At 43.3% G+C, this 288,358-nt stretch overlaps 11 protein-coding genes across 30 annotated transcripts in view; 6 read left to right on the plus strand and 5 right to left on the minus strand.

The window, feature by feature from the left end:
- Positions 1–13,372, minus strand: part of slit2 (slit homolog 2 (Drosophila)) — an 86,457-nt gene extending 73,085 nt beyond the window's left edge. For all 3 annotated transcript variants that reach the window (XM_041965199.1, XM_041965191.1, XM_041965208.1), the window contains exons 1-4: positions 12,551–13,372; positions 11,574–11,645; positions 9,853–9,924; positions 3,041–3,112 (exon numbers count right to left, since the gene is read on the minus strand). In XM_041965199.1, the coding sequence (XP_041821133.1) occupies positions 3,041–3,112; positions 9,853–9,924; positions 11,574–11,645; positions 12,551–12,759 (425 nt within the window). In that variant the 5' untranslated portion in view covers positions 12,760–13,372. The remainder of the gene's footprint in view (positions 1–3,040; positions 3,113–9,852; positions 9,925–11,573; positions 11,646–12,550) is intronic.
- Positions 13,373–81,695: 68,323 nt separating this feature from the next.
- On the plus strand, positions 81,696–99,835 carry lcorl (ligand dependent nuclear receptor corepressor-like). Of its 2 annotated transcripts, XM_041933070.1 has the most exons (8): positions 81,696–81,799; positions 82,781–82,846; positions 84,643–84,731; positions 84,904–85,030; positions 86,003–86,227; positions 86,346–86,427; positions 92,406–97,765; positions 97,875–99,835. In XM_041933070.1, the coding sequence occupies exons 1-8, from the start codon at positions 81,706–81,708 to the stop codon at positions 97,880–97,882; spliced, it is 6,051 nt and encodes a 2,016-aa protein (XP_041789004.1). In that variant the 5' UTR covers positions 81,696–81,705; the 3' UTR covers positions 97,883–99,835. The 2 variants fall into 2 exon arrangements, with proteins under 2 accessions (XP_041789004.1, XP_041789005.1); XM_041933071.1 differs by lacking the exons at positions 92,406–97,765; positions 97,875–99,835 and adding an exon at positions 87,389–92,092.
- A 1,819-nt stretch (positions 99,836–101,654) lies between these two features.
- On the minus strand, positions 101,655–112,776 carry ncapg (non-SMC condensin I complex, subunit G). Of its 3 annotated transcripts, none has more exons than XM_041933506.1 (22): positions 112,726–112,776; positions 112,306–112,418; positions 111,264–111,518; positions 110,562–110,790; positions 110,178–110,323; positions 109,932–110,016; positions 109,458–109,650; positions 109,224–109,373; positions 107,919–108,059; positions 106,999–107,122; positions 106,568–106,657; positions 105,510–105,698; positions 105,312–105,422; positions 104,678–104,797; positions 104,185–104,409; positions 103,894–104,075; positions 103,570–103,735; positions 103,142–103,306; positions 102,663–102,786; positions 102,343–102,390; positions 102,137–102,206; positions 101,655–102,043 (listed from the first exon to the last, which is right to left on the minus strand). In XM_041933506.1, exons 2-22 carry the CDS (start codon positions 112,411–112,413, stop codon positions 101,917–101,919), a joined length of 3,048 nt encoding a protein of 1,015 aa, XP_041789440.1. In that variant the 5' UTR covers positions 112,414–112,418; positions 112,726–112,776; the 3' UTR covers positions 101,655–101,916. The 3 variants fall into 3 exon arrangements, with proteins under 3 accessions (XP_041789440.1, XP_041789438.1, XP_041789439.1); XM_041933504.1 differs by having other exon boundaries at positions 101,656–102,043; positions 103,142–103,309; XM_041933505.1 differs by having other exon boundaries at positions 101,656–102,043; positions 103,142–103,309; positions 112,306–112,413; positions 112,726–112,760.
- Positions 112,777–116,620: 3,844 nt separating this feature from the next.
- Positions 116,621–138,718, plus strand: fam184b (family with sequence similarity 184 member B). Its single transcript, XM_041934189.1, is given in 18 exon segments — positions 116,621–116,770; positions 122,512–122,700; positions 124,491–125,165; positions 125,790–125,925; positions 126,337–126,488; positions 126,677–127,222; positions 128,215–128,322; positions 128,415–128,713; positions 129,495–129,645; positions 130,552–130,671; positions 130,855–130,987; positions 131,308–131,438; positions 131,797–131,912; positions 132,803–133,163; positions 133,231–133,377; positions 135,141–135,248; positions 137,595–137,992; positions 138,646–138,718. Coding segments are annotated over 18 exon segments (3,993 nt in total).
- A 1,047-nt stretch (positions 138,719–139,765) lies between these two features.
- haspin (histone H3 associated protein kinase) lies at positions 139,766–152,110 on the minus strand. The gene is made up of 16 exons (XM_041933783.1): positions 151,912–152,110; positions 151,000–151,146; positions 150,314–150,463; positions 149,849–149,989; positions 147,399–149,478; positions 145,778–145,922; positions 145,476–145,657; positions 145,063–145,251; positions 144,435–144,520; positions 144,145–144,207; positions 143,964–144,055; positions 143,681–143,760; positions 143,013–143,101; positions 142,043–142,185; positions 141,824–141,926; positions 139,766–140,451 (listed from the first exon to the last, which is right to left on the minus strand). The coding sequence occupies exons 1-16, from the start codon at positions 152,070–152,072 to the stop codon at positions 140,250–140,252; spliced, it is 4,053 nt and encodes a 1,350-aa protein (XP_041789717.1). The 5' UTR covers positions 152,073–152,110; the 3' UTR covers positions 139,766–140,249.
- A 3,573-nt stretch (positions 152,111–155,683) lies between these two features.
- On the plus strand, positions 155,684–204,847 carry apbb2b (amyloid beta (A4) precursor protein-binding, family B, member 2b). 5 transcript variants are annotated; one of them, XM_041933224.1, is made up of 18 exons: positions 155,684–155,753; positions 173,216–173,322; positions 174,352–174,413; positions 175,681–176,757; positions 183,169–183,413; positions 184,377–184,508; positions 185,083–185,154; positions 186,163–186,213; positions 187,297–187,382; positions 187,715–187,775; positions 190,209–190,355; positions 190,920–191,047; positions 194,816–194,930; positions 196,412–196,499; positions 198,931–199,014; positions 199,137–199,252; positions 200,155–200,334; positions 201,392–204,847. In XM_041933224.1, exons 3-18 carry the CDS (start codon positions 174,395–174,397, stop codon positions 201,560–201,562), a joined length of 2,772 nt encoding a protein of 923 aa, XP_041789158.1. In that variant the 5' UTR covers positions 155,684–155,753; positions 173,216–173,322; positions 174,352–174,394; the 3' UTR covers positions 201,563–204,847. The 5 variants fall into 5 exon arrangements, with proteins under 5 accessions (XP_041789158.1, XP_041789160.1, XP_041789161.1 ...); XM_041933226.1 differs by having other exon boundaries at positions 198,934–199,014; XM_041933227.1 differs by having other exon boundaries at positions 186,169–186,213.
- A 572-nt stretch (positions 204,848–205,419) lies between these two features.
- LOC121604841 (putative methyltransferase NSUN7) lies at positions 205,420–219,945 on the minus strand. Its single transcript, XM_041934467.1, has 12 exons — positions 219,822–219,945; positions 219,091–219,273; positions 217,609–217,667; positions 216,237–216,364; positions 215,943–216,095; positions 215,065–215,242; positions 214,089–214,302; positions 213,856–213,999; positions 212,994–213,095; positions 212,760–212,877; positions 209,551–209,671; positions 205,420–206,319 (listed from the first exon to the last, which is right to left on the minus strand). Exons 1-12 carry the CDS (start codon positions 219,910–219,912, stop codon positions 205,420–205,422), a joined length of 2,391 nt encoding a protein of 796 aa, XP_041790401.1. The 5' UTR covers positions 219,913–219,945.
- A 7,190-nt stretch (positions 219,946–227,135) lies between these two features.
- Positions 227,136–260,950, plus strand: rbm47 (RNA binding motif protein 47). Of its 11 annotated transcripts, none has more exons than XM_041965853.1 (8): positions 227,136–227,278; positions 228,676–228,847; positions 252,794–253,652; positions 253,778–254,105; positions 254,570–254,593; positions 255,032–255,241; positions 257,154–257,353; positions 257,663–260,950. In XM_041965853.1, exons 3-8 carry the CDS (start codon positions 252,825–252,827, stop codon positions 257,912–257,914), a joined length of 1,842 nt encoding a protein of 613 aa, XP_041821787.1. In that variant the 5' UTR covers positions 227,136–227,278; positions 228,676–228,847; positions 252,794–252,824; the 3' UTR covers positions 257,915–260,950. The 11 variants fall into 11 exon arrangements, with proteins under 11 accessions (XP_041821787.1, XP_041821803.1, XP_041821777.1 ...); XM_041965843.1 differs by lacking the exon at positions 227,136–227,278 and adding an exon at positions 228,001–228,150; XM_041965861.1 differs by lacking the exon at positions 227,136–227,278 and adding an exon at positions 228,004–228,150 and having other exon boundaries at positions 228,680–228,847.
- Positions 260,951–262,936: 1,986 nt separating this feature from the next.
- Positions 262,937–269,490, plus strand: si:ch211-113e8.10 (E3 ubiquitin-protein ligase ZFP91). The gene is made up of 12 exons (XM_041934491.1): positions 262,937–263,688; positions 264,003–264,040; positions 264,232–264,348; positions 264,753–264,792; positions 265,293–265,403; positions 265,488–265,580; positions 265,675–265,866; positions 266,107–266,157; positions 266,364–266,442; positions 267,036–267,150; positions 267,275–267,374; positions 267,478–269,490. Exons 1-12 carry the CDS (start codon positions 263,276–263,278, stop codon positions 268,466–268,468), a joined length of 2,340 nt encoding a protein of 779 aa, XP_041790425.1. The 5' UTR covers positions 262,937–263,275; the 3' UTR covers positions 268,469–269,490.
- On the minus strand, positions 268,960–271,058 carry si:ch211-113e8.11. The gene is made up of 2 exons (XM_041934492.1): positions 270,762–271,058; positions 268,960–270,607 (listed from the first exon to the last, which is right to left on the minus strand). The coding sequence occupies exons 1-2, from the start codon at positions 270,842–270,844 to the stop codon at positions 269,905–269,907; spliced, it is 786 nt and encodes a 261-aa protein (XP_041790426.1). The 5' UTR covers positions 270,845–271,058; the 3' UTR covers positions 268,960–269,904.
- A 1,472-nt stretch (positions 271,059–272,530) lies between these two features.
- On the plus strand, positions 272,531–277,950 carry cntf (ciliary neurotrophic factor). The gene is made up of 3 exons (XM_041933492.1): positions 272,531–272,948; positions 275,316–275,630; positions 275,729–277,950. Exons 1-3 carry the CDS (start codon positions 272,829–272,831, stop codon positions 275,900–275,902), a joined length of 609 nt encoding a protein of 202 aa, XP_041789426.1. The 5' UTR covers positions 272,531–272,828; the 3' UTR covers positions 275,903–277,950.
- Positions 277,951–288,358: the final 10,408 nt, after the last annotated feature.

The following is a 288,358-nucleotide window of genomic DNA, read 5'->3' on the forward strand; positions in this document are numbered from 1 at the left end:
TAAATCTAACCTCATAGTGAAGCATAACCAGACTTTTCAGCTGTGGAAGCAGTGACCCATTCTCTTATCCTCCCATCACCCCATCCCTTCATCAACCCCTCTTTCATCTCTCCCGCTTTCATCTGATTTCTGTCCAGCGAAGAGGGAAGAGAGAAAGGGCTGGCAGGGAAAAGCGAGAAGAGGGGAGAGGAAATGCTGCACAGACGTACGGTATTTGTTCACCTTTTGCAAAATGCAAAGGCAGCTAACTGCTCACAAAAGGCATGAAAACCATGTAGACGCCAGGCAAAAAAAAAAAGAAGAATAGAGCAAAAGAAAGGAAAGCCTATAGAAAACAAGTTCTAACGCAGTGAAGTGACAATACAGGAACAAAACACATAAACGGAGCCAAATTTCACAATGGAAAGTACAGCAGAGGAAACAAGATACTCATTCAAAGCTGACTGTGTGTGTGTGTGTGTGTATGTATAGTTGGATCAACTCCTCCCTATGACAGTTTCAACAAATCTGAGCATTATAACCTTCATAAAGGCAGGACTGTCCTATCAGACTGCATTAGTTTTAGCTCGGTGCACCTAATAAACTGGCAACTGAGTGTAGATATTTATCGTGTTGGTTTATTATGGTGATGTATGATGTCACCTGATCACCTGTGTCTTGAGCTGTGTCTGAAATCCCTCCCTTGTTCAGTCATTCACTGCTGAATAATTTACTCTATAGTGAGCAATAAACTGAGGTTTCAGACAGTTATGAGTCATCGACGCGTTGCGTCATCACGACCAGGTGTACAGTCGCACAACATTAATTTTCACATCTATGAAATGCATCATGTTGCATTGTGAGAGGTAGGAAGGAAGTAGTGCACGTGCCACTGACACGAGTCAAATGAAACAGTGGAGGGTAATATAGTGCACTGTAGTAAATGAGGAGCCATTCTGGGAACAGATCTGGCCTCTGCTGTGTTATCCTTCACATTTCTGTGGTTATGTGTCACGTCATGCTCACATTTTCATAATATCAAATGAACTGAACTGAGCTAAACTAAACTAAAAGATAGTGATTTGGGTTAATTTTGAAGGAAATCAGCACTGACCAGAGTGCGACCTTTTTAAACCCTGTAACTATTTCCTAATATAAAAGTCCTTTGGTTGTCTTGACACATGAAATGCAGGATGCGATCCCAGCTCCGCAGTGTCAAAGTCTGGAACCAGCATGTCACACTTACTGGTCTGAAAACAAATGCCGCAGGTAAAAACACCTCAGGCAGAAATCCGTGTCTTCTAACGTTTTCTGACCTCAGCCTGGTTTCACTTTGCTGTCTCAACCACGGTGCCGAGCAAAGGTTAAACACATCCAGTAAATACTCTCATACACGCACGCACATACATACATACACAGATTTTCCAAGCCCCAAAAAAGTGAAAACATAATTTTCATAATAGCAGGTTGAGCAAGTGTTCATTTATAGCAGTGCTGTCGCAAGAACGTCGGCCCAGTTCGCACATGCCTTCTGACCTCTATATAAAACTTAACAAGATTTCACTTCAGAGGTTCTCAAGGGTTTCTTGTTGTGTTTTCTAAAAATAAAAGTGCACTGTAGGGGGTGCAGAAGTAGACATAAGATTTAATATTGACCAAACAGCCCTTAAATACTGCTGGCTTAGCCTCCGTGGTTGTCGTTCGTCTTGAATGACTTCCATACGTCTGACAAATCTGCTTGAAGCTTTGTGGCAGTGCCAGCATCACTTAGCAAGTTTCTGTTGACTCTCAGAGTTTTCTTTCTTTCTTTGTGGGTTTTATTTCATACGATATTTCACTGGGAAAGAAAAAAAAAACAATTAAAACATGATGCTGTTATGGTGAATGAAGTGTGCTTGTTCAGTGAGGACGTGCAGCCGACAAGGGACCCTCTGCTAAACAGATACACCTGGAGAGCTCATGCACACACACACACACACACACAGAAAGAGAGAGAGAGCGAGAGAGAGCGAGAGGCCGCTTGTCTGCGACAGCAGAGCAGAGAGCAGTATATCCGAGTTGTATTTTTACCTCGGCCCACACGCTGTGCAATATGCCAACTCTTGGCCTTGAGAAACTCACACACACACAAACACACACACAGTTGCAGAAAGACAGATGCACATGCAGACACACACCCTTAGACAAGACAGGTCAAGCCCAGCCAACCACCGTAGCGACCGCAGAACATAAACAACTTTCACACACTCTCTGAATCATCTGAGCATTTCAATATTGTTTTAGATAAATATATTCAGCCGCACATATAAATATAAGCAACCATAATTATTCCCCGAAACCACGAATGACCGTGACGGGAAGTTAGTTCCCACAGTTTCAGCAGCGTTGCAGCCCAGCCCTACGGTGCTGGAAATCCACAGCTCGCTCTGCAGGACAGAGGATCGGGCTGTGAGTGAAGGGAGGAAGGTGCCGGGCGACAGCAAGCAGCGGCTCACTGGTTTGAATGCAAACAGGAACATTTATGTCCTGTAACTGAAACTAGCTGTGAAACACAAAATGTAACTTTAGAAGAGAAACCTGTTTCTGTGTTTCGCTGCTTATACCTCCCTCGGTCTGTCTTGCTCAATTTCTCCTCTTCATCCTCACACACACACACACACACACACACACACACACACACAAACACAAGCACGCACACGCACTTCTCCCAGTGGGCAGCAGCTGTTCCAGTGCTAATCTCCATTAGCTACTGAACTGGCTTCTATGGAGAGGCCCACGTAAAAGCTGCTCTAACTCCTTCATCCAAGTGAAACACCACGGCTGCATCATTTTTTTCTCTTCGTTACAATGTCTGCAACATATTTCACATCATTTTAAGTCGTAGTCGATGAACTGTACAACCTCGGGGTGACACACACACACACACACAGCATTGCAACAATTTGTCTGATTGATCTCAGGCCTTCTTTGCAAAACACGTGAGAAAATGAACAATATTTCAGCCCACAATGCAGAGAAACTGAGTGACGGATAGAAAAAGAGAAGTAAAAACGGGACTTACAGTCTGTAGAGCTTTGTTGTTCCCAGGAAAAGCAGCTCGGGGAAGACGGCCAGATTATTCCGATTCAGGCGCCTGGAAAAACACAGCATAAATTAGGGAATAAGCTTCACCTAGCTCCTTCCAGACAGTGTGGGTGAAGCGGTTACATGTGTGTATAATTAGCTTTTTAAAGTGAGATTTGTGTTTCCTGATCATCATATCAAATTATGTTATGTTATTTTGATTGTAATGCAATTCAGTACAGTTAGAGGAAGTATGAAAGAAAAAGGAGACTGATGGCGATACTTTGATATAACCCCCCACCCCCCAAAAAAACATCCATACACATGTTTATGGATGGATACATAAAAAAAAAAAAACAGACTCCGGGTTACCCCTGATTTAAGGGGTGCAACATGGCTGCCAGACAAACAGTGAACTCGAGAAGGAGAAGAAGGCAGGGGGAGGAAGACGAGAGAAGGGGTTCAGAGGGGGGGGGCTTTTTTTTTTTTTTTTACCACAAAGGCAGGGGAGAGGAGATGATGTGGGAAAAACAAACAGGCAGTCTGGCCGGACTACCGAATGTGTGAAAAGGACCCCACTGAGTAAACAAGGCCCTCACAGGGGAAGAACTCACAACAACCCGTCATCACACACACAAACACACACACACACTCTCTCTCTCTCTCTCTCTCTCACACACACACACAAAAAGAGGAGTTGAGAGAACTCGGGTGAGTTTAATAATCTGGGTGCGATCATTTAACCCTGGTTGAGTGGAGTGAAGAGGTTTGTGTGCCGCTGTGTGTCGGTGTGTATGTGTGTGTGTGTGTGTGTGTGTGGTTGTCTTGATGTGAGTCAGACGAGAGGGAGGCAACTGAGTGACACAATGAGAGACAGGCTGCTGAAACAGTTTAACCCTGACACACACACACACACACACACACACACACACACACTGACAGGCCCAGCGATGGATGCTGTGCTGGCTGCTACTGGAGGAGAATGAAGAGAGGGAAGAAGAAAATGAGCGGTGGAGGCAGAATGGAGAAAGGGTGACTTCAAACTAATAGGAAAAGTGCAAAAGCCCTGACAATTATCCACAGTTTGCATGATTTACACACACAAGCACATTAATCCCAGAATACTTTACTCAAACAAACCCTCCAAAAATGTCACCAACTCCATTCAAAACTCTGTCTTTAAGTCTCTCAATGACTTCTTCCTCTTAACCCTCGTCTTTCACCTCTTTTAGTTCCACTATAAGCCGCTGTGGACTCTCCTTAAATAACGTCACCCCCTCTGTGTCCATCTTCCACCCACAAGCTGGCAAATATATGAACGCGCACATGCACTCACATTCACACCCCACGGTTACATCAGAAGCCGCTTAAATATTTAACATCCCGCAGAAATGATGTTTCTAAATTATTCACTCCTCTTCCGTTAACGCCGGGCTCTGGCGGCTAAGAGCCCCACGTGGTCCCGCGGAGAGGCCCACTCCTCCTGCAGGTCCTGCCCAGCCATGAGCACCCGTTAGTGGGCTAGACCTCCCCTGGGTGAGTGCACTGGCTGGTGCTGGAGGTGGGGAGGAGGAAGGAGGACAGAGAGGGGGTATGAGCTCATCCTCTTAAAATAGACGCAATGCTGTCAGACTAGGAGACTGAGAGAATGAAGTAAAGACGGAGGAGGATCAAAACCAGTCTAGTTCCTCTAAGGTGTCACGTGTTTAAATACTTAAAAATTTTGCTCATAGCTTGAATAACGGTCTGATTGTTTCAACCTGATTCTACACCATGATTCTATCATGTTTACCCCTGAACCATCATATCTTGCTCTTGTGTGTTTGTTGATCTTGTTTAGGTCATAAATGTAACATGAGAAAACTGGATTATTCATGCATTTCATTAATGGGCCTTGCCATGTACACTGCATTGTTTTCATGCTTGCATTTTGCCAATTCGTCACAAAGGACATGCAGGTAACTGGATGCAAATATGTTTTTTTATTCTCTCTGCGGGACGGCGAAACAGCAGTCATGTTGCAACTACCTCTGCAAATGCTACAGCTCAAGAAGCTGCAAGTCTGATGAAGTCACTCCGACTTCGGCTAATATATTGATTATTTTTTCGATTAATCGTTTCATGCTTAAAATGTCAGAAAATGAAGAAAAGCTTGAAGATTCAGCTGAGTCGTAGATTTGCTCATACATATAGTGAACACCTCTGGTGTCCATTTTAAAGCACTGACCGCTTCTGACTCAAATAATTTAGTCATCTGTAACAGGTTTTTTTATTGGACCGGAAGGAATGGATCTTTATATGTGTGTGTGTGTGTGTGTGTGTGTGTCTGTGTGCGTGTGTGTGTACTTGTACAGCTATCTTTGTCAGCAAATTTGAATTTTAGACCTTGGCAGTGAGGATTTTGGCCAGTCCTCACTTTCAGACAGGGCTCAGGCCTCACTTTCAAAGGGCTGTCTGAGGGCTCAGACTCAGATTTAAGGGTTAGGTTAGAATTAGGTTTACGTCAGGGTGAGGATCAGGGTTGGGTTTGGGTTTAGCATTTAGTTGAGATGGTTAAGGTTAGGGTAAGGGGCTAGGGAAGGCATTATGTCAATGCGTGTCCTCACAAGAATAGAAATACAAACATGTGTGAGAGCGCATGCACATAAACACCCTCGGAGTGCTTCCACAGTCGTGTTTCATTAGTCAAAGTCTGGCTGGAAGTGAATGAGGGCTCAGTAGTGAGTAGTCTGAGGTGCGAGAGTCACTCCAACAAGCTAATGTCACACTGCCGCATGGTGATAATCCCTGCAGTCATAAACAGATGCTAGAGGGCCACAAACCACACACACACACACACAGAGTCCCACAAACACACACAGTGTGCCAAATCTTTATACATACATGCATGCGTACACACACACACACACACACACACACACACACACATGCACACACAGTCCTAACACCTCAGAGGCTTGTAGATGTGTAGTACTACAGGCTTGCACACTCTGGCTGGAAAGGAAATAACAAACCACCTCAGAAACCAATTATTACTCCAGCGATGCCACTGCTGCCATAATACACTTTTCACACTAACAAACACACACTCACACACACACACAGCCGTGTTTCCATCATTTCTGGGGACATTACATGGACTTGCATTAATTTCCTGGAGCCTAAAACCTAACCTTAACCCAAGTCTGCATCCTAGAATTGAATGATTTACATTGTGGAGACTGGAGTTTTGTTCCCACAAGGAGGACGAGTCACCACAGTGTAACAGAGTGAACTGATTTATGTTCCCACAGTGTGAGAAATACACGGCCACACACACACACACACACACACACACACACACACACACACACACACACACACACACACACACTCCCTCTCTGTTGTTACCATCGGTATAACTGAAACCTTGCGGACATTCCCATGACCCAGAGAAACTGCCTTCACTCCGACACCACTTCAAACTGACCAGTGAGTGAGTGTGTGTGTGTGTTTACGCGAGTGTATCCACTCCAACATGTCCTCGTGTTAGAGTCACAGTTAGTGAATCTGAAGTGAACCGTCATCCACCAAAGGTTTACACACCTTAATCTGTTATTTAAACACTAATGACGGCTACCATATCTGCCCTGAGAACACAGCAAAGCAGAAATCCAGCCTCTTCCCCCCGACCTGCGAATTCCTTCACTCTCACTGGGAAAATCATTCACATCCAGCCGTTTCGAGGAGCTTCGCCCTCAACTCTGAGCATTCTCGCTTCCAACTGGTGTTTACCAACAAACATAACAAATGTTGGCTGCCGCAGAGCGCAGCACAGACAGGCAGGGACCCAGGAAAATCTATCGCAAATTACTTTTCAGACACAACCGCTGTAGTGAAAATGGCTTTTTTTTGTGTGTCTTCACAGAGCAGATCATTTCAAGCTCTGCTGCTCAATAAAAATGGAAGAAAAAAAAGTGAAAACATTTGAAACTTTGCCCTGAAATGATCATGGAGAACGTTATCGCTCAGCGGCTTTAGAGCTAATCATTCAGCACTAATCCTGTGCTTTTCTTTGACATCCATATTCTGCTATGTGGGATCACTGCCACAATTATCCTCTGCCTATCCACCGCTGAGTTTGAGGTTTAATTACCTAGTTTGTAATGATTGTTGATACATACATATCACTACCTGTAATCAGTTTTACAATTATTCATCGCTGTTAAAATTATCTTTGACAATGTGATCACTCAATTACGGGCTAATTATCTGAGGCTTTATCTCATTGCTGCTCTCTGAAATCATTGTCTCAATGCCTGTAATTACTGCTTTGTTCCTCTCTGCATATCTGCAGCTGTTATCGCCTTCAGTCTCACAGACTTTGAATTGGACAGGGGCTGTAAAGCAGTCAAATGAGAGGATCAGGAACTCCTCTCTCTCCTATTCTTCATGCACAGAGAGAGAGCGTGAAGGATGTATAACATTCCTGTATGCACAGAACAATAGCGGGAGAGAGAGAACGAGATGGGTGGGTATGGATGAAAAACATGAGGAGAGGTTAAAGAATGAATGAAAGAAGGTGTGAGTGGGTGTAAGAGGTGGGGGCAATATGGAGATAAAACCAGTACTGACGGAGCAGCCTTGCGGAAGTTAATGCGCATGCATGAGTGTAACCATACCCATGCGTGTGTTTGCGTACGTGCACGTGTGTGTTGTGACATGCCTATCTCCTCCACACCTCCTTCGACCACCTACCCCTCCTCCATACCCCCCAGCAACTGCCCCACACCTGACCCCACCCTGCCCATCCCTGCAGGGCCTGTCGCAAAAAAAAAAAGGGGGGATGAGAAGGGGAACCGTTTTCCACCCCTGCGGGGGGCAGTCACTGTGGATCCGTCAGCCCAGCTTAGGGCCCTCTCCTCTGGGCAGTGGTGCCCAGCAGGCCCCCTCCAGCCCCCCAGAGGACGGAGGCCTTTGAAATGAGCCACCAGACTCCAGACTCCGGAGACGCGCCTTTGTCCGGCGGCCGCGGGGGGGCATTGATGACTGACTCCATCTTTGTGTTTGTGAACATGCCACGCCAGAGACGCTGAATTACAGTTGAGAAAACCCTCGCGAGGACAACAGAAAACAGGCGTGTTGTGTCAGAAAGTAAGCCGCTGTCAAAGGTGTTTGTTGCGATCAGAGACAAGACAGCGAAACAGACTCTGCTGTTGCTGTGGACTAGTCTATATTGCATGTGCAAGTGTCCGCTGAAACCATTTCGCCCACACGCATGTGTTAGAAAGTGCATTTACCAGCATATACCATCTCTTTGTATAGAGGGTAGTTTGCAGTCAAAGCCGGACCATATGCAGTTAAATATTGCCCTCTTTGTCTGCAGCTCTGGGAAGGAATTCCCAGATCTGCTTACCCACACGTTGGTTGCATGAGAAACACTAACAGCTTCCCAATAGTGGTCCACAGAGCTCCTCTCTCTGTCAACAAAGAGCTGCCATAGTGCAGCAGAGAGCGGAGGAAAACCAGGCGCGACACGCCCGAGACAAGAGCAGCCGGGGAATCACGACATTTCATCCTTTTCATCCCGACGACTCCAGAGGAATTTATCCAAAACAGCTATCAAAAAGATTAACCGCCTGCATCTGATTGTGTGCCGTATGTGCGTCGGTGCATGTGTACAGGTGGATGTCTCTGTGTGTGTGCAGGTATGTATGTGTTTTTGAAAATGTGTGTGCAAGCGGCGAGGATTTTTATGTGTCTTTAATTAAAAGCTTGTGTCTAAACCTGCTCAGACTCTGTCACAGTCTGCTGCATTCCAGTTTGTCATTGGCTGGCAGTCAGGCCACATAACACACACACACGCACACACACACACAAAATATATATGGACAGCGCCCACGTCAAGCAAAGTTGACAGTCGACACAATGGACATATCAGCAGTCAGGGGTCCACATCCCCCTTCTGCCTTGCTCTCTCACACACTACCAGGACTTAATTATGCCATAACTGCCTAAGGGTTAGATGCTGAATACCAGTGATTCCAGGCCAGCGCCATAACAACCTTTGGCTGCTCATCAGTCGCTGCCCTGTGGCTCATTTTCAAAATTTTCCTCTTGGTTTGAAACGATGGCAGCCGCATGTCACGACGATCAGGTTAAACGTTGATGAAGACATACAAGTGGATGGGAGAGGAAGGGCAGGGGGAGTGTCTGAATAGTTTCATGAGCATAAACATGATTTGAGTCTTATGTTATGGCCTTTAAAATCAACCTAATTGAAATCCCTTTAAGAGACCAAAGCTTTAAGGTTCAATTTTCTGTGCATTTTCTAGCTGTACAAAAAAGCAAAAATATGAGAGAAGCACGATTGAAATCTTTGGTCTTCAACCCAAATCGTTTGTACTAAATTGCAATGTGAGAGAGGTCCACTGAGGACTGATTCACAGCTGGTGTCAGAAGTTCGGGACCAAATTCACACAGAGCAATCAAAAAAAGTCATGAAACACCCGCCGATGTGACGCTGTACTCAAACAATCAGTGTGGACGGATGACACAAGTTGCCCCAATGAACATGTTAAGGCACAGTGTGTCAGGGCCTTTAGACAGATCACGATGTCCTCCCCAGCAGGAGAGGCTATGCACAAGTACACGGACCACTGAAGTTATTCTGGTGGACCAACAAATTACTATCAGTGCATTTCCCTATGCGTGACAGGAGTGTGTCTGCTTGTTGTGCTTAAGTCTTCAATGACTCCGAAATACACATCTGTACAGAAAATGTGTCAGGACATAAAATGGATGCTGCTTTGCCCACAAAATGTTACTCACAGTCTCTCCAGCTCCTTCAGGTCCTGGAAGGCCCCTCTCTCGATGGTGGTGATTTTATTCTCCATTAGCTGCCTAAAGGAGAGACACCAGGAGAGAGTGAGACAATAAGAAACCGGACAGAGAGGAAGAGGAGAGGGAGAAAAACAGACACGGAGAGCGTGAGAGCTGACAGAGCGATTTGTACGATGACACCGCAAGAGGCCAAAGAAAAGGCGAAAGATGGCCACAGATAAGAGAGAAGAGGAAGGGAAGGAGAGACAGGGCACGAGAGAGGCGCAGAGATTGACATTGGAGAGGGGAGGGAGGGGGAGATGGGGGAAGATAGGTGGCAGTGGGTGTAAAAAAAGAAGAAGAAAAACAGATTGGTGGAGACGGAAAGTGATAGACTGATGAAACAGCAAGAGAGGGAGAGAGGACAATCAGCGGCAGGTCGATAGAGACCCAGAATTGACTTTAAAACTGGCCCATCAGTCGGACAGCGACTCATCTATCATCCAATTTACTCTCTATCTAACCACATAGCTGTGACTACTCATTCACTTACACTAGCACAACTCCCGCAGGAGCACTGTGCTGACCAAGCCAAGCAGTCACACATACACACAAACACACACACACACACATACACAGTTTTACAGGCTGGATGGACACTCGGGATAAGCAGATATAACCGGTTTGTGCATTGAAATCAGGGCTGCAGCTAATATTTACACGACAGAAAACTCTGCCGGTTTTGTGCTCAATTAATCGTCTGCAAATGTCAGAAATAATGACAGAGTGCCCGAAGAGACGGCTTCAAAATGCTCGTTTTGACCAACCAACAGGCCAAAACCCAAAGATGCATAATTGGCAATCAGACATGCCGAAAGTAGAAGCACACGATGCACATTTGAGAAGCTGGAGCTGAGATTTTTTTTTTTTTTTTGCCATTTTTGCTCCAAAAATGACAAAAATGATGAATTGATTACCAAGAAGAGCTTTCCAAAAAAAAAAATAAAAAAATAAAAAAGTTGTAGATCAGCTAATGACATGAACACACAGGAAACAACTAGGATGAAGAGTGGAACACACACACACACACACACACACTCAATTAAGGACATAATCTCTGGAGGAATCCCAACAATGTGTATTCCCTGCCATTCACTTTTAGCAGCTGAATAGCGCGCGCACACACGCACGCACACACACAAAATAAGAGCAGGCTATCCCTGTCCCACTGCTAACCTGGATCCATCTCAGGTAGGAAACCTGTTCTTACATGACTCCTTTCCTTCCTCCCTCCCTTCCAGCTGCATTCCTCCCTCCGCGGTTACACCTAATGACCGCTATCTCTTTCCCCCGTTGCCCGGTGGTTAAAATAAGCCCCTCCTGACACTTCCACTGGCAGATTAACGCGACAGCATTAACAGGTGCCACTGGTAGCCTGTTTAGACACACATGCGGACTCGGGACTGAATGAAACCGCCGCTTCTCGCGGTTGCAGACGCAGTGCTGCATGCGGCAGCTCCAGGGCTGGATGAGTCTGATGCTGAAGCAGGACTGGGAACAGTTCAATCTGTGTATGTTGTCGGCATCTTTTTGGGGTGGAGAAAGTTGTTGGAATTGCAAGGTGCTGCTTGTCAGAGCAGAGTATTTATTTATTCGTGTGTGTATTTTTTCTGGCGTTTTGCAAAAGAGGAGAGAGAAGAGAGGAGAAAATAAAATAGATAAAAACTTACAACACTCGCAGATGTCTCAGTCCTGCGAAATCCGCCTTGGTGATTTTAGTGAGGTTGTTTGCATTCAGATCCCTGGACAGAGAAAGAGGGGGAAGAAGGGACACTTAGTGCATGAGATATGATCTGTTCATGAAAACGAGGGCAGAGCAGGTGAGCAGGTCTGCTGAAGGGCTTTTTCTTTGTTGAAACTTGGTGTGCCGTGGCCACTGCAGAATTGTCACTGGAGCGTCAGAGAAACTGGGAATGGATTTCATCAAGGGGTCTCTGACTAATAAAATACGGCCTGTTTAACTCAAAGCCCACTCGTCCAAATCCGTTTTTGATTAACTTGCTGGTCTCCAGACAAACCGATGTGGTCTACGGAGGCTGCGCTAATGCAACAGTGCGAAACCACCGACACAACCACAGCAGTGCCCCAACTTCAGCTCCGCGATCGGCAATAGCGCTTCCCCACATGCAACACGAGCAGCGAGCGTTTCTGCAGTTTGCATGGCCAACCAGAACTGAAACGGACTGGACTTTGCAGCGTGTATAGATCCCGAGGTGCAGTTTTTGACAATAGTTCAAATGAAAAGCCCTGCGCTATTAAGATCTGGTCCCTCAGGTTTAAGCCCTAATAACGCCACCAGCACGCACTTTAAAAGGACGGAATATACAAATGGAACAGGGGTGTTAATTAAAATAATAGAAACATTATCCTCTATCATCATAAAAACACTGGTGGGGGTGTCATTTAGGCCGTCAGATACCTGAAAGTGTGCTAAGATTGGCGTAAAGTCTTCATGAGGAGCACGGCTTTATTAAATCTACCAATAAAAAAACCTGAAGCATTAAGGTCACTTGTTATTCAGCATCACTGAGACTCAGAGAAACGGATCACTCTGTGCTGATCTCCCTGTCAAGTGCTGTTGGGAAATGTTGTGCGCAGATTAAAGCACAAACTGCGCTGTTAAAGCTTCTCCCCACTCGGTACTTACAGTCTCTCCGCGTTGCGGGGTATGTTCCTGGGCACGCTGCGGAGCCCTTGGCCGTGACAGTCCACTGTAGTCCCGGTGCAGGAGCACTGGGCCGGGCAGGGCTGGCCGTCCGCTCCGCTGGACAGGACCAGTACCAAGGCAGCCAGCAGCAGCCCCGGCGCAGCCGCCGGGGAGCGGCCAGGGCCAATGGGGCTCGGAGCTCCCACCATCACTGCGGCAAGTGGGGGCCAATATGAGACCCACAAAATACTGAGGAAATACAAGGGCGTTCAAAAATAAAAGCCCTGGAATCCCCGAAAGAGCTCACCAAACTCTGCACGCAACGGGATGCCGTCCTGCTTGTCGTTGTCCTCCCGTGTCAGACGTGTGCTTCTGAGATTTCTCGTTCTGAATTTACATCTGGGTCCCCTCAGAGGGGTTTCGATGTTTGAAGGCTGTGAACCGGGAATTTGGTCCCCCTGGGCAGGAAGAGGGGAGGTCGACGAGGCGGCGGACCGGCTCTCTGGCTGCGCTACAGCGGCGCAAACTTCCACATGTCCCCGGCATGCGGTGCCCAAATCCCCCCGGTGTGTGTTGTGTCAGTGTATGTATACGTGCGCGTGCGGAACCAAGCCAGTGAAACACCTCGATCCTTGATCTGATCCAGAGAAACACACTCTCACACACACTTTAGTGCACACATGCACACACACACAAGCACACACACACTCCAGGTGAGGCTGTCTTGGTTATTAATTCACAACACGCGTCCGGAGAGGGAGCAGCGGCGGCGCTCGGTTTTCCCAAAAGCTCAGCAGAGGTCACCGTGGTGGAGAGATATTGATTCCGATCATATATCAATTGCCGGTCAGTGGCAAGGGTGTAGGCAATGTAAGGGAGGAAAAAAAAACCCGTGAAAGACCAGCGCGCAATACTATAATCCAACTCTGCGTGGTGCGTCAAAGCGCTGCTCCCGAGAGTGTGTGATAGGGAGAGAGGGAGAGAGAGAGAGAGAGAGAGAGAGAGAGAGAGACGGGAGCGGGCACGTCTGCTACTGCGTCTGTCCAGGCAACTCTGTCTCTTTCACACACACACGCACACACGCACGCACTGCGTTTTCCCTCAAGGTAGCAGCAGGTTTCCAACTGGCCGTCAGTCAAACAGCAACAGTTTGACCTCGGAAGAGGACTTTCATTCTCACTGCAGTGTCCCGGTCACCTGATGCCTTATTTATCTGGCCTCAGGAAGGCGACAGAGCTTCCCGGTGAAACTCAAACGCGGCCAAAGAGGAGGAAAACCCGTCTCATTCTCAGAGTTGCGCGGCTATTTTTGCAGACTAAAGATTCAGCGCCCAGTTCCCAACACACATTTAAACGTTCGTCCCGCCCCATGGATGGACACACACTTGTTGGTGAGCCCTCTACAACTTTCATACCCAGCTGCACTGGATGTGAGACTTTAGTCAGTATAAACAGAATGTGCGTCGCTGCTTCGTAGATGAAGAATTGTGACTTTCTTTAATGCAGTAAATTAATTTCTCGTCCAGAAAAAGAAGAAGACGCTGAAAGCCTGTGGAAGATTTTCCAGCTTTCATATCAAACTGTCAGAAAGTCTGTTTGGATGAAGATCAATTCATGTTAAATGCAGCAAAACAAAGCAGCAACCCACTGATTGTCACTGATGTTTGATCATGACGCGATGTGCTCAGTACTCATCAGTTACTGGTAGGAGTGAATCCATGGAGTGAATGAAATGAATCAGCTACTTTAGTTCTGGTTGGCCACTTTATACTTCCACTCCACTGCTATTCAGAGGCAAATGTTGTACTTTTTACTTCACATTTCTTCAATATTGTTAGTTGATTTGCAGATTCAGATGAATAATACAAAATATACAATACAAATGAACTACAATGCAGCTTTAGAGCTTTAAATATCTTAATAGCAAAATTAAAGTAAAGTACACATGCATGATGCATCAATAACCATAATTTAGTCCAATTTTTCTGTATTGAGCCATTTGACATTTTACTTTTTGTACTCATATGTATATGCCAACACTTTTTCTCTTAAAAAAAATCTTGAATGCAAAACTTTCTACTCTGTGGTACTCCTACTTTTACTTCTAAAGTAAAAGATCTGAGTACATCTTCCACCACAGGAAGTATGATGTGGCGTTTACTATATTACTATTGTTTACAATATAATTGCATCACAATTTCAGTCATTGTTTTGAGCCAACAGGAGGTCAGTTGTGTGGTCTCTTTGGATTTTTGGCATGACTATATAACTATTAAACTATTGTTATGTATAACTAATATACACAATATTTGGTTTCTCAGCAGCACTCAACACGTGCCCTTCATGCAGTCGCGTCACTCAGGACAAACAGCCATAATCAGAAATATACTTTCAACTTTGAATATCATTTCCAAGATTATGGGAACTTTTGGGAATATACTACATATCAGCTGTGACTCCAGCACCCGAACATTTATGTCCCTCCACAAAGGCCATTTTTACGTTTCGGCTTTTTACCTTCTTGGCTACCTGTTGCTTGTCTTGAAAATTGTGCAGAACTTGTTCTGTGTAACAGTCATGTTGTTTTGTAACCTCACAAGTATTCCAGTCCTTACTGGATTTATATTGGCGGATTACAATGCACAGCTGTGTGTGATTGTGATGCTGATGTGATCTTGGTGTGTGTGTGTGTGTGTGTGTGTGTGCGAGTGTATGTGCTTTATAGTGCCCCCCCCCTCCCCTGCATCCCCCATTGCCCCCCTCACACACAAACACAAATACAGTCTACTCAGAGGAAAAGAATACCCCACAGCAAATCTGAAATCTTTTTTTCTTCTTCATCTTTTGTGGGTGGTGGGTAAGAGAACTTTGCTGATCAAAGGGGAGGAGACAGAGGAGCATGACTGCAGACATGTGGAAGAGGAGGAGGAGGAGGAGGGCAGAGGCCAGTCATTGATGGCGGTGTATCACAGCTGAAGTGAGGAAAGAGAGAAAAGAAGGAAGGAAGCAAAGGGGAGGAGGATGGAGGGTAACCCCTATCTCCTGCAATACAACGAGGCTTCAGGGCACAAAGCCTGTTTAGACACAGCTATCCTGACCTGCCCTCCTCTTACACTCACACACACACCTGAAGCCCAGGTCAAGATACAGGATTGTTTAAATCTTGCTGAGGGCAGTGCAGACTGAGGGGCTGGTTTGCAAATAATATTTTCTCCCATTTGTCCACATTTGAATATTTTACTGTTAATTCAATGACAAAGCCATCCATTTTTTTTTTTTTACATGGCCTAAAATCACAAATTTGCTCCAAGGAGAATTACAACCTGTACAACTAAGACTCTCTTAGCCCTTAAATCATTGATTCAGATGAGAAAAAAAACAAAACAACAACAAATACAAAAACAAAAAAAGAGAGGAACCTCAGGATGAGCGATGAGGAGGGATGCCCTCTCGGGGCTGGTAAACCTATGATAGATGCCATTTATATAGAGTAGACAAAAACAACAATTCTGAATGACAATATGGAAAAACGAAACAAGAGACAAAGTCACAAAAATGCCAGCCTTGTTAAATTTAAAGCGCTTCATACAGAAGAGTGTGCATGTTACATGTGAGCATGTTAGAGTCTGTGTCTGCATGACGTTCGTCTTTCTGTTTGGATTGTGGAAAAAAAAAAAAAAGTGACTATTTACTGGAAAGCTGCAACACACAGTCACAGTAGAAATGACAGCATCTATTGTAGTGTCATGTTTTTGTTGCTGCTGTTCTTAGGAAATGAAAATGTCATTAACCCTGCAGGCAACATGGACAAAGATCTACAATTTTCAGAGCTCAGTAAGTCAGATAGCATTGCCAGTGAGGACGGGTGCAACTTGAATAACTTGACTGACATTTCAGTATGGGGGACATCTTCAGCCACATCATGTTTTACCCCCCTGCACCACCAACAGATAGAAATATGTGATTTTTCTTTCAATATGTTGCACATTTGTAGTGTTAAAAGACAGCACATAATGTATCATCATTTAAGCAAAGCCCTTTCACTGGTTAGATCCTGCCAAGCTCACAATTTGTGTAATGCAACTATGTTTTTTCTGCGAAAGGCATAAAACAAATGAGCCTAAATGAAGGCCACCTGCAGGGCTCAAACAATAACAACAACAGGTATCTGGACCAGTGAGCAGGTGAGCTGTGGTAAATCCAGTCCCTTTTCATTTTCGACTGAGTAGTCTTTGTTCAATGTGCAAATAACGAATGAATGGAGTTTGTTTTTTTTTCATTTGTGTCATACAATTTAAATGGCTCATCCCACAGAGGATTTAATGTCACATACAAATAGAGACATCTGAAACTGTGCAGTCATTATGAAGTCAAATTATAAAGCCTGACTCATATGTCTTTCTAAGCCCGACAACGCAGAATCCCCACTGATGCTGGATTTGGCAGGTTAGGAGGGTTGCAGAGCTGCTAATGAGAAGTGAATCTGTCTGACGGCTGTGATGTTGGTACTGCTCAATCTGGCCTGTTGATTTAGGAGCTGTTTGTGTTATCTTTGGTTTATGGCCGTGCAGTAAAGCTGAAGGTGTGGGGGTCAGTGTGTGTGTGTGTGTGTGTGAGTGTGTGTGACTTAGGTCAGTTCAGCCACCTGGCCTCTGGACAGCTGCTACTGAGACACATGCTGCTCAGAGCTTGTCCTACTGTACACACACACACACACACACACACATACCCAGACATACACACACATCCATCTTGAAAATATTCATTTATGCAGAGACACAAGCTCACAGTGTGCACACACACACACACACACACACACACAGAGAGAGAGAGAGAGAGAGAGAGAGAGAGAGAGAGAGAGAGAGAGAGAGAGAGAGAGCATTTCAAACAGTTTACTACATCTATGTATTAATTAACCACGTTAATCAAATCTACTGTGGGTTTGTCTTCATCAGATCCAGGTTGTGTGTGTGTGTGTGTTTGGGTTGGTGTGTGTGTGTGTGTGTGTTTTGACTGATAATCACATTATTAAAAACCAATGATGTTTGTGTTTGGACTGGCACTGTCAACACAGGGGCTGGTTACACAGCTGCAGTGACACACACACACACACACACACACACACACACACACACACACACACACAGGGATAAGCACACAGTGCCACACCAAAACACACAAACAGCAACATTAAAAAAACAAAAACTCCTCCTCCTGTCTCGGATTCCATTCACTCCCAGCTGTCAGTTTCATGCCGATGTGATCCGTCCATGGAGTGCATGGAAACTGGATTGAGGCCCCGAGGTGTGTCGGTGGCTGGTTGCCTTTGTTGTGATGGGACTGAGAGGCTGTTGTCTGTCTCACACACCCAGTCGCCGAGGCCCGGGGAGATGCTGAGAAGGTAAATAGGATCTCATGAAGGGACTGGTATGTTGGAAACGCTCCACTCCTCTGCTGCTGGAGAAAGGTGTGTCTGGTTTCACTGTCAGGTGTGTGTATACTGCTCTCTGTGTGTGTGTGTGTCTGTGTGTGTGTGTGTGTGTAGTGGAAAAAACACCACATGTCATCTGAAAGAAAGACAGAAGTGATCCAAAAGCGAGACAGCATCATTATTTCATTTTTGCTCGAAAAGCAGGAGATTTATAAGTAATCATTTGAAAATTAGCAAATGGCAGAAAATTTGATTAAAAAATCTACAGTTTGACAATTTCCTACACAATTTACTAAATCATTTTGAGGCATTCTGGTGCATAATTGCAGTCATTTGGCAGATGTTCTTTCCAAAAGCATTTTTCCTACTCGCACAAACACAGACACATTTTGGGCTCTGGCATCTTGCTCAAGGACTTCACCAGGTGGCAGTTTGGGGATCAAACCACCAGCCTTTAAAGGTGCCCTGTGGAGTTTTTGTTTTGCTTCTGTTAATTTTCAGTGAAGATGTGTTCAAACAAATGTGTTCAGTGCATTTCTTCCTCACAAAACATTTGCAAAGCTGACGATTTTTGAATATTTTAAATCCTGCGTTGCTCTCCTTGCTACCATTCTTCTTCTTCTTCTCTGCATTTATTAAGGCATTTTTGCATTTCTTGGCACATTACCACCAACTATAGATCAAGAGAACAGTGTGAAATCATTAGTAGGATTGTGTATCGTGTCACCAGTCAAAAAAAATGGGAACCCACTCATGACAGCATTTCTCTTTAGCGCTATTAGTGGCTTAAACTTCAGTACCTTTAAAGCCCAACCTGCTCTACCTGAGCTCCAGCTACCTCAGAAACAAGCAAAATGTGCATTTACCCCCTTTTTCTCTTCCCTTTATACAACCTAAAGTTTATTATGTTGTGCTTGTTGCAGAGCACCTTGTTTTCTGGAAACTATCGGCATCACCTTGAAGCAGAAAACACTTGGGGTCATGAAATGTGATTTGCTTCTTAAAAACATGTTTGCGTTTTCACGTTAAAATGCTTTTAAAAACACAAACAACGAGGTTACATTAAGTGGAAGCCTCTGCACCTGCGAGCTGCATTCAAGCAGGTCAGTTACTCATTTGAATGTGTGTTTAGCAATGATGGAAGAAGGTATCCGACCAGACATGATAGTCTTGCGTTTTTTTCCCCCTCATGGCGCAACAATAGAGTCTCCGCCACTCTAATCCTTTTACACAATTATCCCTCAGTGTTTGTGTGTTTAAGCACAGCTACTCTGACTGTGGCTTTTCCATGGACGTGAACCAAAACAACTCAACCGCCATTATCCGAAAATAGCCCGTAAGTACAAGATAAACATGTGTGTGAAACTAATTGTGCGTTGTGCGGAGCTGGCTTGTTGAGGAGCATTGTTGTGACAACAGATTAAACATCTGTCTGAACCCATTGCTGAACCCAAATTGCGATTAGGGGGGAAATAGAATATATCCCATAGATCCCTCGTCTCGCCAAATTGGGGAAGATGCAGTCTAGGTGACAGCGTGCGAGCAGAAGCAGACAGACTAGATTACAGGTAAAAACAAAGGAAATTCTTCTCTTTTTCTCTCTTTTCTCTTCTTCTCGGCTGAGTTGAATCAGAGAAAAGAATGAAGAACAACGGACGCTCGTTCTCTTCACTTCTTTTCTCTCCTTTCCTTCCATGTTTTTCCTGCATGCCGAATCAGAGAAAAGCCACGTGGAGCTAATAACTTACGCCATAAAACACTGCATCCTAACACACTCTCAAATTCACACACACACACACATACACACACATACTTTAGCAATATGCTGCAGATATTTCGTCTGTTTATCACGCTGCGCATAATCCAGGAATTTGTCTGAGGATTTGTTCGCGCCTTTTTTTTTTCGCCTAAACTGCCGCAGAACGAAAACACCAACAGAAGCTGGAGGCAGAAGGAGCGCCGTGCGTCACAAACACAGTGAAGTAAGGCCCCGGTTTGGTATGAGAGTTGCGAGCGGTGCCGCAGCAGGAGACATGAGTGAATGAGTTATAGTGGGTTGTTAGCTGCGCTGAAGAAATGGGCCTTAAATACTGACACAGTATATGATTAGCCGACAAGGACAGGGATCTTGTTGCAGATGGGGCTTTATAGGAGAGGCCTGCTTTGTGTCAGATGCGAGGAATGATGCGTGGATCCCTGCATCCTGTGAGAGTGGAGTTTATATAAGGAGAATAAGGCATGCAAGTAAATCATTTGAGGCTTGAAAGACCTTTGAAGTCCTTTGCAGTAGTGTATGTATCCACAGCGCCTTGGAGATGTGTCTCATTGTTACACTGTGCTACAGAAATCAAAGTCAGTTTCTGTGCTGTCCCACGAGTGAGGGGTCAGGCCCATCCAATACTGAGGGGAGGCTGAAAAACACCAGAAAACAGAGAGGGGGAGTGAGGAGAGTGGGACGGATGGAGTGAGAGAAAGCGGGAGGAGTGATGGAGGGGAGTTTGGGAAGAAAAAGCGAGGTTTGAGGAAAGGACAACAGGGCAGAGAAAGGAGGGAAAGAAAAATATGAAGGGTCCTTTGGAGAGGAAGAGGGAGAAACGGAGGAGGCGAGAGACGGAGAGGGAGGTGTGTAGAAAGAGGAGTGTGGGAAAAATCAATATGCTCTCTGGAGCGACTGGAAGGGACAATCAGTCCTGTCTGACCCTCGTCTCCCCTTGGTGTCAGCGTGTGTGTGTCTGTGTGTGATTGTGTGTGCTACTGCATGCGAGTGTATGTTTGTGTGTACATGCATTTAATTCACGAACGCCTGCACGTGTTTGTAAGCAACATGCCTGCACATTGATTTTGAGTTGGAGTAGATTCATGTGCCGATATGCGCAGCCAGACATGTGTGGTTGTAATCGTGTGTGTGTGTGTGTGTGTGTGTGTGAGTGTGTCTCCTCTTGTGTTTGCCGCCCTCAGCTCAAATGTGCTTTATTGGCATGACTGCTGAGGGGCAGGAGAACGATGCCAGGGAAGCTAATAGGATAAAAGTTCATTACTCTCTCTCTATCAACTTTATGAGAGAGGACAGATCGAACAAACACTCCGAGCAAAGTTGAAATAGGATGAGGCTGTCACATCCGCAGATGGACGCACTCGCGGCCTTAACTGGCGCTGAATGCGTTGATTGTTGCTCACGGTCGCTCGCAGTCACTTTTCTCACTAACTCCATCTATGTCATGTCATCTAGGGGGTCACATTCACTCACAAGCCACGGGCTGTGGGCCAGATTTTCCCAGATTGTCCCCGAGCTACTTTTTGTGAAACGTCCCCGCTTTGATAGCTATTATTATTATCAATATAAAGAACAAAGATCTCCTTTGCTCTCTCCCCTCCGCTGTCTGTGTATGTATGTGTGTGTGTGTGTGTGTGTGTGTGTGTGTGTGTGTGTGTGTGTGTGTGAATGCTTGGTATTTTAGCAAGCCTCGAGGCTAGCGGCTTTCACAGGCCGTCCACTTGACGTTCGGGGTTTGTAAAGCTGGCTCAACCCGCCATTGTCCAAGTCCCACTCCTGAATTCAGTTTCTCCATCTGCCCCCAGGCGCCTCTCAGACTGACAGGGGGGCGAAGGGGGTAGATGGATAGATGAAAGCGCACACGGGAAAAATACGACTCCTCAGAGGGAGTGAAATTTACCAGTCACGAAATCCACTTTTCTCCATCTCTCTATCACTCCTCTGCCACCATCATCCAATCACTTCTTTTATCCTTCCCTCCCTCTGCCCTCCTCCCAGCTCTGTCTCTCTGCTGCGCAGTTGCAGGGGGTTAATTGAGGTCTGAACAGCAGGGGGCTATTATGACACCTTTGCTAAGAGGTCACAAAAACACACACACAAACACACACGCACACACACGATCCTCTGTGCACATCATAAAGCAGTGATCAAAATTTGAAGACACAGGAAATGCAGAAGACTCCTCATTTTCAGTGTTATGCTATGCAACAGCTGCATTGTTAGAGTGTGTATGCATTTGAGAGAGAGAGTAAGTGTGTGTGTGTGTGTCTGTGTGTGTGTGTGTGTGTGTGTGTGTGTGTGTGTGTGTGTGTTTGTGTGTGTGTGTGTATGTCTGGGGGGTGATGTCAGATTTAATGATGGTTTCCACCCTTCGGAAAAGGCTGCCTCACCCAAAATCAGGAACCAACTGAATAAATCACACAATTAATCCAACAAGTCAGCGTGGCGTATCGAAGCACTGCTCACACAAAACAGATTGACAGGTGTGTGTGTGTGTGTCTGTGTGTGTGTGTGTGTGCGTGCGCGCATGTGCACTCACTCTGCATGCTCTGTTAGTAGCAGATGGTAGGCTGGTGGTCTGTTGCCAAATTCACTGTGTGATCATGTAAATGATCACATGCACACCCACACTCAAGAAACACAAACACTCCTGCAGCTACAGTTGTACACTAAGACATAAACAAACATATAAGAGCACACACACACACACGCACACACACACACAAATGCAGACACCTGTAGTGAGGGAAACAGGTGAGCAGGATGATCATCGCTGTACCACCATCAATCTAAATTAGATCTTTTTCTCTCTTTGTCTCACCTGTCTCTATCTTTTTAAATTCTCATTGCGAAGTCTTTAATGTGAAACAGTGGCTGCGCTGGTGAGAGTGTGTGTGTGTGTGTGAGTGTGTTTTGCAGTTAAGATGTTGATTGAAGCTGAAGTTTAACAGTGGGAAGCTTTACATCAAAGACTGACATTCACCTTTTATATCCTCTTCTTTTGATGCATGGAAACACACACACACACGCACACACACACACGCACTTCATGGGAATAGAGAACCGACAGTTTCCCTAAATCAAAAAGTGACATTTGCTTCGAACCTCTGCAATGCAGTCTCATATGCACGCACAAACACGCACACACACACACACACACACACACACACACACACACACACACACATACATAGAGCACAGATAAGGGTCTCCTACAGGGATTTGGGCCCCTTTTGGCACACATCTACTTACACAGAACACTCCCCATGCTTTGGCACAATGAACACAATATATAGAAGAACACACAAACACACACATACACAAACACATGCACACACACTCATTTGGCAGCAACAGCATCAGGCAACAGATGCTTCTGAATGAGCTCCTTTGCTGGGCATGATTCATAATGTGGCCATTGAAAATCACTTTCAGCACATTCATAACCACTTATAGCTCCCTATGAATATTCACAGCTCTGCACCACATGCATGCTCTTAATGGGATTCATGCATGGATTAAGACAAACACACTCACAGGGACACAGCAACCAAAGTTTTTTCAACTTGAGATACTCTGGACCTCTTTAAAATTTCAATGAGGTATTGTTTAACAAGACGGATTACAAGCAATTTAAGGTATGCAGATCAAATTTTTACAAAATTTCCCCTCCTAATGTTCCCGGTCTCTGGAGGAAATTGCTTTCCAGGGTGAGACTAAGCCCTAATATGACACAATTAACTTTGATAACAGGTTAGAATAAAATACAGTGTCCTAAAAGGACCCTTGAGAAAACCCCATCTCTCATCGTCTCTGTTCATCCGCAATCTTATAACACGCAGAAAAAGCCTTTCCAAGTTTTCATCTCCTCTCCTTTACTTATTGCTCCTCAAGGGAGTCAGAGCCGTGCTCTTACAGTGAGTCATCCTCAGGCTTACGCTTGATGCGATTTCCAAATATCACCCGCAGCATTACAGGAGGTTCTTTGAGCTTTACCTCTAGTCTCGTGGCAGCTCCAGAGCTGAGACTGTCTTGAATGAATAAAATGCAGGAATCCACAGAGGTTTCACTGATAACTTAAACAGCATTTTCTCAGCGCTGCTTGCACAATAGACACACTTTGTACTCTTTGAAAGACTGAGATGATCCAGCGTCTAATACAGAGAACAAGAGGTGCCAGCAGACTTTTCACAGGTCATGATTTAAGCTCAACACCAATGCAGGAAATGGTGTTCCCTTTATAAAGTGAGAATATGGAGGTCGTAGGTGCGTAGGCGTGAGTCAGACCTAACCAAACTCATATGAACTAGCTTTGGAAAAATAACCATGATTGTTCCCTAACTTTAACCTAAATGTTTTAGCTAACTTTAACCAACTTAACCACAGTTTGTAGCACACTCTTCCCCTAAACTTAAAGGTACCCTGTAGGGTTTGCACCCTCTACTGACGCTATGGAGCAGTTTTCTGTTTTTGAGTGAATTTTTTTTTTGTTTGTTTCATGCACGAAGAAGCACATTCGCAGTATTCCAGTGGTCAACCTGTGCTTCAAGATCTGCTGTAGTGCACTGACACAGGCAGGGAAGAAGAGTCTGCAAACAATGCAGGTTTCAGAAGATTTTATTGAACTTTCCAAAAAGTGAACACTGAGGTTTTCTAGATTAGTCCACTACCTGTTATTGTATGTTCACTCCGGCTATAATAGTGTTGGACGCCTGACATGACATTTAATCATATGGTTTTTTTTATCTTTTTCATTCATCCTATTGTAAAATTGCATTGTACACTGTTCTGCTTTCTGTCTGAAGTTAAGTCATCATTTACACTCACAGGACAAAGTGCAGGATGAGCATGGTCACCATGGTAACCAGAAGCCAATATAAACCGAGATTTATTGACATGCGATGAGACAAATGGCAGCAGACGATGAAATGCTGCATGTTAAAGAGGGCAAAATGCTGAATTTTGCTGAGGGGAAAACTGCTGATGCTTCCGCTTCACAGAAGAACATACAAATCATTTGCATATGAGGCAGATGAAGGAAGCTGGTGAAGAAAGTTGTTTCTGTTGCATCAGGTTATCTGCAAACCATTTATCTGCTCCATCACGTGCATCCATACACCACGACACTCTGACCTGTCTGATGACCACTGCAGGGTGGTTCTCCTTCACCTTCCATCACAGCTAAAGATTCCACTTCCGGTCAAAGCTGGCTGAGAACACAACAGCATCTGCATCAATCCCCAATTAACACATACAACCTAAGAATGAATCAAGTTTTTCAGTTTCATATTGGACGTGTTGCTGTCGTGTAACATAGGGGATGGCAGCCAATGCTGCGTCTGGTATGCCCCAACAAAAAGAGGAGCATATCCTGCATCGATCAATAGGAGGACAGAGCTGTAAGCATGATTAAGCTCTTTCAAGATGACGTTGCTGTTGCTGTGAAACGGGCTTTCCTTTCTTTTTTCAGACGCCATTGTTTGCTTGCATCCTTGTTACCGGAAGTCGGCCCCTAGCACCTCCTTCCCGGCGACATCGCGGAGGTTGTGAAAGACGGCAAGCTGTGATCGGTCAGGGACCAGCCTGTGGTCTTTCATGTCTCTCGGCTAAGTCACAGCAAAACTTTCTGACTTCATAATCGCATAATCCGACACAGTGTCCATTATGACCGAAACATTGTGTTGTCTGAATTAGTCTGTAAGCGGGAGTCGAAGCGAGAGACTAGTTCACAGCGAAAACATTAAAGATAAGTAGCCTGCGGACTGTTCACTAATAAACAAAAGAAACCAGCTACCTTCCTGCAGCCTTCCTACAGCAGGACAATACAGTGCATCTGTAAAACACTGATTATCAGAGCTGATGATGGGTTTGACAGTTGCACTGACAAACACCACAAGTATGTTATACACAAGCAAACGATTAAGGATATTAATGGCTCCTCCCAAGTAATAAATGATCAAATTGGGCACAATAGCACATTTATGTGACAGAGAAAGGGAGTGTGTGTGTTTGTGCTTTTTAATGAAACCTCAGTGGATACACAATCTTCTCATCAAGAATGCCACAACTTCTGGGTTTTCCCTTTTCCTTCGATGACGAATCAAGCAAAAAAAATAAAATAGAGAGATAGAAGAGTGAAACAAAGGAAGAAAGAGAGAAAGAAAGCAACAGAGGAGAAGAGGCGAGAAGTTGAGGCAGCGGTTCGCTTCTCGATTGAAACCAGATGAGGAACGGGGGTGATGAAAGATCTGGGAAAAGCACCATTAACCAATTAGCTTCCCCAAACAACCACGTCTCCACCTATCAGAGGGCTTCATACCTGACAACCTCATTAAAGGAAAGCTCTGATTGGTTGATTAATTGGAAACGCTTCAGCTTCACTTTCTTGTCACAGATTTTTATAGTGTTGAGCTTTGTTGAAACATGATGTGTGTGCGTGTGTGTTTATGCTGTTAGCTGTTTTTCATGCTACAATTGCAAACACACACACACACACACGAACACACACACAGAGTATATAAAAAACTGCTCGTTTTAGTCACATCACTGGTTTGGATTTTCTGCTGCATTTTGTCTGTTCCCACTAGAAGCGGGACGTGACTTCACAGACTGCTATAAGTGGAGTGTGTATGTGTGTGTGTGTGTGTTTGTGTGTGTGTGTGCGTGAAGCACTACTGTGTGATCTTGTCCTTCTTTCTCCTCAAAACAAATTCAGACCACATGTTTTTCAAACAATGAATTCAAGACTAGAATTGGGAAAGCACCTTACAGTCCCACCCTCCCTCCACCTCTTTCTCCTCCTCCTCCCTCCCTCCCTGCATCCCGCTTCATATCCCTCAGCACATCCATATGTCTCACCCAGTATCTTTTCATGTCTCTTTTCTCATCTGTCAGATTTCATCTCCCACTCCAGACCTTTTATCCCACCACAGCGTGTGGACAGGTTCAGCTCAGCATGAAGTGGATGATGGGAAATTGAGTTCCTGCTGAGAGTGTGTGATGTGACCTATTGACCCTTTGCCTCAGTGAAACACGATGAGAGATGGGAAGGAAGTGCACAGTTGGTAAGGAATGTAAATGAAAGAAATCCTAATATTTTTCTCTGAGTGGCTACGGGAGGATGAAAGGGAGGACGTTGAAGGCGTCCCCTGACGTGATCCTGAGAGTCGCAGAAAAGGGGGAACTCACGTAAGAAACACAGGGGAGAATGAAAATGGAGGAGATAAAGTGGGAGAAATGGACAAGACGGAGAAATGCATGACCAAAGCGCAGCAGTGTGAGGGGAGGAAAGGGAAGGGAGGCGCTCTCACCTTCCTCACTGCTGTTGCCGAGACACGAAGAGTAAGTGGCATCGCCATGGCAACACAAACACAAACATCAGCGACTGGAGTGTGTGTGTGTGTTGTGAGAGAAAATCCTGACTAATTATATACATTCTGAATTAGGATTCTTAACATCCCCCCTCATATACCTGTCTAATAGAAACTTTTACGTGCAGCAACATGCACACACACACACACACACACGCACACGCACACGCACACGCACACGCACACGCACACACACACACACACACTCACACACAGCACAGTGACACAGTGGAGAGGGACGTGCTGTTTTCTGTGAGTGTGTGTGTGTGAGTGTGTGGTACAGAGGGGAATGCCTTGGCACAGATTCTGGTTGCGTGTGATGGAGAACTCAACAAATTTCCAAACAAACACTCTGGAAACAATTAAGAGAGAAACATGGAGAGATAGAAAGGACAGAGAGAGAGAGACAGACAGACAGAGAGAGAGAGAGAGAGAGAGAGAGAGAGGAGACAAAAGAAAAACAAACACCTCGCACAAATCAAGAGCACACGACTTCAATGTCTCTCAGTCAGAAAAGCAAAGACACAGATACACACTCAAAACACTACAGAGTACACGATTAATTAACAAAGCCAGAGCGTGTGATGTGTGTGGCGCACCATTCTCAAATCACAGAAAATGATTGTTTCCAGATCAGGGAGAGCAGAGCCGTCAGTGTGAAGTTCTGGAGAGTCTTCAGCTCCAACAGACACACAGACCTCCACCTGCTGCTGCTGCTGCTGATTCCTCACAGCTCATTGCTGTAAACACAGACACACACCGAAAGTCTCCTGAAATAATCATCTGTAACATCTTCGAGTACAATAAATGTCACATCTGAAAACTTTTTATTTTTAACAAACTGTTGTCAAGCGCTGTTTCCCAAATATAATAACAGAGTGTTTGGAATAAAAAGTAAAGCAGAGCAAACTGGACACAAGGCTTGGAACTAATCCGCAGAGATACACTAAACAATGGCGCCATTGTTTTTCCATTGTGCTCCTTATGAACCAACATGCATGCAAGCCATACTATCCAAGCAATGTAGACCGAGGATTTCTCAACCAAACCGTGAGAGAGGGGAAATAAATGTAGGGAATGATGTGATGAGCCCGAAGAGCCATGTGAGAGAAAAAAAAACTGGGTATTGAGAGCCGCCCTGACTGATGACACGAAGTAAACGGTAACACCTACAGAAACTCACACTTCATCAACAGAAACTCAGAGGGGAAATACATCACAGTGCTGGCAGCACAACGACTCTACAACGATTTTGTACTATTTCCAAAAATAAACACTCACTGATTACAACTTTGTGTAATAGTATTCATGCAATGGTAACGTGTAGTAATAGTGTGAATGTATGTGTGTGTGTTGTGCGTGCCTCCGCCCTCTCAGCACCTGCGCAGAGGAGTGACCTCATGTCTGTCAGCAGAGCTGCTGGTCCCGTCTAAACACTCAGTGATAGATGCAGCAGCTAATCAGGACGGTGATCACACAGCGATGCTGTTACGGCCCACAGTGAGCCAGATCCCGACGGGTGCTTTCCCGTCACATGAAGCTCTTTCTGATGATTCAGTTTTCTGCATTTCGCCATGAAAATGCCTCCAGTTTCTACATTGTTTTCTTGTACTTTTTTGAAGACCCCCTCTAATGAAAATCATGCTTGCTAGGAGCAAAATAAGCAGTCAACGCCATGGCTGAGCATTTCCGCTTTGGAACCACAGTGGACTCAGGCAGCCAGGGTTTCGTACGATGCATGGAACCCATCATTATATTTCAGGGGGCTTTCCACATCATGATAATCAGTCAAGCCATTGAATTTCTAATATTGTCGATTGTTTCATACGTCGACTCATAGGAAGCCCTGCAGAACTCGCTCTTCTTCCGGTTCGGGCACGTACGGATGAATTGCGCCTTAGCATTGTGCGGTGTGCGGTAGCTAGCGACACAGAAAACAAGCAGATGTTTGTGTGTTTGGTGAGCAGGTGCGCTCAAGCCGCAGGCGAGCTGTGGAGGGGTGGGTGGGGCTAGAGGTGGAGCCATCAGCATATTCATCGAGCCGCCCATGTTGAATAAAGGCAGAGGTCTAGAGTTACATCTGAGCCATTTGAAAGCATTAAAGGACAATTCTTTTCAGAATATGTAATTGTGATGAACAGAGATGAGTTTTTCGGGGTTTAATCAATGCCAGGAGAGGAACTTTACACAACAGGGACGGAATTTTTTATGAAGTCTGGACTGAGTCATCATGCAAAACAAACTTTTTGGATAAATATGATGATAAATCTGAGGCAGTCCTGACAAGGCCCAAGTAAACTCATATCACCTCACAGCGCTTTCCACTGGCTCAAAAGATCACAAAAAGCACATAAAACACCCAAATTCTCTCACGTTTGAACCTGTTTCAAAATTAACTTTTGTTGGAGTTAATGGCGGGATTACAAATGGAGAACACTGTCCTCTAAATTTAACAACAAAATATGTTGCTTGTCCTCTAGAGGTGTTTTCTGATAAAGATGCCCCTGTTTGCAGGCTGGTGATCATTTTGTCATCTATGATGTGATTGCTATGGTCTATACGTTATGGTTCGGCTTGGTTCAGACGCTAAAACAAGGATGAAAATAAGAACTTGGTTACGGGACCTTCATCATCATCGGGCCTTCATCGGGCTATCCATCCAGCCCGGCCTCCTGTCTACATGGAATTTGATTTTTCTAGTTTTGACACCATGTGGTGTCTTGCTTGTAGAAAAAGAGAAGGAAGTGAACAGTGAGGAGAAATTACACTAAAGGGCTGAAACACTGATTTATCGACAGAGACCTCTGCCTCACTGCCTTTGGCCCCAGTTCAACATGCTGAGAAGGTCAATGGTTCGCTAATAATGGGTTAGCAGAGCCGGACACACCCACACAAGCTACAGGTGGCAGTCGGTGATAGATGGTCGGCGGTGGGCCATGGTTGACTGTTGGCGTGTCAGGCTCCCGAGATCAGAAGCAAAGCTGCTATTATGACGATTTCCTCGACTTTAGAATAACTGAAGATAAAAGAGCTGGAGAATCCACGCAGAGTGTTTAACTGGTTCAGTTTCGTGGATCTGGGAAGAGCTGTGAAGTTAGACTTGTTGTTTATCTTGTGTTCCTCTTTTATTCACCATGTTCTTTGCTGAGGATGGATACAGAAACTGTGAAGCTTCATTTTGTCAGGAGCTCACTCTGGGTTGCTAAGGCGATACTTGCAGCGAGGAAGAGCTGCTGGAGTTTAGTTTAGCTTTAGCTCTACTGTCAGAGATTTTAATCAGGGATAAATTTAGTTTTGCTTTAATTGGGTTTAATGCATTGAAAGGAAAATGTCGAAATGTACTTTTCTACTGTCTTGATCTGTCAGTCAATTAAAATAGTGATATTTCATCAAAATCACTTTCTCTCATCTAAAATTTGGTCAAAAATAAGCTGTTTGCGCTGACCAGATCCTGTAAAACATTAAATTTTGCGCTTCTCAGGAAGCCTTGAATGACCAACAATCATGTGACAAACATTCAGTGAAAAGGACAAGAGAGATCATTTGTACAGGTTGTAAAAATAGAAATAGTTCAGTATGTGGAGCCGCCCCTTCTTTTCCAATACTGGTCACACTTGTGGGTATAAAATGTTGTTTACATTGATTCCATCGTCTCTCAATATTTGGAAAATACATTATCAAAAAACCTAAACTGCACTAAAGACATTTACTGCTTCTACTTCTAGCCATGATTGTGTTGTTTCCATAGGGGTTCAGGACTTGCAGTATATATATATATGAGCCTGCAGTGAGTGAAAATGTGGCATAAGCAAAAACCACCCAGGAACTGCCTGGTGTTCTGGGGGTAACTGTGTGTTAAATGTGCATGTTTTGTGCATTCTCACTTGTGACGGCCTCTCTTGAGATCCACTAAGTGATCAATGAGAAGTATGTTCTGCACAATACTGTCGGCAACGTACTAAAAGCCTGCTGGCATTTAATCTCAAGTTACTTAGCAACAGACGTGAAGTGAGACTGTGAGTCTGAAACATCTGCAGCTGAAGACTGCAGAGAGTAAACTTTATATATCATCAGCACTTATCAACACTAACTATATGCATTAGCGCAGTAAACGGTTATCGCCACCCTCAAGAAGAGCAGAGAACAGACCGTTCATTCATTCATCCATCCTGTCATCCATTCATTCCTCCACTTGCAGAGACAATGGGCTGTTGTTGTGGTGTTTATGGTCTCTGTTTGTGGGTTTTTCTCCCAGGCCCAGTTTGCTGTGGACTCAGGAAGCCTGTTCACTCTAATAAAGTTTAACAGGCCTGTTTCAGTCCCACAGGGCCCTGAACACACGGGACGACAGCGGAGCAATGCTGACTTTCATTATCTCCAATGACCTAATTATATCCAATCTAATCAGCACTCGGTCCTCCACTGTGTGGTTTTCATTACAGAAACGTGGTACGATGATTGACAGCCATGATTTAAATATCTAAGAGCGTAAAGTTTGACTCAGAAGAATTACTTAATTACGCACTGATTGCTTAATTTATACCGATATGGTCACAGATGGAAAGAATTTCACCTTAAGGTCTGCAAATGAGCGTTTTCATCACACAAGAGTCCAACAGTTTGAATAGTCGGAAAAGTTGGTTAAATTAAAACGTGAACGCTCGCACACGCGCATCGTCGTGGCAACAGATTCATCTTTCCCCCAAACCTGAGGCCGTGATAGAAACCGTCCACCCTCATAAATAACAATTAGTCCTCACGGTTGCCATGGTGACGACACATGCAATGAGGAGCAAGAGTTGGTAATGGTGCACATGTTCATGTATGAGCCCCTGACCATGCCTGCATGATGATAACTATGTAAACGCCTCACACAGTTTTCTCAGTCAAGCGCTCTGTTGGCTTTTTCTCTGCAGGTCGTCTTTATCCTCTCACCCACTTTATACCCTCTGTTACACCTTTAATTCCAACTCTTTGTGAAATCTTTCTGTCTGTATCTGTCTGACGATGTGAGACGTGGAGCATCCAGCGGAGTTGGGTGGAATAAGAAAGGCGTCGCTGGAAGATAAATGATTAGGAGTATTACATTACTCTGCGTCAAGAAGAGGAATTTCACTATGTGTCTACAGCCTTCAGTATTAATGGGTCTTAGACATGTAACTCTGACATGAAACTCTCTAAAAAGGAAGGGAAGATGGGGAAATGCGCACAGAGGTTTAAGGAAAGGAGATGTGCTACAGAAAAAGGATGAATATGGGAAGATTGACCCATATCCATCCACACAGGCCTTTGTGGGGGATCTGCAGATGTGCAGAAGCCTGCTGGCAGATGTAATCCCTGTCAGTGTCTTAAGTCCACTTTGGGATCACTTACAGTTTGGCTACATGACCATTTATAACAGCATTTTAGACCGAGATCAGTTCACTCAAACGAAATAGATGCAATCTGTGGGTTTTCTTGCAGAGAAGTAAATTTACATGGTGCCGTCACAAAGAGAGCAACTCTGATGAACTTTCGCACAACATAAAACTGTCTTGACAGTGCCAACCTCTGAGGGAGAATACGAAGTGGAGAGCACTATTATTAGCATTGTCACAATATCCAATATTATACAACACTGCTAAGCAGAATGTGAAATGGTACCAATAGAGCTTTATACTTTATATTGTTTTGCCTCAAAAGAACATAGGCAAAAGCATTGGTAGCCATGCTGCAAATGGTTATGATGCCATCAAGCTTCCAGAGACGCGTTTTGTAATCGAAGTTATGCTTGTATTCTCATTTCTCGCCAAAATGAGTGAGTCCTCGAGGTGTGACAAACATTGCAACAACAAGACAGCTTCCTTTCTCACAAAGATTCTTTTTTTGAATATCTTATACATCCATATTCACTAGATTGCAGTCTTCTTCTCTGCATTTGCTACCAATTGCAACTTGCATGTTACCACCACCCAACTGTCAATAAGTGGAACAGTGGGACTGGCATCCGGAATAAGTATCGTGTCGTGCTCAAGTGCATTCATGTGCATCCTTGTGTGCATGCACAAAACGAAACAGAGACCCACTTGTAAAACCATTGGTCTACAGATCCACTAGTGAACAACTCCACAGGGCACCTTTAATTTGTCCCTGTCGACAGATTAAAGGTACGCCTCCTCATGCAGACCACAGGTGACTCAGGATTCAGAATTTTGTTCAAACTGTGGTAGCGACAGTAAGACGAAGAAGAGAGAAGAGAAAATACATGTATAAACACTTGAACTCAAAGCTGGGTGAGGACAAATATTAGCACAGATCTTGGTCTTTGTTCGTCCTCTAACTGAATTACAGCCGGTGGGAGTGAGATTCATGTGGACTGATACTTGACCCCCTAACATTTGATTAGGCAAGGGATTAAAGCATGTATCCACACTTGGACTCAGACTCAAGCAAGTGTTTGTCTTCAAATCATAATCATAACCTCTAATCAAGACCTCACGAAAATGTCCAGAGCAGAAGTTATGTTTTCGCTCAGATGTAATAAAAAAAAGGAAATTCCTGAAAGGCGGAATTAAACCCAGAGCACAGGACAGCTGTACAGATGTAAAACACCCTTGACTTTTCTACATTTTGCTCTGACACACATCGGCTCGGAGAACAAAAGACGTTCAAACCTGCACACACACACACACACACACACACACAGAGCGAGAGTGACAGGGAGAGTGGGTGAGCGGGGGTTAGAGAAACAAGGCAAAATGAAAAGTGTCTTTGAAAGTAAACAAAGGCAGAGTGATCAGGACCAGATTGGTGCAGATCAAACAGTAGTGTCGAAGTAGGAGGAGAGAGGCCTCTGATGGAGACATCAAACAGAGCTAATGTAAACCACATATCGCCCTGACATCACGTACACACACACACACACACAGCTCCGGTCAGATGCTTCTGCACTCTCAGACAAATTTAACACATGCATGTGCACATGCACATCAAGAGCCAAGCACTCTTACTTTTAAAAGAGTCAATATTAGAGCCTTTTCTTTCCAGGAAATTAGAATTTTGGAGCAAGAAACTAAATGTATCAGTGGGGGATGAAGCCAAAGCACAAAGTAAAACCAAATGAACTTTGAGAAGATATTTGATCGGGAGCTTGTACTCATCAGGGATGAATTACACATGGATTAGGTGATACATGCTGCTGGAAAGGGACGTAATATCCCCGAACGTTAATGGAGTCATAATCTTTGCATGATTCTTCTCTGCATGCAAGAGACAGACGCTGACCCGTGATGTCAGATGGATGACAGAAAGGCGATGAAGGAGAATACACAGCGGTGATTGGGCTGTATCTATTGTTCAGTCGGTCTCTAAATGCATGTGAGTGGGAGTGTTTGTGATAGCGCAGCCGCCGACGTCACTGTGGTGCCCGGCGTCCACAGTGAATCAGCAGCAGAGTAATCAATGTTCGCCAAAGTGAATAAGAGGCAGGGAGGTTAGCAACAGGTCAGCGACAGACATGGCAGGAAGGAAAGGAATATTTAAGCAGAAAGATGCAGTCAGCCAGCACACTTTATCCACGGGAGCAAATCCATCCAATTTTCCACAGATTGTACCCAGATTACCCCTGATGTGCTGTGTCCAAAGACAGGGATTCCCAACGTGGCGTCAAAATCATGCAACATACTGCCTGTAATGTCAGAGCTACAGAGCCAACAACTCAAAAGATCAAATGTATTATCACAACCTTTTCAGACGCTGCTAAGGCAAAATACGATGACGTTATACGGGTAACCTGCTGGCTCGTGTGACGTCAAAGTGTTTATAGCTGTTCCAGACGGCCACACAAGATGAAACGCTCGCCCTCATAGTCGAGACGTGATCGTGCAAATGGGGATAACGCTGCAGACTTTGGGACGTTTCAGACATTTCGTGGGGTTACACTCAGTTGTGCGCGCGAAAAGCGATGAAAAATAAGCGCTCGCACTCAAAACTGGCCAATCGCTGCGTGAACTGGCCGTGCTTGCCATAATGTCAGTTTTGGAAAGTTAGGAAATATGTCAAATGCAGCTCCTCCACTTCTGAAATCGCAGCACTTAGCTTGAAGTAGAGTGATGACTTTAGGGCCTCTGTTGTGATGTACTATCATCACAATCATCATAGTAGGGACTATGATTATATCATCACTTTTCTCTCTGTAGAATTATGACTCAAAGTAATACTTCACTTTTGAATATTTAAACTTTATTATCAAATGAACAACTTAACAACAACAACAACACGTCATTTTTTTCTCCCACAAAGGCCCTGAAAGCTGTGCTGCACCATATGGTCTTGTTAAGAAGGGTGCTATATAAATAGTGATTGTTAATACTCATTGTCAGTCATGTCATTAAATGTTCCCTTCAACAAGATTCATACATTTTATATGCACACTGTTACAGATTGAAAACTTTTAAACATACAGGGCAAAAAATGCCAAACAATTTCAGACTGCATAAAACTTTTGTTTAATAAAAAAAATGTGTACAACAAATATAGTACACATGACAGCTGATGACATTTCTGAGTAGCCTAACCTGTGCTGAAAATGACAATATATGGAAGTGACAATGCCATAAGCAGCAGTGGAACAAATGTCAGAATTGTTATGTGTATAGGTTAATAAGAACAGATGTATATTTCTGTTTGTCGCAGTAGAGCTTGCGAGCTGCACTGTTTATTCAAATGAGACTTTTCCCAGGCGAAAACGTAATATTCGCTGAACGCTCAGAGAAATATTCAAGCCACAGTGTGCGCTGGTCTGCCAAGAAGGGTCGTTAACCTCTAAGGTCCGGCCAGAGCGCGCGATAACCAGTCTGCTGATTTTTCTCAGGCCGCCCGTCCCTCCTTCTTTTCTATTGCTCTATTCATCAAAGCTAAGAGCCTATTGAACATTGGCCTAATTAATTTGCTAAACAACCGAGGGGTGTGGTGTATGTGGTGGTGGTGGTGGCGTTGTGTGTGTGTGTGTGTATGTGTGTGTATGTGGGCGTTCATGCATGATTAATGCCCCAATCAGCATGTTTATTTGTGTTCACATCCGAGAGTGAGAGATCTGTGTGAGTGTGGTCTGCATGATGCATGAGTGTGTGTGTGCGTGTGTGTTTAGGACTCTATGAATGTATTGTGATGCTGGCGTTGTCGCCGGCCCCGCTCTGTGTAAAGGTCAATGAGACTGAGAGGAAGCAAGAGGAACAACGATCAAGGTTAAAAATTTGATGTTTATGCAACGCTGTAAATCTCATGTAAGGCCTGTTCCTCGAGCAAGACTAGAGTACTAATCCACTGAAGTTTATGGAGATTAACCTCATCCTATTAATGTTGCACTGTGAGATTTTACCCTTGACTGTCCTCCTGCTGCAGCACACAGGCACCGTATCGCCATGTAAATGATCAGTTTTGGCATGCTTTGTTCGAGTACGGAGGCATGACTGGAATTAAATCCAACAGTTGACGAAAGAGACGCGGGCGAGTCGAGGGGTTTATGAGGGGGATTGCAAAATCCCCCAGCAAACAGAACGGCCTGCTAATCAACTTGAAGCTCAAATAACAAGCAGAGAAGAACTTCAAATGAAATATTAGGGAAACTGGCCTGATAATTAAGCGGAAGACGATACGCAGTCTTTCATTTTTGTCAACTTTAATTAGGCACACGCACAGAAAACGCATACGTGCACACACCACCTTCGCTGGGTTATTTTACAAGGATTACGCTGCCGATTACATGGGGCGTTTTTACTGGCTGCTCCCACATTCCAGCCTCTCTGTCTCACTTTTTTTTAAACTCTTGTTCTCTATTTGCTGCTCTTTCTCATTCTTTCTTTCTTTTACAATCCCCCGTCTCTCTCTTTCTCTCTCCACAGACGGAGAAATTTATCTGAGCGGAGAATATGGGACTGCGGGCTCTCCTATATTAACATTTCAATCACGCTTTTAGCTCGGTGAAAGAAAATAAACTCAAGTGGGTTCGTGCCTTTTGCTCCCGCTAAACTGTATGCAACTGCATCGCTCCCTCTCTCTCTATTCCAAACCCATAAGAGCCGGTTCAATAAGTGAATGATAATCCCTGTAGGAGCAGGGAGCAGCCTGCTGGAGTGGCTTTGTAGTTTGGAGGGCAGATTAGCATGGTGGCCATAGAGAGAACAGAGTCCTTTGTCTCACTAAAGGCCTAGGATTAGATATGGGGACTGGCCTATGAACTTATGGGAGATCTGTGTGTGTGTGTGTGTGTGTGTGTGTGTGTGTGTGTGTGTGTGTGTGTATCGAGGGTCTGAGAGAATGCATACATTCAATAACAAGAACACAAACACATGCACATGCAGATGAGATTATTTCATTTTCAGATGATTTCATTATTGGGTTATGGTGCTGGAAGAATATCCTCCCAGTGATGAAGGAGGAATGCAGATTCTTTGTTTGTGTGGATTAATAAAGAATGAATCCTCCAAATTAAACTAAACAAACATTACTTGTAATTTCCCCCCAGAATGCCACATGGAAGTGTTTCCTGATGTGAAGCGGCTGTCAGCGGGGCGGCGTGGTTTGCGAGTGCCTTTTCCGTAAATTGTTACAAATCACCGTTGCACAAAATAAGACCGTTTTATGATCTAATGCAGCCATGGTTAAGGTTCGGTAAGGTTTAGGCACCAAAGTGACGTTGTTAGGGTGTGGGAATGTTCACGGTCATCGTTAAATGAAACGACTTTGACTGTTGGCTGGAAACAGAAACAAAACAACGGTCTCTCGTGTTAAAGTCAGACGTTTTTCTTATTCCGTCCATCCACCCCGACCTCTGAGGACACTATCACATCACGCTATCTTCCTTTTCTCCCACCTGACAAGAGACATAATTCCCAGACCGTTGTCAGTCCCAGATCGTCAAACACCGACGTTTTATGATGATAAAATTACTCTTTCTGTGAATGGAGTCTATAACTGCTGTTTGTGGTTACTCTGTCTCTGTGGGGATCCTTTCTATAATGTTGTGAAACACTTAGAATAACCGTCGATGGCAAAAACAAGCACTTTTCGTGGAGGTATATTGACGGTGCGCAATTGCCCCAAAGGATAAGATTGCAGCCCATTTCACGGCTGCTGGCTGCAGTGCTCTCGCTCAATACTGGACCAATTTTAAAAACTGTTGTCCCCATTAGTCACTTAGACACAAGAACATGGGGTAATAGGGTACAGGTTGTATCACGTATGCATTGTCACTTATGTGAACTTACTCATTCTAACTCAACTTAAACTTACCCTGAACCTAACCAAGTTGTTTTGGTGCCTAAACTTCAACAAACTGCAACTGTTTCATAAGGCAATTGTTAAAAAGGCTTTCTGGCAGGGGCCTCATAAAGATACCAAAGGTATGAGACGGTATTTGTCAACCTGGAAATGAGAACGGTTTCCAGTTCCTACCAGGCTGATAGAGGGGTTTGCTACTCAAACTTAAACATGAAATTTTGAGCATTTACTGCAAAAAGTGATGGTGCTGTTTTTATTAGAGGGACACTTTTAAATTAATTGCTCAGCAGTTTGTTGTTCATGCCTTTTGGCTCCAGCAGGGGGGATCACATTATAATTTAATGATTATTATATTATTACCAACTGCTAATCATTAGGTAAAATTGGGCAAAACATTTTTGAAAATGATTGTCACTCTTTCATGTTTGCTGTATGATGAGAGAAAGAAGAGGAAAAGGTGCGCTTTGTACTTTTATTCTGTTTAAAGGTCCAAGCTGGTAAACGCTACAGGTCTCCACTGTGTATTCAGGCAGACAGATTAAGAGAGAGACAGGAACATGGAGAGACAGTGAGCAGGGAAAGACACATACAGGGAATAACATCCACAAATGTTCCTGTAAATCAAAGCATTAGTTTGTTCAAATAAATACAGACGGTATGACTAGGGATGACTAGAGCTGGCCTATATTGAGTCCCATTCATCACGCGCATGCACAGACGTACACACACGCACACACAAGCACACACACACACTTCCATTCCACCCTCTGCATCAACAAACATGGACCCAGATTTAGAACCGCAGAAAAATGCCAGCAATGAAACGATGTTATGAGAACAACCACCACAGCCAAGTAACTTACGGCTCGTCTCAAACGTTGTCCCTGTGTGTGAGTGTGTGTGAGTGTGTGTGCGAGGGAATGTGCACTCATGTGCACTTTCTCAGATGAGAACGGGGAACAGACGCTGCAAACGCAAAGTCACTGTTCAGGCTCAAAACTGAGGGCAATAAGCCGTCCACAAACAGCCTGCTCTGTGTACATTTCCTCACCACTCACATTTACTGACCGCTGAATAATTTGAAGACACTCCTGGGAGTAAACCATTAAAAATGAAATGACCATGTAAGGTTCAAGTGCAACTTTATTTTAACTGCCTATTTGTCTGGTAAGCTGAGATGCAATTTGAGGCGCAGTTACACTGTGGAAAAAGTCATTATCTTTACATTTAGTTTGGTTTTTGCCGTCGTTGGGAAAACAGCCCGCTCCCTGCCTCCAATCTGCTGTTATTCATATTACGATTGAATTTATGAATCTGAAATGCAATTTTCCTGTGGTTTTAAGGCTATTGGCACCTTCTACCACTTGGACAGTCACACAGGGTGGAAAAAATATGCATGGGAGTGTGTGTGAGAGAGAGTAGTGTATGTGTGTGCACATGTATCGAGGTACACAGGGGTATCGTTATACAAAGCTATCATCTGCTGCCACTGTAACACACACACACACACACACACACACACACACAAGAACAGCTGCCTTTACAATAAAGTCAGGAAACAACTAGCGATTATTCTGAGAAGCAAAAAGTATTATTTTCAGGGAGGTAAAGCAGCACACTGTGATACGGTTTGATTTTAGGGGAAAACAACTTAATCGTTACTTTAGATTAACAACCTCGGCAAAGCCTTGAAAGCCTCTCAACATGAACATTGTTTATTTTCACTCTGTTGTCCACATAGGAATACATTTCTAAAATTACACATTTGCGTTATTTCTGCCTGAACCACAAATTCAAAAGCTGCATTCTTGTGGCGTTGGATAGTTCAGTGTTTGATTTGTAAGAGCTAAATGCTGCCGATGAATGATGTTGTCTCATTACATAGGATGTGAAATCATACTGATGTAGAGCCGACTGTCAGGAATAACAGAAAATAACAGAAACTGACTGTGAATGTAAAACGAATTATTTTCTACGGGCAGAGCCGCCCAGAAAATCAAGTAGTTCAACCTCAAACAAACATGGGATGACGCAAGGTAACCAACAGGTTATTTTCTGTGCATTTGCACATTCAGTAAACATCCATTCATTGACCTCAAGTCATGCAGCGGTGTGGGAAGTATTCTGATCAACATTTAGGGAGATACACATTTATAATTTTTGGCAGAGCATTTGATGAGAAGACTGCTACCACTCTTATAGTTGAAATGCAGCCAGCAGCCGGTTATCTTAGCTTAGCCACACATTGTAACTTCCTGGAAAATTATATTTTGTTTTAGTTCTTACACATAAAACAAAATAAATATATTGTATTAATTAATGAGCTTTAGAGGCGCAGGCAGGTTGAACAGAGCTAGGCTAGCTGTTTCCACCTGCTTCAAGTCTTTGTGGTAAGCTATTAGCAGCTATTAGCACAAAGACAAAGATTTCTGCCAATAGAGTGGCAATTTCACACAATGAAACCTAAGTAAGCAAAGATATTAGTAGCTGTATTTATTCAGTGTTCTAACCTAATAACAGTGTTATAACCTTCATGAAAGTAGGATTCAGCAGGGTTGTTCTTTTAGACTGTATGTAGAGCTTTTGAAAATTTCATTGACATGCTCAATGACAATAAAGACTCTTGAATCGTGAATCTTGAATCTTGTATAGACTAACCGCTAACTACAACAGTCAAATAAATTTAACTGAGCAAAAAACTACAATATTTCTGTCTGTAGTTTAGCTAAAATGTAAAGGAGCATCACAATTTAAAGCTTAAGCGAAGTCCAGGTAACTCAAATTTTTACCAAAGAACAGTACTGCAGTAAATGTACTTAGTTACATTTCACCACTGAAGTGACACTAGATTCACTACGATTTCCTCTTTATGCTCAGAGTCGTCCTCTTTATCTGCAGAGTCATCCTCTGCAGCCTCTCCCGGCTCTTCTACCTGTTGGTCCAGGTCTATGTTCATGCTGAGTCGAAGCATGCTCTATGCGTCCTGCCTCTTTAAGCCTTCCTGTCACTCAGCTGGTAGCCTGTCTCAAACAGAACCGCAGCCGGATCTGATGCAGTCTGGTCCTCGGCATCATCTTTGACTCTTTTAAGCATGTGCTTGATGAGAGGATGTTTGGGGTTTGATTTCTCATGTTTGGATTACTCTATCTTTAATCTCCATCTTTGGGTATTTCATGTCAAGAGATGCTTAAACTGTCTTGGGATATCATGGTTAGAGTAAAGCACATAATAATATGAATTCCTCCCTTGAGTGGTGTTCTCCTTAAAATGATTCATAAAGCAGGTCAGTTTATCATCTTGATCATCATTATTCACTTGCTCAGACGCTCTTTGGATCAAAACGTACATGGCAAAGTCGTAAAGTGAAAAAAATGAAAAATAAATAAATACGCAGACTTTGACCCGCTATCTTTCATGTTGGAGGAATGAACCTCTGCTGCCTCAAAGGTTTCTTTGTCCCATAAAATCCATCTTTATTGTTTTAAGTTCTACATTTACACGTCTGCACCCGTTCATCGCAGAGTGAAGAGTTGTCCTTAGAAGGGCAGAAAGGATATGACGCTTGGTTTTTTTGGGCAAACTTGTGGGAACGGTGTCATTTAGGAATGTCGGGGCTTCATAGCAAAGTACCTCGACTGCAGACGCGCGCACACAGACACACACACACACAAACACACACACACAGTGATCCCATTCCTAAATCCCCAAAAATATCATCAGTCACATCTTTGAGAGCTGAGCTCGGAGGACATAATGTTGCCAGCTGCAGGAAGAGAAACCTGGCAAAACAGTGAATATTGAATAGAAAAATGGAAAATAAACCACGATAATTTTAAACAATTTTATCAGGTCTGTTGACTTTCTGTAAGCCAGACGAGTAAATAGACAAACTTTGATCCAGACTGTGAAGGCATGTCTCACTGGAAGAGCATCACACGGAGCGCTCCCCTGTCTGTCCACAGCTTATACACAGAAGACCTCTGCTGTTGTCACAGATGGCCCTCAGACCCACAAAAGGTGACTGTGTGTGTATTGGAGGGCATGAGTGGTTCATATTTGCCATTACTTCACTTTGCTATGCCAGCGTCCTCAGGTGCGTGTGTTCGCCTGCGTGTGTGCATGCATGCAGACATGCATTTTTCAGAAATCCACTCCTCAGAGCCTTTGCGCTAATCATTCACCCGTGCATTTCTTTGCGATGAATAAAACACTGCTGGGTCTTCGGTTTCCACCACACGGTACGAGCCAGAGATGTTAATCAGGGAACAAGACAGGGATCTGCATAGTGTCTGATCTGGACCACTCTGCTGTGTTTACACTGAGTTTTTTATTACAGACCAGAGGAGGAGGAAGCGAAAAGTCTTTATCGCATTAATAATATCCTTGTCAGATTCCTGCAGGACATGGGGTGATGGAGAAAACAGATCGAGAGAGGAGAGAGAGGAGGGAGCTGCTGCAGAGCAGCTGCATCTGTGAAAAGTTATGAATTGAAGAAACAAAAAAAGAGGCTTGCTGTTATCTCGTATTCGCTGATGTAAAGGCACAAACAAGACACAAACAAGAGCATAGGTGCAGTAGGTAGTTGTGTGTGTAACTAGGTCATGTTTATTGCACATATTTTTGCCTCCACATATATCACAATGTCTGTCATCACCTGTCAATGTATAGATATTGGAGAAATTACCATCTGCTAGAGTTTGCTCACTCGCTGTATGTTAGGAAGCGGTGTCACTCCCCATAACGACATATAATATGATGATAGCTTCCTCTTTATGTGAACGTAGACTGAGAGCCTATAGGTGGATGCTGGGGTGGAGATGGGGGTAGCTATTGATGGCGACAATATGGCCCCATGACGACGTAAGCTGGTGACGCTTGATTTCTGAAATCAATTTCTAAAATAATTAAAAGCTACGCAAACTAAGATAACGCTTCCATTTCGCCTTGGAGGAGGTTGACGTTCAGACAGTTGTTTTGAACCCTACATTTCACCATGTCTGAATATGATTAATAACCCAGCTCGGTTTATTCTCAACTTGTTTGTGTGTGTTGCTCGAGCCACAGGTGTTCCCGCTGGGATCAAATAAACACGCCATCCATCTGAAACAAATCCTCAAACTCTCATGCACAACCCCTGCTTCGCTCACCACCTCCTCCGCCAAACTCCTCCATACCTGTGTCGGTGCCTTCCAGCTCGCCTGCGTCCCCCCTCTTCCATTCCTGCCTTCCTCCCCTCAAAGACCGACATCAAGTCTTTGCCTCTCCAAGCTTGATCCTCCCATTTCCTCACAGCCGCCAAAACAGGGAAGCACCGCCGCTGACCTCAAGATGCCTCGAGGAGGTGCTGTGTGGGCGTGTGACCTCACAGGAGGCCCCTTCAACTCTCACTGTAATGTCCCGCCTACAGCAAGGTGAGGGAGCGCACACGCACGCGCACACACACAAACACACCAGCACGCCAGTGACCAGTCAAAGAGGGCTGCCAACACCAGTCAGCTTCAGTGCACGTCCTGAGGCGGCTCCAGATGTGAAAGACAGACGTGCATGTCGGTCAGAACATTACAGCGGCTAATAGTGGAGCTCCTGTTACTGAAGGGGTGGGGAGGTGGCGCTTGTGGATACTTCAATAACTCACCTCCGTCTAAAGACCCTGACACAGCTGACGCAGTCCTGCTGGGCGTCTGTGGCCAACCATCACCTGTGAAATTCCAAATACTGAGTAATTCATTTCTGTCAGCTGTGCCTATTTTATGTGCGACTTTTAGCTTAAAGCCCTTTTCACACTGGTAATACGTGTCATTACAGGCTCCATCGGTTTGTTAGAGTGAGAAAGCGAACCAGAGAGAGAACAGCGGTGAGTTCAATATGCTGTGAAAGCGAGGAAGAATAAGCCTCTCACAGGCTGCATCAATGATGCATTCAATGACCACAGTGAGAGCGATGGACGCTCAATCCTCTTTTTCATAACAAACTCACCAACTCAAATTTTGTAATTACTTTCATTATTTAAGGTACAATCAAGGGTGAGTTCTTCTGGCCTTTCTAACTTCGAACTTTATACTAAGTGACGGTGAACAGGAGCGGGGGCTCCTTGTTAGCTCACAAGCTGTATGTGAAGCATTTTGCTGGATTTTCATTTATTCATCCATGAAGCTGACACGAATGAACGCTGGAAATAAAGAATGTCGGACAGATTGTTGCTGTAGTTGTACGAGTTTCTAACCTGAAGAACGATGTTTCACGGTTTATTTGACTTCTTTGTGCATAAGAGACGTATATGACAGATTAACTGCAGTGATCTGCAGGACACACGCCTCTCTCTCTCTCTCTGTGCATGTTTAACGTATCGCTCCTGCAGCCTTCTGTTGAATCTGATGGCATTCAAATCAGGCTTGTGCCAGGATGAAAGTGATACAGAAATGTTCAACCTTGATCATTGTGACTTTTATGTAAATCTCATCAGTGTTTTATTCAGGCATGTTAAATTTCCCTTGGATCTAATAACGTAAAGAAGTGTAAGATGTGAAGCCGTTTAATAAATATGAGCAAGGACAAAACAGCATTTTTGAAACTAAACTGACATTTCTCATATCGTGGAGCGATTTTGCTGCTGTAAATGTTGCAGAACACCTGTGAAATCATTGGTGATTACATAGTGAACATATTGTTGGTTTTAGTTAATCATGACCAAATCGCAGTAACACAAACTAAGGACTTGTAGTTCAGACAGTTAAAACCGGCTGCAACTCGATATCAGGACACCTTCGACTGCGTGCTGTAAGGTGAAACTTGTGCTGCTGGAATGACAGGGAACTCAAAACTCTCCAGTGACGGCCGGTCAGCTTGTTCAGCAGCGCTCTGCGAGATGCTTTATGGAGTTTGTTGGTCGTTGCTTTGTAGAATATGGACGGGCATGAATCTCCTGTCCACTGTTGCAGCGTAGATCAGCGCTCTGTCAGGATCTCTGTGAAGGTTGGTTGAGATGCTGAGTTATGGCTGTGGAGAACTGTTCTCCTGCAGGCAGGACTTTATGGGGTCACCAACTGTGCAGTGGTGCTCAGCATACCTGGACACACACACACACACACACACAGATGTGTCTAACCTGAGGGCTTTTGGGACTCCGTCAGTGATTCAGACCAGATGATTAACAGGCTAATTATCATGATCTTTCTCCCCACTAAGACACCCACAAACGCATCCCCCTCTGTTTGACCCTCTTCCCTTTCTCTGTTCGGTTCACATCCTCTTACTTTTTCCTGCTTTTCACCAACTCAGCTCTTGTACCCCCCTCCACACACACACACACATACACCCCTCCTGCCCTTTTCTCCTAATCCTTACTTAGATTCCTCCGCTTAGAACATAGAGCTAATTAGCTCCTTTCAAATCAGAGCAAGAGCAGCATAGCAGGCTTTAAAATCTGTGACACCGGCAGATCATTGGATTCACATTGCTGGAGTATTTTGCAGAATCCCTGCTAACCAAAAGTATGTTACAGGAATCACAACTGGTGGCTATTGGCAAGAGCGGCCGAGGTTGGATGACAGTGCTTCACAGTGACATGGAAAAACAGCACCGGAGGGTTTTCCTTCCACACAACTGCTGTCAACTAAGCTCAGAGACAGAATGATGTGAAAAAGAGAGAAAAAGGGGAGAAAGTTTGAGACTGGGTCAACTCTGCGTACCCTTGTCACATGTCGTTAGTGTTCCAGTTTCCCCACTGTAGCCTTGTCGCCGCTAACAGCTCGTCTGACACAAAAACAATGGACACACATGCACGGCGTACACGCCACTTTTTCGACCTTGGGCGCTCGAGAACACATGTCAAACAGAAAGAGAAAGTCAACGCACTACGAGCAAACGTGTGTTGCAGGTTGTTAGTTCGCTGTGGCAGGCGGTCTCTCCACAGTCCAGCTGCTCCACAGAACAAAAATTAAATGCACCTTTTCTCTGCTCTGCTCGGCTCCGGTGCTCTGACTGCCCCAGATGTGTTCTATCAGCACACATTCAGACAACTTCTGTTGAGATATCATGCTGTAACATATACTCCCATTAGGAAGAAACACAAATACCAACACACGTTATAACAGTACCAGCTGATCCCAGTCTTTTGCCAAAGTCACTTCCCCTCTTGAATAGTCTCTTGAATACTTTCCCTTAGCGTAGTCCCCCTCTTCAGGGTCGGGTTAAGGGAAGAGAAAATGCACATAGACAGAAAAACAGACTTCAATGCAACACTGCTGCTACATGTCAGGCTGGGAGAAAACATTTTCTTCCAACTGTTGTCGACCTATAAGCTGTTTGCTTGTTGTAAAACTAACTGGACATGTACTGAACTGAACGTGCAAGGTGATTACAAGCAGCTGATGCCCACCATCACAAGGGGATACATCCCCTTGCGGTCTAGACAGGGAGTTAACAGATAAAAACAATGGAGTAGGAGTACCTCCCTGTCGCTGAAACACATACAGTCAATTAGCACCACCAAAAATAAAAGAGAAGAGTCAGAATTTTAGGATATGTCCAGTTATATATATATATATATATATATATATATATATATATATATATACAGTACTATATATATAGTACTGAATATAGTGTTCAGGTCAGTTTAATCATATAATCATACACCTGCTGTGACTGAAAAAAGAAAAAAAGAAACTAGTGTAACTTGACAAGTGTGGGTGGAGTGATGGTGACCTGCATGTTTCTGTATAAAATAACCTCAGAATAAATAGAGTAATATAATGTGCAGTGCTGCATTTTATCTCACATGTCACAGTTCTGTGACGAAGTCTGCTTTGATTATTACATCTTTTTAGCATCCCTGCTGTGGAGAGTCTATTTCCCCGATAGTGATAATAATTCCTCCCCTGCACACGTGTGTCGCCTCTGGCTGTTTGTTAACAAAAGCAATGCTGACAGTCCCCATCCCTCCATATTTACACACACACACACACACAATACTGTGTCATCTGTCAGAGCATACAAGACTTGGTTCAGCAGCATGTGTTGTAGCCCTGTGGCTAGTTTTGGTAGCGCTAAATGGTATTTTGTTAGTGTTAATTGAGTCACTGTGATACCAACCTGAGGACATATAGACACTAATAAGAAAACATCAGGAAATACCATTTATACGTGTCTACACTGGTGTTTTCAGGACATTTTTAAAGCTCTCTTTTTATACTGAAATGTTGGAAAACAGGCCAAACACACACTGTATGGCCAAACACACACTCTATTTTCATCTGTTCCTGTTGTCTTAATGACTATAGAATAGAGATCTGATCATGGCTAATAAATGCTACCTGTTAATCAAGGCCAACAATAATAACTGGGTGGCTGCTGTCTGATCATATACCTAAATACAGATTCATGACAAGAGCTGCATTCTGTGACCAGCTAGGATTGCACTGAAAGTTAGCGACAGGGGGTTGGCCTCCCAACATTAATGCCTCAAACATTTTGGGACCGAAGCATAGAAAGAAACCCAAAAATAGAGAAGACAAATATTGAAAGAAAGAAAAAATGTTTTTTTGTTCCTTTTCTTTCTTGATCTCATTTTGTGTTTATTGAAAGAAGAATTAGTCCATCATCAGTTGTTTTCAGAAACTGCCCCATGCTGCAACTGACGCCATCTGTGCACATGGAAGTGACCAAGCCAGGAGCAAAGCAGGAAGTAAGGTGACATTATCATACAGCCATAAAGTCTGCGCAGGGAGGATGCTGAAGAGGATGGATGGGTCAGCGATGCACTGGACTTGCTGTTTGTTTCATGTTTCAAACTGCAAGCTGCTGGGTTTTTGTTGAGTCTGGTTGTTCCAAAAAGAAAGAAAAAAAGGTAGTGCAGTGTGTGTGTGTGAGCCGCTGCAGTGATTTGTAACAGTTGTCCTGCTAATGGGAGCATCAGATCAGAAAATGTCTTTATTTGTCATTCAAGAGGACATGGGCAAATGGCCTACTTTGTCATTTAATTTGAGGACTTGTGTGACAGGAGTGATACAGACAGGAAACATGGGGAGCGAGAGAAGGGTATGACACACCGCAAGGATGCCAACAACACGCCAGAACACTGCGTGTTCCTTCAGCACCAGGCAACCCGGATGCCCGTACATTTTAAAACTTAGCTGCGTTAGCCTGGACGTGATCTGAGAAGCAGCTGATAGCATGCTGAGTGTGTGGGACATGCAAATTAAACCACACGACAACTGTATCACAAGGCCAGGTTACAATCAGATACAGCGCAGTCACATTAAGCCTGATAAATCACATGAAATAACATGACTACTCACAGGCCCTCAACTGAGGAGCGAGGCTTGCTAAAACCTATTATAAAATGAAACCTGATTAAAAGTAGTGCATTTAAAAAGCAGAGTAGGGTTTCCTTCCATGTGGGTTCAGGCCAAGCCAAATGTTGGCCCGGCGACATAACGCGCTACACTTCTCTTAGTAAAATTGCCGCTGACATTTAGGGTTAATACCGCTTGTCACTGTGATTTCTGCGAATATGGCTTCACTGCTAAGTGTTCCAGCAGCTGTTTGTCTGTGTGTGTGTGTGCGTGTGCGTTTGCACGTGTGTGCGTGCATGTGCCTGCACACGGTGTGGACTAAAACTGTCATTACAGCTCAATCCAGTCATAATGTCCACACCTAGAAAAAGCCTTCCAGAGGTCGCTAAACACACACACTTATCCGTGTGTAGCCATCCAGAATATAAGAGGAAACGCCTGCTAAACCACCCACTGACCCCCACACCACACCCCATCACCCCCGCCCACCACTGCCCATCCAGTCCCACCCTCAAGCCCAGGTCTTCGGGTGTGAACGCTAACAGACCACAGTGAGTCACTGCAGGCAGGAGGGAGGAGAGGTGAGGGTATTGTGAGAGCCGTAAGGGTGAGGAGGGGCTGGAGACACTGGAAACCACCCTTGGAAAAGTGAATATGATTCAACCCCCATGCACAAACTCATAAACACACACACGCTGACCTGCAGCTATAGTGTGGTCCATGACACCAGGCCACCTGGCATCCACACACACGCCGTCGCCCAGGTCAGTGGTCAACTTGGTGACGGCAGACACCAGGGATTAGGGCTGGCCCGATGACGACACCCAGTGAGATACTTCATACAGCCTCTGCCAGGAGAGAGTGTATTTGAGATGATTGCATGGCTTCATTCATTATTAGACCATCCAGAAGGGTCCAAAACACTGCATCCATAATTAACACTATAAAGAATCTAGGATTTGAATCCCTCCTTCGCCTCTTGGTGATGTTTGTGACTGCTCGCTGGCTGGGGGTGACGGGAGTCTTCCCTTGCTCATGACTCACTGATGAGCCTGTTTTGGACAAACCATTTGCCAGCAAAGAGCCTGGAAAATGAGAGCAGGGGTATTCCAGAGTTACGGTTGCACCATGTAGAGATAATTGCAACTTGGCGTGCGCTAACGTTTAATAAACGAATTAAACTTTATTTCGACAAGGAAGTGATATCAGAATACTTGTCTGATGGCTCATAAGATTTTCTTTCTGGGAGTGTGAGATTGTGTGTGTGTTTCCTACATCCTGAAAACAGTCAGCCACAGGGCTGACTCAACAGACACATATGCTAACTCTCTCTCCTTTAAATCAGCTTTATATACTACTGTTATTTAGTTCTCCACCAATGTTTAGATGAGAAATGTATTTGCAGCTTGGAGTGTGTTTACTGGCACATTTGTACGATGAATGAGGTGCTATGTTCTTGTCACGTAAAGGTAGTCAGGGTGGATGATGGATTCACGTCCTGAGTCCAGCGGTTAGGTTTAGGAGACAAAAGCACTTTGGTTAAGGTTCAGGAAAGGTCAGCTAGCCCTCCAAATGAAACAACATACATTTGTAACCACCCTACAGAACGACACATGTGTTTTCTGATCTGACGTCAGATTTTACTTTTCGAAACAGTTACAAATCACTGTTGAAAACTATTTTTTGTGCAGAAAACGCTATGGCTCTGTTTACACCTGGCACTAACATGCATCGTAAATAATGTCTACGGTCAAGGTTTTGACAGGTTGAAGCGCAAACACAGCCTGCTTAGTGTCAGGACAAGATTGCTGTCTTTGTTAAGTTTTGAAGCAGAAGCAGTGATTTGAAAATGTTTATGTTCAAGCCCTCTAGTGGCCGTGTTAATTCTGACTCTTGTCTCTTGCGAGCAAGGAGGAAGTTCATGTAGGGAAGTCAGGCTGGATGGGTGGACCAGCAAAACATCCAAGTTTAATGCAGGAGATAATGATAATTTTTATCATTTCATGTCTAAATCTTAATAAATGCTCTGTCACATTACAGAACAGATGTATCTTTCACAGGGATTCATAACAGTTTTGGAAGGAACAGATGAATGATGTTGTCCTGCTGATAGAGGAGTCCGATCAGATTCAGATCAGAAAACGCTTCTACGTGTCCTTATAGAGGGAATGGACAGGTGACATGTTGTTGTTAAATTGGGGACTGCACATTGTTCCAATGGGTCCTTCATTCCAAAACTCCATTAGTCTGAAAATTGTCTGAAAAGACCCGCCCAATGTCTCTCTGATTGGCTTGGTTAGGGTTACATGGTTAGGGTTGGAAAAAATGTCAGGGTCAGAGCCAATCAGAGGCAGAATCAGGTCTTCTTGGAATGGAATAACGGGAATTGGAATAACAGGCCGTCGGAAGAAATGCATGGCGCCGTTTAATTTGGGGGATTTGTTGCTTGTATGAGCTACAAAAGAAATACACTGTCGGTGAACATTTAGTAGATATGTTCAGCATCAATATTGTGCAACTTTCGAGATATTTTTCATTAACATTTCTGGCATTACGTTTCTTTCAAATTGTAATTACTGTTGCAAATTAGTGGCATATAAAACTTCATTTGTAGCAGACAGGGTTGCATATGCACTTTACCAGTGCCCTTAATTACCCTTAAAAACTCTGACTCCTTCTTTAATGTCTGTCTTTGATCAAGCTGACATTTTAAAAGGGTTTGTAAAGTGTGTGTGGCTGGAGACAGATGACTTGTGGTGTCGTGGTGGCTGCTGTTGTTGTTATTTGGTTTGAGGTTGATGTTCACTTCGACGCTCTGCACTCGGCTAACCAGATGCAGATCTGCAGGCAGAGAAATAACCCCATATTTCCAGTGTCGAGCAGCTGTGGGCACGGAGCCACAGACTGAGAATGTACATGTACTGTATACACGCACACGCACGCACACACACACCTACACACACACGCATCAGCCTGCTGAAATATAAGCAAGGGTGTGCACGCAGTGAAACAGATGAAAATATGTGCACACACACATTGAGAACACCCAATAAGTTCAGAGGCATCAGGCTGGAATGAGTTTCAACTGAGAATGGTGGCCAAACACACACACGCACACACAAAGACACACACACACACGTTTCTGATATTGTTTTAGTGCTTTAAAGAGTCTCTGACGTTATCAGAAAACAAACACAGCACCAAAGTTCATACGCCCGACAACCGCTCATACATCACACACAAATACACAGACACACACGTCAGTCTGACACATGACACGGTGGGACTGAAATACAACAGACAAGGTATTCTTTTAATGTTCTTTTAAAGCCACATTCTTTATTTAATGGTGCCTTATTGCACATATTGTCTCTGTTATAGCTTAACTTTTGGCAGACACTGCGTCCGTGTGTGTGTGTGTTTGCATGTGTGTAGGAATCTGGTCATTGTAACAGTTTAACAGCTGGCTCATTATCTGCGTTTATACACACACATATGAAAACCCCATCAGGCCCGACCACATCAATTCATCTTAAGAATTACCTCGATTCACTCAGTCAATTTCAAGGTTTGCTTTGTGCATGTTTGCGTGCGTGACTGCGTCGCAGCTGGTTTCTTCTCTTTTTACGCAGTCAGTTAGTGAATATGTGACTTTTCTCCCCCCAGATCACGTCTGAAAATAAAGACGGGTTCTTGTAACTAATTGTAAGACTTGTCATTTTCAGGCTTAAACCAAAAAAATGCCACTATTTCATGAAAGGCACTGATCAGTTTAGACTCATTTTCAGTTGAACGTTGCTTGCACACACCCCAAGAAAAGAAAAGTGACTGTAATTTCCAGTCAATAAGAAACTTCTGCAAAGAGAAAAGTGTAAAGAAAGTGTACAGAAGTCCTCCAAATTAAGCACAAGTGACAAATTGTTGTTCCAAAATTTGATTTTCAAACAAATGTATTGATTTTATTAGTTGAAACATAATGAAAAAACAGTGACCTTTATCCAATGCCGTTACAGTGTCACGAGGTGTTTTCTCTGAGCGGTACAACATCTGGAAGATGAACACAGACTGAGGTTCTAAACCTGGCAGCGAGTTGCAGGGAAGAGGATGTTAAGAAGCCCACTTTCCATCACTTCCATCGCAGCCTGTCGTCACTGAGCGCTGCAGTGAAGTGTATAATGTAAAACAAATCTTGTCACTGGAACATCTCCCTGTTTCTGTTGTCAGATATTTGCCTGGCTTTAAAGAAAACCCGATTCATCAGAAAATGCTTACAGGGAAAGATCTAATGTATGTTGCATGGTTGTGATGTGAAAAACATAGGAGCGGCCAACAAGCTGACGCTAGCACCCTGTGAACTTGTCTCTCCATTATGTAAATAATTCATTCAACCAGGGTGGCGTGCAAATCACAAGCTGGGAGAAGACACATTGCTTTCATTATCCACATGCATCCAGTTTGACAGGTTGTGCAGTTTGAACTTGAAGGTTTAAAACTAGTCCACTTTAATGATGTCTATGTCTTCCTCGAAAATGCAAAGAAAACAATATGACAGAGGATGTGACAGCGTGAGTGTCACATCTGTTCTGAAAACGTAACAAAGGCTACGACCGCTTCATTAACAAGAACGTCTGAATGTTAACACTGGCGCTAATGGTGAGTCTCATTATTCGTCGCCTGTGCTGTCCTTTCTGGTCACATTCATTCGCTCTCTTTCTTCATATCGCTCCAGCTGCTAGAAATAGCACAGTAAGCTTGTGGAAATGCCACAGGCGACAGCTTATGACAAAGCTGCCACTACAAGAAGCTATTAGCAAGCTTGCCAAACAGTCATTAGCAAACAGCAGAGTTTTCACTAAGTATGAACAGACAGAAGCAATCCAGTGTCGCTGTAAAACCGCGTTTGGTTTTCCTTTGAGCCTGTCAGAGCTGTTCCTGGAAAGCAAGAAAAAGGAAAACTCGAATGATTTCTGCGGTGTCCGGTCAAATAAAAATGAACCTGAGGGAGAAATAATGTGTCTACAGGTAGTAGATTAGTAGATGGAAAGTGCATATGGTTGTGTGTGTGCGTGTATGTGCTTGTTTGTGTTACATAGTGAGGACTGATAGTTTTAACCAACAGAGTGAGGACATTTTTGGAAAGTGAGGACATTTTTGCCGATCCTCACAACTTCACAGAGCTGTCTGAAGGTTAAGACATGGTTTAAGGACTAGGCTAGAATTAGGTTTAGGTTAGAGTTAGTTGAGTTGTGGTTATGGTTAGAGTCTCCAGGAAAATGAAGGAGAGTGAATGTAATGTCCTCTAAAGTGATGAAAACCGAGTATGTGTGTGTGCGCGCGTGCACGCTTGTGTGTTTGTGTGAAAAAGACTTATTGATGCCACATGTGTGAATAACGACTGGCGGTTTTGTCACCAAGCGTGTGAAGCATCACATCATGGTGACACATCTCTGTGACAGCTCCCAGCGTAAACACCGCAGCTGGACTTTGACAGTGATAACTAGTGACAAGGAGAGGGAGAGGAGAAAGGAAGGAAAGGGTAGGACACTTGTAGATAGCAGCTGTAGGCCTGACTTCATGGCTTCGCAAAGCGCTTTGAGCAAGACGCTCTGACAATGCAATTGCACAGAAAGGGGAACTCCATGAATCTTAAATCGGCTCCCCGCGTGGTTCAGAATTAAACGTCGCTCCGCTTTTGAGCAAAGGCTGCGATTCAAAGGCAAAAAAATATGGATTCTTTTAACCTTTGCCCCAGTTTTATGTGCATGCGCTTGATTTTAGGCCGTGTTTATGTGCATATGAGCACCTGCGACCCTTTCTCTGATGTTGCGCCTCCTCAGTGAAGTCCCTGTAAAACACCATCCATTTACTGTCCTAATAAAAAGCTTTCGGTTGTATTCACCTCTAAGGGCAAACACCTCCTAAAACACAGACACACACACACACACACACATTTTGGTGGTAAGAACGAATGTGGTGGCAAGTGCAGCAGTGCGCTCCAGAAAAGGTCTCTCTTTCGAGGTTATGAAGCAGGATAGTCTCATTGTTCATCTTTACACCTGTCAGTTAGCAGGCGAAGCCCAACGCGTGCGTCAGCCTTTTCTTTAATAGAGAACACAGCCTCCCTGCACAGCCATCGATTTACCTCCCCCACGCTCGCTATCTCTGCTATCACCCAGAGGTTTGATCAGCACAAGTTAGATAAAATTAGCCCGGGTTGTGTGTGCGTGTGTGCAATGAAAAACAAAGGAACGTGTGAAACAAAAAAAAAACAACAACAACAGAGAAACATTGTCTTGATCCGTGTCTGTTTTTGTGTGTGTGTGCGTGCACGCGCTCACTCACTTCCACCTCGGTGAAGTTGTGCTTCTGCATCGTTCACAGTGCAGCAGTAAATTGAGCAGCTGTATTGTATCCTGTGAACAAAAGAGGCCCATTTGTATAAATTTGGCTTGTAGAGGGTTTGGCTCTGAAATGTGCCCCTAGCGTAGCAGATTTGATTACACGGGTATCTGTTGCTCTGCCTCAGCGGATAAAACAGGCCTCCATCAATAGAAGAAGTCAACGTGCCCCCCAACACTTCAAACAAAACTTCATGTGTTCACAGCCAAGCTAAAAGTTGGTGAAAGAGCATTCATCTGAGCAAACCTGTTTATGTGTCCGACATATTTCTGTTGCACGGGTTTGTTTTAGATTTATTGCAAAGACTCTTCTTTCTGGTCCATTTCTTCTTTTCCTGCTTTCTTGTTCTCTTAAGTATTCAAAGGTCAGAAATGTTTTATCCACGCTAGCAGCAGGGCGCGATTTGTTGGTCAGTCCACCACTGTGGTCCAGACTGAAATATCTCAACACTTACTGGATATAGTGCCATGAAATTCCATACAGTCTTTCGTGGTCCACAGAGGATGAAACTTCATGACTTTGGTGATTCTGTGACTTTTCCTCTTGCATCACCAGCAGGGAGACATTTGTAGCTTTGAGAAAAATGTTTTAAATTGCCAGGAAATTTGGTACACATCTTCATGTGCCCCTCAGGATGAATTGCATTCATTCATTGCTTTAGCACCATCATTGGGCCCAAATTTGAATTTCAATACTTTGGTTTGTGACTAAACGCAAAACTAATGGCAATCCCATCAGCCTCAGTTGCAACTTGTGATTAGTGTTAGAGAGCAGCTGTTAGCATGATAACATGCTCAGCTAAGATAATGAACATGGTAAACATTATAACTGCTGAACATCTGCAGTTAGCATTGACATTATGAGCGTGTTAGCATGCTGACATTAGCATTTAGCTCAAGGCACCACTGTGCGTAAGTGCAACCTCACAGACCTGCTACCATGACTGTAGAACCTTACTCTTATTCTTCCATTTACTTCTTCTTATTTTTTTTGTACTATTTCAATGTTATTGTTTTGACTCTTTTTAGATTTGGTTTCTTGATGAGAATCAGGTTTAAGTAGGTTTTTACATACAAGGAATTTGTATGATAATGATATTTTGGTGCATAACAGTCAAAATATACAAAGACAAAAAGCAAATTAGTGCAAAACTCAAGCAATATACTGTTTACATACATGTATATATTCTTAAGTGAAAAGAGCTATACTTTATTTTGACAAGCCCACAGGCGCAAGGGTTCAGGATTCAGAATGCAGACTCTATAGACAAAAGAAGTTTGTTTCACCAAAGTATGGTTTATAAGGAACAAGCGCTCAGGATATCTCAATACAAAACTAGAAATGCAAGGCAACCAAAGTACAAACCAAAGGTTCTTGGCAAAAAGGAAACAAACTCTCAAATTACTAACAAACAAAAAAGGGTCTCTAGGACTACTCATGTATCTTAACAATGCAAAACGAGGAATCAAGGATCTTTTCAGAGCTAGGAAGGTCAAGGCTGGTTCATGACGTGGCACAAGACAATCTGGCGCAGGACAAAGGGAGACGCGGACTATATATACATAAGGTAAAAAGGAACAGGTGGAAACAATTAGGGCGGGATAGACAATCAGACAGGCGGGAAGGACACCAGGAAGTCAAGGGTCTGAAACGAGAGGAGAATTAGGCTTCACAATAAAACAGGAAGTGCAAGACGAGACTTGATGCTCAAGAACAAAACACATCAACAGACACGACGAGACATGACATATTTAATGGCAAAGTAAAGTTTGAAGAAGTGTAGCATGCTTGAAACATCAATAAGTCAATTGTGGTGGAAGCAGAAAATTTAATCTCACATGGGAACATAAAAATATGCTTTAACAAAACTTAGTTATGATAAGTTAGATTAATGAACAGAACAGAGCAGCTATGGAGCCACAAAAAGAAACTGGAATGAAAAGAGAAAAGAAGATAAAGTACAGTCAAGTCTAAAACAAACGAGAAATATTCAAAATATTTTTTAAAAAGTTGCAGTTTAAAGATTTACAGATGTACAATGTTGTGCTCAATAAAGTCTTAAAAGTTCTCCAATCAAGTAAAGTCAGACTTTAACATATGCTAATTAAATATAAACACACACAAAAATATATATAACAGTGTTTAATGTGTGCAGTAGTCAAGCGTTTACTTCCCTGGCCAGCCGTCAAAACTCTCCAGAAGTTTCTCTCCCGTGTCCCCCTCTCTGCTTTCTTACTAAATAAAAAACATTACAACTCAGTCGACCGCTCGCTCTATTTATGGAAAACATATGATTATTCACCTTCCCCTTCTCCTTCCATTTTGTTTCCCCATTTCTCGTTTGAAATAACGAATATGGTTTTGTTAGACTAATTTTTCCCCTCAACTGCTTGTCCCCAGCTATTCCTTTGTCTATCGCTCCCTCCTTCAGGTCCAGTTGTTCCAGATTCAGTTTTCTATCTGTGGTTGAAATGTAATGCCTGTCAGGAGAGTGCACTCGCTGGCTGAACACTGGGCCCCTCCACACACATACACGTACACACAGACAGAGGCTACACACCCACCTGCAACCTCTTCAGTCTAAACCTCACATCATTCTCCTGCACCATAAGCCCTCCAAAACCCCAAAACCTCTTGTTCTTTAAGCTCCAACCACCATCCTCCACTTCACTTCCTCATTTTCTGCACTCATACCAGTCAGAGCTGAAGTGCATTTTATTTAATGCTGATAAAAACAGACATTAATCCTCAAGCGACAGACATACAGTGTTTGAAACAGAAAAACGGATTTATAACGGTAATCTATACAACTGATGTCGTTTATGATGCATTTGTTCAGGTCAGATGAGGAAGTATGGAGGCTTCTGTGTGTGTGTGTGTGTGTGTGTGTGTGTGTGTGTGTGTGTGTGTGTGTGATTACCTTGGCTCAATGAGACTGCGCTCCATTATCCCCACCTGTTGATCGTCACCCTTATTACACTATAACAACAAGAAATCCTCTCGTTTATACTGGCCCTGCATACTGCTCACGAGTTCACATCTACCAGACACACACACACACACACACTCGGCTTCATCTGCCAGTGTGTGTGTGTGTGTGTCTGTGTGGCTGTTACAGAAAGTCAGAAACAGAGTGGTAACAATGGCCGCCTGCTAAAAGTCGATGATTTGAGTCCTCCCTAGTCGACCTTCTTTTTAGCTGTGTCATTGGCACAGGAGCAACAGCTAGAGGAGGGTGATGGACACAAAGGGCAGTGTGACACCGGACGGCGAGGCGGCGAGGTGGTGAGGCGGCGCTGCTTGACCGTGTCTGTTTGATGTTCTCAGCTCCGGTGCTGAATGTTAGTGTTAGTGAAGTCGCTGTCAGCAGGAGAGAGGCTCTGTGGTGGTGAACTGTGACTACGGAGCCATGCTTTTGCTTTCTCTGACTGTGTGGAAATCTGAGGTTTTAACATCACAGATGATGAACAAAGGCATTAAAGTGCTGACCAGTGTAGGCTGATATAGGAGTTGAGTTCAGGTGTTGCAGCTCTGCAGGTGCACTGAACTGACGCTAACTTCATGTTTGTAGGTTTGGATTTATTGAAGAAAATACATCAATGACAATGTTGAGTGTAAAGCAAAAAATATCTATGGATAAAAAAGGAGCCAATCAATGAAAAGAACAAACATCAAACAAAAGTCAATATATCAAGATGACAACACACATGTTCAACATTTATGTTTTTGCCAAATTAAGTGAGTACCACTCAGGTGACGACTGTCACTAAAGCACTTTTACTGCACTTGTTTTCATAATTACTGTGATGTAGGCAAGGGACAAGATTTTGGTATCGGAAGCTTTCTGGTTAGTGGAAAATGTTGTCAGACAGCGTCTCAAGGTGCTAATCGGACTATAAACAATGGCCGGCGCGCCGAAGAGGAAGGCTTGACCCGGATCCAGATATCCACTGGCTACACCACAAGCCCCAAAACAGTAGCCATTGACCCGTCAGTTCGAGTTGAAAATCCTGCGTTCAGGAACAGCCCTCGTGGTAACTGAGGCATGTTCATGTTGGCTGTGGCTATTGTTCTTGGAAGGTGCCACGCAAATATATGAGAAACCTAACTTTAGTGAAGGGATCCAAACCATCAGACACACATAACAGTAGATCTGCTATATTTCTTCGCTGTCGAGGAAGAGTGTGTGTGTGTGTGTACATGTATGTGTGTGTGTGTGCATGCGGATTTGCTGTCCAAATCTGGGAAAGAGCTCTTGCTGATGAGGAGATGAGATTTGGAGATGGTTTTAAATTCCCGGTTTAAAATGACACCTTATTTATGGCCATTTAGCTAGGCTGACATGATTGGAAAGCATTAGGGTGAATGGGTGTATGTGTGTGTGTGTGTGTGTGTGTGTGTGTGTGCGTGCATGCCCGTGCATGTACTGTGTCTGTGCATGTGCTGCGTATGTGCGGTTAGCCCTGATTGCTTTTGGTAGCATTATTAACCTCACCGGTCAGGAGCGGTAAATGAAATGTCAAACATCATATCAGTTAGGAGGAAGATATTCTCTCTTACTGTCTCCCACACACACACACACTCAGTCTCCACTTGACAGTAGAAATTAACATTCTTCATGTCGAGGACATATAACCAGCAATACACTCACACAACACTCTGAATAGCAATGAAATGACAATTCCTGCATAATTCCACTCTCGAGTTTGGTAGATTGATATGGAAATGAAGGTAAATGAATCTCATACCAGAAACATGACCTAAATAGACTGGACCGTCAATCAGCAGCCTCAGCAGCAGCAGCACAGGAGCGATAGCAGCAAAGCATACCTTAATGGTTCTATCAGTCCCATCATACCCCACATATGCATCCCTGTGGATTAGCCCTGAAACCTGCATGTATCATTATTGTGCTCTGATACTGCCATTAGAGGATCTTTCCCCCTCTGCGGCTTCCCTTTCCATCCTCTCGCCTGAGGAAAGAATGTAAAAATCGCTTTCCATTCAGAAGAGACGGGCGAACAGCATTTTTCTCACAGGGTGTGGAGCTGGAAGACAGTACCTTCACTAAACAGCACTGAGGGCTGAGTTCTGACCGCGGTCATGGCTGTCACGAAAAGCAATCTTTTTCAGATTGTGGGGAATCAGCGGGAAATTAGACTTCTTGTTGTCTCTGATTTTGAGGAAACCTTTGATTAGGGATTGCTCTTCTCAGTTTGATTGCTCTTATCGTAAATTTGACACAAGATCTGGGAAAATTGTCTCTGCTGTCTGGCAAAATGTCAGTCTGCCATCAGCATTATTGACAGGTAATCACAGGAGGAGGACCGGACTGAGGCCATGTTCAGACTGATCAAAAAGTGAGGCCTCTTCATTTACTTCAGTGAGTGTGCTGCACTGGCACAGCAGGCTCACGACGCAGAGGTACCCAGTAAAACGATGCAGGGGCAGCCGCCAAAAGTGTTGAAAATGCCCCAACTTTGAAGTCTTAAAGTCTTCTTACTGTATTGACAGAGTTCTGAGTTTAAGTCCTGTATCTGATTCCAGTTCACATATTTACAAATGTACAATCCTTTGCTGATTGAAGTAATTTTGAAGTAAAGAAAGCAGACTTAAACATAAAATGACTGAAGCTCAGCGGTTTATACACTCACTGGCCATCAGAATCCTCAACCATTTCTCTCTTGTGTCTCCCTCTCTTTTCTTGGTAAATATCAAATTCACTGTCAGCTATACAGGAAATTACACGTGTGAGACCAGACCATGTTCAGATAGACATTAAGACTGCCTCAGAAACGTGAGAGAACTTTGCTGGCACAGCAACGTCCAGACGCTGAGAGGTCCAGCAACAAAATTGAGGGCAATTAAGCAAAAAATGTTAAAAACGGATCAACTTATGCCGCAATGAAATGCAAAATCATGCAGGAATCATGTGCCAGGACACGCGTCTGGTCGACCTTGTGAAGTCTGTGCCATAGTTCCACTGATACCTGGCGGATGATGAAATAATCGTCACCCCGGCAACTTTACAGACATGTAACATCCACTGTTCATTGTCCAGAATCAGAGTCAGAATCGGCTTTATTGGCCAAGCATGTGTGCACATGCAAGGAATCTGACTCCGGTTTAAACACTGCACTCAGTGTGCTTGCACAGAAAAAAAACTAAAGACTGAACAATCAGTTAAGTCATGCAAAAATATGAAATTAACAAAAAAATATATATACAAAGAATGATAAGGCGATTAACAATATATACAATGATTTTGCATCTAATAAGACTCCAAACCCAATGATTTACTACTTAAACTCAACTTTCATGGTTACTTGTGGCAACGCATCAGCATGAATGATTTGTTTTGACAAGGTGTGGACACTAATCTAAAAGCCTTAACAAATAGCTTTTTTGATTGCTTTTGAGAGATGTTTTGCTCTTTCAAGAGGACGTCAAAGTAGATGAAAATACAAGAAGAAAAAGGCCTTAAAAAAGGATGACTCCAGTGAAGTGAACTCTTAGAAACACGCACCTTCGTCTGTTGACCCACAGGCTGGCCTCTGCATCTATGATCCCTGAGATACTTCTGGTGAACCGGCGGCTTGGAAACACGCCATGGAGAGCATGAAATAGGCTTTTATCATAATCACGGCCTCCGGTCTTTTGTGGTAGCCACTGCAGAAAATCCCCACCCTGCATCCTGTGCGGCACTGCCGCTGGATCCTCCACACAAGTTCTTTTGAGGGTCGGGTAACAGTGCAGAAGAAGTGCAGCAATCATGCAACAATCATGTGGAATGATGAAGGCTCGCATTCATATGCGGAATCAGCTGCCAGAATCCTATCAGCACGCTGCGGAGTCGAGTGTGGCCTCGCAGAGTTCACACTGAGACGTGAAGCAGACTGACACAGACTGTAAGAGGAACTGTAAGAACAGGTTCTGTTTCATCTAGATTCACCTCAGCTGGTAGATTACTGGCAGGTGTTTACACAAGGCTTCAACGCAGAAACTCTACACGCCCTCCCCCCTCCTCTCTGTGAGTGTGTGCTTGGAGTATATGCAGCGTGCGTGTGTGGCATGTGTGTGTTCCTGTATTTCTGAATGTGAAATCAGATTAAAGTCGGGGGGAGAGGGGTGGGGGGTGAGCTGCAAGTGCTCAGCTATGCTCGCTTTACTCCGAGGTATGTGAGAGTGAATGTGTGTGTGTGTGAAAGAGAGAGAGAGGGTCTATGTGTGTGTGTGTGTGTGTGTCTCTGGTTGGGGTGGAGTGGGGGCTAGGATCGCGGTTCTTGGCTCTCAGGTATTTAACCTGGAGGCATTTGTGCACAAGTTTCAGTTCGTATATGTGTACATTTACACGCATGTGTGGTATGTGTGTGTGTGTCTGTAAAGTAGAAGCCCACCTGTTGATGGCCCTGATAAGAAGCCTTCAGGGCTCCGTCTCCTGTTACATCCATAACATCCACAGGTTGGACAGAAAATTACCAGAACACGACCACAACATGATCAGAACACTGAACAACTATAATTACATGTTCATATCAAGTTGTCGGGTGATTTATGTGTACAAATTCTACTCTAGGGATCTATCAGGGATGTTGGCTGATATGAAAATCTTTTATGAGGCCGAGGTGTAGTGAAACATTTCTACGCTCCCATGTGGACTGAACAGAGTGAATACTGGCTCTGAGCACCAGTTTGAGATACAGCACTAGTGACAGCAAAGATAACAATATCAAAGTGGAGAGTTTGGTCTTCTGCCCAGTTCTCCACAATGAGGATCAGCTCACCAGCTGAGGCAGTCCTGTTTTTTTTTTTTTTTTTTTTAAATGCATGGAAAAGTTGAGCAACAATTTGCATCCTAATTAAATGGAAAAACATGCTCATTTTCACGCTTTATTAGCCGTTACAAAATGGAAACGCAAAATTCAACTGTAAACACAAACAGGAGAAAAGGGCAACGAGGACAATACGATGTGATGTCCTATTGTTTTAACGGATCTCTTCTTTGCGTGAAGTTGTTATGCAGAACAGCTTAAAGGGCCAGTTCATCCAAATACCAACATATTTTCCAGCTGTGCAGTTAGTTTTGGTTTTATTGTCAGAGGTTGGGAGAAATCCACGCTGCCAGTGTGCCTCTTCATAACTGCTTGTCTGATGGTCATACAGCTTCAGGAACCCCCTCCCCTCTGTAAGTTTACAAAACCGACAATCTGACATTGACACCCGCTTCAGGCTATGATTGACCAGATGTTCGGCGGTAAGAAAGGAGCCTGGGTTTGAGCCTCTATCTTTAGCTCTTTGTCTTCTATTTCTGTCACTTTTCATGTGAACAACCGAGCACAGCACTTTGAGTGTCTTCCAGAAGAGACTGTCTGAAAATCTGTGCCTTACTGCTTGGTTAGGTTTGGAAAAAGATCATGGCCTGTCTTAAAATTACATTTGGTACGTATGTTACTTAGGTACATTAAGTTACGTAATTTACAAGAGAAATGTAACTTCACTTTTCCTTTCCCACGGGACACAAACCCCAGTCTGCTGGGTGAAAGTCCTGTACTCAACCCATTCAAACACCCCACCCTCCTCCGTGTGTGGACTTTTCTTGCTCTTCATACTACGTCATTTGACGTGCTGGGATTGGGCTGGTCATACAAGTCTATCGGATTACCCTGCATGTTGAAAAATTATGCTAAAGGGTAACCCAGTGTAGACTTTTGACGTAGTCGGACAACGCGTCACATGGACCAGCTCTGTTTATTCCAGTTAAGCAAATGGATGTGATGGAAAACGGTTAACTGCTTGCAACTTCCACATATATGTGCATGTTAACAGTATTATTATATATATATCAGATTAGCAAAATCCCACTGAAACAAGGGGTTAATGTCACTGCTTCATAGCAAAGTGATAGGTGTCTGTCTCCAGTTTATGTGCATCACTTTCACAACTTCCTTAAATATTTATCATGTGAAACTGAACCAACGTGAGCATCAAGAATGAAGTCAAATCTCTCATATCCTCTAATATCATTAGCTTTCTAACATACACACAGAAGCTCTCCACAACCTCTGCACTGACCTGTGTGTGTGTGTGTGTGTGTGTGTGTGTCACCCAATCCCCCCAGGTGAATGTGTGCTAACTGGCTCTTTTGTCATAACTTTAACAGGACACGTCAATCAATGGCGAGGAAATTACCACTTGGAGAATGAGAGGAATCTGTGTTCTCTTACTTGAGGAGCGAGACGCAGAAGGAGGGCGAGGCAGACAGACAGCCAAAGATAGACGTGACCTCTCGTTCATATTTTCAGCTCCGTCATTTTGATCAGTTGACATTTTTATTTTCAGATGTTGAATCTGTGTCTGAGAGCGAGCCGAAATTGTGACATTCTGAAAGCGTTTCCCAGACATCAAGCGTGTATTTCAGGATAATGTTACAGGAAATTTCCCCTCACGCAGAAAGTGAGGTTATGACACACAAGAGATCAGTGCCAGTCCAATACTGTAATTTGAACACACCCCTTCTCCAACCATGCACAAATAAAGGCTGCTACATTTTTCCAGCTGGCAAAAATGAAAATGACAGATGAATTATGTGTGATAAATGTCATGGAGGTCGGGTAATCATTAATGTATTTATGTAGTTATGTTGATGAAAGGAAACGGGAAAAGAGATTATCTGAGAGACAGAATGCATGCAACTCACCAAAAATAATAATAATAGTTTTCATTAATCTGGTTTTATGTGTTCTGCAGATATGTTGTAACTCCATGTGAAACCCATAGTGTAGCTTCAGGCAGGAACATGAAGTTGTTTGCCTCAGATCAGTAGATCATCATATTACTGTAAGGAAAACCAACCATTTTTAAAGGAAATAAAAAAACACACACACATATTTTCTGGCCATGCAGCCACCTGATCTCTTCAAAATTATGTTTTCTGCTCGTATGAAATATTGTTTATATCCTCGAGTGCAACACACTGTCCTCTCGCAGCAGCTAAGGCATGATTAACGTTTTTGTATGATTGCGTTTAAGCAGTGAAAGCACTGTGCTGCAGTTAAGGGGAAAGACTGTGGTCCCGGTTTAACAGTGAAAAAGTCAACAGGGACTTGAATCATGAGACATGTTTCCTTCAATAACATTTAACACAAAGTATTTTCTTGCCTACAGCTAACCACATGCAGGACTCAGGTGCTGTTAACCCATTTATTTTGCATCAAAGACCTGATGCCCCGTAATGTACCGTATATTTATCTCAAGGAAATTCTTTAAAAATCAAGCACCATACGTGTACAGTATCATTAAGCATATCATAGAAACAATGTGAAAACTAGGAGGAGCTGATTGAGAAATATTTAGGATAACAAACGCCCTTAAGTTAACTTTGAAAGCAACAGAGCTGCAATGTGAGGTGCTGCCCAGGCAATCGGGAACAGTATGTATTCAGCAGTTTCGGTATTTTGGGTCGTCCGATGGCTCCTGGTCGATGACTTTGACCCCCTTCAAGTCGATCCTGTGCCTGGATTTGGTCTGTTTCTTTCCAAAGGGGGTTCCTGTCTTTATCATTATTTTTTCGAACTGTTATTTCCAAGGTCAAGAGTGAACTTTTGACCCGCATTTTTTAGCATGTTTTGATAATGGCTTGTGTGTATCTGTGTGTGTGTGTGTGTGTATCTGTGTGTGTGTGTGTGTGCGTGTGTGTGTGTGTGTGTGTGTGTGTATGTGTGTGTGTGTGTGTGTGTGTGCGTGCATGGGCTTGTATTACTCACATTCTGGGTACATAAATCTGTAAATCTGTTTACACAGTCACACGGTGGGGATTTGCCATCCTTATGGGGACAAAACGCAAGTCCCCATACCGTAAATCACTGAGGCTCAGGGAAGGGTTAGGGTCAGGCAGGTAGTGGTTATGGTTAGGGTTAGGGTAAGTCTCCAGGAAATGAATGTAAGTCCATGTAATGTCCTCTGAAGAGGTGGAAACATGACTCTGTGTGTGTGTGTGTGTGTGTGTGTGTGTGTGTGTGTGTGTGTGCGCGTGTGTGTGTGTGTGTGAGACAGAGTGCCCTCTACTGTCCCTCCTCTTCCCAGTCTCAAGTCTTTGTGTGGTGAGAACTTCAGCTGGACTTGCGTGTCTGACTTTTCAGCACAGATTTCAGACAGATAATAAATGTGTCAGTAGGACGAGGGAGAAACATACTAACTTTCATTACGTCTGCAGTCACACACACTCGCAATCTCAAACACACACACGTGCACACACACACACACACACACACACACACAGAGCAGTGCCAGTGCTATAAAATCTGGTGCCTGAGTCAGCCTGCGAGACACAAGGTTTATAACTGGTGTCTAGTCCACCCTTTCTCTACAGACATCATAAAGACGACTGCAACCAGAACTGCTTTGTGTGTGACTGTTCTATCTTTGTGAGGCCCAGTGTGAGTTTTACACCTTCGGGGTGAGGACATTTTTGTATACCCTAAGACATTTTGTCTGGTTTTTACCTCTTTAAATAGCTGGATTGTGCTGGTTTTGGAGTTAAAAATGCACTAATATTTATTTCTGCATCAGCAATGGATCAAATGTGGTGATGAACCCACAGAGTCATCACGTACTCTGCAGTTCCCCTCACCTCTACTGAGCATTTTAGTGAAAACCCTCCGATATAAAGCCAGTGACAACAAACTGCACACAGACAAAGTCAATGGCTGAGGAATGTAATGGATCACCAGTAGTTTCCCTAGGTATTTCCCACAAGAGTTGGTGTAGATCAAAGCAGAGCAAGAATTGGACTTACATTCACCAAGCAGACAGACACAACTCCAAATGAATGATAAGGTGGCTCTGAATATGCTGGAGGTTCACCATCACAACTTTATAAGGCAATAATGTATCAATATTCTGTTTACAGCATCTTCTGCTGCACCAAAATGACCAAAAACACATCCAATAATGCTGCTTGAAGGTTAGGCTGAGTTTGATGGTGTAAGGGTTGGCATTAGGCTTGTAGCTGTGATGGTTACAGTGAGAGCTAGGAAATGTGAATGGTCACCTTCACAAGTACAGAAATACAAATGTGTGTGTGTGCTTGTTCAAAGTGTATGACTGTAACAGAAGAGCTTTCTTAGTGTGACCCACATAAAAGGTCTCAATGAGCCTCAGGACTCCCAACTTACGTGCCTTACAAGCGCGCGCGTGCACACACACACACACACACACACACACACACACAATGGCTGGTGGTTCCCATGGTGACTATGTTTCAGCGAGTGGGATTTTCCAGGCAGCATCCGGAATAGTGGACACTCCAGAGTTTGTCCTGGAAGTTTGCTTTGATCTAAGTGGGTAGATCAGCCCAAAGGGAGGACAATTCCTGACCCTTTACACACACACACACACACACACACACATCCTGCTTGTTGGGCAGTGGTTAACCAGGCAAACCCTGCAGATGAGATGACAGGCCTGTTATGTCGTTGTGGTGACTCTTGAACCTGGCCGGAGGTCACCGTTCACAAGGAGGTCAGCATTCAAAAGGTCACTCAGCACCGCACTGTGGGCGGTGACGCTACTGGTCTCAGAGCTGAGAGAGATAGAGAGAGGCAGAGAGCCTTCGCCAACGAATGAGCAAAAGCTCTGTTTCAGCTCGTCCCACTTATACAGTGGAGAGAGACTGAAGGAGAGCAGAGAGGAAAAGAGCAGATCCTCTTTCAGGCATGGAATCTGTGATTCTGCTGGATTCAGGTACCTCGGTAAAGCTGTGTTTTGGTGGATTTATGTAGTGTACATATCACTGGAGGTGACAGCACTGCTGGAGAACAACATAAACTGTAAAACAAGCAAACCACAGAAGGACTACACAGACAAGTCAATTATGCGTATGCCCGTGGCTGAATAACTGCCATGGTTTGGATTAATTAAATACCTTCAGAAGAAGACACAATGTCACATACTATGACTGCTCTTGTGTGATTTTTAATGACAGTGACTTTGCACAGTCAAAATCCAAACAAATTTTTCTCAGATATGCTATAACATATGGCGTGTGTGTGTAAAATGCAGCACACTGAATTTTTAAGAATTTAATTAAGGCCTTAATTACCGCTTTCCACAATCCTGTTTTTGTTTCATCCATCCACCACTTGTATAGTTCCAGGTTGATTTTCTAACCAAGGTCTCTCTGAACATTGTTCTCTGACTGTCCAGCCAGCATCGTCCCACTGGGGACGAACAGCCACACTCTTATCATGGCTAAAAGTTGGATGTTTAGTAAAGATTCAGTTCCTTTTTTGGTGCTTGCATAAGTGAAAGCACAACATTCTACGACTATTCATTCTACTGCACGACTTAAAGCTCAGGCAGTGTTGACACATTTTAATCACTTGATATCACTTTGCATATTCAAACCAAATAAAGCATGATTGATAGAAATGAAGTTGAAAAACACCATCTATTACATGACGAACAACAGTATTCCAGACGTGCCCTTTCAGACACATCATCGGTGCAGCAGTAGTTCGCGGTTCAGCCGAGAAAAAAAAAGAAGTGGGAGCGCTACATTCTCTACATCTGTATGGCATTTAGTATGCTGCATTGTGCATTTCCTCCCCAAAGGTGAAATTGCAGACTTGCTTCAGCAACTACTTCCAATGCCAGATGATGGTGTTTGATAGTTGTGTGAGAGTGAAACTAATGAATTAGTGAACCGAGGGTGTGTAGAGTGCATGCAGATCTACAGGGAGCTCCGTCAGCCAAGGGGAACGGATGATACGGAAAGCCTACCTTGAATTTCAACACACATTCACCCTTGCAAATCAATAACCCCACTGCCAGCAAGCGCTCAAACACCCAAAGGCATGCACATATAGGCACCCATGTATGCATGCTTACACAGCAACATGCACACGAAAACAGGGGAAGATTTCAAAAGGGAGGGACTGTAAACAGTTGAGGTCGCAGACGTGATTTCGGAACATATATCAACGCAGGATGTCAAAAGGTCTAAGTTACTTTTTTTTTCACCGTCCACTTTTCGGACTCAAAATCTCTCCTCCTTTCTATTTTAAGTCCAAAGTATGCAGATAATATTCAGATGAGTTCCAGATGGACATTAGTAGAACCATGTGTTTGAATCGGCCCTCCAAGCTCTATCGATTCCACCATCAGAACATATTGAGGTTCTCCAGTTATCACTTCCCCTTTAGGACAGAGAAGCCCTCCATCTCTGAGTCTCTGGAGAGCATTTGATCTCTGTGTTGTGAGGATGGGATGAGATGAAATGGAATGATGAGCGATAGGAAAGAATGGAAATAATCATCTGGGTCCATGGTAGCTTCACATCTTATTTTTCTGTCTGGAACATCTTTTTGGCTTCTGCTATGCACAAAACTTGTGAGAATGAAGGTTAAACGACACACAAAAAACAAAAAAAAGTGATCATTCTCAAAGAAAGACTATTTTTCCTGTCTCTCTCTACTGTGGGCAACAACACGAAATGCCAGGAAAATATCTTTAAACCTGCATTAGCTGATTTTAATGGCCACCAGGGGGCAGTGGAGATGTGATTTATACCCAGCATTGACATATCGCCTTGAAAGTTGATATGGTGGATTTGTTAGCAAACAGTTGCCTATTTACACATCCAGGAAATACAGAACAACATTAACATTCAGTTGGAGTCATGTTTCACACCACCTGTCCAAGTCCAATATTAACTGTCCTTTTATCACTGGCTTTGGTCTGCACCAACTCATAAGGTACGTAGGACGGAAATAATAAAGGGTCAAAATTCTGTTCTTGTGTAATGTATTCAGTAGGTGACATTTCAGGGGATCAGCTGCAGCTTAGGCCCAAAATGACCACAGAATACCACATCACCTCCCTGGGGGAATCAGCCAATCACAGCCCTCGATGCCTTGGACTCACTGTCAGTCTGTCAGTCTTTCCATCTGACTGACAGGCCCCAGACTCCCTTGTCTCCCTCCCTCCACTCTCTCTCTCTCTCTCTCTCTTCATCTCTCTCTCTCTGTCTCTCCATTGTCAGTCTGATGCTGTGGTCACATCATGACTTCAGAACAGACAGGGAAGGAGACGGGAAAGTCACTCTGATCAGTAAAGCCGGCCCATCCTCACTCTCAACTCGTCACATACGCCGCTTGGTCAGCATCCCTTGACGTCACTTTTTAAGGTACTGGGAAACCCTTTTGCGGCATTTTTCAGCTTGCAGTGCTCCATGGTCGAGTTACAATATACATATAAATTGGTTAGACTTTCAAAATAAAGCATGTTGAGAACAATAATGAAGAACTATTAATGTTGAAAACCGGTTGCACTTTGGTTAGGTGTAGTCACCACAAACTAGCCTACCTGGTTAGCGTTGGGGCTGGGGTTGGTGTTGGTGGTACCCGAGTGATTAAAAACTGACGTCAAAGGGTCCTGACCAAGTCTTTGTATGTGACGATGGTAGGAGTGAGAATGGGTCGGTAAAGCCTGCATACACAGAAATTCATGGGCATGCACAAAGGCAAACACACTCACAAATACGAACACACACACTCACGACTCAGGCTCTGCACGGCTGACGTCTGCAGGTTACACCGGAGAAGGTGGTGTAAAGAAAAGGCTTTCACCAACGTGGCAACACATTCATACTGAATGTGTTCAACACTGCATTCATGCTTTTGTTGTCTGCATTTAAATCCATGCACTTTTCTCTCCCTCCGCCTTTCTCACATCCAAACATACATCATGATCACCCTCGTCCCCCTGTCTAATATCTTCCGCAAGAGAAAAATCTCTAATTCTCTAAAAGCTTTCTGCAAATCGATTCTTGTAATAAGACTATCACTTTTAATTTTGTACCAAATCTCTGAAACGATTTACCCTGGAATGAGAATTCATTATCTTCTGTCATTCTACATACTCACTGTGATGTGACTGGAAACTCTATACAACCTCCTCTGCCCACATTAATATTACATATTAGAGTAACTGTAGCCAACTGGACTCACATTACAATCATTTGGCTTCTCTAAACAACCAGAACTGAGTATTTCTGTGGCATGTTCAGCCTGTTACACTTTTCTTTAACCTTTTTAATTAGCCTTTGTAAAACGCTGAACTTTCAACATCAACATCTAAGCCAACATGAAATATGCAAAGTCCTCAAGTGTTTGTTAGTGATATTTGAACTTAACAATTCCATGACAACGGGGCAAAATCCATCTGCTGAGAAAGACTGCGTGATATGATTGAAAAAACATTCACGTCAGCCTCTGAGCTAGAATTCCAAGTCATGGATTTTTGGGAAATTTCTGATAGCTATGATATCTCCCACTTCTTGAAAAGAACTGCAGAAGCTTCGACAAACCGGCTGCAACATGGCCGCGGACCCACCACAAAGCCACCTGCAAACCTGCCCGTTACCGCAAAATAAAATCCAATATTAAAACTAATTGAAACAATGCAGCTCATTTAAAAGGAATTGTATTCAGTTTTACTTTTTAACAAACCTCTCCAACCACAACAGAACTGGCAAATTTAGGGTATTTAAAGGTTGTGTCCACAGGGCAGCAGTACGGATCACCGGCTCTTAAATCTCCACTTCTGAATTGTCTAATCAGATAAAACCGAGCCAGACCTGCTGACAGATGTTTCTAGTGTGTGACATTTGGTGTCTCACCTTTATCGTATGTAGCAAAATTGTGCCTGTGACATGAACACAAGACTTAACTTTTTGTCGCTTCTCTGTGTCTTTTTAGGATCCCAGCCGGTCAGGGAGTTACGAGGTGGTGACAGGATGGACTGACGAATAGTAAATCCTGTCAGCACACACATGTGCACGCACACACACACACACACACACATATTCACGGATATATACTCACACACACGCAGAGGAGTCAAAAGTGTACCTCCTACTGTGCTGCCAAGCCCTACAGGATGTCTCACCAACTGCGGGACGAGCACATGCAGCAGTTGTCGCACACACATGCCGTTCGTGCGTACGTTCATGCAACACACACAGATACTCAACATACTTGGACCAAGTGTCTGAATAATCTCCACAGAGGTCTCCTCCCTTTCCCTCGCTTCCTCTGGTGAAACTTGTAAAAATTCTCACCCTTGAATTCACAGACATCCCATCCTAGTTTCCTGCAGTCCTTCCTGGATCTCATGGTGGCGAGCAGGGTACCGTGAACGTGTGAGGTGACATGGCCAATATTGGCCGCTCTAGCACACACTCCATCAACCACCACACTCACACACACTCACTGACAGACATTTCCAGCATTATACCGTGGCACGTGCTCTCCCTCATACATTTCCAGCATGGCACGACAGAACGTGCGCACACACACAAAAAGAAAAACCTCATCCGATAGCGACTTCAAATCATTTTTCATATGACCATATAAAGCAGTGCACCACGGTTGCATTAGATTGAATTCTTGATTAAATTATATCTGTGTGGGTGGGGAAGCACTGCTGTGTGGTCTATTAGTGTCAGCCACAAACACACCACGCACTTAGAGCCAATCACGAGCAATGAGTCTCTGCAGCGCACACTCGCAATCAATTAGCTGAAACATCTGTGTGTGGATGAGCTTATGTTTGCATCTGTGCGTGTGTGTGTGTGTGTGTGTGTGTGTGTGTGTGAGTGGGTGTGTGTAAATCATAACTGATTTAAAGTGAGAAACTCTACTTTCCTACTTTCCCTCCCTGCGGTGTCTCATTGTTGGCCCAGACTGAGGTGGAGGTTCTATTGCCAGGTCTGGTGTTCCCACACACACACACACACACACACACACACACACACACACTAGCGTAGATCTCAGAGTCTGTGCTAGCTTCATTAGAGCAGGAGAGAGAATGGGCACAGCGCTATTGGCATGTGGGTTAGATTAGCCAGGCCTGCCGAGCCTTATAAACCCTGTTCTATTACAGAGACGGAGAGACAGAGCGAGGGGGTGGATGCGGGGTGGGGGTCCTTTTTGATATATTTAGCAGAGAAGGAGTATAATTGAGAGACAGCAGCAATGGTAAGTTTCCACCAAAGACACCACAGACGGACGGGCATCAGAAAAAGTGCAGCAAGGAGACAAGTCTGTGTGGAAACTCGCCCCTTTGTTTTAAAAGAATGACACCTCAGAGACAGAGCATTAACACACAAACTGTACACACTCACATACACATGCGTTATATAAGACAGGGTCGACGCACTCTCACACAGGCACACACTAGCGCACAAATACACATGCAAAGTCAGATATTGCAGGTATTTAGCACGTGGTGTGAGTTATCAGAGGGCGAGATGATGTACGAAGACAGCTGTTAAACTGCCTTTTCCCTCCACCCTCATCTTCTCTATCTCCGTCTCGACCCTCCTCTCTCCTGCGGTCCGGCTGTATATCACCGCCGGCGCCCATTCGCTTGACATTAACACGCGCTTTGATTGACGTTTGACGATTGACATTTCAGCTAAAAAAAAAAGCGCTATGAGAGCGCGTTTGTGTGCATGTGTGTGTGTGTGGATCATGTGAACTTTTTGTGTGTTTGTGTGGGGTCAGAGGTGAGTGCTGCTTCAGTGGACAAGGTGTCTGGCTCGGCTTTGCATTATGGGCATCTTGACAGAACCATCTGGGACTTGAAGGCAACACACACACACACACACACACACACTCACCTTTCTAAACAACACTTTAATGTATACACACGAACAGCAGACCCATGCGGTAGGTGTTTTACGACTCGTGTCCCCAGAAGGTGATGAATGCTGTTCTGCGGTATAATAATAATGCATTTGGTCTCAGCTGAACACTCTGTTGCTACTAGCAACCCCTGCTGACTCACAGCAGTTACACTTAAACTCACATCGTTACATCCACCTTTTTGTCAGATCTGTGTGTAAGCAAAGTGACCAGGTGCTTTGGTGGAAGTATTATGCTTTTATTATACGTGTTTTGTTATTGGTGATTTGCTAGTTTATTTTTTTTTTGGTTAGTTTTTATGCGTTGTTGTCAGTTTAATGCTTACTGTGCTATCCATCATGCTAGCCGTCTTAGCTAATCTGTTGCTAATAAAACAGTCTAAGTAACTGTTAATTTACTGTTATGGACATGCGCGTGTATGTTTGCTAAATGAACTACTGTGTTGTGTGTCTTGAAAACTAATGAAATTGGGCACATTTTAAGCCGCAGTATAAATTGTAATAACCTTGTTGATCCCTGAAGTATTCATATAGCAACTCTGGTTTAGCAGCTGGGCAGCTAGCAGTTGCTAGTGTGCTAACACGCTAGCTAAGATGGCGAACATGTTAAACATTAAAACTGAGAACAACCTACAGCTGCTAGCGTGGCTGCAGACTCATGCTGCGTTCACACCAAACACGAGGCAAATTTTCACTTCTTGTCTATTGTGTCTCAGCTATTTTTGATTTGTATTCACTATCATTGACTTTGTTGTGCTTTAATATTGTAATCACAGTTATTTTTCCTTCCAGTAAGGACCTTGGCCTTTCTTAACTTTAATTGCAAGTGTGTTAGCTGTTTAGCTTCATAGCTGTGCACCTGCATGCATACTGAGGGCAGAAGAAATACAGTTTTTTACAAAAGAAGGTGAGGGTTTTCCCCCTCACGTTTAAAATTTACAGTTAATAAAGATAATGATTTGTGTTAATAAGTTCCAAACTGTCCTTTACTCTTGCTAAAGCTGGGTAGGCAGGCTGATATGCATACATGCAAGTGTACAGAGACAGAGAGAGAAAACCCCACTGCTCTCTGGTGTTTTCTTCTTATCAGCAGGTCGCAGCTCTTAGCGGAAACATGAGTAGCACAGAAGATTCATAAGTGCATTACATACAGCACACACACACATGCAGGAAGACAGCTGTCAGGATTTATGAGTGGTCTGTGAGCATTGACAGCTTTAAATATTAAACTTATAAATATTTCACTTCCCTACCAATAGATGAATATCACACTTGCCTGAAAATTATTGTATTATTCACTCTCCATATTTGAAACGTGCTGTTAGTTTTTGTTAGAGATAAGCACGGGGCCCATTGGATTCTGCCAATGACAGTGGTGAATTCAGTATCCGGGGCCAGAAACAGGGATTTTATAGGCTGATTGTAAATAACATCACCAGCCGATGCGTCCTAAAAACACATCAAAGAATTACTAAGTCAGATACACACTCAGGGGGCACGAATTGGCACTGTATTTGCTTTATGCCTTGTCTACTCTTACAGTATAACTGAAAGTATTTAAGTATTTCTTTGTGTGTGCGACCAGCGAAATAAAGGAGGGTGCCTCTTGCATGTTTTGTCTATTATGGTGAGTTAACATCGCAAAGTGCTTCATAATAATTTTTAAAAACATACAGAACAACTGGCACAATATGAGAAATCCTTCTTAAACAAAGGCACAACAGGTGGATCTTCGTAACTGCTTCGTAAAGGTGCCTATAGTGTCCTCAGATCATTAGTCTGATGGGAGTCCTATCATTTTGGATTAGAAGGAGCATATACACATAACATAGGTAGGGGAAAGGATGTTGGCAGTAAATGACAAGAGTTGACTCCAAACGCTGTATTTGTTTAAACCTGCAATCATATACTTTGGCCTCTTGGGGGCAGCAGAAACAAAGTGCAAACACAACACTCAAATATTTGAGTTGATATGGTCACCTGGTGAATTAAGTCCAATATTCAGTCTCTTTTAGTTCCGTTTGTGGTCTCTTCACCAACTCCTGAGGGAAATATCTGCCTCTATAGCTGCTAAATGCTCCATTATGTTTTCCCACTGGTAACTTACTGTATCTCTTTACTGTTAGTTGCTGAGTAGGTAGTGTACAGTGGGTTTTTGCTGCAAACAGCGCTACAAGAGCAGTGAGAGTGAACCATAATAGTAAAGTTGCAGGCTGGACTGCTAAACAATGAGTTGAAACTCAATATAAAGCTCACTGAAGCTCAGAGGCGCCGCATAATCAGGTGGTAATCCTCTGTAGGTTCGTCAATACGAGTGAACCCGTTCACACTGTCACACTGTTTTCACATTGTTAATTTGAGACATTGTTATCATAAATATCTTGATTCCAACCACTACAGATAGATGACATTACAATCCCATGTGGATCTTCGTCATGTCAAAATAACATTTAGTCTTTTCATCTTCCATTATTTTGGAGCCATGATATTAAAGGCACATTCTTCTATAGTTGTAAGCCCAGATCCAATAAATGACTGGAGACACAGGGCTGTATAAATCACTGATATAGATGGTGCCTAACTATACAGAGTTCTGAAAGTGATCACAAGGATTGTAAATTGGACTGTGAATTTGATGGGGAGGCAGTGTTAAGCAGCCTAATCAGGATGGGTGGTAGAAGAGCCCATTTATAGGGCCTTTCAAAAGCATTAAATGTCCTCTTAAGGCAATTGAAGGCCGAGTTACTGTCGTCCGAGTGGAACAAAATCAATGCACGGATAAACAACACCTTGGTTCGAGAAACAATGTGCCGGAGTTTGGCAATATTCCTCTGATGGAAAAAAACAGGAGTAAATCAAATACAGGCTTGTCTAAAGTCAATTCTTGGTCATGAAGTAAGTAACATCTCTGAGGTTACCGGTAACTGATCACAAAGGAGACTCAGTATTTTCCTTCACCTTAAGGACAAAGCTGGGCCACAGCCTAGAACAGAAAGACAGACAGACAGATAGACAAACAGGCCCATAATACATAAAATACAGGAAAGAAAAGGAGCAGACAGAGAAATCCAGACTGATAAGTCTCACAGCAGCATAGTTCTTTCTTGGCTTTTTCCTCCATTATATTAGATGAAGGAGTACACTTGACCTTGCATGTGTTTTTAGTTTGGCTATTTCCTCTCGTCCCTCCCTCGCCTCCCTCCCCCGTCATCCCTGGGGCAAGGTCTGGCCCCGTGCACCTCCACTTAAAATGACCCTCCACCTTCCAGCCCCCCTCCGCAGTGCATCGTCGCCCTCCCCAAATGATAAGTGTTGGCGTGCGTGTGTGCGGACATGAGCATTTGTCTTCAAAGTCAAGTGCATTATTGTGTGCAGAATTAATGATAATCCTCCGCAGTGCTCCCGCGCTGCATAAGCCCTTCGAGCCCCTTGTTGCCTTTTACCTCCAGAACAACACACGTCTCAGTGAGCCCCGTCTTACGTAAAGACCTGCCCAAATGCTCAAAAGACAGACAGCTCAGACAGAGTGGGAGAGCGGGGGGGGGTCAGTTGGAACCAGCTGGACAGGGCAGAAGTAATGAAAGACTTCTTCAAATCAGCAGTGGCCTCGTGTCTCCCTGCACAGCGGTGCAGCTCTCCAGGTCCCTGCATGCATGTCCGCACACACTCCTGCTTACATTAAACACTCCTTTTCTCACTTTAGTCCTTTTCCTACCCTTCCTATATGCCTTCCCCAGCTATTCCTTCAGTTTTGCATCTCATCACTCTAGTGCACAACTTCTGAAATGTACAATAGGGCAAGCCAGACTGCATTAGCTTTAGCAAGGAATGTCGAGAAAGGCTGGATCGCAAATAAACATTACGGCGGCCATCATCTCTCATTTAAAGCAACAAATTCAAAGCAGATATCCATGCATTCGCTTGCACATTGGCGAGTGTAGCCTTGTGTCTGGACATGGGAAGCCGAAGTGAGAGTTCACACTGGATTCTGTAGGGACGAGAATACTGCACCTCTGTAGTAATCTCAGTGGCCATGTTCCAACCATAACACTGATCCCCAGGACTTTAACCTCACACACTCATGCACATATACTCTGCATGCGCAGACGCTCAAGCACACACGCTCAAAAACACCCAGGTAATCATTTCCACATTTCTTTTCCTTTGCGTTCATATTCCTGTCCGCTTCATATGTTTTCATAAAAACAATGCCAAGCCTCTCAAAGTGGGTTAAATGAGTGATTTTTTGAAAATCCCATTTGAAGGGTCAAGCTCAAAGTGTGGTGGGTGCCTGTACCATGTCAGAGATTGTGCAGGAGGTTGCTGCCAAGAACTCAATGAGACCCTGGACTCTCCCAATCTGTTGTGACTGTGGTTTCACCCCAGTTAAAAGTCCATTTTGATTCATTCGATGTACAAATGATTAAACATATTGGATCCAAGTATTATCACAAACAGCATACTCAATCCATCAACTGTCACAAATCACCACCTCAAAAAGAGCCAGGCCCCCGCCTTTAAGCCAGGCTTTTACACATAACTCCTCGCAGGAGTGTTTTTCTAATTTATCGACCCCCCTTCTAATTAAACATGATCCCCACTGTTTTGTGTGTAACACACAACACTTACATAAAATCTATCTTAGACGTTGGGTTTGGGGAGGGGGTCTCAACAGCACATACAATAGCGTTTTCTTCCCCTTCACTTACGCTGTTGTAAACTCAGCAAGATGTCTTGAATTTAGGACGAGATGAAACCTGAAAATAACGGGAAACATGCGTCACAGTCAGTTTGAGGGCACACAGGGCGAGAAGAGTGACTTCATACCGAGCCAGCACGCCGAGCCGCTTCAACTGTTAGTGTGAACAATAAAACCCTACTTATACCAGCTAAATCCTGTTTATATTAAATATGTGAGGTGTTTCTTTTACGGCATCAATCAAGAGAACTGGTTCTAATCACCTTTTTTTTTTTATTAAAAACCTATGGGCTCATGGAGTGCACCTGTAAATTTAATTGACTGAATACCTCTTAACGAGCATCGTCCACACTGCCCCCTTCAGGTAGCAGAGAGACAAACTGAAGAGCTGTCGTGTGATGATGAAGAGGTCAGAAAAAATATAAGGGAGAAACGAGTTAGACTAAATGAGATGGATGATTGGGCCCTCATCTTGCCTTCTTGGGTGTAATGAGTTCATTCTTCATCCTGTGACTATATTTAATGCCTGATAGTTTGTCAACAGCGTCTGTTTCTGGCTGTTGTGTTTGGACTTGTTGAGGCAGTTAAAATGTGCAGCTACTGTGCCCCTCTTCTGAACTAGATAACAAGATCCAGGTGCGTACCTACACAGGCATACTCAGGCTAACGCACACACGCAGACACACACAGCTCCGAGTGGCCCTAACTGCAGTAAGGACTGTGTGGTGTTGCAGTAATGAGATATGTTCGTGGCTGAGGTGTTAAAAGTTCCTCTGGGCTGTTGCAGAGGCAGCAGAAGGACCACCACCTTGATGCTAAGCTGCCGCTCATTTCACAATCACTAAATACCTTTATGCCATCACACTGGAGGTAGACTGCATTGTTACTGGAACACACGCACATTCAAACATACACACGGACATGCACATACTTACATAGACACAGAGTACACACACACACACACACACACTGCATTGTCGAGACCCTGCACATAATCATCTCTGTCCCCAGGGCACATTGGGCTGGATGCTGTTGGTCACGCTCCGGCCCAGTTCACCAGACCACCGTCTTTCATCACCATCTCCACGGCAACCATGCTTTAAGTCACCGTGACAACAAATTCCACCTGGGCCTGTGACACTTGCTGCCTCCTCCAAGCTCAACACTCAATCACATCACCCTATCTGCTCTACAGCCCTCCATAGCTCTTTATAACTCTATTTCATATGTTCTCTAATCGGTCTCCCTGCTATTGTCCTTCACTCAATCACTGACACACTTTCCATGAACCCCTATTCCCATACCTGTCTGATGTTCTCCATTACTGGATGCATAGCCAGATTAACCTGCTATGGGGCCCTAGGGCAAAAATGAGCTGGGGTCTCCCCTGTTGAAAACCTGTTATTCTCTCTTAGTGAACACAGGTACAAATCAAATGCAGTGCAGGCTGATGAATACATGCAACATCCTGATTAGATTACTCCTATGTGGTGTTACCTGGCCCTAGGTTTGCTGTGTGTCAATTTGTGTATTTACCTAAACACAACTACATTTAGGAATATGAGCCATTTAAACACTGTCTGAAATAATACAAATGTTATAAAACACGTTTTTTCACAAAGATTATATTTTTGCCGGTTTTTCAAGTAAGGGCCACCAGATAATGCAAGATTGACCTTAAAGTCCATTATTTAAGAGGGTAGTGTGATTTGGTGATGCATACTTTCATCAAATCTGCAATTAACTACAGTTTCAGAGACAAATTAAAAGTGGGGCATTTGGGGCCTGTATGCCCTGTTGACTGGATGTAAACAAAGAAACAGCATTCATGAGGTTTTGGAGAATGAGGTGAATGATACTGCAGACTGTATATCATCAAGTCGCTTCACATATGACCCTGTGTTCATCCCAACAACTTAATGCACACGGGATTGATGTATTTTGAAAAAACTAAAGTTCTCTGCTGCCCTCATGTGGTTGCTTTGAGGAGGAGCTGGCAGTCCTTTCAGACTGTCGGTGGCTTCTTGAGATTTAGGTAGAGTATGATAATTGGCAGGTCTATATATATATATATATATATATATATATATATATATATATATATATATATATATATATATATATATAACAATACAGAACAATTACACAACACTTAGCACACTTTTTGTGAGTATGCACTTAACGAAGTATGGACCAAGCTGACTATGATAAAACTTGACATGACAAAATAGATACATAAATGCGATAAAATAGACCAGCCAGGGAAATGTAAATTTCTCTTTGGAGATTAATAAAGTATCTATCTATCTATCTATCTATCTATCTATCTATCTATCTATCTATCAGCCAAGTTGAGGTAGTTCGCTGGACCATGATTCTGTCCATATGGTTCCCTTTAACTCTATGGTTTTCATCGAAGTCAAATACACTTAAATAAACAATATTTCAACCGCAAAAGTATTCATAAAGTCAGCCAATCACGAATGCAACACAGATAGTATATCAATCAATCAAACTTTATTTATATAGTACTTTTCATCCATTTAAAATGCAACACAAAGTGCTTCACAAGATAAAAGAATACAACAACAGAGAGAATAAAAGCATAATATGGCAGACAATATCCCGCTTCCAGATACACACATGCGCTCACACACACACACACACACTCACAAAACACACACACACACACACATACACACACACACACACACGGTGCTGAGATATGGCAGGGCACTGAGGAATCAGCTGACGCATAAGCATATGGACATTAATGAGTACGGAATGTGCTCATGTGACCATCTACCCACATTACTGCATGAAATATAGATATACTGCAGTCCTTGCTGTAAAAACATTAACATTTATTGCTTTAGCATTCAAAAACTGTAGCTCGCTTACTAATCGACAGGATCGGATCATCGTGTTCATCAAGGTCAATGGCATTAGACTGTAAGACGCTCATAAGGCTGCTGTATCTTTATCCATCTATCTATAGTTTACACTAACAAACATGTATTCGATTTGTTCTACAGCGGCACAGAAAGTGTGAGTCAGTTATATCTGGGAGACCCAGTTCAGGGCAAAAATGTCCCATGTCGCTACATCCTGTCCCTCTATCGGTAGGCTGGCGGTACGACAGCTGCTGAGCTGCAGCGGTAAACCGTCCACAGCCGTTTCCTGTCTTTCAGACAGAGGGAGAGAGAGGGGGGAAGGACGCAGAATGGCGACCGTGCAGTGCTCCAAGTGCACGGCAGAAAGGAAAGGGTTTCGGCGGGAACTTGATTCTTGGCGACACAAATTGATACACTGCGTTGGTATGATCCATGTGCACTTTCACATTTTGTAAAAAATGACGCGGTTCAAAGAGATTTCATCCAGTGGCAGAGGGATCGCTGTGTTACATTGCTAGCTAATGCTAGCTAACTACTAGCGAGCTAGTAGCCAGGCACCATAGGTGGCCAGCTTTAGCGGTTAAGTTAAGCTGGCAGGCTAATATTTACCAGCTGGCTAGCCGTTCGAGTTGGCTCCTTTTCTTTGTCCCTCTTGAGCTAGCTTGCTACTCGCCGGTGCTAACTCTCTATTTTTCTATGACTTAGGGGATCTCGAATATGTAGCATTAAGACGCATCATATAAATTGTAGCTACATAGTTAGAATGTTAGCTATATTTGTTTATTGACATATATGTTGGCTATGCTAATACCATGCTAACCAGCTATGCTAACATGAATGCTGTTGATGTTATTTTGGGGGAGGGGATTGTTGCTACGATAGTGCAGCTAATGTCAGTGCAATATGGGAAAAGCATACATCTCATTGGTCTCGGGTAACGGTCTCCCACGTACCGATGACTATTTTGAACACATTTTTTTCCTGCTACAGTAGCCGATAACCTCATGTTAGCTCACCCGAACTTAGCTGGATTTCTTCTTGTTCATAGTATTTAATCACAGTGACATCAAAGACAGAGTACAGGAAACAAAATATCACATTAAAATATGAATGTCAATTCTAATCACGAATCGTATTTGTCGTTTATGTTGTTTACCAAGTGATTTTAAGGACCCGGTATTAAGCATTACAGGTGCTGGTTGTTACCTTGTCTGCCCCTAAATTGACAGCTGCTCACAGCAGTGCACTTGGCAGCCAGAGTCTGTGTTGTCGTTAAACGGGTCTATTTTGGCGCAGGCATAAAATGGGTAGAACCGACCTCACTCAAGTGTCACGCAGTTCAAGCATGCATATCTTGTATGTGTATACGTCAGTACTGAAGGATTGCTTTGTTTTCTCTTGCAGGATTTGAAAGCATTCTGGAGGGAATATATGGCCAAATGTTGCTGAGAGACCTCAATTTATTTGATGGTGGGTTTTTGTGCATGTTAACAAAGAGCTGAAAATGACAGAAACTAAAAATGTGCTTGTCTGTCTCCTAATGTCTTATGACTTCTCAACTGTGTCTGTATACCTTGGACATGCATCTTTAAAATTTGTCACAAATATTTAGACGTCATTAAAAGGATGGTCGCTTTTCCCAAACAGCTGGTCACTGAAGTTTTCATCAAATATTACTCAGACAGGAGTAAACAGTGCATTGTTGTGGAATACTTTCAGCCATGGATTGATTCGCATTTGGTTCTCCAGTGAGTGTTTATGGCAGCAGGACGGTGTATGTTGGATTGTGAACATGTTGAACACTTGTTTATTATTAGTATACATATTGTGTGTCACATTCAAGTTTTCTGTTAGACAGGTATTTAATATTATCCATTTTATTTTTGAAGCTGGACTCAGAACTAGAAAATGTCAGTATAACCCTATACACAGATACTCGTTTTAAAAGTGATTAATTTCGTCTTTTTTATTTATCTTTAGAGTTGTGGATACATACCTCACCAAATATAGCATTGATGAAAATGCTGGATTTAGATGAAACTGACCCTAGAAACAAGGTACACAACACCCAGTTAGCAGTTTTTCTATGAAAAATGCATATGTGGGGACAGGCCTGTACATCACTGCCCATTGTATGCAAAATAAATATTATTTGAGGTGATTTAGTCCCTTGTAATTTTCATAATACTTCTTGTGACTTCTTATAGCTATGAGGAAATTAGACTTTGGTCTCCTTTTTAGGCACTCAAAATTCATACCCTTAATCCAGGTACAGATTATGCTGATTAATTGTAGTTCATGTCATATCTGGAATGAGTAAAATTGAATCATAGCTAAATTTAACCCTTAAAGTCAGCATTGAAACGTAATGGGTCAGATCATTGCAGGCTTATCCAAATTTAAATCTGACAGATACACCACTGCTTACTTGTGGTAGCTCTCCTGTCTCCATTAGATTAGCAGTATGCTGTCACAGAATACTGGTGCTTCCACTTGGAGCCAAAAGACACAGCTTGTTTGACACTGTCTGCGGTCTCAGTGCAGGCAGCAGTGCCATCTGGAGTTAGAGTGAGGCTGGGAACATAATAGATGATGTGTGATAGAGACCTGGCAGTGATGATGAATTGCCTGGTGGAAATACTGTTTGGGAGACATTTATTTATTTGCCTTTTAATTTAGTACTGATCTCGTAATTTTTTCTAAACATCAGGCAGAGTTTCCCCTGTATGTATGTAACAGCATTATTGATGGGAGTTAGGCATGGGCAATATAAATAAAATATTTTATCAGTGGAATTGCAGTAATGGCCACAATCATTTACTATTACCGCATATGTTAAGCAGAATAGTTGCCTTTATATAAATCGAAAAGTGGAATAACAAGAAAAATCCTGCATACTTGGGTCCTCACAGTCAGAGTTTATGATCTGACACATCTGTCTACAGGAGAGCAAGAGCTTTGTGCTAAGTGTTACTTTCTGTAACTCGAAGTCATATGAAACATATCTGTCATCTTAGGGTATATATTTTACGTGGGATGTGTATTTTCAAATTAGGGTTGATGACATTTGACAAGATAGGTCATAAGATGATAAAAAAAATTTGTCCGCAGTGTGTTAAGTGTTCTCCTTGCATAAAATTAACATGACGGCAGTTTGGGAAACACCACTGCCTCACGTTAAATTCTGTCTTGTGAGTTAGAAGCTGTTTGATCCTTGATATATCCTAATTTATTAATGCCTGGTTATGTGATATTGTGTCTTTCAGACTGTGAACCTGAAGAGGTTGATGACTGGTCCCCAGAAACAAGCTGCTCTCAATGTTCATTCTGCAACCTTCCCCTGGACAAACCCAGTGTAAGAATGATCCTGGTCAAGTTAATACACAAACAGTATTTGTCTTTTGTTATCCTTAGCTCTTGACAGTTCTAATAGATTTGTTGTTTGATATAAGATATAGAATTATATACCATAGTCATCACAGTAAAAAAGGTCAGTAAAGTAACTTTTATTTATTTTTCTCCTGTAGGATCAAGTACCTGCGGCCACGTCACCCCTCTCCTCCCCCTCTGATTACTCTCCATGTCAGGCTCCAACCATCTCTGAGAGCAACCAATCAGCGCACAGGTTCCTCCAAGCTGTGTTTCACAGGAAAGGTGAGCTGGATGTCTTTCCGCCTTGTGGAGCATGGCACAAATGCATCAACTTGTGATTCGGTAACACTCCTGTCATTAGGCACACTGCTATCAGCTTTCACCCTGTAGTTATTCAGGTACTATCTAAATAGAAGAAATGGCTGTAACAGTACTCCAAAATAGGATGAAAAACAGGACTAGCCTGCTTTGATTTGTCTGCCTTGAAGGCTCTGGATTGCTTTGGTATTCTGCCATATGGGCTTTCCATTAGCATATCTGTGTACTGTTACTAGTTGTCTGCAGACTTTCGTAAGTTAATCCATAGCCAAAACGTCAAATCCTATTTCTCACCTAGCCAAGTACCTAGCCAAGTATTTGCTACGCAGATAGTTTCAGTTATAGGTGCTGAGGTTTGAGATATTCTTCTCTGATGTTGCTGCTGCTGCACTAATACAATTAAGGTGAATTGAAGTTAATTTCTTTGAGCATTACATTTGATTTATCTTTTCATCTTTCCTGTCCTTGCAAGTAACTGATTATATGCTAATACCATAGTTCCTAAAATATGAGTGTACTCAATGGGTCCTTGAAGTCAAGATTGCCATTAACATCATTCATTGTATATAGATGCTTGATGTAAGATGCAGTTACCACATATAAACGGTGTGGCAAAACCTCTGCTGGTAGACACATTTATATCATCTGTTGGTATAAATAGTCATATTGCCCACCCCTTCCTAGAAGTAAACAAATTACGACATTTTGGAGAAACTTGTCATATTTGTCTACTAACATGTTGGGACCAGGAGGGATTTTTGTTACAACGTTTTTATTGCAAGATGTCAGAAAAATCTTGCTCTGAGGACCAAAAACACATGACAATTTAGGTTTTTTCTTGTCCTGTAAGGACAATGGAAATTCTGATTGTTGTGTTAAAAGTCAAATCCATTTTCTTTTTTTAACCTCTAAATTCATTTGCGTCCTCTTCACTAGATGTGTCCGTTGGCTGTGATTCCAACATCCCTCTGGTTGCCCAGGAGCTGATGAAGAAGATGATACATCAATTTGCCTTGGAGTACGCGTCCAAGTGCCTGCACCACACCAGTACAAATGGTGTTACAACAAGGACCTCATCACCTGTGTCAGAACCATCAGATGCCCCTCTGGACCTCACACTGAGCCGAACCCAGGAGGAGAAAGAGAGTGAAAGTGAACCAGGTAGGAAAACCATGGAGCATACTGTGAATTCAAAGCAAATAACAAATGTTTTCCAGCTTCCAAAGTTTTACCCAAGTACTGTAACTCAAACCCTAACCATTTTAAATGAATTCTTCAGATGGCGTGCTCGACCTCTCCAACAGGAACTCTGCCTGCTCAGCAACTTCATCAACATCCTCATCTAATCACAAAGCCTCAGGGTAAGAGTTTTTTTCATTCTGGGCTTCCCTCTGTCTATAAATTTTAGTGGTATTCAGCCTTGTGGCAAAATGCAGGAGAAAGCCCTATCATTACTATTGGTTAAAACTGGGGCTTCTTCTTAAATACCATAATAAATTTACATGACTGAGGCATTTTTGTCCAAACCTGCTAAATATTATTTTGCATGTAAGGAAATCCCCATTTATAACTGAGTTCAGCACTATTGTCTACTGCATTTCCTTTTCGGTGTTTAGCGTAGCTAAGATTGGAAGGTTAGCATCAATGCTGTGTTGTGTTACTCTGTTATTTTTTGCCAGCACTCCTTTATTTAAGTGAACGAATTAACGCCTCTCTGGCCTGAATGATAATGCATACTCCTTTGTTTGGCAGTGCTTTGGGTCACTTTGTTGTTAGTCATTATGAAGGGGTAGCTTGTGTTTGGTGGTTTTGGTTCTATGGGGTTGACTCTTTTATCTCTTGAGCGGTAACGTCACAGCAATGGCACCGTATCATAACATTTGCCAACAGCTCAGGATTGTACAATGAGGAGAACATTGCAGTAACGATTTTACCTCCTTTTTTTACTGATCCAGTTATGATGAGTTTGATTATTCAACCTTCAAGCATGTAGGACTGTCACTGAAGGATATCTCAAAACTACAGGGGTTGTGTGTGAGCGCCAAAGTAACCCCAGCCATTCACAGACTGTCCCACCTGGACGTGAAGAGGCTTTGCCACACAGAAAGAATATGTGTGCGTGAGAGACACACAGTGTGTGTGTGAGAGCGCAGAAACAGACTGAGAACAGACAGACATGACACATAACAGTCGCAGTGATGTTACCAACACAAGGCATAAAGGAGTGGACCCCTCGCTCTGCACCCCCTGTCCCCTATGCCAAAATCAAACCCCCTCCATCACCTCCATCCTGACCCTGCTGTTTGGTCCTCCCATCCCTAGGAGGCAGCACAGGCAGAAGGAGGAGTACATTGAGAGGAGCTTGGAGCTGTCTGAGGGGTTGCTGTCCAAGGCCTTGAAGGATATACGTTCAGGGAGGCTGCAGGAGCAGCGGGCAGCATTGCTTTATGGAATACCTCTTCACACCCTGAGGCGAGGTCTGGATGGCTGGGCTGAAGGAAGGCTGGGGTTGCTACATCAATTTACACCAGGATGCAGGGATTTCAGGGATGAAGTGACGTCATACAATGTGATGTCATCAATGCTGGGCGGTGAAGCGCGACTCGTTCTGCAGAAGGTGGCAGCGTGGGCAGAGCGGGCTGAAATCGGAGGAGCTGCGGAGGAGAACGGAGACTTGAGTTTTCCTTCATCCTCTCTTACCTTCTATCAACCAAGTGGTCTACAGAAAACCCTCCCCCAGTCTTTTCCCCAGCTCAGGGATGCTCTCCAGCCACCACCAAGCCCCACCCCCAGCCTGGAGCCACCAACATCCCTGCGCATTCCTCAGGTCCGGTCCATGTCTGACCATAACAGGTCGATCACAGCTGAGAATTGCAGTGTGGCTGAAAACCTACATCAACGAACCTCATCAACAGAAGGTTCTGCCAGTTCATCGAGCGCTGCTAGCAGACCTTCATCTCTCTTCAAACTCAGACCTCCTTTCTTACCACATGGCTGCCAGGGCATTGCCAACCAGTCACCTCATCGCCTAGGACCACGAGGGTCCTCACTGGATGACTCGGAAGAGGGGTCAGGCAGCCGGGATAAAGACAAGCAGCCGAGAAAGAAACGTGGGAGATACCGCCAGTACGACCATGACCTGCTGGAAGAGGCCATCACCATGGTGATGGCAGGTCGCATGAGTGTGTCCAAGGCCCAGGGGGTTTATGGGGTGCCCCATAGCACACTGGAATACAAAGTCAAGGAGCGTACTGGTACACTGAAGAACCCACCCAAGAAGAAATCTGCCAACTTTTGTTCATCCAATTCCAACTTGTCTGGTTCTGGTACCATGACCGGTTCCACTAACTCAGGGACTCTTGCCTCTGCTGCTGACGCAAAGAGGCTCTAGACCACAAAACGCCTCCAGAACTCCTCAACACTTGAACTCACCACCTCTTACAAGATAAATGTTTTCTGGGAACACTTGTTAAAACACAACACATGCCTTTACAAAATATATGGATATCGATATTCAGGTCTTTTAACTATGTCTGTAATGTGATAGTCATACTTTTAGCTGTATTTCTCTGGCTTAGTCCTGGGCTTTGATCAAAGCAGCTACGAGGTTCAGCATTATTCAAGAGGCAGTGGTGCTCATTGCAGCTTTTGTTCACAGGGGCTACTAAACTCAACAAACTCCTCGTAGCTTTTATCATTAAAGCTGAAAGATCTTCAAGGATATGGCTTGCATTATATTATCTGTTTACTGCTGTCAACAAATAGGAAGATGAAAACTGAAAATTAATTTTATCCTAGCATGCATTGTCTGTGTGGCCCAAACCTGATATATTGAAGTTCTCAGTGGCTTCGGAAACTTTGCTGCTTTAGTTCACTACTTTATGATTGTTCCTATTCTCCCATGCCCCTGATTTACTGGTGCGCATGGGACTGGAGTTCTACAGCACAGCGGTATAAGCTATATCGAGTGTGTAGTTTTAAGGATAAATCAGTTTTTGGTTTTGGTCTGTAGGAGATTTGTTGATTATAACAGGATAAAATAACACCAGCATTTTCCTAAAAGACCTTCAGGACGTTCTTAACTTTGTTTTCGTTTTTATGTGATTTGGTTTTTCTTCAAGGAGAAAAGCTGACATTGATTGTTGTCTACCAGATTGCCCAGGATCAAGTATGAGAAACACAGTTGTGGACCTCTTAGGGCTAAGACATAAAGTGTGACTCTCATGTTTGCTAGCTGTTAGGTTATTAGGTTATTCAGGTTTGATTCAATTCTTAAAGCTCCTTGTTAATGGAGCGTTGATGATTGTCATTTGCAGCTTTCTGTCTCTCTCTGGGTATTTTACCCAGACTACTGAAGTGACTTAGAGCCATTTTAACAGATTAAAAACTCATTGCTATTGATAGAGACCTCTACGAACAGGGAGATTGTACAGTACAAACTGCTGTGATGGCTACATCTTCATTATGAGTTTTTGTTGAAGAGATTATCTTAAGAAAGCCATTTTGTGTCCATGTAGTTTTCTTCTCTATTTGTGTAAGCTAGTCTGAACATTATATTGAGTGTAGTTGAAATGCAACTGTGCAGCATGTTTTAAAATGTGCACTGATAAGCTTGGGAAATGTATGTTATTGTGTATGTGTACTGTTTGTGAAAGATGCTTTTTTTGTTATTGCAGATATTTACTACTTCTGCTACTGTAGCTGTATGATGCAGTGTTTCCAATGCATCATACGACTCGGTTCGACTTGACTCGCTCTTTTTTGGTTTTCCATTGTCAAAAGTTGTGGATTGTGCCTGGTACTTTTTTGGAATCACCTCAGTCAAAGTTCCAAGCGAGCTAATTGACGGTTGAGTGGTGGTGGAGTCACGAGGCTGCAGACCACTGATTGGTCAGAGAATGAATTCTAGAATCGTCACTTATGCGACACGTCTCGTCGTCTCCGCTCTGATGTTGGATTTGCTGAACCCTTTTGGTTTTCCTTGTCGAGTGTCGCTGTGACTGTCAGCTACAAATCCCACCTACGTTGCGGGGGTACTAGCTTTAGTGAAAAATGGAATTGAGAAAAGTACCTGGTATAAAAAGCGAGAAGAGTAGAGCCGAGCCGTGCCATGCAGTGGAAACACAGCTGTACTGTAAACCTCTTACATGACTGCTGCTTAAAACTTTATGCTACTGGACCATTTCTCTGGCACAAAGAAGTGTAACTACAACAAAGAAGCTCATTTCAACCAGAATTTAGTTTATGGAAAGGTTAAATGTTATTGATGCATGATTGTGAAGGCTACTGGAGGTTACAGTAGTTTTTTGTTAAAAAAAATCAGCGGTGTGACGATGTCTTGATTCAGTGCTCGGCTTACAGGCTTCTTTGTCTGTGTCTGGGGAAATGCTAACAGTTGCGTCTACACTCATGTCTGTCTCTGAGATGGGCCTATTTCCATTAACAGTGCTACTACCAAAGCAGCAGTTCAGGGTTACCCACACAAAGCTGCTTCGATTTGTTTTGCTGTGATGTCAGCCTGCCTGTCTCTCTCTTTCTCTCTCTGTCTAACCTCGTTGCCACATATACCTCTGAACTTTATCTGCCTATATCCCAGTGTCAGGTTTCACATCAAGGCCTCTGAGTTATGATACTGGATCTACTGGGGCATGAGCTCTTATTAGCCTAGGAAGGCTTATGAGCTGTTTGTCTCTCAAGGAACAACACCTAAGTGTAAATATGTTGCCATCAACAACACTTTCAAGTTAATTATCATACAGTCAGTCAGCCATTAAGTGCAGTGTGGAGGGATATATTTGAAATGGTTTGAATTCTGCCCTTTGGCATTTAAAGGAGATCTGCCATGTTCTGAGCTTGCGTCGGGAAGGAGAGATTACGGGTGCAAGTATTCGTTCTTGTTGGTTATCTTTGTATGTGTTATTTTTAAGGCTAATTGTAAAGCTGGTTACTTTTTTAAGGTTCTCTTTGGTCAGATTCTTTAGCATTTCAACCTTTGTAACTTTGGCAACTATACAAATGCTGATGTCTCCGCTCCTGAATGTCTCCGTTCATAACAGTACACAGTGCCTGAGTCTCTCTGTCTGGGGCTACGGCATAGTGCAGCATGGTGTCTCCACTCTGGGAAGTATCTGCTATTTATATCAAAAGGCCAGTTTGTAAGCAGGCCCACACACCTGTTAAGAAATAGAAAAAGAAAATTATTAGTTTATTTAAGTTATATTGCAGTATACTCTGGGAACACACATGGGCAGCGGCTTGATTTTCAAATGGAGGTTTTTGTTGTTTTTTTTACTGAACTGCTGGCAAATCTTTGAAACGACTTAACAAAATCTATTTATGCAAAATCTATTTATGCATAAATCAGATATTGCACTATGATTTATTAGATGCATTTTTATTGTAGAAACCTGTTTTGTGGTGTTGCTGCATACTTATTTATTGATTGTGCTTCAGAACTGTGATTTTACTCGTTTGATTGTTGTAGTTTTTGATTTGTAATGGGGCACTTTGATGCAACGTGAAATGTGTATTGCTACAACTGCATGACAGCTCTTAAATGTTAGCCTTTATGATTTATTTAGTCCCGAAATGACACCCCTGACTATTGTGGTTGTTTAGTGATTTTGTTAAAATGAAGTTATTTAAGTGATTTTAAAAAAATATTTGGTTATCATTACAAACTTAATAGCAACACTACAGAGTGTAACACTCTTATACTGTATCCAGCCCAGTTGAACAGGTCTGGATACATTTAGTACTTAAATTGTTGGAAATATTATCCATTATCAAACACTGAAGCAATTATAATGTTATTTAAATCAATGACTTGCTTTTTTATTGAAATAAATCACTCACAGGATCTGACTTAACTGTTAGTTGATTAAAACAATTGAGAGGGTTTTTTAGGTGTTTGTTGGTGAAAGTGCTGTTGAAAAAAGCATTTTGGTTTAAGCGTTTCTACAATCGTTCCTTCTGCTTTTAGCAGAATGTTATCATTTGCCTTCAGCAACTCATCAATAAAACTGTTCTCTAATCAGTTGCCTGTCATAATTTTATTAACAGAATATAGTTAGTTAGTTATAGCTATAGTAATTTCCCAGCTTGGGATAAATAAAGTATATCTATCTATCTATCTATCTAAACAGACCCCAGGCTTGCAGAATGTTCACATATGGATGAATTAGAAATCACACCAGACTATGATTGAATTAACATAGCATAAGGTATATAATATTGCTATTCAAAACATAATCTGACTGTCAATACTTATTTGCTGTTGTCATTTAAAACTGGGCTCAGCTATGAGTAAAACCTCCAATCTTTTTATTTTTGCATCTAGCTCCTTGCTGCCATCACTTACTGAAGAGTTGGGAGATCTTGGACATGGAGGGAACAAGTGTCGTCAGAGCTCTGCGCTGGATGCTGTTCTCAGCTCACTCTGCCCATCACATAGTTCCTTACTCTACCAGATCCTGAAGCTGGCACACCAGGAAAAATTGCTGTTGTTCCTTAATCACAGACCTGTGGGTCAAATTGAATCTCCCTGCTGTCATTGTGGTGTAAACCCACAAGATAATGTTACCCCTAATGCAGTCCCATTTAGTGAATGTAAAGCTTATAACAGCAGCCCGTACTACCCTTTAACTGATTGTGATCATCAAGGTCATGGCAGTACATTGTATCATCCAGGGGGCTGCCAGTCCAATTGTAGCACCCATCACTACCCTTTAACAAACAGTAAAAGTGAAGCTCCTCTGGGCTCAAGCTGCTGCTGTTTTCAGAGGTCCAGGATGGAAACCTACCCTGTTCTTTGTCCCAAGAGGCTGCACTGCATTTCCTGCCAAAGCCTGCCTGTAAGTCACATCAACACCATAGTGTGTTCATTTACATCCCCTCCTTCGGCATCTAAATCCCCATCACTGTGTACTCCCTCCTCTAGTTTTTGCCCTTCCTCATCGATCTGCTGTAACCAACACAACCCCCACTCTTGTCCCTGCTATTTAAACCATGTCTGTCTGACCCAGGTCAGTAGCACAATAGAAGGAGGGGTTGGAGACGGGGATCCTCCTTGTCCAGTCCTGAAGAGAGAGCAGAGCCCCTCTCCTCCCCCTCTGTCCCCAATCCCCTCGGACATCAATAAGAAAACTGACGAAAAGCCACCCTCCCTCCTTCACCATAGACAGGAGGAGGAAGCTGACGTAATGGTTAAAGATGGTCTTGTTAATGCAAGCCACCAGGAAGTAGATATGGATACAGCTTCCGAAGAGAAGCTAGTGTGTAGGATGGCAAGAAGTAGTCACACCGAGCAGAACCCAAATGGGACTTCACTCCAAGATGTCGTGAATCGCTTCAGTGAGAAATTGGAGACAATCGAACCTGTAGAGAAAGACCCACCTCTGGTTTCCAATGCCATTTATGTCTCTGAAAAGGAGCAGCCACAGTCCCCCTCAACCAGTCAGAACTTGCAACATGTTGATGCCCATCTGACTGAAATCATTACCACAGTGCTTCATACAGGCAGTGCTAGTGACTACAATCTCAGTGAGCTTTTCAATCGCCATGATAGCACAGAGCCCAAGTCACCTAATACCCGCTCCCGTCGTCGCCAGGAAGTTCTTGCTGCTATGGCAACACCTCCTGATGATGCTTCAACCAGAAGGCATACTTTACAAATTAAACGAGAGCTTGCCATGTTTGACCAGTCTTACACCAGGAGAAAGGTGCCACTAGCAAAGAGGGCAAGACTGAAAGATGAAAACGTGACTGAATCTACATCAAACACTTCATCGGATTCAAACCTAGTCAAAGAGGAGTCTAAGAGAGAAATGGAGGTAGATGTGGAACCTGTGGAGAATCATGGAGTTGGTGAGGGACCTCTGAAAATGCTCACTGCACAAAGTGACAGAGATGAAGTAAAAGAGGAGATACAGACAGTTATAGTAACAGAAGAAATTCAGATCATTAAAGCGGAGAAGAAAGAAAGAGAGATATTTAGTGAGGACAAAGGTCTTACTTTCTCAGGCACACAAACACTTGCCCCTGAGCTGCAGAGCAAGTGCAGCTCAGGCTCAATGGGTGACATCCTACAAACACGGGGGATGACAGTGACTGCAACCTCAACAAAACAGCGTAACAGGCCCTGTGAAGAAGATGGTAAAGGTAGCAGTGCTGGAAGCGATAGGAACCACGAAGAAGCCCCAGCAGGTCAAAATTCTGACAGTGAGGGGAGGAGATCCAGGAGGAATATTGTCCCTCCACAGCGATTCTCCTCCTATGTAACAGAGCCCAGGAAGATGTTCTTTGTTGCATGTTTCTCTGAAAGCGTCTTCAATCAGAAAACACGTAAGGACAAGGCTTTGACATCAAGCATCTCGGATGCCTTGTCCAAAGATCCAGATGCTAAGGACTCCCAGATTGAATCAAAAAGTGAAACCCCTCTGTCCTCACGTGAGCACACATGGAAGTTTGCCTCTGAACCTGCACAAAGAGAACAACGTGGACCATCTGATAAACAGTCAAACAGTAACAAGGTATTTCCACAAAATGTGGCTGCCAAAGAGAAGAATTCGACAAAACCCAGCTCAGACAATGGGACAGATGGCAGTGACTGTGGTGCCAAAACTTTTGGAAGGCTGCGATCGTCTCCAAAAAGACTGCCAGACTCAAAGACTGCTTCAAGAACTCCCACAAACACATCAAATATGGATGTCACCATTAATTCCTTTACCTGTTTTGAGAGCCCTCCAAACGCTCAAGTCCAGTACACTAGTCCAATTAAGCTCATGTTTGTATCACCAGTAAAGGATAAGGAAGGAATCCGATACAGTCTCAAATCAGCAGGCACTAGTGGACAAGCAGAGGAACCCTTTGACCCATATGAAGAGTCTTCTTGGTCAGGGACTCTTCAGAAACACACAAGCCTGAGCACTGAGTTGGCTACTTCACAAGTAAAATCTGTTTTTTCACCACTAAAGTCTGCTACCTCACCTGCAAGATCTGTTCATTCACCAACAAAGTCAGCCTCTTCGCCACCCAAGTCAGCCTCTTCGCCACCCAAGTCAGCCTCTTCGCCACCCAAGTCAGCCTCTTCGCCACCCAAGTCTGTCTCCTCAGCACCCAAGTCAGCTTCTTCACCAGCCAAGTCTGTCTCTTCAACACCCAAGTCAGCTTCTTCACCAGCCAAGTCTGTCTCTTCAACACCCAAGTCAGCTTCTTCACCAGCCAAGTCTGTCTCCTCAACACCCAAGTCACCTTCTTCACCAAGTAAGTCCTCTGCTTCACCAGCAAAGTCTGCCTCTTCACTGAAGTCAGCTTCCTCATCACCTAAAATAAGTTCCAGAAGGTCTGGTGAAGGTACTCCAACTAAGCGTGCAGCTGGAACTGAGAGATCACCCGGCGGCTTGCTATCTTTCCATGAAACCACTCCTCCAAAAAGGCGTCCAGGTCGGCCAAAGAAGCTGGGACCACAGCTGGAGCAAAAAGTGAAGAGGCCAATTGGTCGACCACGCAAGCAGAAGGCTGTGGATTCACTAATGGGGACAAAAATGGCAAACGGAAAATCTGATGTACCATCCGACGTTGAGGAGAATGTAAACAAGAACCTCAAAATAACAGTAGTGTATGGCCGTTCAAGGAGAAATAAACGAACGGTGTCTGAGAGCTTTGACCAGCTCCAAACAGAATTCCATGATGCTTGGCAAGCAGTGGGCCTTAAAAGTGACTTGGGAATTTTAATGCACAACTCTAACACCTGCTCAGGTAGTATCACAACAGCCTCAACAGAGTTGTCAAAGGAATTAAATTTTGTCAGCCCTATGAAAGAGTCTGCACCTCAATCTAGCGGTAATGTCAAATGCCAGAAACGGGATGATTCTGTACCATCAAGGAAACCAGGTAGACCAGCAAAAGTTAAAATATCTGGAATCTCAGTTACAGTAACCACAGTATCACCTCGACAACGTAAAATCCAGATAAACAAGGACACCCGGCAGTCCCCTGACACACTAATTCATAAAAAAGTACTTCTACCGGAATTCAAGTCTGCCAAAGAGCCCAGGACAATCAGTCGTCAGTCAACAAGCAAAAGCAGTCAAACAGAGGAAGGGAAAGAAACAAGGGATGAAACTAGAGACAAACTGCCAGATCAGCTGGTGGCAGTGCGTCACTCAATGAGAGTGAGAAAGCCCTCAATCCATTTTCTGCATGCAGTTGCCACCTCCACCTCTAGATCATACAGTCACAGTACTGCTCTACTACGGCGCTCTAAACAACTTCTGCTGAATAAGGCCAACAATGAAAGGAGACAGGCGGAGCAACAAAGCAGTGTAGAAATTTCAGGGGAGAAAAGACCGCTCTATGGACAAGAGAGAAAGAACATCTCTCAGGACCTGAGTAGAGTGGCAGGGATATCTGTCGACTCAATCTTTACCCCAAAAGAAACGCTAAGGTGGTGGGCAGCATCAGCTGAGGAAAAGACCATGAACCAGGAGCTTGCCAGGCGAATACGCCTCATCTCTGACACTTGGGTCTCAGACACTGTGGAGAACCAAGAAAAAGAAATTGCATTCAATTCTAAACTAGGCACTAAAGGCAACAGGAAGTCCAAACATTCCTCTGTGGTTCGAACTTTGTTCGACTGTCCTCCTAATAAACCAAGGTCCTGTAGCATGCAGCAGCTCTGCTCCTGGTTTATGCAGACCACAGAGACACAGTCTCTGGCTATTGTCAAGAAAGCGAGCTCTCGGAATCCCTACGAACTTATGCACTTCCCTCGTTCTACCAATAAAAAAAGTGTTTGCCACAGTCCTCAGGCCGAGCGACTCCGCAGACACATCAAGAAATTTGCCAAATTGGTGCCTAAAAGTCCTCTGCAACATCAACAGGCTCAAAGAAGGCTGAGAAAGAGGAATGAGGCATCTCTATCAACACATGATATTAGGCGACAACTTTTCACTCCCAGGTTTGCAACAGGCATGCTTAATCAGGGAGCCCAATGGAGGAGAAGCAGAGCATTTAGCAAATACCAGGCCACTCTATTTAGAGCAACGACAAGGTTCCTAAACCGGAAAGAAAGGGAGAGGTGGCAAAAGAGGCAGAGAGATAAAAACATAAAGGTAGCTACAAGTTGTTCAAATGGACATGTAGTGACCAGACTACAGCCAAAACGTAAAGCATTACGCAGATCAGCAAAATATCAGTCATCCGACTGTCTGGAGAACAGTTCTGCCACCAGTTCTGTCGACCAAACTCAGGAGCCTGTTGATGTACCCAAAGAGCAGAACCTCTGCTCTAAAGCCTGGAGTCCTGAGACGCTGAAGGAATGCCGGGTGTTTCTGAGGAAGATCAACTCTCCAGACAATGAATCAGCTGAGGAAGAGTGGGACTCCTGTACCGTGACACTGGATGATGGGTCACCTTCTGCATACCTCTTTGCAGGAAAGGAGAGAGAACTGGTAGGAGTTGTTAAAGCTGTGAAAACTGCAAGAAAAAGGAGTATGAGTAGGACTGCCTCAAGAGAGCTAGCAGGTTCTGCCCCTAAATCAGTCCAGGAGCAGGATGAGATGCCAGTGGGGAGGCAGAAAGGCAAATACAGAAGTCCTGGGGTTGTGTCTACTGAACCACCACAACCACCACCAGCGAAAATGAGACAATCGCGAATGAGGGGCCTAACCGGGCCGAGGTGGTGTGACTTTGTGTTTGGTAACTATCTTGCTTCTTTTATTGAATATCATGTAACACAACAACTGTTATGAAGCTTCAATTTCAAGTCACCACAAAATCAACTAATGCTCTCTTTCTCCTCTGGCAGAAAACTAAATGAAGCAACCTGGGAAAGGGACTGTGGTTTAACGTGGTGCCTTTGGACATTGAGCTGACCACATGGACTGACCATCCCACTATGGTTCAGACTTACACTCAGCATTTATGTAGCAGTCTAACTTAACAAAGCTTGATGTTGCACTATTTTTATCCATGGATGTGTATGTACAGAATGTTTGATTTTTTTGTTTTTATTATTTTATTACTGTCAACTTGCCTTTGTCTTTCTGAGCGTGTATAGTAGATCAAATCATTACGTTGAACAGAGTTTTAATGAGGTAAGCGCTTAAACAGTAAGCATTGTCCTAGTGGCTGTATTTGAAGGAAAGACAAAGCTTGACTGCATCGAGACAGTGCCATCTCCCCCAAAACATAGCACGTTATCAAGGCCGCCACTTCTTTCAGACAATGACCATAAAAATGTACAGCTCAAAAGTCCCCCACCCCATGATGATACATTTTTTATTTATAGTTACTTAGGTCCTGTTAAAACTCCAAATTGCTAATTACATTTTTTCTTAATTATTTTTGATTTAAGAAAAGTATATTGAAATTTATTGACATTCTGTCGATCCAAGCCTTGTTTGCAATATTTGTCTTTGATGCTACAGTCACTGTTGATGTGTTGCAAGCCAGTAGCCAAAACGTGGTTCAAATGAAGGAATCTTGAGCATCAACCAAGCCCCATCTTTACCCAGTCACTCTGTGTTTAGGTCCCAGCTACAAAATTGTGTATTGAACTACAGTAATTGGCCATCAGCCTGTACTAAAACCAAATATTTTAATTCATTATTTCTTTTAAAGTATTTTTTAGAGATTTGCATGTCTTAGCACAAACATACATGTTCTAAGTGACTACATATCCAGCCCCAACACCCACAAAATGTAGAGGTACAGTAGATGTGAAGTGATGAAGAAAATGGCATTATGCAGTTGTAGAAAGCAGATTCTGATTAATTTGTTGGTTAGTGGGATGTGTCTTGTTTTAATTCAGTTATCTTTTTGTGATTGTCTTGTTTTCACCCAAAGCATATACTGTATGTTGGCTTCAGATCTACTTCTTGCACTATTCCATCTGAGATTATTAATCCCACTACGCAGATTCCTCCCCTATATTTTGCACATCCCATGTCCCACTACCAAACCCTACTGTAAAACTAGAGAATATATTTGGTGCAATACAAACCCAGATGATTTATCAGTATGTAGTAATTATTTTATTGCTGACAAGACGAATGGATGTACGCAAGTACCAATGGCCTGGGATGTTACTTCAGTTGTTTCCATAGCCATGTAATGTGATCTTAAAGGATACTGCTATACAAACTTTTTTCCCACCTGCTTTGTTCTCCTCGATGAAACAGAAAAATAACATCTGTAATTGTTATAATAGCATTAATTTTTTTCTTTTTATCAGAAATGTACTAGCATTATTTACTGTTTGAATGCAGGTGGGAAATGTGTTTCTGTTTTTCTCAAGATGCAGCAAGAGATGCCTACCTCCACTGGGGCTCAGCTAGGCCTACTGCTCTTTTGCTTATCAACCGTGTGATAGACATGGTCAGACAGACTATCGCTAAACACTAATCTTGGATCGTCATGTTTTCCTGCCCTCTAAAGATCCAAGATTTCTGGCCCGTAGGTCAGAACTTAAACCTGTATTGTGTATTGTGTGTCACTATGGTTGTCAGTTCAACATGATGGAGGTGAGTTGGCTCAGTCTTGTGATAAATAACCATCAGCCCTCTGTTGAAGAACCTGGTGCTAAACATCTGTTGTATATTTTCTTTATCGTGTTTTTATACTGTCCATTACAGATGCAACAAAAGGGGGTGTCTGTTATTGGAACAATAAAGAGTCTTTTGGAATAAACAGCGAGCAATATGATTTATAGTAGACTAGTAGAGAAATGTAAATGACATGGCCGATGTAATTCTTACTGTTGAGTATAGCAGGATCCTGCTCTATACAGTCATGGAAAAAATTATTAGACCACCCTTGTTTTCTTCAATTTCTTGTTCATTCTAATATCTGGTACCACTAAATGTATAATACAATGAACACAACAAAAAATGCAGCTGGTCACATAATACTTTATGTCCTATTTGACATTCTTAAGCTTAACTGATTCCCAGGGTATATAAGAGGCCATTTCATGTCACAAGCAGCACTGCACATGCAAAGGCCTAGAGTGGTTTCCTGCTTACATTCAAGCCGTAGCACAACTCAGAAGTTGTCAGCACTCACATAATGCCTAAAACAAAAGAATTATGTGAAGCCACAAAGGCAGCCATCTTGGCACTGCTGGAAATTGGCATGAGTGAGAGACAGGTAGCGAAAAAACTGAAGATCTCCAAGACAGCCGTTCATTACAACAACAAAAAAAAAACAAGCTGAACATGGCACTACCAAATTGCTACCTGGCCGTGGCAGGAAACGTCTTTCTACCCCACGAGATGACCGTGCACTCATCCGTTCCTGTGTCAGGAATCGTCGTCAGACCTCCAGGGACCTTAAAAATGAGTGGGCACTGTTGAGAAATGTGACTTGTTCGGCAAGGACAGTTCGAAACCGACTTGTTGAAGCTGGTTTGAAGTCACACAGAGCACGCAAGAAGCCCTTCATCAATGAAAGGCGGAGGAAGGCCCGGTTACTCTTTGCTCGAGACCTCAAGGATTGGACTGTTGATGATTGGGCTAAGGTTCTCTTCAGTGATGAATCCAATTTTGAATTGATGCCACTCCAGCCGACTTACTGGTTAGGAGGAAGCCTGGAGAAGCTTACAACCCAGACTGTCTTGCCCCTACAGTAAAACATGGGGGTGAATCAGTCATGATCTGGGGTTGTTTCAGTCTGAGTGGAACAGGGCAAATGCAATTGTGTGAAGGCCGAATGAACCAAGTCAAGTACAGGACTACCCTTGAAAACAGTCTTCTTCCATCAGCTGGAAAACTCTTTCTTGCCTCGAATGACTGGATTTTCCAACAAGACAATGCCCCTTGCCACACGGCAAGGTCAGTTAAAGCCTGGATGGAGAACCACAACATTCGCACCATGCCTTGGCCTGCTCAATCACCAGATCTTAATCCAATTGAAAACCTGTAGAAAATCATCAAACTCAAAATGGAGAACCACAAGCCCAAAAACGAAGAAAATTTGTTTGAATTTGTCCAACAGGAATGGGCTGCTGTGACAGCAGAACAATGTCAGAAGCTGGTGGAGAGCATGCCAAGACGCATGGCTTCAGTCATCAAAAACAATGGCTATGCAATCAAGTATTAACTCTTGTGTGTATCATGTGTTAAAAGCAAACAGAAAAGAAAACATGGAATGCTTAAAAGTAGTGTTTTTGGCGGTACAAAGCCATAGCTATTGATGTAAGAATTTAAGTAATTTTGGTTATTATCAAAAAAAAAACCATGGAAAATGAATAGTCCTTAGTTCTTAAACTCTCATGAGCTATTTTTGTTGTTATCATTATAATTGTCCAAACAAATGTACCTTTAGTTGAGCCAGGCATTAAAATTAACAAGAAATTGAAGAAAACAAGGGTGGTCTAATAATTTTTTCCATGACTGTATACTTATGTCTATATAGATGACATCCAGGATTGTCTGATTTGGTATTTTACATTGCTTTTTCTTCTTTGTTATAAAGCTACAGCTGCCTGCTTCCCAGCCCGAAGTTGGCCATTCCCTCAAATCAATTTGAGAACACTCAATATATTGACCGTACAAGCCAAAAAGAGGACAAGCTTTATTTTAATATATAGAATTTTAATGATTAAAATGACAGAACTAGAAATGGCGAAACACAGACATAAAACGTAAGAAATATGACTCAAAGAGGTGAATCCACTTTAAAGGCTCTAAATCAAAGAAGTGGCAGGTGCAGTTACACTTACTGACATCAGTTATGCCGGAAATGTTTTGGAAGTACAAAAGTATGTGGATTACATTAGACTGGAGTACATAAACACTTGCTAAAAAAATGCTAATTTCCATTTATGCACAAACTTCATAATCTGACTTCTATGACACATTGGCCTCCTGGTTAATGAGGGTGTTGAGGTCCAGCTTTGTCTTCTCTAGAGCTGCGGTCTTGGCCCTCCGTGAAGGACGCACCACAGGACCTGACTCTGGGACATTTTCTCCATCACTGTAGCCAAAACAAAAAGTAACAGAACAAGATCAGTATGAGAAATTATCAGAGTGTGTACATAGGGCATATTCTGACAGTTAAAACACTCACCTCTCCTCTGATGACTCTCCCCTCCTGCTCGGCTTTCTGCCCCCTTTGGCAGCGCAGACTTTCCTCTGACCTGTGTGCACACACACTCAGGTTACCCCACAATGCTGAGTCAACTCTTTGACTCAGGTAGATGAGAAGAGCTCTAAAAATACAGTGGCGCTAAGAGCAAGTGCAGTTTTTAGATGAGTATACAGAACCTTCATTACCTCTTTTGGCTCTCTTGGCAGATTTAGATGGATCGTCTGCTGCAGTCTCTGTGGAAACATGGCAGACACAAACTCAGATTTCTGCAGTTCCTCCCTGCTAGCTGTATTTTTGTCTTGACAGACACTGAGTAGGATGGAGTAAGGCATTTTTAATTCACTTAGCAACATTCTGGTAATAAGACATAATCCTTTTACAGAAGGCGTTGTCACAAATGTGGAGTGTAAATCTAGTAAGACGCAGCCAGTGAGAAGGTAATATTTGTTACAGATCCTCAGAACAGAGGTGGCCTTTTTTACAAACTGTCAGAGTGTATATGCACCATCCGCATTGACATCCAATGGTTGTAGCGCGCTGGCACTGAGGAGCTCTGCCTGTTCTTTTGAGTCCACCATCTGATAAATCATCTTCTCCAGAGCACGCAGACAGACGCGATCCTTCACCACCTGGAGAAAAGAAGGATGGAAAGAGGACGAATGGAACATTGCCTTACCTTTCAAGAGACAGATATATAGAGACATGAAACAGCAAAAGTTGTGTGTGCTGTGTGTTCTTAGTCACACTAGCGACGTGGTTATAGCCACTCGTTCTGCTGGTCCAGGCTGAAATATCGCAACAATAGTTGAATGGATTGCCATTCATGAATCCTGCTGACTGTGGTGATCCCCTGATGTTTGCTTTAGGTTGACATTTGTGGTTTTGATCGAAATGTCAACGCCTAGCTTAAAGCATGGCTGTGCCTAAGCACATTCTCAAAGAGCTGCGAGCATGACTGCAGACCCTTGTTGAGTCTGTATGTACCTGTACAAGCTGCTGCAGAAGAGTCTGCAGGTCTTTCCTGACGGTCTCATCTCTGCTGAGCTCCAGGTTGCTGAGAGTCTTGGCATAGAGACGCACCTCAGGGGCTGTGGGGTCCTTCAGCATCTCCCCACACATGCGCACCGCCAGGTAGTCATGGACACACACCTCCTTAAAGACATATGCATTCAATATGTCTCATTGAACTGTTGTCAAATTAAGCCTTTCACAAATTGTGAAACGATTTTGAATTAAAACGTGAACTTCAGCATTCAGACAATCTGCAGACATCATCCGCGATCAAAAAATGAACAAGTATTTGTGAAAGAAAGAGAGCAATATGAGGAAAAGCTGAGAGCGCTAATAAAAAGACAAACACTAGTGAGGAATTTCTCAATGGAGACAATCCATCGATCAAAGATGTTTCTTACCTCTGTGGTGGTCGAGGGCTTGATAAGCACACTCGGCCGGGTCAGCTCCACAAATAGCTCAAGCACATTGTTAATGTCCACCTCAGCTAGTGGAGAGGTGGCAGGAGCGTTCATCAGAGTCCGAACAGTCGGCAGGAAACTCTCCTCCACTACCTCCTGGTGGGCCCTAATGCACACAAACATACACTCCATATTAGTTTATGTTACATGTCTAATAACTTCACCTTGGCAAGTCATCATACTAATAATAGGACGATGGGAAAGGCAAAGTTGTAATGAATGAAATTAACCGCATAGCTCATGGTTTGCTTGTGTATGCGTGACCTGCTCTCGCGGGCGTAGAGCTGGAAGAAGACGCCGAGGCAGTGCCGCAGACGCGTGTCGTCCTCAGTGACAGGATTGTACCACAGCAGCACCAGACGGGAGAGCATCTTGGCACTGGAGATACGGCCTGTGTACATTAGTTTGGCCAGGCCCTCGGCCGTCTCCGTACGCAGGTCAGACACCTGAAAACGGCATACCCACAGAATTCAATCAAACCGTCGTCAGCTGTTTCACATCCAAAGAAAACTCAACACATACTTCTGTTCATGAAGTAAATATTTCGACCCTCACCTCGCTGTCCAGGAAGTCTGAAAGCATCACAATTATACTCTGGGAGCTGTCCTCAGGTACATCTCCCTTCTCCTCAACCGCCGCGTCCTCCTCCTGTCTGTCTGGTGACTGTGAGGTCTGAGTGGCAGCTGCTTCAGACAGCAGCTGGAATCCGAACAGCAGCAGCAGGTCGATGATGGCCCGTAGAGCACTGATACGGATCTTTATTTCATCCAGCTGGGCAATCTGAAACAAACAGACCAGGTTTAGAGATGGTAATACATGATTCATGTGTCGTGATGGTGTCCAGCCATGCTTGTTTATTAGCCAAAGACTTGTTGCTGTTGAGTTGAATGAATGTACATTTTAAATGTTTTAAACAGCACAACTGAAATTTCATTCACCTCCATGGTATTAGAGGAGCACAAATCTCAGCAGCGGAAATCTGAAAACCTGAAATGTTATAACTGTATTTGAATTTTAGGTGGACAAAACACACATGTATAACATTTACCTGCAGCAGCAGGACCATGTGGGTCTTGGCCAGCTCCTTGCTGTGCAGGGTGCATGTTCCCAGACACACGACGGCCATATTACGGACTGCAGGGTGAGCGTTTGCTATACTGGGCAGGATCTGATGGAGATGGAGAAAAGCAATGACATCAGCCAACTTTTTACTGACTTCACTTCAGTCCAGGTATCCACAGATGTCCGCCAACACGAGATGACTTAACAAGCAATAAGCAAATAATCACAGATGAACTACAAGTGAAAAAACATTGGAAAATAGGATCATTTTCCACAAACACAGAGGAGAAAGCGTATGCAGTTTATTCTGTCAGAATCTGTATCGATGGCCAAACAAACTGCCACATACGTTGTGCGGCAGTGAAAATGTATGCTGTCCAATCAGATAGACAATCAGCATTTAAATAAGAGAGATGTCAAACCGATAAACACACTGTCCACTGGCAGCAAAGGAACTACTAACAAAAAATCTTGGCAGGCATGTATATTAACCAAAACTATGGCAAGTAACTTGGTTCTGATACTCTGTAAAGAGACTTTGTAAAAGATCCATTTGGAGCTCGTGATCTGACTGTAGCATGAGTGAAATGCATGATGATGTGTGCAGTGTGGGTTTATACCAGTGAGGACATTAAGGCGCTAATTGTAGGACCGATTCGCGTCTTGATGCTCATCTGCTTCAGCAGTTCTGCACACATTGTTAGACACCTCAGAAGAGTCTCCGGGTCATTCTGGGGGGGAAAAACAAAACACTTTTAACTATACTGGATAAATAAAAGTCAATGACATGTGGCAGTACTTCCTGTGTGATCGTTTACCTTCTCGGTGCGGACCTCCTTGTCGGCCGGCTGGGTGCTCTCTGCGATTTCCTGGATGATGCGGTTCCTGCGGTTTTCAAGCTCTGTGATGGAGTCCTTCAGCTCTGCAGCGCGGCTGAACTCCTGGGCGGTGATGCAGTCCTCCAGGGTTTGTTTGGCCTCTAAGATACGCACCTTAACCTCTGCCAGCTGGAGGGGAGGCGGGGACATAAAAGGAAGAGCAGAGAGGAGTTCCTTAGCTGAAATACACTCCAGAGGATTCTTGTTGAGATGGGGAACTGCACCTCCCATAACAACAACAGCTGAGGCTCTGTAACAGGTTACAACCCTCCAGAGGCTACTTCACCCAACGGGAAAGGGAGGCACGGGGGCAGAGAGCAGGTGCACGGAACGGATGGAAGCTAAACACCTGGGCTAGACTTCCTCTGCAGCTGTTTGGCCTCCAAGATATTACAGTTTCGGCGCTTGTTGTAAGTTGGAGACAAGATGGCGTGACAATCACGTGTCAACCCAAATGTTGTGAGCAATCCCTCTGTGCGCAATTGTGCTCCCAGGTAACCTCTGACTTTCACTGAGGTTAAATAAGGCGTAGATGTGATGAAGAAAAACTATATATATATTAAACAGAAAGCCACTGTACCTGAACACACTAGGCAAAGACCAGATTGGCAAACAGTACATGATATGCACCTTCCACCCAACTAGTTAAACGTGCTTTTGCCTGCAAAACATCTACCAGCTGGAGGCACAGAAGGATGGACAAATAGAAACAGACAGAGGGAATATAAATAGAGCACAGAACAACAGAGAAGACTGAGGAGTCAAAAAGATCGCTTTAGAACTCGTAAAACCTTTCATATATTTAGTTATTTGGATCATTCATTAAATAGGAAACCTGCAAATATTTTTGTAGCAATCAATCTTTCCATAGCCTTGTTATACTTTTGACTGTTCCACCAAATAAAAATGCCAACATGTGGTTTTTTCCTCCATCCAGAAGGTCATTGGAAGGGATCTAATTGCCTGCGGGAGCTTTCAGCTGGCAGAGCGTCGCCCACCTGGACTTGCTGCCGACGGTTCTCGTTCTCATCCACCGGCCGACTGGCTTCCATGATGGGCTCCCTCACATCCGAGATGATTTCTGCCACCTGTGTAACACAAAGCCAGCTCATTTCACCATCAGTGTCAGTGGTAATGATAGCAGTACTGAATGGAAAATCTGTTTCACTTTGTGACATCTCAAACAAAAGACCTTTAGTGGCATAGGACAGTTCAATTCATGCACCCATCAGCACAATCACCCCCCAAATAATTTCCACTTTTATGCCTTCTTTTCTGCCAAATTGGTCTGTCAGTTGAATGTTTAAAGGGACATAACTGACAGTGTGTGCATTTCCCCTTGTGTGTGGAACAGACGCACAGTCTGGATTAAATGAACACTGAATTTACAGTAGTGAAAACGTTTTTGTGGTGTGAAAATGTAACTTACAGCCTGGATGCGTCTTTGGTCATCAGGAATGAGGTTGAGGAGTTTCTCAGTGAGAAGGGAGACCAGCGAGGATGGAGTCTGTGGAAGAGCCAACATCTCCTGCAGAACTGCCAACACACGCTTCCTACAAAAACAAAAAACGTAATAAGTCTGAAGAAAAACACCTCAACAAGCTGATAGTATCTGAAATAAAATTAAGGAGTTTGCCAAACAAAACAGGGCTGGACAACAAACTGAATTCTTCAAAATTAGGGACTAGAGATGTCTTACCAAACTAAATGAACACATACTGCAGATTTGAAACATTGTCTTAATCGTATATATTTAAATAGAGAGTAGCTGCAACAATATCAGCAACTATTTTGCTAATTAATTGTCCTTTTTCAAGCATATATGCCAACTGTTTCTCCAGTATGAAGATATACTTTATTCCTTGTCATGGATGATAATGAACTGATTTGGGTTTTGGACCAAACAGCTTCTGAAGACATCTCATTGCGCTGTGGGAAAGGTTACTTCTCACTATTTTATGACATATTGTCCAGCAAAAGATTAACGAGTGAAACAATTAGCAAATTAATGGAAAACAAAATAATTCTTAGCTGCAGCCCAACACTGGTGATACTATAACTCATCAGAACAAACATCAGAAGTGAGCAACACAGCTAAGTTACATTTATTGTTATCAAGGTAAATCTGATCGTTATCTTGCCCAGTCCTAAAACAGAATCTAAATCTTCTTCCTTTTCTGCTCTGCAGCTGCATAATGGATAACCAAAGTCTTTCTTTTCCTCATTGAAAGCTGTCTTCCATCCATCCTTCCCTCCTTCTCTCCCTCTCTAAGTACTTAAAGCTAAGATCAATCTGTTACTGCATCTTTCCCTCCTATTACAACTACAAAAGCCTGTCCTTCGTCCTACCTGCCGCCCTCCTCATTGGTGTCCAGACATTCAATGAGATGGATGAGCTGTTGGGAGATGAACTCCTTGGTCATGACCAGCTCCAGCTGGTTGAAGTCAGCCCTCTGTTCCTCTGACAGCACAGGCACCGCCTTCAGATATCTACAACAGTGAGAGTCAAGAGTCGGAGATAACAACAGCTTTCAGAGCAGTCAGATTAGATGATGCAGCGAGACACTCTGACAGCAAAGACTAAATTTAGGCTGTCCTCAGGTTTCAGAATCACAGCAGTGCAACTCAGCATAAACAACACAATCATATCAAATGTAAAACTGCAACACTGTAGGCACCAGCACTATTTACAAGCCATGGATACACATATCAGCTATCAGCTGAGGGATTTATACAAACCTGAAACTTATTAAAACAGATGAATAAGTGTATTCTATGAGCAGATAAAAGTTAGGCGTGCCACTCATTGCAGCAAATTTAATTATGGAGCATTTCACACTTCAGCATCGCATACATTAGGCAGGTGGTGTGAAACGCCACACTTGAATATAACAGGCCAGGTTAAGCTGAGCATAAGCAATGAGTTGGCCACACAGCTACATACAGGAAGAGCTCCTCTGAGAACACCGGACCTGCCTTCAGATACCTGAGTAACAACATGGTCATTATGGCAACTGTGTCAGGTGTGTTCAAACATTCTGAGCATCACAAAGCAACTACATAACTATTTATTTTGATATTAAAGCATAGGTTCCCTGGCCTAATTGTCAGGTGCCCATATGATCGCTAAAACGGGCTTTGCTCACTGTAACCATTCCTGCTGTTAATACTGGGCATTAAAAGATCCCTTCCTAGTGCCCTTTTAATGCAGGTGATGGGGGTCAGAGTCCAAAGTTGCTGCCTTTTACAACAGAATTCCTCCTTAGTTTACCGAACAGTTTCCAGTCAGAACTCCTCCACGAAGACTTCAGAAGACACTGCTTGCAGCATAAAGGTTTCATTCTATTGCCTCATATTACTTTAGATAATGGTTTAAGTGGGTTTTTGCAAAGAAGGGCTTTGGATTGTGTCCCCCATCATTTGAAGAGCATTGGGAAGGGCTCTCTTAATGTCAAGCATGAGCAAGGATGATTAAAGCAAGAAAACCCTGTTTAAATGTTCATATGGGCACTTTAACCCATCCTATAACTGCAAGATTAAATCATTCTGTAGAGGCTGTTGCTACTGATCAGTTATCTCTACATACATACAAACATACAGCTGACAGCAAGAGAACTATAAATGCAATCCAGTGAACTCTGCTTTATCTCTCACCCATAGAGGTAGTCGGAATAAGTGGCAGCGTCTGGCAACACTTGCTCCAGCATTTCATCACCCTCGTCTCCTTTAGCCTTTATGAACTCACACAGAGCTCTCCAGTAAAGCACGTTCTCACAGGACAGACAGTCCACTGGGATCAGCTTCCTGTTGAAAACACACACAATCTCTGATCTGCAGAAATGTTATTGTGTCGCATGTGAGAGCCAGAGAGACGCTTTAAGGTGTTACCTGTTGTCGAGCTGCACACTGTTCTGCAGCAGTTCTTCAGTGGGTGTGCCTTTGAAGATGGCCGTCAGTGTGTCCAGAGCTGTTTGGGCACAGTTCTCTACATCCAGCCTGTGGAGCATCTCTATGACGTTACCATCCAGCCGAGCCAGCCAGGCCGGCAGTAAATGAGAACAAACCACCTCTCTCACCGCTTCTGCAACACACACACACATATATGTCAGACATATTTATTGTTAATTGATAGACAGAAAAGTAACCTACTGTTTTTTATCGATATGTCGATTTTCAAGCAAAAATGGCAAAAAAATACAAGAAACTCCAATGTGAGAATTTACTCTTTTCTGATTTATATCGTTGTAAAATAAACATCTTTGATTTTTGGAATGTTGGGCAGGCAAAACAAGACACTTTTTTTAACCATTTATATTCAATCAACACATGCACGCACACACGCACACACACACAAACCATTACCTGAGGTGTCACGGAGACCCTGCTGCAGCAGACTAACTCTCTGTGCGATGGACAAAGCTTTAATGTGAACCTTGTCAGCCAGAACCTTGAACAGAAAACAAAGCCAGAACGTTATTTTGGAGCTGGGTCAAATCTTAAATCACAATGTTTAACAAGTGTTCAGTCAGACCATGACAACATCTGCAGCGTTGCTGGCATGTGTGTGCATACATTTATTCCAGATAATTTGACAGTATTTGTGGCTACCTGGTAGGCTAGCTTGCGGACATTCTCTTTGATGTCCCGGGTGCGTTTGAGTACTTTGGGGAGGGTGCGAGGGGACATTGCAATGCAGGAAAGAACGGCACGTCGCACCTCAGCATTAGTATCATTTTCCAGAATCAACATGTATGCTGAACAGCGGAGAGAAACAGAGCATTAGACAGTTAAAGAGTCATTTCAAAGAAATGTGCTGGAAGTGCACATTTACAGTTGCACTGTGATAAACATTCTAAACAGAGAGATATATTGTTACAAAGGGTTATTGACTTACAAAATAATAATGTTTCTGCATTTGCTTCAGTGTGTTCTGTCAAATAAGAAAAAAAAAGAGCAGGATAGAATTAAAAAAATAATAAAAAATTAGCAAACCGTTGATGGTTGGACAGTCCGGATCACTTGGCTGTTGTAGGCGCGTCATGGCCAAAGCAGCCTGAATCCTCACATTAGGGAACTTGTCAGTGACACGGACCAGCATGGCTTGGTGGATGCGTTCAAAAAGGTCGTCGTCTATCTGGGCATTCTCTGCCATACTGCCCAGCAACTTGTTGATCAGCTGGCACACACGGAAACGCACCGCATGGCTACTGGCTTTATGAGACTGAGAAGAAAGGAAGGCAGTCAATGCAACACTCCAAACAGTTTGGGAGAAATGGTGGAGTGAGTCAAGGGACTGGGGAGAAAATACAGGAAGAAGACTGGACATGGATCAAAGGAAGGAGGACGAGCGGGACAGAGAAAAATGAGTTGAATGTCACATGGGAGTGTAGCAGTGACCAACAGATGGAGTCCAACAGGAAGAGAGAGGAGACAGATGGGACAGGACAAAACTAGATTAAGAGGCAGCAGAGACATCAATCACATCAGAGCTTCTGTGTACAGCAAATGTTCCCAACAAAGTCAGAGAGGCTTCTGTTGTTAGAAGAGTACCGGGGTTAACAGATTTCTTTAAATAATGTATGCTGCAAATGATAAACATTTATCTGCCACAAAGTTAACCACTTCTAATTACTTAGCATACACAGAACATGCAGTTTTAAGAATTTAACTTTGGATGCATACAAACGATTATACCTCTAACAGGAAGTTGAAGATGAAACTCAGAAACGGATGATCGTCCTCAGCATCTTCTTCTTCTTCATCCTCCTCCTCCCCTTCCTCCTTCCGCTGCTCTTCCTCCTCCTCTGTCTTAGGTGGGGACTGGAAACTTGCGGCGAACCTCGCCACAAACTCCATGACATTTTCAACTGCAGGTTCACGCTTGTAGACAATCATGGCGTATTTCAGGTAGTGGACAAACTCTTCGTGGAACAGTGTCTTGTCCTCCATCTGATGAAGGAGAGGGAGGATGTCATTGATAACAGGTGGCATGTGGAAAAAATAGTTTAGGTTTAAAATAAAACAGTAAACAGTGAACTATGTGAAATAGTTTGGGCAGTAATCATTCACAGCAAAAGAGGTAAGCATCCAGGCCTCTCAGGTCCTCTGGGACAGGTTTGCTTGCTGTCCACAGGGTCAAAACTAAGAGAAGCAGCTTTCACTTTCTGTGCACTAGATATCTGGAACAAACCTCCACAAACGTTTAGGTCTGCTTCAACTCAAGGTTCTTTTAAATTGGGTTTAATCTTTTGTGTTTGCCACTTCCTTTTCTTACAATATAAGTGTGGCAATTAATTCAAATCTCTCCTTGCACTATAGCTGCACACCATTTCTTATTATTGTGTTTTATTTCATTTTGATTTATTTTTGCAACTTTTAATATTCCTTTGGGTTTCTTAAAGCACATTAAACTGTGTTTGTGCTTCTTAAAGCAGTTTGAACTGCCATGCTGTTAAAAGACACACAAATAAACTTCCATTTCTTTTTTTTTCTTTTTTTTTTTTAAAAAGAAGCATTAGATTCGGTGATTTTATCATAATAAAGATTTGCATTTATCCTTAACCAGAACCAGCTTAGAGGAATGTGACGCCACAAAACAGCCACACCTACAAAATACTTGCTACCCTGTTATTTTATTTCTAACAAAACACATTACAGACATGGAACTATGATTAAGGGTGCTGTGTCTAATAGTAAAAAGAAAGATCACATATGATGATCACCACACTGGACTTACCTTGCTGTAGCGGTTCTTCAGGCTTGCCACCAGCTTTGCTTTGTTATTGTGGCCCTTCTGAGCGCGCTGAAACGCCTCTTTAGTGTCTATTTCATTGTCCGCAGTCATCTTTCCTTCACAGAAAACCAGATTAGAAGAAAGAATCACTCAAACCGCTGTACAATTGCCCCTCGCTGTAACATTTCTAGCAACGTATTTACTTCATGCTAACGGAAGCAGCCTGGTAGTCTCTAGTGCCTCATTAGCTAGCCAAAGTCCCACCTCGATCCAACTCCCAATGAGTAGGAAACACCGCAACCCAGCAAACTTGTGTGGGACTGAGTTCCCTAGAGACACTTGACATCGTCCTTTTTGATAATCTTGAACAAGACATTGTATTACACAGAAGAAATCGAGGTATTATAAGTCTTAGAAATGTACCTTTCCGTCTGTTTTCCTCTCGTAGCACTGCCGCCTGTTTTCAAATTCAACTGTGGTGTGTTCTCGCGAGACATGAGATCCTACGTAACGGCGTAGACGTCGGTGTAGGTTTGCCCTGTGTTTAGCCTGGTAGGCGGTTTTTACGATCAGGCTGATTAACGCACTCAGTAGTAGAGCTGGGACATACGAATAGAATTTATTCATCAGTTAATCGATCAACAGGAAATTAAGCAATTGATTCGATTAGGGATTTATTGTTTCGGTATTTTTAAGCAAAAAGAAAAAAACAAAATAGTAACAGTTGTAACATTTTAGTGATTATGAAGATGCTTGCTGTATTCTCTGTTTTCACTGTAAACTAAATATCTTTCAGGTTTGGACACTAGATCACACAAAGCCATAAAAACATAATTTGAGCATTTTTTTTGGCATATTTCAGTATTTTCTGATATTTTACACGTCAAATGATTTCAAATCTTTAGACAGATTAATCAATAATGAAAAGAAAGATGGATTAGTTGTAACATTCTGGATCCTGTCATGTTGTTTCCTGTTTTATTTTTGTAACTCTACCTCTTGTGTCATTTCAGTTTCCTGTGTTTTCCCGCCTCTCATCAACCCCACCTGAGGCCACTTACTCACCTGCCCCTGATTAACCTCCTTCCCTTCCCTGTGTATATATACCCCCACCAGCTCCACATGTCTCTGCCAGATTGTCTTTGTTCTCAGTGACTTCACCTTGTGCTTTTGCTGCGTTTGGCTCCTATGTTGGTTGGACTTTCCCTGCTATAGATTTTGAAGAGTTTTGCCTTTTTCCTGTCTGTTTTGTTTGCCTTAGTGGACTCCTTGTGTTTGCCCTTTTTTTGGAACATTGTAAAGACAGTGATTTTTGTTTGAACTTCACTCTGCCTCCTGTGTTTTTCTCTGAGTCTGAGCTCACCAGGGCCGTTACATTAGTTGTAGGATTAAAAATCACACACCCTTCTTCATTGACTAATTTGAATTTGATCCTGGTTTTCATGAATAATAGTAAAATATATTTCTAATTTAAGTTTACATTTTTTGCTGCTGTATGCAGCTTATGTGTTACTGTTGCCTATAAGGAAAAAAACTCAGAGAAAAAAGTCTATATAGATATAGAGAGTAAGGCCTGTGTGAGAACACATATCAACATTTAGTTTACAACACACACATTATATATATACTGGGTTTGGTTGGATTTTTGTTATATGTCATTTAAAAACAGAACCAGGTAATCATGTGCCTTAATTATGGTTTAATGAAAGAAATCAGCAATCATTAATCTACCAATGTTTCATATTCTGCATTTCAGCCTCATAGACTACTAGTGTGCACCCCCTCTGTTGGTGTTGTGATGTCCAAAGCCGCAGCTGTCACAGCAGACAGCCCGCCCATGGAAAGGGCAGGGTTAACTGTCTACACCGGCGGACAGGGCACCTTGTTTTATTGCAACAACAGCCATCTATCTCTGGAAATCAATTTAATCTAGAGGACACTCTGTCAGGCTTCTGCTTTAGACCTGCGTGCTTGTGGGTGTAGGATTATCTGAGAGGCATATTATCATATTAAATATTTATGCTGGTGGATGCAGGGGCTAAAAGTCTCTCCATTAGTCTATACACCTACTCTGTCATGAGATAGAAAGATGTGGGAAAAATGGCCTCTAGCACTTCTGTAAATCCATGGGAACATTCAGTGGGTGATTTTAAGATATCCAAATGCCTTTCAGAGAGATACACCACCTGTCTGAAACTGCATGAACATTCAGCCATCAAACCATTATCCATCACCTTGCACTCATTTACATGTACAAAGCAAAGCCCAATATTTATAGTCTGAATGGCACCGTTAAACACAGAGATCTATGTAATTACAAGTTAAAGAAAATCATATCTTACAATATGTATCTCTCTTGGACCAAGGCTGGATAACAGACTGGGCAAAGCAACCATGACCCCAGATCCCTGTGCTCCCCCAAATGCCCAGGTTCACAACGTCCAAAATTATTTGTGATCGTTTGATTTATTGAAAATTTGTCTGGGCATAAGTCCCACTGAAGAACACATACTAAGGCTGGCCCTTTTATCTAATCCTGTGGACAGTATGCTTCAAACAATCTAGGTCTGAAGATATGCTGTCAGACCATGTCTAAAGGTAAAACTGTTGGTAGTTGTTCCAAATGGCCACATTCAAAGGCGGAGGGCCTCTGCCTCCCTAACCTCTCTCCAACATCTCTGTGTCTTTGTAGTCTCGAATGTGATGAATCGTACAAATGGGCATTACAGCATACACTTTCAGACAGTCTCCCCTCGAAGGCATTCATGGTGCTGCACTCGTTCGGATATATGAAAACTGATGTAAGAACGAAAAAAGAAGAGCTTGAGAAAAGTTTAAATCCTACTTTCATACCTCTGATAACTGGCCAACTGCTGTGATGTGGGCACAGTTGTCAGACTGATTTAGAAGAGTTTCAGAAATTGTTGGATCCAAGCCCCAAATGGTGTTCACGTGATGTGTAATCCCGAATAAATAAAGTTGTATTTGATCAAAGTACCACAAACAAATTGACACAAAAAATCTGGGCCCAGACATTATTCTAGGACAGAAGTACTGGGTCTCACAGTGTACACAGTGCACAGCCAGGGAGGCTTCCACCAATTTAACACATACAGGCCGGTTTACTCGTCATGAGGAGTCACATTCAGCTGGTGAAACAGTTGGTTTTCTTTGGCTCGGGAAGATCTTTGTCAGCTGAGACTGGGAAATCATTTCTGAGGATGTCATTTGGATTATTCTTTATCGCATCTCGATCTTGAAGGAGACGACCAGAATGCATGGAAGGACTTTGAAAGAGATGGGCATTTACCAGGCAGGGAGGGACTGATGAAAATGTGCTACTGGGTTGCATTACGGGAAGTGTAGGATTCAGTGTTGTAGGAGCTTTACCCATATCAGAGACTAGCATGGGTAAAGCTCGGCCTCTGCTGCTTTCTATTTGGGTCCATCTGTATCTCTATCATCAAAGGTGCCCACTTGTGTGTGAGGATGTGTTCTGGTGGCATGCACTTTACATCACAATACCTGTAGGCAAGTTCAATTAAAAATGCATGCATGCATTTAGGGTAGTTTCACAAAAGTGATAATTTCAGATTTTTTTTTTTAAGCTGTGGCAATACAGTCAATACTACTACTAGCAGCTTGATAATAGTACAAGCTGTGCTTTTCCTATAAAAGAAATAAGCAGTCGCCTATAAATCTGTCATATGTTGCTGTTTAGTTTTGAGCCACATACTCTCAGTGTGTTCTGACTGATGGAGTAAAATCACACGACTAGACCCCCAGAGACCCCCTCCGCCCCTCCGCACGGTGATCGGCATTGATAGCAGCGCCGGTAGGGGCGGGGCAGCACTGCAGCAGTGCGCTTCTCGAGCCGTCTCCGGTAATGTTCCATAGGATACACACGCCCCTCTCCGCCCCTGCCGCGAGACAGGTGGTTGGACTGTACGCCTTCATCCTCGAGCGCTCCCTCATAGAATAAAAAAATAAAAAAATCTGTTGACAGCAGGGAAGGGTCGGTTGGCGCGAGCGCGTCCCCGATGGACTTCCAGCGTGTGACCTCCGCGATCACCGGGCGGATAGCGGGAGAGGGGGGCAGCAACCGGAACGCACGAGGAGAGCCCCGCCGAGCTACTACCAAATGTTTTTCAGCGAATCGCTCGAGCTGCTGTTCACGGGAGGGGGCCCGCCGACAGACGAATGAGATGCGCGAGTGAAAAGTTGACACGACATCGGTGGGGAATTTTCATCTGAGAGGCGGCAGGATCATTTCTGACTATCCTCCGGTCTGGAAAGTTCCCTCGGGAGGGGGTTCGTTATGGCTTCAGGCGCCGGCAAGGCTGCACAGCCCCCCGGGCCGGGCTCCGCCGTGAACGGGACTGCGGCAGAGTTCGCGAACATCGAGCAGGAGCTGTACGACTACCAGATGCACAGCAAGATGTGCAAGAAGATCGCTCAGCTCACCAAGGTAAGCCCCGCCGGTGACACCGGGAGAGGCGCGCCGCCGGACGCGCTGTCACCGAACGTGTGAGGCTGATTGGATGAGCCGATGGCTGCCTCACTATCTGCCATCGCTCCGGAACATTCATTACATGCTGAGGGAGCGACCTGGGATCGTGTTGTGATAGATAGTATAGGGGCACCAACAAATATCTCAGCAGAAATGTAAATGCTCACACCAAATTGATCCACAGGAGATCAATAACATAAGAGAAGTACAGAGTAAAATCAAAAGACTGCAGTAATAGACACAATAAACTCGTACGTGCTCAAGCAGCATTATAGATGAGCGGTATGTTACAAATCCTCATCGTCTCTAGGGATAGCCTAATGATTGGAGAACTTGGATCAGGCTTCCAGTCGTCTTCGTGACTGACACAGTAATCAGGCATCACTGAGAGCTTTAGGTGTAGGCTGCAGATCTCCAGCAATTTGAGAGCCAGATCTATCAGGGCAGCAATTAAGATCTAATTCTCAGTTCATTTATGCATTATCCTCGCCGTGCATCGATTTATAGTATTGGTTAAATGTAAAAAAACAAACAAATAAACAATAATAATAAAAAAGAGTTGCACATCTAATAGCAAAGATTGCACAAATGCCAGAGCCCAAAATGTTGTTTCTTTGTCTGACCAAGAGGTAAAAAAAGAATCCAACAGGATCGATTCACAAGAATATGAAACCGAAAAAAGCAGCAATTCCCAAATTGAATGAGCTGCAACCAGCAAATTGATATATTTGTAATCAAAATACCTTAGTTGAGCAATTCTAATTATTACTTTAGTAGCACACACATGTGCATCCTCCTTCATGTGCATGCACACTTATCAGTGTGCAGGCAGGGATGCTTGACAGCTGCAGCAGCAGTGGCTGGATGTGCTCTGGCTGTTCATACAGTGAGCGGTGCTATATGGGGATTCTCCCTCTCTGTGCTGTACAATAATGCTTACAGAAGCAGGGCATGACCCATCGCTTGTTGAGCTATGACAATTACTGATGACTGTGCACTTCCTATTTTCCTGTATGGCCTCACCTCGGCGTAGCCTGTAGGCGCGTGCGCATGTCCGGGAACACATGTGTGCAATGCAATACGTGCTGCATTTGTGTATGTGTGTGTGTGTGTGTGTGTGTGTGTGTGGTTCAGAAAGCCTCTTCTTCAGGCACACACAAACAGAGATGACACAGATGAGGGGTCAGCACTTGTGTCTGTGCTTGTTAGGGAAATTTGCCAGCCTAGTTCTTCTGCCTCCCATGCTCCCTTCATCCCAATGCAAAAGAAGCCCGGGCTGGTTTCCCTCCCTTGAAACTTTATGCAAGCCCTGTCAGCCTGCTTTAGCCGTTTGTTGACCACAGTAAACAAATCTGAAACCCGGCGCGCTGATGAAATATAAGAATCATCAAATCCGATATTTGCCGTAAGCGTTTTCACTGAGCTTTGGGATGCTGGGCATGTGACACATGGTTTATTTGAGTGTTTTGGGGCAGGGTGTGGAGTGGAGAGGAAACGGGAAATGGGTCAGCTGTGGTAACCTTATATATTTAATAACCCCTCCACTCTGTGTGTGTGTGTGTGTGGATGGAGGCTGGCACACACACACACATACACACACACACACACACACACACAGATAGCCATGCACTTGTTCTTAACACACCTCCTCATGTCCATCCACACTTATGCTTGACTTACACAGCCCCCCCCCCCCCCTCCCGCACCGCCTATGAGAGTGGTCTGTCGTGGTTGAATGGTCGCTGCTTAATATAAACCAGTAGCACGTCGGAGTGTGTTTACACGGTGGAACAAGCCAATGGGAAGAAAGCGAGAGCTGACGACCGGGCCAGCTGTTGTGAATGCTCACATAAGCTTGTGCGTGAACAGTCTCGCGCCCACCCACATGAATACAGAGTGGAGAGTAGTCCTTTTACATGACTCACAGAGATCAACAGCAGCATATTCAAGTGTGTGCGTCTGTGTGCACACGTACGGCCAAACTCTTGATTGGCAGCTCTAATTCTGTCTATGTGATTTCCTGTACTTATCTAGCTTACACTGTCACAGCGTTCCCTGCTTTGTAATCCAGCACACCCGGTACCCTCTTTGATATGTGTGGTGGTATGTGTGTGTGTGTGTGTGGGAGGGGGGCTGATGTAAGAGAAAGTGTGTGCACGCTTGCTTGTCTCTTTGCCTAACCTCTCCTCTGTGCACCAACCGTTCTCACTCTACGTCTCACTCCTGTTCCAGCAGCCCTGTCCCAACACCCCTTTACACTGTAGACAGAATATTAATTTCATGCTTTGCTGACTATGAAGTTATTGTCAATAAGCGCGGGCGCTGGCTCGTGAGGCTACATGAATAACATCATCGACTGGCAGGATCAATACGGGGATCTCGAGACAGGATTTACAGTATAGCGAGAGGCCCTCCCCCCTCTCTGACCAAGCTGCCATGCCGAGCATCCGAAGGATTTACTCCCAAACAGCTGAATTAAAGCGTGACACTTTGTTGCGCTGAAATCTCTAAATAAAGGTTTCAGGAGCCTGAACCTGAACCTTTAAACTCCGGAAAGGCTTGTACCATGATGTCTACAACCTTTTTGCTTCTATAAGTGGTGCACAAACAGAGAATCAGCTGGTTTATGGTTTAACGGTGGTAGTTGGGAGATAATATTAAAAGCTGAAAGTAAGTGCAGCAGTCAGATAGGCAGAGAGGAGTCATAAAGTCATTTAACTGACATGATGGAGTCAGTGTCTATCTAAAGTTTAAGCTGACATTAGCAACCATAACCAAACAAGGCTGTTCTTCTCTTCATTTGTAAGCGTAAGAATGATTTATTTATCGTGTCAAACGTCACACAGTCTCCCTTTAAGTTGAGCAGGGTGAAGATATGATTGCTGTTAGAGATGCAAAACTTTTCATTTGCCATGAAGTGAAAAGGCAGAAATAATGACACGTCTAGCTCTGTGGATCCCAGCCTTTCTGTTTCGTGACTCCTTAAGATGCAGCAGTGACTAGCTGGGAGTGCTTGTCAGGACTTTGAAGTGATAATTTTATCTTCTCAGATTGTGTTATTTGAATGATTTTCACAGGCCTGAAGAGGTAAAACCATTTCTCTTTTTTTTAAGCAAGGCTTGAAGAGAAATCAGAATTTTATAGAGCAGATTTTCTATAATTTCTATCTTGAAGGCAAACTAGCAGCCCCTCAGGCTTACACCATATGGCCAAAAGTATGTCTGCATATTTGTGTAGTCACTGTTTTTCATGTTTTGCACTGAATCCCTTCGTTCAAATTAAGTGGAATCGTAATGCTACAACATGCAATTACATATTACACAATAATGTGCTTCCAGCTTTAGAAAGTTTTGGGAAGGGCCTTTCATCTTTCAAAATGTCAGTGTCCCCCTGCACAAAACCAGGTCCACAGAGGGTTGTTTTTCAGAGTTTGGTGTTGAAGAACTGGACTGGCCTGCACAGAGCCCTGATCTCCACCCCATCCAACACCTTTGGGGTAATCTGGGACAACGACTATTGCCCAATCAGTGCCTGACCTCACTGATGCTCCTGTGGCTGAATCCCAGAAGATTGGTGGCTGTTGCATCAGCAAAGTAAATGCGCCCAATGTTTGGGTCTCCACCTAATGCTGGCTACGTGCTGTATCTTGCAGTGACCTCCAGGTTTGGGAACCACCAGTTTAGATCTAAACAAGTTTTCTGGAGAACCCGTGCTAAATCATCCTCTCTCCTGCTCTATCCTCCTCTTCTTATCCTGCTCTCACTCTCAAATTGGCCATTGAGGTCAGCCAAGAACTGCACGCACACAAACTCCCCTCAGAGCCTGCCCTCGATTCAGAGTCACTTTCATTCCTCTGAGTCACGAGTTACAGTTCGTGAGCCTAAGTTCATGCACTACGACGTGACTGAATAGCCACAGTGTCACATGCTGTCCAAGTGTTTGACTGACAGGAAAGAGGGAGGTGGGTTTGTGACCAAGATTTGGGAAGATGCCACATCCACGATCTATATCTGCAGCTGAATTATGAGAAATACATCATAGTTTTAAGGAGACTGACGCTGTTGGGACCATTTAAATGTGTGTGTGTATGTGCAGGAGAGAGGCCGTGACATGCGCACACACACACACACACACACACACACACACACACACAAACACACACACACAGGCTGAGGGAATGTCCGGCAGTGCTGTGCCAGCTGTGTGCTGCAGACAGAGAGGCGTCTGGGTAAAATATGAGTCCCCTGCATACACCCAGACACATCCACATGCATGCACACACACACACACACACACACACACACACACACACCTCTGCAAGTGGGTAAGTGAGACATCAGGGTCAGTAGGAGCAGATGATGACACTGTAGACATGGCGTAGAGGGTAAAGTCAATAGTGGGGTGAAACAGGCCATATTTCAGGTGTTAGTCACAGTCTAAATCGGGAAGAGGGGGGAGAGACCCCACACATGCTGGCAGGCAGGAGAATCACTGCATGAAGCTGCAGTGTCTGGACTATATTAACACACAGGACTTTGTAAACACACACAGTTTGTCAGTCAGTCTGTTTAACCTCTATTGTTTGTGTTTGGGGATTATTGTGTTTCCATGTCAGGTGGAATCTGTTTAATATTTGTTATCATAAAGCTGCCAGCTCAAAATCTCGGCACCATGATGTCTGTGCTTGTGCAGCAGCATTGGTGTCAGTTTTCGGACAGCTTGCGATGTACCGCCGTTAAATGAATATGGAGGAAACAACACCGTGGCGCGATTTATCTGGATTCATGAGGATGTAAACTGTAGCCAAGTCAAGTGAAACTAAAACTTTTTTTTTCCATGAAGTCTTAATCGAGAGGTCAACGTTGAAATTAACTTAAGAGGTGAAAACTAAATGATCATAAATTGTAATATATAGATTTTAATCTATTCAGTCATGTAAAAGAAAAAATAAAGCATTGAATAAAATCAAAATATTCCAGAAGTAAGAAGAGTTTTATGCTCTCTATGTGGTTACAAATCAAATAAGGAGGCTTAAAGGCCAATTTTAATCTTTTCTTATCAAAGGAGGGAAATCTATTACTCAGACTGCAATAAAATCTTTCAGTTCAGACTCACCAATTAATGGCTGTTTCTGCTCTAAATTATTCTGCAGCTTGTTCTGGAAATTGGGGAAAAGCTACGCGGAAGCACTTTTGCCTCAGTTGCTTGACCTTGGGGACAGAAAACCCTGAAACGCAACTTTGCAGCATGAAGAAACATTAAAAAAGCCCTGAATGGTCTTATAAAGTGTATGCTAATTATGTCCATCTGAGCCACGGAAACAGAAAATTTCTTGGGCCAATGGATTGTAGGAGGGCTCAGGAATTCATTTAGATATTGCCAAAATGACCAAATGCAATATGTGAAGCTGCAATTTAGGTAAAATATGTCACAACATACCATTTTAAATGATATAAATGTGTTGCTACAGAGATGCCACAGCCCACAAATCATAATCTTTTTTTTGTCAGTGGAAATGAGATGCAAAAATTACCATTTCCACTAAAATCATCACTCATGATATAATTTTTTTTTTATAGCTGCAAAGAAAAGGCCTGGCCTGTTCTCTCGTCATCTCTGAACACATTTTTACTTGTTAATTTACTGTTGAATGTGAACGATCGCTAAGTGTTTCCCTGCCTGCTGCCGATGCCCTCCAGGTGATTTATTCTCTGAACATGAAGAACGAGGAGCAGGAGGCGGCCCTGCAGGCCTTGAGCCACGCCCACCACGAGGAGCTGCACCGCATCCTGGTGGAGACGTGTCACGAAGGGGAGGGGTCGGCGCTGAGGACGCGCCTGCTCGAGCTGCAGGAGTCTCTGGATGAGCAGCACAGAGTTGGAGCCCAGGTGTGTGTGTGTGGGTGCACTCTCACCCTCCTGATCACAAGATAAACTGACCTCATTCAAGGGCGCGTTTGTATTGCTGTGAATTAATGTGTAAACTCCCAGCGGGAGCAGCAAATCAGGCTCGCCCCTCATGTGACCTACAACAGTCAACCTCGTTCAGATAGCCCGTTACCTTACCCACTTCATGCTTAATTTACATGCTCTGCACCGCAATGAAACATCAGCATGAATCATAAATACGCACATGACTTCCTTGTAAGCTCTCTGGACAAAAAAGAAAAAAAAAAAAACATCTCAGCAACTAACGACCTAAAACATTTATGTGGACTTTAAACTTTTATTTTGAAATGTGTCACCACATCTGTCTGGTTTGTTTGTTGTCTGCCATATGTTCTCCTGTTTTAGCTCTGGGACATTTTCTGCTGACGGTTCAGCAGCATGTTATCGCAGGAGTGTAAACAGCTACCAGCAAATACATCCCTACATGACTGCCAACTTACGACCGTTTTTGGCGAGCAATGAGCACAATCCAAGTGCGCTGCAGTCTGGAAACGGGGCTTCAAAAGGATGAATACGTCGTTAGTTGATGGAATGCATCATCTGAATTGGAGCAGACTAGTGCCACAGTGCTTACGATGCAAATAATAATGCAATAAGCATAAAATTAGACAGGAGTTGAATGTATTCTGGATTAAAATGCTGTGACCACTGGAAGTTTTATTTGTTAATAGCAGATCTTCTGTCTGGATTCATATGATAACATCATGACAAAATATAAGTGGAGGCAGGCATTAAATTTTGTCTTTGTTCTGTAGCCGGTGGCCGTGGTATACGCACAACAGTGCACAATGTCCAGATAAAGAAAGTAATATACCTGTCAGAGAATATATATAATGATTTATTTCATGGGTTGTGGCTTTTAGATATGTTTGTCATTATTTCCAAGAAGTATAAAAAAATCCCACAAAGAACAATGTGTGTTGGTACTAAATAAAGCTCCAATAGACACAATGTTGAATTGGCACTCTTCCAATCAATAAAATACAATTCACTACAAGTTAAACGTTGTCTTTTAGTCAGTGTTGAGCATGCAACATGCAAAAACATGAAATTTGTCAACAGAAGAGCATACAGTTCGACATATACTGTGTGGAGAATCAGGCTTGCGACTGAATAATGAATGAATATCCGTTTGGGATTAAATGGATCTCCTCATGCAAGGAAATTCACATTTTCCCTATAATTACATAAATACATGGCTCCTTCAAGGAAACTCCCTCCAACCTTAATAAGAGATTACAGACCTAGAAAACAACAAAAGATGTTTCCTCCCTGTTTTTTATTTTTAGTGCACATCACTGCAGATTACATTATGAAGACTTTGGAAAAAGCTACTGATGCCTTCAGCCTGCCTCATGTCAACAGTGCAGGCTGGTAATGATGTTTTGTCACATACTGAGTGTTGTCTGAATGTCACAAACCTGCTGCTGCTAATTGGCCTTTATGGACACAGTCTCGCCTTTTTCAAATGTTTGTACACAGCCCACACTGTTCACTCCAGTGGTCGGCACAGTTCTTAGATCTCTGCGTGACCTTTGAGATACAGTATAATGAACAGGACATATGCGGTATGAATGTGCCAGCACAAAAACACATCAACTGCAGGATGTTGAGTAAGTTACAGATCTGAAGGAATATGGTGTCTTACCCACTGCTAAGGATGTATACTCAGTGGTCAGTGGCTTTATATGTAAGTGCACTGTGTTGCATGTTACCCTCTGTGTCTCCAGGTGCAGGCAGACTTTGAGTGTTTCCGCATCCAGGCGGAGGAGAGGGAGCGTGAAACTGAGGCGGAGCTGAGAAAAGAGTTTGAGGAGAGGCTGCAGGCCACAGAGGAAGAGCTCCAGGAGGCTAAGGCCCAGATCGGCGATGCCCAGGAGGAGAGCCTGCGGCTGAGCAAGGAGCTGGAGAAGGCCGGAGAGCGGGTCCAGGAGCTGGACGCCAAATGTGAGGAGCTACAGAGAGCGGCTGACGAGGAGAGAAAGAGCAAAGAGGAGCAGAGGCAGAGAGAAGACGAGGAGAAAAAGAAAGAGGAGGAGGAGAGAGAAACAGAGGAGCGGGAGGACGTGCAAAGAGTAAAAGCACTCTTAGAGGAGGTAAAGGCGCTGAAGGAGGAGAGGGATCGCACAGAGGAGGGTAAGAGGCGAGCTGTGAAAGACGAGAGGGAGCAATGGGAGCAGAGGATGAATGACCTGAACGAGGAGAAAGAGGAGATGAGGAAGAGGATGGAGGCCGAGTGGAGGCAGGAGCAGCAGAGGTGGGAGGAGAGGGAAGAGGAAGAGAAGAAAGGGATGCACAGCGCTCTGCGAGAAAGAGTGAAGAGGGCCGAAGCAGAGGTGGAAAGTCACCTGGAGAGGCTGGCTGAGAGCAAGAGAAACACGGTGAAATTGCAAGAGCGAATACAGGTACCCGCACACACACACACACACACACACACACACCCTGAATCCTTTCATTCACATAACTAGCATCCAGTGCTGTGAAAAGGGTGGTCAAAGGAAATTGAAATGTTGCTGCATCCAGTCTCTGATGCACCCGGCTAATGATTGTGTTGATGGGAAAGGAGGGAGCGAGGTGGAAGCAGAGGGAGAGCGAGGGGATCTTGCATGTCTAACCACAGGCTGCCCTCCCTGAGTGCTATCCCCACTGCCAACTATCTGCTAATGAGTAGTTTGAGCAGGATAGATTCGCTGCACCACCGCCATTACCACCTCGTGGATGAGCATTAAGAAACCCTACGAGAGCTGGCACAGAGCTGACATAAGCTCTCACAGCAGACCATTAAAGGCTCACAGCTGGGCGAGATAGCTCCCTGACTCACCACATTTCATCCCATTTTTTTTCCTCTATCGTCCTCTCTGTCTCTCTGACTTGTGCTCTCTCTCTCCTTCCTCCTTCCTTATCAAATTTGATGTTGCCTCTCCCTCATCTTTTATTATTATTTTACTTTGTTCACCCTATGACTTTGTCAACCCACAATACTCCTCTGCATCTACCCTCCTTACGCCTCCTTCGTTTCTCCTCTCCAGGACCTGGAGGAGGAGCTGGAGCTGGATCGGAGGCGTGTGTCCGAGGCTGAGGGCGTGGCTAAGCGGGCGGAGGAGGAGCTCGCGGTTGCCAAGGAGAGGCTGCTGCTGCAGGAGGACGAGCTGCAGAGCAGAGCAGGTAGTCTGCCCGTCCACCTGTCTTCTCACCTGTCTGCCGAAGGAACGCTCACGTCGGTGGAAATCAGCTGAGCACAGTGCATTTCCATTATTCATTCTGACTCAGCGTTAATTAAGTTCTCGCCTCACGCCATTATAATATATACAGAAAATGCAACAAACACACATTATTCATCCTCCACAAAGGCAAACAGTTTCATCAAAATGTCATCACACCGAGTCAGCAAAAACGCCCAGATTTTATTTATTGCATGAGAATGATTTTTGTTTTAGGCGCTTCCTCATCCAGTATCGGCCCATTCTGCTTCTATTATGCATAATCAATCAGCCGTGCTCGTGCACGTGTGTGTGTGCGTTCTCGCGCTCGGCTGGGTGCTCATTCCTGCGCGTTCTCTGTGTGTGTGTGCATCAGAGGAGCTGCTGAACCGCGGGGGCTGTGAGGTGTGCGTGTGTGCTGAGGTGGAGGAACTGAGGAGCCAGGTGAGCCGCCTGCAGAGCAGGAACAGAGAGCTGGAGCTACAGAGCAGCGGGCGAAACAGTGACCACGCCCGGCAGATACGCCAGGTAAACGCACACAAAGTGATTAAAGTGCATATATATTAAATATTACACTCATTTTATCTGTTACACCTGTAGAATCTAATGCAACCCAAGTGTTCTGCCATAAACTTGACTTTTATGATGCCTATGATGTTTGTTTTGTTTTGTACCTAATAAAGTGGCCATTGCATGCATGTTGTGTGTGTTGACAGCATGCTGAGGCCCTGTCCAGCCTGCGCTCTGAGATGGTGAGAGCCCAGACAGAGGAGCTGCGTCGCATCCAAAAACACGCAGATGACGAACGGGACAAACTGCAGAGGGATATAGAAAAAGAGAGAGAAAACCTGCAGAGGGAGAGAGAACAAGAGAAGGATCAGTTCGAGAAGGACAGAAACAGAATGCGCAGAGAGAGAGAGGAGGAGAAGGAAGCGCTGCACAAGGAAGCGGAGGAGATCAGAGAACGTCTGAGGAGAGAAAAGGAGGAGGAGGTCGACCGGCAGCGGAAGGAGCTGGACGTCGAGAGGGTTCGTGTTCGTTCGCAGCTGGACAAGAGCATTGAGCAGGTCGAGGCGGAGAGGGCCAACGTGCAGCAGAAGCTGGAAGAGGAGAAGAGGAGGCTGGTGGAGAAGGCCGAGGAGGACAGGAAACGGCTGAAGGAGCAGGTGCGGAAGGCGATAGAGGAGGTGATGAGGAGGCACGCAGCCGAACTTCACAGCGTCCAAGAAGCTCTGAGCTCCGAGAAGAAGACCAACCAAGAGGTCAGCATCAGGGAGGGAAGGGGGGAGGGGGGGTACGCTGGCCCCCATTACTGGGAGAACTGCTCTAAATACAAGCCATAATTTTGTCTATTTGTCAGAACATTTGGACTGACAGTGCAGCATGAGGACAGAGAGAGAGGACAGTTTCTCCTTAACGTGCACTTACGTATATTTGAGTTTTAAAAATAGCCTGCTGTTCAGCTGTGGCAGCCAGCTCATACCGCCTTAATTATTCTGTTTCAGTTCCAGTCAGAATTTGGATTTAATTATTTTGGATAAAGGACCCACCGCTATGAGAAATAATTTTCCCTTTCATCCCATCACACAGCTGCAACAGTAATACTTTCCCTGCTGTGTGTGATACACACATGCCTTCAGGAGCACAGGAATCCTCCAGCTGTGATGTGGCTGTGTTAACTTTCCTTTTCTTAATGCACAAACCTGACAAAGATTGTTCTCGTCTGCATGAACTTTAATGAATCAGGCAGAGTTAGAGTTCTTTTTATGCCTCAACAGCAGTCGCCCACTTAACCTAAACCAGTTGTTCTCAATATTTTGGGCTTGTGATCCCTCAAAATGAACCCGTGCTCGGCACCTTGTCAGCAGCTGCATATGTAAGGGAGTTTTATGTGCAGATGAGGTGAAATTATACAATAATTTATTATGAAAAAGCAAAAGCTCAAAGGAAAAAATCTGACATAAATGTTTCTTGTCTGATCTGCTGTCCTCTTAATCATCTGGCGACCCCTCGAGGGGTCTCCACCCCCCGGTTGGGAACCGCTGGTCTACAGTAGCATGTTAAATGAATATTTTAAGTGTTAATGTGCAAATATAAAGAGATTTTATCACATAATTGCCTGCCCTTTGAGCCTTCTTATAATGTGCACTTCATCATGACTAATTATTAATTAGGCCTAGTAATAAGGAGATGATAGTATGGCTGGGTTAAAGTGCTAAGAAGAAGATAAGTCGTTAATGAATTTTCTTGGAAGGTGTGTGCGCGTCTGGAAGAAGAGAGGAGAACGAGCGAGGAGCTCCGTGGCGGGCTGGAGAAGGAAAGAGAGGAGCTGAGGACAAAACTGAGAGACGCTACCAACGAGGTCAGAGGTCACATTACACTAGTGGAGTGTGTATTTTTACCAGATAAGAGGATTTCTGATACAGACATAACACAAAGTCTCTGTGCTCTCAGGTCTGTAGGCTGGAGTCAGCGATCCAACAGCAAGACAAGAAAGAGAAAGTGGGCCCTGAAGCTGCATCCTCATGCGGACCGCAGTGCTCTCGTCTGGAGGAAGAGCTTCACCAGACTCGCAGTCGACTGGCTCGGATACAGGAGGAGGCAGAGAGGCAGCGGGACAGGCAGCAGAGAGAGGTCATGTCCCTGAGAGCTGACAAACACCGGCTGGAGGAGAAAGTCCTGGAACAGAGCCGACTGCACACGGAGAGGAGTCTTCTAGATCAGGGCCAGCGGCACACCGAGGACCGGATCAGGTAGCAGAATAAACACCAAGCTGCCAGAACTGCTCAGGCTTGCATTACAAAGCCGTGACTCCCGCCTGTTATCGTCACCTGGCCTCCTCTTAAAAGAGAGATCAAAGTTGAGTTGAGCCAGAGCATCTTTTCTTCAGTTTGCTCAAGTTTGAGCCTCACGGAGCTTTAGCGACGTCCGACGTGTTTTACCAGAAAAAAACATGACAAGAAAACAGCTGCAGCAATAAAAACGACGCAAAGATACATTAAACAGTGTCGGCACATCAAAATGAAATTAAATCAATTTCACAATCCAAATAAACATTAGCAGTAATTAAGTAATTCGCAGACAATTAATCTGTCTTGTCTCATGTCAAGCAGCTTCTTTATCATTACATACTGATATACACACACTGAAACCAGCTGATTACTTTCATTTAAAGTGTGTTAAATTTCCCTAAAATAATAAAAACTTATGATGTTTTCATATAGCAATAGTGCCCCTCTGCATGTTATTTTCCTCTTCTCGGGTCTTTTCCATGCAAAGGCACGCATTTACAAAACCTGTTCTACTCCAGAAATGCAACCAGGGAATTCCTAATCTCTTAATATGGACATTAATGAAATAAAGTAATTTAAAATAAAACTACTAATAGTCCTGCTATAACAAGTGAGAAGCAGAAGCAAACAAGACGCTATAACATGATTGCACAGGAGCACAGAGTGCAGCGAGAGGACATAAATAGTAGTTCCGCATGTAGGCTGACTCTGCCTCACTTGTTGATCTGCTGCATGCCTCCAGGGCAGAGTGCGAGGATCGTCTCAGAGCAGAGTTCAGGATCGAGATGAACGCTGCCGTGGCTGAGAGCGAACAGAGATGGCAGAGCAGAGAGCAGGAGCTGCAGACCCAGATATCTGAGCTGCAGCGTGAACTGAGCGAGGAGCAGTCAGGGGTGAGTCTCCTCCACGATCCACCAGGAACCATCTGCCAAGACGCTGAGGCGTTTTCACTGAAGGCGTCCCATTGAAGCCTGATGTTCAGACTGAACTGCCGCTTAGTTTGCGGTTGGTGTTTTTCTCAAATCTCTGAAAAGAGAGATGAACTTTTGGTTTGATGAAGCGAGCTCGCATTTTTTCTGAATAATGTCTGCAAATAGTGAAATATTCCCAATATGATTATCAGAGCTGCAAGATGATGCCCTACTATCATATTTGATGGAGAAAAGCAGCAAATCCTCACACTTAAGAAGAAAATATTTGGCATTTTTACTTGAAAACGACTGAAAGGATTAAAGGATTATCAAAAACTGTTGGCAACAACCTTCAGCTGCCTTCCAAATGACATTTAGTGTGTCACATTTCATTTGGGTTATTTCTAACTGAACTCCACACATTAGGACCGGTTTGCTAGTCTTGATAAGTGCAGTTGTGTGACCTCTGTGGCTCTGAGGGAGGCCGAGTGTCTCAGCTTTGGCTTGGAGACGATACATTTTGACAGAACAGCCTGCGTTGCAAACCGGAATGTGGAGTTTGAAGGATGTGGGTGTTGGTGTTTTTGAAGCTTGAGCCACACCAGAGGCTAAAAGTCTGGATGTTTTGTCTTCAGTTGCATCCCGAACAAGTGCAATACCAAATCACTCGAGTACTCTTTTAATTAGTTCCGTAAGCCTGTCTTGAGTGCACAATGAAGTATGTGTTTTATTTATTTATTTTAAGCAAGCTGTCTGACTCTGCAACTTCCTAAACAAAAGCGACATCTCCGTTTAATTGGACGCTTGCTGCAAATTCATCATCTCCGGATGGCTTTGACGTCTTGATGTCTTTAAAATCCTTTGCTCACGATTTCTCGTCCAATGCAGGCAGAGAAAAAGAAGGCGGGCCCGGGAGACGATAGCCATGGCAACCCCGAAATTGACAGGCTGAGGAAAGAGGTCCAAGACACCAAGGAGATCAACAAGAAACTGAGGGAGCTGCTGCAGGTAAACCATATGTACTCTCCGTTTTGTCTGTGATGAATAATTAAGCAGCTTTGATGACAGCGCTGCAGTGAAGTATTCACGCATGTATCCATGTAACACTTACACAGTTAAGCTCGTCTGTAGTGCAAAGACAGGCTCGTGCAGCTTTTGTAAAAGGACCACATGTGTGTTAATGTGTTGGAGGAGCCCCAAACCCAGTCTTCAGCTGTGGAGAGACACAGTCACACCATGGCTCTGCAGGCGTTAGAGAGACAGGCCAAAGAAGATGTGCTGTCTGAGAGGAACAGACTACAGACAATGCACCACCTGGAGCTAGGTATCACACACACAAACACACACACGCTCGCGCACATACACATGCATACATGTTCAGGCATGAGCACTGGAATAAGCACACACAGACAGCAGCACATTCTGTATAACACACACACAGCTGCATGGACAAACGAGCACACACACACACACAGAGCGATATACACATTGAGATTATAAATTCAACAGTGAAGTTGCTATTGCCATGGATACACTTCACCATGGCAACAGGAGAAGGGTACCTGTAACAGTGAGCCAAATTGATTTTGTTTTCTGTATGTGCTCTGTGTGTGTGTGTGTGTGTGTGTGTGTGTGTTATATCAGATAAGCAGCGTGCAGAGTTGACCCAGCAGCACACAGAGTGGAGCAGACAGATGACCCAAAGACACATGCAACAGATAGAAGACCTACAGGCTCAACTACAAGCACACACACAGATGATGGCTCTGCAACAGGTAACACACACACACACACACACACACACACACACTCACAATTAGTACGAGGAGACACGTTCAAACACACACCTCTCAATCTCTGTCTGTGTGTGTTTTATATAATCTGTTTTTGACACACACACAAGCAAGCAAATACATGTGATATATGCACACACACACACACACACACACACACAGAGCCATTTCATAACTGACATCATTATCATTCACATGAATAATATCGTCGGTGGCTCTGGGATTAATCAACACAACACGTTAGCGCCTACAGCCACACTAACCATTTTAAAAACTGTATCTCAGAATAAATGCAGATATTGATGATGTGTATCTACTGTTTGCATGTGTGTGTGTGAAGGATCTGAAGCAGCAGAACCAGTACCAGGTGTTTGAGCGACAGCTGGATGAGAGTCGCTGTGCCATGCTGGAGCTGCAGAGAGAAAATGCAGCGCTGAAGAAGCAGTTGAAGGAAAGGTAGATATTCCACCATGACTGAGATCCTTCAGGTCTGCGATTTAGGATTATTTTAGGGGACATACTCAATAGTCAAATTGTTTCATCCAATTAACGGTCCAAAACAAATATATAGTATTTGGTGCTCTATCATATGACAACATTTCAGAAGCTGGAAATGGTGAATGGTAAAATTATATGAAATGATTCATCTCTTTTACTAATTTTCTAATCAAAAGTTTGCAGTTGTACCGAATTGGAAGCAGTAACTTAAAGGAGCACTCTGACATGATTGACACCACTCTCATGTTTGTATGGTAAATGTGTAACTGCAGCATGATCCAGTTAGCTTAGCATAGCACGAAGACTGGAAATGGAGGGAGAAAGCTTGCCCGGCTCTGTCAAACAAATAAACCAAGCTCAGAAATGAACATGCTGGTATATAACCTCAGTAAGTATGTTGTTTAGTGAGCTTTAGAGGTGCATTTAATTTAATTTCAGCATTGTTGTATTGTCCATGCTTACTACATATTCATTTTTCACAAAAGATTTTATATTATTATTAGAATGTTATTTTTTATCTGTTAAAATATGTCTAAACGGTTTATGCATCTAGGTTAATATTAGTTTGTGCCTTGCTTTAGTATTTTCTCTCCTGAATGAAAACCAGAACCACTACAGTAGAGTAGATGCTATGCAGAAATTATATCTAGTACAGTAATAAGCGGGCTATATTTAGCAGTGGTACTACTGGTACTACGTCAGTGATGATTCAGCCATTTTCAGGATCTATGATGTCTTGTCCAGTGGATCAAATGCAGGCAGCCGTTACTGTTTGCAGTTTATCAGGATTGTTTTACTGTGTCAAACAGGCCATTCTTCTTCTTCTTGTGTCTACTGTCCCTTCCCAGGTCAGTGCAGCAGAATCCTCAAGCTGGAGAGAAAGAGGAGGAAAGCACAGATCTGCAGAAGAAGAGAGACGCCCAGCTGGAAGAAGAAGCACAACGTCTGAAGGAGGAGGTGGAGAAGCTGAGGGTGGAGATGGAGAAACTGGAGGAGTCACAGAAACACTGGGAGGACAGGAAAGAGGAGGATGTAAAAGAGGAGGAGGTGGACGAGGAGAAGAAGAAGGAGCGAGAGGAGGAGAAGAGGAGAGAGGAGGTGGAGGAGATCAGGAGGGAGCACAAGAAGGAGATGCAGAGTTTGGTCTCAGAATACAGCAGCGCCCAGACGCACCTGCAAGCTCGCATAGTGGCCTTGGAGAACGAGTGAGTGGGGGACAGACGCGCGGAAACACAGCGGTTTGACATGAATATACGGGACGGGTACGAGAGAAAAGCGTGTGTGTTTGTGCATATGATTTAACTGCAGGCTGCGCGAGCGGGAGGAGCGGTGCAGGCGGAGGGAGCCCCGATGTGATGACCAGCAGCTGGGGAGACTTCAGGAGAGGCTGAGCGAGAGAGACCAGCTCATTAAACGATTAGTGGTGAGGCACGCACACACACACACACACACACACACACATTGCCTGCAGTGAAACGCCTTCTCCACTCGCCTTTACATGGTTGGCAGGTCAAAGCCCTGGCAGACTCAGCAACGACAGCAATGTGCATTGAACTGATTGGCAGACAGGAGGCGGTGCATATTCAAAGAAGAAAACCAATCAAACACAACCCTCAAAGTTTGAGCACATGCTATCCTAACTTTGATGGCTTACAGTCAAGTTAGTCCCGACGGCTTTGCTGACCCACGTTGGAAATTTCTGGAAATATTCCAAAAAGAAGGCATTCCTGCACGGTGAAAAGATGCAAAGCAGCAGAAAACAGTAAAAAAAAAAAAAAAACTAACACCATCCTGTCTTTCAAATGTTACACCAATGACCAACTCTGGTGAGTTAGATGTGAAAATATTCAGGTGCTGCTCTCTCAGTTCCCTCTCATGTTCCGGCCTGCTACGTCTTCATCATTCCCAAAGTCAGACTTATGGTCGGATAACTGAATTACATATTTTTTTCACCAGTAACTGAAATTAGATTACAGTTACATTTATTTTGTTATTTAATTACATAACGCTGTTGCTCCCCAACACTGCAAGCATGTTTGTCTGTGGGGTCTGATGCAGCTTAGCCCTCTGTCATCAGTGAGCCACGCTGTTGCACTGCCATAATCCAACATTACGACGAACGTGGCCACTGTAGTTTATTTTGAGTTGATCCCACATATACGGTCCTGCTGCCGAAAAAACTCACCAGAGCGCCAAATCCGCGGCTAAAAATAGTCCCTGAGGAATCAAGCTCAAGAATGAAACTGTACATTTGTGACCCGTTTTTCAAGAGTCACATATTCAGCGGGAACAGATGGGCTCGGTACTGATCGCAGACTCGTCACAGACACGCTGATGTGTGGTCAGAAAGGGCTGGAAGATGGACTGAAGCATTAACTTTTGTTGGATTTGCTGAAAAAAAAAAATAGATTAACACCAGCTTTCCCTTTTCAATCATGCACTGATGCACAGGCAGCTAAACTTGTCTGTGCAATTTCCTGTATTTCCAAGCCAACAGACGAACAGCTCAACAGCGCCTTCTTGACGAAAGTTGATCTCCACTCAAGGTCCACTTACTCGCTTGTTGTGCAGCTTTCGAGCATATCACGCTGCTCTCATTTGCAGATTTGATTTGCTCAGTTGCCGCCAGGGGAACTCTCCATTAACACTTCAAGGACTTCTCATGCACGTGGAGCTAAGTGTGTCCTGGTCGCCATGTGACCGTGTGACTGCAGTGTCCAAGTTTGATTCCCTGTGGGCACTTTTGTTGTTGAACCCTGCTGTCCCTCACGTTTTCTGCCTGTGTCTCCTCCAATGAAGGAAGGATGATGTTCAGAACTGCGTGTTAAGGCCAAAAGCTCAAGAACTAGCGCGAAGGTGGACCATGAGTGGAGATCAGAGGTGTTCAAATAAATACAACAGTTGTTAGCTGTCAGGCTACAAAATGAAATTTGAGAAATTTTGTCCTGTGAAATATAAAGATTTCAACCACTAAAACCAAACCGTCATCGGCAGTCATATGTGTGTCGGAGAGAATGACATTTTTTGAAGTTTCTAAATTCCTCTGCCCGAGCTGTGTCTGCCATCTGCGGCACGAGGCAGCTCAGCAAACTAGTACACCCTCCAGACACGACGCCAACACAACAGCGACAACACCAACTGTGAATAAGGCCAATGAAAGTCCTTCCTCATCCCCCTTCCCTCCAGGAAGAGAGGCATCAGCTGCAGCTCCACCCCCCTGTTGCCGGGGACAACAGCACCCTCAGGCCTCGTGACAGCAAGTCCCGCCCCGGGAGCGCCACGCCAACCATGAGGGTGAGTTTGACTGTTCTGCTCAGGCGCGCAATGTATTCATCAAAAATGAGCCTCCTTCCAGCCAGAAGGGCTCACTGGGCCAGAGCCAACTTCGCTCGACAGACGACCGGTCTGTGGCTGTCCGTCACACGGCTTCAGATGACGTGACATTTGGCCTCCGCAGATACAGCCGTGCACTGAACTGCACGGCTGTATCTGTGCACTGCTGAGTGGTCATAGAAATATTACAGGAATCCTACAGATCACACACCTTGATCATGAAGGTGACAGTACTCTATAGAGAATGCAATATAGTGCAGACTAGAGTATTTATAGTATATCGCTTAGAGAATATTGTAGATCCGAGATTAAACTGACAGACGAAGAGAGAAAAAGGCACAACTACAAATCCGTTTGTTGCTTCAGCACCACAGACAGCGCCATGGATTTATCAAGACGCGGCACCGTTAGACTACTGATACGTCAGTCATGGTCGGGATCATAGATTCTAACTTGCACAGACCTCAGTCAGATAAAGGATCAAAGAGTCAGGCAGATTAAACACATTCGACCAAACAACCCCCTTGCCCCTGCACCCTCTCTGCTGCTAGGGGATGGGGGGGGGGGGGGTCATTTGTTGACATGTAATCTACAGATTTTAGACACCCAGAAAGACTTTAACGTCAAAAACTAAAAGCATCTGAAATCATTTGAGGCTGCAGCTGAGCATTAACTCGCTTGCATACATTTTTGGTGTCAGTTATGGGTAAGTGATCACAGACCATCTGGGCTGCTAAATCTAAGCATAGGATTGAAGTGTGTGTGCTGTTTTACTGGCTGTGTTTGAAATGACAAAATCCTTTAAACATCAGACAGACTTCCTTCTGTGGACTCGCTCATTTTGTATTTTCTGACAGCTAATGGATGCTGTGGTCGGCTTGGAGTCACGGCGCCAAGTTTTGCAAGTGAGAATAAAGGTATCAGAAGATCACTACCACTGATTCAAGGTTAAGGTCTATTTCAATATGCGTTTGGCATATGGTTAATTAGCCTGCGGGAGTGTTTTCAGAAGTGCACGTATTGATACTTCTTTTCTACAATAATATCATAACTGCTATGAATTCGGGCGGACTGCAGCTGCTGCTCCATTTTACTGCACAGAGTGGGTGATTGTTTGATACTCATGAAGTATTTTGGGCAGAGTATCACTTTAAATTCACCCTGCACTCCTTCCCTCACTGCCACTCGGTGCAGCGCAGGCAAAATCACGCCATCGTGCTCCGTACCAAATCAGATTTAGTTAAAGTTCCAGGCTAAAAGGTGGTTTTCTCAAAAATTTCAAAACACCTGCAGCCTGTCGGAAATGTCATGTGATGGCTGCGGGATGCGCGTTCTCAGGGTCCTTTTCTAGAGATCATTTTCCAGGACTTTTTCACCGTTGATCTAGCTGGTGTGACAGACGGATATCCACTAACATGTTCCTCTCTCTGGACATAACCTTCAGATGTTTTAATGTCACTGCTTTACTACTATTTCCTCTTTCTTTTTCTTTTTTTAGTTCTTGCCTCAATATATTAATGTTGTTATTATATTTCTATTTTTCATAGTATTCCATCATTGCATTTTATTTGGCAAGCTCTTTGTGCTCCGTGCTTGGCAAGTGCCATGTATTTATCATCATCACTACTGTTAATTCATATGAATTAGATGAACCACTGCAGCCTGAACACCAATAACACAGACAGTAGCCTGCATCATGAACTCCCACCAACCCGCATGAGTACATCACCACACTTTAGCCCCTTTACTTGTGATAAGAAGAGTCTCTAACAATGCTGTGAGACACTGCTGCGGTCGAAGAGACAATGCAAGAAAGTGCTCAGTGTGTCGCTGGTGTTTGACTCGCATGCTGTTGGGATGTACACGCGGTGTGTGTCGGGTTGACTCCAAATAAACTGCCCACGTTCATCTTAATGAAGGAATGTGTCACTTAGTACAACAGAGGGGCCCGCTGATGTGTTTTTGATGCGATGAAGCTCCACTGGACGGCACAGAGGAATAAACTGCTGTGTATCAGGCTGTGGGTGCACGCATGCACACACGCACACACAGTGGATGGATACATTGTGTATTTTCTGTGTTTTCATGATTTTTGCTGACAAGACGAAAACTATCAGCTGCTTTATCTTCTGAATAAATAGAGACTGTGTTTCTTGACTTGTGTGATAGGAGTCTGAGAAGTGTGTCAGTCTTAATCTAACTGGAAAGATTACAGTCATTCCATTGTGTGTGTATTTCGTCATTAAATAAAAAGGACAGACTCCATTTTTTTTGATTAACATAAACTCTGCTGCTTTCTACCACCAGAGGAAGCGTGTGGAGTCTCCTCCCCGTGTCACCAGCATCCCCAGCGCCGGTACATACGACAGAGGCATCTTCCTACCCCACTCCTCCTCATCGTCCTCCTCCTCCTCCTCCGTCCATCAGCACTCCTCATCGACCCTGCCCCACCAGTCCACCTCCCACCCTCAGATCTCCCCCCATTACTCCACCTCCTCTCTTCCGCACAAGCACACCTCCCTCTCCCTCAGCCAACAGTCCTCCCCCTCCATCCCTCGCTCCACCAGATCCAGGACCTCCTGCATCCCTCCCACCCCAGCGCCCACCGCCCCGCTGCCCGTCTGCCCCTCACCTCAGACGGGCATCCGCTACGTGTCGCCCTCCTGCCAGGAGCCATATGCACACCTGCAGGCCCAATCAATCAGGTATAACATTTGAATATGTTGGCTGTGATGTTACAAATAGAAGTGAACAGGAAGTCTGCATACTCACAACTCCAGTGCATTTAATTCTGCTTCTACTTATAAAAATATATATGCATACATACACATATATACACACTCATATATATCAATATTACTTATCAAATAAATGTAGTGCATTAAAAACTACAATATTTGCCTCCATATGTAGTGAAGTAGAAAGTACCAGAAAATGAAAATACTCAAGTACAAGTACCTCAGAATTGTACTTGAGTACAGTGCTTGGGTAAATATACTTAGTTACTTCCAACCACTGTTTTTGAAGCATTAGTTGAATGGACAAATTTGAATTTTGTGAATTCTTTTCTGACTTGAACATCAGTTTCTGATTGGCCACATTTGGACACTTGTCTTAGTGTTGATGCCAGTCAGGTAACTGTGGTATCTCCTCCAGTTGTTGGTTATCAGCTGAAATAAGTACGCTGGAGTTGTGAGTGAGCAGCTTTCTCGTCGTCTATATGCCAGCCAGCACCTCGCTATAGGACAGGTGCACGTTTTCGCTAGTTTCAGAATAGGCACAGCGTTCTGAACCTCAGCATAATGTTATGTTAATTATGATTTAAAAAGTCAACGCATGTGTTTCCTTTGTTTTCCAGGGGCCCGTATCTGGAGCAGAGGGGGACAGAGGGGCTAAAACAGGAGTGGTTCACCAAATACTTCTCCTTCTGAGCACAAAAACACACACACACACACACACAGCAGCTGCAAGTACATTTCCTCATATACAGTTCATTGCTTCTTATACACATGCGTTTGCTTCCCACATACACACATGGAAAATGTTTGACACACACACACAGACATAACCACATCAACAGACATATGGGCTCATCACCAGCAAGGCCATCTCAAACATTGCCTCAAAGCTCAACCAAAAAGTGCTTCTCAAACACATGCCTGACCTCTTCTCGGAACATAGGCCTGCCGGATCTTGTTTGTATAGTTTGGAATGTCTCCATATCTTTTTTTAAAGCAGTCTTCCTTTTTTTAAACCGCAGCCTTTGCTCGAATCTCATCCCACGATTACTCCAGGCAAATGTACATTTCTTAAAATCAACAATCAAGTGTCTCGAGTATGGAAGCATTCGACGTATTCAATCAAGATCCTCGTCAAAACGGACGCACGCGACTCACCATACCAAAAGGAAGCTTGTTTCAATGCAAAAATGTATGATAATCTTAATGAAGAAATTGAATAAAATATTTTGTTTTTGTACGTGCTTCTTCTCTGTGTACTGGTACAACAAAAAAAAAAAGAAAAATCACATGCATCAATGCAAATGTAATAAAAATCACAAATTATCATCACAGCCTAATGGACGCTGATTCTAACAGATATTTGTGACTTCAAAGGTTCCTGGGAAAGCCTAAAAATATTCAGTTTACAAAGAGTTTAAAACAGAAGCGCAGCAACATCTCATATTAAGCTAGAACCACAGAACATTTGCCATTTTGGATAATTGAATTAATCCAGTTAGACATTCATTTTCTGTCAATAGACTTATTGATGACTCAACTAATCACCTCAGCACTAATCTAGATTGCAAAAAATTGTGATCTAGACACCACTTATAGATGGTGTTAAAAGCAGATAAGAATTTATTGATTTGTAATATTTTTTTCTTTAGATAAAATGCATAAAAATACGCAGCCAATGCAAGAACAGGCATAAATAAGCGTCAATGAACAAATTTTAAGACGTGTGAACATATTTTAAGTAATTTTAATAACCTTTGTCAAATGCTCTTTACAATACATGAAGTGACCTTCGTCAGCGGTTGTGTTACAAGGGGATCAATAACGGTCATCAACGATGCAGGCAGACTGCTGACTAAATGATCGCAGTCATCCTAGACAATGCCTGTGATTCTGCCAGATGTGCTGCAGTGCGTTTCAGAGGCAGGTCTTCACTCTGCTTTAAATACATGAAGAAAAATTCAAGGAACCAAATCTGAGCAAGTCAACTAAATCGGGCAGGCACAGCGCTCCCAGTGGGGAACCATGTGGAGGATAGAACAAAGCCGCCTCGCAGATCTGTGCCCGGTGGGATCAAGGAGTAACCGTCTTTACATGTCAGAGGTCATCAATGGTGATGACTAAAAGAGGCAGATTTAAGACCCTGATATGTTGCACCTTCTTCATACTAAAAGCCAGTCTGTGTGCACGCTTCCTCGCACTTCATGTGTTCAGTGCTCACATGCTACTGAAACATGGGGCAGTTTTGCAGCGCCTCGGTGGCAGAGCTGTACTGGAGGACGTTGTCATAGAAACGAGTCAGCTCCTCTCTTATGTCCTTGGCACCCCTCCCTCCTGAGCACCGGTACTTCATGGAAAGCAGCTTGGAGCACAGGTAGCGGAGCCACAGCACGTTGGTGTGGGGGTGGTAGGTGCTCCAGTTGTTTCTGAGATGACAAAATGAGCAGTGTAGCATTAATAAATCAGTAACACATAACTCTGAGATGGTAGTTTGAGTGTAAATGAGTGGAATTATACACAGGACTGATAAGAAGCAATAGTTCAACATTTTAAGAAATGCTCTTATTACAAGAATGGAAGATGAGAGGATTGATACCAGTTTCACACAGCTGAAGTTAGAAATTCACATACAGCTTTGTCAAATACCCAAAATTCCTGACATTTAATCCTTGTAAGCACTTCCTGTCCTACATCAGTTAGCATCACTACTTTATTTAAAGAATGCGAAATGTCAGAATAGTAAAGGGAATGATTTATTTCAGCTTTTATTGCTTGTCATCAATTTCTCAAATTTACATAGACTTTGTATTTGGTTGCATTTCCTCGCTGATGTCCCGAGATGATGCTTTGATATATCCAGATAATTTTCTTTCTCATGATGCCATCTGTTTTGTGCAGTGCACCAGTTCCTCCTGCAGCACGCTGACAACAACACCATCTTTACATAATTCTTGCCATTGTTCTGGGACTGAATGCACTTTTCACATCAAAGTTTGGAAACTGCCTCTGAGAATGAACCGTGAAGGTCCAGAATTTATTTTCTGAAGTCTTGGTGGATTTCTTTTCAATTTTCCCATGATGTCAAGCAAGGAGGCACTGAGATTGAAGGTAGGCCTTTAAATACATCCACAGGTACACCTCCTATTGACTCACATAATGTCAATTAGCCTATCACAAACTTCTAAAACTTCTAAAACATAATTTTTTGTTTTATCTACAACAACTGGGCTTTGAGTGCTGGAAGACAGATCTAACCTTTAAACCAGAGCGAGGCTGGCTGTTTCCCCTATTTCCAGTCTTTATGCTAAGCTAACATGCTGCTGGCCGTAGCTTCATATATGAGGGCGGTGTTGATCTTCTCATCCAACTTCCCACAATGTCAAACTATTGCTGTAAACAAATGAAATGAATCAAACTGGTAAATTGCATTTTCTGGATGTCCCATATAAACGTATACCCCCCATCATATAAACCACAGATGTGCGGTGAGATCCATCTTATTAAGGGTGTATAATAAGAGCGGCTTTCGTTTTTGAATTTCTAACTAATAAGCTGCCTTGTTTTTCTAGATGACATATTGATTTATCTAAGCCAAAGACAACTGAATAAGAAGGCCAATGTTGGCTCTGTTATCCTGAACATCACATCTCTTATTATTTGTGTATGATGGGATAAAATTCTTGCTGTAGGTGTATTGTTAAACTGCTTCATGTGATGCATTTACAGCAGAGAGGGACTCCAGTTACATGAAAAAACTGTCTGTTTCTGAATTTTTCACCGACATGTGAATGCACTGACCCATTCTCCTGTCTCATCAGTCTATAGATGTCAAACTGATAATCCCCCTGGCCCATGAACAGCTCCTCATCCTCTGAGATGTCACAGGACACCGTGAGATCATCTGGAGGGAACAAAACACACACTTGTCATGACCGTTCATGATTTTAACAGGGCTACATATTTTGTGAACAAGATATGACAAGTGTGAGCTGGGAAAGAAACAACAAAAAGTCTGACCGATTTCTAGTCTGGAGAGAGAGTAGTCAATGATACGGACCAGCACCCCTCTGGTTTCCACAGAGTGGGCTGCTCCGTTCAGGAGGAAGCTCCCCTTCTTTTGCTTGGTTGTTTTAACCAGCACATTACCCCAGTGGAGGTCCCTGCAGTGAATGACACGGGGGATTTAGTTGCTGTTACAAGACACCAATAAATCATCCAACACATTCACACCAACTGCCTCACTGAGTCGGCTCACACCGCGAGTTTGATACCGAATGCAACATCTCACACCAGATGTGGCAGTTGAAGTTGATCTGGCATCAAATTTGATGTGTTTAACTTAAGGAACGGTTCAAAGCATTTGTTGTGGTAGTCACCGGACTTTTCTAAGATCAGATCGATTCTGTATTGTGAGCTAAATTTTATTCAAAAATATCCGCGTTATGAAGGCTGATTGTATGTGTACTTATTCAATAACAATACAATAGTGTGGTGACCACCTCACGCCATAGTTTATGAATGAAATCAGCTCTCTGCATCCACTAACAGGGCAGACGTCTAGAGATGGCTATTATGAGCTTTGCCTTTCTGGCAACTAAAGCTGAAACTATTAGTCTGCCAACAGAAATTTATTCAGCAACACTTTCAACAAATTGTTTAATCTTGTCATTTAGGTCATTTTTTAAGCAAAAAGACCCAAATTGCCTGGTTCCAGCTTCTTAAATATAAATATTTGCTACTTTGTAATGATAGTAAATTAAATATATTTGCATATATTGAGACTGTTGGGCAGACAAAACAAAACATCTGAGGATGTCACCTTGGTCTCTGGGGATAAAAGATAAATCATGTTCTGACATCTCAGAGATTTTCTGTTAATGCTGTCTCATCCTGATCGCCGTGCCCAAAGCCCGATGCACAACGACACTTACAGATGCTCTAATTTGTGAGTGTATTGCTTGTGGCTGCTTGTGTGTGTGTACTCTACCTGTGTTCAAAGTGTAGCTCCTGCTCAGCAACTGCCAAAGCAGCAGTAACCTGATGAAGGATGCTCCTCGCCACCACCAAAGACGTCAGCTTGACAACACAATAAGGCTTGAATTAAAGACTGCGTGTGTACTCTCACTCCACAATAAAACAGAAAAAACACATTTGTCTGATTTTTCTGTTCAATACATTTGCAGAAGCTAGACATTTTTTAAAAATCATCTTTTTCTTCAATCTTCTTTCAACATTACCTCAAGCGTACATACTTCAGGTCTTACTGGCTCACTAAGTTGTAGTGACTCAATTCAAGGGACGACTATTTTTATACCTGCCGTCTTTTCATTAATGTTTGAGCATGTTTTTACAGCTACTGTGCAAATGTAATGAACTGAAGCATGTGTAGTGAGAGTGTAATGCTTCTGTTCTGGGGACTTGAAACTCTCGCTAAAGTAGTGAAACCGGCAAGAATTTAAACTTAATGCAGAACAGTCCGGGAGCGGACGCACCCGACCGCAGCTTGAGAATTTAAGGCCAGACAAAAGAAAATGGCACTTGAGGTTGTAACCTTATAACTGAAGTGGGCTGAAGCTCTATCTGAGTGTGATAGCTTTAGCTTTTTCAGTGAGAGAGAGGGGTGTTGAGCTGCAGTCACTGATGCGCTCTTCTTACCGTTCCACTGCTATTCTCCAGGTCAATGCCTCCAAACTCAAACTCCAGGATAATGAATAACTGATCCTTTTCAAAGAAATCTAAGCAAAGAGAGAAAAAGAGCAAAACTCAGAGCACATCTGGTGAAAGACAATACGAAACAAAGAAAAGTTGGATCCATCAGCGGCCGCTACCTGAGAGACATCCTGCACTGCAATTCTCTGCATTAGGGAATACACACTTGTACATGCAGTTCATACATGTGAAAGTTAAACAAATGTGAACAGGCCTTCCTCTCACCGACCTGGTCTGTCATTCTCAGAGCCTTTCTGCTGGTCGAAAGTGTCCCAAGCATTCAGGAAATCTGCAGGGTAGCGGCCTCGAACGCAGTGGAGGCTGCGAGGGAACGAGTCGAATCACGTTAACGCTCAAAATCGACTAACAGACGCTAAGAGGCAGAAAGACAGAGCAGAGAGACCGCTTACTCCTTGAGTCCAATAAATCCGTGAGTCTGGTTCTGCTTCTTGTCTTTCAGGCTGCTCAGCTCCCTGAAGGAAAAAACACACCATGCTGTTTAGGTTGCTCCGGCCAGCTGAACTACTGTCATTTGGTTTACAAGGTTCGTCATGAGACATCACTTTACTGAAACATTCAAACCTTTATAAGCCCCAAAATATACTAATAATACTAATAACACCAACAACAATAACAACACTGATAGGATCATATGTTGGGGCAGCAGTGTGATGTGCTGAGTTTGATTGCTTGTACTTACTTTGAGATAATAATCTCATGCAGAATCTCTCCAAAGGTCTTCTGGTCCTCTCCATTCACCTTCTCACTGCCCTCTACTGGAATGATCTGTCAAGACAAGAACCACTGATCAACCGCAGAATTCCCACACATCCTCACATTTGTGACAAATGTTTATTACACGGGAACTGTGAGGTTTCCATGCCTATTTTCAAATTTAACATATCAACATCACCAGTGAACATCCGAGTGAACAAAAAAATGTGATTAAGTATTTCAAACTCAAGGCACATGCACTGGCTTTTTTCCCCTTGAGCTTTCGACCATTTCCCACAGCCGTCTCAGGCATCACCACATGACGATAACTAAAACCACTTGTTATCATGTGACCAAAATCCTGCACTTAGGTCATGTGATGACACCTGAGCGGATTTCAGGCCGTGGAACATGAGCTAGTAAGTGAACCTTGAGTTTAGAATATTCACAAACATTTCTGTCCAGCAGAGAAGTGACCGTCTTTGAACATTACACCCCACTTAAACTTATAACAATGGTACACCTCAGATACAATATGGTATATATCACAGTTCTTTGGCAATACAATGCAAAACACAAAAACTAATGCAAACCTACATACACAACCCACATACTTTGAGTGCAACAGTGTCTCCTGAGACATTGGTGGTGGAGAAGACCTCACCAAAGGTCCCCTCCCCGATCTTCACACACTGTTTCATCCGCTGAGGGAGTATACACTCCTCCCAGGGCAGGGGGCGCTGCTGGCTACACTCAGCATACACCTTCTCTGCATCCGACAGATCTGCATCCTCACACTCAGTCTGTAATAAAAGACGAGAGGAAGGGGGTGACACACATATAGAGACGGGAGGTTCCCACCGAGTGTAACAGATTTACAGTCAAGTGAAAAAAGTAGGAAAAGGAAAATCATGTTGTCCTTGTCTGCATCAGTGTTTGTATGTTAATCAATGGGAATTCGTCAAAAGGCACTGTGGCCGTACGTGCTCTCTTGTGGCTCTTTCACAGATGATTATGTTTACTGTACCAGAGAATTGCAGCTCAGCAGCTGTGATTGACAGCGTTTGTAGAGCAGCGTCCGACTGGGTGTTGCAAAGAGATCCTGGCTGACATCTGCTAGCTCTTGCCCTCCAGGAGTACCCGACACCGACGGACGTAGGTTAGGATGAGCAGCGCTACCTGCGGAGCCGCTCCTCGGAGTGAGTAGCACTAAAGAGAGGGAATGAGGGACAAGAAAGAAGGAAAATAATACGCTTTCAATTTAATTCTAAAAAATGTTGTGAATAACTGTGCAACAAAATCTAAATGAGTGTGGTGTGGGTATATTACCGACACCCTTGCGATGAACGGAGAGGGCAGCTTTGAGTCGGCTCCAGGTGTGTGTGTCAGGTGTGAAGTCAGCCAACAGAGACAAGAGGCTCATCCGACTCGGTCTCACCGGGGTGGAGAAATTCATGGTGGCTCCCATCAGCTCCTACACATAGTGTGCATATAATCTGTCAGTGATGCCATAGCTCCACCACATTTCAAATCCTTCTTCTTCTTTTTTTTTTTAAACTTTGTTTAAAAACCTTTGGTTTTTATTAGATTTTTTGCATCCAAATACAATGTCATCCATGCATAAAAACAGAAACCAACAACATGGAAGTATAGTTATAGTAATTATAAAACAAAAATAATAATAATAATGATAATAAAATAAAACAGCTTATGGGTCCTTTCATTCATTCTTTCATAAATGCAAACAATCAAGTCTGTCAAGTTATCCTTCAGTCTTCAAATCCTTCTTCAAAACAGTGAACATCTAATTAGTTTTTAATTTTTGTAGTAGAAGCAAAACAACGCACACTTTAAACAAATGTTTTGTGAAAGTTGGTCCAAAAACATACAGGCAAATATGTTACTTCTAAACTTTTAGGGGCCGTGTCTATATGGCTTTTTTCTCTGGCAGAAAAGCGCTGGGTTGGGGTGCTTGTGCGATGAGAAAAATGCTGCATGTGGGTTTTGTTTCTATGACAACAATACCTCTCACAATTTCCAACCATTCACTTTTACTTCAAGAAGCATGCTTTGATGGTACAACAGCTTTTTTGTTTTTTACTCAAGTTGTTGTCCACTGTGAGTGTGTCCTCAGTCAAACACGCAGAGAGGGAGAGGACGGAGAAACTAGCATGACCATAAATGACAGAAAAATATGGTACCAAACTCTCAGCAAAGTTTCTTTCTTTTCATTTAGTTCTCTGTTATGGTTTCTGTCTGACACATCATACGGCTCAGGATAGACAGACACAGCCTGAACGAGATTCTCCTCCATTTTCTTGGTTACCAGGGTGACAAGTCCCTGAAGTTGCCTGAAAAGGAGCAACAATGATAACGCCAGCACCTTTCTGAAAAGTTCAAAGATTTTCAACAAAAAAGCGCAGCCTCGCGAAAAAGTCGGAGCGGTCCAAAAAAAGACACGAGGTGCAGCGCTCTACTCTTCATCGGGAACAATTCGAGGGGGAAAAAAAGAAGCTATGTGGACATGAGGCCTTATGATACCTTACCGTGCACATTGTTTAGATTTTTGACATCTTACCTGCATCCATAGGATGGCAGTGAACAGATTGTTTTTTTAAGTTAACTTATTGTTAGTCACTTAGACGTTACTGTTAACACTTTTTAATTCAGGAACCAATTTTGTGTGGAAAGTGTGCTGGTTGCTGTGGTGGTTCTTAAATGTTATTTTTCAGCACTTTTGGATGGAAAGACACCGAGATTGTGTCAGATTGTAATAAATATCGGTGATGTTTAAACTTGTTCTTGTGTCATAAAACCTGAAGAAAACTTCAGGAAGAAACAAGAGACAATGGATCATCAATAATCAAAACTATCAATAGACATTCAGTCAGTAGACGTAATATTTCAGCAGTACTGTGCTGTGTTGTGTTTGTGTGCATGTTGTTCTCACCCTGGGCCGTTTGTGTCGTGCTGAGATCAGCTCATTGATGCTGCAGTCCACGGCACTGTTGCCACCCATCTGTGCGGTCCTGCTCCTGGACACGTGTGTGTCGGCGCTGTCTTTGTTTTTCCAGCGACTCACACTCAGACCACTCACACACACCTTCCTGGTCGTCCCAGGTCGGTCCATGGACGTGCTCCTCCTTTTCTTTTCTTTGGGAGCCTTACAGGTCTTTTTTCTTTTGTGGGGGATGTTCCTTACAACTTCATCTTTGTCTGAAGCAATCTTGTCTCCAGAACTAGTTGAGCCTTTTTTCATATTGACTTTCATGGCAGAAGCATCTTCATTACAGTGATTAGTGTCACTCTCAGACTGGTAGTGATTCTTTGTGTGGTCATCACTGGCTGAGTCTGACACATCCGTGGGTGTGTCAAGTTTTCTGTCCCTGAGCTGCAGGATTTCTCTCAATTGTGATAAAGTCATTCTCTTTACCTCAACAACGAGTCTGTCAATGAGACATTTCTCCTTCAGCATCGTTGTGAGCATCGCTGCCTTTTCTTCTTCATTAGACCGTGTCTGAGCTACTGGACTGCTGCTGTTCATTTGCTGTCTCGTGGACGCAATCATTCTCTCAAGGATTTCTCCTGAACTTGTGAGCTCTTCTGAGTCGTCGATGTTATGTGTGCTGTCATTTTCAGACCTGTTTGCATCTGGATCAGCAGACTTTTCATCACAAGCTAAACCTGCCTCTTTTTGCTGCATGAACCCTTTGAAGTGCTGAACGGTCAGTTGTGGCAAAGCCAATTTCTTGAGCTGAATTGTGCATTTCTTAGCAAGGCATTTGTCCTTTAAGGCTACAGCCTGTTCTTCAATAAACAGTGTTTGTACGGGGCTGTTGGCTGGTAGTTGTGTTCCCATGATAAACTCAACGCAGCTGTCTGTGTGATGGGTAGATTCAACATTCAGTACTGATGCCGACTGCTCCATGGGTTCCTCTGAGGATGAGTGTTCAGCTGGGTGCTTAGAGTCAACCGTTGGTGAATTGTTAACGCTTTGACTGTCGGTCACTGAAGCCGCATGTTCAAGAGACTCAAAACTATTTACCGACTGTGCATAACCACAGGCTTGACTGTTAGTCACAGATAAATGAAGATTAAATGATGGTTCTGTAGACTGTGAAAGGTCAATAGTTTGAATGCTGTCCACAGGCGGTGAATGTTCATTTAATTGCCGGCTATGGACTGAGCTTGAATGTCCCAAACAGGACGAGTAGGTTGTTTGACTGCATAGCTGACTCAGAGTGAGGTTGTACAATCTTTCCAGCTGCACAGTGCAGCGCTTGGTCAAACATTTCTCCTTCAGAGCTTCGATCAGCCACTCTAACCCTGCTGCTGCTGACACGAACTGACTGCTGCTTTCACTGTCATCTGTGGAGAGCAGATTTAGACTTGGTAATTCCACAACATTCTTGGTTTTTATGTCTTCATTGTGGCTTTTGGCTTCCTCGCTACAGCTACTTTTCTTGCCGGTGTTCTTGGCCTCCATAAATAAATCCCCAGAAGCTTCTTGCTCACCAAGGCTCGACTGTGGCTTCTCCTTAGAATGAAGCCCGATGGGTGGTGCAGAACACGGTGGGGAGAAAGGCTGCCCCGGTGAATCAAGGTCCTCTTGGAATGTGTTCAAGACTCCTATACAGCTTACTGACATGGATGTGACAGATTGATCATTAATAGATAAGGGTTTAATGCATGGCCGTTTGCTGAGGGGGCCTGCTGATGGTGTAGAACAAAAGATGGGTTTCCTGTGGCAGGGTCCAAGGCTGTGGTCCGCCATCTCACTGAGGGATATCTCTCGGAACGGGTTAGTGTCAAAGCTGGAAGTCCCTGCAGCATTCACCGAGTTCTCCGCACTTGGCGCCAGAAATGCTGGGGGCATCTTCCTCCTCCTGGGAGGCCGATGAATCTTACCGGAACCAGCAAACTCATCTGAAGAGTTGAGTATAGTGAATGTCGCTTGAGGGAGTTTGGATTTGGCGGCAACAGCACGTCTGCGGTGGGTTACAAAGCGGCCCGCAGAAGTAAGACGAACACTGAGAAAGATAAGAAGAGAAGAAAGAAAGGTCATGGTTACAGCAATTACTGAGGACATTTAGCAGGCATTCAGACTGAAAACAGCCTGTGGTAAAACAGGAGGCTGTGATGGTCGCATTACATTAATGTCCTTAAAAGGCTTAACAGACACCAAAACACTGCCGAATGGTTTACAACACTTGTTTTATCTTTTGTTGCAGTGACAAAGTTAAAATTTTTTGCAAGACAACTTTCGTTTTTACACCTTGCTGCACCGTCCTTTTTAAATGAGAGGATGGCATTATTTCGTGCAGAGCTAAAGTTGGTCTAAGTGAGGCCTCATCAGCTAATTAATAAGGGGATCAAGAAAGTTGATGGCTGAACACTTACGTAGAGTCTGTCTTCACTTGAACTGAGCTTCTGGGACATTTTGCACTGGACGTTGAGTCGTCTTCACTCTCACTGGTCCTTGGTAACAGCTGGCCTTTGTGCCTCATCAAGACTCCTGGCACAGACGCAAGCCGGCTTTTCCTGTTGAAGCACAGAGACAAAGATCACTTCAGAAATACATTAACGTACAGATACAAAACTAGCTTCTGCAAATGGGTGCTTCCAGGCAAAAATGTATTCAAAAAGCCCAGGAAAGACCTGGAAAAGTATAGAATTCAAAACAAATACACAACAAGATAAACAACTAGTAATGAGTAATAATTCAATTATCATCATTTCTCAGTTTTCAGTGGAATGTTTTAAATGCTTTGTACTCCCAAACACAGAATCACAAATCTCTGTACATGCTGATGATTGTTTGCCTTTTCACAATGTGCTCAGCTCATGCTTGTTTGGTGCACAGACCTGGTTGTCTTGTTCTGCTTCACGTGCTGCCGACGGGGAGGAGAGGGCCTGCTGTTCTCCTCATCACTGCTGCTCCCTGTCCGACATAACATGGCTTTCCTCTTGGCAGGACGGACTGCTCTACCATTGGAAGAATGAGTTTTCGTCTCTCTAACAATAAGAAAAAGAATAAAACCAACTGATGAGTAAGGAAGAATATGGAGGAAAATTGATATATATAATGAAGTCCATCCATCCATTATCTATACACCGCTGAATCCTTTGCAGGGTCACGGGGGGGCTGGAGCCTATCCCAGCCGTCTCTCGGGCGAAGGCAGGGGACACCCTGGGCAGGTCGCCAGCCTACCACAGGGCTACATATACAGACATACAGACAAACAACCATGCACACCGCTCATTCACACCTACGGACAATTTAGAATTATCAATTAACCTCAGCATGTTTTTGGACTGTGGGAGGAAGCCGGAGAACCCGGTGAAAACCCACGCTGCACAGGGAGAACATGCAAACTCCTATATAATGAAGTGTGATTAGTAATTATGTGTGTGTATGTGAATAGTTATTTTCCATAAGTAACTGTCATGTTAAGAATCTAAAATTGGGTAAATATTAACAGTTCATTAATCACAAAATGCATATTAATGACATGGACTCAAAAATGCCAGCTGCGTGTTTGTTCACAGACCTGGTTGTCTTGCTGTGCTGAGCAGGCGGAGGACGGGATGGAGATGGAATATTATCCTCATCAAAGCTCTTCTCAGTCAGACATAGCATGGCCTTCTTCTTGGCTGGACGTCTCGCTCTGCTACTAGCAACACTAGTCTTCTTCTCTCTGTGGCATGAAAAGCAGATGAACACATTGGCAGCATCTTTTAGGCAGATAAATATGTTGATTTTTGATAGTTGTATTCATGCGATTCGTAGTTCCCTTTCTATGTCTCAGCAGCATGAAACTAACATTTCTTACAATTAAATAATCACAACCGTGGCCAAAGAAGTGTTTGCAGTTCATAGCTATACTATTGTTGCCAATGTTTACACGTGTTGAATATGCATAATGTCCTTGTTTAGGCCTATATTTGGAAATTAGCCTGTATTTACCAAGATGTACAGATTATCTTTGTGACTCTACATAATTTCATGCGCATTATTCTACCTGCTAGATTGCAACCAATTCAATTATTTTTTCCATTCTAAAAATATTTAAAACAGATTGCAATCACTTTTTGGCACGACACCCTTGTCTGAACCCTGATTCTCTGACTCAAACCCAAGACACATCCTTTTATCATTGCTTTCTCCTTAAGTTTTTTTTTTAACCTGATGGTTGTTTGATCTTGTCTTATCCTGTTTTCCTGCCTTTGTAAAAGTAAACTGTTGATGAAAAACTTCTAGTTCTGCTATAAACTATATGTTATCCTTTGCTATATTGCCATGTACAGTTCTCCCAAAACTGTAGAGCCTCGTGAAAAAAAACAATGCAATATAACATTAAAAACAGAGGTGATGAAAATGAATTGTAAGGGAACGCATTAGGAGGAAGAACAGGAAGCTACCGGACCGTGGAGACTCTTCTCGCCGGTCGACGTGAACGTACCGTGTCCTCGTAGGTTTTGATGGTTCGAAAACAGAGATGTCACCGTCCGTTGAGGCTGTGGTATCAAAGGCCTGCTTGCGGTTTTCAGATGAGATCCAGGCGGACATTTTCCGCCTCTGCTTACCGTATGTCTTCATAAATAACGGCTTTATCGGCTTCATGTCTGAAATTACACCTATAACCGTGCTAATATGCCAAACTTAGCTATGCCACCCAAGCAGACGGGTATTCAAAAGCTAACTAACCCAGATGACACCAACGTTAGCTCCACGTTAAAAAAAAAAAAAAGATCGACACTTTGCGAACTGTTAACAGTGAAGGAAAAAAAATACAACTTAAAACCTAGCAACAGTGGTCAGCCAAACACTTTGGAACTCAATCTAAATAGCTGTTTTAACATATCTTCACGATTGACAGTGTTATCTATTTTCGTTTCAGCATTTCATTCTTCCAACATGAACCTGAATCCGGTGGACCCGCTTCTTGTTCAAACTGCTGCACACCAATGATTGGCTAACAACGGGCCAAGTGTGTCAGCACAGCGCCACCTTGCGGATGGGAGGAATTACATCTTGGAGTTGGAGGAGGAACTCGCATCTGTTTGTGCGCACACGTATGTAAACACACATACAACACGTTCATGAAATTGTAATATGAAGTATTACACAATATCTTTCTGGAGATTAATTTGTTGTGAAGTAACACGCTGGGATAATTATACCTGTAAGTCGACATGTGTTTCTCTCCACACGCCACACATCATTCACTCTCACTAAGTTTGTCATGTAGGGTCAGAAAACAATCCCCGTGCAATAACCCTGCAACACTAAGGCATCCACCGTACCTCCAAATTATAAATCATATATTTTATAGTTTCAAGACACACTGTACATATCATCATCGTCACTGTCAAATATCATTTTTTGCCATTTCAAATCTAAATCTAAGCATGCTGTATATACAGTACATAGGCATGTAGGCCTATGCATGCATATACTATACATTTCTGTATATATTAAAAGTAACCTTTTTCCATTAATCATTCAATAGTTGATGCAGTACTCTTTGCACTCTGCACTCTTGCCCAAATGTATTTTACTATTTACAGAAACTCACAGTACAGAATACACCATTTTTTCACTTTGTTTTTCTTTTCTTTTTTTACCTGATGGTATGGTATGGTTCTGTGTTTATTTTTACCTATCTTTGTTCAGTTTTGTTGTTCTAGTTTCAGCAGTCTATTTTTATCTTCCTGTAATTTGTTCTTGGAACTGTGTGTAAGTACTTTGAGAGCTTTCTTTGAGTCACATTCCTTGTATGTCCACATATACTTGGCCAATAAAGCTGCTTCTGGTTTCATGTTGTCTAAGTTTGTCTTGGACAATAGTTTTGATTATTCCGCTTTAATAAGGACAAGAATTGACTCAAAGTGGAACTCGTTTACATGGACAATCGTTTGAATTCCGTTCACTGACCTCTGGCATGACCATACAGGTGCAACAAACAATGCAGTAAATACAAGTAACCAGCAGGTGTCATCATTTTATTAAACTGTGCTGTCCTATTCTGTATGAGCACATGCAAGCTAAACATTACAAACATGTTTGCTATACTTCCTTCAGTATTGTGTATGTTGAATGTTGTTCATGCTGCCATATTCATTTTAGATATACATTTACATTTTTAAAAATCCTAGAAATGTTGATGCTGCTGGACCCTTTAACTACTAATGGTGACTGTTTGCATCTTCTCAATGTCCCACCTTGCATAAACACACAGCTAGACCTCTTTACCTCCAAACTGGACCCTGACCATGCAAATTTCAGTTTAAACACTAATTACTCTGTGGTTTTTCACTTTGAGACCATTAACCACAAATTATATACACAATGTTGCCATTATTTTTCAAAGCAAATGCATGGCTTACACTTGTGCAATCGCTCTCCTACCTTAATAATACAATAATAATACATTTTATTTAGAAGCACCTTTCAGAATACTCAAGGACACTTTACAGAGTGTGTAAAAACACAAATAACACAAGATAAATACAAGCACAATAATTAAAACCCAACAAGTAAAAACAAGCTACAAGGCACCATTTGCTTTACATTAATTTCTGTATGACATGACAATCATCTTGCAGAGACTTGAAAGTTGCTAGAATGTAATCCACTTAACTATCTCATATGCAACTCCAGTATGGCCAATACTATATGCTATACACCCATAAAGTGCTCTGGGACTATGGCTTGATTAGATTTTATACAAGTTTGGGGAGGAGAAGCACATTTGCTCTTTTCCAGGACAACAATTTATTAGAAGTGCATGAATTTCACACAATGCATCCAGCCTAACCTGTTAAGGCTTTATTACTGCCAGGTTTATGTCTGGCCAAACGTTTCTTTATGCAAAGGAGATACTGATCTACACAATAATTCACTTAGGTCCTATGCATTGTTTTCTTCTTTTTTTATATAATTGCTGAGCTTACACAGCAAATTCTACTGAATTAAATTACCCCCAAAATGGATCTGCTCATTTTAGACTAAACACTCCTTTAGCTGTTCCCTATCAGTACATTTTAGTGGCTGCAAAACTGAACACTTCCAAAAGTTGCCATGTGTGGTGGCTTTGTATTGTTCTGCTCGTAGTTATCAGTGGGCACAGACACAGGAGAAATCAAATTTGAATGCTGATTTATTATCCATAAATTTACTACCAATACAGCAAGGCAATGAGTGATCTTACTTCTTACATTATTACTATAAAAAGATAAAATAAATGGGTAATAACAACCATTACAAACTGATAATAATGTTTATCTATCGGCTGATATTTTAATATTTAGGTTTGTAAGTGGGTAGTAATGACATGTGTGATGTTTTTCAAAATGCCCAGCATGAATACTTTAGTGTTTTGAGAGAAAATGTATTATTTTAAACCATATCTGTGAAAAACAAAGCTGCAAAATACAACATTATCAACCTTATACACAACTCACTTTATGACAGCTAAGTACTTACTACATAATTACTACCCTCCTATGTAACAGCATGCTGCATTTCTACATTAAGTGGTATGCTGCTGTATCTTCATATTCTCTACTCGTGTTTACTTATATATATCATAGCAAATATCAATATTATATTTATAGTTACTTATTCATCTTATATATATATTATTTTCACATGAGATTTTTAGAGAAGTTTAGTTTTTAGTTATTACGCATGAAACCAGTATATATATTATACATAAGTTCATATTTTTAATGTCCTGTGTCAATCTAATCTGGAATATCAGGAAACAGCCCTTTTGCACATATTTTATACAGTGCACACTAGTCCAGGATAAAGGATTGTTTATTGCTTTCTAACTTTTCTCTTATTTTGTAAGCAATATATTTTTTCCTGTATGCCCTTCTTACCTATCTTTTAATAATGTTTTCTGTTTTTATACCCATCATCATGGTTATGTTTAACAAAAAAAACATGAAAAACTTGAAGAACTTTCGGAAAGTTCGGTAATGACCTTCAGTAAAAGGAACTTTTGTCTGTTCAGCTGTAACACAATTTGAAATTGTAGGATAAAGTCACGACATTAGGCGATGAAGGGAGCCTTAGCAAAAAAAAAAATAAAAAATAAATAAATAAATAAATAAATAAATAAATAAATCACAGAGGAGCGTTCGCTTCCGGAGCAGCGTCCCCCGGTTCCCCCTGTCGGAGAACGGCGGCATCTGGGAGGGAGGAGAAAAGAAACGAGCCGAGAGACAGAACGGAGGGGAGGAGAGAAAAAAGACAGGAGCGCTGCGAGGAGGACGTGAGCACACCGGAGAGGAGGTGAGTGATGTGGTATGCAGACACTTTTTCGCTTGAATGCTGGGGGGGAGTTGTGGCCGTTGCTCTTCCCCAGCCTTGAAATGAGTAGAAACGTGAGTAACTTTACATGTTCTTCTGGGCGACGCATTGCTCCGGCTTCCGAGGGGCCCGCTGCGTTGCAAACAAGTCGGGAAGGTGGGGGAGAGGAGACAGGGAGGCTGCGGCGGCAGATGGGGCATTTACGGCACCCAGCGTGAGCTCCTTTGAGTTTCTCGGCGGAGGTTTTGTTGTGCCTGTGGTGGCCGTTGAGCGGGTCCTCTCGTAGTGTCGCGGAATGTAACGACTGTTAACGAAGACAACCGTGACTAGAACGGTGTCGCGCGCGGCCACCGCTGACCGCCGCTTTGCTTTCAGGTTAGCTGCTGTGTTAGCGGGTTAACGGGGAAAACGCTCGTATGTTGGATACACGGAACAGAGCTGCAAAGTAACGTGTGTGAAACCTCTCGACTCTTTAACCCGTTCGCTCTTCATGTAACGTTTGAGGGCCTATCAGCAGGTAAGCGGCTGGTAAACTGACCACCAGTCGGCCATTCATGACAAGTTAACCAACCACCACACACACGCGCACACAAAGCGTTTAATTTGTGCCTCGCTCACCTAAATACCTTCAGATACGGTACACAATTAGTTTGGAGCTGCTTACTGTGCTTCAAGATGTTAATTCATGTCATAATGTCTACATTTCTTGAAGGGTAGACTGGGATTGACCTTCCACTCCATCCTCCACCAGCAGGTTGAAGTTTAGTTGATTAGTTGATAGTGTTTGTGCTCACCAGACACACAGACTGATGACGTTATTGAAGCCTGTGTTGTTGCAACTAATGATTTTTTTTCCTAAATCAATTAATTTAAGTCTGCAACTAATGAATGTTTTCATTGTCGATTGATCTCTTGATTATTTTGTCAATTAATCGATAGTTGTTTGGTTTATAAAATGCCAGTGTTTCCCAACCCAAACCAAAGATATTACTTTATTGTCATAGAGGAGTGAACAATGAAAAAATATTCCCATCTAAGAAACAAGAAATCATTTTTTTCCTTAAGAAACTACTCAAACTGATTAATTTAATATTTGACAACTAATCAATTAACCATTGCAGCTCTACATTCATTTATGATTTTAATGTGGAACAAGGTAGAAAATAGTAAAACGGGTTGTTTTGTCTGACTAACGGACCAAAAGTTATACAAAACAGTGAAAGACAGAAGCCAGAATCAGCAAATGTCGGGCTGTTTTGCTTAATCAATACCTTAAACAATTAATCTGCTATCAGAATCGTTGTCCATTGATTTTCTGTCAATTGACTAATTGGTCGACTAATCGCCTCAGAAGCCTGACAGGTCAGTCTATCATATCCCTCGCTTCCTGTTCGGAGACGCTCCAGCTCCTGACTCAGCTCCTGACTGCGACTCGTTCCATGTAGTGTGCATGTGCTGAGCTACGATTTAAGTAAAAAAGAGGTTCATTGTGAAACAAACAGGCATAAAGGAGGGTATTCTCTTGACTTGCGCACATTGCTGGGCCAGGCTGAGAATTGTATTGGTGCATGGTGCTGGCTGGACACGGCTAGCTAATCGTTTCCAGCCTTCCTCGGATAGTTTCTGACAGGCCCTTGAGATAATATGCATGTTTGTTTAAAAAAAAAAAAAAAAAAAACGGAGCCGTTTAAATGGTTTGTTTACGTCGTGTGATTTAAGGAATGATGCTGTAACTTTCCTGTTTTATTTTCTTGGAGGCAGGGAAGGCAGAGATGGGGTTCAGATATATCATGTTTGTGCATAGAGATGTAAAAGAAGAATTATTGTTGACTTTTCCCTTAAAAACCATTCACTTCAGGCTAGTGCTGATTAATTTTCACAAGGGCTGGATTTGTTGTGAAAACAGTGTTTCATGGAGGGGGGGGTAGGGATGCTGAAGTTGTTGACAATAACATGAATTACCAAAGGACCTGTCTGCTGTTTTTGGAGTGCCCTGCTGAGGTTTCTCCCCCTCCCTGCTTCCCTCCGGGTGACACAGGCTCTAATGCATTTATTTTGCATCACATTTGCATCGATGCATGTGCTTCCTTGTGTGAACATTTGGTGTGTTCATGAAGTGTACTTGTCGAAAAGCATAAATAATGAAACCTCATGGCACGTTTTGATTCTGAAAGCCTTCTATTTTACGATTTTAGTGCAAACACTTTGATGGTAAACAGCCAGCACTCACTATTTTAGGCAGCGGTTGTGGTGATTTTATGAGATTTACGCTGCGGCATTGGTGTATTAGTGCAGTCCACAAGAATGAACGTGTCACTGGCTGTACCACCAGAGTTGAAATGCACTGTCATCCTCTCTCCTCCTTGTCGCTGCCTGCCTCCCTCCCTCTATCCTTCCAGCCTCCTTACCCTGCTGTCTTGCTGTTCATCCAGACCTAGTGTGTGTCTGTGTGTGTGTGTCTGTGTGAATACACATTGTCATTAGGGCTGTGATGGTATGGATTTTTTCTTACCGTGGTTAAAAAGCAATGCATCCCTGCGGTTTCTGCAGTTTACCACCCCCCATCCCCCCCCCCCCCCCAAAAAAAAAAAAAAAAAAGGTGTGATCGTATCCCTTTCAGAAGCTTTCCAGCCTCGAACCGCTGTGGCTTTTTGGAGACTAATGATAAATCTTCTGTGATTATTTAGCCATTTTTCTGTGTTGAAAACAGTTATTTTTGTTGTTCATTCACTGATGCTTTGGGTTGAGTAAGTTGACCAATGATGTGGTGAAATCTAAATTATGGCTTTCGCCTTATGTCAACATCCATCAGAGTTCAGCGGTCACATGGGGCATGAGCCCAAAGGAGCAGAGTTGGTTAAGTTAGCCCACTGCTAAATTCTGTCGAATTCTGTTCAGGAAAAGTCGTAAAACGTACTCGCAGTAGTCGTCTGAGTTATTGAAAGAGCCCAACATGACGCAACAATAAGAACAAGAAATTCCCCCCTGTCTTTAATGCACCCCTTCAACGCACAAGGCTGAAGTGCAGAGCAACTGAACATAGGATTGAAAACCATTGATGACAGATAAACAATGATTCTTGTGTTCATCATAGTTAATATCACACACAATGTGCACTCCTCTAACTTTCACCAGCAAAAAAATGGAAAAAACAATTGTGGCGTTGACGGTTGAGCTCATCCCCGTGGTAGGCATCACATGACCACGGTATTGCAGTCCTGCGGTTCGTCACAGCCCAAGATGTCATTGCTAATTGCTAAGTTTTCTTGGGCTGTTAAGTTGGTTTATATTCTGCCCCTCTCCCCCTTTTCCTGCTGTTTTCTTCTTTCCCTCCTCACTCTCCCTCCCTCTGTAGCATTTCTATACAACATCAGGAGTTGCTGAGTATGGAAAAAGTGACTTGGACGTTTATGGGCTGAGTTTTGGGCCAAGCACTGCAGACTGCTCTAGTGTGCTTGTGTGTGCGCGTTTGTTTAGCTTTGGTATTATGAAAGTGCCTCAGTTTCAAGATGGCCCCTCTTCTGCTGAGGTAGCTTCTGTCACCTCTATGAGGCGCAAAATAAAGAAGACACACATGCATTTAATCATATTGTACACAGTGCACATGCACAGGGACAGAAATAGCAATGCTGTAATGTAAGACGTCACCTTGTGAAGCTGTGAGCATGTCAGATACCCCAAAATATCCCATGTTATCTTAGCTAGCCCCAAAGTGCTCTGCAGATTGGATGTAATTATGTAAGACAGGTTATAAAGTGTGTGTCTGTGTGTGAGTGTGTGTGTTGGGACTTTCTTGCCTTGCGGCACCAACCTGTTGGTCTGTGTGTGGTCGAGGTCATGCACAACAGCTGATGAGAAGGGATGGTGAAAGTGTGCATGCGTGTACACGCTTGTGTTGGCTGTGTGTGTTTCTGCGTGGGTGTGTGTGAGCAATCAGATAAAGAATACGGAGATCCGTTATCACCACCCTGCTTCCCCTGTGAAACAATACCGCTGGTCCGCCCTTGACCAAACCAGTGTGTGTGTGTGTGTGTGTGTGTGTGTGTGTGTGTGTGCACACGCAGGCATGTGCGTATTTGTGTGCAGACCAGATTGGACAGATGAATGATGAATTAAGGACAGCAGCGAGTAGATTCGTCCCAGGCTGTCAAGTTGGCAAGATAACCGCCCTGCAGTTTGTTTGTCTGTATTTATGTGTGGTGGTGGTGGTGGTGGTGGTGGTCGGAGAGGCTGTATGTGTGTGTTGTCAATCTTTTCTCGATCTCATTCTCTTCACTTTCTCTTTCAGCCCCCTATCGATGCCTCTCAATGGGGTTATTGTGCCCACTGTCAGGCAGGCTGCAGTGTGTGTGTGTGTATATCTGTGCATTGTTGTTGCAGGGAGCAGACAGCCGTGAGGTGTGTTTGAACAGAGAAGGAGCACAGAGGCCCTGTTCATCCTGTAGGGTGTGTAACTGAATGATAGGGCCCCCTTTCTCTCTATCCATCCGTCCCTCTGTCTATCTGTCTGTCTCATGCTTTCTCTCTCTTTTTGACAGTTTTTCAGTCACATTCGCGATCCTCATTGCCTTCGTTTTGCTCAGTTTTACTTTGGGTCTTTGTTTCCTTTCTTTGTGGGTGTGAGTACTGCCATGTAATGTGTCAGCTCCTGGCAGCCCTCACTGATCGGCTGCCTCCTTGCTGTCAAGTCCGCCTTGTGATTGGATCGTCAGTGTGCATGTTATTCTGCCTACAAATTACCTGTGGAAGCAGGCCTGCGAGGACAGACGAGTTTTCACTTTTTAAGGGAACTCCACACGCAGACACACATTTACAGGCACACTCACACACTTGGTGCGCGCACACACACACACACACACACACACACACACACACCCTTTCCCACTCTTTTGTTTATGTGTTTCTGATTCTGATGTTGTCTTTTCCACATCGCTGCACTTTCACACATATGCCCCCCATCACTCCCAGTTCAGCTGCATAAGGGCTTTCTGGCTCTCTCACTGACCTTCCTGCCTTACTCTCTCTGACTTTCTCACCCACACACACACACACACACACACATGCACACACACACACATCGTCATACACCAGGAAAGCCAGAATGTGATGAAAGAGGCTGTAAAGGCCAGAGCCCCAGGTGCCTCTGTAAATTGGCCTACTACAGCGAGTTCAAGGATTTCTGCTGCGCTGTCTCAAAACAAGGATAGACTCAGACTTGATAGTCTGTACTTCACTTCTCTTACCTTCCATCGTTGCTGCATTCACCAGAAACACTTGAGTAGATAGATGTTCAACTATTAGCAGGCAACTCCATTGCATGCGGAATGCGCAGGAGCAAGAAGCCGTGGACCTACGATAGCAGGGCATGCCAAGTGAAATATTTGCAGCACACTGATAATTAGAAAGCATGTAGTATGCTATTCAAAACATCTCACATGCAATTACAGTTATACTGTCAAGGATAAGTGACTGGTTGAAAAAACATGCTTTTGCTACTGATAAAGAATGATAATGAGCACCAGAATATATTAAGACTATGTTTGCATAATCCTCGTGTTGCCTTTCACTTCTCACGGTTATCTCTGGACTCACTGGTTAGAATTGTGTTGTGTTACTTACTTACTCCCTCAAGTCCTTAAACCTTTCATGTTTGCAACTTCTGTAATTGGCTTCCATTTGTTACTGTTAAGATTTTGCGATTAGCCTGTGCTTGTAGTTCACATCATGAGATGTGTTTGACATCGGCCCGTTTAGCTGTTCTTTGGTGATGTTGATATCAGCCAAAAACTGTAATCATCAGCAACTTGGACATCAAGTATATAAGGCCTATGATATGTGACTGACGTCAAAAGGTCAAAAAAAGCCATTAGTCATTACATTTCAGACATAAAGCTTATTTAAAAAGGGAAATGTTAGTGCTTGCTCTGCAGTGCAGTTGAGGTGGGACAAATAATTGATACAGTAATACATCGCAATATGGCCTCTTGCAGTACATTATCAATGCCCTGGCACTAATGCAGATTGCAGCTTGCTTTACTGCATACATTTAAACTCAGGAGCTCCTTTCTGCCTGGTCAGCCTTTCTGCCACTTTATCTATTTACATTTGAATGGCTGCACATTCATATATACATATATATACATGTTGCTATACAGTATCTGCTAGAAAGGCTGAGACTATATAGATTTTTTTTAAGGGTGCACGATAGTTATCGGGCTGATAGTTTCCGAAGAGGACAGTTCGCTGGTTATTCGAAAACAAATGTTCCAAGCGAGTTCCACGAGGAGGGAGAAATTGCACGAGCTTTAATACTTCAAACCTGGTCAGCCACCTGAAACATAACCACTGCTTTGACGGAGTTTGGAAAGCGTATGAGGACGCCTGCTAAAGACGCTAACGTTAGCAAGCCAGCCGCAAAGAAGCCACCGGGACGGACACACGTCGGCGAGGCTTTCGAAAAATCGAAGAAATTTGCCAAAGATGACCCAGGGGCTAAGGTTATTGAGGATTTAATCATGGACATGATGGCGCTTGCCTTACTATGGACTGCCCTTCTTCAGTTTGTCTACATAGATAAGTCTAAGAAAGGGATAATGTATCTTTCTTCAGAATGACATAGAAGCCCGACTCGAAGCGGTGGGGTTTATTTCTCCATAGGAACCTGCTCACTATACGTTATCCCGCTTATAACACGGTTTACTTCTAAAGCATTCAATAATATGACATAAAATAGTGAATAATAATAATAGTCAATAAAACATATTTTATTGATTTAAAATGAGCCTACTCTCGTCTGTCACATCTCTCACTGCGCAGCGGCTCTGAAAGTAAACACGTACGTTGCGTAGCATCCGCCTCTCACTGTGCGCCGATGTTTTTGGTTTTGTTTGTGGTATTGATGTCATGATGTTAGGTATATGTGTGTGTTATCGGTATCGGCCTTTAGGAGCTGAAAGTTATCGGTTATCGGTATCGGTTTTAAAAAACAGTTATCGTGCATCCCTAATTTTTTTGCATATTTTTTGGATCTCAGCTCTGTACAACTGAAAGCAACAGAAATGCCAAACATTCACTTGTTCCTACACTTCCATTTTGTGATGATTTGCTGATTTTCTCGATTTTACGCCATTGTAAACTGAATATCTTTGGGCGGTGGTAAAATTGACCAGGCGGTAATTTACCGGAGGCTTCTCATCTTGTGACCAATTTGTGAGGAGATGACTGCTGAAACAATAAAAGTGGTGGTCTGGTTTGGTGGGTCCTGTATATAACACTGCAACAAGCCTTGCTCACTATAGCTTTTACAGGCTAGGAACTTTTCCATCTGTTGTGACAATTAGCCTTCATAGGCCAGAGTCTGTGAATTGTATGAAACTCATTCCTGTCTGATGAATGCACAGGATGACAGGTGATAGGAATGTTGAATCATGATCGAAGTCATTGTGGTGCTTTGGGTTCCTGACCAGAAAAGTTCCTTGCATTTACATCATATCCTGTGGTGGGAGTAATAATAAGTTAACATCTGTGGTAAGGATGTGATGCAAGGCCAACCTGGTCTTAATTCTTTTACCATGATTCATAAAACTGCAATCGCATAAAACGAAAGTTTCATTAAGGCTTTGTGAAATTGAACAATGTAACTCTGATAAACCACACAAGTGCTGGAATTTGCCTCATGGCTTTGCACTGACTTGGCAAAACAAGTGGAGAGGCAGTCCTGGCCGCGTGCGTGTTCGCCCCAAGCGCTGGCGGCGCAGTGCTGGTCCACCAGCCGTGGTCAGCTAGCTGTGTCATCCCCTTCCAAAACCAATGTCCTGTCAGTGAAGAATGCTCTGCTAATGTTGGGAAACAACAACGATAACTTCCACTGATGGGGAGGGGAGAGGGACGGAGGGAGAAAGAGACGGCCATTGTTTGAGAGGAAGAGACGACAGGAGCGAGGGAGGGGATGATTTAAAGTATTGAGAGGGAGCGATCGTTGCAGTGGTGTCTGTGGTTCCTTTGGCAGAGAGAGGACATTCCTTTTCTGATGAGTCACTCTCCCTCTCTCTGATCCGTTTTCTCTCCTGACATCTCTTACACCGGTACCCTTTTCCCCCCTCCTCTCTCACTTTCTGTCTCTTCTGCTTAATGTCTTCTTCTCTTTGACATGGCCGTTTTGGGCTAATTAGTCAATTTTTTAGCCAATCAGATCGGACTAGGCTGTGACATCAATACAATCTTGTGACATTATCATGAAGCAGCTTGCCACAGGCTCTCTAATGAAATGTGAGATAACAAGGCCATGTTGAACTCTCTGGCTCTCTCTCTCGAACACACACACACACACACACAGCCTGACTAAGAGCTGTGTTGTTTGTGTCTAGACTTCCCTGTCCTCTCGGATGTCCTGTCACATCTCAGCTATATATAGGATGCACGGTCTCTCCGCTGCCTCTGCCCCTCGCCTTGGATCCGACAGGCCTTCTGTGCATGTGCTTGTCTATCTGCCTGTCTGTGTGTGTTCTCACTGAGAAAGGGATAAGGGCTTTTAATGTACACGGCTGTCCTCCTTTGCTATTGAAAAAGATGAAAGACCGCTGTAGTGCTTGCGGTGACGCAGACGACAGGCAGAAGACCGAATGAGAATCGTGTATCATGTTAGGAGAGCTGTCTTTGTTGATGAAAGAAGAAGATCGGAGCTTGCAGTTTTATTTTTTGAATATAACCATAGACAAAAATATGGATACAAATTCTTTTATACCTCTTAAGATGCTGATCTCAGTCTTGAAACTGAGGAGATATCTGAGATACATGAGAGACAATATATGTGCCGCATAATTTATGTAATTGACAGTGCCTTACCAATAAGAGCTCAAGCTTTAATGACAAATGTTTCCAGCAGATTTACTCAACTGTAGCCAATTAGCAGTGCTTCAGTGAGTTATGAATCTCCAACATGCAACTCTTGGCTGTTCTCCTGTTTATCTGCTCCCTGCATGCTACAGTATGTACACACACATCACACTGTGCGATTTTACTGTTTGAAAAGATGAGAGAGTCGACTGTTGTCTTTTGCTAAGTTCACAAGGGCCAACATAATGGAGAGTCTGGATAATGGTATCACATCCTTTTCAGACGAGCAGCTAGCTTGTTAATAATCAAGTTTAAACAACTCACAGCTGGTGGATTCTGCTCTGTGGCACTCTAGGATTTTACTAAACTATGACCAAGACACCATTTATATTTTTCTGATTTTGCGAAAATCCGATATTTTCCCATCGTAGATGATGATCAATGGGATTTCTAATGTGACTCTTACCGAAACAACACTGAGACTGAGGAGTTCAGAGTGGGCTTGCTGCTGTGCTGTAGCTGAACAGAGGACGCAAGCGTCTCTAAAAAGTATTTATTGATAAGGAAAAAGCAGGAACCACAAGCAGGAATGAAAATACAGACGTGGCTCTACTTGTTGTTGTCTGACTCTGCTTCTGGCACTGCTTGTTGCCTTCAACATCGCGTCCAGGAAAGAACTGTGGTCTCATTACGGCGAAGTCGCGCTGGCTGCTCGTGTGTTCCACAGAGGGAGCGGGCTGTAAGGGCTGAAATGGGACTTCCCTCCTCTCGTCGTGTTTTGCTTGGTGTCAGTGTGTTCTCGGTGTACTCTTTCTCCCCTCCCACGACCTCCCCTCACCCACAGGAAAGAGGGGCCGGGTGAAGCAGGGAGGAAGGGGGGGGGGGTGTATCTGGGAATGGGGGAGGGATTACACCACATTCCCTCCCAAATTTCCCAAATCCAGGAAATCGTCTCTTGGCTTCTGTTTCTGAAATGTTAGTTTTCCACGTCACAGGTTTTCGAAGGCTGTGAATGTGTGTGGGGTGTGATCGCTGAGTCTGTTACAAAACCCCTTAACTCATGTCAACCCCAGCAGTATTTTGGCTGCGTTGGCTGGAGTTAATTCATAAGGTATAATCAGTGCGCGCCCTAACTGCTCTGCCTTTGACTCTGTAATGGCCTGTGTCACAGTCAGGAAGTGTGGGGAGTGCTGCAGGTAGATAAGTAACTTTATGTGTGCTTTGTGTCACAGGTGACACGTTTTTATTTAATATATGCAGAAAAGACTACTCACTCTCACCTTTGTTTGTATTTTCACTCACCCTCTCATTGAAACGGAGCATAGTTTGCTTAGGGTCAGTGAATAGATCGTGTACACACATGCCCTCACCTCCGTACCTGTGTGTTTTGTCTGCTTTTTCCTTTTGTTGACCAATTAGAAGTTTTTTGCCCCCAGTTGCCCTGACCCACCCACCCAGAAAAGAGAAATGCCTGAGATTCTTTGGCACACCCTGAAAATTCCTCCCTGTTTTCCTGTCTTATGTGGTCATTTTTGCCTCTCGCTCTCCCGCTGGTGGAAACCACGCCAGCGGAAAATGACACCTTTAGCTGTATGCATGCAGTACATTGAGATGTTCAGAAATTCACACACAAACAAGGAGACTCTGTGAGTGTCAGAGTGTGCTTTAAACTCTGACTATACAAGTGGAATTATAGTGAAGCTATTTCCGTCTGTCCTTCACACTCACTATACACGACTGCTGCAAGGACGATGTATGGCCATGGGAGCACGCTCAAACCACAGAGCTCTGTGTGTGTGTGTGTGTGTGTGTGTGTGTGTGTGTGTGTGTGTGTGTGTGTGTGTGTGTGTGTGTGTGTGTGTGTGTGTGTGTTAGGGTGTTTGTCTGTACACAGCATTGTTTGTGTAAGCTGCAGTCTCAGTCAGAGTGTTACTTGTCTCTGTTATTTCCCGTTACTGACAATACAAGGATACACACACACACACACATGCTTGCATTGGCTGTTTAACTCTACTGCTGTTATTCTGGAACCACATTCTGTAGATGGCTATTGTTTTCTTCCCGGATTCTTCCTTGTTATAGTGGACACACACACACACACACACACACACACACACAGAGCTCGGGGAAGTACATCCGTCAATCTGTACCTCACCAGACTGGACCAGTCACCAGCTGTTCGTTAGCTTTGTGAAGGGCTGATTGATGTATCTTTTTTTTTTTTGTATTTTTCCACCAACTAACACTTTTATCCATCATGAATTTGCTAGCTGCAAAATATTTGGCTATGGCCACTAAGTTTTCCTTTCTAATATCTTTTCAAAACTTGAATCCACATTTGGAAGCATAATTGAAAATGCTGCATTGCTGCTTTTCTTTTGACTGTGGTTCTGATGAACTAACAAACCTGCAGCAGAGGACCTGAGTGAGCAAATAGGCACATAAAACAACAGGGAGTTCGCAATGCAGGCTGGCCCTAAGCCATTTAGAGCTGTATATACAGTCATGGGCTTAAAAATCAGTCGTGATTAATACAGGGAACGATTGTAGTTCAGCTAAATATGCTCCATTTTTGTAGTTTTGGTCTGGCAGCAGAATTTTGAAAAAAGTTTTACCCTTCTCAGAAGTGCATTAGTACAGATTGTGTTGCTAACTTCCCAGCGCTGGAGTGGAAGTAGTTCGCAGCTAGACCCAGCCTACTCTGCAGCCAATGAAAATAAAGCCAAGAAAGATCTGGGAAGATTGCCTGCTATTGTACAGCTGGCTTACACGTTCATGTCCTAATCCAAAAGTTAGAAAAACACCCAGTTGTGTTTTCTATTCTGCATGCCTTGCTTTGTTGACATGAATCTATCCATTTTGTTTTTTGCCATAGCCTGGCTAGTGACTGCGACAGTTTTGCTTTCTTGTCAGTCTTTTTTGGTAACAGATGGGGTTTCTCACAAGCAGAGGGGGAGACGAGGGGAAGAGCAGGCTGTAAATCAGGGTTGTAAGAGAGAAACGGGTGGTTTTATGAGAGTTTACAGACCTTCTTCACTTTTAATGAGAAAAGACAGCAATTCTCTTGTAGACAAAGGAAAGGGGGGAGAGACGGGGTGTGAGAGGCAGAAGATGAATGTTGTAGGCTAGGAGAGGGCGAGGAAGAGGAGAGGAAATGGACATGAAAATGGGACAAAGGAAAGAGGTAAAAGTCAAGTGGGATTAGCAGAGGAACTGGAATGGCGAGAAAACCTTGAGAGGGAAGGGCAGGAAGGAGGGATGAGAGGCCTATCAAACTGTTGGCAGGCATCCACTTGGCATATGAATTTAAAAGCAATCTGCCTCTGCCTCGCTCAGTCCTGAGTCTGGTAAACTTCAGTGGTTACACACACAGCGCACGCGTAAAAGAAAAAGAAACAGAGAGAGAGGTGGAGCGTTTGCAGCTGCTCCTTTCATTCTTGCTGGAGCCAGACCCCCCAGCATACCTATGACACTTGCACACACACTAATAACACACACTCTGTGTGTTGGCCAGTGGGTCAGAAGCCAAAGGTCACTGTCATGCTGTGACACATCCTAGATCTTGTTACCGACCCCCCTCGATGTGTGTTTTTGTCTGTCTGTATGCGTGTGTGTCTTTAATGTAATGGGTCTTCCTGTCTGTCTGCATCTCAGTTTTTTTTTAACTGTTTACAAGCAGAACCATGTGGAAGCTTCACCATCATATTTACTGTTCCTGTGTGTGTTTGGGAATGAGTGTTTGTCTCTAAGTGTTGTCAGTGCCAGTGCTGCCCTGCCGACAGAGGGGCCCTGTAATTATGCCTAGACCCCCTCGTCCACAGCAGAGAACTGCAGGGAGCCCTTCATGGCGGCTGAGACCCAAAACAGCCGCTACGATCACTCTCATTCCTTCCAATTTGAAGCCATATCCAGATGTAGTTGGGACTGAAAGTTGCAATTTCAATGCATACATGCTGCTGAACTGTTGCTCCACCCCAAGTGTGAAAATTTTACATTTCACATCTGTTGGTCTGCAAAAATAATGATATGGCAACTTCAGTGCAGTCTGTACTTTGGACAGTGACACATTTTTGTTGTTTGGCTCTCCTCCAGAACACTGGGCTTGTGATGAAACAATCACTGTGAGGTTAAAGCGGTAACCTTAGAGGGCATCTCTGATTTTACACATCAAAGTGTGTTTACAGGTCTTGGGGAGTACTACTGCATATGTGAAAGAAATTGTATAAAGTAAAGACTTATGTGGCTCCAGAGGGAGCTGAATAAAGTTTGATGAATTGCCTCAAGTCAGCATTGGTTGGGGTTGAAAACTATATGGTTGAAAATGACAAAAATCTGGGTGTGTGGCGTTAGAAATAAGTACGCTTACCAGACCTTAGTTGCCCGCACTTCATCTCTGCTGGATGTTAGCAACTTGAGACTTTATTAGCTGTTACTAGCATGACACACCCAAGTCACTTACAGAACTATCACCAGTTGAGTTGCATTGTGGGTAATTGTGATAGGGAAGAAGAATGCATGGAATCATAACAGCAATATCTTTGGTTCTGCTGTTTGTCCATTGAAAGCCTGACAACGTTTCAACAATGCAATGCTTAATCAGTCGAGTACTCTTTTAAGCTTTACCTTCAGAGTGTTCTGTCCACATTTGATCAGCATAGGATAGATACCCCCGTTTATACATGCAGTAGTCACCCACTTTTTACAGCTGTGGTTCCCACCCAACCCACAATGTAACATGCATATATGTACAGAAATGCACATCAGTTTTAATCATTATAGATTTCATATTGTATTATATTCCTATTAAGTTAAATAGTATAAGCTTATGGTTAACGTGCAGTACCACAGTGAATGCACCATTAGACAGTGATGGATAGTGATCTTTCATGATCAGCCAAAACTCCTTTTTTAGTTTTATATGGTGTATAAGAAGAATTAGTTACCGTCCGATTATGGGAAGCGCTGTCTGTAAGTACTAAATTTGGTTCTGTTTGTAACAGTCAGGGCGAATTGTGATGACTCTTCTGCTGATGCTGGATAGGTTTGAGACAGTTGCAGGGTAGTAAGCCTCTATTACAGAGCCAACCTGTAATGCCAGGTCAGCAGTGACATTTCGTGGGAAATGATTCATATGTTTTTAGTGTCGACACCCCTTCTTACAAATACTTTCTCCCACACACAAACACACACACACACACAAACACGTTCCCAGGTATGCAGACTTGTTGCAGCAGGATGCAAGGAACTGAGCATGCCTTGTAATTTTAATCCCAGAATGCAACATTTTTTTATTGCTATTTTATGAGTCAGGTTTATATATCAGCCCTTTTGCCTTTTCTCTGTCGTTGGCAGTTTTTGTACTTGTTTTATACTTTTATACTCTGTGGTTTTATGTGTCCTTGTTTGTGTGTTTCTCTGTAAGTCATGTGTACATTCAGTGACTCCCACAGACCAATCTGTGCCTCTTCCTGACACCAGTGATTCCTAAAGACTGAAAGCTACCAGTTTTTTATAACTGACTTCTGACATGATATCTCTTGTAACCACTTTTTAAACAAGCAAAGAAAAGACATTACAGTATACACAGCTAGTTTGAGGTCACAATTATACAGCTGCTCTTCACATGGTTTACCTTTTTACCACAGTCAGTGTAACACCTAGTGTTGAGACAAACCAGATGTTGTTTTGCTGCTATGTCAGTGAACAGTATTGACTCAGTATAAGACTGGCAGATCAACTGTTCTTCACCATGGTGGATAGATTTACCAGCACCAGTCAAGGGATTGAGCATGCATACTTTAGAAGTATGCACTATTCATAACTTTGAGTAGTTACATAAACCTGTACAAATATAAACGTTATGTAATCCTGGAGATTCATTGTTATTTATTCTATCCTAAGTGTACATTTTAGAAAGTTGGGAAAGAAACAGTTTGCGTGTTGTTTCATCTTGACCGTATGACACATGGCCTGATATTTTTCATACAGTTTTGTGAATGTTTTCTTAGTCTTGGCCTTGATAAAATTAACTTTCAGTGGCTTATACTCTATATGCGAACCAAAACAGTTGGGCAGCTGTGTAAAACATAAATGAAACAGAATGTGATAATTTGCTAATCCTTTTTGAAGTGTACTCAATTGAAAACAGCACAAAGACAATATATTTAATGTTTTACCACATTAACTTCATTGATTTTTGTCAGTATATGCTTATTTTGAATTTGGTGCAGCAACACGTTTCAAACAAGTTGGGACAGGAGCAGCAAAAGACTGGGGAAGTAGTGGAACGCTCCAGAAACACCTGTTTGGAACATTCCACAGGTAAACAGGTAGATTGGTAACAGGTGACAGTATCATGATTGGGTATGAAAGGGACATCCTCGAAAGGCTCAGCTGATATTACTGCATGGAACAGGAACATGATGTAATGGAATGATTGATTTGTTTGAAAATGCATTCCTATTCTTTGTCATCAAGCATACAAAACACCAAAATTACAGAGCTAGGCTAATTACATAGCTGCCTTATTGCTGCCTTATTTATCGAAAGTGACAAACAGCAAATCACTAACTCTGCTTGAGACAGTGAGGAAAGCAACAGCTCACACACAGTACTACAGTTAGTTTAAAAGGGTAAGACCTGAAATGTTTTTCTCTGTGCATAACATATAGTCCATTGATCAGAAACTCTTTCTAAATCTATTTCTGCTTAAAATGTATTCTTTTTTCTTCCAAATGGAGCACACGCCACAGCTGCTGCAAGCATTATGGCCTTGATGTACTCATATTAGGCTCTTTGAATAATGTGAAAAACACATCTGTGAATGTCAGTTGTTATGTCTGTGCAGATCAGTCTGTTCATTGGCTTTTAAGACTAAGAGAAGAATGAAATATGTCCAAGGCTTAAGATATGGTCATTAAAGGAAAAGCAGAGGCAGAAGAAGAGAGAAGATAAGGAGGCAAGAGGAAGCTGTGTCTGCAAAATTGGAGGTGGTTTAGTTCATGTGCTGAGAGTTGAGGAAAAATCTGCAGTGAGTCTAGTCATTATGCAGACAAATGAGAGGCATTAGTGAAGGGTAAATTGAACCTTAAGAAAAAAACAAGATCTCCAAATGACAGCCAGTTTCAGCGTCTGGAACAGTAACACTGGCTGGTATTTCCATTTGAGGATTAACCTGATTACCAATCCCCAATGACAGTCTGTTACTGATGATCGTGCACTAAAGAAATGTCAGAATGTTCCTGCAACCATCAGCATACATCTGTAACTGATAACAGATGAAATCTTTAATAGAGATTGATTAATTACTCATAATTTGGAATCATTCTTGAGCTGTCAGTTGTGAGTTGAGCTAAAACATCCATGCCGTGGGATAGCATTTCTTTCATTAGTTACAGCTTTATTTCCCCAAATCATTCCAGGTGTTTTTCCCAGTCCCTCGGCCAGGGATAAGTGGAATTTTATGGTCCATTCTAAAAGCCCTTTTCCGTACACGTGCTGTCTTGGCTTGGCTTGGCTTGGCTTGGTTTGACTCTGCGCGACAGCCCAGTGCAGCAGGGATTTGCATCTCCATTACAACAGGGCTGCCCGCTCAAAGGAGTGTCTTGAAGTGACGATGCGCTTGTTGTGATTCAATGACGTTTAAAAGCAGCACGCTCTTTAGCGCTGTTCACTACTGCACTGTGGAACAGTTGTTAGTTGCCAGCTACTTATCGTCACTGATTTTGAGCCCGTTGTTCAAATTATGCTTGCCATCTACCACTTATTGCTAGAAAAATGGAGATGAGATGACAAAATGGATAAAGTAAAGGAAGCTACCATTTGACTTTTGAAGAGAATGGCAACAGAAAACAGATAACAGATAACAGAGCCTCTGCCGCCAACAACAGCTCATAGCTCAGATGGTGTGTAAACAAGCTTCTTGGCATCAGAATCTGTTTTATTAGCCAAATATACAAGCATACAAAGAAGACGCCACCGCAGCCGTCTTGGAGGCAGTCAGGTGCATTTTGACCTGACTCTTGAGACGGTCCTTCTCAGGCACAACTTTGAGTGTTCAATCTGGTAGTGGAAACGCAGATCAGCGTGGCATGGTCTGACTCGGCATGGCCTGAAGTGCCAAAGAAATAGTCCAATAACCATGCATATTAACTTTCACTCAACTTGTTGAGGTTGTGTGTTGGTGAGAACTTTCCACATGTCTTGACTGCAGTGTGTGTGCATGCATGTATGCTTGAGTGCATGTGCGTGTACATTTGTGTTTGTGTGTTGGTTGTTGGAAAGCAAAGTAGGGGGAGTTTACAAGTCTCTTGTGGCATCAAGTTTATGATGGTTCCTGTCAGTGAAGGGTTGGCAAGACTCTGCCCCAAGAAAGAAATATAAGCTGTATAGAAAATGAGCCTTATTTCACGCACACGCACACACACACACAGGTATACGAGCAAACACACACACACACATTTTGTATTAATGTTTGATCTTGGTTGTGAATAATTGATGTGTCTTTATTATTTGTCCCTTTGGTGTCCTGCAGTCCTCATTCTCTCTCCGTTCACCCCTCCTTCTTTCTCTCTCCCATTAATCCTGTTTTATGTTTGCCTCCCCCTCAGGACACTGCAGCTTCAGTGAAGCCCTCGTGATTGGATGACGAGAGAACCACTGACTACCAGTATGGACGCGCTCCATCCTGGAATTTCCCACAATCCTTAGTTCTCTGGTATGTAGCAACTGTAAAAGGGCTGTTTTTCAAGTCACTATGTTTTTAACATAAAAATAGACTTTTGTGAAAAGCTCTTAGAAATTGTTGATTTTCCTGTGGAACTGAAAATATAGGCCTGGTTCTGCTATTGGTGTTGTTAAATATGGGATGGTATTCAGACATGGTTATGGTACGTAATTAGATACATTTGGAGCATCTTTTTACTTTGGTTAAAAACAAAAAAGCTTTGCCAGGGTTCTAAGATATGCTAAATAAACCTCAGTTAATGTCACTTTAACACTTTCTGTAAGTGCTTCTGTAAATGCTTCACAGTAAAAGAAATTACAATTTGCTTTGAAGCAATTAAAGCAAGTTTTTCCCTGCGTATGTAAATCTAAGTTGGATCACTTGAGCTAAATTGGAGCCTTATTGTTGTTTAGATGACCTTCAAGCTTACTAAACAGATGATTTCATGTCCAGCTACGCAACACCTTTCTGTACGTTGTGGACCCCCTGCCAGTTAGATTCAGCTGTAGCTTCAGTGTGGAATAAAGAATACCCCCTAAACGAAGTGTTGGGTTGCATTAACAGCACATTTGCAGGAATATTTTTTGTCTGTTCCCCGAGAAGCCTTTATTTGGGCTTTTGACATGTTTTTTTAGGCATTCAAAAATTCCTCTTGAAATCTTCTTTAGATTTTTTTAACGGGCAGGGGAAGCAGTGTCCTCTGTACACTGAGCAGGAGATACAATCGAAGTGCTTAACACAGGGAACTATTAGCCACTGAACAAACAGAGCTCCCTGTGAATTGATTACTTCCTTCTCTGTGTATAACTCAGAATGCCTCTTCGATAATTTTGATTTCTATTGTGTTTGCAGTGCCTTCACTGCCTGCGCAGTGTTATGTTGTCTCCATAGAAACCAGCTGGAGTTGGGTTCCACGTGGATGAATGTGGTCTCCGAGGACAACCCAAGAAGTACTCAGGATTCTTTGCATTCTTGTTCTGATCATTCTTGTGCTTTTTTTTCCCCCTCGGTGGTGTTCAGATCTGCAGCTGAGTCTACTGAACCCTGAGCCGTGACCAAGTCCATGACCGACCTCCTGTCAGGTACAACATGACACACACACACATGCTTGCACACATGCTTTCCCACATGCTGTCTTTGTGTTCACTTGGAATGAAAACCTCCATGCTCATGCTGAGCGGCTCCCCATCCCTGCTCTACAGCAGCTAGTAGTTTTAAAAGTCTGCAATCCACACAAACACAGAAAAGTTTGCTATTGTATTCAGTATTTTTTGTTTTTGTTATTTTCAACAAATCTCATGAAAAGGCCAAAACCAATCCAAAGTTATTCCCTCTCTTAATACATTCTAGCTTTCCTACTCCATCTGTGGTTTTCCTAAGACAGCAGAGCACTGCAGGTTTTAGCAAACGTTACTCAAACAGGAGTGAATAGTGAATGTGTTGGGTACTATTTTCAGCTGCGGATTTGGTGTGCTAGCAAGTGTTTACAGCACCAGAACAGTGTGGAAATCTACTCAAAATAAACTACACTTTCACCATTATGAAGACGTGCCAGGAAGTGCAACTGCCTGGCTCCTATAGGTGTTTTCATTAATTTTTCAACAGTGGCGCTCTGTGGGATGGAGGAAAACAGAACTATATACTTTATCAGGCTTTGGCTACGCAGGCAATACTTGTTAGTGGGATCAATTCACTGTCTGTTTTGACCTTTTCTTGGGATTTGGAGACTGAAAAAACTGAGTATTTTAAGGATGTTTTGTTGCATTCAGTAGACTTGATGTCTGTCTTATTAAAGCTCTGGTGGGTTCAATTAGATTTATATGATGTGCAAACCGAAGCAAAAGAAAAACAGCCCCAGGTTGCATCATTGTTTATCTGTTTTTTTCAATTAAGTTTAAATATTTATAGTCAACACTGTATATTTTGCAAGCCTCAACATATTGCTTTTTACCTGTAATGATTGTAAACTTGCACAGCTGTTCTCCTCATGCAGTGAGCCAATAATGAATAATTGCACCCTGATGTACAGTGTTTCTAAAAATCTGTTTGTCATCTGATTCCATAGTGGTTCTTAATTTGTTATGTTTAACATAATTTGTTGTATTTATGTTTTAAGCTGAATGGGTCTGTTCTCACTGTTTACAAGAATGTTGTATGTTTATTTCAAACAATTAAGTTTCACCATATCCTGGTACACAGCACTTGTCTTTTGCACAACAATGCAAGAATAGCTGTTGTGATGCAAATAGCTTTTGCAAGTAAGCAATGTGATGTACTTTCTCACGGATAATTCCTACATGCGTGGATTTAGATTTATTTACCTCCTGTTCCCCCTCTCCTCTTCTTCAGGTGATCTGTCTTGTGCCACGATGATGTCAGTAGATGTGACCAATCACAATGGCCCCGCTGCCACGCCTCCCACCTCACTCAGCCTTCGCTCCTCACACAACCAGCTACTCAGCGGTGATGTCATCAAACAGGGCTCCGCCACGCCTCCCAAGTGTCGTAAAAAGTACGCACTTACCAGTATCCAGGCTGCCATGGGCCTCGGAGAAGCAGTGCCATCTTCATCATCTCCATCATCATCCCCATCACAGTCTTCAACCCCCAACAATCCCAAACTAGCCAAGAACGGAGCCAACCAGCTCCGTAAAGCCGGTCAGGATCACAACAAGAACACAACCGGCCCTGACCCAACGGATCTGGAGTGTAATTCAGAAACTGCGGCAGATGACCTCAATGTCAACACAGCTGAGGAGCACGACAGTCACACTCTCACCAATAATGACCGAGAGGATGATGTCATCGAGCTAGATGTTGAGCTGCACCCAGACACTAACGGAGATGCAGAGCCCGAGCAGAAAACTGAATCAGACATAGACATTAACATTAACACGACTGTGGAGCTCAAACTCAACGGCAACACAACAGATCTGGGCTTTGACTTGAACAATGAGGCAGAGGAGAGCGATGACATCAGCATTCTGTCTGAGAAGGAAATTATGTCAAAGATGAAGATTGAGGAAGATGGAGACGAGGTGGTGGTGGTGGAGGAGCAGGAGGACGAGGAGAAAAAGCCTTTACTGATGATGAAAAGTGAGTCTCCCATGAAGAACCACAAGGTCTCTTCAGGCCTGGAGCTCATCTCTGACCTCCACTCCAACCTCAAGCTCCTCAAGTCAGGCAAGGACTCCCCGGTGCCTCCTCCTCCCTCCCCACCCAGGCAAGCCAGCCCAGAAGACACGCCTCTGCTCTCCGTGGCCTCCTGCTCCTCGTCTTCCTCCTCCTCCCCGGAGACGAAGAAGGACAGAAGGACTGGCGCAAAGACAGACTGTGCTTTGAACCGCATCCAGAATCTGAACCCTAGTGACGAAGAGTTGAGTTGGACCACACTGTCCCAGGAGAGCAACTCCCCAGAGGAGACAGGTACATGCATGACACATGCAAAACATGCTGTTTATTACAGTAAACCATACAACCACAGTCATTTACTGATGTTGGGCATAGTTTTCATATGAGTGTGTGTCAGCTACTCTGGTTTATGTGTTTTTTTCTCCTGTGTGCGATGTGGTGGTTTCACTGTCCTCTCTGCTGATGACATGTTTCCATTTATGGTGACCAAGTGTGTGTTTGTGTGTGCATATGCAGAAGTTGGACATGGCTGGAAGAGAATAACAAACACTCCAGCCTCCAGTAAAATCTCCCAGAATCCCTCTGGGACAGGAAGTGCCCTTGTAACCTCATGGGTGGTTAGCATGCTAGATCAGCTGCGTCCTGTTTCAAGCTGTGTCCTGTGCCCTGCGTGTATGTGTGTTTGTGTGTGTGTGTGTGTGTGTGTGTGTGTGAGAACAGGGCTTGCAGGCTAGTCATGAGTTAATACAAAATCTTTAGCTGCCATTCTCTCTCGTTCTCGTTCTCTCTCTCTCTCTCTCTCTCTCTCTCTCTCTCTGTCTCTCTCTCCCTCTCTCTCTCTGTCTCTCTCTCTCTCCCTCTCTGTCTCTCTCTCTCTCTCGCTCTGTTTATATACACACCTGGAGGATGGTGGACCTTCAGTTGTACCTGGAGGTGTGGATGCCAACAGAGAAGCTTTAGTCTTTATCCCACTTTGATGCCCGGAACTATTGGTACAACATGCAGACAGACCGAGATAATTAATTGTTCACTTTGTTCTTGGTTACATGTTTAAAGTCTTCCCAACCCATCATGATGGGATGCAATGTGTCTTGACAGTCAGAGGAACTGTCCCTATACCTATGTTTGTATAGATGAGAATAGGGCTGCACCCGAAAGCCAAAGGTGGTGCCTTCAGATTGCTTGATAGACCAAAACCTAAATGTGTCCAGTTTACTATCACAAAAAACAAAGTAAAGCAGCTGGTCTTTACAAATGAGAAGCTGGAACAAGAGAATGTTTGTTCTTCTGTCAATCAACTGATCATTTAATATTGTAAGTAGTTTCAGCTTTATTGTGAAATAAATCTGTTCTGTCTTTTTTGACAACACAAATATGCTTGAATTTGCTTATATACCACGCTAGTTATTTTTCAGTGTCATTACTTAACATGGACAATGAATATAAATGTTTGATGTCACAGTGCAGACAGTGAGGCAGAACCTTCTCAATTTTGTAACTCGAGTTTAGAAATTCCGTTGAGTCATCACCTCTGCTGTGGTGCTACTTTCTTAAACTCGCTTGTTGCCTGCCTGTGTGGAAGGTCTGTTAAAGTCATCGCATTTCTTTTGTTAGCATTATGTAAAAATCTGGATGTTCACTTTAATTGTGCCCTTAAAACGCTCTGCCTTGTGCTTTGTTGTAAGATATATGAAACACATCCATCTCCTCTACAGCAGCCCCGACCTCTGACATGATCTCAGCTGCAAACCATCCTCTCAGTCCGTGAGAGTTGAGAGCTTCGTTGCTCCCTTTTTCTCTCAGAATGCTTCTCTTCCTCCTAGCTCTCTGATGACTCACTGTCCCTTTCGAATCGCAGTCTCTGAGCATCTGTGTAATTCATTTCTCCACAAGTACCAGCAGCTTGTCCTCCAAAGCGCTTGTGCGCTACACTGTTGTTAATGTGTAGAATTTACTTTCCATGTGTTCTTTTGTCCTGATTTCCACTTGCTCCTCCGTCTAGAATGTCGTTCCAAAGTGATAAATCTCTCATGGGATGGCCTGATGTTGTGTACGTGTACGTGTATCTATTGATGAGCCAAGGAAGGGGGACAAAAAGTAGCCGTGCTGTTGTCTCTAGTTAAGACATATTGTCCTCCACGGGTTTGCTGAAGAGTCGATAATCGTCATGCTGGCATCATTCATGTTGAAGTTATTGATATCTAACACGTAGTCCGTACTGCGGTGCCCTCCTGTCTGCCTCTCTCGCTCTCTCATATTGACAAAGCTGTGTTGTTTTCTCGGGTGTGTGTGAGATTCCTCTGGGGATGTTGCGGGTTAGGAGGCCGATATGACACTGCTTTCTCACCGAGGGGCCAAAACACACACACGCACGCACACACACACACACTGAGTTGAGGAAGGTCATTTAAAGAGGTCCTCCACACAACAACATGCACTGTAACATGCAGGGAAACACAAGTTGCATCTGGATGAGTGGGTTTTTTTTTGCCAGTCATACGTCGAGCTACTTTTTCTGTCTTTCTCTCTGTCACCCACTTCCCACCCTCAGTACATCAAAGTCCTCCTCTTTGCCATTTTATCTCCCTTTATCAGCCCTACTGTATGGCTCCCTCCCTCTCTGCTCCTCCTGCTTGCACCTCCACCACTGGATATGATACTGAATGAAGGATGATCTGGGGGTTGCCAGGACAACCAAAAGAGGCTAGAGAGAAGGTGGGAAGGAGGGAGAAAGTGATAAATATAGATTTGAAGGAGATGAGTCTGCCAAATGTTTGTTTCCATGTGCCGAATGTGTACGTTTGTTTTAGAACAGGAAAGGGAGGGCAGGCTTAACGTTGTTGATGCTCCAGATAGAGGAAAGAGAGACAACAACAGCAACTGTCCCTCAGCTGCCGGGGATACACAACCTCCATCTCTGTTCGTCCCTCTGTTCTCACTTGCACTCCCCCTCATTCACTCTTTTCTCTCCCTCTTCTCTGCCTCTCTTTTCACGTCATGTTCTCCCTGCCTCTCTGCCTTAACGTGCCTCCATGTCCCTCTCTCTCCTGCTCTCTCTCCTCTCCTTTTCTCCTCACCCCTTCTCTTGCAGTGTCCCCCTCCTCTCTCCTCACTCTCTCTCTCTTTCAATCTCTGTCTGGGGTTCTCTCTGTGGCTACAGCACTGGCTTTTGCTGTATGAGAGGCAGCTAGCTAACTATGATGCTGGGGAAAGACTACATGCTGGCCATTGTGATTGTCAATTACGAGGGTAGGTGCATGTGTCGGAGTCGGCTGTAAACTGCACTGTGGGGTTAGAGTTTGAACGCTGTCTGAGTGTGTTTGTCTGTGTGTGAGTGGGTGCACAAGCATGGTCATATGTGTGTGTCTCCTCCAACACAGGGATGAAGTTTGTTACTGTAATGGTATTGTTCTGTAAATTGTTGCCAAAGGAATCTGTGGTCTGTGCATGCTGTACGTATGTATGTGTTTGCATCGGTCTGGTCATGGTAGGGTGTGCATATTGTCATTTGCCAAAGATAATGTGTGTGTGTGTGTTTTGCTCCAGAATCTCACTGCTCTCCCCTCCCCCCCTGCCTAACTCTGCTCTGGCATGGAGCTGCATGCTAACTGAGGCTACCATAGGCTAACTGCTACGTAGCTCCGCTGTGGCACCTTCCCATGAGCTGCATAGATGCATGCCAGTCGGTAGCCCTGTGTTAGCACGCTTAAGCTTTTCCTCCCAGTTACATGCTTGCCACTGTGCTTGCAGAGGGGTCACCCTGCTAACTTTGAGGCATGATATACTGTACCACTCGAGCCCAGACCCCCCCCCCCCCTCTCTCCCCTCTTGTGTTTGTACATGCTTTAATCCACTGCCAGTAGTCTGTTCATCTCAGACTGGCACCAATTCTCTGAATCACCATCTTCCCCCTCGCTCATAGCGGAGACATTCAGGTTCTCTCTGTTGTAGTTTTATTGGCACTGACCTATTTTTTTTTGCTCAAAAAAGACAGCAACTCCCAGAAGGCACTGCTTCCCAGCTCCTTCTCTAAAGCACAGTTTTAAGCCCTGAGGGAGGTCTGCTTGAATGCCAAGAATGTATGTGTGCATTTCACTAAGTTTTGTGAGTGATTTCTGATCCGTTAAATAAACTAAGTCTAACAAAATAACCTACCTCTGCATGTGTTTGTTTGTGTGTGTGTGTGTGAGTAAGAGTGCGCGTCTCTGAATTTCATCTCAATCTGGACCGACCCAGTCGTCATGATGACATATGGCCTGCTGTCATGGCGACAGGCCCACGGGCTGTGTTTCATCAGCATGGTCAGCAGTTCGAGAACTCTTTGTGCAATCACACACACAGACACAGACACAGACACACACACACACACACCCACTGACCAGTCCCTCAGAGCTTATATCACCTTTATTAGTTGCTACACCACCTTATGCAGTTTCGGATCATCTTTACTACCTCTGCCACTACATCAACTTCACACACACAGTAAGATGACATCAGTAGTTCTTTGTGTTTGTGTGCATGTTGTGGGGATTCACCTTCCTTATGGGGACAAAACACAAGTCCTTGAAATGTACATCATCATACTGTATTTTAGGGTGAAGACTTGATTTGAGGTTAGGGTAAGGTTAGGTTTAGGGTAAGGGTTAGGGTGAGGCAAGCAGTGGTTATGTTTATGGTTAGGGTTAGGTCTTCAGAATGAATGCAAGTCAATATAATGTCCCCAAAAATTAGGCAAACAGTGTCTCTGTGTGTGTTTTCAAGGTAATTGCTATATTTCCTCTACTTGTATCAATGCTCAATACATTATGGTAACAGCCATCTGCTCTATAATGTTGCTGTATTCTATTAGGGAAGGAAAGTGTAAATTTTACATGAATCAATACATACTGATCCAGTGCGTCATAATTCGTCAAACTGTAGAGTTCTTTGGCTTTCATTTCATTAAGTGATAGAACATGCTAAAAATGTGTGCCAGTATTTTTTGATTTAGGTTTTAAGATTATTGCTGCTTGTCCTTCCACTTCATTTAGTTGTATACGGAGTTATGGAATATTTTCTGTACACAGTTAATAACTGCATTGATGCCACATTAATATTTTGAAACTTATATATAATTTGTTTAGGTAAATAAAAACAATTAAGTGAATCATACAGTATAAATTCAGTCTGCAACACTAATGCTTTTATAGCCACAAGTAGGCTTTTCAAGCCATAAGCAGGCAAGGAAGAGGAGTCAGATTCAGGAAGTTGGGACTCTGTGTGAAACATAAATGAAACAGAATATGTGATAATGTGCTAATCCTTTTTTACATATTCTCAATTTAAAAACACTGCAAAGACAGGTAGCCCTATCTTGCACCCAGCGTGCAAGTGTCATTGCTAGTTTTCAACTGGGTTGTCATTTTCATGCCCAGCTCCCACGTTTAGTAGGGAGCAAATGTACTGTACCAACTGTGCGCCCATTGGCATGTTAGTCTTAAAATGAGGTGTGGTCAGGCGCATTGTTGGCGCATTGCTATATTGAGGCAGCAGAGAGCATACCAAAACTTAGGGACAACACATTTATCTTTGCACCCAGATTATGCGCCGTTTAATTAGCAAAAATTGCATTTGACATAACCTCGATGCACTTGCGCCATGCAATTCAGACCATGCGCTATAGATTGTTTAAATATGGTGAAAGCTATTTAATGTTTTACCTCATCAACTTCTTTGAATTTTGTAAATATCTGCTTATTCTGAATTTGATGGCAGTTGGGACAGAAGCAACAAAAGACTGGTAAAGTTGTGGAACGCTCCAAAAACACCTGTTTGGGTCATTCCACAGGTAAACAGGTTGATTGGTAACAGGTGATAGTATCATGAAAGGAGCATCCTGGAAAGGCTCAGTTGTTCTCAAGCCAGGACAGAGCGATGTTCACCACTTTGTGAACACATGATCGTAGAAAGAATATCCGACTTCTCTCTAAAACCGTCAGTAAACACAGCTTGTTTGCAAATGACTGCATTCTGTTTTTATTTACATAATGGGGTTGTACATTATATGTCTTATATTTGGGACATTAGTGATTTATGAGCTGGTAAAACACTATAAATTAAAGAACCCCTTTCGATCATACGTCAATGGAAACCAGAGAGCAGATTTGGGTGGGTTCAGATAAGAAGCTAGTACAATGACAAGGCCCAGAGAATAATACAGTTTTCTTTGTGTCATATCAAATAAAGCCATATATATTTAAATTCTGCTTTGGGCTTGCTCATTTACACTGCATCTGATACATGTTTCAGTGTTGTAAATGTGTGAGGAATGCTTGTTCCTGTGTGTGTTTGTGTGTATATATTCGTGAGTTGGTATTTAAAAATGGTATGTGTGTCAGGCATGTGCGTGAGTGTGATGTACAACAACAGATCTTAACAAGTTTTCACTCAGTTGTTGTCTGTGGAAAGACACAGCTGTTTAATGACAGCTGCAGCAGATACTGGTAATCCCAGTCAGGTGTTGATGTCATTCAGAAAACGAGTGTGAAAGTGCTAACCACCAGTTTGATCTCATGGAAGAAAAATCAAAATTCTATGTTTTTGTGTAGTTACTGAGGTGTATTTATAACTATATAAGTATATAAGAAGTCTGTTAGTTTAACCAGCTTGCACTTTTTCCCCCACTGACATCAATAAAGCATCTAAATGTGTGTATTTTTCCACCAGATGTCTGGAGTGAGCAGTCATTCCAGACGGACCCTGACCTGCCTCCAGGATGGAAGAAGATCACAGACATGGCCGGTATCTACTACTGGCACATTCCAACTGGCACCACCCAGTGGGAGAGGCCTGCCACCCGCCCAGCACCCCCAGGCCCGACAGAGCCCCAGGCCCTGGGGGACCACACAGCCTCCACACCACGTAAACACTCCCTGGGCTCACTCAGCCCCTCGCCCACCCCTGACCATGAGGTGAGTGACAGAGCAACAAATTGACGCACGTTTTAACTGTTGGCTGCCTTTGGTTACATTTGAATTGTTCTGCTTAACTGTGGTCAGCCAAGATGGTTTAAGTGATTGCAGCCTTTCTGGCAGCAGTCAGGCTCAAATTGTGGTTAAAATACAGCCCGAAGAGAATCCACCCACAATGCGAAGACATGATGGCGCTATTATAACATATTTAGATATTGTACACTTAGTTGCTGGTTTATTAGTTACACTTAGCACACAGTTAGGTACACATCCATGAAAGGCCGTCATTCTCAAGCAAGGATGGGGTGAACTTCACCACTTAGTAAAACACATGATCGTATAATGGATATTACAACGTGGGCTCAGGAACACTTTGTGAAACATAAACACAGTTCATTGGCAGATGATTGCATTTTGTTTTTATTTACCTTTCACACAGTGTCCCAACTGTTTTGTAATTAAGGTTGTATTAGCCTGCATTAATTTTAGCTAGATGTACCTACTGTAATAAACTAGAGTATGTTTGAAATGCATTTAGAGCTCAGTGCTATTCTTAGTATTATTATCTCCATGATCTGAGCAGCTTAATGCTAATTTTTGTATTCTATAAAAATCTGGAGTATTTTAATAAGAACTGGCCTTACAAATTCTATTTTAAGATAAACTTATAAACAATTAATTATGCAACTTGACATACATTTTTTATGCCCAGGTAAGTACCCTATGTTTTACTACTTCAGTAGAAGTTTCCTGACCTTGGGACCAAACCGTGCAATTCATAATAATACTACAAATTTAAAAGCTCGGTATTCATCTCAACAAGACAAGTTAGCCATGTCCTTTAACCCTTTTCCTCAATGAATTTGTGTGTGTGTGTGTGTGTGTGTGTGTGTGTGTGTGTGTGTGTGTGTGTGTGTGTGTGTGTGTGTGTGTGTGTGTGTGTGTGTGTGTGTGCGCATGTAGCCATGCCAGGCAGAGATCTTCTACAGGGCATCAACTCGTTCAGGCAGCACCACCTCCGACAGCTCCGTGGAGCCTCTCCCCACTCACGAGCCCACCATCACCACATGTGGATTTGTTAACAGCTGCTACTTTGTAAGTACCCAACAAGAAGTTTCATTGTACGTACTATCAGTGGTATTCTTTATGTTTGGTAAGAATTCTGTATGGTTATTGAGGACGGTGCTTATGGTGGTTATGAGTCTGTTTTTGAGTAGTGTTGACTGAGATTAGTGGAGGAGTGGCAGAAATATGCAACAAGACAGCCGGGTAAAGAGAGTGAGACAGAGAAAGCACCGTCAATACTCCGGTCTAGCAGCAGAATACAGTAATGCAAGAACACTGAGTCAATCAATCAGAGTCGATCATGCAGAATGATGGAGGGAAGCGGAGAGAGGAAAGGAGATTGATTGAGAGGAGCATGGTGTAGATAAAATATTGATCCGGTGAGAATGCACTGATGTTGACAGATAGATGTGCCAGAATCTCAATCTGGCACATCTATCTGGAGCGACTGACCGGCAGACTACTCGAGATTAGCCAGTGATATAAGAGCCAAAATGGAAGGCAAACATGGTGAGTAACACGTCCTCTGAATTCTCACTATGGAGATTTTAGTCCTTTTTCTGATGCCTCATCTGTCTCCGTCTCCCTCTCTTTCTCTCCTTAGCCTCGCTCCACATCCCTGCAGGGGATGCCTGATCAAGAGTGTCGCTCTCAGCTTCACGAATATGAGGACAAGGTGGGACGCTTTAAATCTTTGCCATGTTTTGTCCCCTCATCCACCACTCTTTTTCTCCTGTTTTGGCCAAGTAGCCTTGAGTTGAGCTTAATATCTTTCTTGCTGTGTGTTCACGTATGTGTGTGTGTGGCATATATAGAAAAAAAAAAATTATACCTACAGCATCTAAATGTGTGTGTATATTACTGTATGCATACAGTATGTCTACTTGTATCACATACAGTGCAGTCAGTAAGTATTTGGACAGTGTTTTCACATATTTTAATTTGTTGTGGCTCTTTATTTCAGTGCATTTGATTTGAAATAAAAATGGCTCCCTATGCACTCAGGAGACAAGTGCAATAAAAGACTTAACCTCTCAGCAGCTTGTGTGCATTCATGGACAAAAGACAGTTTGTTTTTTTGTAATATTGTGTGCATCATAGCAAACAATATGTCTATACCTTCAATATGTTTATAACTTCACACTAAGTTACACTTGGGTGTTTATTTTGTAGATATTTTGTACTGTACTGTACCTTTAGTCCCTTTTTTCAGTGGCTTTCTGCATTGTGGTACTCTTATATTTCTCTCACCTTTTTGCTGACTTGGCACATAATCGCATTGGAATCGGAAGCTGGACGTCTAATCCATTTCAGATGCATCATTCTGTAGTAAAGACGGAAAAGCAACCAAAGTGTCACTGTCCAGATAAGCACTCACTGTACTCTATGTCTGTATTGTTCAGATTCTACTAATCAAGAATCAATAGATTCTCAGTAGGGAGGTGAATGTTCGATAGGAGCAAGAAACCTTTGAGAAAACATTTGAAAGTCTTGATTGACAGCTTCTCATTTAAGAAATGTTTTGCTGGGTCGCTCCTTATTGCAACAGGCACTCGGTGTGGAGTGAGCTAGTTAGCTAACAGCCTTGTTCTGTCTTTTCTTCCCTCGCTCCCCTCCCACCTTTGACCCTCAATCTTTGCCCCACCACTATGTGTGTATTCGTGTGTTTTAACGCTGTGCGTAGAAACAGGTGTGGAGTGATTTTGGCGGAAAGATTGATAGTGAAGTGTGGAAGGCAAGTATAATGCACTCAACGCCAATGAGTCTTGTTCTCTGTCTATCCTCACCCACTCTTTGAGTGTGTGCATTTATGCATTATGCACTAGAAATTCAATGCCTGGGCAAAAGCATGTGTGGCTGATGCTTCAACATAACTGCACCAACCACAGCATTTTGTCATGCCTGATGTGCAAAACATCTCCGTTATTGGGCTGCAGCAACACTCTCAACAAGTTGTTCCTTTCTTTACTTATGTGGCTAAAATATTGACATCTTTCCTATCTGCTGGCACATATCCGAATGTGTTTGCACACACAAGTGTGTGTACATACTACTTGTTAACTTTCTCTTCTTAATGCAGCATGCCCCATCACACATAACACTCCAACCCCATTTCTCCATCCAGCAGGGCCATTCCGCCCACACTTGGATGCATGCTGGCATACACTGTGTGGGGTCAAAATATTTACATTTGGTTTCTGCTGGGTTTGTGTCTTATTAGCCCTTCTCCCACATGCCCTGTAACCTGAGAATGTTTTGGCAGTTGTACGCGTCAGTGTCATGCTGGAACATGAGCTAATGTGATTTTTTTTTTCATTCCCAGGAAAAGCATGCAATTCTTTCAGAAGAAATTCGTTTTGTCTTACACAGAGGAAGCAATTCAATCATAAAGAGTCTACGCAGTGTTATCGAATAGCAAGAAGTTCCAGCATCTGAAAACCGATGCCAAACAGAACTACATTCACAAGCTATGATGAAGCTATATGAATTTGATACCCTCTTGCATTATTAAAAGGTTATCAAAATACATCTGGATCACTTCCAGCTGCATTACCTGGCAACTATAAGGTACCTAAAAATAAAACCATGTGTTGGAGACGGCAAGTCTCTTATCTGTCTGGAATTGTTATGTCCAGTGGGAGTTTTTTTTTTTTCATAAGGGAGATCTGTGTGTGTGATGACCACTGCCATACCCAGACAATATAACAGGTTACATGTGTGAAAGGGGCTTTAAGGTTGGTTGCCTTTCAGCCAACGTTGTGGGGGCTTATTTTGGTCTCATTTTGCACACTCTGATGATGTCACCTTTGTGCACCAGGACCTGCAGGCAGCCACGGTGAATCCTGACCCCAGTCTGAAAGAGTTTGAGGGTGCCACGCTTCGCTACGCGTCACTCAAGCTAAGGTGAAATACCTGTAAAAACACACACAAATCAAACTACCTCTGTGCATGATTCTTTGCAAGCCATTTGCATTCTCCACTGGTTACATCTCCTTAGTTTCTCTAATCTTGTGTTTAATCAGTGTCAGAGTTAAATGAGGTCAGACAAAGCAGGAAGTCAGTTCTTCTACTCAGGAAATGCCCTCATGTTCTCTGTTAGTGTAATGACTGCCTGTAGCCAAACGCAGGACAGGAACTTTGTTAGTAAAGCAGCTAATGGTTGCAATGGTAATGATGGCACACTGCTAATCGTATAATTACATCCTACATTTTTAATCTTTTGTTGTTTTTTTCAGGAACCGTCCAGCAGTGGAAGAGGAGGAGTCCAGCAGTGTCAACAGTGACCCAGAAGCAAAGGTAAGGAGCTTTTGTCTAAACTTAAACCAGAGGCATATCTGTCTTGGCAAAACAGACAAGTCACGATTCACTTTGTTCTGCAGCTCTTGTAGCACATCTGGTTAGAAATGTTTAGATACAGTACCTTTTACATTTCCAAATGGTTTAAAAGTTCATTTTGCAGTTTGTTTATGTGTCAGATAAGCAGCGTTTTGCATCGTGACATCTTTGTCTTGCCTTCGTGGAAACTGTAAAAAACTATAAATTTATGTGGCCGTTAGTTTGCAGAGTTACAAACTCCAGACTTATATTTGTGTGTTATTTAATCCTGCTTTTAAACACTAGAACATAATCAACATTGCCAGCACATATGGCTGCTTGCCTTGATGCTGTGTGTACGTTTTAGTCCGCTGATGTCCAAAGCCTGTTTGTTTACCGGTGGTGTTTATTCTGAGCAGGGTGGCTGTCAGCGCTCTCATCCGAGTGAGGAGATAGCTAAACAATACTGCCTCCAAGTGGTGGGACCGAGAAATACAGTTCAATGCCTCACACTGGTGGATTAATCACCAAGGCCTGTTTTAACATTCAAAGCAAAGATTCAAATGAGGCTTTTAAAGTTTTTAATGAAAGCTCAATAAAACGTATTACTCAGCAGAATGCCATGCCCATTTGACTGAATGCTGTACCAGAAAATGTCAGTGCAGGGTATAAATTAATTTAGCATCCAACTAATTAAACAGAAGAAGACATTAAATATTAATCTGATCTGATACAGAGTCATTCAGTCACAAACTGCAGCAGATTGCAGGAAGGCGAAAATACATATCAAGGTGTGTGTGTGCGGCTAAATAGATCTGAAGCATTGCAGATTAGAGTTGAAAGCCAACATTCAGCTTGATGACGTGGTGCTGATTTGGCTGTCTAGTGTCTGTTTCCCTCTGTGTGTTTCTCTGGCAGAAATTCACAATCCTTAGCAACAGTGACACTGTGATGAATACCAGACGCAAACACAGACCTACAGTCAGGGCATCTGGTTTGGTAGCGCGCACACACACACCTTCAGCAAATGGCTCACTACAGTATCAAGATTGGACTGGTCTCTTTCACCAGACTCCTGGAAACACGCAAAGATGAACCGTGGGAATTACTGTGTGTATGCATGTCTGCACATGTGTGTGAATCATTGTCTGTTGTCTCTGTGTGTGAGTGACTGATGAGCCAGACACTCATCAGCCCCACTCAGCTTCAACTCACATCCCCACAGCGAAGACATCATGTTACTGTCTGTCCTGCAGTAAAATACTTGAGAGATCCTTTCAAAGGTGCTTTGTCCAACTACAACCTCGATTCCAAGAAAGTTTGGACGCTGTGGAAAATGAAAATAAAAACAGAGTAATCATTTGCAAACAAACTGTGTTTACTGAAGTGTTCCTGAGCCCATGTAGTAACATCCTTTATACAGTCATGTGTTCCACAAAGCGCTGAACCTCGCTCCATCCTGGCTTGAGAACAACTGAGCCTTTCAAGGATGCCCCTTTCATGATACTATCACCTGTTACCAGTCAACCTGTTCACCTGTGGAATGTTCCAAACAGGTGTTTTTGGAGCGTTCCACAACGTTCCCAGTCTTTTGTTGCTCCTGTCCCAACTTGTTTGAAATATGGTGCTGCATCAAATTCAGAATAAACACATATATTACATATATATATGTATATAAAATTAGTTAAGTCGAGGACATTGAATATAAACAGTCCTTCCTTTCATCCCTGCATTGAATATATAAAACATTGCATATGTCTTTGCACAGTTTTCAGTTGCGTATATGTAAAAAATGAGTTTATTATCACATTCTGTTTTATTTATGTTTTACACCACATCCAGGCTTTTTGGGAATCTGGGTTGTACTACTCACACAACTCAAATACTTCATGCATGTACTGTATACATACATGCATGCATGCATACTTCAATCTGTGTGATATGAATATTTGATCCACGTGTCCCTTTTTCCCACAACAGACTATGATGCCACTGGTTAGCATGATAGTGACTCAATTTATTTCCTGTCTGCCACCTCTGTTTGTCTCCGTCCGTCCCTCGCTGACCTCTTTCATCATGGGTCTCTGTGGTCTGCAGAGCACTTTCTGAATGGACTGCTGAAATCAAATTAATACTTGATGAGATGGATGGTTCTCGCTCCTCTCTTGGTTTCTTCCTGTCTACCAACACGCTTTGTTGTCCTCATCTGTGTTTTCATCTCTGCAGAGTTCTGGCTTTACCCTCAGAATCCTCATCATTTTAAACATGATAGTTTCCATTTAAAGTAACACCAAAAACATGGCATTGAAGCCTTACTAGAGCCTAAAACAGAAAACTACTGGTCAAAAAGTTGTGATGTATCTGTAACTGTACTGTGTGTAACAGTATCGCTGCTTTGTGCGTGTGTGTGTCCAGTGTTTTGCAGTGCGCTCTCTGGGGTGGGTGGAGATGGCTGAGGAGGACTTGGCTCCTGGAAAGAGCAGTGTTGCCGTTAACAACTGCATCCGACAGCTGTCCTACTGCAAGAATGACATCCGAGACACCGTGGGCATCTGGGGAGAGGTGAGGAAGAGAGTGTAGTCACAAAGTATATGTGTGTTTTATATGTTTTGTTTTGTGTGTAAAATAAAGGGTTAGTAGTTGTCAAAGATGAAGGATTTGCTTGGAGAAAGCCAGGAATATGGATTAAAAGATTTGGGTGTAGCAGAGACAAAGAGCAATAGAAGTTAGCCATGGCTCCCAGTCTTCTGAAATGTGTGTCAAAAGATGGAGGGATGAGGGGAGAATGAAGAGAGGAAAGTAATGTTGTGAAACCTTTCCCTCTCTCTGCGGTGGTTGTATTTAATGTGAAGCGACAGAACAGAGAGAGAGTGAGAGCTTCATCCCTTTTTCAATAACCTTTCATCTCCCACCCCCTCTTTTTTAGGTCTGATAATTTATTTAGAGACACGCACACACTTGTGTGCACACACACAGGCAAATACACTTTAAAGCCAAGTGAAAGTAAGCATGTGACCTTTAAAGGACTACTTTTTTGCAGCGTCTTGAGCTTCAGGAAATAAGTATTGCATGTTTTTGTGATGAGATCTGAAGAATTTGTGTGTGCGACTGCCTGTGTATGTCTAGGGGAAGGACATGTACCTGCTGCTGGAGAATAATATGTTGAACCTGGTCGACCCCATGGACCGCAGTGTGCTTCACTCTCAGCCAATCGCAAGTATCCGGGTCTGGGGCGTTGGCCGGGACAATGGCAGGTTAGTCATCATGGCAACCACGTTACTTTTTTTTTTTTTTTTTTTTCCAGGCAAATTGATTGTTCTCCGTTTGCTTTTTGTTCATGATTAATCACGGCTGTATTAGAGATTCCAGTCTTATTAACCACTCATTTGGGCTTATTGAGGCTTGTGGTGTTTAGCTTCAAGTTTTTAAATACTTTTATTGATCAATTAGTCACCAGTGTAAATGAAGTTAATGGTGCAGCACACACACACACTCAGTAAAAGGTCAGGGTAACAATTGAGGGCAGCAGACGGGTGGTGGTGGTGACAGGCAGAGGAGAGGAGTTAATGATTGATGATGAAGGGAAGCTAATGAAAGATTAATTCATCAGCACAAAGTTGAGGATGAGATTGGCCTTTATTCTCTCTCTCTCTCCACACTTGACTGATCTGTCCCTCGCATTCACCTCAGCTGAGCTCAGCACAGCCGGCTTCACGGAAAGAGACAAACACACACCTAGCAGTCGCCTGTGTCTGAGGTTTGATATTCCTGAAGGTGCTTAACAACCGCTTTCTACACACAGGAATGTTAAAATGAAACTTAAAACAAACAGTGCGGTAATGCTGCTGGGTGACCAGTAAAGGGCGCTCTGCACTGCTGCTGAATGCACAAGAAAAAAAACGAATGTAGGTTATCAGGCACAGCAGCCGGGTGATGTGGGCTGGGGAGGTCGGTAGCTGCCGTATAATTTGAGCTGGCACATGTATAAGCGCACGCACGCACACACACACACACACACATGAGTGCACTCTGGAAAAGAGCTAAAAGCTCTTGGCATATGCAGAACTGCAGAAATCTGTTGCCCCGGGGATCTCTCTCTTCTCTCATTCATTCACACACACACACACACACACACACACACACACACACACACACACACACACAAACTCTTTTCTCATTCATTTACAAACACACACACACACATGCAGTGGCGTATGTTACAGCATATTTATAACGTAAGGTCACCCTGTCAGATAAAACAAACGCCTGTTTTCCGAATACTTAGCCTTTATTGCTACCATCCACATCCACATATAGTAAGAGAGTTGGAGCAGTGGGAACACCTCGGCTGCAGCAGAGGGAGGAGGAGGAGGAGGAGGAGGAGAGGAGATGGTTAGAGGGAGGAGATGGTTAGAGGGAGGAGGAGGAGAGGAGCGGGGTTTTGGCAGGAGAGAGGGAGAGAGGGGGATGAAGCTGCCAGAGGGGGAGGTATGGTTAGTGCTCACTGGGTGTGGAGCGGACAGGTTGAGGAGTGTGTGTGCACGCCTGCAGCATCGCCAGGAATAGATGGTGTGAGGGTTTAAAGACGCTCCCGTACAGAGGCACACAAACCTCCGTGAGTATATTTATATCCCTGTTATCTTACTTTTGGAACCATCACTTCTGCTGTGTGGTTTTATTATGAAGTAGCAGGAGAAGAAAGACATGAATGGCCAGGCCTCAGTCTGTAGGGGGATGCTGCTGAGCAGGTAGTTTGCGGGATGATTTTTATAGCCAGTGTGAGGTGTTCATTCACTGCTTTCCAGGAACTCAGGTGGAGCGTAAAAATCTGACGCGGGTGCGTGCGTGGTGGTTTGGTTGTGGGTGGGTGATTAAATGAGAGTTGCTGGTGCTAACTGCAAACAGAATACACGATACAGGAGTCATGTTAATCTGAATCTGGTGTTGGGGGACAAGGAAAATTATTTGTTAGGCTGAGAAGCTTAAACTTGCTTCAGTTCAGGAGTAAAACATTTTTCTTCGTTGTCGGAAATATGCATCCAAAATTTTTAATTTTAAATACTTAATATGTGTATGAAGGAATGCAAAAATAGCAGCAGCAGCATTTGCAGCACATCGTTCCCCATGTTACTTTTTGTTTTTATTTATTTATTCATGGGTTGCTGGACTGTTTTAAGGTTTAAAGATGGGAGATACTATTGAATGTGAAAGCTAGCTGAAGCGGGGCTTTTCCCTCTCATTGCTCTCCCTCTGTCACACACACTCACACACTCTTCCACCCATGCGATAGAGTGGAGTGGTTGTTAGTATAGGAACGGTACCCCCGTGCCTCCCCCTCTCCTCACGTGCCACGAAACTCATTATCACCATAGAGATTACACATTCCCACAGCAACCTTGACATTTTCTGGGGCGTCGGCATGATGATAAGATTATATTTGAAATGGGATATCAGCCCCTTTTCCTCCCCCGTTCTCACTCCCTCTCCCGTCCTCTGACTTTTATCTTCTCTCCTCATCTGGTGTTTTATTCTTCCCTCGTCTTTACGCTTTTATCTTTATCGTGAACACTGTTGCAGTTCACTTCCAATTTCCTCTCCTGGTATTTCACCTTTCTGCTATTATATTCTTCACTCTTCTGACTCTCCCTCTTTGTAACATCTTTTTTTTGCGGCTTTTAGAAACTCCCAGCCTATTTCTTTTTTTTTTCATTTAGGAAACACAAACCATCAGCGGCCAATTAAAGCTAATTGCATCCATCCAGAACATCTCTCCGTCCTGCTCCTCCTCCCGCCTTTGTTTTCCTTCACACCTTATTCAGTTTGTCAATTTTTCGTATTTTACATCAAGGTTAAGTGTGCGAAGAAATCCCTGCATTGCTGCTTTGACCGGTGCTGCACCCCCGTCAACCCACACGCACACACACACATACGCTGCTTTTGAAGCTGTTCCTTGGGAGGTAGTTCTGTCAGGGCAAAGAAGATGATAGAGTATGTAACTCAGAGTGTTTGCCACCTCCTTGTCTCTTGTCCCCCAGCAGGGGGTTGGTACAATGGAATTTTTTCTCTCTTTTATTCTGCTAACTATCTTCCTTTCCTCCCTTGCTTCCTTGGACACAGAGAGAGGTAAACACATTCCTTCCTTTCATCCCTCCACGCCCCCCCTACAATATCTCTCCATCATCTCTTGTCATTTCCTTATTGTTTAATTTCCTGTGTCTCATTTTTCTCATGTTCAAAGTGGCTCTTGATGTATTGGAGCATTGTGTGCGCACACACTCGCAGATGTAGGACGTGAAGGTGACCTCTGTCCTTCTCTGTCTACGAGCATTTTTTTAAAGTATGCGCGCACACACACAAACAGGAATCTTTTGTGGAGACTTTAAGCCTGAGGGCTTGGGCTCAGAGATCTTGTTAACCCCCGGGCCTCCGTTTCCTATTGCATGCTATATTGAAGCACACAGCTTGAAGGAAGTTATTTAGTCTGGTTTCTGAATGACGTAAATCGGTGCGCGTGCTGTACTGGTTTCATTTGGTGCAGCTGTATTTCTTTTTATTCGACGTCTTCATTCCTGTCTCCCCTCCCACCTCCCGTCTCTCTTCTTTTCGTCCCCTCTATTCAGCGGACTCAAATTGTTTTCGGCTCCAGTGGGCCCAGGGGGAAAGTTCTTCCCTGCTGTCACTCATTCAGCTCCCTCTTGCATCCCGCTGCTCTATTGATCTCTGGTGTCCATCGACCTGCATTTGTGTGTATGTGCCTGTGTGTGTGTGTGTATGTGTGTGTGTGTGTATGTGTGTCCTGTATTCATCAGACTGATAAAGGTCAGTTCATCGCTCATCTGTCTCCAAGAGCTGTCAGGCTCTAAACTGGACACACACACACACACACACACACACACACACATTACTACTTCATTATTTATGTCCCCAAGTAGTTTCCAAAACTAGTCCAACAAACCATCCTCTCATCTTCTCCCTGGTGTTTTTCTCGTTTTGTGTTGACCCTGTGATTTCCTCTCTCCCAGGGACTTTGCATATGTGGCACGGGATAAAAACACCAGGATCCTGAAATGTCATGTGTTCCGCTGTGACACGCCAGCCAAAGCCATCGCCACCAGCCTGCATGAGATCTGCTCCCGGGTAAGTGGTTCAGGCCGGATGAGGGTCCACAGACACGAGGCCAAGTTTGGATTTGGCAAATAGACTCAGGTGGAGATGACTGTGCTGGGAGATGGGAAAATGTAGTCATTATTACAATGTATTTTTACAGACGAGCTGAGCTGAAACCTCCATCGCAAAAACAACACATTTATTTCTAACATTTGCTCAAGCACCAGTAGCTGTGGTACCTGAGAAAGAACACATTCACTCAACACATTGAAATTCCCAACCTTGTGCTGCTTTACGCTATTCCGCAATCTAGGCACACATTTTAATCTTCGCACAGAGTCTCAGAAAGTCCAAAAACAAGATTAAACTCATCCAAATTTCAAGCCCAACAAAGTTTTCTTCTCCCAAAACATAGTTATCACAGAGCTTTCTGCGCACCGTGTGTCCACTCTAAGATGAATGCAGAGGAATGCAAACGTGGTTACAAGAAAAGTAAAACCGTGTTTTTTTACTGCATCTGCTTTATTCACAGAACTCACTTGGAATTAATGGGTTTTTCTTTTGTCCATGTCCCAATAAAACACAGTTATAGCTGTAGAGCTCTCATTCAATTTTCAATTTTATTTATGTAGCCTCGTAATTTAGTGTTGAATTAAATTCTATGTAGCGTTTTAAAGCTTCTTTTTTTTTTTAGAACTTCTGTTACCCGCAGATACCTTGTTGTGATCATTGACTCGAACGGAGCGTGTTGCTGAAATATTATTCAAAGAAAAAGGTGGAGAAGGAGCCATTTGTGTCCCACATTTTACCGTCAACCTATATTATAGAGCATCGAGTCTGTCTAATACAGGCTTTTAACACATAGAAGAAGGATAGATAAGGAGCGGTGGAGAATTTGTCACAGCAGGGGTTGCTGAGATGCAGAACTGCAGTGACAAACTCTCCGACCGAGGCCATGTATAATTTATGTGTGGTGTTTCTAGTCGTGTTTGTGAATGATTTTGGCTATTTCAGTCGGTGTGGGCCTGCGTTTTCGCATGTGTTTCTCCCTTTGAGTTGCACTGCAGCTTTTACCTTGTTTTGCAAAGAGGAGTGTGACCTGGTTTGTGTGTGTGTGTGTCTGTGCCTGTGTGTGTCTGTGCCTGTGTGTGTGCTCCCCAGGTGAAATGGGTAGACAGAATGACAGTATCGGGGTGAAACTGTTCTAGGTTTTCTTGAGCTCCTTTGTGTTGACTCTTTCATCTTTTTTTCCCTCCCTCATCCTCTTTCTCTTTCACACATTTGCCTCTTTGTCTCTTCACCCTCCTCCCCTGTGTCTCTGCCACGGTATACCAATTCTGCTCTGTTTTTACACGCCATTTCCTCATACTTCTCTGCTTTTGCTCCCCTCTCCCTCTTTCTCTCTCCCTCTTTCTCTCTCCCTCGCTCTCTCTCCCTCGCTCTCTCTCCCTCTTTCTCTCTCCCTCTCTCTTGCTCTCTCCCTCTCTCTCTCTCCCTCTCTTGCTCTCTAGATAATGACAGAGAGAAAGAATGCCAAAGCGATGGCTGGAGGCTCTCTCCAGGACAGGATGCAGGCAGGACTGGATCTCCCTTTACAAGGTAGGATTCATTTCATGCATACAGCACCTCACTGTGTGTGTGTGTGTGTGTGTGTGTGTGTGTGTGTGTGTGTGTGTGTGTGTGTGTGTGTGTGTGTGTGTGTGTGTGTGTGTGTGTGTGTGTGTGTGTGTGTGTGTGTGCACGCGCGCATGCATGTGTGAGTGGGTGTGTGCGTGCATTCGTGCGCAATGGTGAATGCGACAAGTTCCCGGCATCAGTAGACACATGGCAAATATAATTGCTGTGCAGTGGAAGAAAGTAACTAAATACAATACATTTACTCTAGTACTTCAGTATAAATTTGAGGTATTTGTACTTTACTTGAATCTTTTCATGTCAGTTTCTACTTCTTTTCTTCTTCTTTTTCTACTTCTACTCCACTACTCTCAAATATTTATTTTTTACTTCACTTCAGATTTTTAAGCTGTTTTGTTATAAATAAAACTGCCGAACACTTTATACGAGTACAGCCGAAACGATTACGAAGGAATCAACAAAATAATCAGCTAGTCGATTTTCCATGTCAAAACATTTAATGGTTCCAGCTTCACCATTGTGCTGTTTTTTTCTTTTTGATTTTTTTAAATGATTTTTATGTATTTGTACTATTTTTGAGGTTTACACTGTTGGACAAAACAAGCACTGTGCAGGTGTCACATTGGACTCTGGGTAGCTGTGATGGCATTTCTTACTATTTTCACAGTATTTACAAACAAAGCAATCAAGCGATTAATGGAGAAAATAATCACCAGATTAATCCATAATGAAGAATAATCGTTAGTCTAACTTCTATACAAAGTAGTTCAAAATTTGCTCCAACGAAACCAACTAAAACAGTAAAAACCTGATTTTACATTAATGACTTGAGTAATAATAATCTCATGATTTAATATATAATAGTTTAACATTCAAAGGAATAATATTTTTGCATTCAGTACTTTTATATTTTCTATTTAATACTTTAAGTACATTCTTCTATGTAAATATCATTTTCAATTCAGGACTTTTACTTGTAACAGTATTTTTGCAGTGTGGCACACTGCATACATTTAAACTGGTCATTTGTAAGAGCAGGAAGTATCCAAAAATATTCTGTGTTGTCATCTCAGTGTCCTCTGATAAGTTAGCAAGAGACGCATCCAGACAGTTTGGTTTTAATGGCTCCAAAATGATTTCCTAATCAGTCAGTGTACTTCAAAACATCCACGTTCATCACTGTGAGTCAGTCTCTGCCTTAAAGGTGCCCTGTGGAGTTTTCTTGTAAATAAACAAAGTTAAGTTTACTCTGGTGTTAATGCCGTGTGTCCTTGAAGCCTGACAAACGTGTTGAATGCATTTCCTTCCTCATGAAACATTTACAAAGCCGATCTGTTTTAATATTTGAAGTCCTGCATTGTTTACATCCATGTTTACTACCTCGCAGTCGTCTTGGTCCTCGGCTTCGGCTCATCGCTGCTCTTCGCTGCGCGTTACCGCTGCCAACTGTCGGATCAGTGGAACAGCTCGAATCTCCGTCAGAAATTTGTGTCCTGCGATTGCTCGCTCGGGTGCATGCACATGCACATTACAAAACTCTTAAAAACGTTGCCCTCTAGCTCTACTGCGGGTCAAAACTCCACCGGGTACCTTTTCACAGTTGTTTGCAGTTTGCAGATTTAGGGGTTGGTGGTCCAGAGATATGGAGGGTTCTCCTCAAAATTTTAAACTAGCCAGACAAATGGGAAAACTAGCTAGTGGTGGTAGCAAGACAAACTTTCTTGTAGTTCAGGAGACAATGCAGGAGAGCAGTGTTGAAGAGATATGTAGGCTAACACATGAGACACAGCAACAGTCAGGCAGACTGACAACAATCCAGCCTGCTGCTGACAGCTTGTCAAACCAAACAGCTGCAGTGTCAGTCTCTGCTTAAAACAAAAAAAAACCTGTCAACTTATCAAACATGCCAAACAGGAGGTGCAGAGAGAGAATGTTGGTTTATAGTTCACTGTGCCAGTCTAAAGCAGTGTGCTATTATAGGATGATAACATCCAGTAATTAACAAATAGCTATGAAAAGACTTTCAAAGCAGGATTGAAGATTATCTGTAATGGTGACGTCCTTACAGTGCATGGAGCAATGTTTACAACAGCAGAGAGAAGAAAAACATGTTTTTGGCCGAGTGAATTTTATTGTTGACACCACATTTTAAACCAAACAAACTCAAAGAGTATAAAAACTCAACATCACGTTCATTACATTGTTTCGTCAGTAGCCTCGTTAAGATCTCTCACAGCACATCTAGAAACGCTGTGGCAGTTTGCCAGCAAGTGTTTCTACCTGTCAGGCTACACTTGGGAACCCTCTGTGAATGTACACTGTTGGTCGTTTACATATATGGAGTTCAACGTTTTCTCCTGTGAGCGCCGATTAAATGTGTGTGGCTTCTCCCCAGCAGAGTTCCCCACACCAAAGACAGAGCTGGTGCAGAAATTTCAGGTGCTCTACCTTGGGATGTTGCCTGTGGCCAGACCAATAGGTCAGTCTGACACAAACACACACACACACACAATACTGTTAGACGCACTGTGTTGAGATGCAGTGTTAACTTCAGCTACGATTGAAATTTTTGTTGTTTGTTTTTAACATCCTCTGCTCCAGGCATGGACATACTGAATGGAGCTATAGACAGTTTAATCGGTTCTTCCAACAAAGAGGACTGGACTCCAGTAGCCCTCAATGTGGCAGATGCTACTGTCACCATCAGCAAAGACAAGGTCAGACACACATCTGTTATACACCCAACTCCCCCAGCTTGTCTTCACCCTGTTCTTTCCTGCTTTGTGCATGGAAAAATGAAATACAATAAAACAAACTCAATACACAAGACAAAAAGTGATGGCGACAGCCTGAGTGCTTTGGCATTATGGGATTTATTGATGCGACGTCTTTCGTAAGCAAAGAAAACAACCAGTGTTTTAAGGCTAAATGCACAAGTCTCTATACATGCTTTCACTCTGTGGCAATATCACCCCTATTTAGAGAACCTAGCTTATGTCTGCAGCCTTAACCTTTCAATAATTGTGCAAAAGAGACAGACTATGGCTTTATCACAGGGCTGTTTAGTGATGCCACGTACATTATCCGCTCTCAGATAAGCTGGAGTGGCTGACAGAAAAGGTAATCCACTACTCGTACTTCACTTTTGATTCCAGTGTGTGAAATCAGAAGAATGGTGGAAAACACGCCACTTGTGCTTTGCTGACATTGTCAGCCAGAAAGGTAGAAAGCTGCTCCCAAGAGCAGTGAGGCAGAAATGCAGCTCACAGACAGCTGTTAAATCTGCATGTTAAGTCTTAACAAGGTTTGACCATATAGATGATATAAAATGTCCTTTTTCTCCATTTAAGTAAGTTATAGATTTCCTCTGTAACATCAAGGTCCTTAGAGCCCATCTGCTCCAGTGGACCTGTTTATTAGGAGGCTGCAGTTTTACCAGCCGCTCCCCTGTATGAATAAAATGCAGAGAAGATGTTGGATGGTTGTAAATTCTTTCAATTCTGTGTTTTATGATGTCTTTTCCTCCCAATCAGATCCTAGAAAATAAACATCACATCTATCTACACTACATGTGTCTGACTTCCCCATTAATCTCACACTCCAATATGTTTTTGACCAGGACGAAGAGGAAGTGCTGGTGGAGTGTCGCGTTCGTTTCCTGTCTTTCATGGGCGTCGGGCGGGACGTGCACACGTTTGCCTTCGTCATGGACGTTGGCGGCCATCACTTTGACTGTCACGTCTTCTGGTGCGAGCCCAACGCTGGGAACGTGTCCGAGGCTGTACAGGCAGCTTGTATGGTGAGTCAGTGAGGAGCAACCACAGAGCTGACAACACGACTCATTCACACCGAGCCGAGTCTGACTAGGTTAAAGGAATGTCTGGAGTTGATGGTTAGGTTGTGGGAAATGGAGTGTGTGTGTAACTGGTAACATAGGTATTTGTATAAAGTGATCACCTTGGTCTCTAGACATAAAATAGGTTAAAGTCTTATGGAAAGGGCTCCTTGATTCCTAATTGAACTCAAGGTATCACATGCAAAATGCTTTCAATTTGATATAAACTGGGGTCATCATCATAAGTACAGACAGGCACAGACATTTTACAGCCTCTCTTTCTGAGAGAAAGTTTAGTGTCAGCCTTGACAGATTGGTGTTTTACTGTCCATATGCTCTATGCTCTATTCAGGTTGTAATGGGGCCCTGTGTCAAAGCAATGTTGGTGTAAAACACGCATTCAAATCAAGAGAAGCCACCTAAAGTTAAAATATAGTGCGAGTTCAGCATCAGTTGTCTTTGAACGAGGACGTCCTTGAAATTTATCTTTTATAGATTTTCTGTTTGAGGTTGAGTGTCTGTAGATTGTGTTACACATTGTTTACAGGAAACATTTTCAAAGACAACACATGCACTTTGAATTAGTAATTCACTGTAAACCCATAATACTTTTTAAGAAGTTTTTACGTTATCATCGCAATATGTATGATCACAACCCAGAACGTCCACCGTGATGCAGCCCATTAGTGGAGGTTGCACATCTTCCTCTGCCCTCTCTGCTGGGTGTGAGTCACAAGATTAGTCGACTGCTGGCTGAGCTATTGATCACACATCAGAACTTTGGATATATGGACACACACACACACACACATGCACACACTAAAACTGATTCATAGTGACAAGAATCATCAATCATTTCTATTGATCACAGCTAGCCGCCTGCACCAGTCCAGCCTTCCTTTCTCGAAATCACACACACACACACACCTCCACACACCTCTACAGTTGTATACTCAGCAGCTGTAACTCTGTATTATTTACAGTATGTCTCTCTTTGTTTCTCCCTCTCTCTGTCTTTCAGCTGCGGTATCAGAAGTGCTTGGTGGCTCGACCCCCCTCCCAGAAGGCCTGCGGCTCGTCTCCCCCCGGTGACTCGGTGTCCCGTCGGGTCTCGACTAGCGTGAAGAGAGGCGTCCTGTCTCTCATCGACACCCTCAAACAGAAGAGACCCGTCACCGAGTTGCCGCAGTAACCGCGGTCGGGCGCTACCGACTCCCTTACCACAACCCCCAGTCACCATGGTAACTAGTCGCATCGCTGCCAAAACCCGTCGCCACCACAGACCCCAGTAACCATGGAAGCACAGCAAGGCCCCGGGGTTTGGGAAACCCTGTCACTGTTCCATCGCTTTTCTGGAGTAAAATTGGAATAGAAATTGGAATTTCATCTCAAGAGATTATCAGCTCTTTAGCAGCAAGTCAAACGTGTTTACTCCAAATAACTGAGATGAATAGACTCTAATCCCACATCAAGAAGGAACAACCACAGAGAAACCCCTGGAATGATCATCGTAAAGGTGATACGTGTACATAGAAGTAACTCTCGTCCCCCTCAGCACAAAGAAGGAGCGAGGAGAAGAGAGCAAAAAACCGAAGAAGTCGGACGTACTCCTTTAAAGCACAGCACGTGTGATGAGTGAGCTCAGCGCTGCCCAAACTGCTTATTCCTCCATGCTCTAATTGTATTTGTGCCTGTGCTGCCAGCATGACCTTGCACACCTGGCCACACCCCATTGTCATTCACCTGGTTGTCCTGTTAGTTTGTAGTGGCTCTTCGCCCCACTGTCCCGCTTTCTCATTATCCTCAGTAGGCTGTAACGTGAAGTGAATGGAAGAAAGGAATCACGAAAGCCATCGTGTCTGATTTTCAGATCAGTATGTAATGAATGAACGAAAGAAGCTGCTACAGTCTAAAGAGATCTGGCCGTCAGTCTACACACTCTCACTCTAACCCGTTCGACCGATCCTGCATGAACTTTTTATAGAAAAATGAACCATTCTAGACAATATCAACACACTGCTGCTGCTTTCAGAGACTGAAGGAGTGAGAAATCCGAAGCCACGTTTTGTTTTAATTTTTATTACTATTATTTCTTTCTTTCTCGTCAACTGTGCAAAAATCAATCTGGACGGTCTAAACGAGCGGTGGCTTTTCACCCGAAACATCCTTCACGCGCCTCCTTTTTAACTGTCGTCTTTATTCTTTTGTCGTCCCTCGGAAAATGACAGATGATAGCCATAATGGAGGAGGAGAATGCAGGGATGGACAGAGTGTTAGCCCTCCCTCCTCTGCTCTCTGCTAAACAGTGCAGGACTGCTGCTCCAAACACAGGAGACATCAGCATGCTGCCGCTGCTGCTCTTCGACACACATGCTGGAGGAAATTATGGCCGATAATTCCTTTCAATCCCACCTCGGTGTCAGTCCTCAGAGACTTCATGTCTGCTCATAAAAGGGGACTGGCAACACAAGAAACGCTCGAGGAATCATGCAAAGAAGAAGACTCGAGGAATGTGTTTTTGTACCCGGGTAGAGTGGCGATGGTTTTGTCCACAGCTGAGATCTGAACTGCGAGGAGGTGAGTTGGGGAGAGAGACAGGGCTCACCTCCAGCCTCGGCTGTTTTTCCAGAGGAAAGCCAACAGAGAGACGCGTTGACTCAAATTCACAGGACTTTCCTGGGCTGCTATCTGTCTGTCTCCAGGGTTCTGTTCACTTGAATGCGCCTTCTTTGTTTTTTCATCGCCTACTTCCTTATTATGCGACTCTTTTCATCAGTGCCACGAGATCACCTTCGTTCTTCCTCTTTTGGTCTGTTTTCTGTAGTTTTTCTCGCTCAAATCTCAATTCAACGCTGCTAGCTCCTTCTTATGACATATCTGACAAGCCTGGATGCATGGTGATAACTAATGAAGTCTGTTATTGCACCTAAAATAGTGGCAGTTCTCTTGGATGTAGGGCAGCAGATTAATTGCGAGCCTGCATAATTGAGCGTTGCCTTAACGTCTCCGCCGGACAGCTGTTGTCCAATCACAGTTTAGGAACTATAGCTGCCTGCCAAGCTTTTGGATTGCTCTCCATATTAAAGAAATGTGCAAAGGGCTGGAGAAAGACTGATACTGGGTGTAAGTTTGGAGGGTTGTACCTTTTTTATAAATGTTTTTTATATCACCTTTGCTTTAGCATCTTAAGCATGATATTGTGTATTTAGCCATCAACTGCACATTCAGGACCCCCTTTACAAGAATCTATTTAGAAACAGCGTATGAATCCAACTCATGGAGCTATTATTAGCTTAATTAGCCTTTCAGTGAGCTAATACAATCTGCTTGCAGCAGTTGTCATCTCAGCGGCCAAAATCAATGGTGGCTGGTTTTAATGAGAGGCTGCTTTCGTTTAGGTTTGCTTTATTTCAAAATAATTTTTAGGAATAAATCTACCTTAAGCTGCATAAACGTGTGACATGTGAGAAAGGAGCGCTTCACAGCCGTAGCAACAGTAACCATGGGGAGACTGGGCTCAGCGATCAAAATGTCTCATCTGCAGGTGCGTCTTGCTTGTTGTCTCCATGTCTTGCTGTTGAACTCCACAGTTAACGAACTGAAGGAACCAGGAGTGTAATTGAGATTCTGAAGAGAAAATTCAGCCACATCACCTTTTTTTTTTGGTCACAAGGATGTTGAAATGTGAATGACAAAATATGTGTGTACATAATATCCATTTAATGTAACATTTGGCATTAATCATTGTTATAAGCTATGTTTTCATTTTGAATGTCTGTAGTTTTCTATTACTTTCTTGTAATGAAATGCCTTTTTTGAGAACTCACCAAATGGCCAAAGTGTAAAATACTGATATACTACATTGTAGATAAGAAAAATACGAGAGCAAGTAATGAAAATGAGAGGAGAGGTGATTGGAAATTTCCACAGTTGTCAATTAAGTTGATACTGAATTTAACTGAGCAATTATCTATGCATTCTTTTGATCTCGAGAAATGGAAAGTCGTAAAAAGCCTTGCATGCCCTTGGACGGTTGAAAGAACGCCTGTATGTACTGAACAGAACTATTTTTTATTTTATTTATTCTATTTTATAAAGGTATATACTGATTTTATTAGTTGGGGCAAGTAAAGTCTCTTGACTCGGTGTCATTGTCTCAGTCCCTGGTTAACTCACAAGGCTACAACGAGCTCCGCTTTGCAGAAAAAGGAATATATGTTCACCTTGTACAGTGCACTGAGAGCTGGGAGTCCACTGTTGGTCTGATGGTGAACAGGAGGAGGTGGAGGAAGAGGAGGAGGAGGAGGAGGATGGTGATAGCAGTGGACTCCCAGCATCTCTGTCAGGCTCACACACATAAACAACAAAAAACACCCATTTCCCACAGATGGATGTGTTGGCTTCCGTTTGCTGCTCACTGATTTGTACACTTTATCAATGTAACCAATTGTGAGAATAAACAGCATTATAAAATAGAGCCCCAGACTTTTGTGTGTGTGTCTGTGTATGTGTGTGTGTGTGTGTGTGTGTGTGCGCACACATTAAGGCTGTAACTTATTTTTACTTTAATCATTACTTTTTTTGGATTATTAATTGATTCATTGTTCGTATTGGTTTGTTCGAGAATGATTTGTCCCTCTCACATTAATTTGATAAAGTTTTAGAGGTCTAAGAGGATTAGAGAGCTCTATTTCAGGAAGAAAAAAGATAAAAATGTATAATAGATTTCTTTTTCCCCCTATCCTTTCTGTCATCTGATGACGTGTGTGTGTGTGTGTGTGTGTTCTGGAGCCACAGATGAGTCTCCGGACCGGAGATGAAGAAATAAGTAAAACAGCCAAATTAATTTTCACCAAAATTTTTATAAGTTGGTTTAAAATCACAGTTGAATACTTCCTGGTACACAGCATTCAGCTGATCATATAAGTAAAAACACACGTCTCCAAGAATAATTTTAATAAGATCTTTTCTAAACGGGAGTCCTTTCTTTTGTGACTGCAGTGTCAGAATATGCTGACACTGCAGTCAGACAGCCTGACGCCCTCGGGTCTACAGTCCAGGCAGAGAGACTGAGGAGGAGGATGCAGATATTGGGGCGAGCTGAGAGCTGGAGGCCCGGGACGGACGCTGAGAGACCGAGCTGCCACTCCTGCTGCTCAGAGAGCTGGGGGAGGGGAAAGGAATGGGCGGCAGGACAAAATCGTCCGGCTTCGACTTCCCCTGCGTCTCCAGCTCTGTCTTCCCTCTGACCAGCTTTCCTCTGGCCTTAAACTGGGTTTCTGGTCTCACGGCATCCTTCGGCGTTCCCCCTGCCCTTTCAGGCTCTGGGTTGTGTCTCCGCCCCTGCTCGGATCCTGCGCGTGGCGTCAGCGGAGCAGGACGGGCTGGGGAAAGGACGGTCTGCCGGGATTTAATCGCTGGATTGTCGCTCAGCTTGTGTGCGAGGGCTGTGATGGGAGACAAGTGGTTTGGGGGTTTCGCAGAGGACATCAGCGTGAGCGTAAGACGAGGTATTCTTCTTGGTTTGCTTTTTGTCAGGCGCCTCTTGTGATGTGATTGGTTGACTTTCCTCTTTGTCGATTTCTTCCTGTGGTTTTTAGGGGGATGCTTGGAGACAGCCTTGTTGGGTTTCTGTCGTCGTTTGACCTTTCGCTTAGACCCTTTCAGCCCCCTCCTCGCCTTTCCTCCCTTCTCTTCCTCCTCGTGGCATTCACCTTTCTCCTCATGTTCTAAAGGTGCGACTGGATCGTCATCCACAGGCTCCCGTCCCGGCTGCCTGTCCTGCCTGGAGGGGGATGAAGGTTTGCTGCTGGCTGAACCGGCTCCGTTTTTCCTGCTTTTCCCCTTTTTTCCAGGTTTTGCTTGCTCAGGAATTATTCCACCCAGGAGGCCCTTCGCTGCTGCCCTTGCCAGCACATCCTGGACTGTTTCTACCTTTGTGGGATCCGTCTGAAAAAGCAAGGGCAGTTTATGATTTGATGTGAGGATACAGCACATTTAAACTGCAGGCCTCGAGGGTGACATAGCACCAAGGAGATCTATACAACGAAGCACGACGCTGTAGAAATGAAGCTGTAAAGTGAACCTGCGGAGGAGGAGGAGGAGGAGGAGGAGGAGGAGGAGGAGGAGGAGGAGGAGGAGGAGGAGAGAGATCACAGGGGGGTTGATGGCTTTTAAATCCCAACAGAGCAGAGTGTGGGATATAATTTGAAAGGCAACACGATAGTTACTGTCACAAGCCTCTTTTCTTTCCTTGCTGTTGCTGTATGTCATACATACCAAAGCTGTGCCAAAGCACAGCTAAGGCTAACGACAATGCCATGAAGTCATAGGAAAGGAATCGGACAAAGTGAAAGTTTGACCTGCTGATGGCGTCAAATCACCGTGGACGGGAACCAAAGTGATTACAGTTCAACCTGAGAGGGAACGTGAAGGTCCACAACGCATTTCATCAGCTATCCATCCGATAGTTATTACAACACTTCATTAAAAGCAACAAGCATCAGGTGGCACAGGAAGAGAAAAGTCAAGGGATCATCAAAATCAGTGGGCTTCAACCTCTGGGGGCCGTAAATGTCTGCACAGAATCCGTCCAATGGTTGAGAGAGAGAGAGAGACATCAGCTCGTTTAAAACTGCAGCGCGGCTGTCAACCAGAGCCAAGAGGAGAGAGCGCATTAGTCCAGGTTTAGCGGCTCTGCTCAGGCTTCCTGTAACATTAGGACTAATTTTAAAGTCCTCCTTGTCGTATACAAAGCCTTTAATGGACTAGGACCAAGCTACTTTGCTGACTCCCATGTGATCATCTGCTGCTGGTCTGTTGGAGGTTTCCAGCAACAGCAGAAAGAGAATCGGGGATGCAGCCTTTGTCCCAAAGCTCAGGGACACACTACCCACAGACATCAGGGCATATTTTTAAAAGAAAGCTAAAAAAGGATCTCCTCACTTTAGCCTTTAACTAGCTATGACTTCCTGGTACAGGCCTGAAACTTTGCGCTTTGCCTCACGCTCATGCACCGCTGCACGTCTTTCAAAATGTATTTTTCCTGATTTCGTGCATTCAATGAAATCTATTTTGAACTTACATATATGCACAGGGATAAAACGCTGTCTTCATCTGCAGTGAAAAAGAGAGAAGAAAAGCCTTTGAGTCAGCTCTACATCTCTGTCTCCGTGTGCCTGTCTCAACCTCTGCTCTAATGAAAGTTGAATGATGTTCAGCAGACTGCTCAAAACACTGCAGCATTTTTTATTCGCTCTCAAGTGAGCGTTTAATCTGCCTTTACATTGTTTTTCATTTTTCTTGCCTTGACAGCGTTATATGCTCCGAGTCATTTATAAGCCTCAAATTTTTAATTACGCTGCCAAAATCTGAGTTTGTAGTAAAATGGAGAAGAGTACATTTTACTAGATAGAGGCATGAGTGATGGCAGCCTGTCAGATGTGTGTGTGTTTTTTTTTTTGGACACATGGAAATATGAATTGCCATGAAATTTTAGATAATGAATCCAACTGGCTTCTCCTCTAGTCCATCATTCACATCACATTTTTAGTGAAATGAAACTGTTAGATAGAAATTTGCCACATTCATGGTCTCCGCAGGATGAATTATAATAATGTTGGTGATGCCTGAACTTTTCCTCTAGCGCCATCATCAGGCCAAATCTCTCCAATTATGACCCAAAACCTGCAAAACTGACAGTCCCATCAGCCTCAGCTATGCCTTATGTTTATGGCTAATAAACAGTATTATCATGCTAACATGTTGCACTGAGATGATAGATATAATTAACATTATAAGCAAAGGCATTGTGATTGTGAGCATGCTGACATGCAGATGTTGCATTTTAGTTAAAGCTCTGCTAACAGTACAGAGCTGCCGAGCTGTCGTTTGTACTCCTCGAAGTTTAAACTGCGGCTGAAGTTACAGCTTGTGACTAAATGAGGAAAACTAGGGTGTGCTAGAGACATCATGGTGTCCGCCTGTCAGATATGTTGGATGTGTGTGATTTTTCAGCTTTTAAGGACACACAGCTTCCATCTGTTTGTCATGAAGGAGTCTGTTTTCTCGTGTCGGCCTCTGATTTCTAAAAGAGAGCTTTTCAAGGAGACTTCCCGTTGCCTTATCCCACCTCTCTCTCTCTGTCTTTCTCTGTCTCTCTCTGCTGCCATGTGTCTGTTTCAGATCCCTTTAAATCGTCCTCTAGCGCAGTTCGACTGGTGTGGAGTCATTCATCTGAGCGGCGGTTAAGCACCTCACAACTGTCAGTGTGACTGAGTCTGCAGCCGCAGCTCTGGTGTGACCGGACTCACTGTCAGAGCGAACGTCGATCTAATTAGGTGTGATGAGCGTTTGATTTTAGATTTCCACACAGCTGCTGGACAGGTGAGCGAAGCCTGCCCCCTGAGTGTGTGTGTGTGTGTGAGTGTGAGTATTGATACGTGCACACAAAGAGGCACAGTCCCCTCCCTGCACCAGTTTTTCAAGCTGCAGGGGATCAAAGGAGCAGCATCTCATTTCCTTCTGTTGTATTTTTCTTCTCTTTTATGAGTGGAGTGAGACGGGGAGAGAGAGGATGGGGCTTGAAGATGGAGCAATGAGTTGATGCAACGAGACTGGAAGGGTGGAGGGAGGGCTGGAAGAACGGTGCAGAGAATCATTCATTCCATTCATCTCTGCTGTGGAGTACTGAAATGTTTCAGCTGCTCGGGCGTAGGCCGGTTTCATCTTGAACTTGTCAACACGAGTCAATTTTATTTATGTAGCCCTGAATCACAAATCACTATTTCTCTCAAGGGGCTTCACAATCTGTACAGCACACGACACCGTCTGTCCTTAGACCCTCGGTTCAGATAAGGGAAAGCTCTCCGTTGTCTCTTTTTTATGGCGTGTTGGAATAATGCTGCAGTGTTTCAGGGAGCGAATGTGTGTGTCTGTGTGTGTGCGTGTGTGTGTGTGTGCAGACAAGCAGAGCCGACCGACCTCCCAGCAGACAGACAGTAAAAGAGTGCAGCCTCAGCACTACTGGAAGGTCTCGTGGCAAAGCTATCACACAAAGCGCTCACACACACACACACGGGCACATGCACACACCACCAAACCTCTGTACCTCCTCCTCCTCCGAACACAACCTTGCCCTCTACAGTTCTTTCCTTTCAGCCTCCACCTGGTCCCTCTCACCTGTCGGGACAGCCGAGCGACGAAGCAGCCGTTGGTGAGCTGAGATGTTTGGAGTCTGAAGAACTTGGAGTCGGTTGTGTCTCCTGACTGGGCGTCATCGGGGAAAATGGGCCCGTTCACCCTGAGAGAGCAGCGCACCAGCAGGTGAGAAGCGGTTTAAAGGAGCTATTTTAGAACAAATTCACTACTGCCACATTGATTCAGAGTAGTATTACTGGAAACTAATGGGTATGAGTATTTGCAGCTTCAGGAAGTTTTACTCTGACAGTCAAATACAGGAAATTGTTTTTTTTTAAGCTCTGCTGCTTGTGGCACCTTTGATGTTTTCTTTTTGAGTGCTTCCAGGCAGGTGGGCGAACTTCGTCAGCTTTGGCTCATAAACTGATGCACAATTCTTGAGAATTTCACAAATCAACACTGTTTACTTGACTTTTTACCGTAGATGTAAGTGGATGTTGGTCCACCGGGTACTCATTGTATCTCTAGACAGGTTATCCAGCTCAGAGCCTCAGGACAGGCATGTTTATGGGCTCCTGCGCTGCCAGCTGTCACTGCTGGTCCCTGTGTATTGTACATCTGGGGTAAGTGCCCTTAACATTAGATATGTTAGCAAATGTTGGCAAACAGCTCTCAGCGGACCAAACGCTAATTCTTTTAAAATATGATGATGATGATGTGCTCATATGCCCTTCAAGCTCCTTTTGAAAGTGAAACACAGTATGGTGCACATTTCTTGAGTAAATTTGCATTCAATGCCATTTTAAGCAGAATGACCCTTCTTCCACAGCTGGATGGAGGCTGAAATACGCCCAAAGCATTTTTCTTTCCCGGGGTTCAGAATTTGAACTTGTGGGACTCTTGTAATGAGTGTAGTGAGTTTGAGATTTTAACAAGCTCAGAGACTTTAAAGAGTCGCTTTAACACCAGTCTGAAAAGCAGCACTATCCCACCCAGCTTCCAGCGTGCTGCACCTCTGACCCCACCCAACAGACCCTGGAGGACACTCCAGGCTCTGTCCACTCCAAGGTGAGAAGCTGAACCACTGAAGAACAACAAAAACAATATTTTTGCACTATTTTATTAGTTAATTAACTAATTTAACTAAACTTGCTAAACTGATTAAAATCTGTAAAATGTTTAAAAACATCAAGAGAAACCTTATAATGGCCTGTTTATGGAACAGGCTTGTTACAGTGGACTACTATAAAGACTAACATGTACCTCGAGGAAGTCTTTTGCATATAAACAACAGGACAGTTGACTGTGTTTAAAGACATACATAATGTTTGTTTTACTGCTACCTATCCCCTTCTTCCTCACCTGATGTTGGATTTAAGAATGAAGACATTACTTCTCTTTCATGCTTTAAGTTGTGGCAGAATGCAACCTTATCATATACAGTGGAAGGAAGGCGGTTTTGTGGCAGTTCAGAACATAAGCACATGCCTGGTATTAGCTGCTATTGTGCAGCTCGTTGGGGTGAACTAATGCCAACTCCTCTGTAAACAACACAGGCAGCGCGGTGCTTCTGCTCAGGATGCCTGTGTTTGCACTCAACTAGTAGACACAGAGATGAAACAGCTGTTGACCGTCTCATTGCACATTGGTAAGTTGCTAAAATAGCTTATGTGACCAAATCTAATAACGCTTGGATTTCTTTAAGAGGATGGATGGTAGAAAATGAGTCGTGTGGAGAAGCAGGCGTGAAACAGACTCTGAAATCTTCTCCGCCCCGTTCACCCCGACTGTAGGATTAACTACTGTCCCCGCAGCAACCGCAGCTGATCCTTTCTACTGCCATCAGCTGGTGACTGCAACCTCTCTCTCAAACATACACACGTGGATTCATACACACACACACACATCTGCACATACGTACTGTACATCTGGACACTTGAGATATGCTGTCATATTTACACTAGGCAGACATGATTTACTCACTCTCTGTCTTGCTCACAGCCTGTCCTGCAGGCTGGAAGTCTCAGGCATGAAGCTCACGTCTCACTTTAATTGGGTTCTGCAGTTTGATACACATGCAGATGTTACATGAGCAGCTGCTGAGCTGAACTAATTGTTTATGACAGTGTGAATTGAGCTCATATACTCTGTGCCTAGTCTGTTGCTTTCAATTTAGTCTTATTATGCTACTGTGCGAGGACTGTCTGAAAGCAGCGCTGTCTGCACCGTATAAGTGGATGCATGTACAAAATCTCAATTTGTGGCCAAAACGAAGGTTTCGTTAAGACTTTGCATTAGCTGTACTGCACGATGCACAGTGGATGATGTTGTCCAGCATCATTAGACTGCAAAAGCCACTTGCCAAAGTTTTTAGCCATGCTAGCGGTTTGTCACTCAAGGAGGTCCAGACTGAAATGTATCAATCAGATGGACTGCCTCGACGTGTTGTCCTGACTTTCATTGTACATCACCATCATCACCATACCATCATCAGGTCAAAATGTACCAGTATATTTGTCCAAAATTTGCTTGAAAACCTGCGAAACTAACAACACTTCCCTCAGCCGCAACTGCACTTTGTGTTTTAGTGCTAATTAGCAAATGCCTGCATGCTAGCACACCACACTCCGACTGTGAATGTGCTAAATTACACCTGCTTTACACCAACATGTTAGAATTGCCCTTGCGAGCACGTTGGCATGCTAATGCTAGCATGTGCAACTACAGCCCCTTGCACGGCTGTAGACTAAATTAAACGTATTAAACTTAGATTAAAGCCGTGCAGTTTGGTTTCATGAGTTGACATTTTGTTTGATCTCAGTGAAAGCAGTCGCTTTGATGACTACAGCATGAATACAATGATCTGACAGAATCTCAGCGACAGTGAGAGCACAATTATTCAGCTTCAAAGTAAATGTCTGACTGATGCAAACATGAAAGCAGATGAGCTTCGCTGTGAGCTGCCAATCGCCTGTCGCTCTATTTCACCGGCTGGTTGCATCAGGAAGGGAAGACTGAGCCTAAATGCCTTCAGCTTCCTGTTTTCCTTTAAATGCTCCTAGAATGACTTTTTCTAAAAAAAAAAAAAAAAACAACCCTATTGATTTATGTTTGGCCTCCAGTAGAATCAGTGCATAAGTAACTTCAGTCTTCTCATTACATTTGTGGTTTGAGCTTGTGGACAGGTAATGAAAAGTCTGATTGCTTAATTAAGCACTGGCTAGACAAAAAGAGAGCAGGTGTGTGTTTACCTGAAAGGCAGCAGTTTGGGGTGAGTGTGTGTTTTCTCCAACACTCTTTTCACCAGCTCTTCATTTTCCTCAGGATACACTGAGCGTGTGCAGTAGACCACAGTCTGAACCTTTGGGACTGACAGGCAGAGAAAAGGACGGTGTACAAAGAATAATCATCCATTCCAAAGTCTGCACAGAAGAAATACAATACGGTAAGAATGCAGCGCACACAGTTTTTCAGTGTGTACTCACAGGAGAGAGCGTGTGCTAGCAGCCGTCCCTGCTGGGTGGCCATTGTGTGTATTTTGCTCTGGGATACAGAACCGTGAGACAAGTCTGGCAGGAGATCCCAGTCTGTCAACAGGATGGAACTTATTCATTCATCTTTTAATGGAAAGATACTACCTCTTCATTCTACAATCAATATTTAGAGATTATTTTATTTTCTATTGAGTGATTTTCTTGGACTTTGGACCTTGCTTCCCCATCCCTTGCCTACTCCCTCTGTTCGCCTTCTTTAATAGCCCAGTGCTCGGCTCCAGCCTCTTCTCACACATTTCTCCATGCATTGACAGCTAACTAGCGTTAGTTAGCTCGAGTTAGCTTACTAGATGGTGGAGGAAAGGAAGGCAGCCAGTTGCTGAGAATTGTGCCGAGAAGATCCCTCTAAGTGTCTTTTTGCCTGGCTCCGGACAGTCAATCACAAATGTAATTATGACTCACACATGTACAAAGGAAACACATGTTTTTTTTAATTTCATTTAACTTCAGTGTTGGATTTGTTTTAATTTAGTTTTAATTTAATCTTCCATACATGGAGGAGAGACCTGTCTTTTGAGCATTTTCTCCAAAGTTTCCAAAAATCTGCAAACTCCGCAGACTCTCTTGAGGTAATTACTCACAATTCATATTATTCTTATGCAAAAAACGATGGCAGGGAAATTCAAAAAAACACACACACACGATGTACCGTGCACTCAGTTGCATGTGAAATCGGGGCCTCACACTTATACACCATGTGTCACTGAGGCATACTGATCACGCACGTGACGCCATTTAAAGCTCAAATTTAGGATGCAAGTAGGAAAATCTACCACTTCTATCCCTGACACACCTCCATGTTCACTGTGGATGGTGGGCACAGGGTCATTGAGGGCGGAGGACGAACACCGAGGCAGCACCATGATGACCTTTAAATGCTGGACGGCGGCGTCCGACTCATTCAGACCGCAGAACGCCTCTGGCAGGACTCGCACATCTACGTTGGACATGAGTTTGCATCAGGGAAGTCACACGTGTGCACAGTGGGAGTGTAAAAGGTCTCTCTGCAGTCCTTTCATCACTCACTTTTGACGTCCATCTGTGTGAGTAGTTCTTGCATCTCTGCCGTCTGTAAAGGCGTGCGATCAGCGCCGCACACCAGCACCCGGCCAGAGCGGGCCGCGGCCACCACGGCCACGTGGGCCACAGTCACCGCAGAGAAAGAGCCCGCCACCAGGACGTCACCGTTTTCAAACAGCAGGGGGCGTAACACGCTCACGGCCACGCACACACTCCTGTCCTGCAAGACGCAGGTGCATGCACGTTATCCACACATGCATGGAGGAGTTCCTTGTTTTTCCTGAATAAACTGAATCCTCCGGCTTTATAGACTGCTGCGTAGCTAATCAAGAAAACAGCACTCAGTTACACAACTTTGAAGTTCACATCACAACAGGAAAAGGCCCATTTGTAAAGAGCAAAACTTAATCTGTCTCACAGCAGTGAGGTGAAGCTGTTCTCATGGGTCTAAGAAGAGCTATTAGTCAATATGTCAAGCAATTAACTGCATTTCCTCCTGTTTTTCTAATTGGGCAGCTCTCAGTCAGCAGTTTGGACACTTTTTAAACTCTTTTAAGATGGAAAATGTGCTTTAACTAATCTCAATCAAGAGATCTACTCCTATAAAGTGGACATAGAGAAAACAAATGTTCTTGATGCTCCATAAGTAAAAGAACCAGAAGATGTTGGCCAGCAAAGATTAGGTATCTGGCATTGCGTTGTTGGTGCACTTTATTGTTTAATTTCTATTTTTTCCATTCTAGATTGGTTCCTTTTTGTTTTTACTAAAGTAGATTTACAGTTTAAACCAGCACTTGCACTTCTGCTTAAGTAAATAAGGAATCAGCAAAGTAAGAGTACTTTTACTTCAGTCGGAGTACTCTTTCCTCCTCCGTGAAACAATCAAAGCATGCTCTGAGAGAGGAAAGAATGTTTCTCATTACTGAGCTTTACCCATATTTAGCTCAATTACACACCACACCACACGCAAATTCATATGTACCTGCGTGTTGAGTGCATGTGTGAGGCTGCTGTGTTGGAGCAGAGCTTGAAGCTGCTGGGAGAAGACCAGCGTGTCTGGGCAGAGAGGGTCTCTGCAGAACGTCGCCTCCTGGAGGTCAGTCAGGCTCTCCACCTCACACAGGCCGGCGCTTCGTAACGCCTCACACACCTCCTCAACGCTACAGAGCAGGGGGCATATGTTTTATTTGAGGCAGAAACATCCTGGCAGTCGCACGCTGGGAATATTTGCAACAAATGTGCCTCAAACGCATCAGTGGGCAAACCGTGGAGCGTTTACTGCAGGGTTGTCTGGTGAACGGTGGCGCGGCATTTAGCATTACATCAACAACCACAGGAGCACTTCTTCCCTCAAGCTGGAAGAATGCTGAGCCCTCCTGTCTCAGATACGCCTGGGTGAACTTCACCGACTATTAACCTCACACTGCAATACCCCCCGCACAGAGCCTGTCACTTTAAACTCACAGTGTAGCAGTCATTTTCTAAAGAGCTTAACACTTCTCTTTACGCTGACATCATGTGCGCTGTGGTGTGTGACATATACCAGATAATCATGCTGGTTTACACCCAGGCAGAGGAGTGTGGAGTCTGGAGGGTGCCGCAAAGAAGAATAGAGGGGAGCCACCGAATGCAGAAAAGTCAGATGATTTAATAAGCTCAATACGCTCTTAAATGCAGGCACTTAATGGCACAACAAGGCTTGGACTGGCAGCTAGTGTGCCACCAGAATAATGACAATATTTGCACTTCTCTGAAATTACAAGCAAATAGAAAATAAGGGCGGAATAAATCTGTGAACAAGTGTCTGCATGGCCCTCTTCCCGAGTGTGTTTCTGTGTGTGTGTGTGTGTGTGAGCGTACCTGCTCCTGAGAGTATTGACCCATGCGTAAAGTGGCAGACGTTTGGCCCTGTGCTGTTTGGTCCTGACATGATGAGCCAGAAAGCAGGAGACGCTCTGCAGGTTCTGTTTCACTCTGCAACGAGCCAGAGATGCTGCCAGCTTGGTCTTACACCTGGAGTGAATACACACACACACACACACACACACACACAGAGCATATGACAGCAAGACCTTCGTATCGTATTCTCATGTGAGCTGCATAAGAAATAAACTGTTCAATAGTGATGTTAACACTTGGCACCCGGACACACACCTCTGCAGACTGCTCTCCAGGTCCCTGACCTCCTGGAGAGGCTCCTTTGATGCACGTTCGCGCAATAAAAACCTCCGGTCCTGGAAGTCAAACAGCATCACCATCGCCAACGGCAACAAGTCTCTGGACTGAAAAACAACAACATCATCATCATCATCATTAAAAGCTATAGTTGATATCATAATAAGAATAGACTTTTCTCCACAGCATACATTTGAACTGTGAGCTGCGAGCCAGCATGCACAGTACCAGGAGCCTGCAGCTAGCTCACCCAAACTAAACGTTTTTAACATGATCAATTACACCTGCGAAGACAGAATATCTGAGGTGAAGAAGGCCTATTGCAGTCATCTTCTGCGGTACTCTCACCACGCCGTTCATCTTAAACCTGCATTATTACTTTTGGCCACTTGGAGACAGCAGAAACAAGCTGTGAACACAACACTGACATATTATCACCTTTTAAGCTGATAGCGAACTTGTTAGCAAACAGCTGCTCGTTTACCCATCCAGCACTCACAGATTAACTTTATCATTCATCAGTCATGTTTTGGCCACCTGATGAATGTTATTCCTTTTAGCTGCTAAATGCTCCGCTATGTAGTCGCTAACTGTGTCTGGTGTGGAGAAAGTGGTGCACAGTGGGATTGTTAGAGCTTTTTTGCCAGTTTGTCACTATTGCATGTTGCCATGTGATCCAATATAAAAATACGGACTATAACTGCCTTACGGAAATCTAAAGAAGGGAAGCCTTTTCTCACACTTCTCTTCTTTTCCTTTATGGCCATGTGCGCATTTCCCTCCGCTGCTGTTCTCACGGTGTGTGTGTGTGTGTGTGTGTGCAGGAGGTAGAATATGTATATTGCCGTAAAAAGGTGTGTGGAATTACAAAGAGCTGTGTGGCAGCTTTTATTGTCATACTGGCAGACTAATGACCTGCCAACTCATTCTCTCTGTTTCACCCATCCATCAATAAAGCCATCATTTACACACACACTTACACATACACACACACACACAGGTGTGTCTCTTTGTCCATGTGTGTGTCGTTGCACAGTGTTTTATAGTGCCATTTACAGTCTCCCAGTTGGAGAGTGCGCCTGCGTCTCTCTTGTATGCATCATTTGCCACCTATAACCAGCCCGACTGCGCACAGATCTGAATACAAATGGCCCTAAACTGCATCCCCGTCTCCCTCACCACCATTTCACCATATTCTGATGGAGCACATTCATATGGACGGCGAGAGCACAGCTACTTTATTGGAAGACAGATAACTCCCGGGCATTTTAACAGTCAGTGAGTGAGTGCTCAAGTGTTTTTAATCAGTTCTTGGTTTGTGACCACTCATGTCAAATCTGGTGGGACTCACAATATGCTGAGACGTGTGGAAGCAGCTGTCGGCAATGATGTCCTCCAGTAAATCTTGGTCTAGGAGAAAATTAATTGTTGTTAATGGGCAGAGACAAAAATAGCAAAGCATCAGTTGGATTTCATCTAAGCTAATGGAGAGAAATCTTAGAGGCTCAGTTCACCCAAATGACCAAAAAACACAATTTCATATTTTAATTTGCCCAAATTTGGAGATATTCACCCCTGAGATTTCTGCCTCTGCTGCAGTATGTGCAGTTTGCGCCATTTTATTTTGTGGTTCGTGTAATGACCATGTAAAAACTGTGATGGCACCATTTCTTTAAAAATTTTATTTTTTTATTACTGCAGATAATCTATAGACATTTTTACAACAGTTTTATTCAGAGTAATTAGCAGCATTAATTGAGTCTTTTGGCCACTTGGGGGCAGCAGAGCACATGACACTGACATGCCACTGTCTCATATAGTTGTTGTGGTGAACATGTTAGCAAGTTGTTGCCTGTTCGCACGTCCTGCAGCAGCATTATCTTGTTATTATTTCCTTTTTGCTTGTTGTTTTTGTACCCATATATCCTCCAGCTAGTCTCTAACCTCGTCTATAAACCATTTACTACTGGGATGGAAGTGTGCAATGAGTCAAGTAGAGGTTTTTTGTTGCTTGAAAGCAGCTGCCTGCCGCTGCTGGAAATGAGGTTTATGGATGCAGTGAGAGTGAGCCAAAACGGTAAAGGCCATGGAACCAAAACAGTCAGCTAAAAGACGTCAAAATGCTCCGTGAAACTGAGGCTAACGGCAGAGTTGGGTGATAATTCATCACTGCGGGAGACTCCTTTGACCAATGGTTGATTTGAAAATATTTATCAGTGCAGGTTTGAATGTCATTTTTCAGTCACACACACAAGTCCATGTGTCCAGATCCACTGTGCTGATCTGGCCGGCAAACATCTCACAGAGACGTATCTCCAAACCTGGCCAAATGAAATCAAAACAATCTGCGTCGCTACCAGCCCCCCCCTGCATGTGCAGTCAAATACTTTATGTAAAACTGTGTGTGCTTACCATGCCTTTGTGTGTGTGTGTGCGTGTGTGTCCATGGCATGGGCCAGCTTATCACCTCCAATACAGACATCTGCTGTAACTCCAGCTGAAATAATTTGCAGTCTCATGAAGAAATGAAATGTGTGACTATATGCCATTTAATCTACAGTCTGCAGCCGAAGTTGCTCTTCAAAAGTGAATATTGGAGTTGACACATGCTGCAGCTCCACCGCTATTCATTATCGAGATAAGGCGTCCTCATGGGAAGTGGGTGAGGTCTGTAGAGGTAGCAGTCGAGTAGATCAAATTAATTTCTCCCTGACTTTATGTCTGACCATCTGTCCATCCTCTCCTGGCAGGGTGTGTGGGAATGCTTAAATCTCAAACCCAGATTTGGTTAAAAGAGACAGATTTTCTGAAAACAATATGAGCAGCTTCATACATTTGAGTGTGCTGAAGGCGAGCTGGAAGGCCTGTCTCTGCGTGGTTTTGTCCCCGCTCTCTGGCTGCCACGAGTCTGCCTTCTTCCCGTAATGCAGAGGCTGTTGTGTGGCTCTCTTCTCTGATCGCAGCTGCTGGAAAATGGCTGCTGCTTGCAGGTAGGCCTGATCTGATGGAGGGCAGACTGCAGGACGAAGGAGTGAGGGGAGGAGGAGGAGGGGGAGGTGAAGTATTGAAGGGCAAAAAGGGAGGGAGGAGAAGGAATTGGAAAGGAAATACAGGGAAATGAAAGGAAATGGAATGAGGAAAGAGGCGTCAAAGGTGGAGAGGAGGAGGAGGAGGAGGAAAAAGTGACATCAGATGAATGTAGAAAAACATCAAGAAGGAAATTGGTAAGTTTTAGTGAACCCTTGGAGGTGATGGCACTGTAAAAGGTTTAGATAATGGTTTGTTGTCTTTTGTCTTCAACTGGTGCATCCAACTGATCTATAGGTGGCTGCAACCTGAGGCCACACAGGTGTATTTGAGAGCCTTGTCTTTCTTTTCACAATAAAAGCCTTTGCCCATCGTCCAGTGCTGAACTGCAGCTTCTATCGTCACACAGCAGGTTTCATCAGTTTACAACCACTTTTAGAATCTTCACAATGCTAGAAAACACCGGAATACCTTTGAATGTGATTAAATATCTTCAGCGTGACACAAAATATCGTTGGAATCAGAACTGTATCTCACCTGGTGAAGGCGAAGATGAGTGAAGATGAAGAAGGGGAGGTAGAAATGAGAGGGGCTCCTTGCTGGTCTGCTGACCGGTGTCAGAGCTCATATTCGCATCCTCGCTGGAGCCCACTGTAGGAGAGGGGGGAAACAGTGTGTGCTCATGTTACACACACACACACATGAAACAAACAAACAAACAAACAAACAGAATGAAGATCTCACCTTTGTCCGCCATGCTCACTGCAACAAAACCAAACACTTGTCAAGCTCCTTCAACCTGAGATGTGCAAATGTAAATAAGACGCATAGCATTAGACGTGGCTGACATGTGATCCACCTCCCAGTTCCTGTGAATGTGAGACAGTGAAGCTGGAGGACTCTGTGGGTAATTGGGCCCCTCCTGATGCAATTAGGCGGTCGGTCCGATACATCAGCATGAATTAATAATGGGCTGCTGTCCGACCCTGGACAAAGGTCCACCTCACACTGACCTGCTTCACTCATCTCTGTGCAGCTGCTTCACACACACACACACACACACACACACATTAAATTTCTTGGAGACTTGAGCACAACTTGCCAAACCTCAACCTAAACCGAACGAAAACCTAACCTTAACCCGTCTTCACCCTGAAATTTAATGATTTGCGGAGTAAGCGATGCCGCTCACACACACACAGATATGAAGTAACAGTATAAATATCTGCAGGATGTAGCGTGAACCGGTGATGTGGGTGTTCAGAAGACATCACGTAACCTGACAAGAAGAAGTGGCGCATAAGGATTAACATCCGAGGGTGCAGGGCCCACTAGCCTCTAATTAAACTGGACTAATAGAGAGAAACACAGACCGAGTGTAATCGGCTTTTAGAGCACTCATCAATGTTTAAGCACAAAGTTGGGATTGTCCAGAAATGTGCAACGTGTCCAATAAGGCCATGTCAGTGCAAATGGAATAAATTAATGAATATCAAACAGCTGTGATTTAATGAGTGTGAAACAGTTTCCCGTCTTCCGCAAGAGAAAGTCCACTTTAGAGGAGCAGGACCGGGAGAAAAGGCTACAGCGGCTTAGTGTAATCTGCATAGACGATGATGGGCTGTTTAAAATTGCATAGCAGGTCTTACCTTTGCCATTCAGAAGCCTCCACAAGGGAGAAACGCAGCTCAGCATGTATCCAGGGTCTACCTATTAACCATAAACTTGAATTTTCTGCTCTAAAAAGTCTTTTCCTGCTCTGCACTGGGTATCATGGAGTGCCCCGATGAATTTGAGCACTTCATACACTCGTCACCTCTTTGTCATGCATGGTTTTGCTGTGGATCATGTCCTGAGTTTGAAATACCATGGCAACAATATGATAATGAAGGAGGCCTCTCCTCTCTGTGACAGTAAAATACATAATGCATTCAGAATAAGACAGCTTTTAATATTTAGAGGCTGCCGTCATGTATTATCAGACCTATTTTAAAGAGTTTCACAGGCTGTTTCATTTGCTGATGCTTCGTGGATCCATTTATGAAGGAGGAGAATCTAACTGATCACCTGCTCTGAGATGCGGCTGCACATGTGACACATGCCAGCGCACTGTGTCATGTCTGACCAGTTGGACTTGTTGTAAACTTCATTCACGTCTCTTCAAGGGTGACAGCAGGGAGGCATCAGACAGGCAGATCAGACTCAGACTGCCCCCTGCTGGCCACTGCCGCGCCTCACACCTCACGGACAGGTTAAGATGTCCCAGTAATAATAATAATAATAATAATAATAATAATAATAATAATAACAATAATAATAATAATAATAATAATAATAATTGTAGTAGACACAAGACAAAAGCATGCAACTTTATACTTGTACTCCACTAACTTTGTCTGACAGCCTTAGTTATTAGTTACTTTTCAGATTACATTTTTTCACACTCTTCCTGTCCAGTGAAAACCATGCATCTCCAAATTTTGAATTTTTTTGGATAAACTGAAGGACGAAGTGTTCCTTAGGGTTAGAAAAATTCTCGTATTACTTACATTGAATAAACTATTAAAGTTTAATTTAAAGCCTCTTGGATTAGCGACTAAATTCAGATGCAAACATGCAAGCTGCAAACATATAATGATCTTATGATGCTTTGCTTTAGCTTAAAAACTCCCCAACAGGATATGAAGCAGCTAAAATGAGTGCAACCTTAAATGCAAACAGCAGTAAAATGCAACATACACATCACTGCAGCAGTAATATTAATCCAGAAGCAGCAGAAAGAATCTAAAAACACTGACGGGAAGCATTTTACTGCAGAGTGAGTTCTGCTTTTACTTCTCATTCTTTTCAAATACACTTTGCTCGCATTACTGATTGAGTGAAGTAGAAAATACACTATTTGTTCCAACTGTTATCCCATCCCACCTACACAGAGTATGTTACGTTAGCCAAGAGCTGCATGAAAGAACTTGCTCTGAGTTTCTTGACCTTTTACTTTTGCCAAATGTTATGAAGGTCATGTCATCTGGCACGCCACAACAATGTCAGCAGTTGGAACTGTTTTTGTTTTCCTTTTTGCCATTATAAAATGTCCTGTAGTTGTTCTGCTGCGTGGAGCACGGGGATCTGGTGGCTTGATGGGTTAGAAGATGTTTAACTTCTTGCCACAGTCCCTTCTAAGCTCCTGAACATCCTGGGAGCTCTGCACTGTTTCTGTTTTCTCCTCTGACTACAGTTTTTCTCTGAATCCACCACCAACCCAACCCTAAATCGAATATGAAAACAAACCACATTCTTGTTCAAACATGCATACAAAACATACAAAACAGCATTACATTATACACGAGGGAGACACTTGGACATGCTGTAGGTGGCAGGTATGTTTATCCACAGCTTTTTATTCCACTGTGGTCAGTGAATGCATCAGCAGCTTATATAGTGTGAAACCAATACATAATATACATAATGTGCATTTAAAGTTGAATTAATATGTTGTTGTTTGGGATTTGTTGTTTTATAATTGTTTAATATTCAATTACCTGCAATGTTTTATTAAAAAATAATTCAGAAGAAGAAGAGATTAAACTCTGTGGGGACCTTCTTTTAAACTGATGCCATAAATCAAAGCTATGTAATGTCCGTATCAGACCAACAGAGGGACACATCTTACAGGTTCACGTCAGAGATACAGTGCAGCCTTGTTCCTGCAGCATGTGACCCATTTCAAAGCCACTCTCTGGCCTCTGTTTGATCTGAGTACTTGACCATTATGAATGCATGAACCTGACTCTTCATATCAGCCTTTCTGCTGCACGAACAGGGTGCAGACTGAACTCCAGCACACACACACACACACACACACACACACACACACACACACACACACACTCATACACGCGAGCAGAGATGAGCCCAGCATCTACATCAGCAGCAGTAATGGACCATGAAGGACAGCACAAAGTTGATTTTAGCCTAGTTTACGAGAGCTTGGCGCACTGCAGAACATGCCAGAAAAGGCAGGAGCGGGGTTCATCATTGGGTGGAAAAACCTCAGCGAGCCTTTCGGGGCCAAATGAGCCTCACTTCTCCACGGGTGTGAGAGTACAGCTGGAGAGATTATCCCATCCAACACGCGTCATCAATGTCGCCTCACAACAGGCCTCCAGTTGCTCCCTGTGTGTGTGTGTGTGTGTGTGTGTTTGTGTGTGTATTCAATAATCGGCCCGGTTGGAGACGGCGGGTCGTGCGGCCATAAGCCGATCTGGAATTTTCTCAATAAAGGTCTAATCTTTACGGGAAGCTGTACAGTGCTGGAAGGAGTTTCTTCTCTCTCTTTAATCAATTTACCTACAGACTCGCACCATCCAGCCTCTCACACCAAAGCTATTCCATCACATTCAGCATTTACCCTTTTATTTTATATATGTCTATATGTGTGTGTGTGTTCTCTACTTGTGCGACCTTGAGTTGATCTATTGCAAAAAATGGGCCAGGTAGCCTGCACTATGTGACCAAAAGTATCCAGACGCACCCAAACCTTACAACCATACGTGCTGGATGAAAATCTCATTCCAAATCCATGTGCTGCCTCAGCTCATCTGACAGTTTTCCACTACATTTGGGAAATTCCTATATCTTATACTAGTGTTTACTTGTTGTCGTGTATAAAACTGTTCTTTATCTCAAATCAATAAAAGCTTAAATGCCAAAAAAAGTTGGAACCTTGGAAAGCAGACCACAGACCAGTGCATGGATTGGGCTGTCCACTTACTTTTGGCCACCTAGCGTGTTTATTGTGGTAGATTTAGTTGAACTCATCAGGTTGGGTTTGATCTCTTTCACTCATCAAGACTCAATTAGAATCTATTAGACCCGCATCTCCATGCCACACACACCCACACCCACCCACCCACACACACACACACACACAGGGGGCTAGGCTTTAACTATTGTGGCAAAGTGGAGAATGCTGCTTTTGTGTAAAATACAAGGTCAGAACTTGACAAGAAACGTTGTCGCTACTCTCAGTGATCTTATTAGCCATATAAATGAAAGAGAGACGCAGGGAGAGAGAGAGAGAAATGACTCCAGCAGATTAAAAACAACAATATCCACAGCAAGGCCACGTCACTTGATACAATTTGACATCATAAATCCAGTTCACCAGCAGGTACAATAGTAATATGACCCAAGTTTTCCTCCTCTCTCAGTTCTCCTTGCGGTGTGTGCGATGGCTTGATTGCGCCCACTTGTTGCAGGTGAATAGATAACACTTCCCCCACCCCTTTGTGTGTCTTTGTGGTGCGTTTTGGAGAACTGGCGGAGTGTTTTCCTGGGAATCTCTGCTCCCTGTGTCTCAGGTCTCTCTGTCTTTTGTGTAGCAACCAGGGCAGGGTCTGAGCTGCTTATTGTGGGAAGAGTTTGCTTTTGTTTACAGCCTGTGAAAAGGCTGCATGTGCAGCTCTCAAAGTCTCACTGTGTGTATGTAAACTAAAAATTCATGATGCCATAATTAAGGGATAATTCTAGTTTATTACAAATTGGGCCTTATTTTATTAGATCAGGTCATAATTTCTGTTATTTTAAAAGGAAAGGTTAGATATTGTCTCTCTCTTTCTCTTCTATCAAGATAGATGAGAAGATTGGTGCCGCTCTTTTCTGTCCTGCATGAATATGAAACCACAGCTAATAGATGTGGAGATGGTTTAGCATAAAGACGGGAAGCTATGGCTAGTTTTGCTATTTCTTGAACTATTAAAGGAATGGTTTCGCATTTTAGGAAATACTCTCATTTACTTTTTTCCAAACAGTTTGATAGTCACTAAGCAACAAGTGAAAACTCCAGGATGTTACTGCACCAGGCCAATACACAACCCTCACAACCCCCCTGTGAAACCACAACCTGTCGCTTTGTTACGCTTGGATTTTTGCCTGGATTAAACAAATGAGGAATAACATGTTAATTTGCGAGATTTAAAGGTGATGGCAGGCAGATTTTTTTAACTTTTGGACAGGACAAGACTCCTTGTTGCCCCGTTTCCTCTGTCTATGCTAAGCTAAGCTAAAAATCTACATATTTATGAGAGAGGTAACAATCTTCTCATCTAACTCTTGGTAAGAACATGAATACATGTACTTCTCAAAAGTATTCCATTAATGCATTCACCACAGTAATGGCTGAGACCTTGGCCCAAACTGTCCATTACATCATCACAGGTTTCAGGTGGACTTGTGGTTAAACTTGCAATAGCTGTGCACACATTCAGTTTTCCTCTGCAATCAGCGGGGCACTCTCATTTTTCTGTTTTACCAACAAATACAGCGGTTCAGATCATCTGGCTGTTGTGACGATGCCATGTTTCCAGATTTCTGCAGCTGTGATGAGTACAGTGCTATCATATTCAACAGAAACAATAGCTTTAAAGGCAAATGTAGGTATTTTAACAGTACTGTAGGCTCATATGTTGTAGTGAACCAATAATCACTAAATACTCCAACATACCAGAGTTCATGCAAGTTTATCATATTTTACACTGTCGTGATATGTGACTGAGTACATTTACTCGAGTACTACACTTAAGTACCACTTTAAGGTACCTGAACTTAGCATTTCCATTTTCTGCTACTTTATACTTCTACTCCGCTACATTTCAGATGGAAATATTGTGCTTATAACATTTATTTGATGACTTAAGTTACTTCGCAGATTCAGATTAATGACACAAAATATAACCAACCAGTAAATGATGATGTAATATTATAGGCTGATCTGATCCGCAGGGAAAATTCATGGGTTATCCTGCAGTATATAAAGTAATGAAAAGGAGCTCCAGTTTTACCAGCTGCAATATTAAAATAGTGAATACAATAACTCATCAATAAGTCTAATAACATAAAATAATATACATGATTGAGATTTCCAGAATGAGTTCCTTTGCTTTTAGTACTTTTAGTACTTTTAGTATATTTTGATGCTAATACTTTTGTACTTTTACTAAAGTGAAAGAGATGAGTACTCCTTCCACCTCTGCTGTATTTCAGAGGGTGCCATAGTGTTTGAGGTGCCTCCGTTCACCTCATAGTCTCATAGTTTGTGCAGACGACTTTCATAAGCCTGCACTGTATAAACACTTAAAAGAAGTCCTGGTCCTCAATGGATTACCTAACTTAAGCAAGTCTTTGCAAGTGGATTTTCAAACTGTAAGAAAATTATAGAAAAGCAGGACATGGTGGGAAAAGGCTGTGATATATTTCACAACCATCGGCAGAAACAAAGAGTACATGTGATTTGTTGTAGATGAGCTACATATAAGTTGACCTGCACGTGTAAAACGGCTTTATCTGCCTACACACAGTTACTCCACAACCAAAGGATGACTAAACACCAGTAAACCACTTCACTGCTTCCACCTGTCGTAATAAAGTAAGAAACGTTATCGGGGAGACTCAACTCTACAGCCTCCCTGCTACAGTGCTATCATTAAAACTTCACTCAGTATCATACGTGCTTCCGTGCACACTTCACTCGAGGCCTGTGAGTCCTGTTAAACGCTGAGCATTAAAGTGAAATGTATTGAGCAACACGTCCAACGGCCTCGGCCTCCTCCCAGCCAGAGTTCAGCCGCTGTGTTGAAACGTTGTTTCTCTGTGTGAGCACGTCTGACTCAATCTCAGTTTCCTACACACACACAAGTTCCCTACTGTGTGTGTGTGTGTGTCTGTGTGTGTGTGCGTGGCCTTTATCTGAATGTATGCATGTGTGCGTGTGTGTGTGTGTGTGTGTGTGTGAGTGTGTGTTGTTACTCTAAACAGAGATCGAGCTTCCTCACTTCTCTCTTCTGTCCTCAGTCTGGCAGTTGGCTGACCACGGATGTTACGGTGCAACATACGATCATCGTCGGCTCTACATGTGTGTCTCCTTGACAACTGGCTGTCACAAGGGCAACACACTCTCCACACCTGAGACCAGGAAGACGGAAGTGCAAGGAACTCAGGTAGGCACACAGAAACACACACACACAATCAAGCACAATGCTGACAGAGAGGAGGAGGTCTGGAGTGTTGAAACTGCTCTACATGATCTAACAAGTAAAACTGTAAGAGAATAAAGAGAGGGTGGAGAGGGAATAAAGATGAGGGCTTAGAATAAGAAGCAGTAGTTGAACCAGTATGTGCACTATCTCTATTTCCACTGTTTTGCTTTCAGTTCAGGCTGAGAGCAGCGGCCTCTCTGACAAAGGTGAGAAACTAGACATTCAAAGTTTCACATTTCCGCACTTTCATCCTCATGCTGACAGCCAAACACAGCGGCGGCTGTTACTGTTATTACTGGGAGCTGTCATTACCGCGGGATCTGCTTACGTCAAGGGAGTGAACGCTGGAGCATAAAGACAGCGTGTCATCGTGACATCAGGCGTGCGCATCTTTGTGAATGAGCCGAAAGCTCGGCCCGTGCGCGCGCTCGTCAGTTAATAAGCACGCGGTGGATGTGAGGGGGGTTTTTCAACGAGGTGTGCAGGAAACTCCTTGAGAGGAACGCTGCTGTGGCTGAAATGATTCAGGTCTGGCTGTTTGCACGCGCACGCGCACGCGCAGATCGGCCGGAGCAGCAGGAGGATAGCATTTCCCATCCGGAATGATAGGAGGGAGGGGAGGAGAGGGAGGCGTGCAGGGGATCCGGGCAGTCAGATTCTGGTTTGGTGAGTTTCAGGAGCAGGCAGTGTGTACACCATACACAGATCGAGAGAGAGAGAGAGAGGGAGAAAACTTGCGGGGAAGTTATTTGGTGCGTTCAGGTGACGGAGCTCCGGCCGCTCCACATCATGCAGCCTTGACTCGAGCGACGCGGACGCAGCGATGATGTGCTGTAAGGCAGGTTTTTTTTCGGTTTGTTTTTGGGTGGTGAGGGTATTCTCCGGGATCATGAGCGCGCTGGTGTGTTCAGAACTTTCTTTCCTCCTCCCCTCCCTCGCCTCTCTCGCCCTCCTCGCTTCTGAGGAATGTGGGGCTTATGTCAGTGAGAGTCAGGTACAGACTCACTAATTACCACTGCCATTCCTCCCTCCATCTCTCCCTCCCTCCCTCCAGCTCCTTCCTTCATCTCCGCCACCTTCAGCGCTCCCTCTCTCTCTCCTCTCTCCTCCACTTGGAGACCTTGTGCGCTCCCTCCCTCCCTCTCTCTCCTTCTCTCTCTCTTCTCTTGTCTCCTGCTGTTGCGTCTACAAGCGCTGTCGTGACTGTAGCAGAGGAGAGGACAAACAGAGAGGATCTGAGTCAGAATCCAAAAAAACACAAAAAGGAGAACAGAAACTCTGACTTGTCCTCCCTCTCTCTCAGTGTGTGTGTGTGTGTGCTCTACTCTGATTGTGCTCTGCGGGACCTGTCATTGAAGACAGGAGGCGCCTTGACAGCGAACGAGAGGCCGGAGACAACCTGACAGACGGCGCAAAGGTGGAGAGGAAGAGGGAGGGAAGATGAGAAAGTGACGGGCTGGATGGTTGCTTTTGAACGGCGGTAGAAGAAGCGACAGCGACCCAGTGAGCGCGCGTGCCATCATCCTACAGGTTGGCTGGGAGCTCGTCATGTGTCTCCTTTTTCTGTCCTTTATGTCTCATTTTTTGATCTGCACAGCTCTGCTGTAAGGCTGCAGTTAAGGGGACATGGTGTGTTTTCTCACCTGGAGGACTGTGAACACACACACACACACACACACACACACACACACACACACACACACACACACACACACACAGTGGGTATCTGGAAGGACATTTCTTCAGCTGGTCCAGTGTTCACACTGACCCAGCTGACTGCTATAACCTTCACTACAAGGTTATGGGACGGGGACTCGATGTTTATTTGTGTGGGGATGTGTGTGTGTGAGATCAGTTGCTGTCTTGTTGAGTTGTAGCAGTGTGTGTGTGTGTGTGTGTGTGTGTCAGAAACTGGTTGAGCAGGGCGCCAGTTAGCCTTGGGTGTCCTGTTGTTGTACAAAGGAGATTAATCTGTGTTGAAGCAAACGTGTGTGAGTGCACGTGTCTGTACATATACTGTACATTTGTATACAGTATCTGTGTGAGAGTGCACGTGTCCGTACATATACTGTTCATCTGTGTATTGTATATGTGCGTGTGTGCGTGTCTATAAGTTTAGCCGATCATTTTCTTTCTGTGACACTCAGCCCAGACTCTAGTTCACAATACCATCAAGATAATTAGTTCAAATTGGCAAAAGTTTCATTTCTTCAGCTGTAGTTTTGGGGACTGCTGATGTTTTGAAGATGATGAATTAGTGATTTTCCGCAGAAAAGAAAAAGTTTTTCAAATCTAACAAATCAGAATCACAGTCGGCTTTATTGGCCGAGCATGTGCACACATACAGGGAGCTTGAGTGCGGTTTTTCATCTCTCTCAATGTGCTAGAGCGGGGATAGACAGGGACACCGAATACTGAACAAACACGGGTAAAGAATGGTGGAGGATGAAGAGTGGTTGCGACTGTCACGTACACAAGGATGTGGAAAAGATATGAGTGCAGAGACAATACAAATAGTGCAATTACTGATTGAATATGTGTGCATGGAGTGGACAACCTAGGCTGCAAGGCTGAAACAGAATATGAACATTCAATAAATGATTGGATGATAATAATTGGCATATATTTGGCAGAGGGCAGAGTTTTGGTGGATGTAAAATGGTGCCGACAGCTTGGAGATGCTGTAATTTGAGAGGAAAGTTATAGTTTCACTTACTAACTTTCTGTTTTCTGAGAGTCACCTGTGGAGAACAGGGAGGTGCGGAGGGACGCCTGTAGCACACTCCTCTGTGAGTGAGTGTGCCTCTCCTCCGTCTCAACAGGTGACCGGCTTCCGCGTGAATGCTGTGAATACTTGAGGAGGTTTAAGGTGTGTGAAAGGTGTGTGCGTGTTGACGTGCTGGTCAGACCTGATGAGGCGATGACACGCGGCTTCTTCAAACTGCCTCATGCAAAAACAAAACCAAAAATAGATAACAGTTAAATGCTTCGTATGTGATAGTTCCTATTCAAATAGACCTTCATGTATGTCTGCCTGTCTGTCTGTCGGCTTGTTGCACAAGAGGGTTCAAGAGGTGAACCATTTTTCAGAATGATGCTTATCTCTCAACCCACTGTATCACATTCCACAATGGCAAAAAGGGACAAACAGTTATCCAAGACAGGAATTTATATCTAGACTTTTTTCTCCCCCCAGCATGACCTTAGTGGTGTCGCGTTTGGGTCCGCTCTAGTTTCAGGAAGACAGACAACCCTGGAGAAACGGAGGGAAGCAGGGAGGAAAATAAAGGATCTCTTTTGTCTTTGAATGTGATGAAGGTGCAGCAGATTTTTTTTTTATATATCTGAAAAGCTTAAATTCAGCAATAGGGAAGAGAAATAGCTGAAACAGCAGCAGATATACACACAGAAATACATTTAAATGTAGTATATAGTCGTGTCACATGACTGTCACATGATCATCTCATGCTCATGATGGGGAAGCACAGATTCAGACCAGTGTGTGTGTGTGTGTGTGTGTGTGTGTGTGTGAGTGACAAAGCCATAAGCCTAATCCAGCAACACTGAGGCAGAAATCTAAAGCTGCAGAGTAAAGAGACTAATGCAGCTGACGGAGAGCGAGAGGGGAACCTGTTAGCACTATTGTGTTGTTTATGAAACACATGTAACAAGATCCGATCGCCCTCTCTCTCCTCTCTGCCTCTCTCTTTCTGTTTGTCACAAACACACATACCTGGAAAGCACAATGGTCACATTCTTCCCCTCCGCCGCCCTCTTTCGCTCTCCTCTCCGCCAAACGCTGAACACGGCAGCGAGACCACAGGGAAGTTGAAGCAGGCAACAATTAGAGTGGCACATACAGGTAGAGAGAAGGTGAGGCAGGGAGGGTACTAAAAATGACCAGCAGATACTCTGGATTGCAAGGCATCCGGAGCTCTTCCTCAGGCAGCAAAGATGAAGAATAAATCTAGGAGATGAGCAGTAAGATGAAAGGAAATTGTGACAATGTATTGCAGAAGAAAGGATATTGAGAGGAGAAAGAGGAGAGCCGGGATCAGAGAGTTTATTAGGTCCACTAACAACAGTCAGCTTACCTTAAAGGGTCTATCTCTGTCAACAACTCCTTCAAATAAAATTCAAAAAAATTTGCTTATCCACGACGTCTAGAACAAGACGTATGGATGGTGCTCCTCCTCTCTACCGGGCTGCATTATTTGCCAGAGCCGAAATTTTGACAAATTGCATCAGGAACAATTAATTTGTTTTATCATCTCAAATGTTTTGGTTACGGTTTGATTGGGTTTAGGCAACAAAACTAGGTTTGGGAAACACACAGCCCGTCATCAACAGGAGCACAGGAGGATGGATGGATGGGTCAAACAAACACAGAACTTTGACTCAGGAGACCGCTGTCTGTGTCCCGTGTCAAACTGTGACTCAACAGCAGCTTATTTTGACTAAAATAAATTGGATTGTATACGGGACACTTACATGCTCATTTTAACCCATGATCTCTTTCTAATCCTGACCAAGTAGTTTTGGTGCCTAAACCTAACCAAACTGTGACCGTTTCACAACGTTAACCAAGCGAAGATGAAGATATGGTATGATGAAGGTGCGGTAAGACAAAACGTCTGGTTCACCTGTCGCTGGTGCTCTGCAACGCCCAGATGTGCCACTGAGGGAGTCAGTGGTGATCGACCTGCTCAGTCGTTTTGGTGTGAGGATGTACTGGAAACATCGTGATGGTTAATGTTCGGGAACGGTGCTGGGGTCTCAGCTAAAAGAGACCGACGGTGACTGTTGGTGTGAATTGGGATTTGAGGTCTGCCTTGTTGAATTGTGGTGTTTTGTTGACCCATCCGACCACTGCGACTTCCATCCTCTGCACTAAGTCCTCCATAACTGTTAAAATGATTCATGTTATTTAATCCTTCACATTGAAGGTTTGGGCAAAAGAGCCACTTGGTGTTAAGGATGACGAACGGTCGCGATGGTACAACATGCAACATTGACGACTGGTAGAAAACAGGATGCAAACACGGGTCACCAGTGTCAAAGTCACACGCTTTGTTGACCAAACCACTGACCCCAACCTCCCCCATTAGAGGTTTTGTGTGTGTATGACGTCACGCCAGATCTGCCTTTGCTGCTGACAGACAACAGTCATTATTCACACACCACAAGACCACAAGAGGTCCTCATTTGGTAAATGCAAGCACAGGTCATTTTAAAAAAGATGACCAGTGCTGTTGGTTTGATGGTGAGGACACAGTCTCTAATTTACTGAGGTATATCTTGGGACCTCGATACGGTGCGGACAGAAGGTAATTTGGCTGAAAAATGACACTTCAGTGTCATCAAGGTATTCATCACGTGAGACGGACCGAAGGTGTCTCCCGTAAATTACATTTATATGAAGCTAGTTTGCAACATGTTGAGAAAACGCAGTTAATCAACTCATCAAGCAAGTTGCAACAATGTTAATATTGAACTTATATGCTAAATGTTCACTTCTGCATTTAGTATGTTTTCCAATTGTATTCACTCAAGGCAACAAAAGCATTGTTAAACTATTTTGTGGTTATGTTTTAACACTCACATCACTTGCTGAAAGTTAAAACAGGTTGTAGTTTAACACAAAATGAAGCACAAGACATGTTTTTACCTAACTTTATTAGCCTGTAACTGTAACTGGACTCTTTTTACTCACCTTTACTGTAAACTAAACCACATCAAAGTCCTGCACTTGTAACACATCCACATGACCACCTGCCTGTAACTGCCATGTGGGACCAAAGTATGGTATGACTATTTGAATGTAAATTCTTGGAGACAGACTGTGACTCAGTGAAAAACTGCTGTCATAGGGACTATTTCTTCAGTTCAGAGTGACAGGGAGGGTATTAAAAAGAACTTTTTAACGCTTTTCACTACAAACAGAATCCCATTCATCTCCAGTATATGTGCAGGGAGCAGATATTTCAAAACCTGGAGCAGAATATGTGAATTAATCCCACAGGACTGACGCGAGGAAACGAGATGTCTTTGTAGAAGTGAGCCGAGGAGACGAGACATTGTGCAACCGTCTCTCGTCTGAGAGCGTGTCGGGGCCGATGCACACTGTTGAGTGTGTAAACAGGTGACATCCACTCACTGCGAAGGCTGGATCAACAGTCCTCCTCCCCCTCCTCCCCCCTTCTCCCTGCACCCCCGCCTTCTGCCGTTCAACCTTCGACCCCAGCGTAACCCCTTCACCCCCACACCCCCCGCCGGGTGGTGACACTGCTGAACCCTCCATCCTCTCTCCTCCTGTCCTGCTCGCCTCCCTCCTTCCCTCCTCTGTCCTTCAACCTGCTCGTACGCTAATGCTGTTATTATGCTTCATTTCACTGCTACTTTTCCTCCTCCTCCTCCTCTTTCAGCTGGATGGAGTACACATTTTTTCAGGTCTGTCAAAAAGCAATCCTTACGTGCCCGTATGCGCATTGAAAGCATTATCAGTTCCTGTGATTGATCCCTTGCTAACGTGATTCCAGTGTCAGTGATGGAGGACAAATTCTTATTTCTAAAATAGACTTAAACAAAATGTGAACCTGTCCTTTAGCACAGAGCATCCAATTGCCTGTTCTCAAATAGGCTCTTCTCTGCATACCTGTTGCTACACACAATGGGCTAGTTGTCTGGACAGCAGACCAAGAGGCAAGGTGTGCGTGTGCACGTGTGCGCGAGTTTGTGTGTGCGCGTGTGTGTGCGTGCAGTGGGTGATTTGATTCTGGCAGGGAAGGCAAGCAAATGCTAGTGGTGTTGAGGTGTGTGTTGAAGGGAGTAGGTCTGGGGGGACAGAAACTACCGGTTCTACACTGCATCTCGTGATAAGATCCAACCCAAAACACAGGCACACACACACACACACACACACACACACACATACACATGCACGCACACACACCACACACGCACAAACCCTGTCAGAATGGAATGTTCCATGGGCCGAGACTGACTGTGAACCCATTCACAAAACTGACACAAAGTGGCTGTACTCAGGCCACACACACACGCGCGCGCGCGCACACACACACACACATGCATCAGGCCCACCTCTCTCTCTCTCTCATCTGCCCTTCCCTCTCTCTCACCTTCTCGCGCTTGCAGCCTGTCGTTCAGTCGAGAGCAGGTGAGCAGGTTGATTGCACAGCATTTCAGTTCCTCAGGTTGATTTCTTTTTTTTTTCTCATCATAAAAGCCCCGTTTCGGTGTGGTGTGAGCGAAACTGTTCAGCTGTTTAGCTATTGTGTGTTTAAGGATCTGTATTGTAGGGGGTGTTAGCTGGAATTGGCCGACACTGAATTCCTCCAGCTTTTCATTCAGTCTCTTATCTGCTTGTTTTACTATCCCTTCTCACTTTCCTGGTCTTCGTGTGTGTGTGTTAGAGAACAATTCGTCTTTCCAGGAAATAAGGGATGGTGAAAATTGCAGGTCTGAGATTGTCAGAAGATGCATATTCTCCATCACTTGTAGTTACAGATATTGTATGCTGACTTCGCCATTGAATAATGAGATGCTAAAAGCAAAGCGTGCGTACAATTACAGTCGTCATGACGTGACAAAACTGTGTGTAGGATGCAACATTTGGCACAGAATCCCACTTTAAAGGATATGGTGTGAATATTTAGGCTTTGTTGGAAGCTGTTGCACAATTAGTCGGCAGCAATGGTGGATTAAGGGTGTGCTTAAAAGGAAGTAGTTGGCACCAAGTGTCGTCTTACCACATCTAACGAAAAAAGTGTTTATAGCTGCTCTGAATGGCTGCACTTACTGGAAAGGTGAAGTGAAACGGCTGCCTTCAAGGGCAAACCGGCACAATCGTGCATACATTTGTGCTGCCTACTCACAAAAAGTGACAGAAATATTGTGAAGGATGAAAAGAAATGAGAGCATAAAAGAGTTCATATCTGTGAGTCTTTCTCACCTCCAGCACGTGTAAAGTGGGTCGTTTGCTGGTAGAGATTCTTTCATCTCTCTGAGGTATCCATCCTCCTTCATCTTACTGAACAAAATGACTTCTTAATGGATATTAGTAACCTCTGTTGATTTGTATGGTGTCTATTCATTGCTGTCATGCATTTATTTGTTAGTGTTCCACCCAGCAGCTTTAAAACAAAGCGCTTTAGGCCAAGCAAAGCAGGTGAACCAAATGATTAAGACGCAAAGCAAAGATGAACACACCTGGATTGCCCCTTACGAATACCTGTTGCTTTGGAAAACTGCATGTGTGCAGTGAATGCAGCAGGTACAATGTGCTGCAGATGAGGCTGGATTTGACACTTACAATGGAGGGTGATGCCTGTTAAACGTGAATTACCTGTGAGACTATCTGAGTTAGTCTTAATGGACTCTAGTGGAGAGTCCACATAACCAAATGTCACCAAAAGCACCAAACTCAACTTCTTGTTTTCTGTTCAGTTCGAATCGTTTTTTCAACCGCATGCTGTCTGCAATCTATCACATGCTAGTTGGTGTTGTTTCCCAGTGTTGGACAGTCACCCATGTTGACGTTACAGTGGTTTCTGGTCAGATAATAAGTGGCTTCAGTGTGGTGACAAGTCATAAGGATGACTCTATTTCTTCTTCTATTGTGTCTTAGTTTTGCTTCAAATCTTTTCTTCTCTCTCTCTCTCTCTTTTTGTCTCTGTCTCTCTCTCCCTTTCCTCGTCTCCTTGACCTTGGCAGTGATTGTCGCACCTTAACACACAATGCTCCTGCTCTGCCATTGGTTAGCGGCAAGCCATGTGACCGCAGTGTCAGCTGATGAAATTCTAGGCAAAAGGGGAAACTTCTTTCATCAGGATGGAAGAGAAAAAAAATGGAGGACTTTAATGTCAGATCCTGTGTGTGTGTGTGTGTGTATGTGGGAGGGCAGAAAGGCTCTCATTTTGTGCTGAGTCATTACTGTTAATCATAAGTGGGATGCTGGGATTGGTTGACGGCCGTTAGAGGATGTTAGGTGACCCTTTGAATGAGGAAGTGTTTCAGCAGAACAAAGACTTTTTTCCCTGTTGGTGCAAGTGCAGTCTTACTGTCGGAGGACTTTTTAGGCAGAACAGCATTTTTACACTTGACACACACACACACAAACTCACACACACCTGCCCCGTGACCTGCGAGCTGTGTGACACCCTGTGGGTCAGCTGAGGTTTGGATCAGTTCTTGAGTCTTTACACTTCAGGTTTCAACTCTTGCATCTTATGAACAACATGACTTGAAAGAATTATTCAAATATAGTATGTTGATGTTTGATGTTGGTGAAAAATGTGCCGCAGGGCATCACTAACTGCACGCCTTAATTCATTTTGATTTGGTTTTGAGTGTCATTTATATCTCTCAGTATGTTTGTTTAAATCTCATCTAATCTCTTCTTCAAGTTAGGTTTGGTTTCAGTTTTTATTTCGCGGAAATGGATCAGTTCACCTTTCCTTTCGTTTCTGTTTTAGTTAAAGTTTAATTAACAGTATTTCAAATTTGTAAGACATGCACCAGATCTTTTAAGAAAACACCACAACACTGGACAACAAACCTGCGTTAACTTGCAATAAAAGAGAAAATCTTTCAAAATGTTGATATTAATGATATTCTTGAGTTGATTCTATGATTTCATGTTACATCACTTGCAGTCTTTTAATTCTTTTAGTCTTGTTACTGCTTTTTGTCAAGAAAAGGGGTATTTTAATCGACCACGTTAGCATTTGTGTGAAAGAGCAATGGTAGGAGAAAAAGATGCAGAAGCAAATGGGGATATTAAAGGTTGGTCGAGACAGGCTGACCGCTCAGTGACAAAACGAAAAACACAAGGACACAGATTCTCGTATTAAAAGTGTTTCTGATTCTGATAAAGGTGTTTTTCTGCTGCCGGCGCCGAGTATTTTCTTGACAAACAGCACTTTGTTCAGCTTCACCCTTCAGCTGTCTCAAATGCCCTGCAGGGCGTTCACATTTCTGTCATGTTTATGTTTCCATTAACAATTACTAACGACTCTGAAGTCTCTGTCCAATACAATGCAGCACCTCTCAACAGTGGCATTGTTTCATTCAGTGCCTCTGCGGACGATAAAATGTTTGACACACAATGTGGCATGTAAATGTGTGTGTTTGTGCAAGAGTCTTACACCGACATCAAAACCTTTGAAGAATAAACATTTGATAACAATATTTTCACCAGTTTTATCAGCTTTCTCACACACACACAGAACGATGAATGTTACTGTTAAAGATGACGGTGTGTTTTGAACATTATTAAAATTCAAATGATCTTAAAAATCTAGCATTAATGAAAACTTACATTTTTAGAACCTACATTTAATTTGTATTGAAAAAGTAAACTATACATAAAAATGCTGTCAATATAACGCAGTTTGCTGCTCTGCAATCTCTGTATGTATGTGTGTGTGTGTGTGTGTGTGTGTGTGTGTGTGTGTGTGTGTGTGTGTTTTACTCTCAGTTTGGTTAGCAACAAACCCTAACCCTAACCCAGACTCTTCTTCAGACTTCGACATCCCCCATCTGTCTCCGTGACCGTTGTGAAGCTGTTTGTGTGCAGCTTCTTGCAGTTATGTACAGGCTCATATCGGACCTGTCGGGCCGGTTCCCACATGTCCCTGCTTCTGTCTCCATGAACTCTGAGCTGATGGCCATCTTCACCACATTCTGTGCCAATAGAATACTTACAGGTTCCTACTGGTACTTAAATGTGGGAACTGAGTAAGAAAACAATGGGGAACAAGAGAATAACCACTGGTTAAGCCATGGTCTGGGTGAAAGCTTGATTCTGATTGGCTGCAGGAAGTCCATCTGTTCCTGATAATGGCCGTCTCTAAGCAGTTCCAGTCAAACTGTCTGGTCACCGTTCTAAATGAACGCGCTGGCTGCATAGTATCAACCTGTCGAACGAGTATCCGTAGCAACAGGGATGCAGTCAAAGCCTCTGTCTACAATTTATTGCAACACGCTAACATGCTAACGTCTAATTACAGCTCGTTACTACAGGCTGCCGACAGTAAACGTTACCTGCCATTTGTTCCTGGAAATTGGCAGTGATGTGGATCGCTAGCTGCTCTTGTTGTTACACATGCTGTCAAATTATATTTACTGTTTATCGACCGCACACAGTTTGACTTTGAATCTTGCTAGCATAACATTAGCTTTGTGGCTTGTAGCTGAGCCAAAGTCAAACCCTCACATGTGAACGAGCGAAACTGAGTTATGGCTGTGAAAGCTTTAGATTTTCATTGCAATACGAATGAAAACATAAATGAATGGCCTTATTTTTTTCAAATGTTTTAGTCAACAATCAGGAATCGATGGGCTCTGCAAACCATTGTCAGTTAATTCCTGATAATAGACACCTCATTGGCATTATTTCTTGCCTATTTAAGCTAGATGTAGATGGATCAATCATGGCTCTAGCGCTTGAATTATTTTTAATTCTTGTAATAATGTGAGCTGTAATCTAAAGTGCTGATTGCTCTCCTTTTGTAACTCTTTAATCAAGCAGTATGGACAAGGCAGTGACATCATGAGGTTGTTTGTGAGTACAATTACAAATTATTGTGGTCATATTGTGACCAAACATAAATACTGATCAGAATGCTCCTCTCAACTATATCTCTATAGGAATTTTTGATAGCTACACACCATTCATTCATGTTCATTCATTCATTTGGCTCAGTCTTCCTTGTATCTGCCATGAGCACCGGTAAAAGAATTTTTATTGCGTGTCATTCATCACAATAAGGAACAGCAGCTACACTGTGGTCCATCCAAAGAACGTGAGCCAGGGTAAATCACCAATGCAGTGGGCCACAATTTAACGGAGAAATCCTACCCCAGAACTACAATTTCTGTACCCACCCTCCTGTCGTCATGTTTGGGAACATATTGAATGGTTTTATATGTTTTTCAATAAACCCTCCAGCTAACTCTTGAGATTTGTTACCTTAGTGTAAACCTGTAGTTTGGGTTTTGGTATGGAAATTCCAAAATCACTTTACAGATTAGGCACAATGTCTGTTGTTAACACCATTTTCCCAAACATCAGTTTTGTTTCCCAGTACTGTGCCCCATAGCTACCCAGTGTGATTTAGTTCTCCTTTCCTCTAAAACACCCAGTCGTTACTCTCTTGTTCCCATGTTTTATTCTACTGTGTCTAAATACAACGAAATAACACTGTAAGAAGTGTTTCCTGCTGTTCTTATTATCATGTTTCGCAATTTCCTTCCCTTCCCAATTGCACATTCAGCTGTCTGAGGAGGGGGATCGCTAACATTTATAAGCAGTTTAAAAAAATGTATAAATGGTTAATTACCGGCTGTAATTGTGAGCAGATTGAAGTGTTTAGTGGTGCATTTGTCAACAACTATAACTTCAAAGGCATATTTCCATTTTTTTTGTCCTCAGTATTGTGGACTTTGAGCACATGGCTTTGCAGCTAACAATTACTTCCCTCTGGAAGAAGTTGAATTACAGCAAAGGGAGGAATCTAGTTTGGTTAATTAAAGCTATACCTAGAAAAAAAAATGACAATGCACATGAATGTACTGAATTAAATCCCTTGCGTGTAACATTACAACATGGCTACCGTATGTAAACCTCTCTACAAAGGTGAGCAAAGTCAGTGTTTGAACTGGGTCGAGATCTGTGGCTGTGAGCCGGACAGATATTGTATGTGATACTGAACTGTACAAATAAACGCATCGTCACTTGACTTGATAGGTGTGTGCGTGAGAGAGTGTGTTTGTGTGATACAGTGCTGGTCATAAAGTCATCTCGGTCTTTGATTCATGCACCACTCCACCTTTAAAACAGCTTTATGGCTGCTTGCGGCCTTTACTCCAACCTTGCTACACCCAGGTGAGGAAAGACTACATCTTTCCATCTGTAAACTTTGAACTGACTATCTGCATATACTGTGTGTGTGTGTCTGTGTGTGTGTGTCTGTGTGTGTGTGTGTGTGTGTGTGTGTGGTATTGCCATTGTACAAGTGACACATTAACCAATGACTCTGTTAATGAAGGACATGCAATCACTGATTCTTGCCTTTTTGGCACCTCACATACACAAACACACACACACAGAACGGCACCCTGTCTGATAAGAGAAGACTATAGACCCCTGCTGTCTTTAAGGGTTGTTTAAGGTTATGTACACTTCCCCACATTGTCAAAGTGGTCTCCTTCCCATTCTCTCTGACCCTCTGTGTTTCTGGTAAATATGACTGGAATGTGACAACTGTAGGCCTGCTTGCGTTCTCTTTATCTCCTTTGTGTTTATCAGCCTGTCGCCAGCAAAGTGACTTTCATCTCCTACTTAATGTGAAAAAATAGAGCTTATTAGCACGTTGTCAGCTGAAACTAAATCAACATTATCACTGTGGGAAAACCAGAGTGGTGTCATCAGTTGTGGAATGTAACTAAATACATTTACACATTTGAGGTACTTGTACTATTACAAGTTTATTGAGTATTTCCTATACTCAATAATCATTAATTGCAGTCCAATACGAAATAGTTAAAAATCCACCTCCATCATCTACAGCAGTAAAATTGTTCTTTTACATTAATGTATCAGTGATAATCTAATAATGATGTGTGAAAGAAGCCAGTTTACTATTAATACTTTAATCACGTTTTGCTGATTATTTGTATATAAGTTTACTTCAACGCAGGACTTACTTACAGTTTGCTAAGAATACTTTAACTAAAGGCTCTGAATACTTCATCGCTGTGTGTTATGGACCTTTGGATAAAGTGGCCTGTGCAGGCAAACTTACCATGCTAATAAAATACAATGATCACCTTTCAAACTCTATGTGATCACAGAAAAACCTGCCAAACTCAACAGGTTTATCCTGCAATGCCTCAGGCAGAGATGACTTTAAGTCATCTCTTCTGATTTACAGCGTCTCTCCAGGCACTTTCTGAACTAATTTGAGTCTACATTGACCTTCTAACATGCCTGAAGATACACAAAAAGTAAATATTTGGTTTGATGAATCGCGATGGTTCTCTGGATGTAAGTGATCCCAGTCTCAGTGACAGATCCTTTAACCCTCTGATGGTTAGCTGTACTTTGGTTTGATCTGAACCACTTGTGGTTCGAGGGATGGCGAAGTCGCTGGTCCACCACTTTGGCCCACACGGAAATATCTCAACAACTATTGGAGAGATTGTCATGAAATTTCGCAGAAACATTTATGGTTTCCAGAGGATGAAATCTGATGATTTTGGTGATCACGTGGCTGTTTATCTAGAGCAGGGGTCACCAGCCTTCTTGAAACTGAGAGCTACTTCTTGGCTACTGATTAATGCGAAGGGCTACCAGTTTGATACACACTTCTGAAATAGCCATTTGCTCAATTTACCTTTAACTTTATTTTATTATTATGATTTGCATCTATGCGAAGACACTGATCATGTTGATGATTTGTCACAATATATAACAACAATAATTTAACAAAACAGATAGATATCAATATGCAGCACTTTATTTCTATATTTTTTCAAGTGCAAGTGTTTTTCAAATGGAACTTTTTCAAATGATCACTTCTACAATAGTGCTAGGAAATCACAATGTCCCATTGTCACTAGCCACTAACATTTTTAACAAATCATGAATTACTTTGCACCATGTTTGTATGAATAATAAATCATGTAAAGTACAAAAATCAACTTTCAAATAAATCTGACTCGTCACACTGGATGCTAAACCTCGCCAGATCACAGTCCAGCTGGTCAGCCAAGTTCCTGGACATCGCCGACACTCTTCTTACATTGTAGTTGCCCCCAGTTGAACATCGAAGAGAGTGGAGATTACATCGGTTCCATCGGTGATTGACTGTAGTACTAATTAGCAACAGTTAGCATATTAAGCTAAGATTGTGAACATCTGCGACACATCGGCATGTTAGCATGGTCATTGTGAGCACGTTAGCATGCTGACGTTAGAGTTTAGCTGAAAACGCCATGATCTGTATGCCTTTATTGGAGAGCTAACAACAGAAAGACGGCAGGAAATGAACGGCTAACATGGCTGCGGGCTCAAAGTCTCGCTTGGTGAAAACGGGCCTTCATGTGTTGGATTTTTGCCGGGACGTATCTGTGAATACATTTACTCAAACACAGGTTCATGACTTTTCCCTGATTGTAGTCAATCATCACCTTTCGTCACACCCTCCGCCCTTTTATCCCTTCCCTTCCCTTTTGTCTTACTCCTTATCAGCTGAGAGAGAGAAAGAGAGAGAGAGAAAAGGTGGGGGGTTACCTGTACTGAGTGGCCCCACCTCTCTCCTCTGGCCATTGAGAATGAGTAAACACTAAACCACCTTTGCTTACCTCCACACTTAAACACCCAGACACGAGCAGGCAAGGAGACTCTTACTGCCGCAGCCTGTCAGCGTCTCAGAGTGAGCACAGTCCAGACAAGTGTGAGTGTGCAAAGTGTCTCCAGACTAAAACACACCGGCGGCATCTTCCCGGCCTGCTCGTCGATACCTGCACTGGGACACAGGTACAGTGTTAATGTTGACCCTCAGCTGTGTTTCTGTCTGTCTTTGTTAAGTCTCTTTAAAAACTTCTCATCACCTCTTGACGTTGTTTTTTTTTATTTATCGATCGGGTTGGGCTGCCTTGAACAATCAGATTCTCCAGTTTGTGAGCGTTGCAGTTCTTATTGCACTTAAGCTGAACTTGCGATAGATGACCATAGCCCTGCCTTGTGTGTGCCTTTCATCCTCTGTGTGATAGTGTTTGACATGATGAATCTCTTTATGACCAAACCTTACAGTTTTCTGATGGAGACATTCTTGAGGAAGTAGTTTTTGCTGTTGGAGTTTGCCTGTTTTTCTCTCGTGGCATCGAGGAAATCTGGCATCCTGTTTAATTAGCTGCAGTTCACCAGACTTCCCGGTTTCACCGCTTTGTCGGAGCCAGAACGTTTGGAAACAGACGACAAAGGAACTTAAACCAATCAGTGATTGGAATGGAGATCAAGATGTCATTACAATGAAACCAGTGGAACCAGTGGAGTGGCATGACACTGTATGTGTGTATGCATATGTGTGTGTGTGTGTGTGTGTGTGAAAGGTGGGGGGTAAAAAAAAATGCTTCAGTGACTGCATGGAGAGGCCGGTATTATTACCCACAGACTTCCGGGTACTCTGTCATATAATATGTGGACTTTTACCCTGATTAGGAGAGCTGTTTGTTGTGTGCGTGTGTGTGGGCGGGACAGAGAAGCCAGTGATCTGGTGTTAAATTTCATTCATTTAAGTTGCGTTCAAGGCTAAACACGCAGTGACAAAATGACGCTATTCGCTGTCTTTTATGAGTCAGTTTGGTTTTCTTGTGTTCGTTTAACGGTTAAAACAAAAAAAGCCTGCGTTGACAGAAACGTTGCTTCAGCTGTGCATTTCTGCAATTGTGCCATTAAGAGAATGTGACACACGATCTCTTCACTGTGTTTGTAGACAGGGAGGGCCACTGTTTGATTATAAAAGTGTGTGTGAAGGTTAGCTCTTTTGTAAGCCTGTATAGTAAGTGTGTGAGAGATGCTGAAAATGAGCTTGTATGCAAACAGTTGGTTGCCAAATATCACCAACTCTCCAGCCTTAAATATTGCTGGTCACCCCTTACACACAAAAACTCACACACACACACACACACTCACAGGGGGCCATTAAAGCCTCTATCACGAGTGTGTGACACTGTCAACATCAGTAGTAATTGTCTGAAACAATGTCTGCTATGGCCTTGAACAGGCTAGCTGATTAGCCTGAGGAATGTGTTTGCCTAAGGAAGCAAAGCCCCTTTCAGCTAGCGCTAAAGCTAAAGCTGATGATTAGTAATGACTATGTCGCTGTGTGAGGGGACATATGTGCAGCGTTTGGCTGCAGCTGACCTTTCTATCCTGTCATGCTTTATATTAAGACTGAATTCAAAGCCTTAGAATTAGTGCCTAGACTATAACCAATCAGAAATTAAAGTTTGAATGAGTTCGGATGCTGCTTGTTGGAGTCGTAAAGAAACTGTGAAGAGGCAGGCTCTTTGTTATCAGCTTAAAATCATGGTGTTTGAGTGGAATCGTGGTGTTTCGAGTGGAGAAATGTGAAGGTCCTGTAGGCAGGGGGGCTCTCAGAGTAAATGAACTGGAATCATCCCTCCGTGGTGAAGTTGGGGTGGGCTGAAGGAGGTCACTTACGCACTCTGTCTGACCTGAAATTCTTCAGGCCAGTTTCACTTTAAAGGGCTTTCTAGCGCTGAGGGAGGCCTGAACATTCGGTCCCCTCCGCTCTGTTCTTTAGCCTCTCGCGCTCCTCTCCATCTGGTCTTTTCCTCGTCAGCTCCCCCCCCTCACACACACACCGTCTCTGCCGACTCTTTTCCACATTTCTCCCCCTTCCTCACCCTTCTCCTTCTCTGCATGCCCTCCTCTCCACACCTTCCTCATTTCTTCCCCCCACCCCTGCTGCTCTTTTTTGAGCTTGAGTGAACCGGAGGAATGAGGGTGACAGGTACATGGATGGGAGGAGAGAAAAAAGGGAAGAAAAGTAAAGGGAATGAGGCAACAGGAGGCAGGGACACAAATGCAGGGGCTCAGATTTTGTAAAATGTGGTGCTGATTAGATTTTGATTTAAAAAAATGGAGCTCTTCAACCTCTGGACAAGAATAATGTTATGCTGAGCCACAGAAAACTTCTGCAACTGTTTTGATCCTCACCTCGAAAGGTTGCATTTCAGATACTGAGAGAAGTCGAAGTGGCCACTTGTGTGCAGCGGAAACAGCATATCGTCACTTTATCAGTCGAACTTGTTAGCAAACAGCTGCTTATTTACACATCCTGCAGTTAGAGAGCAACATTATCACTCATTCTTTTTGCTCTGTTTTTGGTCTCTACCAACACCAAAATATCGATTATAGCCTCCTCAAGTGTTGACTGAAGTTAAAATATTGGTCAAGTTTAAAGTCCTGAAAGAAACTGAGAGTGTGATAGACTTAAAGTAGATAAACTCTTAGTTAAACAATAACAGATGAAAGCAGTTGAAGCGTCAGCTGATGCGTACGCACTGAAAGCAGTTGTGAAGAAGAGGACCTCACTTTTGGGTCTGGGACGACGTGATGGGCATGTTTCACTGATTTCGGACGTTTTACAGATCATATAATGCTGAAGGTGATGTTTTTGCTTGCTAATACCTGCACAGGACCGTATCTTGGCGATACAGTGAGACATCATTTAAAGGCAACAGCTGTGTGAAGGGACAGACGAGGACAGCGTGATAACGCAGCTTCCCTCACTGTGACCTAATGCTTCATCCTGTTTTAGTCAGCATGCTGACAGTTGAGCTGTGGGAACCACAGTGTGAGGACATCATGTGTCCTGATGGGTCAGCCACAGTTCTCACTTCTCCTCTGTCGACTCCATTGTTTCACTTGGTTGCAGTCATTTACTGCGGCTGACAGATGATAATGTATGTGTGCGATGGGACACAACGAGACAAAATTTCCCTTGTGTTGCTTTACGATTGTCGGGGTTATGATCGGCGAACATGATCCTCTTTCTAGTAATTCTCACATTTTGAAGCAGCCAGAGATGAAAAATCACAGCGTCGTGCTGTTTCTTTTACGTTCCTAAAACAGTTTCTGCGCTCGTCAGAGAGGAACTGCTTCCAGGAAAGCACAGTGTGGGACTAAACACCGTGGTGAACTCCTACAGGTCGTATCACTCTACAGAAATAAACAGCACGACCTCTGGTCTCATGACACGCTACTCATTTACTTATATGGTTGACTTGTAATAATAGATGGCAGTCATACAGGCTCTCTGGCCGAGATACTGATTACCATCACTGCTTTATTGCTGACTTTATTCCTGCTTATTCCTGGCTTTTGCCCATGTGGCAAATTCCAGTGTGTGTGTGTGTGTGTGTGTGTGTGGGTGTGTGTGTGTGTGTGTGTGTGTGTGTGTGTGTGTGTGACCCTGGCCTTAAAAGCGAACCAGCTTATCAGAGATAACCAGCAATGTCTCTAATGTGATTATTTTTGATTAAGTTCTAAGTGTGTTTCAGCAGCTTTAACCCAATGTCAGCTGTAGGGTTATAGTGTTAAATCTAAAAGTTGTTGAAGTATCATTTCCAGTCTTCCATCCAGGAACAAAAATCAATCATGAAACACACATGGTCCCTGTATACTTTACGCCAATTGAAGGGCCAAACTGGGAATATTCTGTGTTTTCTTAATGTCAGCAAATCCCATTAAAAGACCAAAGGCCAAAAGGCAAAATACATCTTGTTCCTCCTAAGTGACACACTGCTTTGTTACAATCAACATGGGGACTGTATTATTTTGAGTCAATCGCAGTAAAACACCGACCTGCTACCAGAAATTGAGCGTTTACTACAAACTATGGTGCCCCAGGAATTTACTGACCCTTCTTTATAACACTACAGTGCTTCTGTAATAGTTCATTTAATTTATTCCTTTAAATTTAAGCTTAAAATCCTAAATAAACTGTAACCTGCAAATCAGGAGTGAACGAGTTACGGTGTGTTTGTGTTCCTGACGAATGATTCAGTGAACGCACAATGATTAAGGGGCGAGACGCGGTAAATGTTTCTCCTCCATCCCGCGAGTCTTCCTGTGGGGTTCAACGGTTAACCGCTGACCTGATGCAGCGATGGTCCCACTGTGCAGTCACCAGAACGCCTGACCCCTGTCTGAGTCCCGATTGGCTAATGACTGACAGTTAATCTTTGATTTAGATTGACCCCACCGGCTCTGAGTTAGGCCCTGATGTTACTGATCAGTGATGCTGCTCACCGTCAAGCTGCACTTTTCTAGCTTTTACACACAATGCTACAAAAATACGCACCTTTACCTGCATATTTTTACACATACACACACCTTTACGGACACACCTTTTTTCCCTGATTTATTTTCAATTGACTCCTTCCTGTGTCGTGATAATTGATTTGACAGTTTTATAATTAGTAGCTGTTGTGCTACAGTCCATTTATAGCTCTCTACCATTTGTTCTTCAATCTTTTTTTGTCTGTCCGTCATTCTCTGCTCTTTATGCTAAGTAGACTTTCTTCTCGCCTGTTTACTCAGTCGTTAAGGAGTGGGGCTGGTTTCAATAGCAGCTGAAACTCCAGCGCACTGTTGACCACACACTGTGACTTTCATCTCTCTCTCCCTTTCACCCCATGTGCTCTCTCTGTCCCTCACTCCCCCTGTTCTTTGCTCCTCTCAGAGCACTTAGGGGAGTTTTTAGAGAGAAACTTTCTGAGCGAGTGATGTTCTCTCGTCGGGCTGTTTTTCCTCTCTGCCGTCTCTCTATCTGCTCTCTTGACTGCCCAGGAAGGTGTGTGTTGTTTGCTTAAGTTAAGCTGTGCTAGGAACATGTTCGCCGTTGTTATGTACAAAAAAAATACACGCACGCACGCACGCACGCACACACACACACACACACACACACACACACACACACAGTTGAAGTCTTGTGCTGACATGACATAAATCAGCCTAGTGGTAACTCCCAGTCAGAATTTCCAAATGTCAGAGTAAGACAGCATGAGGAAGTATTCAAACACCGCTTTGAACGTTTCCTGTGTTTTTTTTTTCAATTTCTGCAACTCTAAGCAAAAACCCTTAAAACACATAACAACTACCTTTCCCATCAGCCCCGTCTCCTGTAAAGCGTGAAGAGTTGTAGGTTTGTGCGACAGCTGCATTGGTGTGTATATTTATCAGTGGTGGAGGGAGACTTCAGATTGTTTAAGTTGCAATACGTCAACGTAAAGGTCTTATCAGCAATGTATGTACTAAAAGTAAAAGCACTCATTAGGCAGAGAGGAAATGGCTCCTGGGACTGATATGTCACTACATATGACTTGATTAGATTGCTAGTATGGTCCAGTCAATACATAAGATTTTACTGTGGTGGCTGGTTGAGGTGGTCTATCTTAAATACTGTGAGGTATTTTAGTCCAGTGGTTTCCAACCAAGGGGTCGGGCCCCTCAGAGGGGCCACAACATAAATGTGAGAGGGATGATTAATGGGAAGTGAAAGCAAAATTCTGCAACAGAAATCTGTATTTCTTATATATTTTTTATACATTCTTTGCTCTATCTTGTGAAATATTGCGTCTAAAAGAATTACTGAGATGAAACCACGTGAGAAGTTTAGAGGAGAAATCTCTCTTTGGCAACAACTCATAGACATCTTAAATGTGACAAGGGGCCTCAACTATATGCTGCTTTTTAAGTCACAAACCAAAGAGGTTGGGACAAAGTTTAATCTTTAACAAAGACTCTTATTATATTTCTAAAACTGATCTGAAAAGACAGTAGTAACTGCGTCTGACAGTCAGACTAACATAATGGGCTAAAAAGTATATTTTTAAATATTTCCTACATGATACTTTTAAAGTTGCATGAAATGGAAATACTCACGTAAAGCACACAAAAAAGCTTAAATACAAAAATTCTTGTGTCTGTGGGATCCGCCCACGAACACACACTCACACAAAGTACCTGTTTTAGCTCCACCCTCATCCTCTCTCATGCTTGCAGCTTTGGCTCAGTGTGTGTGTGTGTGTGTGTGTGTGTGTGTGTGTGTGTAGAGGAGGCTGGCCTCTGTGCTCAGTGCCCTGCTGTACCTGTCTCTCATGGAGGTGGACTAACACTCCCAGAGCAGGCGGGCAAGCAGCGGAGCGCTGTGAAGCAACAGCGGTACTGTAGCTCTCCTCCCATCTGACCACTCTCTGCTTCTCCTTCCTCTTCTCTTTTCCACCAACATCCCATCTGCTGCGATGTCCTTCTCAAGACTTCAGTCTCACTTCCCTCTCTGGCTCTCAGTGGTTTTATAAGGAATTATCAACCTGCAACCTTGACTGACAGGTTTTTGATCATTATTCAGCAGTTCTGTCTATGAATTTATCTGACATGTGAAGGCAGGTTTGAATAATATTTGCGTGACTCAGCTGCTGTGATGTTATCTGTTGGCTGTGTGCTGCAGTATGTGTTAAAACAGCAGGACTAGACTGTTTGATCCTCTTCTGCTGCCTTGTGACACCGCTGTTAGGGGCTGCTGGGTCGACGCTGCGAGTGCATCGCCTCCACGTGCCCACGTGTGCGTGCATATAGCTAAGATGGCGCCATCCTTAGGCCTGTTTTCTTCAGTACACTGGATCAGTGTCACTGGGGATAGAACAGCAAACCAAGAGACGCGTTGTTCCTCACATTGGGTTTTCTTAACTCCATAAGCTGCAATAAACTGGGAGCGAAAGAGAAGTGTGTTGGCTTGCAAACTTCTGAATAAGATCTGCAAATGCTCCTAAGAAAAACACACGATAGCAGGGTTGATTTAATGTCAGGTCAGTGACATGAAGGATGAAATGTTCTTCTTCTCCTGAGCTGTGAGGAGCTATTCTTTAATAACGGCATGCTTCATTTGTTTATTTGTGGAAAAAGATGGAATTTGTCCACAGCAGTCAGTCCGTGTTTGAGGTGTAAAAGCCTTCATAAAACATGTCAGTCCCCAATAACATGCTGTTAATACAGAGAGAATCAGGCGCTTCTATCAATCATAAACACATTGTAATGGGTAATCTCCGCAGCTATAACTGGAACACTTTAACCCAGCAGGTTGGTCCTGTCAGCCAATAAAAATCCAGGCAGCTCTTCCCTTCTGGAGTTCACAACCTTTGAACCAGGTGAACTCTGTGTCTGAGCTCTGAAAGTCTGTGTGGATTATGCTTTGCCTAACAGCTGCTAGCTCTTCCTGTTGTGCTACGGCGAAGATGAAAAATCACATGCAAGCTGTTCCAACTTCTCCCTCTGAAAATGTAGTTTCTTAATAACTGAGGCGTCTGAATCTTTATGCCCTCTGCGAGCAAAGGCTGAGATTTGTGTTTGTCGCGGTTAATCATCTACCTGTGCTGCCTCGGCTCTCTCTCTCTCTCTCTCTCTCTCTCTCTCACACACACACACACACACACACACACACACACACACACACACACACACACACACACACACAGGATTGCATGCACCAGGTATAATGAAGCTTTCTGAAAGGTGCAGATTTACAAGCAAATTTTTATCTCCTGGCATTACTTCCACACTTCTTTCTGTCTGCTTTTCTGATCATTCTGTTGCATTTTAATGCCAAAAACATCCGAGGTATCCACACTCACTGTTCTAATTTTCTCAACATCATGCAAAGGAAGAGAGACATCTGATTTTTGCTTCACATCTGACACACTGAGCGCTGTGATTTCCTGAGTCCCCCCTAAGAAAGGAAAACCTCAGCACAACAGTTGTCAGCAGTGAGGAAGTCAGGAACATCTCCAAGTGGTCAAAACCAGGAAGTAGGTCACTGCTGAGACCGAGCACTGAATATGCCACATTTCTGACACACACCACAGTCCTAAATTTGACTTCTGTATGTTACACAGAGTGTCGATCTCAGCGTTTCACAAAGCTTTTTTTTTTTTTTTCTATCACAGAGCAGAACTCCCAGAGTGAATATTGTCCTCCCTTTGTCATCAGTCTGGCAAGATAAGGCTGATAAGAGATGGAGTCATGTTAGCACTTCACACAATAGAAAGAACAGAGCGAGGGCACTGTGGAAGCGGAGAGAAAGCAACGCAGGAATAAGCACCAAAAAGGCTGTGTTAGTGTCGCAGGCTGCTGCTGGGAAAACCTTGAGTGATGTGTATGTGTTTATTTTTCTTTGGAATAAAAGGAACTGCATGCTTGCTAATGCATCTCTACGTGACAGACGTCCCTGTAGCTCTGTCGAAAATGTTTTTATATCATCTAATGTCATCTTGACCTATGTCAACATGCAGCAACCAACTACTGGCTAAAGATAGGAAAGGAGAGATAGGAAAGGAGGAAACAACATCCTGTCTTTCCTTGTTCTTGCAATTCTGTATTCTTCTTTCTTTCTTCTTTTGACCTTAATGTTTTTGTATATAAATACAATAATGAATGAATCAGCAATATTTAAATTAGTCTGTCCGCTATAGTATTTTTTATGATTTTTAAAGCATCTCTCTTTTTATTCTATCACGCTGACATTTGCATCATTCTCGCTCCTCTGTGGACGAGGTGTGAGCTAGGTTTCAGGTAATTCTAAGCCCTCCAGCCTTGGGGCGAACTAACAAGCGAACAGGTGTGTGTGTGTCTGTGTGGGAGAGTGGGATATTGGGTCAAGTCAAATGAGTGTGTGCGTTACCATGGTTGCTTGGCTTAGTAGTGTTTTACCTTTGTTGACCGCCTCAGCTATCTCCATCAAAGTCCAGGCTATCTTGTGACGCACAAAAACGCACACACACACACACACACCCACACACACACACACACACACACACACACACACACACACACACACACACACAGCCTGCCAAACTAGCACAAGGTTGTTTTTTAGTTGGGCTATTTGCTTTCATGACGTTTAGCCTGACAAAAAGTAGTTTGCTTTGTAGTCTGCTGTGATTGGCTGCCTCGGTATTGTACGCAGCGTGGAGATTTGGGGATTTAAGATGCTGTGGATTTTTTCCGTTCTGAATGCTTGCAGTGTTGGAAAATAACAGAATAAGAGGTTTATGCTTGGGAAGCCGATTTCTGATTGTTCTCTGTTCCTTTTATAGGGCTACAGCCCTTAATGAAATGGCACACACACAGAAACACATGCACACGGAAAAACTTGCACCCACACACACTCATGATAAAGAGGTTGAAAGTCCAACACCCTCTTGTGGTGAGTGTGTATGTGCAATAGATTCATGTATACGATAGATTAACGCGCACAGCTTTTTGTCACAGTATGGAGTCACAGGGGTCATATTTTACAAAAAATTCCTCATATAGCTTAACTCCAACGATTTAACTTACTTCTAGCACACACACACACGCACACACACACACACACACACACACACACTAGCAACCCCATATACACACACACCCACACACATAATAAGCATGTGACCAAGTCATACTCAGTGAACCTTGAGCTGGAGGTTTCAGGGTTTACAGCCCTTCATTCTCTCTGATGGGGGTCAAAGGTCAGCAAGGGATCTGAAGATCTCAACAAAACAAGGTTGTAAAACCGCTGATAGGGGAAGGTGCTCAGGGGATTTATAGATGCTATCTTTTCACTGCTCTGTCCAGGTCACATACACTTGGTTAGCTTTCAGGTAGCTTGCATCTTGCATTGCACCTATAAATTGATGCTCATTTTGTTTTAACAAGCAGCATTATTATGAGTCTTCATTGGTACAGACAAGTTTTAAATGGCAGCTTCTGAACAGAACACTACTTATTTTTCTTGTTGTTCCCGTTGTCTCTTGGATAGCAGTTGCAGTTCTTACAATTTAATGTAATTTGACAAACCTGTCTTTCTTTGCCCTCCTCAGGCCCCAGTTCTGATTGGATGGTTTTGTCAGAATGACAGCCGAAGACCCTGCTTCCTCCTCGAACATGAGTAATAACGCTGCCCCCTCCAAACCCTCTGGTGCCGCCCACCACTCTCTTCATGGACAGATCAGCATCCCCGAGGGAGTGGCAGGTGCTCCCAACGAGGCTGCACTGGTGGCCCTGATGGAGCGCACTGGCTACGGTATGGTACAGGAAAACGGTCAGCGTAAATATGGCCCTCCTCCTGGTTGGAATGCTGCATCTCCACCACGGGGATGTGAAATCTTTGTGGGCAAGATCCCGCGGGACGTTTATGAGGATGAGCTGGTCCCTGTGTTTGAGTCTGTAGGACGCATCTATGAGATGCGGCTGATGATGGACTTTGACGGGAAGAACCGAGGATACGCATTTGTGATGTACACAGAGAAACATGAGGCTAAGAGGGCTGTGCGTGAGCTCAACAACTATGAAGTGCGGCCCGGGCGGCTGCTGGGAGTCTGCTCCTCCGTGGACAACTGCCGTCTTTTCATCGGTGGCATCCCCAAGACCAAAAAGCGTGAGGAGATCCTGGAGGAGGTCTCCAAGGTGACAGAAGGGGTACTAGATGTGATAGTTTATGCCAGCGCTGCAGACAAGATGAAGAACCGAGGCTTTGCCTTTGTAGAGTATGAGTCGCACCGTGCAGCCGCCATGGCTCGCAGGAAGTTGATGCCTGGACGCATTCAGCTTTGGGGTCACCAGATCGCAGTGGACTGGGCTGAGCCGGAGATCGACGTGGACGAAGATGTTATGGAGACAGTGAAGATCCTCTATGTCAGGAATCTTATGATGGAGACCAGCGAGGAGACAATCAGACAGGTGGCTGACTATTTATTTTAGAGGTTTAATTATGCATGTTTTTATTGGGTAAAAACATATCTGACAAAAAGAGGTACTATTAGCCTACCATTCTTAACCAATCACCCATTTTCCCTGTCAACCAGGTGTTCAGCCAGTGGAATCCTGGATGCGTTGAACGTGTGAAGAAAATCCGTGACTATGCCTTCGTCCACTTTAACTCCCGGGACGATGCAGTCCTGGCCATGGACCACCTCAATGGCACAGAGGTGGAAGGGTCCTGCATCGAGGTGACACTCGCCAAGCCGGTGGATAAAGAGCAGTACTCGCGCCAGAAGGCCTCCAAGGGGGCCTCTGCCACTCCAGAGGCTACTCAGCAGAGCTACGTTTACCAGTGTGATCCCTACACATTGGCCTACTATGGTTATCCCTACAACACCCTCATTGGACCCAACAGGGACTACTTCGTCAAAGGTTAGAATTCATTCTTTCTACTTTAGTACCAGTAATGATCAATTGCAAAAGCCACAGTGTTTCTCTGAAAGCCATCTGTTTTTGTAAATGTTGGTGGCAGCAGAAACTCTTTGGGCCAATGCATTGCTAAACATCCCATAATGACATCCAAACGATGCTATTGTAGGAACAAGACAGACCTCATCAATAGAGAGCTATGATTTTTGTATGGCCTTGATGACTAAGATAATAATGATTTAATCTTTGATGACAGGACAATTCATTTGATAAAAGTTTTCTTTAACTTGATGAGGGTTTGTGGCTTGACTTGTTATTAAAAGGCAAAGAGAAAACGAGGTGATGGAACAATGAATGCTAATCCCATTACCTTTGATGATTGATTATACTGTATATGGTCTTTGGGTGGTGGCAGGAAAATCTATTTGACTTTCAACAATCATTGTGTTTTGGTTTTCTCTCCAAAGGATCCCCAATGATACAGAACAATGGTAATCTCTCACATCCTTATTCCTACTTATTCCTTCAATGAACAATGAGCTTTCTTGCCATGTGACAAACTATACATTTTCTAACACCATACTTTTCTTGCTGTACTGTCACCTCCCATTTCACGCTGGGTTATTGCAGAGATCCCAAAAAAAGCTGAGAACATTTCGGAATACCATTTTACAGTGCCGTGAACTTGCATAGCTGCATCAAATTCAAGAGTCAGGATAGTGCTCTGGACAAAGGCCAAACTGGACCCAAAGAACCCCCCAAAATCTTGTGCAGCTTCCGTACTGATATCTTAAGAGGACCTTTCAAAGAAGTTCTAAACCCATCATAAACTCTTGCTTTAGATTTTGCCCCACACTTTCAGTTGCCCCTGCTGCCCAAGTCCAAAAACCACAACCCCTGTCATCATATTACTTTAATTGTATTTTAAGCAGGTACTGTGCGAGGTCGTGGTCGTGCTGCTGCAGGTAACCGTACCCCTGGACCACGGGGGTCATACCTGGGGGGTTACTCTGCCGGTCGTGGCATCTACAGCCGCTACCATGAGGGCAAGACCAAGCAGCCAGAAAAGCCCTATGAGCTGATGCCCAGTCTGGAGCTCGCTGCCTCTGTCAACCCCGTTGGCATCAAACCTGGCACAAGTCAGTGAGATAGATATATCCATCCATATCCTTGCCCATCTCAAAAGCCTTCGTCAAACCTTCCAGCTCATAACTCTCTGTCTCTCTCTCCTGTGTGGTTTGAGGAACGTTTTATAAATCAAGATTATGGTTGTTGCTGGACGGTCAGGTGCAAAAGGACTTCCTTTCTCTTTAAAGTAAAGAAAAATGGCGTGAAATCTGTCCTTTCTAACATGACCAGAAAGTAACCTCTATGAATCGTTCCTTGCCTTTTTCATTCAGTAATTTGTCTTACTTGGTGTTCAGACCAAAAATAGCGCTGTGCTAAAAGAACACAAGGGGCTAATCGACCTGGAACGTATTTGATTGGCCAACGCTTTGCTTTGTCAAAATACATTGCGTTGCATTGATGCAAGATTTGACTTTTTGCTGGATGAGACTACACTTTTGGGGGTTATTTTGCTGCTTTTTTGGCACCCCAAATGCAGTGGTTTCATTAAAATGAATGAGAAAGCCATGTTTTTTCACACAGTGCTGTTGTCTGTCTGAACATGGCCATAGTTATGTGGGGATTGGAGCTTCTATACTCTGCTTTAACAAATGCATTCAGCTTCAAATTTTCACTGAACGGTGGTTGACAGTGTCTTGTCTTTTTTTTACTTTCAGTTAGGGCAGGAACAATATGGATGAAAAACAAACCTGTATCTCAAAAAATATTTTCCATTTATCCATTCACAATATGAAGTTATTGGATGTCAACTCAATGAGTTTTATGTTCTATGGGAGCAGCTGCTGTAGCTTTGTTAGCAATACAACAGTTTCGGTCAGGAACAGAGTTGAAATGCGAAACTAAGCGCACAAAGTAGCACAAAGATTATTTATCTCACCTTTTTGATTGTGTCCATTCTATTCTAATGACTTAAAGAATAATACCAGTGTTATGTAGAGTTTAGGTCCATCTGCTGATGTGTACATTTAATCTACATGATCACAGTCATCATGCAAGCCATGCTGTATGTCATTGATTTTCTTGAAATTTACTAAAACTGTACATTGTCTACTGTGTACACAGCTGTCCCACCGAAGAAGAATATGGCAGCAAAGATCTAAATTGGCTTTTAAAGGATTATTTCCTGTTGGATAATTCCACTTCTTTCTGTCCTCCTGTTCTCCTTACAGTCAGCAAAGGAAATGCAATCATATTGATACAAACTATGACAGAAAAAAGGTATATAAGGTATAAAAATGAAATGTAGAAACATCAGTGATAGAAAATGCAAAATAAAAATGAACACGCTGGTATTATTCTTTAATCTTGAATTACTAAACACAAAAGTTACTAAACCTACCAGATTACTTTTTCATCATGACTTTTATACTGAAGGATTTGTTATTATTAGTAATGTAATATATTCTGTGAGCCCAGGACTGTTTTCTAAAGTGGACTTTCTCAATGCTTCTTCTGGAATGATTTGACCCCAATCTTTGGGGTCCTGGTCTTAGTCCCGGTCTGTGTGGAATCACAGGATCACCACCAGATTGAAAAGACTTTTGTCCATCTGAAACAATGACTGACGTTGTGTTCGCTCTTTGTGTGTGTATGTGTTGGAGCATTGAGGTTAATCCACAGTTGAGCGCCATCATAATCCGAATCACACCCCATCGCCAACTTGTGTAATTTCTTATTTTCTCCCTTCTTGTCTAAATTGTTTCCTTCAAGCTTTCCCTGTCTAATGCATCCCTCACTGCTTTAGCATCCATCGCTCCATAGATTACCTTCACACGTGTGCGTGTTTCTGTTTGAGCATGGTGCATGTATGTGCTTGTCTCTCTCCTGTATTGTGAATGCAAACATATTAACTATCTCTTGCTACACTCTGCAGTGGTTCGCTCTATTATCCGAGCTCTCATTCTCGTGTCTCTTTATGTGCAGTGGCATTGCCGACTCTGGGTGGGCAGTACCCAGTGTTCAGTGCGGCTCCTGCCGCCAAGCTGATGGAGGAGGGGAAGGTGCACACGGTGGAGCACCTAATTAACCCTCTGGCCATGCAACACCCTGAACACACCACCGCCACTGCTGCTGCTGCTGCTGCCACTGTCCTACCTACGGTCTCTACCCCTCCACCTTTTCAGGTGTGCATTATGACAGACACATGCTGGAATGTGATTCAAAATGAAAAATGTCCATCTCATGTTGTGTCATTTTGTTGATTATTGGCTACACAAGAGCTATTTCTCTTAACATTAATTTGTATTTATCAAATAACTAAAAAAATGCAAGTTAAGGTGGTTTTGCTTAACTTTAATGTAAAAAAACACATATTACACCTCAAAATTTAATGCATTCATTCAACGAATGGACTAAATGTACAATGAGTTGACTTTACAAATGGTCTTATTCACTGTACTGTATTCCTCCTTCTTTTTTCTTGCATTTCTCAGGGCCGTCCAATCACCCCCGTCTATGCCATGGCCCACAACGTACAACGCATCCCAGCAGCTGGTGGTCTGTATGGAGGCGGATACGTCCCCATCACAAACTACGCCGCCAACACAGCAGCTCTGGCCGCTCTGCAGAAGAACGCAGCGGTGGCGGCCGCGGCGTACGGTGGATACACAGGCTACGCGGTGCCGCAGGCTTTCCCCGCCACAGCCTTCCAGCTGCCCATCCACGATGTCTACCAGACATATTGATCGTGAGGGTCAGACCACGTGAGACCGCGACAAAGATGCCCTGCCTGTGACTGAACGACCACCGCAGCGTGCAGTCTGTCCCATCGTACAGAAGCATCACTTGAAATTGTGAACGTCCAAAAGCTCTAAAGGAATGTTGTTTGAAGCAAATATTTCGAAAACAGTGAAGCAATGACCACCTGACATCTCATATCTGTCTGACCTGCTGGCCTCAGCATATCCTGGATCCAAGTTATGCAGCATCACTGTAAATTGTAGCACACATGAAGGACAGACTGAGGAAACCTACGTGTGTGTGGTGACCCCCCTCCCCCAAACAACAAGCATTACTTAGAATTACAGTCACGACAACAACAGTCACAACTCTGTCTTTCCCTCTCTGTGTCTGTGACCCCTGCCACCTAGTTGCTACAGCAACAAAAACACTGAAGGTACATTAAAGTATTTATGAAGAGAAGATACATATTTAAAGTTTATTCTCTGTGGGTTTCTGTCATTATTGGGGTGGTTTTTGGTCTCTGAAGCAGGAAAGATACAGCATTTACAGCATGTCTTTTAAAAAAGAAACGTTAATTGGAGGAAAGTAAAAGTACAACAGGAACTACTGACAATAGAGGATACCACTGAATTCAACTGCTTTTGGATGTACTAATGTTTTGGGGTTTTTTTTGGTTTGGCTTTTTCCATTAATATATATAGTATTCTAGCCAGTTCTATGTGCTGTAGGTGATGCTGTCCGTCCATGGTGGTTAAATGTGTATGCTTCAAACATGCCTGTGTGGTACTTTTTGGTTTATGTAGTTTTATTCATGTTTTTGGTTGTTTTAAATGAAGGTTCTGTGTTCATTTACCTATAATTAGTTTGCTCGTTTTCTCCCATTTTCACTTTTGGAAACGTATACTGTGTTGGGGTTTGTTTGAAGAAACGTTGCCAGCTAAATAATATTATTGTGACAGATTCCTTGGTGAACAAATACTAGAGAAAGAAAACTGGAAAGCCTTTTAATGATGGGCAACTGATAGGCAGCGACATCATGTACACAGAGATGTTTCTTATCCTCAGAAACTGCGCTGACAGGGGACTAAGACTGAACAGATGCTAGTTGTTTTGTTTCTCATTTATATATATCTGTATTATTGTTTTTTTTTATTCTTTGACTTTTGAAAGGTGAACAAATATGGACAGAAATGAGAGACATTTTTCTATATGGACTGGAGCACTCTTGTCACTTAAAGAGCTCCTGCATTTGCCATTTCTATCCGAAAAAACTTAAGGCTACAAACACTCCAGTCGCGTGCTATTAGAACGATTGTGCCTGACTACAGTGCCTTACATCTGCATGAAGTGTATGTGCTACCATGTGCTTTTCACTGTGCCTTTCATAACAAAGCGAAGCCCCCTGTGGATGGCACAAAGAGGGACGACTCCCTTGATATTTCCAATTAACCAGTTTTGTGGTATTACTGTATTGTGGTGAGACGTAGGTTTCGGTCTCTGCAGCCAGCTGTGACAGGGCTACCTCTCTGCTGTAGTCTCTTCTCCGAATGCTCCCGCGGTAACACTCCGTATATGTTTGTCTCCCCTTCATTTCTCGTCCTCCAAACTGTGCTTGACCGAGGTGCACTTAAAACGTATTTATAAAAGGCAAGAGATTGCGACTTTCAGATGAAGAGATATTAAATGCCGAGTATGAATTCATATGTGAACTGGGCTAGTTTCAGTGTCTGTATGTGTGACAGAGTTTGTCCTTGTGGATAAAGCATAAAACATCAAATAACCCTGATGAATGTTTAGTAGGCACTTTTTTTTAAACTCTGCAGTGTGTTGAAAACAAGTGTAATATTGGACTGGGAATAAGTGGAGCAATACCTCACGCTGAAATATACAAGTAGCCATGCATGTATGTACCACAACACGCAAACGTGCACACAAACAACGGATGCAAGCAGCTGCCAATTATGAAGTCACACTCCACAACAGCCATCTCTATACACAAGCAAGCAATTTGTATGCTGGCTTGAATTTTTAACCAGTTCTAGTAGTTTTGATTATTTTATTTTTTCTATTCACTGTGTTTTCAGATTACTTTTTACTGCATTTTACCCAGAAAACAACACGAGGAGTTTGGCTGTATGGATGATTTTGAGCTTGTTAATGAGAAGGTTATGGTGTAAGAAGCTAAATGAAAAGATCGATTATCCACAGCAAATAAGGCTTATTGTTGAAGTCTCATCTCACTCCATCACCTATATTTGGCTACTGCTTTTATTATTTTCTTGTATGATGACAGTAAGTCAGGATATATTTAATATATGCATTACATGTGTTGTGTATGAAGTAAGAAGAAAAGGTATAATATATTCAAAAACATGTTTCTTTTCTTTATTTACACCTTGTTTAGGGATAAAAAGTCAGAGTAACAAAAAGTAGAAAAAAACTTTTTTTTTTTTTGCCAAAGTGTCCAATAGTTTTTAAAAAATTCAAGGTTATTGTGTTTTTGTTATGTGTTTTATTCTGTTTGCTATTTTGAACTGGATTTGGTGTTATGAGTGGGAACACAAAGGCCTTCTGGTTCGGCTACATTTTGTCAGTTTCAACAGCAAAGACAAAAACTGGTCCACTGTGTGTGCTACAACCCATTGGCACTGTGAGCTGCTGCTGTTGCAACTGTGCATGTTGGTTTTGGCAAAACTGTTAAGGGTCTAACGGTGATTTAACAGCCATCCACACTCCATGTGTTAGACGGCAGAAAACCTTCTGCTTCTGTCTCCCACTCAAAACACCTGCTTTATTTCTATTGCATTTCAGCCACACTACAGCAGTGGGATGAACCCCTCCTGCGCCTCGTGTCAGTGGTGTGGAGCTCCGTATGCCTAGTTTAACATAGGTGTTACCATTTAAACTCTTCCTAGTGTGTGCCTTATTGCCAAAATGTGCCCTTTGCTATACCTTTGTAGACCTATGCAGACTGTTTTCTATCTGAAGGTTTGTTAAAAAAAAAAAAAAAGATTGTTCAGTCTTGTTATATTTATAGTGATAAAGTAGATAAATAAAGCATTTTCAAAAAGGATGCAGTGCTGTCAGTCATTTTGTTTGTCTGCATATTCCCCTTTGTTCAACAACACTGTCTAAACCACTTCAGCCAGGCTTAGTTTTAGATTAAACCGCATAACTTTAGAAGGAGCGTAAAGGGTCAGAGGTTTCTTTTAAGGTCTGGAGGCAGAGGACCTCTGTGAATGCAAACCCATCCCTGACCTCATACGTCAGCTACTATTAAGCAATGTGTCACCGTGCAGAGAGGAGAGAGAGCACAGTGGATGAAGGATGTTTCATAAACTTCCCGGCGGTGGGTCAACTTTACTCTAGAAACATGTTGTGTCCCGGCGAGGAGCTCTGTGAGGCTTTGAAGAACATGAGTAGTCTTCATCATGCAGGACAATATGAGCAGGAGGAGGGCAGTAACAGGTACACAGAGTAACCAGCTAAACTAGTGACACATGTAGTATTGATACCACCGGTGCAAAGTAACTAAGTACATTTACTCAAGTAAAATTATCAGGTACTTTCCATTTTATGTTACTTTATGCTTCTGCTCTACTGACTATATGGTACTTGTTACACCACATTTTTTCTGATGGCTTTAGATACTAGTGACTTTACAGATTCAGATTAATGTTACACATATAATAGCAACAAATATATAATACAGATTATTTTTAAATGGGCCATTCTGCATAATAAGTACTTCAAATATATTTTTAGCATTAGGCTAATGCTTTTTGTACTTTTTGAACGCATGACTTAAAACACAGTATTTTTACTCTGTAGTAGTAGTATAGTGCGTATAATAGTATAGTATATAATATACTTTATTTACTTCACAGTGGTCACCCTTGCATGATAGTGCATTATCTGTTTTTAATTATAGAAAGAATCAGTATTGGTATCAGTATTAGTAATTCTTGCCCTATTCAATGGAATCAGATCAAAACCTACTTTTGTGGTTTTGCCATCCCTGTTCATCACTGATGATGGTTTGTGTATCCTCACAGCGATGTGTTCATGATCAGTGTGTGTAAATAAAGCTCTACAGACTCTGCCAAACAAGAGTGCGTTTATTTCCTTGGAATATTATCTCCAATATACTGCCTTAGTTAACCCCTCAACACCACACCTACTTTATCACACTGACTGATGGCAGAAAGATTTTAAAGCAAGTTAAAGAGACTTGATGCTGTCAGAGATGAGTTTTACATGTAGGACAATATTGCCATCTGGTGGTAAATGGACCCCATCGGAGCAGCCTGCAGCAGGGTTGTACAGCTCAAACCAGACAGTGCAGGTTTTAGACTGGCAGCCATGTTAGCTCCAGAGCCATCAGATCAGAACTTAGTAGGAAACGAACCACATTTCATCTTCCTTGAGGTTACAATATGAATCAACACATGTATTACTATGCAGTCTGAATATTAAGTAAAATATTAGGCAATGTATTCACGTATTTGGTGCAGAACACAGAAAATACTGCAGGCTAGGGAATAAATTACACTAAAAATAGTAATTCCAGCTGGTTTTAAGTGTGGCAGGCAAGTATTCTGCAGGTATGGAAACATTTTCACATAATCACATTAATATTATATTGTTAAGGCCTATTGTTATTCATTGTACCACAGAAATTAAACTCCTTTGCCAATCATTCGCAGGATTTTACATTCCCATTTCTTATCCTAAAGCGATAAAAGCAAAACAAATTACGAGACAGAAATATCCTTAAAATAAAGTCCGCGCTGGGGCGATCTAACTTAAAAACTACAGTTCCCATGATGCCCCGGCAGTCATTCGTGCGCGTGGTGCCTTTGCACGACTGCTGCCGTCTTTGCAGATTTATAAACCATGCAGCTAGGCCGACTCCATCTGCTAAAAGGCACAGAGGGAAATCCAGATGGTGTTTGCAGCTGCTGAAATGTGTTGCCGCTCCTGAACGTAACCACAGTTTCTATTTGGCTTAAAGGAGACGCAACAAAGCGCACAAAATGGTTGCGCTCCAGGTCCGGGCGAATAAGTAGGTTTACTATAGCTTTAAGAACGCGAAAATAGTGTCTGCTTCTTTAAAATGATATCGGTTTATTGCTGAATAGATAATTAAGAAAAGTTTTAAATTTCTAATCAACAAATATATGCATTTAATTTGCGACGAACCCAACGCAATCACAGAAAATGTCCCACTGTTGGATAAAGGCCGCTTGCAATCAAAACGTCTTTTAACCAGATGCAGCCCGTTTTTCCTCAAATTGCGCGTAAACCTGCATGACTTGAAGCGGAATTTGAGGTAACTGTTAGGCTGAAGTGTCCTCACGGTGATGGAACCGGCCGGCGACCGAACCGGGGATGTTAATAAAGGCGAAGAACCGGCGGAGGACAAGGCCGCGGAGCAGACCCCGACCACCAGTACGACCGTTACCCCGCGGAGGGGGCTCAGGGAGCGGGGGGCGGGCCGCCCGAGGTCCGGCGTCTCCGCTTCATTAACAGACGTTAACGGGGCAGCGTCGAGCCCGCAGAGCTCAGGACGGGTTTTAAGAGACAGGTCAACGAGGGCAGTGCCGGCCTGGTTGAAGGACACCAAGAGCGACGACGACGAGGACGAACCGAGTCCGGATACCGGTGCGACCAAGCGGAGGAAAGTTTGTAACTCGAGGCGGAAGAAAAATTCGGAATCAGCGGGTTCGGCTGAGGCTGGAGGGGGGGTCGCAGGTGACAGCCTTCAAGGCACAGAGTGAGTTTTTCATTCCCAGCACACATACAACTGCATTTGTTTACAGCGAGCCTGTCAGACTTTTAACTTGTGTGTTTATGTCAGTGGGGTCAGTTCCTGCAAAAAGCACGCCTTCAGCATAGCTCGTCCCCTTTCTACAGCTCTGCTCGGGGAGGGTGGAGTAACACTTACCTGGCTCTACAAATTATCATATTCTTATTCAGTGCTGGAACTTTTAATTGCATTGTTCCATTAGAGGTATGATGGATAATGACGTGACTCTCTGCAGGTAGAAAAACATGTCAGATCTCAGTGTTTGTGTCTCCGTTCTGCAGCTCAGAGGACTCCAAGAAACCAGACACAGATGCACAAGGTAATTAGAGGGGGGAAAAGACTCTACATTCATCTTACATTTGAATGTAATCCTACTGTATGCATGTGTGCGTGGATTATGTGTACATATCAAACAGAGCGAGCTTGCATGTGTGGTTGTGTCCTCGTGTCTTTACCACACTTCATGGCGTACAGTGTGTTTGATGGCATGCTTCTGCTCCTTCACTCCAGCTCTTCCCTCCAGACGCCCCCCAGCCCAGCCTCGTGCCAAGCCCCCATCTGGCAGGGCTGTCCGCGGCTCTGCCAAGCCTGTGTGTAAGACCGAACCTGGAATGGAGAACCCAGCTGGTGAGCAACCTGTTGACAGGGAGTTACAATGGTTCAGCATGTGGACTTGTAATTCACGCAGAGGCACTAAAGCGTCCTGCTCGCTACTGTTTTTTAGGATATTATTTATTCTGCAGAAAACCCTCAGTACATCTTATTTTAGTTGATATGGGATAGTGGTGATTATGGATTCTCAGTGTAACTAATGGGATCAGTGCTTCCTGTTAAGTCCCTTCTACTTCCAGTAACTCACTTAGAGAGAAGACTGCAATAAAGTGTTTATGTGTTTTCTGCATTCATGCCTTTAACATTTTGCACAATGTTTTATTCAAATTTGTGCATATATCTAAAGTTGAAGGTTCTGGTGGGTAAGAGTGCTTTTGTTGCTTTTCTCAAACTGGTGAATTTCTCTTTTTCTCATGCAGCAGTGGAAGGAGAATTAAACATTAAAGAGAAGTATGAAATGTGAGTATATGTTTGGTCCTTTGGTTAAAGCATGATATGAACTTTGTAAGCATTAAAGTATACATTTAACAGTCACTTAAACATTGTTTTAATAAATCCTTGTGCTGTTCAACCATGCTGATAGTTTCATTGTTATTAACTACTTTAGTGTGAAAGTTTGCTTGTTTGTAATTTGGGTGAACTAACCCTTTAAAGTTGTGATAATGTAGGATTTTATCAACTGTCTTTAACAAACATGGATCAGATCACGCCAGTTTGTACTTACTTATTCTCTGTGGGGTTATGCAGTATCATTTGAAATGCAATAAAAAAAGAATCATGCATGCAATAGCTTTAGAAATAGAGAGGCTGCATGACATTGTTATATATCAAAATCATACTGCAGTTCTTATAATGGTATTTATGGCCCACTTAAGTATAGTGTCTATAAATGTGTGACTGAGTGAGTGCTTGGTGCTGTGTTTTCGATGACACGATGTTTCACACTCATGCTGTCTCAGTAAAAAGAAAGAGAAGGAAAGCAAGGATGTGCCTGAGCCAGTCTTGGATGATGAAGACGCTACTTTTCAGGATGACCCCAACGACCGCAACTACCAGCCGCAGAGTCAGAGGTACACTCGCCTCAAGTGCGTTCATTTGACCCCGTGCAGAAAATCTGGGATTTTGCTTCAGGTGATTTGTTGTTTTGCTTTCAGTGACGCAGAGGAAGAAGAGGGCCTCAGCACTGATGAAGATGTTCCTTTCAGAGATGACCTAAATGATCAGAGCTACGACCCAAAGGCTGAACGGTGTGTGTTTGTCTGTGTCCGACATGATTAGACGTGGGCACCATATTTTTTTTTGTTGAGTAACTGGATATTTTTCTGTTTTTTTTTTTTTTAGGGATGTCCCTAAACCAAAGCGCAGAGCTCCTCTGCGACAGAAGGAGAAGAAGGAGAAAGAGAAAGAGAAGGCACCTAAAAAAGAGAAAGAGGTTGCTGAGATAAAGGTGGAAGGTTCGGACAACTTGGATAGTGTGGAGGAGGAAGTGAAGCTAGAGGAGGAAACGGTGGAGGACCCGGATGGACCCAGGAAGTAAGCACAGCACCAGTCGATCACAGATTAATCGATAGGACAGATTTAAACAGGTTTGCACGTATGTCTGATGAGCAACAATTGTACTTTTACCAAAGTTAAAGTGTGCATGTGAAATACTAAGCAGTTGTTCTCCTGTGACCGTATCATTTCAGCTTCAATCTGAATGTCATGTGTGTTGTGAAAAAACAAAGTACTTTTTATTTTTTTCATTGTAAAATTCTTTTGTCTGTCTGTTAGGAGAGGCCGGCGGAAAAAAGATGACAAAACACCCCGGCTGCCAAAGAGAAGGTGAAGTCGATTTCTGTTTTCCGGCATCTTAACCTCAACTTTATGATATGATCTCACGCTGTCATAATTTCATCCATAAATAAAGGATGTAGTAGCGATTGATGATTGACATGGTCAGCGGCGACTTTGGATATGAGGGATATTAATGAGATCCGTTTGATGTATGGCTTGAATATTGTGCAATGACACATGCTTCACCCACACAGGAAGAAGCCTCCAGTGCAGTACGTGCGCTGTGAAATGGAAGGGTGTGGGACTGTCCTGGCTCATCCTCGCTACTTACAGGTCTGTTTCAGCAGCCAAACAGTCCTGCTGAGGGTTATTTACTCTGAGCTACAGCAGTTCAAATGTAGTTATTGGAAATTAATTCTGTATACATTATGAAGGGCTTTCTTTCCCCAGCGATTCGATTGATTGAGGTCTATCACATTTTCCATTGTCCAGGGTGGCATCTTGAAATTGCTTGATTACATTTCTGTAATTACTAACTACTTACTATTGTTTCAGCTGTAAAAGGGGTCCAACTCTGTGTCCTGCTTAAGTGTTTTTGAATATCCGTAGCTAATGTGGAGTAAACTTGGATCCAATGTGTTCGCTATTGGCACAATTCTGAAGTGAATAATGGGGTCTGCAAAACATGTTCAGACACTCCTGGTAAATTAAAATTTCAATTGATTAATAGTTTGATCACACATTCCTTTGTCGAGGCTGATAACTTGTGAAGGCAAGAAACAACTCTTCACACATACAGCAGGTTCGCACAAAACCTCAACAGCTTTAAACAGAAAGCTTTCTTACAGTGAGTTTTCAGCCTTCTAGTCTTTCTGTCCAACTGATGCTGATACACTGTTCTGCATTTTCTTTTTCTTGCACACCAGCACCATATAAAGTATCAGCACTTGCTCAAGAAGAAGTATGTTTGTCCTCACCCGTCTTGTGGGAGGCTTTTCCGCCTACAGAAGCAGCTGCTGCGACATGCGAAGCACCACACAGGTACCCATGCAGCGCATACACAATACATGCACAGAGATCGATTTTTGTCTGACTATTTCCTGTTATAATTAATGATGAGCGTACACAGAGAACATGTCTATATTTGAGTGTTTTGTGATTTAAGATCAAAGGGACTACATCTGTGAGTTCTGTGCTCGTGCCTTCAAGAGTTCCCATAACCTGGCTGTGCACCGCATGATTCACACGGGAGAGAAGCCCCTACAGTCAGTACTTTGCACTAGTGCTCTTTGATTGGAGATTTCTTTATTCTCTTAAATTTTTAGATTACTTAATGCATTTTTTTTTTTTTCATTTTTTTCTCACTAGGTGTGAAATCTGTGGCTTTACGTGTCGTCAGAAAGCGTCTCTCAACTGGCACATGAAGAAGCACGATGCTGATGCCACTTATCAGTTCTCCTGCTCCATATGTGGCAAGAAGTTTGAGAAGAAGGACTGTGTGGTGGCCCATAAGGCCAAGAGTCACCCTGAGGTGCTAATCGCCGAGGCGTTGGCAGCCAATGCTGGCGCCCTCATCACAACCCCTGCCTCCCTGCTGGAGCTGCCAGGAAACCCCATGCAAGCAGAGGTCACCGGCATGGACGTGAGCCAAATAGGGCAGGACGGGCAGGGAGACCAGATGAGCCAGGAAGGGCAAGTTGGGCAGCAAGTGGCTCAGGTGTCCCAGATGGGTCATGTGGCCCAACAAGTGAGTCACCAGGTGGTTTTACTGGGACAAGACCAGAGCCTTCATACCATGCAGGTGCCAGTGACGATTGCCCTGTCCCCCATCGACCCCCCTTCGCCGGCTGACAACCAGCAGCAGACTCACCTTCAGCTCCAGATGCCCGTCCAGTTTGTGCAGGCCGCTCAGCAGCCACAGCAGCCCCAAATGCAACAGCTGACCCTCCATTCTAGCCCAGTGGTGACCCAGCATCAACCCCAGCTCCAGCCTCTTCAGTCGTACTCCTCCCAGCAGAACCAGGGGCAGACACAAATCCTCCAAATGACCTTCCAGCCTCAGACCCACATTCAGCAGATCCCCCTTCTAGCGACTTCTCAGCAGCTTCAGACCATGCAGGGAGCCGCCCCGAGCCCCCCTCTCCTCTCCCCATCCCATCCCCAGTCCCAGGATCCAGCCTCGACCAACGGGGACAGCTTTATTCTGGACAATCCGGTGCTCTCATCTTCCTCTCAGTCAGTCAGCTCCCTTCAGCAGACAGAAGCTGTGGGGGAGGACGGGGTGGTCTGGGAGCAGACGGGACAAGCCGAAGTTCTGTCGGACGGAACTGATAGACATGTGCAGCAAGCCCTCATGTAAAACAAGGATGATGCACACAAAACACAAGATAGAGGCAGACAATATATCAGTGACATGATATACTGTATTGCAATGTTTGAGGTAAATGTAGGATCACCAATATATTATGTACTGTTCACTCATAGTCTTTGGTAGCTTTTTAGAATATCTGTATCAGGGAAAGATGTGTCTGTGTCTGTATGTGTAAGTTGTTGCCTTTGTACATAACAGTCTTGTAAACTTAACTAGCCTTTTATGTGAGTGTGTGTGTATTGATGCTGAGGTCATGCTGCAAAGCTGTTGCTATTATGCAATAATATAGCAAACCTCTTAGTAATATACAGCACATCAAATGTCTAGTGTGTGGCACCAAGGTTCCTACTGGAATAAATCAACTATTTATATTATGAATTAACACAAAACACACATTAGAAAGCTGTAAACAGACCCCAGTATGTACGGGGTGAGTAAAGTCTGTTTAAATGAATAGGCAGCTATTTTTTCATTTATTGTCCAGATCTACTGTAAAACCTTTATTTGGCAAGGTTAAAAGATATAACAGAAAACAATCTAGTCTCACAAAGAGAAACATTTCAAAACGTGGAAAGGCACAGGCCAAAAAGATGTTTGACAGGCCGGTGAAAAAGTCACTAAATGTGCGTATTTTAGTAAAGTTGGCAGTGTCATTTGACCTGTTTCAATGACATCTGCGCAGCTGTGCTAATGTTGTTAGACCCTGAAGGTATAATAACCTCTGTAATGCTTGTACTTATCATGAAAAGCCTCAGTCATTCTAGACAGCCCAAAGGTAACCTTGGACATTGTAAATCACATACGAACCCGTACGATGACAGTAAAGCACAGTCACTGAATTTGTCAAACTCAAATTTGTCTATAACCTTTTGAAATGTAACATAATTAATAAGCAAAGCTATGTAAAACCTTGGAAGACATGTCAATACTAAATCTGCACCTCTCTGATTTGTGATTTAGGATGTGGTAGAGCAAACACAAAAACTGTTCATTTATATGATGTAAATAAATGTCTTAACGTTTATCCAAAGTGTATTCACTGACAGTCTGAGAACACAATTTTGGGGGCCAACCCAAACAGTCACACAGATTATTTTCTTCTCTTAACTTCAGCTACAGCTTAGTTGCTCGAGGGGTCAGCACAAGTGGTTGTTTAGTAAGGTTGGTGATTCAATCCCCAGCTCCTTCTGCCCACTTGTCAAAATGTCCTTGAGCAAGAAATAGAAATTGCTCTCGTGTGTTTATGGGGAATAAAAACGTAGGATGCTTTCGACAAGAGCGTCTGCCAGATGTAACTGTATGCCTGAATCATTACTTGATCCTACAATGGACAGTCCACAAATTTCTGAAACATAGGGAGATGCTATTTCATCCCACTACTATTGCTTAATGACAGAATCATGCATCAGCTACTAAAATATCCATCAGGACATATTGATCTGCTTTCTGTCCCTTTGCATGGCGTACTGCTTCAGAGCTCGTTTAGGTGGAATTAAGGTGTTACTCAGTCCAACCCTCCTCTTCTTCACTTGCTGCCCTCCTGACTCTTCCTCTTTTGTCTCCTTCTGGGGGATCTGGGATCCTCCACCGCAGGAGCCACCTGCATGTGACTCAACTGGATCTGACACTGGCGGTTCGTCACTCACAGGCTGATTACAGTAGGCGGGGGTGACTGGGGTCTGCAGGTCACTGTCATGAGCAAACTTGCATTTAATCCCAAACCTGCACCTTCCGTCTTTCCTGTATGACACACACATCCTTTTCCCTCCTATGTGGGAGGGTTTGGACTGCATTGTGAGGGGGACATGTTTCTGCAAGGCGCTCAGCCTCTGGTCCGCCTGAGCCTTGAAAGGGTTGGCAAACACACTGCTGTCAGAACAGGTATTTAAAGAAGGAGGGGGTAGTTTATTGGAGGTGAGGGAGCCCAGGTGAGGAGCGGGCAGGGTGGGCTGGCAGGCTGCAGAAGATGCTGGTGTTTGGAGATGTGGTGGTGATGAAGAGGGCTCTTGGTCATCTTCCACTGGTTCTGGTTCACTGTCCGACTCACTGGAAGCTGAACCAGGCTCCAGCAAGAAGTTGCGGATCCTTTTTACAGCTGAAGCCTCGCCACCCATCTCCGTAACAGAACTTAAAGGAAGAAAAGGTGCAGAGAGAGACGCAGAATACGAGTTACACGAAGGAAAGACGTTGGCAGCCCATTTAAGATAACACAATATTATTTAGAACTATCTGACCATGTGTGCTTTGTGATAGATGTTTTTTTTTTTTAATGAGTATTTACCCAGCTTCGCCGTTGTTTGCATTCTCTACATCTCCATCGCTGTCAGAGTCCGAGGACACTCCGTAGCCGACCAGGGAGTTCATGCTTTTAAAATCAACTGAAGCTAAGCTAGCTAGCTGGCTAACTTGGTCTCAGAATTGAAGCGCACTGCTACTGCTACTGTATAACTAGAGTCTTAAAGTTCAAAGTAAGGTTCATGACAAGAACATAGAGTAAAAATATTTAATGATTCCTGTTTCCTTTTTAAAAGAAACATCTAGATTTGCACCAACGTTAGCTGCTGTCATTTAGCCGACGCTCAGTGTTTACATTGTATTTGCCTGCACTGCCACCTGCAGCACAGGCATGGTATTACGCTTAAATCCTTACTAATCCTCAACCCACTGTGATCCATGAAACAAGATGCAACGGAAATTCAGTATATTTTTGATTTAAGTTGATGAAATACATTAGCAGTATATGTTTATATACTGAAATTATTATTATATTTATAATTGTAATATTTTTGCAATGCTTTGTGGAATATTTTTTTATATGTTTGTAAATTAGTGAGCAGCACTGGACATTTATATTTTACCTGGTGAGTAGGTTTATTGTAGTCGTTAGACATTAAGTCAGTGTTTACAGAGCTGCATAACAAAAGAGGCAACAATATCTCTGACTCCACATCAGTCCCTGAAACAGGATTTTTCTTTCTGTGTGTGTGTGTATGTGTATGTGTGGTTATTTAATGTCCCCAGGATGCCTTATAGTTTTTTCCCTCTTCTAAATAAGTGCTGCCACTTTTTGGAGTTTACAAACTCTGTAAATCATACAATGCTTAAAATATGTTTCCTGACATAATCAAAATGGACATTTGTCCAGAGAGGTATGTTTGATTGTAAAACACAGATATGACTAACAGCCAACATTCATAGCAGCTGAACTCCATTTGTCTCTGTGAAAGGGTTCAGCCAGCTTTCATGCTGGCTTACTAACATGGCTTCCTGGCAGCCTAAATGGAACGAACCCATCATTCATGTCTTTGGTTACACCTGTTGCTTTTCCGCTTCGACAAGTAAAAACGTCTCCTGTGAGATGCTCCATGATGTGCAGTTATTTACACATTATCCAAATTAAAAACCATTTGTTTATCTTTTCTGTACTGTATTGCCCTGACATTAGAGTTTGATGAAGCGAATACTTGGGTGAAATCACCACAATAGTCCTTTATTGATACTTACAGTTTGTTTAAAATATGGTGTGGGACAGTATGATTTTATAGTGTAGCAATACCACATACATATACATCTATATATATATATATATAAGTCCTACATTTAAAATATTACTCACAGTATAAATCATTTATCATGGACCCTGTCAAAATGATATCATTGGACCATTCTGGGAGTTTAATATATAAGAGTTATGTCTTAATCCTAAATCTAAACTGATGAGGTTAAGTAGCATGGAACGGAAATATTGGAATACTCAAGTAAAGTATAAGTACGTCAAAACTGCACAAGTAGTCTAAAAGTGTTTATTTACCATCATCGGTAACGTTGTTGTTTGTGTCCTTGCTGTGATCTTTGTGTACTTGTCATACGAAAACAGATTGAAACAGTCCAGCAGCATCCTGCTTATATTTAGACGTCTTTGTCACTACCAGTAAATCAGATAAGCTCCTCATGAATAAGTGAGCGAGGTCTTCCCTCCGCCCCTCCCGCGCCTCTCCGCCCCCGCTCGTCCCGTTAAATTCCTCCAGCCTGGCATCAGGTTCCCGGGGGAAAGGGCGGAGAGTTGGCCGCAAACCCCGTAACATGAGCAGGTCGAGCGGACGGGGTCGAACAAACTGGGAAACTCGTTTTACCGAAACCTTAGAGACGAGGAGCGCTCCGGCTCCAATTAACGCAGCCCCGACTGGTTTTCCGCAAAGGGGGGACGGAGGGGCAGGCTGAAGTGCGCCACGAACGGCGGCGCTGTCGGGATGGGGCAGGCGCACACGGACGTATATTAGGGGCCGACCTGTTGCTCTCTTGCTCTCAGTGCGCGTGTGCCTTCCCGGTAGAGGCAGCTGGAGGTCCAATGGCAGCCAGGCGGACGAGACGCTTGACCGGCCCGGATGTGAGCAGGACCACCGCGGCCCGGGCCGCTGCTATAGCCGAGCAGCTGCACCACGAGTGCTCCATCTTACTGGAACTTTATGTGAGTAGAGGATCTTTTTGTTTCCACTGGTTACAACCTGCCAGCAGATCACACTGTGAGTCCAGAAGACTTCAGGAAAAAAAAGTATGTGTGTGTGTGTGTGTGTGTGTGTGCGCGCGTGTATGTGTGTGTGTGTGTGTGGGTAAGGGAGAATGAGAAATAGGCCAAGGTTAAATGGAAAATTAATAGATTTTCTGCGAGTGTGTCATGGGTGTCCTCTGTGCACGCGTCTGCAACTTTGTGGGTTTGTGCATGTGACTGTGCGTGCGTGGAAGAAGTACATGGACAAAGCGTGTGTGCGCGTGAGAGAGAACAAGAAAGGACGATGAAAGGGATGCGTGCAAAAGCAAGATAAGAGGGAGGGTGTGTGTGCGTGTGCGTGTGAAAGAGAAAGAAATTATGTCTAAGACAGCAGGGGGTAAGAATGCAGAACGGAGGGGGTGAACTCAGTTGGAATGACAGAGGTGGGCGTTTTTCTGGCACAAACTCATCAGTGCCTGGGCACGAAGCTCTCATCTCTCTTCCACAAGCCCGCGTCTCTTTGCCTATAGGTGTGAGAGCTACCAGTTAATAAAACTTCTTGGTTTCCTGCCAGTTCCTTGCCTCATCCTTCCTTTCATGTGTCTCGCCAAGAGCAAGGGAGCGGCCTGGCATATAACTCCATCCACTCGGCTCCCAGGATTTGACCCTTCCTTCCTCTATCCTTCGTTTCTTCTTCAATATTTGTCTCTCTGACACAGTTTTGTACGCAGACTCCGTGTGCATAGTTGTCTGTTTGGAAATACTGCTGCAGCCCCTAAAACTTAAGCAACACACACATACCAGTGAATGCACCATGGGGCGATTAGATATGTCAAAGCCTGTCGTACAGGAATTTATGTGCATTCGTGTCCCCTGTGTTTTCTCTCCTTGGCTGGGAGGAATTGCCTCTGAAATGCAGATTGAGTATTTTATCAGGCAGAGCATTACTTTTTCTGGCTGTCCCTCGCCTATTTATTGAGTGGGAAAACACTTATTTACAACATCCGTTTGATACCTCTTAAATCATTTTCAGACCATACCACGTTATCGTGATTCACGGTGATCCATGAGAGTATTGTCTGTGGCTACAGTATCTCTTCCCCGGGTATCCATAACTGCCTGGATCACACTTCCTCTGCAGTCCGAGCAGTAAACATACATCTGCCCACTGAATCGCAGAGCACAAAGGTCATATTAGGCCACTCTGTCACACTACTATGAACTTACATGTAGGCTTCAACATTAACGCCTCGGAAAAATGTCACAAGGACGCCTCTGGGAATCGCAGCTCACTCAGGCACTAAAGCTGATGCCAGCTACAATCATGCCTGCGTAGTGACCTGTCTATGTAGTGTACAAAGGTGCTATCTTTGTTATATGCTGCTTATCACAGGTACATGCACAGTACTGATTTTATATAAGTGTTAAAGAAAGAGTTCGACATTTCAGGAAAAAGGCCTGTTTGTTTTCTTGCTGAGAGTTCGATGAGAAGATTGGTACCACTGTTAGGTCTGAGTGGTAAATATGAAGCCACCGCCAGCAGCCGGTTAGCTTAGCTTAGCATAAAGACTGGAAACAGGGGGAAACAGCTAGCCTGGCTCTGCCCTGAGATAACACAATCTGCTTACTAGCACCTCTCAAGCCCACTAATCGTGCATATGCAAGCTTTAACTGACATATTTCAATCAACAATGTGACATCGAGCCATCAATCTTCTTTCATCAATCATCATCTTTTGGCAACACAGCCGGTCTATCCGGTTTCACTCAGAAGCACGCTGTGATAGGTAGATACTGTCGAAACGCCATTTCATCTGGACTTGATTTGTGTTTCAGATGTTGACTTTTAAAGGAAAGCTCTGTCACGTCACACCATATTGATTCACTGCATGGTATTGTGTGTGTTACACCTACAGACCCCCCCCCCCCCACCCCCCCCCCCCACAGCTTCTGTGGTGCTTTTGTGTTATTTTAACCGCCTCGTTTTAACCTTTCAGATGTTGACTTAATAAATCCTTACTGGAAATGCACTGCACTGGAAATTCCTCCTCAGAGGAAGATCTTTTCCCCTGTTGTGTTAATTCATTGAAGCAATGAAAGTGAGCACAAACAAATTCCTATCACATTAGGAGAAAATCTGTGTTGCCTCACTGACGATGATCTTCAATTTTGTGCCAAATTGCCGTCAAAAGTGACGTCAGTGTGTTTAGCACTTGATAGAAAGCATTCCTCAATCTTCCGCTCATGAACTCCTCCTCAGCTTCCTTTCCCTGAGGAAGGCCTCTTCAAATCTCACTTCTGTTCCCAGTTTTCACCCTGTTTGTGTTTTCTCTCTTTCCTCCTCAAGAGGAAGAAGGAGAGTTTCACTGCAGATGTTTCGGTGGTGGACGGTCGCCTGGTGTCCGTCCCTCCTCCTTCCTCCCAGCTGGACACCAGGGACAAGCTGTGGCGTCTCCACTCTGCTCTGCTACAGTGCCGCAGCTTGCTGGAGAGAGCCATCGCCAAAGAGGAAGAGGAGCTGGGCGACGGGAATAAGGCTGAGTATGAGACCCAGAGGAAGATGGTGAAGGATAGACTGTCGCTTCTCTTAATCAACACTGGAGAACTGCTCAAAGCTGCAGACGGCACGGCGGTCCTGACTCCCAGCGTGGAGGGATTGGAGGTAGGTGCTGATGTCAACTGAGGTGTTAAGATGTCGGTGAAAAGTGCTGGATAGAAATTAAGGCAGAGCTTGGTGATCTCTCCCCTTCTTAATGGCAGTTAGACGGTCCGACCGTTCTGTTTGAGCTGAAGCTTTGGGTATACCGGATCTTCAAAGAGGTGGACTACTGGACCAAGATGGCCATCACCACCTTGCAAGCCCTGCCCTCAGTGATAGCCAAGGAGCGAGCGAGGACCACGCGGGTCAGGAGCACGAGAAGCGCTCGGAGATGAGAGAAGTGCGTATGTGGTGGTGAACAGGAATAACGAGAGAGGAAAGTAAAGCGAGAAAGAGGTGGCTGAAGGGATCAAAGGGATGAGAAGATGAAGCAGAGTGTTCAGATGGGGGCCAAAGTGAGAATCTGACATATAGAGGGAGGAAAAGAAAGAGATGAGTGAAAGTAGCCAGCTGAGAGAGAGAGAGAGAGAGAGACAGACAGATCCCTACTGACACCAGGAGATGAGTGGGTTGGGTTATTTTTAGGGTATGAAGCCCCCTTAATATGAACAGAGGCCTTGGACAGAGAGTATGCAAGAGACAATGACCAGGCTCATTAGAGCTTATAACAACGTTTGTTGGAACAAGTTTAAGTGTGCAGAGTCTAATCCAACTTTATATTTATTGTTGACCTAAGATACACTCCTTCTTTCTTTCTTTCTTTCTTTCTCTCTTTCTTTCTTTCTTTCTTTCTTTCTTTCTTATTTTTGCATTGAGGAAACATAACATGATTAACTCAAAGTGCAAAATTTTGCCACTTTTTCTGTTAACATCATGGTGTTCCCCCTGCATGCACTCCTTTGACACAGCTGTAGTTATTATTTAAGATATACTGCCAGGATCCACTGCTGCTGACGGAGGAAACAGTCAGCGAGGGGCACATTCTGATAAAAATGAGGCCATTTGAATTCATGCCATCACCAGACTGTGGCTCTGATCTGAGTAGTTTTGAATACTGTGGCTGCAAATCATTCCACATAGATTATTATCTGGGGGATGTTGAGAGGGGGAAAAAAAAAAAAAAAAAAAAAAAATCTGTGTAACAGCACCCTCTCGTGGTTTCATGGTGCAATTACATACATGTACTCCCTCTCTCTTTCTTGATTTTCCTCAGTAATATTTATGTCCAATTATTCTGAGTTCTCATAGGTTGTTTATGTAGATTATATAGTCACTTTATTTATATCACTATCATAAATTGTGTAAAACTATGTCACAGGGTTTAAGAAGTATGAGGCAACATTTATAGTAATCAATAATAAGTCATCAATAACTGATGAGCATGCAAATAGGCACATAAGCAGAGAGCGTCATGGATAAATACAATGTAAATAGTGGAAGTCTGTAAACTTAAATGATGAAAGAAAACGTTCCTGAAAAATCTGCTTTCATTTATTTGTGAAACTGCTTTTAATTGTTTTAAGTGATAGAAAATTTCATTTTTACTTCAGTCCACACAGTGAAAGTGAAATGTGACAAATGTTACTATGTTTATTGATACACTTTTAAAGATTTTTATAATTAATTTATTTTTTTTATCACCGTGTCAGGCTAAAAAGCCCAGCAGGAGTGACAGAAACACCATGTTCTACACCACAATGATCAATATCACATAAGACACGTATACCATTTTGACTGAGCTGAATTCAGTCAGCTGAAAATGAGGATTTGTGTCTCTGAAGTGATCTGTATCTATCCGATAATGATCAGTTAGCTTGGAGTATACCAGTAGAAACAGAAAATTAATCAAATACGGGCCTCAACATGTAGATCTGTCGGTCTAAACTGGGCTGTGTTACTAATTATATTAGCATCAGCCACTGACTCAGATTGTCTTTAATGATGCATGAAGCTTCAGGGTAAGAAAAAGAGGAGACACTGTAAATGGGATTCAATCCTACACACAGAAGTCTTGCCTGGAGAACCAATAAGATCTGCGATAACGTGGAGCACAAAGCAGAAAGGGAAAAATATATATCAAGAGATTTTAGAAGAAAAAGCAAGCAAACCTTTGCAGTGTGGTAATTTTTAGATCGAGGGGATCATTTAGTCATTTTACAGTTTGATTAAAGTCTCTTTGTTGCGTTCAAGGTCTTCACATTTTCCTTGTTTCATACAACCCTGAAGCATAAACCCCAAAATTCACTCCATCCTGGCTGGTGAACGACTGAGCCTTTCCAGGATGCTCCTTTCATTACCAATCATGATACTATCACCTGTTACCAATCAACCTGTTTACCTGTGGAATGATCCAAACAGGTGTTTTTGGAACTTTCCCAGTCTTTTGTTGCTCCTGTCCCAACTTGTCTGAAAGATAGTGCTGGCATCAAATTCAGAATTAACAGATATTTACAAAAAATAGTCAAGTGAGGTCAAACATTTAATATATTGTCTTTGTACTGTTTTCAGTTGAGTCCAAAAAGGGTCACATTCTGTTTTGTTTATGTTTAACACAGTGTCCCAGCCTCTTTTGGAGTCTGTGTTGTATTTGTCTTGTCACATGCTGTTTTGAGTATTTGTCGGTTGATAAACTGTTGGTAGGTGCACTGGGAGTATAAACTGTGGGAGATTTGAGCGATACATGGTGCTCCAAACCGTTTTCAGGCTTCTGAAAACTGAATGACGGGACCGGAAGGCAACACGAATGCATTTGCTCATTTGATCTGCAGCGATGAATTTCAAGGATGGAATGTAAACCCTAATAAAATAAGAGCTACTGGACATGTGCGCAAAGTCATTCACTCCATCACACATCACAAATGCATTTGAATATCTAATAGTGCTAACAATTTTAACGTGATATACTGTAAAAGCAATGTTACATGCTTTGCATTTGCTCCTCTCTGTATGGATTGAGGAACTATTATCTTATCTTATCTTATCTTATCTTATCTTATCTTATCCTCGTGCTCTTTTTTCATCCACTCTGATGATGAGCTTTCTGCTGGACTACACAGCGCATTAATCTTGTCTGGCTTTCTCTGTTTTGAGTCGGTTGATTTGCTGGCCCGGCTGGCCGCAGACCAGGCGTGGTCAAACACTGGAGAGGTGAGGCCACATCTGACCAGAAATAACACTGGGTTGAAAAAATGCAAGTATGTTGCTACAGGTGCTACAGGAGAAGACGAAATACGAACCAGGATGTGAGCGAGTTTGAAGGCTTATGAGAAACAAAAATATTAGGTATTAATAGTATGTGGCAGCATTTTACTGTGGGAAGTTATCATGGTAGCAGTTATTTTATTCCCTGTTGCAAGGTAAATACTGGAGTTGCCCTGTACTTGTTGCAAAGTGTTCCACCAGTACGGGGGCTACAGGGCCAATGCATCGGTCTCACTGAAATGAAAGAGTCTGCATATCTTTGACGCAGTGCTATTGTTGGTCTGAATGCAGCCACAGAGCCTGTACATTAGCTTTATAGGACAACTGAGTAGTTACAGGTTCCAGTGGCTTTATTATAGCCCTCCTATCTTCTGCATGTGCTGCACATATCATCTGTCACTCATGGATTGACCAACACAAGACTCGTACGGCCGCTTTTAGTCTGTCGTCTTCCTGCAGATTACAGGAAGTGCAGCAGTGTCATTACATTCCTGCAGAACAAAATGTTTGCGTATGTGCTATTGATTGATTATCATTTTTGGCTGCACTGTTACTGTGTGCGTCTTCCCTACAAGCGTAGGCTGTTACACCACCAGGTGCCCTCTTGCTTGACCTCTGGTGTGGAGAGAGCTAGCTGTGGACAAATGGCTCAAAGCACAAAGAGGGGATTAGGTTACTGTCGCATCTGTCTATAAGCAGCAATCGTACTGTAGGAAACTGCCGCACTCATTAGAGTTGGCAGAACAGCGGTGGGTTTTTAACGTTGTAAGGATTGCATGATTAACGGCTTTATCATAAAGAATGTATGATTTATCCCTGGTGCTCAGCCAAATGTGCCAAATAGAGTTTGTGGTCAAGAATCAAGAATCCTCTGTCCTGCAATTGTGGCTTTATCTGTGTAACAACTGTCTTGCTGGATACACGTTTGATCCTTGATAAAATGTTAACAAACGAGATCAGACGCCAAAAGCTAGATTTAATCTTTGGGCTGCCACATTAGGTTTGTATTTCCCTACATCACCATAGTCCAAACATCTCCTCTGTGTCTCAAATTCAACTTTTAGAATGAAAACCATTTTCTTTTGAGGTTTTTCTGGTAAAGCCCCTTTTAGACATGGAATATGCAACATTGCTGGGTTCATCTATCTGTTTCAGTACGGGCTCGCTGACTTTCAAACATACAGTTGACAAGGGCTGTGCGATATGACCAAGATCTTATTATTATGTTGATCCGGTCATTTCACTTCCAGATAACGATACATATGATACAGCACATTTTCTGGGACAGACTTCAGACTTTTCATACCTAAGCCACGTCCGTGTGAGAGAAGTAAGACCTCTTTTAGGTACAAGCTTCTCCTTTTAAATTGGCTGGTCGGAGTCCTGTTCAGAATTACCCTGTTCTGTATAGCAGCCACTCTCCTCCATGTTTGTTTGTGTTGCCTTCATGCAAATTTCCTGCTTGCATCTGTGCAATGTGGAAGAACGCAAAGTGAAAGTGAAAATATTGCTGTTAAGAGTGTGATATCCGACACCACAAAATAAAGACAGAGCATAATACAAAATGACAGATGCTTTTCTATTTTCACATGATATAATATCATCATATCAGCCTTACAGTTGACTCTGTTCACACATGACAGGACGTATAAGGAAAGACCGATGCTCGCTTGATATTTGGCATCAACATAGTAGAACAGCACGCATGATCATTTATTGCTTTCTTGAGTGGTTGATTAATTGTTCCGTCTATAAAATGTCACTGACGAAAATCACCGTTTTGCATTCTCATATGTAAGAAAGCTGTAAACTGTCTTTACTGGCAACGTGACTGCTTTCATTCAAACTTGAGCCATACTGAAGAAAATGTTAGAGAAAAGTTGCTTTGGAAAGGATTCAGTCCCTTTTCAAACAGAATACCAACATGCACTCCAGCACTCCCCCTCAGTTTCATTTTGAATGACATGCTGACTAAAATACACGGCCGCCATAGCGACCGGGACACACATTTGTGACTCTATCTTCACAGGCAATCGCCAAAATATCGTTTTTCATTTAAGCACAAAATGATTACTTATCAAAAACTTGATAAGTATGATCTGAAATGTACTTGAGATGGAGAGAGCATCAGTTGATGCATTGTGAATATGACATATGAGTAATGTACAGTCTTTTATGTTTGTCTGAAACTTTGGTGTAAAAACTTATTTATCATTGACTGGGTTTCTGAGGGTGTGAGAGGGTTGAAATAAATTGATCTTGGCTATAATTTGACTCGTCTTTTGTATGTGTGTGACTTCGAAACAGATTGACTCACAAATGTTGGTGATGAGAAGTGTGTTTGAAAGACTGGAGGATGTTTTTTCTGGTGCGAGAAAAAATGATGTGAGGAAAAATGTGTGTTTCACATTTTCAGTTTGAATATTAGGAGTGAGATTGTGTGTCTGTCTGTGTGTGTGTGTGTGTGTGTGTGTGTGTGTATGTATGTGTGCGTGTTTATGTTTAACTGCAAGAAAAGACAGGATGTGTGTTTGAGCGAAAGGGGTGGGGTGTGTGTTTAAAAGGGTGTGTGTGTGTGCATGTGTGCGTGTTTGTTTAGATGTGTTTATGTATATGTGTGTGCGTGTGTGTGTGTGTGTGTGTGTGCATCTTTTCATTTGTGTGTGTGGTTGTTAGGGAAGGAGTGGCAGCCAGGATGCCTGTGGAAGAGGGGGGAGGTGTGTGTGTGTGTGTTTGTTTGTGTGTGTGTGTGCGTGCGTGCGTGCGCATACATATATGTGTGTGTGTGAGGGAGAGAGAGAGAGAGAGTGTGTACGACGAGCAAGAGAGAAAATATGCGTGTGTGTTACAGGGAGAGAGAGAAAGAGACAGGGAGAAAATGGGTGTGTGTCTGTGTGTTTGTGTGTCTCTGTGTGTGCTTGTGCGCATGTGTCCGTGTGTGCATGCGCATTCGTGTGCATGTGGGTGTATGTGTGTCTGAGAGAGACAGAGATGAAAAAAGAGAAGGGGAGAGAGGGCAGGAAAGAGAGAGAGATGTGTGTGTGTGTGAGAGAGAGAGAGAGAGACAGACAGACAGACAGAGAGACAGACAGAGAGACAGAGAGGGAGGGGAGAAAGAGCAAGTAGGAGACAGAGTGTGTGTGTGTGTGTCTGTGTGTGTGCGCCTGTGAATGTTTGCGCAGGCGTGTGTGTGTTCCTCTGTGTGTGTGTGTGTGTGAGTGAGTGAGTGAGAGAAGCAGAGCAAGAGAGGGAATGTGTGTATTTGCGTGTGTGTGTGTGTATGTGTGTGTTAGTGAGTGAGAGAGTGAATGAGCGAGCAAGAAAGAGAGAGAGAGGACATGTGCGTGTGTGTATGTGTGTGTGTGAGAAAGAGTGGGGGAGGGGTGTACAACAGAGATGTGCGTGTGTGTGTGTGTGTGTGTGAAAGGAAAGAGAGGGAATGTGTGTGTTTGTGTGCGTGTGTGTGTGAGTGCGCCTGCGTAGGAGGGAATGTGCATGTATTTGTGTGTGTTTGTGTGACTGTATGTGTGTGTGTGCCTGTGTGATGTGTGTGTGTGTGTGTGTGTGTGTGTGTGTGTGTGTGTGTCTGACAGAGATAGAGGGGGAGGGGTGTGTGTGCAGGGAGAGCTAGGAGCAAGCTCTGCAAATGGTGTGTGTGTGTTTGTGTGTGTGTGTGTGTGTGTGCGTGTGTGTGTGCGTGTTACAGCAGCACAATATGTGCCTGTGCTGAATGAAAGGGAAGTGAATGCAGTGTGTGTGTGTGTGTGTCTGTGTGTGTGTGCTGTGGAAGAGGGTGTGTGTCCTGTATTGTGTGTGTGTGTGTATCTGCGTGTAGTTTGTGAGGACTGCATAATTGTGTGTTGCTGTACATGTGCACAGCTTACACGTGCATGTGAATGTTTGTCTTCAGTCGGGATTGTGTAGCTGTGTGTGAATGTGAGTGCATATGTGTGTATTTGTGTGTACATGAATACACACACATATTGGGGGTATTGGTGCGGGTGATGAAGTGTTCATGATAGTGTGCACACGCAAACAGAGCAGAATTACAATTAAACCAAACTCATTCAGCAGCTCCCAGATCTCCATACATTTTCTCTCACTTCCTCCTTCTTGTGTCTTACCTCAATCCAGCATCTATTATTTCTAAGCTTCACGATGACACACATGTGTTACATCCTCGTGTGTGTGTGTCAGGAGTCATACTTTAATATTCGTCTAGTGGCTCCATACTCCACCAGTTCTGGATCTTCATCATTTTCTGTAGATTTGGAGTGTCACTTAAATTTTGTATAGCAGAAGTTTTAAAGTAAGTCTGGTGAAAGATGTGCAGCAGGTCTGCAGCAGGGGCCTGCAGCAGGGGTCTGCAGCTAGGTTTAGCCAAAGGGCAGTTTTCTCAGTAGTGCTCGGTGCAGGTTAACAGGTGCAGTGGAGACACAGCTGGCCTGTTTGTTGTTATTTTATATGTTTTTTAATTTGTTCAAATATAAAATAACTACTTGGCTGATGTTAGCTTCAGTGCAAATCACGGCGTGGGCAGTAGATCATCTTAGGCCTGTAATATAACCAAAATGGAAGGAATCTACTTGTCAAAACTACTTGGTTAGGTTTAGGAAAAGATGATGATTTGGGTTAGTATAAGTAAGATAATTGTGGAGTTCATTCATTTTGTAGTTATATAAGTTTAGTCACATACATAAGTATGAGTAATCAAAGGATGAATGTATATATAATGTATAAAGCATAAAGTCCGTGTTGGGAGGAGATTGGCGTTGATGGATGGGTCAAATACAGGACTTTTTTTTATCAGGAGTTCATTCCCTGTGTGAAATCAAGTTATTTGAACACAAATCATGATTGCTGCACTAGCAGACTGTAATTGATAAACTCTCGGGATGGGATATTAGTAATTCATTAGGTCCCATGTCAAAATAGGCAACAATCAAAGGCCTGCTACGCCAGATTAAACAATGTTTCTCTCAAAACTGTGCAAAAGGATAAAAGCTAATGAAAACAGGGGTTTTAAAGAATCGGCAGAGAAATGTGCTTGCATTGTACCCTGAAAGGTTCAGTGTGTAGGATTCAGTGGCATCTAGCTGAGAAGTTGCAGATTGCAAACAAACTGAATGCCCCTCCTCTCACCCCTTACTTTCAATGCATGTAGGAAGACCTATGGTGGCCTTCACTTCAGTGTAAAACCATGAAATGTCCTCTCTAGAGGCAGTGTTTGTCCATTCAGGGCTACTGTAGAAGCATGGCGTTGCAACATTGTGCTATAACAGCTGGCTACGGCGCCACCCCCAGTGGCCACCTGCGGTATTGCAACAAACAATCCCCTTGGCTCAAATTTATTTTCCCCATAGACTACCATTGTAAAAGAGATGTCTATAAAACCATTAACAGGACACCTCCACTTATAAACATGGTGAATTATTACTTTGTATTATGTATTGTATATTAAGCCATCACATAGACCAGCAGGGCCATTACATCCCATTTCTGCTATTAGACCCCCTTAAATCCTACACACTGGACCTTTAAAGGAGAAACTATCAGCGACTGTTTCCAGTTTACAAACATCAAAACCAGGCAGAACACCCATTAGCACAATGTCACGATATCTTATAAATGCACATTTTCACAGTATATAGAATTAAAGCAACTTGCTTGAAACAACTAAAAGCTTTTTAAAAGTGAATTTCAAATGTATTTAGCTTTTTTTTTTACCACATGCCACACTCTGATAGACATTTGTCAACCAGTTACTGTAACATGTAATTCCAGTGAGAAATGGCAGCTAGTAGCAGCAATAATGCTAACACGCTAACGCAGATGACACAAAATTAGCACAAGGGGCGGTGAGAAATTAACTGTGAGTGTCCCAAAATATCAACGAGCAAAGCAAACAAGAGTTAAAGGTGAAGAATATATACCAGACACTGGAACTAAGCCAACTAAAACTAGATGACTGCAGTGCATAAAGGCAAAGCTTCACCCATAAGAATCGGATGTCAGGATTTAATAAGTGTTATTTATCAGCCACGTGAGATCATGAAAACAGACTCTGCACATCTGCTGGATTGAACGTGATGCATTTTCCATCAGCTTCCACTGCTGTCACCAAGTCACACACTGAAACGTCTGTCAGACTGATCACAGAGCCTGGCAAAAGTTTGCACAATTCAAAAAGCAGCCATGAACACGCGTTAACAGTGTGAACCGACTTACCTTAAAACAGACCTTCCTCAACAGGTTCTGTGCAAAGTTTTTCACTACCTATAAAATCCAGGGCTCTGACCTAATCACTGCAGCTAATGGCTAATTAAGTTCACCGAGCTAACTGGGAGGTATCCTTCTTGAGTTGATCAACATTTTCCACCCATTACTTTTGAAATTCAGACACTTTAATGAATCACAAAAACATGTTGATCTCGGGATAATTTTCTAGTATTGCTGGTTTCCCCTCGTGTGTGTGTGCATCTCACCGATGACGTTCCCCGGAAACCCGTTTTTAGGTGAAGCTCCAAATAAATGTGTATAGAGCATATAATGCAACTCAAGTGTTTTTCATTCAACGCCCTCTTCCTCCCTAATTTCTCTCTCTGCCTCCTCTCAAACTCCACACCTCCAGTTTGTAATGCAGGGCTCACTGTTGGGAAAAAGCCCAAGACAATATGACCCTGATGACATCATGGGGGTCATCACTGCATCCTTCGCAATGAAACTGTAGATCTATCTTTTGTGTTTGTGAGATGCAAATCTTTGGTTTAATAAGAGTGATGGATCAACTGTATGTTTGAATTGGTCTGTTATTCATCTGATGAGTTAATCACACCTAATTTTAGCGCCATCATCTGTCAAATTTGACCCATTAAATAGCCCAGCACATGGCACCGAACAAGGAACAGTATCAGATTGGCGCAGATGTGATAGTATTGATTACAAGAGAGTAAATTTGTGTCGATTTCATTGGGATTTCTCATTTCTGGGGTTATGGTACATTTTTGAAACTGCATGTGGAAATGCCTGAAAGTTCTAATGTGGTCCTGCACTCCTGCAAAGAAGAAGAAGCTGCTGATTAGTGTAAAGCGTATAACTGCAAATTCCCATTTCTGAGTCATTTTTTTGATATCCAATGACATTTTCAGCCTAAATAAATAAGCAAATATAACATAACACATATAAAACAATATGGTACATTTTATTTAAGTTTAAACTATTTAAAAAACATTAAATTAAGTACAATCAGAAGCAAAGCTAAAAGCTTCCATCGGTTAGATACAGTGTGTGACTCGCCATTCACACTAGCCACAAGCCTCAGCTTCCGTTGCTATGGAGAGGAGGCCAAACAGAGCTTTGCAAATTCAGAACGAGTAGTTTTGCTATTCGGAGCAAAACACTGCCGTATATTTTTACCGACTTAATCCAAAATGGACCCAGAATTAAAAATGACCTGATTTGAACTGCTGAATGTGTTATCAGGTTCCCACAAAGCTAAATTTTTTTTCATCTTCCACTCATTAGCAATTACCACGACAGAGCTTTGAGTGCAGTGATTGCAGGTTTCTTTTCAGCAATGCTTCTTTAGGCTTGTGGACCCTGGCTTGTACCTTGTTTTAAAGGATATTTTCCAACACTGTTGCCGCTCTGCCGATGATTCATGAGAGTTTCATGTCCATCCAAGGCTTGGAAGGGCTCCAATTGACAGTTACCTTGTCTATGCACAAAATGAAGACTTTCATTTCTGAAACATCGAATACCTGAAATAACCCCTCCCAGTAAAATATTTATCATTGGGGGCCCAAAAATGTTTGGTGGAAAGCCAGATTAGACGCATGAGCTGCTATTTGCTGCCTCCTAGCCTACAATATTATTTTTATGTTTCAAAATGAGACAGATTTTCGTTCACATTAACGTGGATTTTCCTGACTGGACGAAGGCATTTGCAGGGCTTCCGATTTACCATCTGAACAAACCTGGTGGCAGTTCTCCAAATTTCTATCCACCAAAATTATTTCTGAGTATATGGGACAAGAAATAGGTGACAAATGTGCATAATCACACATCATTTTATGTCTAAAATGACTACTATCTGTTAATGGCGTTTGAGAGTTTGGGGAAATAGCAAATTGCATTTTGTATACCTACCTACGCTGAATTGATTCTTGAGTGGTTGTTTTAAGATCTGACATTGTTCCAGATCACAGAGCATTTTTAAAAATTATTATTTTAGTCAGTTTTTATACTACCATCATCTGGACATCCCCAAACACTGATGGACTGAGAAGTTTTACATATTTTAGTAAATGAAAAAGAGAATTTGTGTGCCTCAAGCTGAGGTATGGAAAATAGCATCATATCAGTCTACTCAGGTAACGTATGGGCTCTGGGCTTTGAACATTTTCAGATGATACCTATCACCCAGCCTTAGTGTCAGCATTGAAACTGCTGAGACTCCATTACTTTAAACTTTGCTTTATTTTTATTTGTTTCTTTTTTATTCACCCTACACATGTCCAAGTTGATGCAGCCCAGCATTTGAACGATGGGCCATATAGTTGTCAATCAGATTGATCTTGATCTGGAGCAGAATTTCCAGATTGCCGAAAAGTTTCAAATAGATCTTTATGGTGCCCAGATTCTCCAGATTCTTCACTGCCAGCTAAAAATGTCATCTTGGCAAATATGTTGGTACATCTAAGTATCTCTAAATTTGATGTGTGTGTGTGTGTGTGTGTGTGTACATATAGTTCACTGCACTGAGAACACACTTTTGTACTTCAGTAACATTTTCAATGTAGGACTTTGACTTGTTGTGATGGACTATTATTAAAGTGTGGAATTTATATATTTTTTTCTTTCTTGTGGTATTTATACTCTTACTTTTACTCAAATAAACATTTGTATTATTTATTCCACCACTGGCTTAACCTATCAGATATCAATGGAACATTAATTACATTAATGTCCAGCCTCAGTTGGCAAATGAGGCCAAATGGATGGAAAAAAACAAACAAAAACAAATAAACTTTACCTTGTTGACAGCAAGAGTAGCAGGACAACAGAAATTACAAGGGTTATTAGTGTGTATTGAGAAATAAATAATTTTCAGAGGGCCTTTCAGAGCATTGATGGGAGAGTTTGAGCAGTGTATTTATCCACAGCCACATTGTACAGCATTTGTATGTGTACAGTGGGTTACTCTGTCAATATTATGCCTTTAGATTTACTATTGAGATCAAATTGGCAGTTAAAATTAAAATCAGTGAAAACTCACTTTTGCTGTATCTCAACACAAACTCATCAGTGTGGTGTTTTTCTACGCTTTTAATGCAAGGCGAGACATGTTCCCTGATGCAAATTTTGCAGGCTGTGAAGACTTGCAGAAAATCAACAAATCTTGCGCAAATATTTTCATTCCAGTTAGATGAAAGTCATAAAATAAAACCACCTTTTCTCAGTATTCTTTCTTTAGTTAGTTGTCATATTAATTGCTTTTATTAATTAATATTAACTATGTGGCACTTTCATACAATAAGTTAATAACGCTTAAAACTAGAAGTACTGCTCAGAGCAACATGAAAAGCTTG

Source organism: Chelmon rostratus, chromosome 3 (assembly GCF_017976325.1).
Source record: "Chelmon rostratus isolate fCheRos1 chromosome 3, fCheRos1.pri, whole genome shotgun sequence".
NCBI lineage: Eukaryota > Metazoa > Chordata > Actinopteri > Chaetodontiformes > Chaetodontidae > Chelmon > Chelmon rostratus.

Coding starts and splice junctions, on each gene's coding strand:
- lcorl (XM_041933070.1), top strand. CDS start 81,706: ATGGCGACCGTGCAGTGCTCCAAGTGCACGGCAGAAAGGAAAGGGTTT. Junction 85,031..86,002: donor AGCTGTGTTTCACAGGAAAG/GTGAGCTGGATG, acceptor CCTCTTCACTAG/ATGTGTCCGTTGGCTGTGAT. Junction 86,228..86,345: donor AGAGAGTGAAAGTGAACCAG/GTAGGAAAACCA, acceptor TGAATTCTTCAG/ATGGCGTGCTCGACCTCTCC.
- ncapg (XM_041933504.1), bottom strand. CDS start 112,413: ATGACTGCGGACAATGAAATAGACACTAAAGAGGCGTTTCAGCGCGCT. Junction 110,791..111,263: donor TCTTCAACTTCCTGTTAGAG/GTATAATCGTTT, acceptor CTTTCTTCTCAG/TCTCATAAAGCCAGTAGCCA. Junction 105,423..105,509: donor AGGAGGTCCGCACCGAGAAG/GTAAACGATCAC, acceptor TTTCCCCCCCAG/AATGACCCGGAGACTCTTCT.
- haspin (XM_041933783.1), bottom strand. CDS start 152,072: ATGAAGCCGATAAAGCCGTTATTTATGAAGACATACGGTAAGCAGAGG. Junction 145,252..145,475: donor TGCTGAGCTGCAATTCTCTG/GTACAGTAAACA, acceptor CTTTTATTACAG/ACTGAGTGTGAGGATGCAGA. Junction 143,761..143,963: donor CTCTGAGAATGACAGACCAG/GTCGGTGAGAGG, acceptor CTCTTTGCTTAG/ATTTCTTTGAAAAGGATCAG.
- apbb2b (XM_041933224.1), top strand. Junction 187,383..187,714: donor TACGCGTCACTCAAGCTAAG/GTGAAATACCTG, acceptor TGTTTTTTTCAG/GAACCGTCCAGCAGTGGAAG. Junction 196,500..198,930: donor ACTGGATCTCCCTTTACAAG/GTAGGATTCATT, acceptor GCTTCTCCCCAG/CAGAGTTCCCCACACCAAAG.
- LOC121604841 (XM_041934467.1), bottom strand. CDS start 219,912: ATGAGCTCTGACACCGGTCAGCAGACCAGCAAGGAGCCCCTCTCATTT. Junction 216,365..217,608: donor TCCACACGTCTCAGCATATT/GTGAGTCCCACC, acceptor GTTGTTTTTCAG/TCCAGAGACTTGTTGCCGTT. Junction 215,243..215,942: donor GTCAATACTCTCAGGAGCAG/GTACGCTCACAC, acceptor CCTGCTCTGTAG/CGTTGAGGAGGTGTGTGAGG.
- rbm47 (XM_041965853.1), top strand. CDS start 252,825: ATGACAGCCGAAGACCCTGCTTCCTCCTCGAACATGAGTAATAACGCT. Junction 253,653..253,777: donor GCGAGGAGACAATCAGACAG/GTGGCTGACTAT, acceptor CCTGTCAACCAG/GTGTTCAGCCAGTGGAATCC. Junction 254,106..254,569: donor CAGGGACTACTTCGTCAAAG/GTTAGAATTCAT, acceptor TTCTCTCCAAAG/GATCCCCAATGATACAGAAC.
- si:ch211-113e8.10 (XM_041934491.1), top strand. CDS start 263,276: ATGGAACCGGCCGGCGACCGAACCGGGGATGTTAATAAAGGCGAAGAA. Junction 264,349..264,752: donor TGGAATGGAGAACCCAGCTG/GTGAGCAACCTG, acceptor TTTCTCATGCAG/CAGTGGAAGGAGAATTAAAC. Junction 265,867..266,106: donor GACCCGGATGGACCCAGGAA/GTAAGCACAGCA, acceptor TCTGTCTGTTAG/GAGAGGCCGGCGGAAAAAAG.
- si:ch211-113e8.11 (XM_041934492.1), bottom strand. CDS start 270,844: ATGAACTCCCTGGTCGGCTACGGAGTGTCCTCGGACTCTGACAGCGAT. Junction 270,608..270,761: donor GCAAACAACGGCGAAGCTGG/GTAAATACTCAT, acceptor TCTTCCTTTAAG/TTCTGTTACGGAGATGGGTG.
- cntf (XM_041933492.1), top strand. CDS start 272,829: ATGGCAGCCAGGCGGACGAGACGCTTGACCGGCCCGGATGTGAGCAGG. Junction 272,949..275,315: donor CCATCTTACTGGAACTTTAT/GTGAGTAGAGGA, acceptor TTCCTCCTCAAG/AGGAAGAAGGAGAGTTTCAC. Junction 275,631..275,728: donor CCAGCGTGGAGGGATTGGAG/GTAGGTGCTGAT, acceptor TCTTAATGGCAG/TTAGACGGTCCGACCGTTCT.